This window comes from Culex quinquefasciatus, chromosome 3, assembly GCF_015732765.1.
Source record: "Culex quinquefasciatus strain JHB chromosome 3, VPISU_Cqui_1.0_pri_paternal, whole genome shotgun sequence".
NCBI classification, from domain to species: Eukaryota; Metazoa; Arthropoda; class Insecta; order Diptera; family Culicidae; genus Culex; species Culex quinquefasciatus.
This window is the reverse complement of record NC_051863.1, coordinates 131,285,838-131,515,936: the sequence shown is the minus strand read 5'-3', so window position 1 is coordinate 131,515,936 and position 230,099 is coordinate 131,285,838. Positions and strand designations below refer to the sequence as shown.

General features: G+C 38.4%; 10 protein-coding genes, 1 long non-coding RNA gene and 2 pseudogenes across 17 annotated transcripts; 9 read left to right on the top strand and 4 right to left on the bottom strand.

Annotated features, from left to right (window-relative positions):
• Window positions 1-54,812: 54,812 nt before the first annotated feature.
• LOC6039557 (YTH domain-containing protein 1) lies at window positions 54,813-62,487 on the bottom strand. Its single transcript, XM_038262958.1, has 3 exons — window positions 62,469-62,487; window positions 57,499-59,548; window positions 54,813-56,565 (listed from the first exon to the last, which is right to left on the bottom strand). The coding sequence occupies exon 2, from the start codon at window positions 59,267-59,269 to the stop codon at window positions 57,506-57,508; it is 1,764 nt and encodes a 587-aa protein (XP_038118886.1). The 5' UTR covers window positions 59,270-59,548; window positions 62,469-62,487; the 3' UTR covers window positions 54,813-56,565; window positions 57,499-57,505.
• Window positions 62,488-62,660: 173 nt separating this feature from the next.
• On the top strand, window positions 62,661-69,828 carry LOC6039556 (DNA repair protein REV1). The gene is made up of 3 exons (XM_038264527.1): window positions 62,661-62,798; window positions 62,912-64,218; window positions 67,901-69,828. The coding sequence occupies exons 1-3, from the start codon at window positions 62,751-62,753 to the stop codon at window positions 69,786-69,788; spliced, it is 3,243 nt and encodes a 1,080-aa protein (XP_038120455.1). The 5' UTR covers window positions 62,661-62,750; the 3' UTR covers window positions 69,789-69,828.
• Window positions 69,829-81,194: 11,366 nt separating this feature from the next.
• LOC6039555 (zinc finger protein OZF) lies at window positions 81,195-83,070 on the bottom strand. The gene is made up of 3 exons (XM_001849100.2): window positions 82,982-83,070; window positions 81,503-82,912; window positions 81,195-81,443 (listed from the first exon to the last, which is right to left on the bottom strand). The coding sequence occupies exons 2-3, from the start codon at window positions 82,883-82,885 to the stop codon at window positions 81,288-81,290; spliced, it is 1,539 nt and encodes a 512-aa protein (XP_001849152.2). The 5' UTR covers window positions 82,886-82,912; window positions 82,982-83,070; the 3' UTR covers window positions 81,195-81,287.
• A 5,089-nt stretch (window positions 83,071-88,159) lies between these two features.
• LOC119769249 lies at window positions 88,160-88,645 on the bottom strand (annotated as a pseudogene).
• Window positions 88,646-90,703: 2,058 nt separating this feature from the next.
• On the top strand, window positions 90,704-91,798 carry LOC119769248 (annotated as a pseudogene).
• Window positions 91,799-91,955: 157 nt separating this feature from the next.
• LOC6039554 (transcription factor grauzone) lies at window positions 91,956-94,036 on the top strand. The gene is made up of 3 exons (XM_038265140.1): window positions 91,956-92,410; window positions 92,473-93,663; window positions 93,724-94,036. Exons 1-3 carry the CDS (start codon window positions 92,267-92,269, stop codon window positions 93,919-93,921), a joined length of 1,533 nt encoding a protein of 510 aa, XP_038121068.1. The 5' UTR covers window positions 91,956-92,266; the 3' UTR covers window positions 93,922-94,036.
• Window positions 94,037-97,529: 3,493 nt separating this feature from the next.
• Window positions 97,530-99,022, top strand: LOC6039553 (nuclear migration protein nudC). The gene is made up of 4 exons (XM_001849098.2): window positions 97,530-97,734; window positions 97,802-98,109; window positions 98,169-98,732; window positions 98,794-99,022. The coding sequence occupies exons 1-4, from the start codon at window positions 97,660-97,662 to the stop codon at window positions 98,843-98,845; spliced, it is 999 nt and encodes a 332-aa protein (XP_001849150.2). The 5' UTR covers window positions 97,530-97,659; the 3' UTR covers window positions 98,846-99,022.
• Window positions 99,023-109,296: 10,274 nt separating this feature from the next.
• LOC6039552 (WD repeat-containing protein 92) lies at window positions 109,297-110,674 on the bottom strand. Its single transcript, XM_001849097.2, has 3 exons — window positions 109,934-110,674; window positions 109,565-109,876; window positions 109,297-109,506 (listed from the first exon to the last, which is right to left on the bottom strand). Exons 1-3 carry the CDS (start codon window positions 110,524-110,526, stop codon window positions 109,299-109,301), a joined length of 1,113 nt encoding a protein of 370 aa, XP_001849149.2. The 5' UTR covers window positions 110,527-110,674; the 3' UTR covers window positions 109,297-109,298.
• Window positions 110,675-110,801: 127 nt separating this feature from the next.
• LOC6039551 (tetratricopeptide repeat protein 27) lies at window positions 110,802-120,803 on the top strand. Its single transcript, XM_038264387.1, has 3 exons — window positions 110,802-110,923; window positions 118,423-119,269; window positions 119,330-120,803. The coding sequence occupies exons 1-3, from the start codon at window positions 110,878-110,880 to the stop codon at window positions 120,774-120,776; spliced, it is 2,340 nt and encodes a 779-aa protein (XP_038120315.1). The 5' UTR covers window positions 110,802-110,877; the 3' UTR covers window positions 120,777-120,803.
• A 6,697-nt stretch (window positions 120,804-127,500) lies between these two features.
• LOC6039550 (putative glutamate synthase [NADPH]) lies at window positions 127,501-195,806 on the top strand. Of its 5 annotated transcripts, none has more exons than XM_038263945.1 (13): window positions 127,501-128,120; window positions 166,338-166,780; window positions 169,443-169,570; window positions 186,911-187,601; window positions 187,704-187,970; window positions 188,344-188,466; window positions 188,814-188,816; window positions 189,042-189,340; window positions 189,410-191,077; window positions 191,142-191,385; window positions 191,448-193,579; window positions 193,644-193,903; window positions 193,967-195,806. In XM_038263945.1, exons 2-13 carry the CDS (start codon window positions 166,562-166,564, stop codon window positions 194,191-194,193), a joined length of 6,261 nt encoding a protein of 2,086 aa, XP_038119873.1. In that variant the 5' UTR covers window positions 127,501-128,120; window positions 166,338-166,561; the 3' UTR covers window positions 194,194-195,806. The 5 variants fall into 5 exon arrangements, with proteins under 5 accessions (XP_038119873.1, XP_038119872.1, XP_038119874.1 ...); XM_038263944.1 differs by lacking the exon at window positions 127,501-128,120 and adding an exon at window positions 155,816-155,971; XM_038263943.1 differs by lacking the exon at window positions 127,501-128,120 and adding an exon at window positions 165,643-165,746.
• Window positions 187,977-188,243, top strand: LOC119769980. The gene is made up of 2 exons (XR_005278609.1): window positions 187,977-188,124; window positions 188,184-188,243. It is a non-coding gene; the product is annotated as an uncharacterized LOC119769980 (long non-coding RNA).
• A 9,197-nt stretch (window positions 195,807-205,003) lies between the features above and the next one.
• Window positions 205,004-209,529, top strand: LOC6039549. Its single transcript, XM_038265692.1, has 3 exons — window positions 205,004-205,451; window positions 205,513-207,435; window positions 209,134-209,529. The coding sequence occupies exons 1-3, from the start codon at window positions 205,321-205,323 to the stop codon at window positions 209,333-209,335; spliced, it is 2,256 nt and encodes a 751-aa protein (XP_038121620.1). The 5' UTR covers window positions 205,004-205,320; the 3' UTR covers window positions 209,336-209,529.
• Window positions 209,530-214,155: 4,626 nt separating this feature from the next.
• On the top strand, window positions 214,156-216,691 carry LOC6039548 (vitamin K-dependent gamma-carboxylase). Of its 3 annotated transcripts, none has more exons than XM_038265853.1 (4): window positions 214,156-214,350; window positions 214,548-215,077; window positions 215,133-215,763; window positions 215,819-216,691. In XM_038265853.1, exons 2-4 carry the CDS (start codon window positions 214,566-214,568, stop codon window positions 216,665-216,667), a joined length of 1,992 nt encoding a protein of 663 aa, XP_038121781.1. In that variant the 5' UTR covers window positions 214,156-214,350; window positions 214,548-214,565; the 3' UTR covers window positions 216,668-216,691. The 3 variants fall into 3 exon arrangements, with proteins under 3 accessions (XP_038121781.1, XP_038121780.1, XP_038121779.1); XM_038265852.1 differs by having other exon boundaries at window positions 214,157-214,460; XM_038265851.1 differs by having other exon boundaries at window positions 214,158-214,468.
• Window positions 216,692-230,099: the final 13,408 nt, after the last annotated feature.

Below are 230,099 nucleotides of genomic sequence, written 5' to 3'. Positions count from 1 at the left end.
GTAGGGCCGGTCGTGCCGTACATCCGGGCGTCAATGGGGACTCTCTGTGTCATCGGGGAGCGCACTTGAAGCCAATAATAAAAGGCCGGTCCCATCAACAGCACAGAAGATTCACTCCTCCAGGCGTCAGACGACGACGCGGCATATTACCATCTGGGGAACCAGTAGCAGCAGCAGTAGGAAAAAGAAGTAAAAAGGACGCAGTCATGAATAAGCCGAGATATTCCATTCAATGGGGGGTGTGCGGGTGGTTGGTTGGTCGCCGGATTGGATTGCTTTCATGCATACATAAAAGCGTCCAGGTTGAAGACATCGACCGGATCGTCGCGGCCAGAAATAACCCGTGGCGTTTAACGCGAATTTACATTAGAAAAAGTGTCAGTTTCCTTTTATGTGATTTTTTGTGTTGGGACGAATTTTGAGGTGAGTTTTTTTATCCAATAAAACAAAGTTTTTGCTTAACATTTAAAAATCATGTAGATACTTGAAAAGAAGTTACTTTTATCATGCGTTGAAAGTTGTACAAACCAACACTTCCCGTCATAAACCTTAATTACAGTACAGAGTTATTCGGTGATATTATCAAGTGTGACGCGAACGACTAATGATAAGACCGTGTACGAACAAAAAAAACTCCAACAACTTCCAACAAATAATCGCATTAGTCAATTAAGATAACCAATTCTAGCGCTCCGTCCCAGCAGTGCCAACCAGTGCCTGTGCTCCGCCCGTGATTCTGTGGCCATGGGAAAGCGACCCAGGAATCGTATTCTCTCTCTCAGAGTGGAAACAACACCCATGCCCGACTAATTCGGATACGTGCCAAGGCTGTCTGATGAGCCCTTGGCACGCCATAGTTAACCCTCAGAAGGCCCTTTTTTGAAAAAAGGCTTCTTTCTTGTTTAGTTCAAATGCTTAGAAGACTATTCATATGAATTTTGAAACATTGTCAGGGTGACCACTTGAATCCCATTTTCAAATTCCCGACTTTTTCCCGACATTTCCAGAAACTCAAATAATAGGAATAATTAATAATGAAGAATAATTTCAAACATAAAACACTTTAAAAAAAAGTCAATATCAACCATCGAAAAAAAATCTAGATGAATAAAAAATAAAAAAAAAACTATTTACAATTTTCGTAAAAACAGAAACTTAACGACAAATTCCTAAAAAAAATACTTGAAAAATGGAAACACTCATTATTTTGATTCAGAGTAGAAACATAAACAATTAGTCTTTGAAAAATTACCGAATGCTTAACAATATTTATAATATCGATGATTTTTTTTTTAAATGACAAACACATAGTTTTTGATACTTCCATCACTTGGAAATGCCAACAAGTTAAGTTATTGAATTGTTGAATCAAGGTTGATTTATCTAGTTGTCAGTATTTAACTGCTTCGTTTGTTTTTTTTTTTTTTTCAATAAGATAATTATTTTGATAACATTCTATGTTTAATCGGCTCCCCTTCCACTAACATTAACACATAAGATCCTCTGTAATAACGATTGGATTTTCTTAGATTTTTAAGTTTTCCGATAACCGAAAATTAAGCTTTATTTTTTGTAATTTACCCATGCTCACAATTTTTTTTAAGGGAAACATTTGCGAAAAAAATATTTGAAATGACTTAATAAATTTAGTTTAACAATTAAAAATATTTGCCATAAAAAGCAAACATGGCCAAACTCAAATTGGATTTTTTTTTCTTCAAATATTCAATCAATGTGACAAAATTAAACAGAATCATAACTTTACGATAGCCATAACCTTTAAAATTAGGTTCAATTTTCTAAATTAGTTTTCCATTAACATTGCTGTTGTTTTAAGTTAGATGTTACCTCTTGTTTGATAAACAAAAATTAATAGAAATTTATGATTCATGAAAGAATCATAAAATCTGTGTCAAATGCATCCAAGTTTTATTAGGATTTTTATATCTATCTATAGCCTTTTCATTCTGATATAGATTGAAATAGCTAAGGAATCTTAAATTTAAAGTAAGTTACTAAAGAAAAATTGAGTGAATTTCAATTGAAAATTGTACAAAAGATTAAAAGATTGTAGTTTTCAAACGCTTCCCGACTTTTTGTCAAATAATCACAAATTCCCGACTTTTAAAATCGATTTTTTGCGAATTCGCGACTTTTTACCGACTTTCCCGATTTCCCGACTATATTAGAAAATTTGCTACAAAAGCAAAACTAATTTAACCCTCTACTGCCCAAATTTTTTTTCGATATTTTATTTTACCCGTGTTCAGGAGGTCATTTTGAGCAACTTTTGTTCTACGAAAAACTTTACTTCTCTTGTTTCATGTTTTTCTTGTTTATTTTTTAGTATTTTAATCTGCATTTATCTTGCTTAGTTTATGTTTGTTTTTGGTAGTATTTGGCCTATTTTACCACCTCCTATCATTACATTTTGCCTATCTAATTTTTTCATGTTTTTACAGTAACTTTTTTAAATTTTTTGCATGTTTTTCACATTTTCTGCTATAAAATGGCACCATTGTCAATTAAATTGTAAATAAATGCGTAGAGGCATAGTCTGGGGCACTAGAAAAATTACTGCATACTTCTTTTTACTTAAAATATAAGAAATGTTAGTAAAAAACACTGCTAAAGTTGACCTCTAAAAAAAACATTTTTAAAAACATTGGCAAAGTCACATAAAACAAGTAAAACTTCCAACCCATAAATTTTCTAAAATTTTAAGAGTTCTTCTTTCCAATGCTTTTTAAAGATCAAAAATTAGTTGAAAAATTGATTTTTGGCGATGTTTTTAAATCGAAGCCCGTCTAAAGGCGGGGTTGGGTTGTAGAGGGTTAATCAAATTATAAATATCATTGGTCGCAACACGTGCTAAGAGCGTATCCTGGACCTGGAACTGGAACCAACATTGTCCATTTTTTTAAATCTAATCTAGCAAAGACACAGCCAGTGTCAAAATACAAAAAAGCACATCCGAGAACACCCGAAATGTATTACAAAAATCAAAGTGGCCAGCCCTACCGCGTTTTTTCAACGGAGAGAGAAATCTTTAAACGGAGCGCATTTAACATAATATATAAGAGAGGAAGGATGCGTGGACATACCGTACCAAACGCTCCGATTTATGATTGTATTGATGTTTTGTTTTATATCTTTTATAAAATTGTGTATTTTTAAAGTTATTTTCTCTCTGATATTTTAAAGCTCGGCCTAATCTGGAATTTCATATCACGCCCAAAAAAGTTTTAAAAAATACAATAGAATCTAAAAAACAATGGCTTGCGGAGGGTTGCCGACAACTCTCAAAATGCAAGTGTTGAAGAAGGAACTTCCAACCTTCAATAAAAGGCTGTCCGTTTAGATTCGCTATCAATTTAGCCTCTTTCCATGCAACCTTTTTTATTCCTCACTCACCACACCACCCCACTAAACGGGCAAAGACGATTTGTCGAAATTAGATAAATTACGGTCTGGTAGATTTCGCTTCCTCGCCCCGTGGGACTGCTGCCGCGGCCACTTGAACGGGATAATACGCGTATCCGAACGCGGGGCGGATGACGAATTTTCCCGGTTGAATTTTCCTCCCCCCCTTGAGACCCCAATCGTGGTGGGTGGGACAGGTGAGTAGCGAGCGGTTGGAAAAAATGGTTCAAGCGCCCTTCACTTTAAATCGCGCGCGGAAGTCGGCTTGTCAACCGCAACCGGTTGTAAGATATCAAGATATCAAATGCCATCGCGCGTGATGACGCGATTGTAATAAACGACGACGAAACAATTATCTGCGTCTGAAAATTATCGTAGGAAATTGTCTACAGCCGACGATTTCGGGTGCGGCAAGCCGACAAAAAAAGTCACGTGAACAATCGCTGCAGCAAAAACATGGGAGACAGGTTGTCAAAAAAAAGTTTTCCGGCCACGAGATTTTCTTTCCAGTGCTACAAAATTGCAGCCATCAACATGAACAATACTTCAGTGTTTTTCCATGCTAAGTAACAGTTCCAAAACTATCCGAGGTTAGGAAAATCCAGGTATTTTTGAATCCCAGTAGAATTTAGTAAAAATTTAATAATAGTGTCTTGAATATTACCTCTGTTTTTGAGTAATATTACATAAAAAATGTGTAAAAATGTGAACCTGATGAATATTCATTTGGCTTTGCATAAATTGCATGGGAAGATTCTGTGAACGGGTCACATTCCGCAGAAGCAACAGGCAGGAAAGATACGTGGGCATACCGTAGCAAACGCATCGAACTATTTATTAGGATGGCTCGAGATGATACATTTTTCAGAACATGTTTTTTTCTGTTGCTTTTAGGCCCCTAAACAACTCCCCGAAATTTGGGAGCGATTTTCCGAGCATAAAACACGTTTTAGACCAGTTTTGAGGACGCTGTATCTTTTGACAGGAGCAAGATAGCACAATACTTTCTTCGTGAAAATTTTAAGAAATTTTCTCAATTTTATGAGTTGGTTTGAAAAATTTAGAGGAAAATTTAAATGATAAAAATCAAAATGTAAAAAAGAAGGGTTTTCCATCAAATCTAAAATAGAATAAGAATTCAGAAGTTTTTAAACATATAGTATCACAAAATACCTAATATACCATTACAGTTATGCTGCTATCAAAAATGTGAAAAATATCAAGGAATTTATGAAAAAACTCTAACACAAAACTCTAAATTTTTAAAATGAATAGCTTGCTTTTTGTTTAAAAATGCATAAAGTACCGTTATACAATGTATATTTATTAGTTTACAAGCGAATCAACAAGTTTTTTTTAATGAAGATTTTAATTTTAGTCAATCAATTTTTTTGCTTCCTTGGTTTATTTAGAAACTTTGAAGGGCTATGGGACAAAACTTGAAATAAAATTTGTAAGGCCATAGTTACAACATTTGTGTATTTTATATATACTGTCAATGATGGTTCTAAATTTAGGGCCCAGAAAAAGTAAAGTTAATTGAAAAAAATAACAACATAAAGAAAAACATTTTTTTTTTTTATTGTTTTTCTAAAACAAACATGGCCGACCTAGAATGATACCTTGCAGACCATTTAATTTTCGGAGCCACAGATTAAAAGATATGGAATCTAAAAAAACCTTTTTTGAATATTTTCGTCATTTTTGACAGTAACACAACCATAGATTACCTTGATGTTCTTTATAATTCTATAAGCTCAAAATTTTCGAAAATTTGGCTGCAAATTAGTTCATTTCTTTACTTTATTAGTAAAGTTATTGTTTTGGAAAGTTGAACAAAAGGTTTTTTTTGCAGTTGGAACAAAAGAATGGAAATAAAGAGAAAATAAAAAAGTTTAAAAAATTTAATTTACGAGCCATGGTTTCAACATTTGAATGAAAAAAGTGTTTTAAAATGCATTATACACCTGTCCAGTTGTTTTGCAGTCATAAGTTTCCAAAATATCTAAGTATTGACGAATTTTTTTTTACAAAAAAAAAAGATTGCGTTGCTGTTTATGGAATTTCAGAAAAAAAAACTAAATATTTTTAATCCAGCCCAAAAATGCAAAAAAAAATCATTTTGGACTGTTTGCAGTTGATATGACTTCTATTTTCATTAAAAGTTTTGAAGTTTTTAGAAAAAATATTTGTTAGCCCCCTGAATTTTCGGACTAATTTTCCATTTAGACCAAGGATCACGAATTTGATAAAATTATCACAATAAATTTTGCACCCAAAAAATGCTACGAGGTAAAAAGTGTCTATTTTATATGTTAATCTGCCTTGCTCAGAGTATTCTTAGCCTCCTACAAGCTCAAGGTTGAATTGAGTTGATATCTGGATGGAGCACTTTTTTATTTGTGCAATGCAAAAGGCAAGCATCCCGCCTTTTTATTTTGTTGTATTTGAAGCCCTTTTAGATGTATTTTGAATTTTAAAATTCAATTCAATTTTACCAATGTTATGGCCTATCTACAATCGCTCTAATTACGATATTGCACTTAATCTCCGGTTTTTACAAAGATTTTCTTAAAAATATGTAACTTATTCATTATTATAAATTTGCGATTCTCTATGGATTCAAAACCAATCTTCACACCCAACAAAGTCAGGTGCACAGAAAAACTTCACATAACTTTTGCCTTTTGGAAGCAGCAAAAAAAACAACCCGCCTCGGCACACGCCACATCCAAGCTTCATTAGTTTGTCAAATCGGAGAGCATGCAACCACATACAACAGAGGTAAAAACATCACTCTTCACAGCGCTGCTTCCGCTTTCCGACGGTTAACGTAACAAACTCCAGCACGAAAGGGAAAGCTCGTGGCTCGTTATCTTTTGCCTAAACGGTATCGACGAATGACGACTGCTCGATAATGGTGGGACCACCGCCGAAGATTGATTTCGCCCAACACTCTTTCGGTGCAGTGATTGCGAAACATCAGTTGTAACATTGCTTGTGGGGCGCGATTACGTGGCGAAATTGAACGAATGTTATTTCACAGTAGTGATTCTTGAAGTACAGTAGAACCTCGACGGTTTGACATCTTACAATTTGACAACCCCCACCAAAAATTCGGTGACAATGCTACTGAAAGATTCATCAGACAATTTTGCTTCCCTAGTTTGGGTGTAGGACAAATAGTTTCTGACACCTTCAGCAAGGTCGATCGCAATCGTATTACGAATCGCAACTCTTGCCGACTGACAGATCCACTTTTCCGTGTTATCTTGGAGCATCTGTACCAGAATTTGAGAAAAAAAAGGAAGAACGTCCTTCGCTCGACCCAAATCTCATGAATAAATTTCATTTCGCCCTTAAAACTCACTCAGACACTCACAGGTGTACCAAACAATCGCATATCACTCACACCAGCACCCAAAAGCGTACACACTCGCCGGATGTTTTATTCAACGCAATCCTTCAGGGTTTTATTACACTCTTTTTGTGTGGTTTTGTGGTAAGTGATGAACAAAAAATTGAAGAGCTTGTATCTTTTTTTTTGTTCTCCAGCTCAGCATCATCATTATTCTTTGGGGATGACAACGACGCAATAGAACGCAGTACCACACTTGAACCAACGAGGATCTTCTTGTGGACGTCACTCTAATGACGTGTCGTGTCCCCTCTGTGAATGGATTTCCTCCGCCGACGGAGGTAAAAAGGAAGCTTTTTCATTTGCCACAACTATCTGCCTTTGTGATATGGTTCCGCCAACGCAGCCGCCAAAGACTTGGTGCAGTTTTATGAGTTTCCACGACAGTTGAACATACATAGAAGCTCATGGTAAAGGGCAATCCATTTATTATGTGACGTTGAGTGGAATGATTGTGATGAAATAGTTTTTCAACATTTCTATAAATTTGAAAAAAAAGATGGAGCCAAGGTATTAATGATGACTTGTCTATTTTTGAGACAAGACCCTGATTTGAGATAAGTTTAAAAATTACAACAGCATAATCTTTACGATTTTTTTTTTAAATTTTTTTTTGTTGGTAACTGGGGAAAAATATAAGCACGCCTTTTTTGTTATTGTGTGTTAGTCATATTTTTGCCTTTCTTACTAATAAAGGTATAGGTTTGACTTTATTGCTTGACATCATTTTTAGACCATTTTTGATTTTTGCACATTTTTGCTATTGAATTGAATCATCACTTAATACTAATTAAGCATTAGATTAAAAAGATCAGGAATGTAAGTGAAACCCGTGGAAATTGGAAGTAGACCATTTAAAAGTTAAGCTTCATTGAACTATTTTGAAAATAATGTATCGAAAAGATCATAAATTCTACAAAAGTTTAGTTTTGATACATTGAATATCGGTTACATAGAACTAAAAGATATTTTATTAGAGATTTTTCAAAAAAATATTTCTGTTGGGTGGTTAACAGATCTTCGATGTTATAGGGTCAATTATTTACAGGTCGCATGATGGATCCGGGAATTACTTTCAAGGAAATATCCGAGTTCCGGCCTCCAAAAAGTTTATAAATAACACTTAAGTAAACATAACTTTTGATAGGGTCATCAGATCTCCGATGTTTTAGACTCATTTGAAAGGTCTTTCAATTATCTAACTAGCGATAATTCATCGAAATACCTGAGATTCGGCCTCCAAAAAGTGTAAAAAAAACACTTAATTGCTGATAACTTTTAAAAGGGTTGTCCAGAGGCGACGCGTGGCCAAAATGTTTACCTGTTCAAACAATCTGTTAAGTAATTTTCAAGTTTTTAGCTCAATTATATTTCAAAAATATATTTTATTCATAATAAAGAGAAATTAGATGATGTTAGCAATATTGTTGTGAGAATTGTTGATCACATGATTTTTATTGAAATAGTAACTTTTTTAAATTACAGCAATAATCATTCTTTAAGAAGTGTAAAATTGAAATGCATTTTACATTGTAATTTTCTATAATTTGCTTGTTTTGTCAATAACAAAAAACTAAATCAAAACTTGAGGCGTAATCCAACCACAAGTTTCTCCCTGGAGTTTTCTTTTGAATGAACTATTGTTATGTTCCATTGGATTAGATTAGAGCAAAAATTATATTTTTTTTTCAAATCTCACTAAGAAAACATTCCGGATGTTGACCCTTCTAATCCTGAAATCACGTGCTCTAGTTTCCTTACCAAAACAATGAGGCCATAAAAAAATTGTATATTACGTTTCTCTTCAAAATTTCCCTAAAAAGACTAGAAGGAAAATAATTAATATGGATGAAAATTAAATTTTTCATTTAACAAAAACTCGTGCAATCGATTGGACGTTTAACGTTTATTTTTGCATAGATTTTCAAAATGGGCTTTTTAAGCATATAACAAATTTTGAATTGATAGCCACAAATAAACAAATATTTTTTTGAGATTTGAGATTTTTTTGTTATTTTACTGCATCTCATATCTCAATATAAATCCATAAAATAAAATAAAAATATCACTTTATACAAATTTCCGAAAAAAAAATTACACGATCAAAACTCAAGAATTCAAACCAAGTAGACATTATTACGACAGCTTTTTTAAGCTTTGTTTTGATATTTGTTTTTGTACAATTAACATGTAAAGGAAATTATTGTATGCTTGGTAGGTTAAAGATTTTGTTCTATTTTCTTCCAAATTAATTTTCAAATCTGTCGGTGAACTTGCTTGCTCACTTTTAACAGAGCTATTTATTACTTTATTTTAATTAAAAACGCTTTTTGGAAGCAATATGCCGTTCTAACTATTTATAACAATTAAAAAAGTTTTACAAAATATTTGAGCGAACACGCCAAATCGTCTTGGAATCATGGAACAGCCAAGCGCATTCGTATCCATAGAGCTCTCAATGAAAATCTAACGCGCATTGAAAATCCTCCCAAGCAGCCGCCAACCTGTTCAGATTTCTCCATGCACGAGTTCCCATACAACGCATCCAAAAATACACAGAAAACCCCCCCTATTTGTACACGCTGGACGGTATGAATGTGGTAGTTCAGGCTGTGCATGAAAGCTTTTGCACAGTCGACATAAAAGCGCGCGAGCCGAGACACGAGCAGGGAGAGAGCAAAGTTCAAAGAGAGAGAGAAAGTTCTCTCCCTGCTCGTGTCTCGGCTCGCGCGCTTTTATGTCGACTGTGCAAAAGCTTTCATGCACAGCCTGAACTACCACATTCATACCGTCCAGCGTGTACAAATAGGGGGGGTTTTCTGTGTATTTTTGGATGCGTTGTATGGGAACTCGTGCATGGAGAAATCCGAACAGGTTGGCGGCGTGCGCGTTAGATTTTCATTGACGCTCTATGATACGAATGCGCTTGGCTGTTTCATTATTCCAAGAAGAGTTGGCATGTTCGTTCAATTATTTTGATGAACATATTTTAATTCTTTCTTCAAAAAGAAATCAAAATGATCACCTGTCCTATGAACAGGTTGAACAGGTGGACGCGACGCCTCTGGGGTTGTCATATCTTCGATGTTTTAGGCTCATTGGAAAGTTCTTTCAAATACCTGTCTATAATATAATAAAACCACCCTTTTTACAATCTTCCAAACATTAGCCAAAATTATTTTTTTAGCATAGCTTTTGATGTACTTTTCTAAACAACATAATATTAACTAGGGTTTTATGCAACCCTAAGACGGATCGAATGAGATCAAAATGGTCCAAAATTAACAGAAAGTGATGAAAAAACAGTCGATTAAAATCACATTACATTGGCTTAAAATTGAATGAACACAAAATTAATAATCGAAAAGTTTTGCAAAAGGCGAGAAAAATTACACAGAAATATTCACCTTAGACGGACGTCCTCTTCAGCAGTTCCTGAAATAAAAAAAAGCAAAATTGATTAGCATTAGCAAATAAATTATTAATTTATACGAGGATGTATGCATTTGTATTACTATCAATTATAATATAATTCCGTAGAAAATCCCTTAAAAGTTACACCATTTAACACTTAATCCCAGAAAAAGACACCTTTATCGAGATCAAAAATAAATAAAAAGAAGCGCACACCATAAAATCCTCTATAAACAACCAGATCGTCGAAAATAGCACCAAAATTGTCCCACTTTTTCCCCTATTCCATATTTTTTTACGACTTGACTGCACCAAAATGGAATCCAATCGTGCATGTTTACATCGCGCCGATTTGGGAAAAACTTCTCACCAGCAGAGTCAACATCACTCCCTCCACCTCAATCCGTACAGCTAGAGCATTCTGACAGGGCGTGCGGCACTGACTGATAGGCTGTTACTGGCACGAAAGTGCGTCTAATTTTTCGGAGCATGAATGAATCTTTGGTGCTTGAAGGCACCGTAAAAAAACTCAATTTTTTTTTCGTTTTTTACATACCGTAAACTAGGGTGACTTTGATAGCCCGGGGTGACTTTGATAGGTTTTTCAAATGCCCTTCAAATTAATATCTAAACATTATTGAGAATTTTGAGTATGTAAGCATTAAGAGATAGCTTATTATCGAACATATATGCATAAATGTGACTGTTTCATTTGATGTATCAAAATTAGTGGCCAAATCAAATTTCTATCAATGTCACCCCGGGCTATCAAAGTCACCCCAGTTTACGGTACAATACTTTTATGAGTCGTAAAGATAGATCAAATAGGTTTTGGATGATTTTTTTTTGCCTGATGAGAAAAATTACGACCTATTGTGGACCTGCTGTAAACGCAACACATTTCACAGAATATACAGGGGAAGGAGAATGCGTGGACATACCGTTCCAAACGCACCACTGTAACCCCTTTTAGTGCTTAAAAAAGACAAATCCATTTGCATTTTATTTTTAACTAGTAGCATCTAAATTCCGATTAAATTTTTGTCTCAAGTTTCAATTAACGCATCACATTTTTTTTTTTTCATTGTGCCAAACATACAGAACACCCCAGACGAGGGTGTGAGGGGCAATAATTTACACGGATTTTACGACTTTAAACGACGATTTCCGTTTTCTTCCTTCTGGTTCAGCGGCTCGTCAGATGTTGACTCGCCGAGGCGTCGACTTCCGGTCGACCTGGTCTTCGAGAGGTTGTGTGTGTGAAGGTGTGAACAAACATTTTCCAGAGCTACTTAAGCTCAACTTCTATTTTTTTTTCGTGTCCTCTTCCTCGTGATTTTATTTGTAATGCCACTTGCAAACACAGCGCAAGACACGAACCTCCCGTGGAGGACCACTAACGGTTGGGAGGTGTTTGCTTGGTTGTGTGTGTGCCTTTAATGTGATAATATAAATGTAATCTGATGTTTACTTTTTTCGGGGTGATTATCTTGGACGGAGGAGCAGAGCGCAAAGTGTCATTCGTCTATGTCCAACCGTGGCAGGGTAGAGAGTGAGTCCAAATTTAGCAGGAAATATTCATGTCTCGACTGTTGTGGTTGTCTAATGAGTTGTACTATAGAAATCTACATGATTTATTAAATCTTTCAAGATGATTGAGCACTTTTTTTTCGATTTAATAAATACCTTTGAATTTATATTAATTTTGTTCATGGATTTGCAACCAATTATTAAAAATTTATTAAAATATTTATTGAAAATAAACTAATTCACTAAGTACTCATAAATTTAGACAAGGTTGCCAGATTTGTTAAATTACTCCAAAAATGAACTTCATTTGAACTTTCAGGTTCACCTTAAGGTATCACAATTGTCACTCGATTTTCTCAAGACTGGCTGGACCAATTTCGAAAATCTGGCAACCCTGTCTTATGGTATGAGTACTCTAATGCATATTTTGTTAAGTATTCGGCAGATCTGTCTACCAAGGTAATTTTTAAATGCCCCAAATTCTAAAAATCTTTTCAATTCTAAAATACGAATTGTAGTTTCACTTATTTGGCAGAGAATCCTTCAGACATCTAATGTGGTCCACTACACACACCCTATTCCGGATGACTTAATTGACGTAACCCGGTAGCACTCCGGAACCCCATCTGTGCTGTGTCGCGCCGCATCAGAGACAAGCGTAAACAAAATTCCTCCAAGCCGTATTTCCTCCCACCCAGCAATCGTCAACCAGGGTTAGGATTTTTAGGTCATCCACAGAGACTTGTGGCAGCAGCAAGCACTTCAAATAACCCTACCAACCGACATGAAATCATCAATCTGGCCTCTCTGAATGTGAACAAAAAAAAATGAGGGAGTAGAAAAAACAATAGCGACACTAATTACTTCTGCCAGAGGCCATCATTCAACATAACGAATTGAAAATTGCATCTCGAAACAAAAAAAAAACGAAAAGAAAAGAGTAAACCCCAAAGTGAATCGTGTACAGAGAGCAAATGTGTGATATTTCAAGCAGTAGGTGAACTAACGCCACTGCAAAGGTAGGGTAATGAAACCTATTTTGAATCAAAAGTTCTTTGAAAAATTTGAAGTAAATGAAAATGTCCAACAATTTGGAAATATAAAAAAAATCAACATACCAAAACAAGACACGTTTACCCCATCATCACAGAAACAATGCAAAAATGTTCACAACGAGTGTACTTTTGGGGTGAAAAGAAAACTCTAGTTCAGGGGTTGGCCCAATCGGAGACCTCCCGTTGTTGTCGCCAGGTAGTCTCCGGGATACCAATTTTGATAGGGTGGAATTGAATAAAGCCATTCTATATTTCTTAAATAGCTGCTAACTGTGAACAAAACACATTCGCAGATACATTTAGAAATGCAATTTTTAATATGTTCTAGGGGAAACATACCCATTTCCATCATCCATCACTCTAAGCGGTGGTGTCTGAATGCTGATGCTCTATAATCCGAGGTGTTCTTTGAAATTTACTAAAACCAAGTATACCAACCAGTAGAGCAGATTTTTGTGAACATTTCTGTTTAATTCGCTTTTTACCAAAAGTTATTTCTATTTCTTTTACAAGCATTTTACAAAAATATTTTTAAACTCTATTCTTGTCTAACGGGAACGTACTGCTGTCCACGCAATTTCTATTATCGGCGTTCATGTTTATTCTTTCAGCGCACTTTTGTGGCTGCCAGTTCGTGTTATTTGAAACCATCTTTTATGATTAAACCAGCAAAAAGTAGCGTTTCCAGAGGAAGTCTGCTGGCATCACTGGCTCACTCTAACATGCGCTGCTGGTGGTGTTCTTTTCTTGCCTTCGCTTCTAGCTCGTTTTCGTCAGCCTTCGACGAGAATAGGTAAAACCAAGGGTCCTGATTGCTCAAAATCAACCACTCCACTCGCGAGCACAAATAGCAGGCGACGCGATACTGCCCTGATGAATTCCTACTGTTTGTCACTTTCACACCATTCGCTCCCAAACACTCTCTCGTCTACTCTCCTTCTCTCTCTGATCGGCTCAGTCTCCGAACGGCTCAGGCAGGCCGAACGTCACCGATCATTCTGAATTGAAAACATTTTTTCTCTGATGCACTGCGTTATAATCATTGATTTGGTCAAGGGGCTGGAAACTCTAATATTACTTAGGAATACTGAGTATACTAACGATATTCCAGTATACTTGTTAGTATACTAACCGAAAGGCAATAAACGGTTAGTATATTAAGATACTCTCAGTATATTGGTAAGTATACTGGAAATATGTAAAGGAAATAATAAGTATACTAACATATATTTTGATATACTGGGTAACATAATAATTATAGCTCTAAGAGTTTCCAACCCCTTGGATTTGGTTGCCTAAAATCGATGTTATCAATTAAATTGTGCATTTATTTTGATTTCATAACATTACACCATCACATGACACCATTCAAAGAAACTTCCACCAAGAAAAATCAAATTGATGGCAAACTGAAGGCGTGAAGACAAAAAGACTGCCGCGCCGGCATTTTGTGAGAATGGCTCTTCGCTGAGCATAGTAGTGTGTGAGTGTCTTAGAGCGACGGAGTAGGCAAAAAATTTCACGATGTATTTGTTCGCTGAGTGAACAGTTCGGGCCACTCGCTGGCTGCTTGCAAGTATCATTCGCTCATGAATGCTAGCGGGTTAGAATAGGCGACGAATGGATAGGCGATGAGTGAGTGGTTTCTGTTCATTGAACCGAAAATCAGGACCCTTGGGCAAAACGTCAAGTTTAAAGTTGACTTTGACACTCTGCTTTCATTCGAACGAATGCAACGCAACGTCACGCGGTCATTTGACTGTCACCAGAAAAACAAAAACTATTCTTACGAGCAAAAAAGAGAGTGGTTGAGAGAGAAGGAAAAAGAGAGCATGTGACTCCACGCCAAGTGGCTGCTTGAGTGCCAAGCTCTGTTTCGTTCGTTTCAACTTCGTGTGCGTTCACTGAAGGTCGTTACGCGTGTGTATTGTGGTCTATTAAATTATCTAAAAGATCTCCTCATAGCATTCCTGCTCGGATGGCACGGCGACGGTGATAATTATGGCGTGATATTTCAAGTTCTTCTGACAAAATTACAGCTTGGAAGTTGTTCAACCCGAGCTGACGGAAATAACTTGGGAATATTTTTTTTTTATATTTGAAGTACTAGGCCAATAACATTATATGTTATTTATAACAAGATTTGTTATTCGTCGTTATGATTTTTTTGCAATTGGATTGTTATTGTAATAACAGACTAATAACACTTTTAGTCATTCTTCGAACAAATCTTTGTTATTATTTTTTGTTATTTTAACAACTAATCCGATCATCCCAATAACAGTTGGAGGTATTCTTCCATAACAAAAAATGTTATTCCAAAGTTGTTTTGGCTTTCAACCAATATCAGACCAATAACAAATTTGGTTATGATAACATAAAATGTTATTAAGAGGCAGTATTTGTAGATTCTGCTCGGTTTGTTCTAGAGGTCGTATCGAGGTGCTCCGTTTTGGATGAAACTTTCAGGGTTTGTTTGTCTATACATGAGATGAACTCATGCCAAATATGAGCCCTCTACGACAAAGGGAAGTGGGGTAAAACGGGCATTGAAGTTTGAGGTAAAAAAAACATGAAAAATCTTAAAATTGCTCGCATTTCCGTAAAACTTCATCAATTCCAACTCTCTTCGATGCATTCGAATGGACTTTTAAAGCCCTTCAAAATGTGCTATAGACATCGAGGATTGGTTTGACTTTTTCATAGCTTTTGCAAATTACTGTTAAAATTGTTTTTTTAAACCTTAATAACTTTTGGCAACAGCCTCAACACCCTCCCATAGGTCAAAGTTAGGGAATTTCATGGACTATAAGCCTACGGTATTAACTTTTTGGCCAATCGCAGTTTTTCTCATAGTTTTACGATTTTTCTAGAACAAACATTTTACAACGTTAGTTTTTGCCCTGTAGGCCAAGAAGACGTAATTTTTTTGTTTCAATTTTGTCATATTCGGAATCCTCGGACAATTTCACGTAAGTTTGAAGTATTGGAGTTGTAATTTTGATTTAAAAAATAATGAAATAAAACATTTTTGAAAAAAGAAATAAATCTTATTTACCCTATGATCAATACGTCAAATGCTGTATCAAGTAGGCGAAAACTTGTTTTACCCCTAATCCGACAAAATGCTAAATAATATTTTAATTAATTCTAAATGGTATTTTTTCCAATCAAATTCAAAATTCCAACACCTCAATCTAATGTAAAATTTTCTGAGGATTCCGAATATGTCAAAATTGAGACCAAAAAGTGCCGCTATGGAGGCCTACAGGGCAAAAACTAACGTTGTAAAATGTTTGTTCTAGAAAAATCGTTAAACTATGAGAAAAACTGCGATTGGCCAAAAAGTTAATACCGTAGGCTTATAGTCCATGAAATTCCCTAACTTTTGACCTATGGGAGTATGGGTGTTAGAGGCTGTTGCCAAAAGTTATTAAGGTTTTAAAAAAATCCATTTTTAACAGTAATTTGCAAAAGCTATGAGAAAAGTCAAACCAATCCTGGATGTCTATAGCACATTTTGAAGGGCTTCAAAAGACCATTCGAATGCATCTAAGAGAGTTGGAATTGGTGAAGTTTTACGGAAATGCGAGCAATTTTAAGATTTTTCATGTTTTTTGGACCTCAAACTTCAATGCCCGTTTTACCCCACTTCCCTTTGTCGTAGAGGGCTCATATTTTGCATGAGTTCATCTCATGTATAGACAAACAAACCCTGAAAGTTTCATCCAAATCGGAGCACCTCGATACGACCTGTTTCACATCGGTGAAAAACTCGCTCTTAAACTCTTATGCAAAAATGGATTTTGCAAGAATATCCCATAACACTTTTTGTTATTTTAACAGTATTTGTTATTGAAATGGCATGAATTTTGTTATTACCGTCTGCCCGGGAAGTGATCTGTTAATATCAACTATATACGCGCTGGGTCCTTGTCCATTAGACAAGGGTTCGGAAGTTCTAAATAACGTTTGAACCCGATTGGTGCAAACGTTCTTCAGGGCGGGGCTTGTCGATAAAGCTGAAGTACCTCGCGCTCGGCTAGCCAGCGTAGAAATGGGTCACCGAAGCTCGGCAGAGCTAACACCTTCCAAATGCCAATGCGAGTTATTTGCATGTATAGAATGTAGATCTAAAAATACATGGAAACAACTCAATTTGTAAGAAGCGGCCGCGTGGTCCCGTTTGGTTGGTTGCACACACACACACACACACCGTCTGCCCGGGAAGTGATTAAATATTGAAAAGGAAACATTTGAAAAAGACTTATAAACAACAAGTTTCAAACAATTCATTTTCTAGTTTGTTTCTCTCATAAACAATAACCAGTTACAAGTTCCATGAATTATCAATAGTCACCTCTGTAACCATTTGTTAGTTCCTCCCTTCCCTACTCTAAACAGGTGCTTAATTTGTTCCCTTTGTTTATAAGCGAGTGCAGAAGCCTTCATTCATCAGTCGAAATGAAGAAAACCGAGCTTGTTGGAAGTGAATAGTCTTCTCTCGCGCATAAATTTACGACACCTGCCATCATTTCAGGCACGCTTGTTGGTGTTCAGAGGAAAGCCACATCCAACTAACGAACTTTTACTTTCGTACTACAACGGCGACGACATCGTTGGGTAAGGCTACCTTTTTGGAGTTGGGGGGCCAAACCGGGCCCATGATTAGCAGCTTCACTTTAATATCCGCTTGTCTAGGTTGGTTGGAAAACTGAATGAAAAATAAATTTAAGATAACCAACATTACTATCGTCCCCTGTAATACAAGCGCCGAACATAATGACTATCACCACCGGTGATGATGATAATGATGATGACGAAGACAAGTGAAACTAAGAAAAATTGATGCAATCCAAATTACAAGATAAGCTACGACTCTCCATCTTCGTTTGCTGGCCGCACGGCGGCGTTGGCGTCGTTGCTGAGATAACGATGCTTGACTTGGAGCACAATGGCCTGCCAACATTGGTAAAATTCTCACGCAAAAATCAATGAGATCATAAATAATGACAGCCAAAAGCCCGCAGCCATCCATCGTAGGCAGAGACAAAGAGATGATGTACAGATTCGCGCATTGTAAGGTGGCGCCGCCAGGCGGCACATTTTCGCACTTGCAGCTGTCAAAAATCTATTATTCGCCAAAGAAATTTCCCTATCCGCTTGTCTGTGCCGGCCGCCATCGGTGAATGAATTGACCGCGGCACTCAACTCTGCATTTCATGACCATCGGGCCGCCGAATGACCGCCAATTAGTTTACTTTGGTTGGGAAGACAAATCACCACCGCCGCCGCCGCACGCACTAAATTGGCCACTCTATGTTAGGCAAATCAATAAACGGCTTTGCGGTGGCCTTTTTTCAACTGGACTGGTGGAAGAGCCCACCACCATAAATGGGCGCGCTGAAAGTTTTGCTTTTATGACGGCACTGGGTTATAAATTGGAACATGGGATTTGCATTTTTTTGTGTGTAATTTTTACCTTCTAAACTTTGATTTACAGTACGAAACTAAGAAAAAAAATTGTAGTTTATTTTTGTCTCAAGTTAGATTAGAAAGTTTTAAAAACTCTTTTAACTTGTTTGATTAAGTTCATTAAAAGGGAAAATTATCCATCTGGCAACCCTCCAAAAATACGACAATTTTATTTTTTGATGTAAATGCTTTTCATTATCTACAAATATATTTTTTAATGATACCAAAAGATTTCCATACAAATTTGACAGTTTCCAAAAAACGGTAGCTAAATAATATAAAATCTGTATCTTAAAAACGGAATTTCTTATCAAATTGGGTTTCAGTAGAATTGTTATTATAAATAAGGATAATTTTAACTCTCTACAAAACTTTTTTTCACTTTTCCACATAATTTATCTTTTTACTGAAAAACACATTCTTTTAAAATTCTCATTCACAGAAAAAAGCCATGGTAATATTACATTTGGTAAGGGGTACATATTTTATATCAGAAACAATTTTACCGCTGAAAATGTGTAATTTTATCTCTTTTCTGGTGTAATGTAACTTATTCAGTCTAAACCGAGGTAAAATTACATCATAAAAGAGGTAATATTCAACCTTCCAAAGCCTTTCAAATTTACCCATTTTTTACCGTATTTTTATGTGTTTTAGAGGTTTAAAAACACAACTTAAGAGCTTTGACCTGGCATGGCAGAAAATATTTGACACTGTTGCCAATAAAAAACGTTACAATCCACCTTAAAGTGGTTGGTGCCTTCCTCGCATTCATGTTGTATTTACAAATTAATTTAAGAGTTTTTTTTTTAATTTTTTTGTCATTTTTTTTTTATAATTATTGATTTTACTTGAACAGCAATTTTCAATTTTTTTTTACCAACTCTCCAAAACAAAGGAGAAAAGTCTCATGAGTTACATATAAAAAAAAATTAAAAAGTTCGTGTAAATCTTTGTCGAGACAAAATGATGCAGCAACATAATCAATACAGATTTTTTCCAGAAGAGACGCAGACACTGCTTAAGCAATGTGGCTTGGCAACCGGGCGATACGCATGCAAGGGGGTGTGGCTGCCAATCCCCCGCGTGGACCAAAATTCCTACGCATGCTGCGCGACTCTCGCGCGTAAGCAAAAAGATCCGGCCTTTGAGGTTATGCAAAAATCACCCTTTTTTGCAGCTACAAAAAAACTTTTTCTTGTCATAACTTTAAAAGTACTTCATTAAACAGAATAAAATTTAATAGGGTCTTAGGGGACCCCAAACCGAACAGAATAAGGCGGATCCTGCCAAAATCGGTTCAGCCAGTTCTGAGATAATCGTGTGGAAAAAAAAATCATGTCTACACACATCCCCACAGACATTTGTTCAGAATTTGATTCTGAGTCGATAGGTATACGTGAAGGTATATCTAGGAGTCGTATTTAAGAAGTTCATTTTTCGAGTGATTTTATAGCCTTGCCTCAGTGAGGTGAGGAAGGCAAAAAACATGTGTATTTTTATAACTTTAAAAACACGTTCGAACTAAACTAACTTCAATTTTAGAATGCAAAATCAGATTTGTGTGTGAAATGAAACTTATGGTGAAATATCTGATCTTTCGTAAAAAATATTATTATTTATTAATTAAAAACTAACATTAAACAAAACAAAGATTGTTTTTTTTAAATTAGCAGCACTGCCATTTTTTTCCTTGCTCAAAAGTTGTCTTTTTTGAATCTCTAAAAGTATTTATAAAACAAATACCTTTTTTAATTTCTTTCCATAAATTATAATTTGTGTTAAAAAAATGTAATATCACTAAATTATCCGGAAATTATATTCTCAAGTGACAGATTTTGTTTTCTTCGGCAAAGGACATTTAAAAAACAATATGTACACGGAAAAAATCCCATTTTTTTTTACTTTTTTTCACTAAATGTTGAAATGCCAAAACACGAATTTTTAAATTTTAGATTTTTTTGATGTTTTAGAGAATTAAATAAAGGTATCTTTTGCGCTAGAGTTTAGGATGGTGCAAAATCTGGTAGCAAAGATATGTTTTATTTGTGATTTTTGAAAAAAAAAATCGATGATTTCGTCTAAAGAAATTTTTCAAAATCATTTTTAGATGCAAAATTCGTAAATGACATCACTTTTTTATAAAGTGCACCGTTTTTAATTTATTGGCATTTCTAAATACCAACTTTTTCTAAAAAAAAAAAAAAAATTATTTAAAAAAAAACAGCAAAACATTGTTTTGGAAAGCTGATGGAATATCCTACATTTTTTGTCTTTTCGATGGACTTCCTAAATTTTGTGAAAATGAGTATTTCTCAGTGTCATTTAATAAACTCCCATTTTTCATCTCGCGATAGCTCGAAAACCATTGGTTTAAATTCTAATGTTAAAAAATCAAAACCAACATTTTAAAATGTCCAAAATAAATGTTCACGCCTCTCAAAAAAATGTGCTTGATTCTAAAATTTCAAAATTATGTGATTGAAGAGAGCAGAAAGAGAGCAGAAAATTACAAAAAAGTCAATTTTTTTACATAAAAAATCGAACAATTAATTTCCGAGATATCGCGAGTTGAGAAATGAGGGCCAATAGATGACACTGAGAAAAAGTAATTTTTCAACAATAAATGCAAACGTAAAGAAGCTGTGTTTTTTCCTCATCCCCTCCCAAATCCCCACGGGACTGTATGGGCGTAGCCTTGGAGCACAGTGTGGAAATTTACGTTCTCATATATTTTTGGTTTTACCGGGCAATATCAAATTGACTAAGAATATTGAATAGACCATTGTGACACCCCCTACAGCGTGGTACAGACACGTTATGCTATGCTATGCTATTTGTTGTGGGGGTGTTTTTCCTTCATAAAATATTAAAAAAATGAAATGCCTATAACATGAAACCGGTTAACTTTATCAACAAGTTGTTATCGATTAAAAATTTAATATGGCATCTAAAACTGATTTTCGAAATTTTGTTTGACAAGAACACAATTTATCAAACAAGTGATAAGAAGTCCAATAAAAATCGGACTTTTTGTCCTGATTATATCACAACATCGCCGAAGACACGAACTCGATCAGGAAGTCCCATCTCAAGATACACCCAGAACTGGGCATCGGTATACGAGAGGATAAAGAGCATAGTTGGTAGTAAAATGGTACTTTGTGCGGACGGAGAGGATAAATCCCGAAATGACCGAGAGTACTTTACTCATGGGTTCATTTTCGAAAAAAGTTCATCTATCAAAAAAAAAGTACCGAGACTCGAACCCAAGACCTTTGGCTTATTGAACCATGCCTTTGCTGTATGGACCACCATGATTCGGTGACTTAGTGGCGGTCATTTGTCCATATAAGCCACTCAATAGGATGAACTGTTTCAATGAACGAATGAACACGCGAGAGGTCTTTACTCACGCAAAATAGTACTTTCCTCACGTTTCTTTTCGGGAGGACTATCCCCTCGGTCTTAAACTTTGGGTGTACAAATCTTCGAATTTTCACATACCCATACAAAAAGCCCGCAAAATTGTATGGAGAAGCTAATGATTTAAATTGCATCTTTTGACATTGAGAATGCATTGACAAAGTTTTATCTAAATTCAAACCAAATTTTGGAACATTTGTTACACAACAATATCTCTAAATTTCAATTGAAGGCTATCAAGCTAATGTTAGTAAATAGTAAAACTATTGGTTTTGGCGACTTTTTCAAAAACTATGCATAGTTATGTAACTAACGTTTATAAAGTTTATTGAGTAGATGTCGATTTCAAGCAATCAATGTCAAACTACCTTTCTCAAGGAGAGAGACACTCTCTAATCTATCATCGTCCGAACAGAGACATCCCAATACGAACGTTGCTTATCACCACGAGACAGATCAATCAAAATCTCAAGAGTGACCTTCAAAGGAACCGAATTGAGGCAAACGCCTCAGCTAATGATGATCCGCTCAAAAACCAGAAAATTGTCACCGTCATACGCAGGTTTGCCCGCTTCTGAACTAAAATTAGCACATGAAATCAATATTTATTACCTCAATTTTTCACTTCCCCACTAGTGGCCGCTGCTGCTACGACGCTGAAAAGTTATAATTCGATTCCGACCTAGGTGGTGGTGGCTAGCTGAATTCGCGTCACCAATCCGCGATGATGGAGGCAAATTCGCAGACCAGACCTTCCGGAGCAGGTCGGTTGACAAATGGGTATCGATTTCTTCGAGTCTTTCATACACGCTGCGTTGGCAAACCCCCTTTGTCCAGGAATAATCACCTGTATTTGCACGACGGCAGCGGGGTTAGACAAGCTTTGGCGCGATTATATGCAGCAAGAAAACGGATTAGCCGGAGGACACGGGGAAGCCAAACCAGCTCTGGGAGATCATGGAAGCACCATAAGGTGGGGAACTTGCAGGGTGGTGAGCTGTTTTTCGAAATTTGTTTTTATGTAAAAAAACTCAGACAGTAGTAACATTTTAGTTTAGTTGTAGTTGTTGAGAGGTTGAGGTTATGCAGAATTCTTGAGAAAATGTAGATATTATAAATATAAATATATTTTTAAGAAGATCTGGCAACACTGTCAAAAGATATGGTGTTTTATTATAATTGGGTCCTAAAATGAAGCGTAGCTGGCTGATATTATTATTTACAGCGATAAAACTTATTTTTCTGAGTACAACGACCCTTTGTACAGCCACAAAAAAATTAAAATGGATTTTTAAATCAATTTTGAAAAATTAACCTCGCGGTCCTTTTTGACAGAAAAGCTCCTACTTGACAGCTCGTTCCAAGGGGACCATAGTTGATCCATCGAAAAAATGATGTCTCGTCAATTTTTTTTTTGCATTAAAATGAAAAAAAAAAAGTGATCAGAAATGGTTTTTAATCGTGTTTTTTACCGTTGTTCATAAAAATTGACATAGGGCTTTAGTACCCAATTCAGTTTATATCAATTTTATTTTTGATACACTCGTACCAAAATTCCTGTTGTTCGTCACAAGACAGTAATTCAAAAATCTTATAAATTTGAAGAACTGGCAACCCTTCTAAGAGTTGAATTTGAATTACGGATACCGCAATTTTTGATTAATTTTACTTCCAGTATTGATTTTCGATACCTTTGAGAGTACTTGAACGATTATTTCGATGAGACAAATAGTTTGAAGATCTGGCAACACTGTCACGATATTACCATAAATAACGCGAGGTGGGCGGAACAAACTGTCCCCACAAGTCGTGTGTCCACCCTGGTCACACGGAACTCTAAGAAGATTAGATTAGACTCGGAGCGGAAATACGCCCACCTCGCGTTAGATCGAACTTTTCGCCGACCTAAAAGAAGAAGAGTGCAACATCTCCAGCGATCGATTTTTTGGAGTCGGATATTGTTGTGTAAACAAACTTGGCGGCGATGGCCTTGAACTGCTGGCGCAGATTCTCACCGGCCACGGCCAATTTGGGGAGGAAACCAGAAATAAACAAATTATATCAATTAGAGGAGGCACGCGAGTGTAGTGCACGTCGGGCCTTTCCGGACTCTCTCTCTCTCTCCAGAGCCACTGTTGGTAAACATTGAAGCTGGTTGAGTCAAGGTTCTGGAGAAAAAGGTTGGAAGATTGTGGTTTTGTGGTAGGGTTGTCGATGTTTTTTTACAAAAAAGATATAGAAACTTCCATAAATCGATAACAATACACTCCTACCAATTCTACAGAAGTTGTGTTGAGATAACCAAATTGGCACCAACCTTATAATACAAAAGCCTTGAATTCAAGTGTTGAGCAAGTTGCGTGCGGTGACTTTCGATGGATTACCGGGGTTGCCGGAAAAGATTGAACGTTACAGTCGGTTCCACTGGTTTGAGTTGTGATTGTTGTTGTTTTTAAGCGTCAGTGAAAGTTGTTGCCAACTCGGTCGAAACTCGCTCTGAAAGAACTCCTTGAGCGACAAGGAAGACCCCTCTCATTAGGGTTTCATTAAAACGCTCTCAATTCATAAACAGCTTTCTCGCGAGCATGTTGCATACATTCAAAACTGAACTCTCCACAAGGTAACGGACCATATATCACCGCGAGCACAGCAGCGTCGACTTACGGATGGGTTCCGGTTTACAACCTTATATGACCTGGTGGGCTTCCGAAAAAAAGAAGCACTCTTGAAAAATTCGAATAAAACTCCGGGGCCGGGCGCTCTCGCGCGCGTCCATGCTCCAGTAATCTCATCAAGGCAAAAGCCAAACATTCAGACTATTCAACGGACCACGAACGCAACTTGGAAAGAAGCTTATATTACGGCGGAGTCGTGGCTGCCCCGTGGACCATCATTCATGATGATGATGTGATGCCTTCGCGCCGTGCCGTCGTGATGATTATATGATGAAGAAATCCAAAACGCTTAATTACCATTGCGCGTACGTACGCAAGTACAGAGCACACACCTTCAATGAAGTTGCGCGCGCGCACACACACCCGAGTTATTGTTATTGTTCAAATGTAAAGCTGTTAATGTTAATTGAAATGTGGGTTTGCATCAACGATTTCAATTTCTCCAAATTGAATCATCATATGAACACATTTTATAAAAATACATCGAGCTTGTGTTACGATGTAAGTACAACTTTTTTAAATGGTGAAGTTTTTCTTATAAAAACATTTGTTTTTCATCTCAGTATCCAATAAATGTGTTGCCAGATTTAAAAAAAATATAGCAAGTTGGGAGGGTATGCCAAATCTTTCCAACGATGCTTGGAAGCACAGGGGGATCGAAACTGACTACTTTATCGACTTGATTTTGCTGGGCGAGATAGGACACCGTCTATTTTTAGACGATGACTCCGCACTTTTCTACTCTTGCACTTAAAAAAAACCAGATGGCAGCACGATGTAACGCCACGTCCCTATGGTTCCGGAAACCATTTTCAACGACGTTTACGCCATTTTGCCTTTTGAAGTTATGTAACAATTATTCAAGGGCTCTATACTGCCCATGTTCGCATAAATGTCCCATATGCAAAAAACAGCAAGCTGAGAAAAACGCATTTGAAGTTTGTCCCACACATAAGGCTACGTGTTAAATTTTCACAAAAAAATGGATTTCCTCCTGATTTCTAGAACAAAGTACTGGATGTTATAGGCTCTATTGAAAGAGCACACGATTTTGAAGCAAACTGTATCAATAACTCAAAAGTGACGAAATTGCATATGGGACATTTATGCGATCATGGGCAGTATACGGAATAACAGTCCAAAATTACACGAAGCAAAATGAAACTCCTAAAGATAAAACACCCTTTCCCATCTCGGAACGAGATATTCAAATATGAGTAGTTCTCTACGGAATCGGTCTTTTTTCTTTAATTTTAATTTTTGTATTTTTTAATCCGGCTGAAACTTTTTTGGTGCTTTCGGTATGCCCAAAGAAGCCATTTTGCATCATTAGTTTGTCCATATAATTTTCCATACAAATTTGGCAGCTGTCCATACAAAAATGATATGTGAAAATTCAAAAATCTGTATTTTTTGAAAGAATGTTTTGATCGATATGGTGTCTTGGGCAAAGTTGTAGGTATGGATGTGGACTACACTGAAAAAAAATGATACACGGTAAAAAAAACATTGGTGATTTTTTATTTAACTTTTTGTCACTAAAACTTGATTTGCAAAAAAACACTATTTTTAATTATTTTTATTTTTTGATATGTTTTAGAGGACATCAAATGCCAACTTCTCAGAAATTTCCAGAATGGGCAAAAAATCTTTGATCGAGTTATGATTTTTTGAATCAATACAATTTTTTTCAAAAAATCGAAATATTGGTCGCAAAATTTTTTCAATTTCATTTTTTGATGTAAAATTGGATTTGCAATCAAAAAGTACTTAAGTGAAATTTTGATAAAAGGCACCGTTTTCAAGTTATAGCCATTTTTATGTAACTTTTTTAAAAATAGTCGCAGTTATTGATTTTTTAAAAATAGTGCCCATGTTTGCCCAGTTTGAAAAAAATATTTTTGAAAAGCTGAGAAAATTCTATATATTCTGCTATTTTGGACTCTGTTGATACGACCCTTAGTTGCTGAGATATTGCCGTGCAAAGGTTTAAAAACAAGAAAATTGATGTTTTCTAAGTCTCACCCAAACAACCCACCATTTTCTAATGTCGATATCTCAGCAACTAATGGTCCGATTTACAATGTTAAAATATGAAACATTCGTGAAATTTTCTGATCTTTTCGAAAAAAATATCTTCAAAAATTTTAAATCAAGACTAACATTTTAAAAAGACCAAACATTCAATATTACGCCCTTTTGATATGTTAGTCTTGATTTAAAATTTTTAAAAATATTTTTAAAAAATCAATTACTGCGACTATTTTGAAAAAAGTTACAGAAAAATGGCTATAACATGAAAACTGTGCCTTTTATCAAAATTTCACTTATGTACTTTTTGATTGCAAATTCAATTTTACATCAAAAAATGAAATTGAAAAATTTTTGCGACCAATATTTCGATTTTTTGAAAAAAATTGTATTGATTCAAAAAATTATAACTCGATCAAAGATTTTTTGCCCATTCTGGAAATTTCTGAAAAGTTGGCATTTGATGTCCTCTAAAACATATCAAAAAATTAAAAAATGTTTTTTTTTGCAAATCAAGTTTTATTGACAAAAAGTTAAATAAAAAATCACCATTTTTTTTACCGTGTATCATTTTTTTCAGTGTTGTCCATATCCATACCTACAACTTTGGCGAAGACACCAAATCGATCAAAAAAATCCTTCAAAAGATACAGATTTTTGAATTTTCACATATCATTTTTGTATGGACAGCTGCCAAATTTGTATGGAAAATTATATGGACAAACTAATGATGCAATATGGCTTCTTTGGGCATACCGAAGGCACCAAAAAAGTTTCAGTCGGATTAAAAAATACAGAAAAAAATCGAATGACCGAAATCTCAGAGAATTGCTCATATATAAACGTTCTAAAGTTCTTTGTCAAGATGGTTATGCTTGAAGCATTAACACTGCACCTTACTTTCTGAAGCAACATTTGAAAGAGGCGTTACGACATTGTTCCTATCCAGCTTTTTAAGCGAAAATGGCGTTCAAATGGTGAACGCCCGAAATGTCAAAATCACGCAGTGGTACCAACATTACGAAAAAAGTGTGCCATGGCATGACAGCCGCATTTTTTTTTTCTAATGTTGGTGCTACTGCGCGATTTTGACATTTCGGACGTTCAACATTCGAACGCCATCTTCGCTTAAAAACCTGGATAGCCTTTGAGATTTCCAAAAAAAGTATCCACGTGGTTCAGGGATGCTCCCATAAAATCCAGTCTCTATTAAAATATTAAATGAAAACAAAATCTCGGTCAAAACAATCCAATTTGCGTGTATCTTCAGCTAAGTATACACACTTAGACTTAGATGTTTTTGACGAATTCGGTAGTTGAAAAATCCGTGAACTTGATATCGATAATCCATCTGTCCAAATGAACAAAATTTACCGAATTCGATAGAAAAATCTAAGTGTTTGAGATCCCTAAAGCAAAAAGATTGTAATTAAAATTGTTGTATGAACAATTATCAACAAGGAAGGAGAGGGACCTGAATTTTCGCAAATGTATTCACGTGGTTTATAAATATCAAAAATCAATGGAATCTTTAAACCATGTATTTATTTCTTGATTTAAATTGAAGGCACATAACAACAACAAATTTAAAAAGAGATTTAAAAAAATAAGCAGATTTGTGATGTGGTGCACAGATGTTCCAGGGTCCGGCAAAGCAAAAATGACATCAGAGAGGGATAGAACGTTAATTTTGTTTGAAAATATGGAATTCGTTAAGTTTAATTCAGGCTTATTAATTTTTCACGCTAAAAATTAGCAATTTTCACAGTGCAAAAATTTATAATGGAATATGTAAATTGATTGCTTCCTCCAACCACGATTCTGTAATATCAACTGAGAGAAAGTCGATTGTTTGGTTAAAGAGTAACTGAAAACATAATATTTTTTACATTTTACAAAATTTTCTTTTAATTCATATGACTGATTTTTATGAACATTATTTAGGTATTCAAACCATTCACATAACAAAACTATGTGGATGAAATATTCACTGAATTTGATATTTTTAAGCATTCATTTAATAAAATTGTTTAAAATTCACGCGATTTCACGGAAATTTCAAAATTTCACAAATTTTACGCTGTCCGCAAAATCGTTAAAACTCACTAACCCTAATAATAACCTAGAAAAGGAATATTATTATTGGCACATTAATTTTGTTCAAAAATCAATTTAAAAATTTCTGAAAATTAAAAATCTCGCAAAATCAGTTAAAATCTTGTGTAGGGTAGAGTAGTCATCAATGAGACACGGGGAACAATGATAAAATGGCTCTCACAAGTCGTAGTTTCAACCAATCAGGCTCATAATTTGAGGAAAGGTGTGTCTACTGGATACACTTCTGCCATAATAGTGGCGTTGGTTGTGGACGCTCCCTTGCAAAGTTATTCATAAATGTTTGATTTTGGGGTGTAAAAGTAAATTATGACTGAAAATTACATTTTCGCTCATAGGCTGCCAATAACACAAAAACTAATATTTATCCAAATTTCTTTCGTCATTTCATAGGGCATGAGTTGGGCTACAATGGCCTTTCATTAGATTTGACCAAAATTATGAATATACCCAGAATCCAGGGCTGTCTCATTGTTCCCCACTCTTTTCAGCCCATGGGTAACAATGAGACACTTTGATTTTTCTTAGTGCGTCCATCCCGGGAATTCCCGGGACAAAAATCCCGGGATTTTTCCTAAACCGGGAATTCCCGAATCCCGGGATTTTCTATAATTTGTCCCGGGAATTCCCGAAATAGAAAAAAAAATCTTATTTTGGATTTGGTTGTGAAAATAGTAGAACAATAAAATGAATTAAAATTTGTATTCAGCAAATCTCAGCATTAAATTGGCTTTTTAGGAAAAAATATTATAATTTTAATTAACAGGTCCGCAAAATGCCTAGTGCTTTAAATTTTTTTCTCTATTATTTAATTTTTTTTAAAGACTGGATATATTTACGTATATTTTCGATTTTAAATTTGAAAGAAAAAACAATCTCATATCAAATTATTTATAATCAAACACCGGCATCTAGGGCAAATACGTACAAATGTAACGAATAAATACAGCTATTAAAGCAAAAAATAATTGCATGACGTTTTGATGCCTTCGGTTAAAACAGGAACAGAACAAAACAATTTGTTCTTCCAAATGTATTGCTCTAAAATCACCTGTACCTATTTAGACTGTAATTCTGATTTTCCCTCGGTTGGCGGTAGTATCTTGAAGATAATTTGTAAAATATGTTTTATATAAAACAATGAATTCAAAACTTTTCTAAAATTGTACATTGACTGGTATCATTTTATTTATTGTCGTTTTTTTGTTTTTTAGACATATAAAATTTTGTTTTTAAGCTGTTTTAGTCATGTCATATAAAAATATATATAAAAGAAAAAAAAATAATTCCAAAGTTTTTTTTTTTGAATAGGTCCTATAACCATATGGAAGACAAAAGCTTAGTGGACCCTTTCAAAAAAAAACTCAAGAATTGTGTAATTTGATTCGCAAATAAAAAAATAATTAATCATACTGGAATTAAAAATAGTAGTTGATATAAAATCCTAAACACCACAAAGACAAAAAAAATCTTTTAGGCTATTTTAAAACTGTCGTCTTTGTTTAGATTGAAGTGAGGATTATCACCATTTGATATAATTAAGCTAACTCAATGATTTTAAGCTTGAAAACATAACAAATATAATGAAACATAGATTTTATTACTGATTCAAAAATTTCCCGGGATCCCGGGAATGAAACATAGATTTTATTACTGATTCAAAAATTTCCCGGGATCCCGGGAATTCCCGGGATTCGAAAAATATTTTTCCCGTTTCCCGGGAAATTCAAAACCCGGGAAAATTGGACCTCCTAATTTTTCTTCATTAAACTTTTCAAAATCTAGGGAAATCTTTCAAAATATGAATTGGAAGTGATTTTTGGCATATTTATTGAGGTTTGACTTCATTTAGCCAAAAATATAAAGTTATTTGGTATAAATAAATGGATTTTACTAAATTTATTTACTTTTTAGTATAACTTTTGTTAATTAAAGTTTCAAGTTGGCAAAATTGCTTTAAAATGTTCAAGGTAAGTCACCTGCAATGGAACAATACAAAAACATGATGTTTTACTAGAAAAGTATTGATTTTCGTAGAGTGTCTCATTGTTCCCCACCTGTCTCATTGTTCCTGCCAAGTGCGTCTACAATGAGACAGTTGGATAGCTCTGGCTGTAGAGGTCGGATCGATCTCATATTTTGATCAATGTTAGAACACATTGAAAGAAAGAAAATGCAACAAAAAGCTCATTAAAACATGCTGATGAAAAAAATACAAAAATCGTTGAAAGTTGAAAACCAAAAGTGTCTCATTGATGACTACCCTACCCTAAAGCATGAATTATCTTTATTCTGTTGGGCACTAGGGTGCCCAAAAAAAATGGCCCCCTGCTGCACAAGCGGAAAAGCGGTTTTTTGGGTTATTTTAAGCATATGTGTAAATTTTGAGCCAAATTGGATACCCGACCCCAAAGTTGGCGCAAAAAATGTTTTTCATACAAAGTTGTAGAGCATTAAATTTTCAATAAGAATCTCACTTTTGGGAATATTTGGACAGAAGTAGCGCACCGTGCAGACCAAACCGTAAGAAACTTGGATTTTCCATACATTTTTTCGATTTATTCCATACAAACTTCACCTCCGAGTATCAATGGGTAAATGATGACCGATTTTGCTCGTATTTGGCCCAGAGTCCTAAAATAGGTCAAGGAACAATATTCAGCTGACAATCTTACAAGCAGGCTGTGGACCACTGATTTGCAGAAAGATATTTTGTGCTTTTCCCAATAGAACTTTCGTCAGTTTACTGCTTTTGCCGAACAAAAAAGCCTCACAATGAATGCTCAATCGCAATCCTCAGCCCACCACAAAATGCTGCAAAACGGACCGGCCGGCACCATTTGGTGGCCACCCCGAAGGCCTCCAAACTGATGGCAAACAAAAATGCCTTTTTGGCCTGGCACGCAAAGAGAGCGATCATTGTTTGGCCATTACGGCGGATTGAGAGGCTTTGATGTAATAAGTGATCATCGGCTCTACGATCACATCATCGTCACCGCGGCGGCAGCTCATTCAAATTTAATTATGTTCGACAGCCCTGAAGACCAACCAGGACCGGATGTTCCGGTCCGTCAAGTTCGTTTTCAACGGGGGAGATGTGACTGAACTTGGTTCTATGGCAGAATGATCGTTTTGGTAACCCTATGGAGGCGATCAAGTCCATGAACTTTAAAGATCAAGTACATGGTTTGGGATTACTTCCAAAGAAGCTTAGACTTGATCAGTGTTGAACGAGTCCATTTGAAAAAAATGCTCTATTAATCATCAATGGCTCCGTTTAACGGCAAAGTCTAATTGAAGGTTGTCCATGGACCGGTACCGACCCTTCCGTACTCTCGTTTAGCCCATGGTTCAAGCGCACTTTAAACGTTTCAAGAAAAAGAGAGAGTTGCTTCGACTGCGTAATGATTCATTCATTCGATGGCTACACCACCCTGAGTGTTTCTGGTGTGCTGCTGCTGATGGCGGCAATAATGATGATAATGTTATTAAAAACAAGTCCGGTGTAAATGGCGTGCGCTATCCTGCGCCCCCGTCGGAGGTAACACGAGTTCGGATGCATTCCTCCGTTATGAACAAGGGAGTTGTAAAGGGCGTCCCTGTTCGTGAACAATTCCCCTTAAAGTGAGTTGTTGCAAATATGGTCCAGTGGGTTTTAATTCGATTTCGATTCGTCTGCACATGCACGTTCCGTTTGCATATTCTGGAGCAGTTGTGTCTGGGCAGTTGTAAGGGTAAGGTCTGTGAACATCGAGCAATTAAGTGTAATTAGGTCATTACACTGTTGCAGTGCGAATATTCAGAGCGGTCTTGTTGAAAGAAAGAAATTGTATCTGTAAGAGGACGCTGGAGTTCGGAATCTACTTCGTAAAGGAGTAGATTCACTCAATAATTGTAAAGTGATTTTTCAAATATAATAAATAAATTCAATGATAACCTATGCCATCAAGGTATGGTAAGAAATTAGCAACATGATTTATATAAAAGAAAACCAATTTTCTTTTTAACGGTTTGTTTGCCTTGCATCAAATTACGAACATATTTTAAATTAAAATGTTAGAATATTCAAACAAATATCTTGAAAGGGAGCGTTCTTTTATTACGTAACGCCAAATTTGGGATTTTTGAGCACCCCCTCCCCCCCCCCCCCCACGTAACAAATTGTAACAGATAAGAGCCCCCCCAACTCTCCTGTAACGCGTAACACAAGGTCTTTTTGCTAATTTTTATGAATGCTTATATGAAAATTTTGAGTTACGTAACATCATTTTTCATCACATCCCTCATCCCCCAATTTTCGTAACATTTCGTAACAGACGCCACCCCCCCCTAACTGCGTTACGTAATAAAAGAACACTCCCAAAGGGGATTTTCTCATCGAATTGGTTTCTAAGGCGAAGTTGTAGGACTTCCCAGAAAAAATAGATATCACTCCGAAAAAAGGTATTGCGCATAGTAACCATTTTTGAAAAATCTTATTTTGGATTTGACTATGGCCAATGCTTGAAAAGGGATCGGTCACTGACAGCAACTGCTGATATTTGAAAGAGCTTGGGGGTCAGTTGTCACCATCGACCCAATTGTTGAATGTTCACTGACAGCGCCGGTGATGATCGTCATATAGATGCGATTGTCGGTTGACACACACGAAGTTGACCCGAGAGAAGGCCAAGCTCAGCACTCAAACAGCCGGACGACACGACGACTAACGCTCTTTCTCTCTGTTCCTAACTCTTTTTTGCTTGAATGGGTAAGTGCGGTGACAGCAATCATTTGAATGCAGTCATGGGCCAAGTGATTAAAATTTCGCTAGAATTCAAACGAATGAGCTCTGCGCATGGGAGCGGCCGTGGCTGACTGGTTACGGTGTTCGCTTTGTAAGCGAATGGTCCTGGGTTCGATTCCCATCTGCTCCCAGAGAGAAAGTATTGGAATTATAGATATTGAAACTCTGAACATGAACGAAAAATCAAACTCACTCGAGTCGGGGTTCGATCCCCTGTCCTTTGGATTGGTAAGCAAAAATGCTAACCACTAGGCCATCACGGCTTGGTGAGCTATGACTGGAATTAGGACTACTGTTACTATCAACTTATATACGCGCTGGGTCCTTGACCATTAGGCAAGGGTTCGGAAGTTCTAAATAACGTTTGAACCCGATTGGTGCAAACGTTCTTCAGGGCGGGGCTTGTCGATAAAGCTGAAGTACCTCGCGCTCGGCTAGCCAGCGTAGAAATGGGTCACCGAAGCTCGGCAGAGCTAACACCTTCCAAATGCCTATGCGAGTTATTTGCATGTATAGAATGTAGATCTAAAAAAAATACATGGAAACAACTCAATTTGTAAGAAGTGACCGCGTGGTCCCGTTTGGTTGGTTGCACACACACACACACACAATTCAAACGAATGAGCTCTGCGCGCTTGGAAGAGGTGACTGTGCGAGTGACTTTGTGTTGCGCTCTTTCGTTCGGATGTGTTTGAGCGAGTACAGTCATCCCACATATTCGGAACACCCACAAATTCGGAACACTTTTGTGATAATTTGTCAATAACATGCCAAATGCATCTTTTCTGGTGACCCTACTATTTTTAGGACCTTTATTTGGACATTATCTCGCTATTTCACTAGTAAAAGTAGTGCTTTTAGAAAAAAAAACTGCATTTCAAGACTATTTTATTCAGAGCAGCCAAACACTTCCTCCAAATTGCCTGTTCCATAATTGTGGAATGTAATTGTGCCTCCCACAATTGTGAAACACCTGAATTTAACAGATATTTTGACAAAAAAAAGTTATCAGACCATTAATAAATCATAACTAAGCTTGAATTTCATTGGTTTCAGTGTTAAAGTCATTATTTTTTTAAAAATATGTACTCCGGGAGAGAACCAAAGTTTGTTTACATCCGTAAGAAAAAGGTGTTCCGAATTTGTGGGTTTCAAGGGTCAAAGTTTTTCTTCAAAAACTTGATATAAAAGTTAAAATTTGCAGTTGTTCGATACAGCATTTGAAAGATCTCAAGAAAAGCTTTCAAATGAAGGTAAAAGCGAATTATTATTTTCATCTTTCGATTTTCTATGATTTTTTAAACATTGGCCGATCTGTAAACTGTTCCGAATATGAGGGATGACTGTACCCAAAGTTAGCCGGACGTAGCGAAAACGAAAGATTAGCTCAGCCAACTGTCACAAAAAATGTTAATTTGTGCCTTCCATTTCATTAGGGCACATAACTTTTGTAAACAAGAGTGTATCTCTCTTACCCTTTATGTAAACTGTCATTTAAGTGAAAGCGAAAAAAAAGCATGATTTTTGAAATACATGGAAAAAATTAAAGATATATTTTGACTATATTTTTAGATTTGAAATTAAATTTGGCCCTATTTCTTTTAAAGATAAGAAAATTTCCTATCAATTTGCTTCAAATCAAGAGTTTTTTTAATAGGTCCTATAAACATATAAAAAAAACAATAGTTTATAGCACCTTTTCAAAAAAAAATCTATAAATATATTAAACATTGTTCAATGTTTGCTGAGATATAGCCTCCGGAAGAAAAACGAGGTTGAGTTTTCAAGTGTCGATTAATGAGAAAATATGTAAAAAATGAAAATATCGTAAAATTATCCGAACCTACGAATTTGTTTCCTGATTTTTAAATTTACCCAGCATTTGATATGATCGAAACTAAAGGTACTTTGACCCCTTCAAACGTCAGAGTTGATTTGTATTTTTTTAAATATATTTTTTTCGAAAGAACGAAAATTTTATAAAACTTTTGTTTTTTTTACAGTGTAAATCAGAAATATATTTTTTGAGTAATATCACTGCATAACAAAATATACGCTATTTTGGTGTTTTTTGTCAAACTTAGTCCAAAAAAAAATAGACTTTAACAAAAAAAAATGATACTAATTGGCGTTAACTTAAAACGGCACAACGTTGTTTGATTGCTAAGTTGATTTTTAATCCAAATATAAAGTCAAATTTTTGTTTTACTTTTATTGAATAAGATCCAACCGAAAATTTTGCAATACTGCCACATGACCAAATTATGCCATAGCTCAAAAAAAAAATTGTCTTCTGAAACATATTTAAAAATAAGATTTAAAAAAATATATTTTATGAATTCAATACTTTGTGCGGAAAGTCGAATTTCGAAAAATAATTAGTTTCTTTTAGAGTGTAATTATGTTTTCTGAGAAGTCCTAAGTAATATCTACAACTTTGCCGAAAATCCGTTCTAAAAAAAAAGATTTTTGAATCTTAATATCTTATCTTAATCTTCTGTGGTCATAGAAAAGGTACATATCCTTTAAAAAAAATACAAAATATAAACTGTTTTTTGGCTTTAGTTGATGTTTTTCGGTGAGAAATGAAACAAAATTCGGTGACCCAAACTATCAAACAAAAAATAAACTGGCAGAAAAATGATTTTTCATAGGAGAATTCTTGAGAATTTTTTTTAAAGGTCCAATAAGGAGAATTTTTGAGTATTTTTTTAAAGGTCCAATAAGCTTTTGTCCATATGTTTATAGGACCTATTCCAAAAAAACTCTGGAATTGCTCCTGTTGCTTACAGAAAACAGCTATAAAGGTACACGCAAACCAACTCCGATGAACATCGGATTCTCACTCGCCTTTGACCATCCGATGCTCACATTTATGAACATCGAACGTTCAACTCGCCATAAACATTACGCACACCAATGCATCGCTTGATGGTGTTCGTGTATTTTACGTGTCTAACGCGATTACTTCCTCTTCTTTTTTAAAGTAGCGAAAGATTCTTCTCGTTCTTCTTAGAACGAGGAAACGTCAAATTGATCCATCCAAGCAAGCCGAGTGTGGTTTGGCGATTTGGTACCGCGTTGTTTATTTTAAAGTGCCTAAAAAAGGAAGTGGAAGTGCAGCAAAACTGGCGTAGGTTCGGGCACAGCGGTGAAAATCTGGACCGGAGGCCTATTTTTTAATTCCCTCAGCACGACGACGAGTGAGGCGCATTACAGTTCCGAGTAAGTCAATTAATTTCTCCACTCTTCCATTCTCCTGATTTATCGATTTCGCAATGTTGATTCTGTTTTTTTCCTCTGTTCCTTCTAGCCTTCCAGTGACCGGAATGCGGAAATGTTGGGCAGCACCGTTCCGACGTTGTTCGGATTCACAACGCTGGACAGCAGCAAGTACCGAGTTTTGTCCAGATCGAAACACACGGCGGCAAGGACATCGCCACGAACCTGGACAATACCTTTCAGATCGTGCTGAAGACGAAGCTCAAAAAGGACTAGGACCGGCAAGTACGAGCTGGACGTCGTAAAAGCGGTCCTCACGTTCTGGCCCCGCCTGTACGGGAATCTGTCCACCAACAAGGAGCATCGGGTACGTGAAACGGCCCAGCAGGCACAGGTGGCGGTCATCGCGAAGGCAGGTAAAAACACCGCGCCGTATCTGAAGTAGTAGGTGCTGGCCTGGATTTCGGCCCAGTACGACACGTACGCCCCGGCAGCCTGTTTGGCGAGCCATTCGTTTAGCAGTGCGCACCCGCCCGCTGAGCAAAGTGTTTGTGTCTTGTGAAGCGGAAATTCTGGATTACTACACGAAGAATTTGACGGTGCACGTCGAGCAATCCGAAGTAAGTTGAGGAAGAACAACCATTAAAACAACAATCTCTGTCTTTTCCCCCGTTTAGATCCAACACCCCTGAAGAGTGCGAAAAAAAGTACCAGCGCTGATCGAAACATAAATAAGTTCGCGAGGCAGTCAACAGCAGCAGGACGACCAGGAGGAATCAAAAAATCGCGAGACGGAATCGCCGATGACCCTGGAGTACAACTCCGATTACGAGCTGAACGAGGGTGACATGCTGCGCATGGAGGATTCTGACGAGGATCAAGAATCGAAGAGGATCCCAAAAAATTGGAGGAACCTCCCAGTTCTGCCGTTTAACAAACAACAGCAGAGAAGAGGGTTACTCCACCGCGCAGCAGAATTTCTCGACTAATCGATAGTGACTCTTAATATAAGAATCCGGAACCCAGTGGAAATAAGAGTCCAGCTGGCACCACAACTTCAAAAAGCTGTCCCGAATCATCGACAGCGATTCCGACGAGGCGGACAGAACTTTCAGGACTCGGCGAAACCTAAATGCTGAGTCGGAAAGCGAGTCGGACCAGCTGGCCAAACAAAACCAGGCGATCGACGCCATCGGGGACGAAATCGACAAGACCATGAGCCGGCTCAAGTCGTTGGTGGATTGGGACTCGAGCTCGGGAAGGGATCAGGAATCGGTCGGTGGAAACAAGCGCAAAAGAAGCTCAAAATGAAGAATGAGCGGTCCCAGGCCAAGGAGAAGAAAAAGGACTCGAAGGATCTGCTGGCCAGTGTGAGTATTTTGAGGTTGTTGTAAAAGGATCTAGAAAGTTGATTTATTTTGATTTCAGCTCAACCTGGACTTTAGCGACGACAGTCGCTCAAAGGCTAGCAGCAGTCAAGCAGCAGTGGCGGCAGCGATTCCGAGAGCAGATCTGGCGCCGCCCGAAGTGACTCCGGAACGGAGAATCATGACCACAAAAAAGAGTCGCAAGACTAAGAAGAGTTCCGAAGATAAACCGCAACGGGTATGAATCTAATTTTCTTGATGTCTAGAGTAGATTCTAAAAGCTACCGTCGCTTCCAGATGTTCGCCAAGGCCGCCGAGCGCTGGCGCGCGAAGCTTCGGTTTCCGTGCCCTATCACAAACTGAAGCAGCGCACGCTGGAGGAGTTTCTGAACCGGCGTACGGTTAAAAATCCGCTCGAGTTCCCCGTGGACGGCCGCCAAAGCCTGGCCGCTGCCATTCAGATGCCTCCGGAAAAGCTGGAAGCGTTCACCAAGTATCTGGAGGAGCGCGAGAAGCAAACGATCGAGTTCTTCAAAAGCGAAAACGTTCAAATGGAGCCTGCAGAGGAACCCGTTGAAACGACACAAGAAGTGCCATTCTCGGAACCTAAAGCGACGACAACCCTCCCCGCCATAGACACGGAACCGATCAAGTTGCTGGGCGTCACCGACACCGAACCGGACGAGCTGGTCAATGACGCTGCGGCAACACCTACACTCGAATCGTGCCAGACTTGATCCGTGAAATGATTTCGCAGCGGTGGTGAATTGAGGAATTGGAGCTGGAACGGAGGTTTAAAAGTTTATACTGGGATTACTCGTCACATTTCCAACAATCTGTTCTTATTTTCAGCTCGTGGAAACCGTCATGCCGAGTCTGTCCGGCGTTTCGTCCTTAGCGACACTTCCCCACACCTTCGTGTCAATTCGCCTTGCTTGCTGCTGGTCGGTTCTTCCGACCGATGGAGGTCGATCTGGTGCTGGTTGACCAAGTGGAAACTCGGATGGAAACCGCCGATCGACTGTTCCGTCAGAAAAAAATTGATGCACTGGAATCGAACGGCCGAAGGAGCATTTTTTCCTGACTCTGCTACTTGGATGTGGTTTTCCGATGACTGGAGTAACGAAGATGTATTGTTAAACTGTTGCTTGAATGTTGTTAAACTGAATTAAACATATTTTAACTTTTTATTGATTATTTCCTTTTGTAGGGAATATTAATCAAAACAGATGTTTTTATTGCTTTAACATGAAAATTAAACTAAATAAATGTAATGTTTTCAATATAAACAGTTTGATTTAGTTTAATTTTCATGTTAAAGCAGTAAAAACATCTGTTTTGATTAATATTCTCAAAAAAAATGTTTGCGTAAAATACTCATCGAACAGAGCCATCTAGCGACAAAAACATTAAACAGAGCCATCTAGTGGCGAAAAGCGGCACTGCCCAGCAGCAACCATGTACGGTGGCGCCGCCAGCGTTGAATAGAGTAAACGCCAAAAAGCTGCTCGTGACTACACGCACACAATCAAACGAACTGTCAAATTCAATTCAAAGCAAGATGAACATCGGATGGTCAAAGCACTTTGAGCATCGAATGTGCATGATCGTTTATGACCATTCGATGTTCAAAATTTCGATACCAATGGTCAAAGAATTCGCATTGGTTGTTTTGCGTGTAGGTATGACAGATCAATCTTTTTGGTCGCCTTTTTTTTTGGTTTTTTTTTTAATTTTAAAGCTGGATTGTCTTGAAACGACTAGGTGATATAAGTGAAAAAATGTTTAAAGTTGGCGTTCAAGTCATAGTCGTATAGTCGCTTAATTTTAGCAGCCGGAGTTAGAATTGGAATCGCTGAAAAGCGACTCTGCTTCCTTGAAAATCACAAAAAAAAATACGCACATTTTACAGTTAAAGATACGTAAAATATACATGTAACTCTAGAAATGTGTGATCCAAATTATTTACACAAAGTATGATCGAATTTGGCTAATTCGATATCGCTTCATTGTCACCTCAAAACTATCCTAAAAGCTCAGTCGTGACCATGTTTAATTAGCAACTGGTAACCGCGAAAAGATTCATTGATTAACGCGTCGAGTTTTGATTTGACCTTGGCTAGTTGCCAATCCGATTGGTTGAGAACTGAATGCATGTAGTGATAAAATCTTCTCGATCTCAGCCCCAGCAAGTCACTTTGAAATTTCACACAAGCCACCATTGATGCAAGCCCAGCTGATCGATTGTTGCTGCACTTTTAATACGTTCAGCGTTGATCACACTCCGAGCTCTGTATACCTTGTGTGATATAGATTTCCCATAAAGGTGGACTTTGCCTTAGAATAGGCTATATTTAATTACTAGGATTCACTTGCTGGAGGTGCCCAACTTGCCCTGCTTGGTTGGTACATATGGAGAGAGATCTATCGGGTAAGGACACTGAGAATTGATCTTGGAACATTTAGCAACGTGTTTTAAGCACTTTGAAAAATCAATAGCAAACTAGAAAACTGGTAGATTTGTAAAAAAAATGTTTTAATTCGTTATGAAATTTTGAAGATTTCGTGTTGCAATACACTAGAGGTGGGCAAAAATAGAGCGAACCGCTCAAAGAGCCGGTTCAATTAAAAGAGCGAACGAACCATGGCTCACAAAAAAAGAACCGCGGTTCTTTTTTAAACTCCGGTATTTTGAAAGAACCGTTCCAAAATGGAATAATTTTAAAACTTGTTATAATTAAATATAATTTATAGTAATCGTAATTTTATTTGGCAACGATATCCTGTTAGTTAGACTTTTTATCAGGGCAAGGATGGAAATGGAAATTGGATATGGAATTTCCAATAAATTGTAGAGTAAAGTTTGTTTTTAAGAATTGAATACAATTTCAAATATTTCAATGCTAATAAAAAAATAATCCTAACATTGGCAAAATGTACTTTTTCAAGTGCTTTAAAATAAAAAAAAGGCATGTTAATGAGGGGCTAATTCCCGCCATTTTCAGAGCTGAGCCGTCATATTTCATTGGGGTGTCTATAGCAACTTTCTCATCAATATACATTGAAAGACTTTCAATGTCAATATTTGAAAACCACTAAATAGTTTTAATAGTTTTCAAGCACATATGTTCAGATTCCAATTTTTTTGAATTCCAAAAGAAAATGATTTTTTAAACAATCGTGATTTTTTAAACATATCGTACATTGAAGTTTAACCCGATTACAAATTTGAGCATTTAAAATTGCTTAACTTGTAAATTACTATCAAAAATCTTCTAAATAGCTTAGAGATTTTGGAAGAAATAAATAAATAAATCCTTCTAGTCAAATAAACTTCAGCGTTTACAGACTTTATTGATCAAATCAAAATGTAGAATAATAACAATAATAACTGAATATTTTCTCTTAGTAATATATCAGCATTAGTTCTATTTTGTCAGAAATAAACGCCTTTTTAATTTTAAAGCAATTTCTGCTTTTAATTTTAAAGCAATTTCTCCTAAGTCCTAGATTCAAGTTTAGATGCCATTCAATCATTCGAACTTTTAGGTTCAAGTAGAAATGTTGCCATAGAGACCGCCAAGACCTATGGTTTTCAAGGGCATCTTCTCGTTTTTAGTTTTTTTTTTTTTTTTCAAATAATTTATATAATTCCAATGTGAAATAGCTTTAATAATCACACCATTCTTAAAAAATATCCTTTTCATCTATATTTAAAAAAGAGCGAAAGAGCCGTTCAAAAGAGCGGCTCTTTTTTATGAGCGAACGAAAATGAGCGGCTCCTAAAAAGAGCGGTTTTGCCCACCTCTACAATACACGAAATAAACTTGTTGAAATAACCAACCTGAAAGTAATTTTAAGACATCAGGAATTCTCTGAAGTCCACCACTAACCGAAGTGTCGAACTTGTGGTGTTAAATTTTTGCTCCACGGGAAAAGGTTGTGCAAAGCCCGCGCACCGTCCAACGTGGTCCCCGTATGCTAGGCATCCGCTGAAGGAATTCGCCGGACAAGGTGTCCGGCTGCCCCTTAAGAGTCCAGTTGACTTCGTAGGGGGAGAACTGTTTTCACGGTGAAAGTACAGTCAACTGTCGCTAAGTTCAACATTTTAGAAGAAAGTTATAAAATAAAGCAAAGCAATTCTAGAAATGCTCAAAACTTCAAATCAAGATTTCATCAAATATCAAACAAGCAGCCTTCACTGTAGACACTTTTTTCTCCCATATTTGGGTCACCGTCGAGCGGCTAAGTGACGGACGACGTTCGGCTTAAAACAGCGACGAACCTACGCCTTATAGCGACGACTTGCCTTTAGAAGACGGAACACGAATAGTATAGTGTTCAGGCTTAGCGCGTTAGAGCTAATCCAACTTGGAAAGGGAAGGCCAGTGCGCAGGCCCGTAGCCAGGGGGGGGGGGCTACCGGGCTGCAGCCCCCCCCCGAAATTTTTCCCATATTTTTTTATTATGTACTATCGAAAAAAAAAAATCTTAAATCGATGATTGTGTGTTCTCTTTCATTCTCCCAGAAATAGATTGTTAGATATAGAGAATCTAGAATACATTGATCAAACTATGTAATTTTTGCGTCCATTGCCAGGCAAAAACTTTGTGGAATATATATCCAATATTTAACAATTGAGCTGCATATTTGAACATCGTTTTACTTTGGTGCAAAATCTATCCTACACTGAGACGTTGGGCTATCTTTCAAAGAAGAAAGAAGAAAAAGTGTCTAAAAGAGAGCCTAGGTCAAATAAAGTTCAGCCCAGCCTCAATTTCCCGCAGACCTTGCAATAATTTGACTTCAAAAAATCGAATCAGGAAAAAAGTGTGTTATTTTTAATTTTCGAGCTTAAGTACGGCACTTTTCTAAAGTGATTTTAAGGAAGCGGTCATAATGGCGGTGATGGAATATTGAATTTGACTGAAATGAGGTGGCAGAAGCCGAATTTGATTTTAAAAATCAAGTAAATATTTTTTTTTCATGTTTCATGTTTTAGCATTGAAAATCGTACCAATAGTTGCTGAGATATCGACATTAGAAAATGATGGGTTGTTTTGGTGAGACTTAGAAAACTTCAATTTCCTGATTCTTTTTCTTAAAGCCGCATTATCTCAGCAACCAGATGTACAATCTTCAATGTCTCTTAGAAAATTTCATTGTAAATTTTCTGAACTTTTCAAAAAAAATATTTTTGGAAATGGTCACTCATGGTCACTATTTTTAAAAATATAATAATATAAATATAAATAATATAATATAAAATATTTCGCCAAAATCAAACATTCGGTGGCTATATCTTGAAAACGGAGCCCTTTTTTCAATGTACTTTTCGATTGCAAGTTCAATTTTACATTAAAAATTACGTCAAATGTTTTTGCAATAAATTTCGATTTTTTGTTCCAAAATCACTATTTTTTCAAAAATTCATAACTTGGCGGCAGATTTTTGGACCATGTTTCTCTATGGCTCAAAAGTTGTGGATTGTTGTCCCCTCAAACATAACAAAAAATCTCTAAAATATTTTTTTTTGGGAAATTTAGTTTTTGTGAAACAAAAGTTTATTAAAAAAGCAAAAAAAAATCGTGTACCTATTTTTTCTCAATAGTCCTCAACAATACCTACAACTTTGCCGAAGACACCAAATTGATCAGAAAATTCACTCAAAAGTGACAGCTGTTTGGATATTTACGTACCATTTTTATATGGACAGCAGCCAAAATTGTATGGAGACTTGTATGGGTGAAACAATGACACAAAATAGCTTATTTGGTCATAGGAAAGGCCCCCACAAAGTTTGAGCCAAATAAAAAAATACAAAAAATAAAAATTGCCGAAACTGGCCGATTTCGTAGAGAGTTGCTCAAATGAAAAAATCATTAAATTAAAACCAAAAATTCCCAACATATTTTTTCTATTAGTTTGAATATTTATTGATTTTTTTTTTAAATTCTTTAATTTATTATGGAGTTTATATTTGGAGTGTTTTTCAAGTGATTTTTGAATTATCTCATTATATTTTATTTTTATACTTTTCTGTTTTCAAACTTCAAACATTCTGATTTATTGAATTTCCAGCATCTTTAGATTTAGAATTTCAGAGTTTTAATTTTTTAATAATAAAAAATTCTAAATATATATTTTTATAATTTCATATTTCTGCCTCTCCTGCAACTCGTCCGAAAATTCGAAGGACAAATAAAACATTTGTTTCAAATAACATCACACCATTATGTAGAAAACAAATCGAAGTGCATTTTCTTGCGTCAATAATACGGCATTTTTTGCCTCGCTGAAAATATTTTATTTTTTTTCTAAAATTTCGATGTACAGTACAGAAAAGAAAGTTTTCGTCACCAGCCGGATATTTTGAAAACTTAGGATGCAAAACAACTGTTACAAAATGCAGTTTAAAACACATTTAAAATAATAAAACCATGTTTTATAATTTAATTTTTTAATATATTTTTTATTTGCTTTTGCTCCGCCTCCTCGACCTTGGTCAGAATCGAGAGATATAAATTTAAAAAAATATTCGCAGCGGCCTTATTTTAAATTAAAAAATTTCACAATTTTAATAATTTTAGATTTAATTTTCTTTATTTCAATGTGTTTTTACTTTGTATTTTGGAATATTTGAATTTAGAAATTCTTAAATTACTGAATTTTGGAATGCTCAATTTTATTTTTGTTAAATTCTCTAAATTTGAAATTTTCTATTTTGGTTTTAGAATTACCTTATTCTAAAATTGGAATTCCTAAATATTTAAAATGGACTAATATTTTTATTATTGAATTCTACAATTTATAAATTGTTGAGTTTTTCAGTTTTTTTCCCGAAAGTTAAATGATTGGCTTTCTCTAATTTTTAACTTCACTCTCAGTTAAAAGCAAACTTTATCCCTTAAATGTTCTCTGCGTTTTTAGGAAATAATGGATTTTAAATATTTTTTTAGCATATTCAACATTTTTCAAGCGTTTCTAATTTTCAGTCGCATTCAAATAAACAAACTCAAGTTATTTTATTTTTTTCATCATAAAATATTGCAAACAATTAGCGCGCGAAGAAACGTCAAACGCCACTTTTTGATTCTGTTCTCTATAAGCTGCTTACCGCCTGACAAAATATTTTCGTGACCCTTTCGTTGTCCATTGCTTGAGCGTTTTTTATGGAATTTTACGTTCTTTCCGCGCTCCTTACTAGCATGACAGGGCATTTTTTTTTATTTCCTTTTGAATGTTAAATATGGTTCTAGTAGCAAAATGCCAGACGTAGATTAGATTTACAGGAAAAGCCTCATTGTTTTAATCATTCTTATGTAAAGTTTTCTTGACTTTTCATTGAACCAGATTTCGTAAATAAAAAGTTTCTAAATCCTAATTTTTTTAGGATTTCGTTTCCAGTGTCACGATATTGCTTGAATATAAAAACCTATATAATTTTACATAATTTTTTTTAGTCAATCAGGTAAATGAAAAAAAATTGTTATATTTTTTTATTTTGCTAAAAAGGATTAAGAGAGCATTAGACGTTCCTAGAACCAACACAGCCATGTTTACCAACAGTTTAGTGAAACATTTATTTTTCTCCTATTTTCATGTACACTCATATTTTCTATCAAAACTCATTTCAGATTAAAATACAGTTCGGACAGCAATAAAATTAATTGAAGATTTCAATGTGTTAATCGTGTTTATATGTATTTATAATTTTCATCGCACAATCTTATTTTAAATTTCAAGAAGCTGTGTCTCAGGAACGAGTAGACAAATCTTTAACGGTTCTTCATGGTTAAAAACAAATTCTCATTTGAGAACTTTGCTAAATTGTTTGTACCCTATTTTCAATACATTGGATAGTGTTTATTTTATTTTTTTTAATGAATAGTGCTCTTTGAAGATTACTGTGAATTTAGGATTTTTGGTCGAAAATCGGAAAAGACATATTTTTTTTGAAAAATAAATGTTTTTATGAATTTATTTTGACTCTAGCATACCTATACTAATGTTTATAAGCATTTTGTGATACTCTTTGGTGGATTTTTTCAATTTGGAATTAAACTGTTTGTTCAGTCATATTAAAGGAAAAATTGAACTATATTTATTCGAAGATAAAATTTTGTCAGCACTCAACCATATATTATTTGCTATAAAAAAAAACTTTTAGAAATAATGATCCGACTTAAAATTTTTCAACGATTTGCATAATTTTATTAATACTCAAAATTCAGAAGCAATTTTCAGCAATTTTTTTGTTTGATTTTATCGGGAAAATCAAACTATGATTTAAGCTTGCTTTAAATAAATTCATTTTTTCAGTAAATATTGCGGCGTTATTTATTTAACATTTCTTATTATCTCTTTATACATTAAAATTCAATAAAAAACAGAATTCAATTTAACCAGTACTTAAACTTTTTTTTAGTTGGGAGAGGATGCATTAGATTTAAAAAATAAGCAATAGCTTCAATAGCCTTAAAACAATTTAAATAAAACAGTATTAATGGTTTTTTTTAAAGAAAATTTCAAGAAAAGTTAAGTTATGAGTTATGAGTTTTATTTTGTTTAAAAATCGTGCAACAATTTTTTTCAGTTCATAGTTTTTAATTATAATATTTGCCATCAAAATATACACAAAGCTAAAAATTTCAATCGAAACGGTTTTAAATTAGATAGTAGAAATTTATTTTTATTTTTTCATAAGTTTTTCATCCAGATTTGTTGATAAACGAAATCTTACATAAGTGAGATAAATTAACATTCTTCGGGCATATAAACATGGTATATGAAAAAGTGGATTTTTGATGAAACATTTTCTTCAATTTATTTTTTTTAAACATAGGATGAAGCTTTTTTAAATCTTTTTTGCATACATTATTTTACAGTTTTATAATTCGTCTCAATAATCTTACCGTTAGCCAGGTGAATTTAAACAAATGGAATTTCTGATTTACTGATTTCCATAACCTTTGAATTTTTGAACCCAAGCCCCCCCCGAACAAAAATCCTGGCTACGGCCCTGCCAGTGCGAGAAGATTATGCCATTCGCCGCTGCGGTTGTGTCTAAGTCTACGATGGTGGGGTGCATTCGAGCATGACCGTTGGAGAGCTTCCAAGGTGTTGTTGCTTTTTTCGAATTTGCATTTTGCGTCACTTGGAGCTTGCTGGAAGGTGAAAGACCGACAAACTATTCATGATTTTTTTTGGTGGGGCTTTGGATTGGCTTAAAAGGAAATTATGAAAACTGGAAATCCATAAATCGATGCTAGGAATTGATGATGTGTCGTTTAGCTAAGCATGAATTTATAATATCCACAACAGGTTTCCCAGTAGATGTTTTGAAAAAATCGTGTTACTGGACTTATAGTTTGCAAAACCAAAGAGTCAGTTCATAGAAATTAGAGAAAAATATTTACCAAAATTATTCTTAAATTTATAATTAATCTTGTTGAATCTTTTTTCAAATAATTTTTGAAAACTTTTTAGTGAGAGGAAGATATTTAAGGACTGGCAACGCTGTCTAAAGCTATTCGCACTTAGATGACCGTTCGTTGGGAATTGGAATGATAATGATTATTTTCCTTCATCATTGTTAAAATATGCAATTAGATTAAGAGTTTTTAGTATATTTCGTAGCATGAAAATTTAAGAATATCGAAGAAAAAAGAAGTTTCTCGGTTTTACCCTGACATTTCTGACCAACTTAAAGTATTTTCACCAAGAGGAAATCCCTCAAGCAAGTACGCGATGATAACGAAGTTATCCAGCCAGACAGAATCTTCCCCCCTCTCATACTCGGCAAGAAAATGTCCTCTTCCGAGACTCCGGGGGGTAATGTCGGCAAAATCTGACAGTCGCATGCGCGTAAATCCGCGTAAAGCACACACTCTGGGAACGTCATATTTTTTTTCCTCACCCGGCAAACCAACAGGGATGGGATGCTGGCTGGATATTCTCGACTTTCCATCTCATCTGCTCTCGGGCTTCTAATTGGGCGTTCTTGGCAGTGTATTGGTGATGGTGGCGGCGGTGGACACTGACTGTGTGTACATGCGAAACGGAGGTCCTTTAAATTCCGGTACCAATACAGGAGTAAACGATGCATGGATCCCGTTGTAATTTATTCTAATTGGAATGCAAGTAGTTCGCAGGCGAGTTTACAACTGAATTTTCTATACTTGTATGAGTAAAAAATTTGCTCCCTTAGATAAAGGTCAAAGTTGATGATAGTCAACTTGCCGGTTGCAAAATTTAATAGAATTGCCAGATTTTGGTAAGCTCTTCGCACTGTAAAAAATAATTACATGATAAAAATGCACATGTATCCATAAGAAAAATAACATTTTAGCTCCTATAAAACAATTTCAGATATATTTCAAAGGCAGGTTTATCAAAATTTTCAATGTCTGCCCTTAACATTATACAAACACGTTACTTCAGACACAAAATCTACCGCTATCACTTTGCAGTGTCACCAGCTATCCTGAAAGTCTTTCAAAAATCCTTCTTTGCATACAACATCGCCTTTAAGGTGAAACGGGACGCCAGTTCTTGGACAACTTCTGTTCAACTTGAATCAAATTCTGAACTCGACAGATTGCTTGCTATCGACCTGATAAGTGTCTGCAACAAAAAACAAAACTACGTAAGTTACGCAATTTTCCTTAAAGGTTCTTCCAAAAACTGGAGTCGTGGTATCAATATGGCGCTGCCTTCCCGTTTTACCTTAAGATATAATAGACTCCGTTATCCAAAGTTTTTGGAAAAAAAATATTTCTTTTTTTTATATTTGGGTAATGTAACAGGCAGTCAACTACTCAAATTTGTCTAAAAAGGGTTCACAGAACTCGATTTAAATGCTTTAAAGTTAGAAAATAAAATAATCCATTTTAAGGTCCTAAAGCCCTATGTAAATTTTTATGTACAACGTCAAAAACACGATTTAAAACCATTTCTGATCACTTTTTTTCCTTTTTTAATTGGGTCCTAAAATGAAGCTTAGATTGCTGATATTATTGTGTACAGCGATAAAGCTTATTTTTCTGAGTACAATGACCCCTTGTACGACCACAAAGAGTTTAAAATGGATTTTTACACAGAAAAAAAAAGTGATGTTAATTTTTAAAAATTGATTTAAAATCCATTTTAAATCCTTTGCGGTCGTACAAAGGGTCATTGTACTCAGAAAAATAAGCTTTATCGTTAAGGACAAAAACATCACAAATTTAAGCTTAATTTTAGGACCCAATTCGATTTTCTGAAAATTTTAAGAAACCTTCGGCTCCAGATAATTGAGTCTGTATTTTGTACACTTTATGGTTCTAACAACAACCGAAATCACCTTTATTTTTTTGTTTTTATTATGTAATCAGAACAAAAGATCTTCATCCATAAAGGCTAGTATGCCGAATAACACTTACCGGTAGCAAGCCTGCACGAGCAGATGTCGTTTATCCAATAATTTGGGACAATTTATCCCAAATAAATTGTCACTATTCCGAAGTAATTGTTGTTTCTGGGGGCACTGACTGAAGGCAACTGCACTTGAATAGAATGCAATTTTCAAGCAAACTTTTAAACTTTTTTTCTCACTTCACATGCACAATCTTTAATCATTCACTTTTTTCCTAGCAAATCCCCAACCGAAGTACACACTATCCAACACTTGAATCTTCTTTCGTTCACGCAAAATAATTAGCTTCCCTCCAAGCACTGAAACACTGCCGAAGAACTGACGACTGCAAGAACAAAAAGAAAACATTTACATCTCACAAGCTGAACCCAACTCTCTCTCTCCTCCAGCTTGATTCCAGCCCGACCACTGTGCGATCTAGCCGACTGGGGTTTGCGTGTGCGTGTGGCGATGAAGGGCTCGCCCTCACCAACACATGTATGTTTTTTTTTTGCACACATACACATGTACCAATACCTGCAAAGGAGCAGGATAGCATTTGTATGTTGACAAAACAGTTGCAATGTGACGTAAACGACAAAAGTGATTTTTCTTGGTTTTGGAAACGTCATTTTTGACAAATAAATTGGTCTTTTCAAATACTTTACTCACTTGAAAAAATCACTTGAGCTTGACAGAATGTTAAACTCCAAGTAGCACTCGATAATTTGACACTTTTTTGTTTGTTTGACAAAGTGGTTGAACCATGAACCAATAATTTGACCACAATGTTGAAGTACATTTTCAAAAGGTCTTAACGCCATGGGTTTTTTATGCTGATACGACCGTTTGAAAAAGTTACCTAAAATTGTTGTCAAACCATCGCGGTCCATTATTAGTTTGACACCCCTATTACACGATGCTCACAAAAAGTGGCAATTTGTCGAAGCGATTTGAAAAAGAATCAGCAGCAAGTTTGTACTTGGTTTGACGTTTTCTGGGAGCCTATGTTACTGCTTATAATTGCCCACCGGCAGTCGCATACGTGTACTTTGTACATACACACTTTGTAATGGCACTTGTATGAAACGCAAAAAACGCGACTTCCGAAAGGATAGACAATTGCGTAGACTTTACATTGGGGTTTTTCCACATTGTTAATCAAGATTTTTACAAAGTTCCCTTCTCCGGACGTGAAGATCAAGACCTTCCTTGAACCGGTGATTTGGCGCTTACGTCGCTTTGCAACGACAGTTTTGGCCGTTCCACGCTTGTGTTGGTGAGGAAAACAAAAATTCACGCGAGAGAGCAAAACGAATTTTGCCAACCAGGATTTTTCTCCAGACAATCTTGGGGCAGGAGAAAAAAAAAGACCCGAGACACTCCTTCTTCCTGCGGACCAAGATGACTGAAATCCGCCAAATCCGGCCTTTTACCGATCGGAACTCACAATTTCAACAGGAAATCAATCCGCTAACTAGCCTGAACCCACTCTAGCCAAAGCCCACTTGGACCGTGACCAACTCCGGGTCTTGGAAATCCTTGCACAACTTCAGTTCAGTAAACTCTCTTCCTTCAATCTGGCTTGTCGGGCCGAACGCGTCGGAATCGGAACCGACCGTCGGTCCGGAACCCGGTTATCACGGACACGAACGCGGCAATCGACGACACCGCAGCGTCGATTCGAATCGGTTAGTAATCCACTTGAATTTGTCACTAGATAGGCATTGAACCGCGACGCCGATACGCCATCGTCGTCGTCCACACGCAAACACAGCTCAAACACGACTGGCGAGAATCTGCTCTGGCGCTCTCTCACCGCGGCGGCGACTGGAATCACGCAAGGTTTTGGGTGGTGAGAGGTGAGCATGTTGACGTAGTTGTGCAAGTGAAGGTGTGATGTCGTACACGATAATAAAGATTTATTCAGATCATGATTGATACAGTCGACTCTCTGGCTTTCGATTTTCTCGATATCAATATTGCTTCAGCTTTGAATATTTTTTCAGTCCCTTCAAGAAGCCTGTTTAGATTTTTCGTTCTATAATTTGATAACCCCCGCTTCGACGGTCCCGTCAAAATCGACTACGAGAAAATCCACTGTAGCTTCGATAACCTTGCCATTGGAAGAAAGATTTTTTAAATTAAGTTTTATTTATAAGTTATCGATAAAATAAATTAAAAAATCTATTTCCATAAGGAAGCGTTCCTTTATTACGTAACGCAGGAAAGGGGGTTCGACGGCTGTCACGCATGTAATTACATGTAAATTTAGTTACGAGTGGGGAGGGGGCTCATAATCCCCTTTTTTGCGCTACATAATAAGGGATCGTTCTTGATTACGTAACAGATTTTTACCCCCTACCCTCCAAACGATTCTAATAAGATTCCGTTTCAGAATTCAAATTTAACTAACTGGCCTAAGCTTTCTCCCATCATAGTCACGGCGTTCTACAAGATTTTAGCAGAGTTCCAACAGAGCTGGATATTCTAACAGCATTCTAGCAGAAATATTCCCAAATTCCAGCAGGATTCTGGTAGAACCAGCTCCGCTAGAATATTTCGTGATTGAGATAGGCCGAGTGCCAAAACCATGATCTAATTCAAAAATGAATAAACACGCGTCACAGTGTGCTTATGCAAACAAAAAGCTGTCACAGTCACAGATATGATTTTTGTAATGGCTGACTTTTTACTACTGACACTTACCTGCTTAGGTACATCTTTTAAGTAGTTTGATTTCGAGAAGAGAATTGCAAATTATAACTGAAACAGTAAATGATACAAAAAATACCTCTTAAAATTGCACACCTACCTTCTATTCTATCATCTTGGTAACTTCCATCAAAACTTGCATTCAAGCACCATCATTGAAAGATGTCGGCTTGTTTTTCAAGTTATCGCATGCAAGTTTGTCGACCTGTATCGTCAAGCATGTCGGCCTGGGGCGTCGATTCGTTCGTAAATCTAGCCAGTCCCGACGTTTCTGCAATGTTACGGTAAAATTCTGCCGAACAGCAAATTTTCCCAGTAGGATGAAACAAAAATAGGATAGGACGAAAAAAAAAATTTAACGGGCATTCAGAGGCTTGTTTCGGTGGGCATACTGAGCCCAAATCCGAAATATGAGCTTGATTGGACCTAACAGGAGCTGGCGCTTTGCATTTGAATTTAAAATGGATTTAACCCAAAAATGACAGTTTTTTAGGCACTTTGGCCACTAAATTTTTAGGTTAATAACTGGTGTGTAGGCTTGAAACTTGCGCAAGTTTTGAGATATAAAACATTTGAGCACTGTGGAGCTCAGTACAGCCTTCTAGGTTTGTATTTTTTTTTTCTAAAAATCGGCCCTAGCAAAATCAAACATATCTGTTATACTGGGGCCGACTTTTAAAAAATACCAAGCTTTGATGGATCAAACTTTCAAGCAACGGTTTAGTATATTTTTGTACTAAACACTGAACTAAGGGGCCATGTTCAGGAACAGTCTAATAACTAAAAGTGTTCAAAAATCAAAGAAATCGTATTAGTAGTTTCTTTTAATGAAATAACCCTAAAAATTGTCCTAACGACATCGATCTATGGAATCGGTGAATATTTATGTCATCCGATTTTGGCTTAAGGGTCAAAGCCTAACATTTGTTGGTCAATTTTATGATCAAATGGTTCTGATTGGTCGTCTAACGGCAGTATTCCGATATCCCCGTAAACGAAATCCGAAAATTGGGTCCTAAAATCAAGCTTGAATTGCTGATATTATTGTAAAGCTTATTTTTCTGAGTAAAATTACCCTTTGTACAACCGCAAAGGACTTAAAATGGATTTTCAATTCATTTAAAAAAAAAATTACTTCGCGGACCCTCTTAACCTTCTTAACAGAAAATGTCCTACTTGACAGCTTGTTCCAAGGGGACCATAGTTAATCCATCGAAAAAAAATTGTCTTGCCATTTTTTTTTTTTTTGCATTAAAATAAAAAAAAAGTTATCAGAAATGGTTTTAAATCGTATTTTTTACCGTTGTGCATAAATAAAAGCATTATCGTTGTGAACAATATTATCACCAATTTAAATTTTTTAAATTTTTATGTACAACGGTAAAAAAATTTCGACGGTTTTGTTCGAACGCGAATCAGTTTAATACGGAGCGTCGGATCGAGGTACTCTTTGTTACATTGGGTTCGTATAAGCCCAAGGAAGGTTCTTACGCCAAAAAGTTACAACATTGGCCACTCTGGAATCGATTCCGGACAATTTGCAGATTGTATGGGAAATGTTACGTAGAATCAAATTTTGATCACAGGAGGCTGAATAAGCAAAAAAGTTTGAAACGTCAACAAACGAAAAAAGGCAGAACGAAGTTTGTCGGGTAAGGCTTGTGTTTCATAATTGATTTAAAAAATCAATTTTAAACTCTTTGTGGTCGTACAAAGGGTAATTTTACCCAGAAAAAAAAGCTTTTTTGTTGTGAACAATAACATCAGCTATCTAAGCATGCTTTTAGGACCCAATTGAACATAGAATCGGCTGGCTGGTGTGGTCCATTTTCCAACTAAAAATCGTTTTCATTGATTTGCATGTTTTAAGTAAACTTTTGGCATCACCATCATGTTCCTAAGAATATTCTACACAGGTTTTCTGATTGGGTTCTAAATTTTGTTTTCAGTTCACGAGAAATTGAATTTTGAATATTAGAGACTAGATTAGAGATAAATACAGCAAAACTAAAAAATTACGAAAACGGAAAAAACAACTTTTTCACTAAAACTGCGATAACTTTAAAATTTTAGCGTTATCCTATACTTTTTTGGGTACTAAAATTTTCGTAATTGAAAGACGTAACTTTCAGAGGTATCGCAGTTTGAAAATATGTATTTTTAACATTTTTTTTGCGAAAAGGCGAAACTTTGGGATGGTGTCAAAAGAAGGGGATGGTCCGATATGGACGAAAATTGAGATTCTTGCTTTTTTTGATGGCATCAACAGTCCCACCAAATTTGAGCTTGATCAGCAAATCGATGCCTCTGTGCTCTCTTATGCTAACTAGATAGGAAAACGCTTAGCACGATCGAGCTGCAATAACTCATATATAACGTTTTAAGGCATATAAGAGAAAATATCGGTTTTGCGAGAAAAAATTTAGTACCAGAGTTTTTTTTTTTTTTTTGAGAAGGTTCTTTAAGCTATTGTCTTAAAAAACGCAAGAGTTGTAAAATATTATTACGTATCCCTAGCACGGACGTTAAAATCTATTAAACGAGTCTAAACAAAACATTTTGATATATCGATAGACTATAGTGTGAGATCAAGTTTCCTAAGGGACAAGGGTCACGCTCTTGATATACAAAAAGGGAATGGTGCACATTTCGGATATGATACTTTTTAGATATTCTGTTTCGTTGCCCGGTTCAATTCCTTGTTCCATCTTTCTGAAGCTTACACCTACAACATGAACGGTACAACAACAAGAGACGCTCAAAACTATAAATACAAACGGGCAATATCTGTATTACAAAAATAGTTGCAAGGAACCACTATCTCATCTTTAAATAACATAATAAATAGTATCTTTAATCTTATGCAGTCTTCGTACGAGACGCGGAACCGGAACTGTTGTCATCAACCCCTTCTCCTTGTGTCGGTTCTGGATAGCACGGATCGGTCTCCCACTCTCGTACACACTCTCTCTGTCTGGCGTATCACGTCACGTCACTTGATCTCCTAGCGAGGGGGAGATTAAGTATGCGCGTCGTTGAAATTTTCCAGTCCAATCACACTGTGGCGCTTTCAAAAAGCACCCGTTTTATGATTTGTGGAAGTAAGCAGATTCGGATTCATGGAATCCAGAGGGGCAACTCTTGCTTGCAGTTTATTTTTTTTTTTCAGGAGGCAAGCAAGGTTTAAAATGCAGTCTCTTTTTCGGGGCCGGTTTGGTCACCTCTCACTTTGCCGGCTTGATGATGGTGGGAAGGAAAGGAATGAGTCCCATTCTGGTGCCGAGGGGGCAGTCCATTCAAAATTTCACCACACACTTTGTATCACATTTGCTCTTCGCGCTCTTAGAAACCACCAGAACTCGGCGGCGAGTAGTCCCCAGGCAGTGGAATAGATGCAGTTGTCGGAACGTCCATAGGGAAAGAAGGTAGCACCACGGGCGCCACCACCGTCAGGTTGGCGCAAACATTCTTTGGTATTATTCACACTAGTTTGGGAAAAAGTTCATCTCACTCGAATTGGTTGTTTCTTAACCTTTATTTGATTACCAGTAAAAGTTCATAATTTAAATTTCATTTTGCGTTTTTTTGTTTGCTTCGCCTGTCGATATATAGTAGTTGTGTACTATACTGTTCATCTTTATATAGGGTAGGTAAATATTTTAGTAGCATACTAGCAATAGCAATAATCGAAGATTTGTTTGCTTGCGTATTTAACTTTCTAAACACAGTTACACTTTTTTTCTTGCTTTAAATTTTCTTCGCTCTCTTCCAGCAGAGTCTGTAAACATTTTTTTTTCTTCTATTCAGCGTCGTAACTTTTTGCACTAAGTCCTTGCTGATCTTCTGCTACGGACCGACAGACAATCACAAATATATATTTATTTAGGTGTAATCAACTTAATATGTGAGAATACTTTTAACGCTTTTTTAGAACAGATTTTATCATCACCACCAATCTGCTAGAAAAGTTCTTCCCAAACTATGATTTTCTCTTCCTCTCGTTTGCACAAAATCCATCATTACTGCAAAAATCACTTGAGAAATGCGTCACACACTGACCAAAAAAGCCTAGTTCTTTAAGAGGAACCGAGTCGAGCATTTGGCGTGTTTGCATTCAGCGAGAGAGATTTACGCGGCCTTTTCCCACTCTTCGATTTGGCCGTAGTAACACAAATGCAAACACAACCACAAATCACTGTCTTCTTCTTATTCTTCTTCATAGTTTCGAAACTAACGGGAACACGAGCCGCGAGAGATCACTTGTTTCATTGGCCTCCTGACGGACTGCGCTGGGGGTCGGTTGTTGTTGTTGTTGTTGAAGATGATGATGATGTCGCCGGTAAGCCACCGGATATCCGGTAGGACTCATGCGACAACTGCAACGATGTATGCGTGTGTGGTACGGTCTGGTTTTTGTTGCGTGGTGGTCACACAGCTAGTAGGACAGGTCTTTGGTACCGTATGTTCAGCGGTGGCTGCGGAGCCTGTCAGCAGGAATTCGATGCGAAGGCGATGAATCTGGCGGTTTTCGGGAGTTGAAACAAAGGAGAGGTGCATTAATAAAGGAACTATGAAGACTGTTTGGACTGAGTCTTCTTTAGAAGAGTGACGTATCGGGTAGTGCATCAAGTCTGGATTGCTAACATAAAGTAAGTTATTAAGTCAAAGCTGAATAACCTATGACACGTAAACTTTGCTTAAAATCCGACTGTTCAGGTTGAATTAATTATCCAGAATGATCTTAACATAACATATCTTTCAAGGTTATTAGCTAAGCAACGTCATAGGTTATTAACTCTCAGTTTGTCGAACAACGTTTTCTTTCAAGACGACTGATTAGATTGAAGGCTTTTTTGAAAATTATTCTAAAATTACATATCTGATAAGCTTAATCATTTCAAAGGTAGTCGCAGCTTAATAAACTATAACTATGACAGTCTGATCAGGTTGAAGGCTTTGTTGAGAATGATCCTAACATAACATTTCTGGCTCGGTTATAGTTCAATCATATCATAGGTTATAAAGTCACAGCTATATCAAACAACATTTCCTTTCAAAGAAGGCTGTTTGGGTTGTACACTTTGAGAATAGTCCTAACATAACATGTCGGTCTAAGTCCTTAGCTAAACCAAGTCATAGGTTATAAACTCTAAGCTTTATCTTTATTTCCAAATGATCCTTAAATAACAAATTTGGTTAAGTTTAATCATGTCATAGGTTATTGAGTCACAGCTTAATAACCTGTGACTATGACAGTCACTTTAAGGACGACTGATCAGGTTGAAGGCTTTATTGAGAATGATCCTAACATAACATTTCTGGCTACGTTATTAGCTAAGTCACGTCACAGGTTATTAAGTCTAACAACCTGAAATATTCCGGAGTTGATGCACTGCCCAATACAAAAAAGAAGTGTTTCATTTATTAGACTTCCATATTTAACACACTAACCTTCGAATCATCGCCGGTCCCGGTTGTTGTAGCCTCTGCCGCGGCGATCGTTCCGGTGGTTCCGGTCCATCTTGTCACCTCGGTCGTTTTTGCGCCCCCCATGCGAAGGGCCACCGGCGGACATAGGAGCCGAGGGCGGGGGAACGTGGTAGTTCGGTAACGGAGGTGGCGGTCCCTTCATCGACGGAAGGCCTGCCGCGCCGGCTGACGTGGGAAGCGGTGTCGTGCCGGGCGGACCTGGCGGTGGTTTCCACATGAACTCATCGTACTTGTCGTACGGACCACCGCGCGGAGGTGGAACGCTCGTGGTTCCGGTAACGCTGCCCGGGATGGCTCCCGGTGGAAGCGGATACTCCGGCATGGGCAGGCCTTCGTAGTAGCGCGGTGGCGGCGGCAACCCTTCGTAGGGCATCGGCATTCCTGGGAAACCGGGTGGTGGCGCGTACGGCATCGGAGGAAGCTGGTGCTGCATCGTACGCATGTAGTCGGCAACGTAAGCCTCTGCAGCGGCGGTGCTACTGTAACGTTCCCATCCGTGGAACCCAGCCGCTCCAGCTGCCGCCGCAGCCCTATCCATACCCGGAGGCATTCTTGGGCCGTGTCCTCGGCGATTGTCTTTGCGATACGGTGGAAACATCGACGGGCGTCCCTTACCCTGGAACACCTTCCTACGACCACCTCGAATGGGTCCAAAACCACCACCACCACCACCGCCTCCAGGGCCACCACGGCCACCCCTGAAGGAACTGGTCGGACGGGAAAAGTTTGGAGGGCGCCTGAACGTCTTGGAGGCAGCTTTCTCCTTCATCTGCTTCGAAGCTTCCTTGGACTTTTTGAGAATCGGAGTCATTTCAACGGCTGTGTCTTCCGGAAACAGTCGACAGAGTTCTTCTGCGACCTTCGGCTCAATTTCTTGACCATCACGACCAATCTTGACCGGTTTATTCTCATTCCATGGGTTGTACAGATGGGTGGTGCTGGTAAACGGCAACTCTTTCTTGCACACCCAATCAATCTTGATGACACCGCCCAGAGCTTTGGCCGACATTCCCGGCGGAAGAACCCACTCTACGGCGGGGAGATCTCTGCGTGCCTCTGCAGCCATCCGTGCGAACCCGGCAAACTTGCCGCTCTCCTTGACCGAAAACACCAGAATCACATTACGGCTCTCCCGGAATGCTTGGTTCAAGTTGGCCTCGTTCGGCGGCAGCGTTGACCACACGCCCTTTGTCTTGGAAATTGTCACATTCTCAGTGTTATTCGATTTAATCAGAAAGAATCTCGTCTCCCGGAAGAGATAATTGATCTTGGTAATGTAGTCGTACGACTTGACCGAGTTCTTGGCGGAGCTGTTCTTGGTGCGGCCACTTTTCTTCTCCGTAGCGGCACCTGCTGCCGCCGCCGAAGACTGTGGGCTCCGGCTACGAGATTTCCGCTCCTTCTTGGTACTGTTATTCGCCGTGGAAGCTCCACCATCTTTCTCCCCATCTTTCTTCGACTCTCCTTTCTCCTCCTTTTTCTTGCCCTTCTTCTTCTGCTGCTGCTGCTTCTTATTGGCAGAATTTCTTCGCTCGGTATTCTCCTCATCGTCCTCGTCGTCGTCATCGTCCGACGAGTCGGAACTGACCTCGCTGATGCTGGGATTCGTGGTTGTACTGTCGGAACTTACCCCGGAAGCCTCGCTACGCGTATCGTAGCTATTTTCCAGCTCCTCGGCGATGTCTCGCTCGGTTTCGTCCAAACCGAGATTCACTGCGTCCAGATCGGCCATCTTTGTAGCCACTGCTGTGTAGCGCTGTCTGTACGTCTCTAAACTCTTTCTCCTTCGAGCTTTTCTCTTGGTCTGCCGCGGCAGCGGCGGCGGCCGTTCCCCGTGTTTAGTCTCGTACACAAACTAACACACTACCCGGGTTTGTAGCGTACGCATACATTCACACACACTCACGTTACGATACGCTGACTGCACTCGCGGTAGTCACTACGGTGCGGTGTAACTGTATGCGTGTAACACCAGCCACTAGATGCTTCCAGTGTTGTCAAGTTGTTGGTTCTGCACGGGAATAAAGTTTACTTTCAGCTATTGAGATATTAAATTAACAGCAAGGAGTTAAATAATTTAAAATACTACGTAAGCTTTACATGCACAGTAACATGGTAGGTTTGCCACTAGAAAGAAAATTACTATTTATTGAAGTTTTCGACGAGTACATCGTGTCCTGTTTTTTTAGATTGCAAATATAACTCTACCTACTTTACTTTACTTTTGTTTGTAAAACATTACCAATGAAGGAAACCCTAGAAAAGTGGTACTTGCTCTATTTTTTGCCATTATTACTAATCCGAACATTTCTCGAGAAAAAAATCATTGGAAAAATCTGCAAAAAATTATGGACGATCAATTTTTAGGATTTGTGGCACACACATTTCTTCTAAATTACTCGCTCTTTTCACTCCTAGAGTAGCTTTTCAGACTATCAACCTGCCAATCACATCCAATCTTCCGTCAAGATCACTCACTCGGCACAAAGCTTTTGCAGGAATTGTTGAGTTTCTTGTAAATCTTGCGTGTTCCGTTTGAGCGATGCAGCGGCTCCACGTCCTCAAATTACAACTTTTTTTGGCGATACACTTTGTTCCAGAAAAGCTGGTTTCATCGTTAAACGGTTTGAGTCAATGTTTGCACCGTGATATGTTCTGACGTCGATGATGTCGAAGAAGTGTCTACCATCTATTAAAACGTGGTCGATTTGGGATTCCGGTTAAAGCAGTGATCTCCAAGGTTATACTGAACTTGTTCTTCTGGCAAACTTAATACATACCATACCAATCAGCATAGCGCACCAGGTACGCGTGCTGTAGCAAGAAGACACTTACATCTTTCTCGATCTTGTGCTGCTACTCTACAATTTCCCAGGATACAGATCTTCCGGATATCACCATCCACTTGATCTCCCCACCATGCGCGCGGTTTCCCTGCTCTTCTGCCTGTTCCACCAGCTGGTTCTAACAGGCTAGCTCTCGTCCATTCGGGCGACATGGCCGGCCCATCTGAGCCTCCCGATCTTCGCCTGAGTGGCGACGGTCGGTTCTTCAAGAAACGCAGTTCGTGGTCCATGCGTCGTCGCCACACTCCGTCAGACACCTGCACTCCACCGTAGATCGTTCGTAGCACCTTCCGTTCGAAAACTCCAAGGGCACGTTCGTCCTCTTGCCGCATCGTCCAGGTCTCGTGGCCATGGAGTGTTTTGTACTTCGTCTGCTTTGTGCGGCGTTGCACTCGATCCGAAGTGAGGGTTTTCCGTAATCCGAAGTAGGCACGATTCCCAGCAAAAAAACGAGTCCGGATCTCTTTGCTGGTGTCGTTGTCAGCGGTTACCAGCAATCCCAAGTACACGAACTCGCTCACCTCCTCCAACTCATCAACATCCTCAGTTAGAGGGGTGAGACTTGAGGGCCGACGTCCTTCGGACCCCTTCCTCTCATGTACTTCGCCTTCGTCGTGTTCATGCCAAGTCCTACACGCCTTGCTTATACCTCCAGTTGGGTGTAGATAACTTTCACCGTCTCCAAGTTGCTTGCTACAATGTCAATGTCATCGGCAAAAGCAAGCAGCTGGTAGGACCTGTTCATGATCGTGCCACTCGTGTCATTGCCCGCTCTGGCAATCCTAATCGGGGTCTAATTGACACAGAAATCTCCTTACAATCGGACGGTCAGAGGTACAATCCTTGGGTAGAAGCTACAGAGTGATCACCCCGATACAAAGGTATAGATTTTTCTCGAAGTCGGTAAAAAAAAAGAAAACACGGGGATGAGTTTCAAACAAGCCTAAAACAAGACTAAAAAATAGCCAACAAATACGCTCTAGTCCGTTCGTCTCATTCATTTTGGGTGTTAAACATCAAGAGCTCAAATGGTACATGTTTTCTTTTCATATTTACTAGGCCGCTACACAATTTCAGCACAGTTTAACTTTTATCAGTTAAGAACAAGTTAAGAACAATCAAAATTAAAACGTTCAACTGCATTGTGCAGTTTTTTTTTTTGTAAAATTGTATGCACTAGAATTCCGAAATTTTCTGTCAAAATTTTCCCGAAAATTCAGGACAGTAGTGCATTAGCAAGCATAAATTCTTCATATCGTCCAAAAATTAACCATGTTTAAAATTTAGTATTTTAAACCTTGTAGATTTGTCAAACATCGGCATCCCGAGGATCAGATATTGCTCCGACTTTTTAGGGCAGGTCCGAACCCGCGTCAAGCAGAGCAAAGAGATCTTTACCGGCGATTTCTGCTCGGGCTGCATGGCATCGTACGCTGCCCGGCTTAGGAGGGTAAGGACATTGCTGCTATCTCCTTCCGCTTTTCCTGCTCCTTGCGGAAGGACTTGCACGCCACGCATCCGCGGTAATTACCGGTATGGTTACCTTCACAGTTCGCACACTTGTCGCGCGTTTCCCCCAAGTTCGCCTTTTGTGTTTTTGTGTTCTTGGAGTAAAACAACCAGGTTACCCATAAACCCTCTAACGGCTTATTCCGCCACTGGGATTGGATTTTGACGGTGCCGAGGTCGAAGTACAACAGGTTCAGGGTGTGTGTATCTCCCGTGGTGTTATTCCGGTAACCTAAACGTGTCTCGTTTCGAAGTTTGTTCCACTACTAGTTCCATACTAGTAAATTTAAAAAAAAAACACCAGCAAATTGCATCAAACAAAAATAGAAAAATATTGTTTAGAAACACTAAAACTGGCAACCTGTTCTCCCACCACCACCCTTCCCTTTATCCTCTTTTCTCTTTTCGACCCACCCTAGCACCTCATTAGCAAGGAGACCCATAAAAACGAAACTTGCAATGACTTTTCCACCCAAAATTTCCCTCCCAGTGGCAAACCTTTGCGCTTAAACTATTCCACTAATGCTCAACTAACTATTCCACAAAAGATAAACCTAATCCAAACACTTTTTGCACCTGATTTTTCGATTTTAAATTTCAGCAACCTTCACTTGTGCACGCCATCACTCGAAGAAAAAACTTTTTATGTTTGTCAATTTGACCTGGGCCACGAACACTGAACCAAATAAGCAACTTGAAATTTTGAAGTTTCGCGTTGTTGCCGGCAAACCCACGTGGTAAAGTTCGTACTGTTTTGGTTTGTTTTGTGGCGCCGCCGGCGGGTTGTGATCTGCTCCGATAAGAAATTTGAAAATATTACGTTTCTGGGTCATTTTCGGTGCAAGTTAATCTGAGACCATGAAGCGGAAGGAGAAGTTTGCCAGTGAAACTGGCTTTGAAGGATGGGTGAGTTTAAGTTCGGCTTGAAAATTTGTTAGTTTTGCTACCACACTTTTTATGGCGCCAAATGTGACCGTGCATGGTGGTAACTTTGTACTAATCGAATTTCTAACCGACAGGGTGACTACATGGATGCGAAAATCTCCAAACTGGAGGATCAGTTCCGTCACAACGCCGCCAACGTCGAGTTGAAACTGTCCAACCTTTTCGACGGAATCTCGATCTTCGTCAACGGTTACACGAATCCTTCGGCCGAAGAGTTGAAACGGCTCATGATGCAGCACGGTGGCACGTTCCATCACTACAAGCGCCCCACGACGACCTACGTGATAGCGTCGATTCTGCCGGACGTGAAGGTCAAAGCGATCACCTCGGACATCATCCTCCGTCCGCAGTGGGTCGTCGATTGCATCGCTCAGAACTTGATCGTAGATTACAAACCGTACCTGCTGTATTCAAACAGTTCGAAAGCTTCGCAGCCCAAGCTGGCTTTTGGGCGGCTGGACAAGCAGGAAGACTTGAGGAAGCCGGTACATAAAGCTGAAGGAAAGGACGACATCAATCGGGACGAGTTCATGAACTTGATGAGCAAACTGCACGTACTAAACGAACAGATGAAGGCCGGTGAAACGAAGGCAGAACAGCAAAGCGAACCAGCCTGCGATCTGGACAGCACCGCTAACATGGAGGCGCAGATTTTGGCCGGCTCGCCGGAAGTGTTCGAGAGCGATGCCCCCGAGCAACCTCCCGAACCAGTAAAACTCGAACCGGAAGCAGAACCCAAAAAATCCGACTCTCGAGCCGCCCTCGTCGCAACGGATCCAAACTTTCTTTCAGAATTCTTCGCCCACTCCCGGCTACACCACATCGCAACCCTTGGATCCGGCTTCAAGCAGCACGTGAGCGAACTCCGCGAAGCCCACGACGGCAAGTTCCCCGCGCGGGACACCCTCGCCCAAGAAATCCCCACCACCAAGGCGGACGAGTTCGAAGCGACCCCCGCCGCAGCCGGCCCCCTCATCATGCACATCGACATGGACTGCTTCTTCGTGTCGGTTGGGCTGCGCAGCCATCCCGAACTGCGCGGTCAACCAGTGGCCGTGACGCACTCGAAAGGTTCCGAAGCGGGCACGATGCAGACGCGACCGGGCCAGGACCGGGCGAAGGAAATCGAGCTGTACCAGAAGCGGCTCGAGGAGCGCTACAAGACGCCGGACATTCCGTACGAGTCGCGGCTGCTGAACGTGACGGACAACAACTCGATGTCGGAGATTGCCTCGTGCAGTTACGAGGCGCGCCAGAAGGGCGTCAAGAACGGGATGTTTGTCGGGTCGGCGCTGAAGCTGTGCCCGGAGCTGAAGACCATCGCGTACGACTTCGAGGGGTACAAGGAGGTGGCGTTTGCGCTGTACAATACGGTGGCCAAGTGAGTTGTAGAGCTTATAAATATTATATATTTTATTTCAAAAAATTCAAAAACTGAAAACAACAGGGATTGAAATAATTAAAATTTTGAAAATCTCAAAGCCTTTAGCAATTTTTATTTTTTTTTAAATGTAAAAAAAATCAAGAATAGTAGTTTATGCAACAAGATGCAAAAAGAGGATTTTTTCAGCACGAGTCGTACATTTATCCATTTAACTCAAGGGGAAGCATGAACTTTGGGACTCCGGAAACGCGTGTACTTTGAATTTTTCAAAAAATATTTAGACATGGCCGAATTGTTTTTCTCCAAAGTGTGTATGAAGAATTAGTGCTGTTCGCTACTCCCATATTTTGCATGCAATTTTTAGTTGTATGTAAGAGCGACGAACCGCCCTAATTCTTCATACAAACTTTGGAGAAAAAACCATTCGGCCCTGTCTAAATAGTTTTGAAAAATTCAAAGTGCACGCGTTTTTGCGCAGTCATTTTTGGTTGGTCAGTGTTATCTGAAGTTAGGGGCTATCCATAAACCACGTCCCCCTCCTTCCTGGATACAAATGTTCATACTTTTTTTTGCTATAAAACGTGGCCATTAGTAAAAAAAATAATCAAAATGGCAAATACTTTAAAATTTCCTTTGAAAAAATGAAATGAAATCAAAGGTAAACAAAAAACCATTGTTTAAAAAAACTCTTCAAACATTTCAAATTCGCATTTGAATTAAATCTTTTAAATTTTTTAAAATTTGCGAAAAACTAAAAAAATAAACCTAAAAAACAATAAAAGTCTCAAAACATGTTTTTAAATCTATTGATTTTTCAATCAAACCATCTTTAAAAAAAAAGCATGAAAAATAATCTCTCAAAATTTAAATATTTTTTGATTACAAAATCTAAAACAAAACACATGAAAAAAAAGATTCAACTTTTTAAAAAGCAAGAAATATTTTTAAATATTACAGAAATAAAAAAAATATAAAAAATAGATGCCGATTGTAATTTCATCAGTAAAATAACTTTTTTTATATTTTTTTTCAAAATTTTAGGTTTTCAGAAATTTAAATGTTTTTTGGAAATCTTAGTTTTTTTTAATTTGTGAAAAAATTCATTACTTTTGAAATGTTCAAATATTAAAAAATGTGAAAACTTTTTAAAAATTAAAAAAATTAAAGATTTAAAAACAAAAAAATAAAGCCTTCCAAAAAACTGAGGTACAATAAACCGAACTTACAAAAACATCATAAAAATAATTTTAAAAACTACAGAAATTAAAAAATATATAAAAAATCGATAACTAAAAAAAGATGCTAAAATTTTATTTTATGCAGTGGTTCTGTAATTTCATCAGTAAAAGTTTTTGGTTTTTCAGAAATTTAAATGTTTTTGGGATTTTTAGATTTTTTTTTAAATTTGTGAAAAAATTAGTACTATCAGAAAGTAAAAAACGAAGTTGACTTTATAGCTGTCGGCCACCATTGCTAGTACCAAACACTAGTGTCTTCCTTTTTATCTACAAGGACTTCGCCGCCCTGGGCTCCTAAGTGTATGAAAGTATGGCACAGAGCGACGGCGCCGAATACCCATATTTACACAAAGAATTTTAGAGCGCCCGCCGCGGGATTCGAACCGGCGACCTCTGGATCTGAGTCCAGAGCGCGGTCCGATTGATCCACACGGGCGGGACAATCAAAAAGTCCAAATATTAAAAAAATGTAAAAACCTCTTAAAAAAAGTAAAAATAAAAAAAAACAGAGTTTAAAGAAAGCGAACTTACAAAAAGAACATAAAACTAATTTTAAAAATTACAGAAATTTCAAAAAATATATAAAATTAGTTACTAACTAAAACAAGAAGCTGATTTTTTTGCAGTGTTTTTGTAATTTCATCAGAAAAAGTTTTTTTTTCCTAATTTTGGGTTTCTCAGAAATTCATTTTTTTTGGGTATTTTTGATTTTTTTTATTTGTGAAAGAAATCAGTGCTTAAAAAAAGTCCAAATATTTATAAATGTAAAAACTTTTTAAAAATTAAAAAAAATGCTTTTATAAAATTTAAACCTTTATAAATTAAAAAAAAACTCAGTTTGAAGAAATCGAAGAAAACCTCAAAACAATTAAAAAATCAAAATATTCAAAAACCTCAAGACATAAAAAAAATCAAAAAATCCAAAAGATTCAGATATTTTTAAAATCTAAAAAAAATATTACAGAATTTATAAAATAATCGTAAATTTAATTTATTTTAGAAATTTTATTTTTTTGGGTATTATTTTTGATTGTTTTTTAATTTGTGAAAGAAATCAGTACTTAAAAAAAGTCCAAATATTTATAAATGTAAAAACTTTTTAAAAATTAAAAAAATAAAAGCTTTAATAAAATTAAAACCTTTATAAATAAAAAAACTGAGTTTGAAGAAACCAAAGAAAACCTGAAAACAATTAATAAATTAAAATATTTAAAAACCTCAAGACATTAAAAAAAATAAAAAAAATCCAAGAGATTCAGATATTTTTAAAATCTAAAAAAAATACAGAATTTATAATATAATCGTAAATTAAAAACATTAAAACAAACAACAAATTATTTAAAAATAAAATGTGTAATAAAATGAAATTTAAATTTCATATAGGAAAACTAGGGGAAATTCTCGTATGTTTGGCAGGTGAAACACTCGCTCCTAAAGGAGCCATTACACTACCGCAAACAAACTCGCACTTTTTCGTGTTTGACAGCTTGCTAAACTCGCAAACAAGGCAAAATTTATCCAGGCTGACCAGGTACAAACAAATCCAGCCAAACAAACAAACCAGACAAACTGTCAAAAAATGCGAATTTGTGTGTTTGTTTGTCGTAGTGTAATAGCTCCTTATCTCTATCCAATTTGCTGATTATCACTATAGTGAAAATTTGAACAACTTATTTTGATAGAAACTTGCTTGCTAACTTCCCCTTAAGCTATTAATCACTCAATTTCAGTCGAACACACACGCCTTTTATGAGCTGTAATTTAACGTCAATGTGCTGATATGACAACATTAGAGGCACAATGTAATTAGATGCTGTTTACCTACCTTATTTTATAAAGAAAATTTTTGGAATTTGGAGTTTTTTTTTGTAATTTTTATTAATTTTGGATAACTTTTAAAACGTTTTGAAATTTTATAAAATTTGATTGCATTTATTTTTATTTTTGAATTTTTAAAATATATGAGTTCTGGATGATTTTGAATTATTTTAAATTTTCTATCCCTTAAGTATCGGACTAACATTCCCATCCACTTCCCCGTGAACCTACCACTGGTCGTGGCCGGCGCCGGTATTGATCATCATGATAGGGGTCTTTGAGAAGTTGCGAAGCGAGGAAAGATAGCTCCCACTCATCTTCCACGGCTCGTGGATGTAACTTCTGGAGGTCCTGGTCAATAACAGAGTTGAAACTGCGGGTGGGCACCTATGCTTATGCTTATGCTTATTTTGAATTATTTTAAATTTTTAAAAAATCTTCGAATTTTTTGATAATTTTAAATTTGTTTTACTCATTTTAAATTTTTCAATAATTCTTAAATTAAAAAAAAATGTTTTTTTTATTCAGATTTAAATCGTAATATTTCGATCAAGAAATCTCGAACGTAAGTCGAGAAATTCCGATCGAATGCAATAACCACCACGATTATGTTCCCATTACAGATACACCCTCAACATCGAAGCGGTCAGCTGCGACGAGATGTTCGTCGACCTGACTGACCTTATCTCCAGCACCGGCGTGGACGTGATGGACTTTGTGTCGTTTTTGCGCGCCCAAATCAAGCAGGTTACCGGTTGTCCATGCTCGGCCGGAGTTGGCGCCAACCGGCTGCAAGCCCGAATGGCCACCAAGCGTGCCAAGCCAAACGGGCAGTACTATCTGGCGCCGGACGGGGTTGAGGAGTACATGCGGGACATTGCGATCGGGGAGCTGCCCGGGATTGGGCCGAGCACGAGCTACCGGCTGAAGCAGCTCGGGTTTGGGACTTGTGGAGATTTGCAGAACGTGGCCGTTGCGATTTTGCAGCGTGAGTTTGGGAAGAAGTTTGGAGATATGATTTATCAGGCTTGTCGGGGGGTTGATGACCGGCCGTTGGTTTACGACAAGGTTCGCAAGTCGGTGTCGGTTGATGTGAATTACGGGATTCGGTTTAAGACGGAGGGGGAAGTGGAGCGGTTCATGAAGCAGCTGACGGAGGAGATTACTAAGCGTTTGTGTGAGATCAAGCAGAGGGGGAAGCTGGTTACGGTCAAGCTGCTTGTGCGATCGCCGGAAGCTCCGGTTGAGACGGCCAAGTACATGGGCCATGGGCTGTGCGATATTGTTACCAAGTCGCAACCGTTGAAGGAGCACAGCTGTGAGTTGGAGGTCATTCAGCGAGCTGTACTGGGGTTGATGAAACAGATCGCGGCACCGCCGCACGAACTCCGTGGAATTGGTCTTCAGATATCCAAATTTGAAGAGAAGAAGTCCCACGTTGAGACGAAAAATTCACTGAAGAGCATGTTCCAGAAAGTTGAAGCTAAGAACGCGATCGCCCCGAAGAAGGAACCTTCCCCCGTCAAGTTGGAACTGACTCCTCGAAAGCTTGAAGTTACTCCGACGAAAACGGCCCCGAGTCCGTCAACGCCGAAGGTGTCCCCAAAGCGAACCGAAACCAAATCCAAAACTCAACCGCCCAAGTTTGGCCGAGGACGAGGTCGTCCGCCAAAGTACCTCTCGCTGAACAAGTCCAAGCAGACCAACGACATGACAAAATTTCTTAAAGATTCCAAATCGGACCATCCGAAAGACCCAGAACCAATCCCGGAGGGACTCGACCCGGAAGTGCTGGCCGCCCTTCCGGACGACATCCGCGCCGAAGTGATCAAAGATTACAAGTTTCAAGCTAAACTTCAAAAGAATTCCGCTGCCCCAGTCAACCAACCCGTCAAACCCGAGCAAGTGTCCCCTCCCCAGCAGCCGTCCACTTCCGGTCGCAAACCTCCGGCCCCAACTCCGGAAAGTCCGGAAAAAACGAACAAAATCTGCGTCGACTTCAAGTTCCTCCAAGCCCTGCCGCCGGAACTTCGCCAGGAGGTTGAACGCCAAATCGAACTCCAGAAGGACACCATGGTCATCACGAGCACCGAGCCGGAGTTTGAGGAACGCCTGCAGGTGACCCCGGAAGCGAGTCCAGTGAAACAAATCGTCGCCGAGGAGGACGACGAAGATGGCAACGTGCTGCTTCGGCCGAACTGGCGCCAACTGCTAACGGCCTGGGTCGAGAGCGGTGACGTGCCGGAGCAGGTGGACGTGGACATGGTTGCGGCGGGGGCGTGCGATTTGATCGAGCGGAAGATGCTGTACGAGCTGCAGCAGGCGCTTCGGTTGTTGAACAGGACGATCGGGGAGCAGGTTGGGGGTGGATGTGGTTGGCATGGGGCGTACGGCAGGATTGTGGAACGGGTTCAGGTGGGCATGGTGGCGGGTTACGGCACGAAGCTGGCCGTTCCGAAGGGGTTTGAGTGTGGGGAGTGTTGCAATGTTAAGGAGGAGGGGAAGGTGTAAAGCACTGACGTCAGTGGTTTGGTGTTATATAGGATGCAATTAAGTTGGTTTAAATTTTCTGTTAAAATTGTTGTTTTGCAATTCCTTTTTGAAAATACTTTCTTTTTCAGTTCGAATGAATTTCTTGTCATCACCAAAATTAGCAATGCTTAAAAATTCATTATATCACATATTAATTAATTTTAGTGTAAAAAGTTCCCTGAAAAATATCCTATTCCAATTTATTTTGCGGAATTGCAAAAAAAAAATGTTGCTAAACTCGTTTTTTTCAGCACTTGTAAATTTATCCAAATCGGCTTAAATAATAATTTTGCAACTTGTTGCATAAACTACTACAGTACTTGTTCAGTAACTTGGTGTTTTTTTTTAACTGGGCGGCTTTCATAATATTATAATTTTATAAGGCCGATGCAAATATTTAAAAAAGTTTTTGTCCCTCGGCCCTGCCCGAGGTCAAGGGGGGGGGGGGGGGCAAAAAAATAAAAAAATATAAAAAATTAAATAACAAGCCATATTCTTCACATTTAAATGAAAAAAATGTTTTAAAATGCATTTTACACTAGTTCAGTTGTTTTGCAATCATTAGTTTTCAAAAAATCTAAGATCGGACAAAAACAAAAAAATTATCGAAAAAAAAGATTTTGCATCGAAAATTTTCAAAAAATCTTAAGATTTTTTAATAAACCCAAACATGCTAAACATGATTTTAAACGCAGGAGAATGTATTTTAATATGATTTCAGCTGGTTGCACTTGAATTTTCATTGAAATTTTGAAGTTTGTTGTAAATGCAGGCCAAGTGCGAATGAGTCTGATGATATCTCTTCAGTTGACGCTCAGGCGAGGAACATCCTGGAAGGAGCGTCACTGACTACGTCCGTAGTCCTGTTAGATCTTTCTTGATCAGGACAGTATAGCTCTGGTTCCTTGCAAGTGTCCTATTTTCTTACCTCCACGTTGGCTTGGTTTAGTCATCATGATGACAAGGAGTAACCTAGCTGGTGGCCTGTGGAAACGGATCGTAAACCTTTGACCAGCGAGGGTCAGAGTCGAGACGGCTAGAAGAAAGGGGCGCGTCAATGTGGGAAAGGGAAGTAATTTGTGATTGTAGACGGTATTGTTTAGATTCGCAGTATGTTGAGTCAACTGCTGTGGATGTACCTGAACGTTGCAGAACGGGGTTTCCTCTCTCCTTTCCATTTCCAGCTACCATCTATCATCTGTTTATTTTGTTTCACTGATTTTCTTAAACGGCTTTTGTTTACTATCCTCCATTTGATTTCGATTTTACTTATTTGATTCGCTTATTTCTCAACGCTTTTCCACTCTATTTTACTAATTGATGCTGCTGCAACAAACTGTCTGCTTTCCCTTAATTTGGCAGCGATGTCAGTTTTGTTTATCATGTGCCTTTTCTTTATTTATCTATTTCAATAATTTCTCATCTTCCCTGTAAATTGCCCTCAATACAATCTAAGCATGTTTGTTACCTCTATTTATTAACTATTGTTAATTTCTTTATCTTCTTCATAAATTACTATCTTTCTTTTACTATTGATTCTTTACATAGTATATTTCTTTTACTGTCCATTGTTTAAATCTACGCCCTTTTCTTCAAACAAGTATGGTTCGAGTCCTTACTTAACATATCGAATGATCACACACATAACATTATTGTACTTTTGGTAAACTTTTGAATAACATGCTTAGGTCCAAAACATTGTAACAAAACACCGCGACAGAAGAAATAGCAACAGATAAACACGACTCAACACTAGGAAAGATTTCAGGAGAAAACAATACACAGTAAAATAACAATTAGTTTTTGAATTCAAACTAAAAATTAAACAGTTTTTTGCTTTACTGAAAATTGATAGGCACACTATAAATGGTTAGGCGCTTATACTTACATCAAACCCTACGTAATGTACCACCCCGGCCGAGTTAAAATGCGTAACCGGAAAAGAAGGTGTGCATGCCTGGCACGAACACTCAAAGCGTGTTCTAGCGTGTTGCTCGTACTGACTCAGAGCAAGGGTGAGATGTAGGTGTAAGGGCAGTGCGTGTTCGTCGGGAACCTGGTGCATAAGATCGGTCAAGGCCCGTTCTTACACTGAAAATTGCGAATTGCGAATTGCGAATTTTGAAGTTTGTTGTAAATTTTTTTTTGCCCCCTGATTTTTCGGGCCAATTTTGAAGGGGGGTGGCAAAAACTTTTAAAAATATTTGTACCAGCCTAACTAAACGCTCGATAACTGGGCTGTTACAATAGTACCCCAGTTAAAAAAACAATAACAAACAAAAATAATCGAGGGGTTGCAAATTTTTTTCATAAAGAGTCATGTCAAATTTAAAGGATATTTACAAACCAAGGTCTGCAAATATGTTTGAATTACTTTTATGATTGAAAAAAATCATAACCCTCATCAGGGCTGACATTTAGTCTGTGGGGTGAAATTTGGTCATACAAATTTGTCGATTTTTGTATGAACCAACTTCACCGCCCAGACCCAACATAACCCCTGATCACGGAACTTTTAAAAACTGTCAACACGATTCAATAAAATTTAATATCAAAATTTCCAAATTCAAAAGGGACCTCAATTTAAAAAAAAGAAAAACCAGACGTTTTGAATTTTTTGAACGAATAAAAACTGTAATTACATTAAAAGCGTTATTCGACGAAAACAACATAAAATTGAAATGAGTGCTTCTAATTTTAAGGTAATTTTTAGAAATTTATTGTCAAGTTTCTATTCTTACTAAAACTGTAAATTATGTGATTTTGAACTTATTTAGAAATTTTGTTTGGTAGTTGATGTTGACTTTTTTTTCAATAAACTGTTTTTCGGTAATTCGGTAATTTCGGAATACACCCTTCCGGCAGCAGCTGAAGATTCATGCAGTCCCACGTCGCATGTTCGGGTGTAGACCTACGGAAGACCTTGCCGCGAGGACAGGTGGGTAAGACTATACGAGCCACCTACGGCATAATTCCTCGGGCTCCCCAGGTCAACCATAAGCTACCCCAGGTTCTCCGTGCAGGACACATTGGGGGTAGAAAGCGGATAGAATAAGCAAAAGATAAAAGCAGGCCGCGAGGCATACTTTTAAAGTGGTTTGTATCTGCAAAGGAATTTGTATTAACAAAAGGATCAAACATAAACAGGTGATACTAATTAATACTTCCCTGCGACCTTGGAGGTCTCTCGGTTGGACATATAGCCGTGGACACCAAGCTTGGTAGCAATCCTCGTCAGTCGGTGTGGTATTGATCACAGCTGGTGTTATCCTGCGGCTGCGTAGCAAGTCAGATGCTCGCTCATTCAGTTTGAAACGAAAAGAACAAAAGAGAACACAAGAAAACATTAGATTCTGATAGTGAGTTTCAACTCAGCTGTAAAGTATAATATCATATTAAATATAAATAATTATAATAATATTTTCACTTCATGATTCTTTATATACACTTTATTTATTTAGCTTTCACTATCACTTTCACTATTTCTTCGGGTCGTCTAATTTTCGTCGTGTTCCCGCACTTGGAGAATTCCGCATAACTTATCATTGCTAGTTAGAAGTGTCATGTCGAACATGTTACAAGCTAACACAACAGTGACACAGAAACAGAACTTCACAAGCACGGGAATTTGCACACGACCTCCCAGTGAATTAATACCGAGCTTTAGGGGAGTGTGGGGTAATTTGGACACCCTAAGGAAATTGCTCTGCCACGGGCTGTATGGATATTTTAAAGGAATGTGGATGACACCAGAGGATAATAGAGACCATATTTGATGGAAAAATGTCATTAATTTCGATAAATTTTGATGAAAAACCAATTTTTACCGCAAAAATTAAAAGGTGTCCAAATTACCCCCACATTTTTGTGTGGGGGTAATATGAACACCCCTATGGGGTAATTTGGACATGCCTTGTGGGGTAATTTGGACATACCTTGTGGGGTAATATGGACACCTTTTGTGGGGTAATTTGGACACATGTTGAAGAATAAGTTTAACATTTGATTTTTTGAGCATGTTTTTGTAATTGTTTTATATTTTGATGTGTTTATTTTGCTCACAATATTTCATCAAAGGTATAAATAATGATTTTGTGATAGAACTATAATTCAATAGGAAGATAACAAATTGTTCAGTGTTGTATACATAATTCAATCATTAATTCTGAAATGATTTAAACATTGATTCTGGATTAGGCACAAGTATAGTTTTTAGTGATTAAGGTATTGTTTAGATTTATATAAATCAATCTTTATATAAAACTAATTAACCTGAAACCATCATTTTTTTATTTTACATGTAGCCCTTCAAATTTTGATATTTTTGTAAACCAGCATAGAAATTAGAAATGTCACAGAAATTGACTAAAAGCTAAATGTGCAGTAATCAAATTTCATCCATTTGAATATTGCAATAAATTTATCTAAATTAAAAAATAGGGATTTTGTGAATGTTCTGATTGCTCACATTCCTTTTTGAGGGTTTTGACATTTTAAATCCCTCTAAATCCCTTTAAGAACTCAACCAACCATGAAAGTTATTTTTTACCTGACAGGTAGACTTTCAGGTATGTCCAAATTACCCCACAAGCCATGTCCAAATTACCCCCATAGCATATTCTATCATAAATTGCAATTTTTGATGATAAAAATTGATAAAATGCACAATTTTTTTACGTGCATATCTCAGACATCGTCCAAGCAACCCCCTTAAACAAAAAATGTCCCCTTTTTTAGCCATATAACCTCTGCAAAACCTTATTTCCCAACCCTCAAATATTAGAACTTAAGGCAGTGCCAACCGGCCTTTGGAAACTTTATATACTATACCAAAACTACTTAACCTATTCCAACTTTTTTGATTTGTCCATACTCCTAGACCATTAGGGCATCTCCACCGCAGAGATCTAATTGCGTGGCAAACCTATCGGTTGGATCCCCAGTTTTAGCTTTGCTCCGTAGCTAATACACGTTTTCGCACCGCTGGGAGCTAATTTGGCTACCGAATCAAGCCCACCGGGGGGATCTAATTTATTCATTTTCAAATTCTAGCCGTTTTGTTGATCGAAATCAATAAAACTACATTCTAGCATGATAGAACATGCTTCCAATTGCATTATATGTCCAAATTGTTTGCTTACATCAATAAAATATCATTTTCAAAATTTTGAAAGAGTTCACCCGATTTGCTCCCGACATGTTTGAACCCCAACTTTCGCACCGCGATAGCAAAGCTAAAGCTAAATTAGCCTTCGAGTTCATTCAGCGAAGAAAAAGTTCATCGGGGATCCGTCGAGTAGCCAAGATAGGTGCTCGAGAAGTCCCCGAGCTGCCGGTGGCTAATTTTTCAGCGATTTTTGAATTATTTGTATTTGTTTTGGTTGAAGATGCATTTATTTTGAATATCAAATTTGAATGAATATTAAAGAAATCAGTAATTTAGTTCAAAACGATTTTATTAAATTGAAAAGTTGTGGAATTTATATTTTTTTTTGTATTTTTTAATAAAAAATAATCAACCACATATATTAATATAAAAAAAATATCACCGAAAATTTAAACATGAATGCCCAAAATTAAAAAATAACTAAACTGATTTTAAATTATGTATAAAATATATATCAAGCGAAACGTGAGGAGTAAGAAAAAATTACGAATACGTTTATTTTTATTATTTATTTTTTTCATTTCATTTAAACATATTTTGAATGGTTGTACCGTAAAGGCTGATACGCAGATCCGAAGGAACGCAAAACTCCATATAAAAAAACGCCCAAGAAACGGTCAGGGAAAGGGTCACGAAAAAATTTTTCTTAAGTGGTACGCAGCATAAACGAAAAGTGGCGTTTGACGTTTCTTCACGCGGTGCTTGTTTGCAATATGTTCTCATGAAAAAATCGAAGAATTGGAATTTTCCTTTTTAATAATCTTGTATTCGATATAATAATATTTAAAATCCCCGCCAAACCTCAAAATGCAGAATTTTGAAATTAAAAGGACAGATATAGATTTTTGGTCGAAATGGAGTAAAAAAGAAGTTGTCTTTATAGTTGTCGGCCACTATTGCTAGTACCAATCAGCAACCTCTGGATTGTGAGTCCACTGCGCTGTCCAATTAGGTTTTACAGCGTGACGTCACGAGCGCACACACACACACGTTTTTACTTAGACTCACGTGCAAAAAATGTAAACAGTGCAGCCGAACTGTCAAATTTCTAACCTAAAAATCGAGTCGGCGTAAAACCTAATTGATCCACACGGACGGGATCGAGTTAAGTAAAATTTACAAATTTACGAAAAACCCGAAATTCTAACATTCAAAAACACAATTTTTATCAAAAATTTAAAAAAATAATTCAAAATCAGGAATTTGAAAATTGAAGAATTGAAGAATTGAAGAATTGAAGAATTGAAGAATTGAAGAATTGAAGAATTGAAGAATTGAAGAATTGAAGAATTGAAGAATTGAAGAATTGAAGAATTGAAGAATTGAAGAATTGAAGAATTGAAGAATTGAAGAATTGAAGAATTGAAGAATTGAAGAATTGAAGAATTGAAGAATTGAAGAATTGAAGAATTGAAGAATTGAAGAATTGAAGAATTGAAGAATTGAAGAATTGAAGAATTGAAGAATTGAAGAATTGAAGAATTGAAGAATTGAAGAATTGAAGAATTGAAGAATTGAAGAATTGAAGAATTGAAGAATTGAAGAATTGAAGAATTGAAGAATTGAAGAATTGAAGAATTGAAGAATTGAAGAATTGAAGAATTGAAGAATTGAAGAATTGAAGAATTGAAGAATTGAAGAATTGAAGAATTGAAGAATTGAAGAATTGAAGAATTGAAGAATTGAAGAATTGAAGAATTGAAGAATTGAAAAATTGAAGAATTGAAGAATTGAAGAATTGAAGAATTGAAGAATTGAAGAATTGAAGAATTGAAGAATTAAAGAATTGAAGAATTGAAGAATTGAATAATTGAAGAATTGAAGAATTGAAGAATTGAAGAATTGAAGAATTTAAGAATTTAAGAATTTATGAATTTAAGAATTTAAGAATTTAAGAATTTAAGAATTTAAGAATTTAAGAATTTAAAATTTAAAATTTAAATTTAAGAATTTAAGAATTTAAGAATTTAAAATTTAAATTTAAAATTTAAAATTTAAGAATTTAAAATTTAAGAATTTAAATTTAAGAATTTAAAATTTAAATTTAAGAATTTAAAATTTAAATTTAAATTTAAATTTAAAATTTAAATTTAAAATTTAAAATTTAAGAATTTAAAATTTAAATTTAAGAATTTAAGAATTTAAGAATTTAAATTTAAAATTTAAGAATTTAAGAATTTAAATTTAAGAATTTAAGAATTTAAGAATTTAAAATTTAAGAATTTAAATTTAAAAATTTAAGAATTTAAATTTAAATTTAATTTAAGAATTTAAAATTTAAAATTTAAGAATTTAAGAATTTAAGAATTTAAGAATTTAAAATTTAAAATTTAAGAATTTAAAATTTAAATTTAAGAATTTAAGAATTTAAGAATTTAAGAATTTAAGAATTTAAGAATTTAAGAATTTAAATTTAAGAATTTAAGAATTTAAGAATTTAAGAATTTAAAATTTAAGAATTTAAATTTAAAATTTAAGAATTTAAAATTTAAGAATTTAAGAATTTAAGAATTTAAAATTTAAGAATTTAAAATTTAAGAATTTAAATTTAAGAATTTAAGAATTTAAGAATTTAAGAATTTAAGAATTTAAGAATTTAAGAATTTAAAATTTAAGAATTTAAATTTAAAATTTAAGAATTTAAAATTTAAATTTAAATTTAAGAATTTAAATTTAAGAATTTAAATTTAAGAATTTAAGAATTTAAGAATTTAAGAATTTAAGAATTTAAATTTAAATTTAAGAATTTAAGAATTTAAAATTTAAGAATTTAAATTTAAGAATTTAAATTTAAATTTAAAATTTAAGAATTTAAAATTTAAAATTTAAGAATTTAAAATTTAAGAATTTAAAATTTAAAATTTAAGAATTTAAGAATTTAAAATTTAAGAATTTAAGAATTTAAGAATTTAAATTTAAAATTTAAATTTAAGAATTTAAGAATTTAAGAATTTAAATTTAAGAATTTAAAATTTAAGAATTTAAATTTAAGAATTTAAATTTAAAATTTAAAAATTTAAAATTTAAGAATTTAAGAATTTAAGAATTTAAATTTAAGAATTTAAAATTTAAGAATTTAAGAATTTAAGAATTTAAGAATTTAAGAATTTAAGAATTTAAGAATTTAAGAATTTAAGAATTTAAGAATTTAAGAATTTAAGAATTTAAGAATTTAAGAATTTACGAATTTAAGAATTTAAGATCAGAATTGGGTACTAAAGCCCTATGTAAATTTTTATATACAACGGTAAAAAACACGATTAAAAACCATTTCTGATCACTGTTTTTCATTTTAATGCAATTTTTTTTTGACAAGACAACATTTTTTCGATGGATTAATTATGGTCCCCTTGGAACGAGCTGTCAAGTAGGAGCTTTTCTGTCAAGAAGGACCGCGAAGTTAATTTTTCAAAATTGATTTAAAAATCCATTTTAAATTCTTTGTGGTCGTACTCAGAAAAATAAGCTTTATCGCTGTAATCAATAATATCAGCAATCTAAGGTTCATTTTAGGACCCAACTGCTCGGATTGCTTGTTTTCAAATCCGTATTGGCTTATTTAAAATGTTTTGCTTGAATTTTGCTTTTTACTCAATACAAATGACTTGTCTCTTGCATGTCTGGCAGTAGATCGACAATGCGTTGTCCAAAATTAATCAAACACAGCCCCAATCTAACCTAAAAAAACAAAACTGCATCACGCCAGATTACCAAAAGTCATTTTTCATGCGTGAACTTGCAGCACGGGAGGGGAAAATATCTCCAAACTCGAAGAATTGAAATCGAAAAATCAAGCATCACTCCTAATGTAAACATTTACTGACGTGAGCAGGATAAACTCTTTGTTTACAAACTCAAATTGACCCAATTACATTGTTTTGCTTGAAAAACCATCCGTCAGACGATTTGCTCCCGGTAGATCCCGGAGCTAACTTGAGTTTTGTTTAGATTCGGATGAACACGGATGAACTCGAACCTAAATTAGCTCTCGCACAAGTACCGCGGTGGGCTTGACGCGGGTGCCAAATTAGCTTTGCAACGCAATTAGGTCCCTGCGGTGGAGATGCCCTTACTAGTACTAGCCTTATCACTCAAATTGCCGTTTTCACTTTATATCCGAAGAAAACGTGATTTTTTAAGGGGTGTCCAAATTACCCCCACTGTCCATATTACCCCAAACTCCCCTACATATTTTCATACTACTATTACCTAAAATGTCCAAAGCAGCTCAGTAAAACTCACTGGGAGCGTTCCACAATTTAGCCCCATCCGGGGGGAGCTTATCCCTTTGTACCCTCGTGTTTGTTTCCTTTGAACAGTAGTCTAGGTAGTCCAACAATGTCCAGCACAAGTTTGAATCGAAAGCAATTGCTTGAACAGCTGAACGTACCAAACTGTTGCTTCCCTTGCTGAACTAACTATGCTACTGTTACTAAGGAAACAAAAGGATAAAACATCATGATTTGATGTTCTAACAGGTACGTTCAACTAGCCAGCTGCGAGACCCATCAGCCCGGCCGGGAACCAGTCCATATCTGTCGAGTACAGCATACGGTGTGGTTCACAAAATATCAAATACAGCAAACACAACACTAAGGCTATACATATGGACTGGCGGGATGGAAGCACGTGGACACCTCCCCCCACTTTTTTTCAATAAACTGTTTTTGGTGTAAAATCAGAGCGAGTTGTGGCGCTATAACCACGGCAAATAGTGTCCAGGGCATTCGTGGAAATACAATGTCCCATCCCAGAGGGTCCCGGAGTACCAAACCTTCTTAGCATGGTGCTCCCAACAAATACAACCAAAATCTCGGAGCGTATGGTGGTGTGTCCCCACGCTTCTTCCTCCCCTGTCGATTCAGAATTGTGTTGTTGTTCGAACACTCAGTGCTCAAACTCAACCCAATTACGAGTCATCTCTGCGATACGGCTTTACGCAGTAGGCCTGGCCGCTTTAACGCTTGTGATGTTTCAATGCATTCTAATGCAATGGCGCACTACAAATGTTAATAAATGACAAGAAGAGTGCTAGGCGTCATCTAACCTAAGGCACTCTCCAGGATCTCTTCGAAAGATTGGCTGCGCTAGGGTCTGATTAGATTAGACTAGATTAGATAAACTGGTGTAAAATATTTTTAGGTATGAAATGTCTATAATTTCAGTTTCTTGAAAAGTCGGGAAATTGTGTATGGGATTTGAGTCACAGAGTAATCCAGAGAGAACAGTCCAAGAACTTTGAGTGGTCATCCTGGCCTTTCAGAGCCTTATGTAAGGTATGCACTTTGGAAGAAACCGGTCAAGAAAAATTTCAAATGGGCAGCAGCGGCAGCGAAAGCAAGCCAGAGAGGGTGAAGAAAAGCCCCTTTGTTCTGCTGTTCGTAAAGCTGTTTCTTGACCCCTTTCCTTCCGATCTCCATACTAGCCTTTAAGCGGTACTTAGCTGAAAAGGAACAGAAACAGAAATCATTTTTGCTCGATCCTCGAGTCGATCTGAACTAAAAAAAAATCATAAAAAAAAATTCAAGAGCTACAAAATCTATAATTTAAACAATTTTTTTTCAATTACACAAGTCCAAAGAATAAAAAAATGGATCAAAAAAAATGTCAAATAAAATAAATAATTTTCAAAATTCCAAACACAAAGTATTAAAAAATAAAATTTCAATATTTTGTAAATTCAAAATTATAATGCTAAGTTTAAAAAATGTAAATAAAACAAATGAGAGTACACAAATGTATAATTCCAAAATAAAAAAAAATAATTCCAATTATCAAATTTAAAAAATAATTTAAACAATATAAAACATGAAAAAATTAAATGCATTTCGTACAAATGGCGGCATTTTCAAATGACTTTTTTGAAATTTGTGATCTTCTAAATTTTACAGGTTTTAAATTTTAAGAATTTTAAATATCAAAGAATATAATAATTTAGGACTTAAACAAAAGTAAGAATGCATTAATTGAAGAATTAGGTACAGAGTTTTCAATTTTTTATTTATATATCTGGAATTGTAATTTGTTTAATTTTTATGTTTTGGAATGTTTAAATTTATGAATAAGAGTTTTTTTTTACAATTTGAACATTCGATATTCAAATCTTTTTATTTTTCCCCCCAAGAATATTGCAATTTGTATTTTATTGTTGAGATCAAAGCTCTTCTAGAAGAGTGTCATCAAAACGAATTGAATAAGTTGGATTTCAAAATGCTTGATTTTAACACACACAATTCACTTTATTGAATGCAATGAATTACTTTAGTTACAATTGGAATTTTCAACCACACACTTGAAAAGTTGTTCGCCCTTCACTCCCTGAGCGCTCGCTTCCGCATCTCCTCCTCCCACTCGACGGGGTGGGCCGTTTTCCGGTGGACCAGTTGCTTGTTTTTCGCGTTGAACCGCTCCGGACAGTAGTTGCAGCCGTACAGATCGGCCCCGGTGTGGTGAATGGCGACGTGTTCCTGCAAAAATCAAGTTGTTAAAAATGTTTTTTTTTTTCCAAGAGATAAATCCGAGTTACCCTCATGTGGTTCACCCGGCGGAACTTTTTGCCGCACATTTCGCACTCGAACTTTTCCTCGGTGTGCATGCGCCGCTTGTGGCAGTACAGCGCGTTTTGGTTACGGGCCACGTGACCGCACATGTCGCAGGCCAGCGACGCGAGGTCGGTTTGCACGTGGATACGGCGGATGTGCTTGTTGAGGCAGTTCTGGTCGGTGAACCAGGACGAGCAGATCGAGCATTGGACCTTTTCCTCAATACGGGTTCCCAGGTGGTTCTTGACGTGTTTGTCCAGGCCCTGCTTGTAGCGGAAGACACGCGCGCAAATGTCACACACGTAACGCTCCCCTTCGCCATGCATCATCGTGATGTGTTTCGTGAGGGAACTCTTCGAGGCGAGCATGCTCGGACATTGCGGACACTGGAACGAACCGTGGGAGACCTGGATGTGGGCATTCAGGTGGCTTCGCGATACGAACTGCTTCAGACAGGTGTCGCACTTGAACGGTCTGGCCTCCATCGGAGCGTGAACTTCTTTCAGATGTTCCTTAAGGACACGTGAAGTGGAATAATCCTTGTTGCACAACTCACAATGAAAAGAGTGCGGATCAATGTGCAGCTGGTAATGCTCAATAATCACCCAGGACTTGTAGATCTTCTTATCACAACATCGTACGTAAGCTTCCTGGTCATGAACCTCCCGGAAATGTCCCCGCAAATGTTTAAAACTGCTCACCGCTTCCGAGCAAATGTCGCACATCAACGTAAAATGCTGCAGCACAAATTCCTCCTTCGCATGGTTCCTCACATTGTCCTTCTCCTTCTTGGGCTTCTTTGGCTCCGTCGACTTCTGCCTCGGCTTGTACTTCCGCTTTGGCTTAACCTCAGCAAATTCCTCTCCCTCCTCCTCCGAAAAGCTCGACTCCATATCGTCACCATCATCCGCCCCTCCATCATCATCCCAATCATGGTCCTTCTTAATGTCCACCTCAGAATCCAACCCTTCGTACTGCTCAAACTCTTCCTCCCCATCCCCACCCGGACGAACCTCCCCCACCGTTTGGCACAACGCCTGCACCCCCACCCACTCCGTATCCACCTCCTGCTTAATCTGCACCTTAAAATCCCGCGACGTCGACGGTTCCCCCACCGCCAACTGGCCCCGAATCAGCTCCTGGTTCAGCGAAACCTCCTGCGCGTACTGGTAGAACCGCTCCACCGTTTCGGCGCACGGAACGCACACCATCGGTGACCTGGCGAGGCTGGCCGAGCCGCGGAATATCTCAAAGTAAAACACGCGGTCAATCTTGCGCCGCAGCTCGACATCCTCCGGAATGATTTGCGGTGGTTGCGCGGCGGAGTTTTTGCACAGACACAGGTGGCACAAGCTGTCCAGGTCCATCGGGACGGCGGGGTTTCCGGTGACAAGCTGGAAGAATGTTTGCTGAATTAGTTCGGACCACTGGGCACATCTTAGTGCGCAATCCAAGCAATTTACCAGCGCTTAAAATATAACTGATTAATAAAAGTGATAAAATTCGTGGATATTTTTAATGAATGCTGACAACATTAACTTTCTGTTGAAAACAATCATGACAGCTGCTTGTCAACAACCCGCTAAAAATAAAACAACAACATTTTCAAATAAATTTATTCCCTGTTTTTGCGTAACCACCAATTTGAGTAATTTTTACTCATGTTTTGCACTGAAAAAAACCAACATAGCAAGTTCACAAGCTTTTTCACGTGAGCTAATCCAAAAACTAACACAATGAATTAACATGCTTTTCCTTTGACCTAGACATGACTTTCATTATAAATGCACGTGAAAACCGCGTCAGCTACACCCATCTTGATCCATTCTTTTTTCATGGGATTTTCATCCCAGACTCACGTGAATTGCACTTCGATTCACCCCAATTGACTTTTCCTTAAGGTTTCAAGTGAATTTCACGTTACAATCGAATGTTTTGATGTTGAAGTTCGAAAAGAAAAAATAGTCTAAGTCAAGATGGCCACTCACATTAAATCTGAGTCAGAGCTCTTGCGTTTAAATTGGATTATTCGCCAGAAAAGAGGGGTTTTTTCGCGAAATTGTTGCAGGATTATTTCTATAACTATGGTAAGTATTTTCTAAGTATTTCTTTGGACAAAAATGTATGCCTAACCATTTTTTTAATCATATTTCCAGGGAATTATCGTCTGCTTCTCGCCGCCGCTGCCTAATTTTTTTTAAGTATCTGCAAAACATTTTTTTGTGGATGATGACTGACCCCCATCGAGGCATGTTAATGATGGTCAACGAGGATCCGGAAATGTCCGAGGAGACCCGCGAGAGTCCCGGTGTGTGGCGCAGGAGCACGGCTTGCTGCTCATACGGAGAGCATTTTTTGTGTGAAGTGTGAATGAAAAAGTGATATGTATGTGTATTCTCGAAGAAGACTAAAAGTGTAATATATTTAAAAAATAAATGGAAAACTAATGAATGCACGAAATGCATTTTTATTTCAAAACATGAATACAAAAAAGAAAAAGAAAAGGTTACCAAAAATCTTCACTTGAAAAGCAATTGAAAAACATTTGATTTTAAAGTGAAATCCATTTAAATTTCATAAACATTTCTTATGAAAGTCACGTGAAACGACACATGATGGGCTATCTACAATCACTTAGCTTAGAACATCTAAGTAAAGTAGTTACTTAGGAAAGTACGCAACTTACGGCCGTCATCCACAATCAACTTAGAAATTTTGCTGGGCTGATATACGTTGCTATGCAGTTGTTTGTTTACCTTTGATATTGAAACGTCAACTTACCGTAGATTTTGAAATTTTTCAAACCATACGTCAGTTTCTAATTTGATTACTTTTCCATTGTAGAAGCTCGGCTTCATTTCCATTGATTCAAATTCCTAAGCTAAGTGAAATTTTCTAAGCTAAGTGATTGTAGATAGGCCATGAAGCTAACGTGATTTTCACTAGGTTTGAACATGCAGCGCGATGAAAATTTTCTATGTGATTTACACATGACTTTCACATGAAAAGTGGTATGGGGCAGATTCATGTGTGAAACATGTAATATTACTATGGGCCTTTCTTTCAGTGTGTAAAAAGTAAATCCACTCAACAGTGAGCACCGTCCCAGATACGACAATTTTTTTTCAAAAACCGCGGTTGTGTCGAACAAAATTGAGTCGTTTTACTCTGTGGTTTTACCTAGACTGCCCATAATTGAAAATTCGGCTATTATGCCAAATCAAGTATTCCGAGAAAAAAGCGTCGTCGAAAAAGCGTTTTAGTGTTTGTCACAAAATCTCCGTCAAGGCAATTTCCCATTAGAATGGCATATTAGCCGTTTGGTTTTTCGCATCGGCAGCCAGGTCTAAACATTATTTCAGTGAAATTCAAGTTTCAGAAGATGCGTTGGAACCAAGCTTATATCTTCGAGCCGTTTTTTCAATGGTGGGCAGTAGAGAACCTACAGTTTATTAGTGAACGAACAACTCAAAACAAAAGTACCAATCGAAGCACGAGAACTGTCAAACGGAGGTACCAATCGAGCAAAATCCATTGTCTTTTGCTCGTTTGTTACCTCCGTTTGATAGTTCTCGTGCTTCGATTGGTACTTTTGTTTTGAGTTGTTCGTTCACTAATAAACTCTAGGTTCTCTAGTTAGTATTAGCATTAATAGCTAAAAATTAATTAGTCTAATAGCTCCTTATGTATTGTAAATTGGAATTTTATAATATACCGAATTATCGCGGCAACTTATCTGACACTACGCTTCGCAAATCTATCAACTCTAATTCTGAGTGCAAGGACATGCTGTGTTGACCGTGTGGTTAAACCTCAGACAAACTGACATGAAAGCTCGAACAATTTTTTGTTAAAAAAGTGAGACCAGTCAAATGGAGACTGGAGAGGGTGAAAAAAAGCCCCAAGGGGGTGGGGTGAAAAAAAGCCCCAAGAAAACCTTCCCTCTCTTTTGTTCTGCCGTTCGTAAAGCTGTTTCTTGACCCCTTACTTCTGATGAGCATATCTGGAGCAACACGAGAAAAGGGCGCATAAGCATTTTGACAGCTAAAACTATTTTGCAAATTCCGAGACAACAGGTAACTTTTTCGCAAAACTCGATGTGTTAAACAATAGCTGGCCTTCCCAGCAACCTTCTAACGGTGCGGGTTTTGTTAAATAGTTACCTGTTGGCTCGGAATTTGCAAAATTGTTTTAGCTGTCAAAATGCTTATGCGCCCTTTTCAAATGTTGCTCTAGATATATGCTAAGTTAAAAAAAAATAGGAAGCTACTTTTTCTGGTGTCAACCTGGAAACGAACATGATTTTCAATAAATGTGAATCGAATATTTTTTTAACTTTCATTTTAAAATGGATAAAATAAACCTTTTTGTGCATGTTTCTATTGTGAAATTGTCTCAGGAACAAGAATATGATGAAATTATTACCGATCTAAGGGGTCTCCCGAGCAAACATTTACAACCAAAAAATTCACTAAAAGTAAAAGTGTCTATTTCATATGTTAAACTGCCTTACCCAGAGAGTTCTTAGTCTCAGATGGTAATCCCAGATGTCCCCTACAAGCTGCAGGTCGAACCGAGTTGATATCTGGATGGAACACTTTTTTATTTGAGTTTGAAAATTATGCTATTTTTTCATTAAAATGACAATAACTCCCTTTAGATGTAACCAATTGGGTAATAAAACCCACGAGGTGGTCACTTCAAATAAATGGCATATTATTCATAAAGTTGATCCGTAGTGCATCCATATTTACGAGATATATCCGAAGCTGTCAAATTCTAAAAGTAATTTTATAGCAGTGTATCTGTCAATGACAGATTTGGCTAGAAAAATCTCTCCTCACTGATCATAAATCGGTAAGTTCTGCCTGTAGTTTTCCTTACAGAAGTTGACCATGTTTTTGTGATCATCCGCAGATTAAAAACGACTACCCTCTGCCCGGAGCTGAGTTAACGGGGACGATGACGTCAGGCTGTCTCTTACGTGAGATGTTTTGCTCAGCACCCGAGCTGGCTTAACCGGAAGATCTGTTGAAAATTGTGGACTACGACCAACGTGTTCCTGTTGCTGGCATGCACACTCAGCAGTTGGACAAGTTAATGATGGCCTGCCGGAAGCGGTGGACATTGCGTTGTCTCCTGCCATGGCCAGCGGCGCCAACTAAGGGAGGAGGGGAGGGGACACGGGTCAGATCAGCCAGTCAATCAGGAAATGAACTCGTACATCACCAACACCATCAAGATCAAGTTAAAAATCATAAAGGTAATCAAATGCTCGACTATAGTTGATTTTAATTTTTTCAATTGATTATTTCTTCGTTTTAGGCTAATCTTAAAGATGAAAACAAATTTTCAGGCAAGCACGAGATCCAGCATCCTGCTCAAGTATTAACACAGCTACCGTCAACCAAGTAAAGCGTGCGCGTTCGTGCACTCTGCACCCGACAGGAAGCTTTTCCACGTCGCACACATTATTGGACCAGTACAAATGCTAGAACTGCATCAAGCTATCTCTATAGTTGACCATAGTCAACTCAGAGAAAGATTCTACCTCACCGCTAGGCTCAAGCAATTCCAAACCGTATACGATTCTACCGATAGCACAATTGTTTGGCCAGTTAGTAGGTTCCAAGACTTTTGCCTAGCTCCTGAAGAACATTATTTCGTGACATCAAAGATTGCCTCCATCGGAAACGTTTCCTGCGAACTGTTAAAAAAAAAATCAAAATCAAATTATTCGCTCTACAGCATTGCCTTGGCGTTCTCGATTACGAGATTCCTACTCGAAACTAGGTGTTCGAAGGCTTGATTGTTGAGGCAATTGCAAACCTCTTTTTACACCTAAGCTTCCATCCACCTCGGGATTCGAACTGACGACCTTTGGATTGTTAGTCCAACTGCCTACCAGCGACTCCACCGAGACAGGACCCAGGGAGACGACTCCTACACCTGGACTGAGCTAACGACCTAACCTTTTTAAGTTAGTCCGGGGCCAACATTTACTTCCCGTCCGACGGAAGGCGTGATCAGACAAATCTCGTCTCGAAAAATGCCACCGGGACCGTCTGGGATCGAACCCAGGCCGACTGGGTGAGAGGCATTCACGCTTACCCCTACACCACGGTCCCGAACTGTTAAAAGAACGTGATAAAAAGTTGTGTAATATTTCCATACAGTCTATTTAACTACCCGACCCGAATTAATTGTAAAATAAATGTTTTGAAAACAAAAAAATGATTCATAAACTTTTTTTAACTTCCATCAAAAATAAACCGAGCGTTAATTTTGAGGAAACACAAATATTTACAGCGAGCCGACACGAACACCTGCAATACTCGTAAGGTGTTGTCGTAGAAGCCGACGTATTGGCCAGATCCCAGATCTTGATCGACGGAACGTAGGCGACGCACAACCATTACCGGTTCATCGAAAACAAAGGGTGTGGTTGATCTCGATGTGCTCCATCGTTTGCATATGTCCGCCGGATGTGCACAGAGAACATTCGGTCGACAGGGCACCGAATTAAGGTAGCCATTGTGGCCTAGGTGGTCGATCTTCAGCTTGCAGTTGATCAAGTTCCAGAAATTGCGAATCCTAACCGAAAGACACGATTATCGAGTTGGAGTGGTTCGGAGAGAAGTTCACGCTTGACATACACTCGGAATGACCAGCCTTCTAGATGGTGTACTAGCACGAGTTCCGACTCGGCCAGCTTGATGGTCGTTCTGAAGTTTGTCCACAGAGAATGGAACCGACAAGACCTCCTTAGCATTTTTTTTCGGAGCTGCGGTCGACCCGACAGCGGCCAACCCCCACAGCCGGAAGGTCTTGTCCCAAGAATCGGACAGGGCGTGTCGTGACCAGACGGACATATTTCGGTCGTTTTCTCGTGTTGCCGTCTAAGGTCAGACGCTTCTGCGGGATGTCGTAGTTGGCGTCGTCCCGGGTTAGCTTCCACAAGATCTGGGTCATGTCGTTCGAAAAGGACAGGACAATGTCCGTGTACTTGGAGTCGGTCGCGATCTGAGTGAGACAGCCGGAATGGCCAACCAACTGGCCGCAAGGCTGCATCTCGGTCAAGATCTCGGTCATTCTTGATGAAATACTTCACTTGAGCAAGTGTCAAAGTTAAAAGTTTGCGGCGGGATGCATGGCTTGTATAGCCTTTAGTCTTGCTTGGGGGGTTCGTTTGCACACAGCACCGAATTTCTCAGCTCCCGGCTCCAGTCCTTGCTAAATTCCGGATTACTTTTTGCTCCATCCGGATCTTTTTCAAAAACGCAGACCGAAACAAATCAAGTGACAGTTCATGCCAATGACGTTTAGAAACGTCACAGCCCACACTGATCAAAAATTTCTTTTAAATTCTCACGCCGCTTCTCGTGCATCACGTGCATCCATATTTACCACGTATTTACCATTATTTACTGGAGTTGCTCCAAATGCCATACGGATCAAGCATGTGCCCAACCCCGTGATAAAACCCCATGTCAATTTTTATGTACAACGGTAAAAAACACGATTAAAAATGATTTCTGATCTAGTTTCTGATCCCTTTTTTTCATTTTAGTGCAATTTTTTTTTTGACCAGACAACATTTTTTCGATGGATCAACTATGGTCCCCTTGGAACGAGCTGACAAGTAGGAGCTTTTCTGTCAAGAAGGACCGCGAGGTTAATTTTTCAAAATTGATTTAAAAATCCATTTTAAACTCTTTGTGGTCGTACAAAGGGACATTGTACTCAGAAAAATAAGCTTTATCGCTGTAATCAATAATATCAGCAACTCATTGTAGGACCCAAGTGGGATGCTTCTCCTTGCATTTTGACGTAGACTTACGTCTTTGTCGAAGGTACTGGGGTGTCATTCCAAAAAACCCGGGCCGAAGGCCCTTGATTACTGCGTCATCCGTCAAACGCTTATATCTTCCTTCCCTCTAATCGAATCGACACGATTTATGTTCCATTCGATTCGAAAATTATTCAGCAATTTGCTATAAAACATTCATTGTTGGCAAAATAGTTTAACTGTTGAAACAATTGAATGTTTTAAAATGTTTTCAAAATGCAGAGATTTTGCAAGCAAAATGAGCGCTTCCCACTCACGGACGGGAATGTCAAGTACCTATTTTGAGGGGAAAATCATCCGAGCAACGCGACCGAGTGTCGGTCGCGAAAAAGGAGGGGAAGTAGCGGGCCGAAATCATACATAAGAACGTGCGCCAGAGCCCATTCCATCATTCACGTCTCAGACGTCGGACCGGCAGCAGCAGCAGGAAAGCTCAGCCCAGAGCAGCAGCAGCAGGAGAGAGACCAGAGCAGCAGCAGAAAAGCTCAGCCCAGAGCAGCAGCAGCAGGAGAGAGGGACCAGAACTGGAAAAGAAGTGCGCATCGCCTTCTCGTCGTCACCGTCAGCCAGTTGCCTCTCGATGGCCGGACCGTTTGGATCTTTCGTGGTTGCTGTGGTTCGGAGGTGCTTCAATCCCCATCCCTCGTCCCACCCGGGACGAGGCATCAACAAGATGAGGCGCGCGCCTGCTGCCTTCCGCCGAAAAGCCTCTCGTGGGTCAAGCCTTGGTTGTTAAACAATCGGGACATCCAACTAGCTCGTCGCATTCGCGGCGAGCGCTTCTGAAAGATTTACGTCTCATCAAATTCTAGTGTTGAAAGAGTTGCCCTCGTCCCACCCGGGACGAGGCAGCGAGCTAATTTGAATTTAAATTTCAGGAACAAATTTTGGTCTTCGGGGCGACAGATTGCACAGCTTTCTGAGGCTGCTCTCGCCCCCAACCCCTATGCCCCCTCTCCCCTCCCCCATTCGGCTCGCTAAAATTCCTTCGTCTCTTTCTTTCCTCTCTTTGCCGTTCGAATGGGTGTTCCTTCCAATATATATAGCTAATTCTTCAAATTAATATATGGAAAACCCACATGTCCACATATCTAAATTTTACGTAAGTCTACGCCATTCCGGTTATGTCTGTGACATAACTACTTTGACTTTGGTTGCATTTTTTAAGTCCTTTCAGATGCATTTTGAATTTTGAAATTAAATTGAATTTTGCCTAAGTTATTGCCTTTTAAGGATCTTTGACGTTTTGGACCTTCAAACTTTGTGTCCCGATTTGCCCCACTTCCCGTTGACCTAGAGTGCTCATATTTTGCCAGATGCTTCGTTGCTGAGTTCGATGCGAGATGGGTATGCTTTGCTCGTGGACTCGCTCTTAATTTCTCGATACCCCCAAAAAAGTAAATTCATGAACTGCCGAGGGGGACGTCACTCCGCGATAACACACTAAAACGCACAAAAACGAGCTCGAAAAGCATCAACGCTACTCATCGTGCCGAGTTTTCACATAACGCCACCTTAAAGCAAGTTAACGCAAGTTATCGCGCGTTAAAGCGGTATACGCACTTCGGAAGGAACCGGTCAAGAAAAAAATCAAATGAGCAGCAGCGACAGCGCAAGCAAGTCAGAGAGGGTGAAGAAATGCCCCAAGAAATCGCTCCCTCTCCTTTGTTCTGCTGTTCGTAAAGCTGTTTCTTGACCCCTTTCCTTCCGATCAGCGTACTAGCCTTAAAGCGAGTTAAAGCGACCACAGTCTGCTCGACTTTTAAACCAAGAAAATCTATCTTGCAACCTTGCCGTCGAGCAGTTTTTGGTCATGTTTGGCAACTCGGTATTTGTTTTGTTTTTTTTCAAGCAGTTTTGACAGAAAAAAAACAAGGCAAAACTGCGATTCGGCGGTCGGCGTAGACAATCCGGTGGCAAAGATCCTGGTGGAGATGAGTCGCTTCCAGGACGACGAGGTTGGCGATGGAACGACTTCCGTGACGGTGTTGGCTTCAGAGTTGCTGCGCGAGGCGGAAAAGTTGATCGAGAAAAAGTTGCACCCGCAGACGATTATCACCGGGTGGTGGCCACGCAGGCTGCACATTCGGCGCTGATTGGCGTGGCTCAGGACAATTCGAAGGATGCGGAAAAGTTCCGAGAGGATTTGATGAACATTTCCAAGTTGGCAGTCGATGCCGTGATGCAGTTGAAATGATCTGGGAAATAGACCGGCGGTTGCTAGGAGGATTCGTTCCTGGACGAAGGTTTCCTGCTGGACAAGAAGCATCAAGAACGCAAAGATCTTGATCGCCAACACGCCGATGGTCACGGACAAGATCAAGGTTTTAGGATCGAGCATCAAGATGAGGTCGCCAAAAAGAAGAAGATGAAGGACAAGGTGACGACCCGGACGGTTCGTCTCGGTCGTTGCGATCTGTACCATCGTAATCCGTGGGGCAACCCAGCAGATCATCGACGAAGCGGAACTGCAGTTTTGAACGTTTTGAAGCAATCCGTGAAACTTGAATCCTTTGTAGCGAGCGTGTAGAATTGCAGGTCAAAATCTCCAAATCAAACACATTCATGTTTACCGTGCAGCGCACTGCTTTGACAGTTCCGTTCGTTGCCGTTCCCGGTCTCTGACATTCGGTTGAAAATACGGAAAAGACGCGACGTATTTTCATTCGTTCGGTCGTGAAAATTATTCTCCCTTGTAATTTCTCGCGCAGCAGCTTCAAGTTCTACACAATTTGGAATAAATCAACGCCGATTCCCCTTCTCGCCAGGATCCGGACCTAATCCAACGCCGGTGACACTTGGGCCAGGTAGTGTCCGACGATCGAAGGGGTGTTGGTTGTTGCATAACACGCAAGCACGCTCCTCTGCAGCTGCAGCTGGGCCGAAACTTTCTCTCCGAATGGCGTCCGAAGAATCTGCGGTCCCGGGAACCAGCGCCAAGCCGATGTGTTGTCGGCTGTGCCTGTGTGAACACACGAGCGGGAGCCCCATCTCGGTTGACGACTACGTGCTTGATTTAGCTAAGAAGTTGCTTTACTTTGAGGTTTGAGAATGTTTTTTTGGGATTCTTTTGGGTTTGAATGATTTAATTTTGTTTGATTTTAGTTGTTTACCCACGAAGATGTTAAGGAAACGATTTGCGAGATCTGCAAGGACACCGTGGTCGTGTTCCACGAGTTCGCCGAGCAGGTCCAACGCAATCAGAATTATTTGCGATCGCTGAAGATGCCGATCAAGCAGGAACAACCCGACGAAGATGCGGAGTGGGCCGCGGAAGCGCTGTGCGAGATTGGGGCCAACAACAACAGCAACGAGGACATCGAGATGCTGATGGATGTTGAAGGTGGCCACGTGAAGGCGGAGGAGCTTGAGGAAGAGGAAGAGGACGAAGACGATTCGGAGCCGAGTTCCGACAGTGAGCCGGTGCGGAAGAAGAGAAAGTACACGCCGCGGAAGGCGGGATCGGCGGGGAAGAAGATCAAAACGGAGAAGAAACATACGCCGCCGAAGGACAGCACCTCGCCGGATGAGCGGGAAATCCTGAAGCATTGCAATTTGTCGTGCGATTTGTGCGGCGAGTCGCAACCGAACTTCCTCTCGCTGTTGAACCATTTTAAACACATTCACAACGAGCGTGGCTATTACAAATGCTGCGATAAGAAGTTCTTCAAACGATGCTGGATGATTGAGCACATCACTCTTCATCTCAACCCGGACGCGTTCCACTGCGCGTTGTGCAACAAAAGCTACAGCTCCTCGGCCGTCCTTAAGGAGCACACGAAGCAGGTCCACGCGGCCAAGGAAGACCTGTGCATCACGTGTGAAACGTGCCACAAGCAGTTTGTTTCGCCATCCCACCTCAACGCTCACATCCAAGTCGCGCACGGCACCGTCCCGTGTCCCAAATGTCCGAAAATCCTCGCCTCGCAAGGATCTCTCAAAAAGCACCTGGTCGCTCTGCACGGCGACGGAGAGCAGTTCGTTTGCGACGTGTGCGCGCGCGTTTTCCGCTCAAAGAAGTGTCTCGACAACCACGTCAAGCTGCATCTGGGAACCCGTATCGAGGACAAGGTGCAGTGCTCGATGTGCGCCTCCTGGTTCACCGACCAAAACTGTCTCACCAAACACATCAAGCGGGTTCACGAGGTGTCCGAGGTTCCGCTGTCCTGCGAGATCTGCGGCTGGGAGGCCAAGAACCAGCCGTCCCTGTACGGCCACATGCACCGCGTCCACGCCGAGCTCAAGTACGAGTGCGAGTTTTGCATGAAAAAGTTCAAGCGACAGCACCACATGAAGGTAAGACGTCTAACCGTAATAATTTCAAATTCAACCCTCATTTCTCCAAATTATTTGTAGGAGCACGTGGCGATCCACCACACCGGGGTCGCCCTGTACGATTGTCAGTACTGCGAGGAAAAGTTCAACTCGAAGAACAAGCTGTACTCCCACCGCAAGAGTATGCACCCGGTCGAGTACGAGGAGGATGCGCGCAAGCGCTTCCTGAAGGAGGACAAAGTGTTGCCGGATCCGAGCGCGTCGGTTGTGTTTGCCTAGAAGGGGAGGCCAGTTTGAATTGTGCGTTTAGAAAATTGTAATGAAGCTACAAGGCAAAAGTTGTAGAAATGCATTAATGTAATCGTAATAAACTTTTTATCGATGGACAACAGTATTGAATTGCATACTTATTTTAGGGGTGTATCCCATTTGGCATAAAGCTATTTGGCATAATGCCGTTTGGCATAACGCCGTTTGGCATAATAGAGTTATCTACGTGCGCATGTATTGCGTGTACGTACACGAAAAAGATTGAGGTTAAAATTTGTACCCGCAAGCAAAACAAATGGTGCGCTAGTGTGCGTGAGATCGGGCTTAGATAGCTCTATGGACGTTTGGCATAACGGTCATTTGGCATAATGGCCATTTGGCATAATGATGTTAAAATTTCAAAATAAAGTTAATATTGGAATTGCTTTAACCCTCTACAACCCAACCCCGCCTCTAGACGGGCTTCGATTTAAAAAATCACCAAAAATCCATTTTTCAACCAATTTTTGATTTTCAAAAAGCATTGGAAAGAAGAACTTTAAAATTTTTGGAAAATTTTAGGGTTGGAAGTTAGACTTGTTTTATGTGATTTTGGCAATGTTTTTAAAAATGTAATTTTTTTAGGGGTCAACTTTTAGGGGCTGTGTTTTTTAGGGACCATCCATAAACCACGTGGACACTTTAGGGGGGGGGGGGGTATGGCAATTGTCCACGCTCCATACAAAAAAGATTTTTTTTGTATGGACAATTGTCCACGAGGGGGGGGGGGGGGTGTTGAGATTACCAAAAAAAATGTCCACGTGGTTTGTGGATGGTCCCTTACTAACATTTCCTATACTTTAAGTAAAAAGAAGTATGCAGTATTTTTTTTTAGTGCCCCAGACTATGCCTCTACGCATTTATTTACAATTTAAATGATAATGGTTTCATTTTATAGCAGAAAATGTGAAAAACATGCAAAAAAATGAAAAAGTTACTGTAAAAACGTGAAAAAATTAGATAGGCATAATGTAATGATAGGAGGTGGTAGAGTAGGCCAAATACTACCAAAAACAAACATAAACTAAACAAGATAAATGCAAATTAAAATACTAAAAATGAAACAAGAAAAACATAAAACAAGAGAAGTAAAGTTTTTCGTAGAACAAAAGTTGCTCAAAATGACCTCCTGAACACGGGAAAAATAAAAAATTTCAAAAAAAAAATTTGGGCAGTAGAGGGTTAAGCAGACCATATTAGGTCGTGATAACTGCCGGCGAAAGCTGATTTTTTATTTCTTTAAGAATTTTATTTTAATGATTTGAAAACTGCTGGCTATGGGTGCCCAGAACTTGAAACTTTTGTTCAAAACGTTGCTCCACTTGCTGAATATTGTTCCCAGGGCTATTTTAAGCCATTGAGCCAAATATGTTCGACATTTACCCATCGATATTCCAGGTTAAAGATTGTATGGAAAAATAGGGGGAAAAATATGCTAGATTTGAAAACAAGTTTTTCTACGATTTTATCAATATTCTCAAAAGTTAAATTCTCATTTGAATTCTCGAGTAAATATCCAAAACAACCTATGTGCTATGGGTTATCTATGTAGTAATGACCTTTTTTTTTTTATTTAATCTGGAATTGTAAGGCTCTTCATCTTTGTCATGCAAGTAGAATTTTCTTTTTTATGCTGTATTTTCCTTTATTTAAAGGCTAGTATCGAGATCGGAAGGAAAGGGGTCAAGAAAGAGCTTTACGAACAGCAGAACAAAGGAGAGGGAGCGTTTTCTTGGGGCTTTTCTTCACCCTCTCTGGCTTGCTTTCGCTGCCGCTGCTGCCCATTTGAATTTTTTCTTGACCGGTTCCTTCCGATGTGCATACAAGTTATCAGTTATCACAAGCAAAGAGACACCAAGAAAAAAAACTCACTGACTCGTGATGACTACTGACACAAGTTAAATTTTTCCTTCTTAATAGTGGAAAATTATCTTTACTTGTGATTACTAATAACACGAGTTGAATTATCCCTATATGTTTGAATTTTCTCTCTAATCAAGAAGGGAACAAACTCTTGACTTGTGATAACTGCTGATACAAGTAGAATTTTACCTTCTTTAAAGAAGGGAAAGCTGTTTGACTGCTGATATAGGTGAATATTTTTTAAAGAAGGGAAAACTCGCTTGAGTTGTGACCACAGCTGAAGCGCATTACCCCCTTTTTAATGAAGAAAATTCAACTTTAGAAGGAAAATTCAACTTTTTTCAGCAGTTATCACAAGTCTAGAAAGTGTCCCTTTCTTTAAAGGAAATATACACCTTGAATCAGCAGTTGAGAGTTCAGAAAAAATGACCCGCAGCTTTTTTGGGTTAGATCCAAAGCTAAAGACGGTGAATTAATATGTTCCTAAGTATATGACAAAGTGGAATGATTTACATTTCAAATAAAAATCTCACTTTTCTGTACATATTTGAATGGAAGTAGCACCACTTGCTGATAAAACCGTAGAAAAACCAGTTTCTAAATCTATCATTGTTTAAATTTTCCCAATTATTATTCACCCTGTAATATGAATGAATGAATCCAACATGTAGGATGTAACAAAATGAGTGAATTTTGCGTACATTTCAGGGCATCATCCCCTGGATGCACTAAGCCCGAATCCCAAATATGAACTTGATTGGCTGTGACAGGAACTGGCGCTTTGACTTTGAAATTTAAATGGGATTTAAACCCGTATAATCGGTGCGTTTTGGTTTTGAGTTCTGAGTCCCTTAATGATTATTGAATTTTTCATCAACCTCACGAGCTCATAGTTCGTGTTCCAGGGAACAACTTTGCCGAATAGTGCGAAAAGATTCGTTAAATCTTAAGAATGTTACAGAATTTATAACACCACCGGTGAAAACTGTAACATGTAACCACCCACTGAGAATTTTGTTTGAGCCTCGACTCGATTCAGGCTCGATCTCGAACCAGGTCGACTCGAGGCCCGAGCCAAAATTCTCAGTGGGCAAGCAAACTGCCAGAAGAGCTTAAAGAAAAAGCAGAAGTTTTCAGCGGTGCCATGGTGTTATAAATTCTGTAACATTCAAAAAGTGCATCGTTTTCTAAATTTCAAGCTTTAAAATTTACTAAAAACTGCTGTCCTCATTTAAACTGTAGTCCCGATTGATCCCAGTCTATAAAATTAAAATAATTTTGAAAATTTAATGTCATTATGCCAAATGGCCATTATTGCAAATGACATTTATGCCAAACGACCATTATGCCAAATGGCATTATGCCAAACGGCGTTATGCCAAACGGCATTATGCCAAATGGGGTACACCCTTATTTTAGTATATTACAAAATAAAAAGTCATGTCTGGACGTAATATTTGAACAAACACTAAAAATCCAATTCATTTATACGGTGAATTTATTATTTTTGCTAGTTTGAAGATCCCCTATGGACGACGGAAGCGTCGGTGCTTTTGCTTTTGAAAATTACAATCATCTGCAGATAATGCAAAAATCTGCAAGGAAAGGTTATAACTTTATCAGCCCGCTTAACCCCGGTAGTCCCTTTTGTTCAGAATCAAAATCACGCAAACGAATGTCGATACTTTTGACAGTTTGATTTTGTTTATTTCTCGAGAATATTCCAAACACCAAAACGACTCTCGCGCACACACGGTTGTGGTTCGCATTTTGCAGCGGAGCTCAAGTTGTGATTCATAAACTTTGTGATTTAAATCGAACGTAATTCTCACTAAAGACACCACAATGTCCGCCGACGACGGAAAGTTTGACCCCGTGCTGTTTTCACTGGCCGAGCAGCACCCCGGCGGAGTTCCGGAGGTAAGTCACTTTCATCGATCCGCTAACCTCAATTCACGCAACGCCTGCTTTGTCCTCTCACACGCAGCTTCTGGCCACAATCGCCGGCTTCCTAAACCGGAAAACGGACTTTTTCGTCGGCGGTGACGCCGGCGAGTGGGAAAAGCTGGTGCTGAAGATATTCCGCAAGGAGGCGGCCCTGGCCCAGGAGGTGGCCCGCAAGAAGCGCGAGGAACGGGAACAGGCGGAACGACGCCGGGCGGAGACGCGCCGCAAGAAGGAAGAGGAGGAACGACGCGAGCGGGAAAAGGCGGAGGACCAGTCGGCGGCGGCCATCACCGAGCTGACGGATGCCGAGGCGGAGAAGATGCAACGCGAGCTGGAGGACGCCAAGAAGTGGGTTGTGGTGGCTTAGTTGCTATGGAGATGGATTTAATGGGCTTGTTTTTTTTTAGGAGCAAAGAGGTCAAGGAACCTGCCCCAGCTGCTGCAGCAGCGGAGGAGGAAGAAACGGAAAAGGATGACGACGAAGAACCCGAGGACAAGGGCAAACTGAAGCCGAACCGAGGCAACGGGTGCGACCTGGAAAAGTACAGCTGGACGCAAACGCTACAGGAGCTGGAACTGCGCGTGCCATTCGATGTCAAGTTCACGCTCAAAGCCAAGGACGTCGTCGTGAGCATCCAGCGCAAGTCGCTGAAGGTCGGTCTCAAGGGACACCCGCCGGTGATCGACGGAGCGCTGCACGGCGAGGTCAAAATGGAAGAATCGCTGTGGCACCTGGACAAGAACAGCGTCGTCGTCACGCTGGACAAGGTCAACCAGATGAACTGGTGGGAGAAGCTGGTGCTGACGGATCCGCCGATCAACACGCGCAAGATCAACCCCGAGTCGTCGAAGCTGTCGGATTTGGACGGGCAGACGCGCGGCATGGTCGAGAAGATGATGTTTGACCAGCGGCAGAAGGAGATGGGTCTGCCGACGAGCGATGAGCAGAAGAAGCAGGATGTGCTGAAGAAGTGAGTGTTGCTCTTTCAGCTACGTTGATCAGTTCTAATTCTACGTTTTTTGTTTTCTCAGGTTCATGACGCAGCACCCGGAAATGGACTTTTCAAACTGTAAATTCAACTAAACCGGAACTCCCCCTAATGTATGCTGTATTCTACCTGTACGTTTCCTTCTAATCTAATCCAACAAGGACTTCAATTTACAACATTATGCTTTAAGTAGGTTTTAACTTAAGTGCGTTTGGTATTGATGTTGGCGGCGATTGCAGCCAAATGTAATAAAAAGCCATGCTACGGAAACTGCTTGTGTTGTGTTTTAATGTACGGTACGGAGATCGGAAGGAACGCGCAATTGAGATTCTTGGGAGAAAAAAAAATAAAAAGAAAATAAAACCACGGAAATTAAAAAGTCCTAAAATTTTAGAATTGTAAAAAATGCAATTATGTGGAATTAAATTTACAAATCCTTCATTTCTCAAATTCTTGAATTTCTACATTAAAAACGTTACTTAATCCACCCTTAGGTGGTTGCTGCCTTCATCTCATTTAAAGGGTATGCTATCCAAAATAGACACGCTCGTGATAGATCCGACCACGTTTTCATCGAGATATCTAAGATCCGGCTTCCAAAAAGTGCATAAATAACACTTAAGTGCTAATAACATTTGATAGGGTTGTCAGATGTATTGGTCGCGTTGGAAAGGTCTTTTAAATACCTTTTTAAAAATGTATAACATGCCGGGTTTTTCCACAAAAAACACCCTTTTTACAATCTTCCGGACTTTTGTTAAAATTGTTTTTTTTTTGCATAACTTTTGAAGTACTTATGGAACAGATCGAATGACGCCAAAACGGACAAAATCGGTTCAGCCAATGTCGAGATAATCAAGTGACAATTTTTTTTATCAGCATCCCACCACACACACAGACATTTGCTCAGAATTTGATTCTGAGTCGATAGGTATACATGAAGGTCTAGAAGTCTAATTGAGAAGTTCAGTTTTCGAGTGATTTTATAGCCTTTCCTCATTAAGGCAAAAATCCTCAAATTGCTTAATTCTTAGATTTATAGATTCCAAAATAATTGAATTTCTAAAATTCCTAAATTCTTAATTTCTTTAATTCTTCAATTCGGTATAAAAAACACTTTTCTGTCAAGAAGGGCCGCGAAGTTATTTTTTTTAAATTGAATTAAAAATCCTTTGCGGTCGTACAAATGGTACAATGGTGCTCATAAAAATAAGCTTTATCGTTGTGAGAAATAATATCCCAAATTTAGGCAATTTTAGGACCCAGTTCTCAAGTACTTAAGTTCCTAAATCCTTAAATTTTAAAATTCTTAAATATCTTAACTCCTAAATTCTTGAATTCTTAAATTCTTTAACTCTTAAATTCTGAAATTACTCAATTCTTAAATTTAGAAATTCTAAAATACTTAAATTCTTGAATTTCTGAATTCTTAAATTCTTAAATTCCTACATTCTCAAATACATAAATTCCTAAATCCTTAAATTATGAAACTCTTGAAATATTGAATCCTTATTCTAAAATTCTTTAATTCCTAAATCTTGAATTCTTAAATTTTAAATCCTGAAATTCTTCAATTAAAGAGTTCTTAAATTCTAAAATTCCTCATATCTTAAATGCCTAAATTCCTAAATTCTTAAATGTATAAATTCTAAAATTCCTGAATCCTTAAATAATTTAACTCTTAAATTCTTAGACCATAAAATGCAAAAAAAAAACATAAATCCTTAAAAAAATCTTTAATTTTTAAATTATTTAATCCTTAAGAGCGAGTTTTTCACCAATGTGTAACAGGTCGCATCGAGGTGCTCCGATTTGGATGAAACTTTCAGCGTTTGTTTGTCTATAAGCGGTATACGCACTTCGGAAGGAACCGGTCAAGAAAAAAATCAAATGGGCAGCAGCGGCAGCGCAAGCAAGTCAGAGAGGGTGAAGAAAAGCCCCAAGAAATCGCTCCCTCTCCTTTGTTCTGCTGTTCGTAAAGCTGTTTCTTGACCCCTTTCCTTCCGATCAGCGTACTAGCCTATACATGAGATGAACTCATGTCAAATATGAGCCCTCTACGACAAAGGGAAGTGGGGTAAAACGGGCTTTGAAGTTTAAGGTCCAAAAAACCTAAAAAATCTTAAAATTGCTCGCATTTCAGTAAAACTTCATCAATTCCAGCTCTCTTAGATGCATTCGAAAGGTCTTTTGAAACCCTTTAAAATGTGCCATAAACATTTAGGATTGGTTTAACTTTTTCTCATAGCTTTTGCAAATTACTGTTCAAAATGGATTTTTTCAAAACCTCAATATCTTTTTGCAGCAGCCTCCAACACCCATACTCTTGTAGGTCAAAAGTTAGGGAATTTCATGGACTATAAGCCTACGGTATTAACTTTTTGGCCAATCGCAGTTTTTTTTATAGTTTTCCGATTTTTCTATATCAAACATTTTACATCGTTAGTTTTTGCCCTGTAGGCCTCCATAGCGGCACTTTTTGGTCTCAATTTTGTCATATTCGGAATCCTCGGAAAATTTCACGTAAGTTAGAAGTATTGGAGTTGTAAATTTGATTGAACAAAATGCCATTTAGAATGAATTAAATGATCTGGTCTGGCAACACTGCTACGGAAAGGTCGGCTTTGTTTACGCTCCCGCGATTTCGGTTAATTTATTAATCAATTTCAATTTTTTATTACTTTTTCCGGTAACTACGACTTCGGGGCCGTTGGATCGTCGCTGGGATTGTGGAGTCTGGTCGGAGCTGCTTAATTTGCGGAGGAAATTGACTCTTCCCCCTCTCCGGCGTAGGCGAGCTGAGTTGAGGTTAGGATGTCGAACCGGCGCTCGAACACTGCCAAGGCTGGGAAGGAGTCGAAATCAAACGGTGACGTTGCCCAGCAACTTGAACAGATCTCAGCAAAGCTATCCAAGCTCGACGAATTGGAGAAGCTGAACCGGGATCTGCTGGGGCAGTTGCTCAAACTGTCGCACAGAGTGACCGAGGTCACCGTGGAAAATCGACTCCTGAGGCAAGAGATCGAGGACTTGAAGCAAGAGCGGTTGCAGGAGGAGGTGCTGATCAAGGGCTTCAAGCTGCAAGGTCCGGAACACCACCAGGAAGTCTTTCACAAGGTCTGCGAGGTGATCGGGGCTGACGTGGCGGAGAACGTGAAAGAGGTTCGTCCGCTGATCTTCAAGCAGAACCGGAAGACAGACGCAGTGCTGGTGAAGTTCTGGAGGGTTGGTGACAAGCACCAGTTCATCCAGCGAGTGCGGGCTCTCAAGAGGCCCATCACACCCGGCGACTTGAACATCAAATCGATGAACAAGTTCGTCTTGATTCAGGACCATCTGACGCCGGAGAAGCAGCGTGTGCATCGGCTGACTTGGGAGCTCTGCAAGCTTGGACTCCAGAAGCCTTGGTTCTACAAGGGTTCTACCAGGGTCACCCATCCCGAAACCCAGAAACGACTCCGCGTTGCTGATTCCAAGGACGTCGACGAGCTCCAGTTTCTTCTGGTCACGCAAGGGAAAGTCAACACAAACTCCAAACTCGACAATCAGGTAACGGTATCAGACGACTAAATGGAAGATATTGAGCAATATTTAGACTTTCAACATAATAACAAGTATTTTGACAAAATTGAAGATTACGACAGGGAATTTCAGAACTTTAACGGTATCTCAATCTTACAAGTCAACACGAGAAGTATTAACAAGATTGATCGATTTGACAATCTTAAAACTCAAATCTCAAAATTAATTTTTAAGCCTCAAATTATTGTTGTCAGTGAAACGTGGGTTCCTATTAATCTAATTCAACTTTACAATATTGATGGGTATGAGTCGTTTTTCTCGTGTAGACGGGATGGACGGGGAGGGGGATTAGCTGTTTTTGTCTCAAAAAAACTTAATTTTTCTGTTACTGTAAATCAAGAGGTCTTTTCTAATTCTAACTCTTTTCATTTTTTGCAATTAATAGTTACTGGTTCTTCTAACAAATCACTCATTATTTCTGCGTACTATAGACCCCCAGATGATACAATTTTAACTGATTTCTTGCAACATTTAGACAATACTTTAGATTCAGGTGATTCTGCACATGTAGTTGTGGGAGATATAAACATCGACTCTAATTCCTCTTCAAGGAAACTTGATAAATATTTGAATATAATTTCATCCTTTGGTTTTGCAATAACAAATACTAACTTAACGCGTCCATCTAGCGAATCAATCATTGATCACGTTTTGTTTAACTATCATGAGAACTTTTCAATAATCAATGACACCATTCATAATCCAGACAGCGATCATAATTTTATAATTTCATCTATTGATTTCACTCTTAATAACAATCCACCTGATATTAGATACAAACTTCATACTAACTATACTAAATTGCAACAACTTCTTGAAATGAGATTCAGCCCAGCTTACATGGGTAACTACGAAGATCCTAACGCTTTTTATGACTATTTCATTAATACCTTGACCAAATCTATATCGGAGAGTACAACTAAATACTTAATTAAAAATAAAACTTTTGCTTGTCCATGGGTCAATGATAACTTACAGTCTTTATACAACCCATCTAGGAATCTAAAGAAAAAGAAAAATAAGCTTTTATCTCAAGGTAAAAATGTAGATCACATCGAAATCAAAATTGAAGCTCTTTCTGATAAAATTAAAAACTGTTCAAGCATATTATATCAAAATTACTATAAAGATAAATTTTCTGGATCAAAATCTACTAAGGATATTTGGAATAACATTAACGATGTTCTTGGTCGAAAACATAAAGATAAAATACCTAAAACTATGACTAAATTAACTGATTCAGGTGTGAAAGTAACAATTGATAGCCAACAAACTATTGCAAACGAATTTAACTCTTTTTTTACTTCAATTGGCAAATCATTAGCAAATAACATTCCTAAAACTTTGAACGATGATATTAATAAATTTCGGACTTTGAAATACAGCCAACGATCTTTCAACTTAGAGCCTACTAATGAATACGAAATAATTAATCTTATTGATTCTCTTAGTAATAACACTAGTTGTGGACATGATAAAATTTCTGCATTTATTTAAAAAAAAGTAAAGTTAATTATTGCCCCAATTCTCACTAACATTTTAAATTTATCTATGGTTAATGGTTTCTATCCTGATCAGTTAAAAATAGCTAGAGTTACACCTATATTTAAATCCGGATCCAATTCACTTTTTAATAATTATCGTCCAATATCTGTTCTTTCCTCAATAAATAAAATTTTCGAAAAGATCCTTTTTCAAAGATTAAATCACTTCTTAATTAGCACAAAATTCTTCTGCACTCAACAGTATGGGTTTAGACAGAAATCTTCTACAACTAACGCAGTAATTGACTTAGTTAATAAAATTCAACGCCACTTAGATGATAAGGAGGATGTGCTTGGACTGTTTTTGGATTTATCTAAAGCTTTTGACACCGTTGATCATAATATTTTGTTAGCTAAACTTGAACGGGCTGGTGTTCGTGGTGTTCCTCTAGATTTGTTTAAAAGTTATCTATCTAATAGATCCCAGTTTGTAAGTTTTGATAGTATCAAAAGTAATATTAAATTTATTGATGTAGGTGTTCCACAAGGCTCGGTACTTGGACCATTATTTTTCATAATTTACTTAAATGATTTAGCATTCCTATCTCTTAAAGGTAAATTGAAACTTTTTGCTGACGATTCTTCTTTTCTGTATAATAACAAGTCTGCTTTCGTAAATGACAAAAACTTGCACGATGATCTCAAAACTCTTGTTGAATATTTCCGAATTAACAAATTAACTTTGAATATTAATAAATCAAATATAATAAATATTAAAAACTCTAATCGTTCCATTCCTAACAGATTGACACTAACAAAAAACAGTTTTCCTGATGTTAAAGTCATAGATGAATGCAAATATCTTGGAATCATCCTAGATAACAGACTTAATTGGTCACCTTATATAAATTCATTATTACTAAAGCTTAACAAAATAACTGGAATCATTTATAAAATCAAACACAAACTACCTTTAAGCGTCCTTTTGTTAATATATCATTCATTGTTTAGCTCTCATCTTTCGTATATAACTGCTGTTTGGGGTAACGCATGTAACATTCTTATTAACAAAGTTCAAATTGCTCAGAACAAATTCTTAAGAATAATCTTTAACTTGCCAATCCGTAGTCATTCCGTTGATTTGTACACTAAATTCAAAAATATTTATCCTGTAAGAGGCATTTACATCATTCAATCATGCTGTTTTATTTATTCATGTTTAGCAAATCAAACTCATAGCAATACAAAATTTAAACCCTCCACTCATAATCATTTTACAAGAAACCACGATTCATTACAGCGTCCCAATGTTTCAACTTTAGCTGGCGAACGAAGTATTACGTTTAAAGGTGCTCAATTGTATAACTTTTTTTCAAACAAGTTTGGTGATTGCTTAAGCCTATCTATTTTCAAAAAACAGCTAACCAATTTCCTGTCTGAACCGGCTATCCTAGAGAAACTTCTCAAATCCTACGATTTCCAGATTTAATAATTTCTTTTTTTTTCTTTTTTCTTGCTTCCATTTCGTAACTCAATTGAACTGATACTGTTGCTCTGCTTGTTTTTTTATCGTTGAATTATTTGATCCTGCTTTGCCTTTTCTTTCTTTTGTTCCTTTTCAGATGATTCAGCCAGGAGTGTAGGAGTCCAGCTCAACCGAGCTCCTCGCGAAGATGGAGCTCTGGGTCCAGCCGTGTTATTTGTATTTTGTTACTCATGTATTTATGTTTTGTATTATGTGTTTACAAAAAGAAGTAGGTTTTTGGTGCCACTGCTTTGGTGGCTTTTCCTGCCTTAAAAAAAGTAAATAAATTCAATTCAATTCAATTCAAAATTATTTTTTAACAATTTGTTGGATTAGGGGTAAAACAGGTTTTCGCCTACTTGATACAGCATTTCTGGAGTTTTTTTTGAAAAGGTCCTATAAACAAAATTTTCATTTTTTGCTTTTTGGGTGTTTTTGAATACCCCTGACTCAAGGCGGTTCTAAAAACACCCAAAAAGCAAAAATTTGAAATTTTGTTTATAGGACCTTTTCAAAAAAAACTCCAGATTTGACGTATTGATCACAGGGTAAATAAGATCTATTTCTTTTTTCAAAAATGTTTTATTTAATTATTTTTGAAATCAAATTTACAACTCCAATACTACTAACTTACGTGAAATTGTCCGAGGATTCCTAATATGACAAAATTGAGACCAAAAAGTGCCGCTATGGCGGCCTACAGGGCAAAAACTAACGCTGTAAAATGTTTGTTCTAGAAAAATCGAAAAACTATGAGAAAAACTGCGATTGGCCAAAAAGTTAACACCGTAGGCTTATAGTCCATGTAATTACCTATCTTTTGACCTATGGGAGTATGGGTTTTGGAGGCTGTTGCAAAAAGATATTAAGGTTTTAAAAAAATCATTTTTTAACGGTAATTTGCAAAAGCTAAGAGAAAAAGTCGAACCAATCCTGGATGTCTATGGCACATTTTGAAGTGCTTCAAAAGACCTTTCGAATGCATCTAAGAGAGTTGGAATTGATAAAGTTTTATGGAAATGTGAGCAATTTTAAGATTTTTTAGGTTTTTCGACCTCAAACTTCAAAGCCCGTTTTACCCCACTTGCCTTTGTCGTAGAGGGCTCATATTTGGCATGAGTTCATCTCATGTATAGACAAACAAACGCTGAAAGTTTCATCCAAATCGGAGCACCTCGATGCGACCTCTAGAACAAACCGAGCAATATTTACAAATACTGCCTCTTACAGTATGTAAAAAAAGTATTTACACCCCTTGGGCACTATGCACATTTTGTGATGAAACATGTAACAATTTAAAGTTTGACAGAAACCTAGTACTACGTTTTGTTCAGAAACTCATGCCGAACATTTTGCTACAAAAAGCTCATGAAAAGATGTTTTCTATGAAAAGTTATATAACAAATACTATTACAAAAATAAAAAAGGTGCAAAAAAAGTTTGTACACCTTTCGAAAAATTAACATAAAAAATGTTATTTGTTGACAAATCACCATAAATCCAGTCTCCCAACTCCAAATAGGCATCCTTGACTGATTAAAAAAATTACTTGGATTGAATATAAAGTTTACTAACTACTTAGTAGAAAAGTTTATATAACTCTGGAAATTCTATATAAAACTTATCTAAACTTAATTTTGCAAACTTTCAATTTAACTAAATGTCAATATATTACCATAAAATAGCTATTTAAACATTCTGGAGTGGGTATAACTCCGTTTTGGGGGTCTTTGTATCGATAAAATAGATTTTTCGTTGGAATTTCATACCAACCCGGAATTACGTCGTCGGAAAATCCGCCGGCATCCGAACCGGTCCACGATTTACAAGTCAACCTATGTGGCATCGGAAAGGGCATAAAATTTCCGATCTTTTGATACACATACATCCAAGTTTTCTATAAAACCCACGTTTTTAAATACCTAGGCAAAAACGTTGTTATGGTTTCGTTCGAGCAACCTGTCAAAAATGTATGGAATTTCGTAATTTTTGTTCTCGTGGATCAAACTTACTTTTTGCCCAGGTATTTAACAACGTGGGTTTTATAGAAAACCTGGATGTAAAAACGAAACTATTGGCACTACGCCCCCCGGGGCATGGCCTTCCTCTAACGTGGGATTTCTGCTCCAGCGCCTCTGACGAGACAGGAGAAACCGGGACCGACGTTTTACTTCACCATCCGATAGAAGCTCAGTGGATAAGGCGGGAATCGAACCCGCGTCTCATAGCATCATCGGGATCGGCAGCCGAAGCCGCTACCCCTGCGCCACGAGACCCACCTGGATGTATGGGTATCAAAAGATCGGAAATTTTATGCCCTTTCCGATGCCACATAGGTTGACTTGCGAATCGTGGACCGGTTCGGATGCCGGCGGATTTTCCGACGACGTAATTCCGGGTTGGTACGAAATTCCAACGAAAAATCTATTCTAGTGATACAAAGACCCCCAAAACGGTGTTATACCCACTCCAGAATGTTTAAATAGCTATTTTATGGTAATATATTGACATTTAGTTAAATTAAAAGTTTGCAATATAAAGTTTAGATAAGTTTTATATAGAATTTCCAGAGTTTTATAAACTTTTGTACTAAGTAGTTAGTAAACTTTATATTCAATCCAAGTTATTTTTTTAATCAGTCAAGGATGCCTATTTGGAGTTGAGAGACTGGATTTATGGTGATTTGTCAACAAATAACATTTTTTATGTTAATTTTTCGAAAGGTGTACAAACTTTTTTTGCACCTTTTTTATTTTTGTAATAGTATTTGTTATATAACTTTTCATAGAAAACATCTTTTCATGAGCTTTTTGTAGCAAAATGTTCGGCATGAGTTTCTGAACAAAACGTAGTACTAGGTTTCTGTCAAACTTTAAATTGTTACATGTTTCATCACAAAATGTGCATTGTGCCCAAGGGGTGTAAATACTTTTTTTACATACTGTAAATGCTTAATTCTTTGAATTCTAAAATTCATAAATTCCTAAATCCTTCGATTCTAAAATTCTTAAATACTTAAATTCATTTTTTTAAATCCTTAAATTCTTTAATTCGCCAATCCTGAAATTCTTTATTTCTTAAATTCTAAAATTCCTAAATTCTTAACCCTAAGGTCTAGGCGCCTTTAGGCGGGCTTAGATCTAAAAAATAACCAAAAATCTAATTTCCAACCAAAAAAAAGAGTTGGCAGGCTTTTTAATTTAAAAATTCTTAAATGCTGCCATTTTTGGCATCTTTAATTAGAAAAAAATATACATTTTTGGAGTAATAATTTAAATTAGGAACTCGAATTTAGAGAATTTAGAGTTTTTAAATTTTGACGAGGACTTCGGGGAACAGTGTACGAACTGTTTTTAAACTTTTTAGTTTCCTTGATTTTCGTATTTTTATTTTAGAGTTTGAAATTTTTGATTTACTAAATTTTTAAATTATAATTTCTTGATTTTTTTTTAACTGTAGCATTGTTAGCATATTCGAATGTTTGGTTTGTTCTGTACTTATTGTTTAAAAAATTAGGATTTTTGAATAAAATTGTAAATTACTAAATCTTAATTTTTTTATCATTTGAATTTTTGAAGCTTTTAAATTGTGATTTATTGATTTTTTAATTAGCATGCATGCATATTTGTATTTCAAAAATTTAATTTTTAAAATTGTATAATTTTTCTGCCGGAAATGAAAAAAAAATCTTGGATTTTTCTTTGGGTAATTTATTTCTAGCAAAAACAAAATCCGTTTTTTCGAGATTCTACGTTTTGAGATTCGGCATAAGGATTTTTAAATATTACCATTTCGTGGAATTTTGCCTTAATTCAGAACTCGAAAATATTGATGTAGAGTTATAAAATAGTAATTCTCTTTATTGTGCAAGTTATCAGTACAAATGGAACGACTTGATTGATGCAAACTAAACGTATTTAAAACCACAAACACAAAATTCTGCCACTGTCCTTTCCGTCAATGCAAGTTCAAATTCGTCGTCACCAACACCCGAACCGTCTGATCGAACGCTCCACAAACGGCCAGCCCCAGCCGGTCCGGGCTCCAATCGAACGCGTGGATCGGCTGCGTCGAAAGCGTGGTCGCGTTCAACATCTCCAGCGACCCGACAACTCCTTGCACATCGCCCTCGGACAGCGTTTTGGTACGGCTTTCCGGGTAGTGACTGGAAAAGCGTGTTTTATTAGAAGGTGATTGAATTAGCTCTATTGTGTAGGTCTTACTAAAGCCACAACCGAACGCTTCCCGCCCCTCCACAGGACGCGAAAATGTCCCGATTCTGGGGCAGATGTTTGACCGCCCACACCGTCGACTTGGCCCCGCTGATGACGCCGTTCGTGCCGAGGCTTTGGCCGGCGCTCTTCTCCGTCAGCTGGGCGAAGCCCTTCTCGGCGTGCTGCGTCCGCATGTCGAACACGTGCAGACCACCCTCCAGCGTTGTCACGACCAGCTTGTTCATTTTGATGTCCCTCCGGTCGAACTCCACGCCACAGACGCCGTTCTTGACGTTCGTTGTCCACTGTTCCTTCATAATTCTAAAAGTTTAGAGCAAATTTAAGAAAATGCAGATATCTCTGTGAATCTCAACTTACCTCAAGTCAATTAACTTCACGTCTCCGTTGTCGTAACCCGCCACGATGGACCGCTCTGTAGAACTGTACGAATTGCCGAACCCGACCGCCCAGCAGTCCCGCTTCTGGGCCGGGCTGTCCCCCGCGGCACTGACGTGCGCCACCGGCGTACCTTCCTGCCGTGGATCCCAAACCTTCACCGAGCCGTCTCGTCCACCCGTCACAATCTCCGGCGCGCCGCAGTTCACCGACGCTCCGCCCATCGCGTCCAGCGCATTGATAATCCCGGCGTGGGCCTCCTCCACCTGGTAAACCGGCTCCCCCAACCGTTCCACGTCGTAAATCGCCAACTTCCCCACAAAATCACCCACCGCAAGCTGGGTCTGCCGCAGCCTGGACGCCCCAAACGAGCAACATTTGAACGACTTTGGCTTCTCGACCTCCTTGACCTTCTCCAACTCGCCCCGGTTCAGCTCGTAAACCTGCAAAATTCCGGTTCCCTTCGGCCGGGCCCCAATCACGATAAACTTGGCCGAGCACGGAATCCATTTCACGTCAAACACGGAATAATCCAGCGACTTTTCGATGTGCGCAATCAGCTGAACGGAGTCCATCGGTGCGAGGAGTCGGTGCCGTCCGTCGTGGCCGTTGAAACATTACACCTCGCTGCGCCACGGAAGAATCTGGAACCAAACAGTGCGTTTTTTTCTGTTCAACCTCCCGGAACGGTTGCTACGAAACGTAAACAAGTGCCCAGGTGGTGAATCGCCGTCGATACTTTTTGACAGGTGACCTGGGAGCGAGAGAGCGTTTCTCTCTCGAGAGAGAACTGTCGCCAAAACCAAAACAAAATAAAAATACACGTGCGTCAGCTGCGGTGGGAGTTTGCCGAAACGTTTGCTTTTTTGGGAAGCGAGATTTTTTGAAATTGTGCACAAAAAAAACTACGTCAACACTTTTTAAAAATGTGTGACAACTTGTGGAGCTTGTTTGACTTCGAAGAGAATGCAGGTAAGTTAAAAATATGATTTAAAGACGCAGAAAAGTAAATGTTAATGTTTGGTTTGGTGTATCATGGCCATAGCAGGATTAACGTAGGACTACGCAATATACTTTTTTTTTAATCATTTCCCTCCACACAGCTCAACTCAAATCTAAATTTGGTCATTAATATAGTTTTCGTTAGAGAACTATTTTCTAAGGGCTCTATTTCTGAAGCATAATAGTTACATGGATTTTTTCCGACTTTATAATTAACTTGTTTTTTACAAAATCAATTTCCCAAAAACCTGTTTTGAAAAGGTATGTCTTAACGGTGCACATCAACCAGAGCTTATGCACTAAGATATTTTATATCTTCAAAACTACGGAACTACTATCGATATAACTCTTCATAAATCTACGAAACAATTTACAGCAAAGTATCACTATTTTAACAATTCGATTTTTGCAGGATTGGGTCCACAAATTTTACAATTATGGACAGGGTTTTGGAATAAGAAGTCAACCACTTTCTTGGTTGCTGTGCACCCTTAAGGCTAGTACGCTGATCGGAAGGAAAGGGGTCAAGAAACAGCTTTACGAACAGCAGAACAAAAGAGAGGGAGCGATTTCTTGGGGCTTTTCTTCACCCTCTCTGGCTTGCTTACTCTGCCCCTGTTGCCCATTTGAAATTTTTCTTGACCGATTCCTTCCGAAGTGCGTATACCGCTTTAAGGGATAAATACCGGCAACAACAAAAAAAGTTTTGCAGCCGAGTATTTTTTTTAAAATAACAGATTTTTTTTTTTTGGAAAAAAATAACTTTTTGTTGACATCAGTTTTGCAATCGAAAAGTAGGGGAACAGCATCTAATTACATTTTGTAACCAGCCAGCTCTCTACTGGCAAGAGGATGGACGACAATAAAACAAGCAATTAGACTACACAAACGAACTAAAATACATGTTTATTGGACGAGAGCACAACTGATTATGACGATACAAAACAAGTTAAAAGCCTTTGTTGTTGTTCATGCAGTGGCGGCATCGGGCAGAACTGTCAGCTATCACTGTCAGTGCCGAGCCGCATGGTTGTGTTGGTGTGGTAGTTCTGTGTGACTACCAACCAGTGTTGCTAGTCACAACATCTCCCCTCGAAGATTCGATGGTCCAGATCGCACCGGAACAAGGTTAATGATGACCACAAGAACAATGCGGTGCGATGACCATCGAGCAATGCTGGGACACCGACGGATACTCGCTGAAGATCGTCGATGCGAATGCTGAGGGCAGTGTTGGAAGATCAGGCTCTGGTCCGTGATCTGGTTACGTGCACGCCATGGCACGTGGGTAGTTGAAAACTGCACGTGCACGGTTGATGAGCTTGACAATGGCAATCTGACCAAGTAAGGTTGGTTTCCGTGACTGCTGCGATGACCGTGCGCTGCCCCTTCTCCCTCCGATTTTGTTTGCGACGATCCTGAGCGAGCACAATACTTGCGTGGGCGGCGGCCAAGGAGATGGAAGATTGCTCAACGACTTGGAGTTCGGTGCGATCGCCCACAGTCCTCGAAAGTCGATGCAACAACGAGGGGAGCCACACGCGAAGGCTACAACCTTCTCTTGTTGGTGAATGTTGTTGACACCGGTTGTGACGGTCTGGATAGGGTTCGTTCAAAAATTACGTCCAGGAATAGGGGGAGGGGGGGGGGGTCTGAGGTTTGTGACAGCCCATGTTAAAGGTATAGGAAAAGTGCGTGACAGGGGGGAGGGGGGGGGGGGGGGTCTGAAATCCCGAAAATCGCTGGACGTAATATTTGAACAAACCCATAGCTAATGTTTTTGCGGGCTTGGGCCGAAACTGCTGACCGAAACTGTCCTTACCGTCATCTCCAGGATGCTGGCGAGGTCCTTCAGAGACATAGACGAGCTTTCGGTGATCGTGACCGTCGCTGGTGACGTCACGAGCTGACCCACCTCCGGTTTCGGATTCTGCTGCGGGACATCCGACTTGCTGTGAGGTGGTGTTGACACTACAGTCTGTGGAAGTATTCCTCCTGTGTGCCATCCAAGGTCCTTTTGCTTGAGCGGGATCACGGTACGGCGAAACATATGGCGCGGTCGCCATTACCTCAAACTGCTGCTGCTTGACCTTTTGCGCTGGATGGATAGAGTGCGATGGCGCGGCGGCCATTACGTTTTCCGTTGCCGATGCTGCTGCCGGCGAAAACACTTGCCAAAGCTGCTGTTGGATGTGCGTCATCACCTTCGTACAGCGAACCAGCATCTCGCGGAAGTTGCGCAGCTGTTGATCGGGACTTGCTTGGGCTCCACACTTGATCGCGACCGGGCCGACGGGTGAGAAACCGGACGTCGGCTTTTGCTGACCGGGGATCACTTGGTCACCGTGAGCGGGGCCAGTCAACGGCGGGTTGACATGTTGTTGGCCGAAGAGCGATGGCTGCCGGTCGATGCATCCTGGGTCGACGGGAAAATGGCCGTCCATTGGCCGCTGAAGCTCGGGCACTTCGAAGCCACCGCGGGGGCAATCAATCAGCGGGATCGATTGCATCTCCTCTCCTCTTGCGCGCGCGGGTGAATTTCTCCGGTGATTAATCACTGCGGGACACACGCGGAGAAACGACACTACTCGTCGCCACTTTTGTAACCAGCCAGCTCTCTACTGGCAAGAGGATGGACGACAATAAAACAAGCAATTAGACTACACAAACGAACTAAAATACATGTTTATTGGACGAGAGCACAACTGATTATGACGATACAAAACAAGTTAAAAGCCTTTGTTGTTGTTCATGCAGTGGCGGCATCGGGCAGAACTGTCAGCTATCACTGTCAGTGCCGAGCCGCATGGTTGTGTTGGTGTGGTAGTTCTGTGTGACTACACTGAAAGAAACCAACATAGGAATCTCAAGTGTTTTTTCACGTGAGAGTCTCCAAAAATCAACACAATAAATTCACGTGCTTTTCCTTTGACCTACACATGTTTTACATGCCAAATGGACGTGAAAATCAACCCAAATCAGCTGATCGCTATCGAAAGACCTTTCACTCTTTTTTCGAATGCTGTTCACTTCATGTTCACATGAATTTCACTTAGATTTGCCCCATTTGACATTTCCTTTGATATCGAAGTGAAAAACACGTGAGGTTGAAATGTTTTGGTTTTGAAATAAATACGTGTGGCGAAAAATTCTCCATAAGTAAGACGGCCACGGACGGTGCTGGTTCAAAAGTAGCATTTCGGATTGGAATGTTATTTTTGCCAACAAATTACTTTATTTTTTCATATTTGTGCGCTGGTGGTAAGTTAAAACAAGAGAAAACTGTACATTTGATTGAAATTAATGCGGACTCATTTCATTTTTCCAGAAGATCAGGTACCGGCCAAAAGTCGTCTACGGAATCTGCATCGATCCGGTGATGTTTATCGAGATTCACCAAGAACATCAAGGGCGGGCTAGGGATCCGCCAGCTGCCGGATCGAGAATTGTTTGCTCGTCTTAGTGGACCTTTGGTCGGCCAGTTTGGGCCCGTTCGAGAACGAGGTTGACCATGAAGACTCACCGGCCCAGCAGGGCCGTACTTCTTGAATGTCTCGATGGCCAACGCCGTCGAAACATGGTCAGCGTAGCAGTGAAAGTTAAATGTCAGTGAAGTGAAATGTGATTTTTTTATATTTTACATGTATCCAAACAGATGTTTGATTAAGAAAAATAAAACTTATTTTTGTTTGAAACCACGTTTGAAATAAATTTTTGAAATAAAAAAAATAAGAAAATCATTGTCTTTATTTTACACACCTGAATACCATTGGCAAAACATTTGACTTACACTATAAACTCATTTAACATTCATGAGAAAAGCATTGCAAATTCATGTGCGTCTTCACGTGAAGTTAACGTGTTTTGCTTTTGAATTTACCGAGTCGCGCCATGAAAATTTCCCAAGTGATTTGCACGTGACATTCACATGGAAAGTAGTATGGGGCAGATTCACGTGTTAAACATGTGATATTGCTATGTGCCTTTCTTTCAGTGTACCAACCAGTGTTGCTAGTCACAACATTACACAATTAAACAAACTGAAAGCGAGTGATTAATAGCTCACTAGGAAGTGAGCAAGCAAGTTTTTATCAACAGTTTAACAAAACAAGTTGTTTAAATAGTGAAAATAATAAGGATAGATTCATTCGGTAGTTTATTGTTTTCAACGAATTAAAAAAAAGTATTAAAAGTCTTTAAAAATCATATGGTTGTGTAAATTATCGAAATCAGATTCTTAAATGATAGTTTTTTTTCGCATAAAGAAAAACACATGTTGGTTTCATTCTAGGGAATTTGTCGAATTTTTACCTAACTTATAATATTTTCCCGGTTTGTCAGTACAATTCCAGATTTTTCCAGGGTTTATTCCAAAAAAAAGCAAAGCAATCCACTTTAACGACCCCCGGGTCTTTTCTGGTCTCTGTTGCAAGTTTCTGCTAAAACATTCGTGAAATTTTCCGACCTTTTTGAAAAAAATACTTACAAAATTTTTAAACCAAGACTAACATTTTAAAAGGGCGTAATATTGAATTTTTGGCCATTTTGAAATGTTAGTCCTGGTTTAAAATTTTTGAAAATATTTTTTTTCAAAAAGATCGGAAAATTTCACGAATGTTTCATATTTTAACATTGAAAATCGGACCATTAGTTGCTGAGATATCGACATTAGAAAATGGTGGGTTGTTTGGGTGAGACTTAGAAAACATCAATTTTCTGACAAAAGTTTTCAAAAGTATTTGAATCAACGCGGTTTCGGCAGTTGCGACGGTGGTTCCAGTGGATTAATAAGAAGCTCGATTTTGGATCCTGGGCAGGGCAGTGACGTGGAAGAAGCACTGGCCCGATGAACGCCATGAAGGCCACAATGGGTTATGTGCCAGATTTGTCCGCACTACGAACCGTTGCTCGAGGGTTGTTTCAAGGGTTCGCGTTGCAAGCTGCTGCACGTGGCCAAAGATCCGGATGGGTGGACCCGCGACCAGACGCTGAACAAGGTCCAGGAATGCATCAGCTCGGCCAAATGCGTGATGTCTTCAAAAGGAATTTTTTGAGGATCTTGTCCCGCGGCTTTCGGATTATTATGGTCAGCATTTGCAGCTGCAGGTCGTCGTTTGCATTCAAGTTCTCCAACGTCGGTTGAAGAGATCTCTCAAAAACACGGGCGGACGATCGTGGATTCATTCGGTTGCGGGGCTGCTGGAAGTTGGACTTGCTGCTCGGATTCAAGCACGAATAGCAAAAGGTTGCAAGAAGATGATTTTGAAGCCGGTGAGCACGTTCCTTTTTATTTTATATCAGAAACTCAAACACAGATTCTTGCTCTCCCTACCACCTGTCCATTTTATATCCTTGTGAGGGGATCATCGATCCATCCGCATTGACATTTTTCTTCTTGCCTTTCTTCAAATTTTTCACTATCTTTTTAACACTTACTACCAGTCTTTGTGAGGGGATACTGAGCTCGATTTGCTCTCCATCCGCATTGACCTTTTCTCATCTATGATTTTCCTTTTGAATATAGTAGTTAGAACCAAAGCCGGGGATTGGGGAGGGAGCATCAGGGCAGTGGACAATATGCTGTAATGGCGAAGACTGGATGTGGATAGTGGAAGACCAGAACTACGTCACAAGGGGAAAATGGTTTAGTTATAGTACAATTCTTAAGGATTGTCCAATTACTCCACCTATTGACCTCTGTCAATCTCCAGCTGTCTGATGCGCCCTTTTAGGCCCCCAACAGGGTGAGAGCCCTGTTTTTCAGTTTTGTCAGACTTTTTTCGGAGTTATTGGAGGTTACTGTTGGAAGGAGATTCTCTTCCCCTGAGGACACCGTGAGTGAATTTGCTTGTTCGCGTCCCTTTTGGCCCTTCAAACGACAGTAATTTGAAGATGCTCCCTTTAAGTCTGAGCCACTGTAATTCTAGGCAACCGCTACATAGGTCATCCTTGTGGCCCTGTTGGTTATCACACCAATCAATCACTTAGAAAACATCAATTTTCCTGTTTCTAAACACTTGCATGCCAATATCTCAGCAACTAAGGTGGTGGTGGTAATTATTGTATTTCCGGCAGCTTTAACCTTTCGGTCATTCGCTGCCCACAGCAACTAAGGGTCGTATCGACAAAGTTCAAAAAAAAAAAAAAAAAAAGAAGCGAAATATAGAGAATTTTCTCAGCTTTTCTAAAATATTTTTTTCAAAAGTGGGCAAACATGTGCACCAATTAAAAAAAAATGAAAAACTGCGAATATTTTCAAAAAAGTCACCAAAAATGGATTTAACTTGAAAACGGTGAAAGTTGGAAAATTTTTGCGACCAACATTTGGTTTTTTTGAAAAAATCAGTATTGATTAAAAAATTCATAGCTCGGTCAAAGATTTTTTGCACAACCTGGAAATTTCTGAAAAGTTGGCATTTGATGTCCTCTAAAACATATCAAAAAATGAAGAAAAATAAAAATAGTGTTTTTTTGCAAATCAAGTTTTAGTGACAAAAAGTTAAATAAACAATCACCAGATTTTTTTTTTTAGCGTGTATCATTTTTTTTCCAGTATAGTCCGTATTCATACCTACAACTTTGCCGAAGACACCAAATCGATTGAAAAATTCCTTCAAAAGATACAGATTTTTGAATTTTAATGCATCATTTTTGCTAAATTTGTATGGAAAACTATATGGACAAACTAATGATGCAAAATGGCTTCTTTGGGTATACCGATGGCACAAAAAAAGTTTCAGTCTGATTAAAAAATTCAAAAAAATCGAATGACCGAAATCTGAGAGAACTGCTCTAAGTTTTCCCGGTTTTTCCAAGGTGATGTTGGAATACACAATTCACACTAGGAATTAAAACATGTTTAAATCAATGATGTTTAACCATAAATGCAGAACATGTTGAATAAATCCATAAATTTTTGACAGTTCAAAACGTTGAAACATGTTTTAACTCGTAGTGTGGATTGGGTATAATTCTTGAAAATAAAACTTGTTCCATATGCAAAAATAGCTATCTGAGTAAAACTAGTTTTGTGGAACAAAGTATTGCATGTTTTTGTTTTTTTTTTCTCTGAAAGTGCACATGATTTCAACAAAACTGGGAAAAAAGACGTGGAAAAATAATCAGCCACAATTTTCATGAAGATGTTGTTATTTGAGGTCCTTTATAAGATCATTTTGTTAGAATTGGTTTCAAATCAATTTTAATGTCCAAACCCGTTTGGTTTAAAATGTTGTGAATCGAAACAATACCTTCTATGTTGCTCAACTCAGATCATTTATGAGTTGTTTCCACAGGACACACGCTTGGTTACAAATTTTTCATATTAAAAAAAAAAGTTAGATTCAACAGACGAGTGTTAGTTCGAAATTGCAGAATTACACAAATATAGCATTTAAATTATTGTAAATAAATATAATTTAATAACATTTTTCCTTTTGTTTAATTAATGCAACCGCCCTCTTTCACAGCTCCCGAAAACCTCTCCGAGCTTCAAACCCTCATCAAGCGCTGCGATTGGACAGGTTGCTTTCGGCACCAGTTATTCCAAACCCTCGCTACGTCCGACACCGCCGCCTTATCCCAGGAGAACCCCGACGACCTGCTATCTGCCGGCATAGCTTCACTGCTTGCCTTCGTCCAGAACAATTTCGTAGGCCCCACGGTGTCCTACGCCGATGTGCTCCCTAACATTCCGAACGCGAGAGATGCGCTAAAATCGGACGGCGAAGAGCTGAACGTGAACGTTCGATCGCCCGAGTTGCTGTACTTTTGCAAAGTAGCGTTCGAGCAGCTGAGTGCGAATGCTGAGGCGTTCGCGATCAAGTTGTGGTATGTTCGGTTCTTGGTCGTCTACCAGCGATGTTTGGACGACCTGACGCACAGCGTTTATACGAAGTTCGATGAGACGGTGGGGCAGTTGGAGAAAGCGATTGAGGGTGTGGAAGATGTGAGGGTTAAAGTTCAGGCGCACGTCGAGATCTTCCAGGGTTATCTGCTGTTCAAGCGCATCAGCAAGTCGGACCGCTGGCGGACGGCGCTGCAGACGTTGACGGGGGTTGAGATAACCGTGGAGGGTGTGTTGGGCGTGCGGACAAAGTACCAGCAGAAGGCGCTGCCGCAGCTGACGTTGCGGGCAAAGGGGCTGGAGGGTGGTGACTTTGCGTCGGCGAAGGAAACGCATGGACAGGTGGCGCTGCCGACGATTCTGAAGTTGGAGGATGATTTGCGGCTGGAAAGGGTTAAATTTATGGAGGAGAATGAGAACGAGGACGCTCAGCTGCCGGCGGTGGTTCAGCAGATGGTGCTTTCGACGGTGTAAGATTTTGAGGGGTTTGAAGGTTTTGGATAATTCAACTAACGGATTCTTGCTTGCAGACTCTACCTGAAGTACTCGCAACCAAAGGACAAGCTGGCGGATGAGGAGTTGCAGCCGTACATAACATCGCTGCTGTACCAGGAGTACGGACCATGGGCGACCCGGATTGGGGCGTTATTCTTGAACGTGTGCCAAGAGTCGAATCACAAGCGAACCGTTGACCGGTCGCTGAAGCAGTGCGAAGAGTTGGTCAATTTGATCGACTCCGACGTGGTTCCGGCCGAGCATCGACTGGCCAGTGCGTTCTGCTCGGCGTTGATTCCCCGATGGCAGATCAAGGCCAAGCTGGGTGATTTGATGGTTTCGCTGGGCATGATCAAGGGCGCGTTGGATTTGTATCTGGAGTTGCAACTGTGGGAGGAGGTCATCGCGTGTTACAACCACTTGGAGTTGCGCCACAAGGCGGCGGAAATTGTCCAGCAGGAGATCGCCAAGAAGCCAACGGTGACGCTGTACTGCCTGCTGGGAGATGCCACCGACGACGTTGAGTGCTACCAGAAGGCGTGGGAATTTTCCAAGGAGACTAGCGCTCGCGCTCAACGGCACTGGGGAAATTTCTACTTTGCCAAGAAGCAGTACGTGGAAGCGATCCCACATCTGAGCAAGTCGGTAGAGATCAACTGTCTGCAGGAGAGCACACTGTTACGGCTGGGCTACGCCGCCCTCCAACTGGAACAATGGGAAGAAGCGGCCAAGGCATACCGTATGTACACTTCCCTGGAATCGCACGGGTTCGAATCGTGGAACAACCTGGCCATGGCTTACATCAAGTTGGGCGACAAAAAACGAGCCCACAAAGTCCTCCAAGAAGCACTCAAGTGCAACTTCAACAATTGGAAAGTTTGGGACAACTACCTGGTCGTTAGCATCGACACCAAGAACTACGAGGACGCCCTCAACGCGTACGAACGCCTCATGGAACTCAAAGAGAAATTCTACGACCAACAAGTCCTAGAAATCCTCACCAAGGTCATCTCCGAAGGCGCTCCCGATGCCACCGGAAACTCCTCCTCCCGACTAACCAAAAAGATTCTCAAACTGCTAGGCCACGCCTGCGCCCAATCCCCCACCAACGGCTTACTGTACGAACTATCATCCCGCCTCGAATCCGAAGACCCGCTCAAGAAAGCCCAAAAACTCCAGAACGCGTACCGCGGCTACACCCAATCCAACAGCCACTGGTCAAAAGCGCCCGACAGCTGCGAAAAGATCCTCCAGCTTTGCATCGAACTGTGCGAGGCCAGTTTGAACGCATTCCAAGCGGGAAAAACGGACCCCGCCAAGCTCCCGTCCGCAAAGTCCCAGCTGTCCTCGGCCCGGCTCACCGGCCAAGGCTGTCTGCGGGCCGCGAGCAACGAAAACTGGGAACAAAATGCCACCCTCGTGGAGAACCTCACGGCGGTTGTGCAAAAACTAACCGAGGAACTCACGAATGCTATGAACTAATAAAATGTTTTGCTTGAACATTCTTCATATTTGCGAGTTTTTTTTTCTTCGAGAAGGAGAGAACTTCCCACGTTTATGTACCAACTTTTACTTTTTTTCGTCCTTGTTCGTACATAGAACTCTTGGCAGGGCAATCTTTGGCAGCATCAGCAGTGCGTGGGACGTCGGCACGTGATGAGGGAAATGGGAGAAACTGTGATTATCTACGGGTGCGGTGTCTTCTGCCTGCGAGATGATAATCCGTTTACGTAACGGCTGCTGCACAGGTTGCAAAATTTTAATCAATATTTATGACGGCAGAGAAGTGTTGTGACGTCAGAATGTCGTTGAGGAAAAAGACACAGTTAATTGTAGTTCGTTTTCGTTTTCGTTTTACGGAGCAAGGTGGGGGACGCGGCCTCAAGTCAATCCAAGTCCAGTTTCTTGTGGAAAAAAGGGTAGTGGCCGAACTAGTATTGCATACAAAATGAACACCACCGGAAGATATAGGGGATCGGGAGGGGGAAGGTGAAAGAAAATTAGTGTAGGTGTGAGTAGTAAGAACTTGGATGACATGAGCAGTTACGTAAATCTTACTTTAAAACTGAATAAAGGAAATCTGAAATTATGATTCAATCAAAAACTAATTTGAGATTTATACAAAGGGAACCTATGATGTATTTCAAATTTAAAGGAAATCAAATAAATTTACTGGAAAATGAAAGATGAAAACTAACTTGTCAAGGGCATTTTTACTGGGCCCCATACTGTAGCGTCCGTCAGTAGTCTTGTCGTACATTGCAACTAACTTTAATTTAACTAATCATTTATGTCCAATTATTCATTTCAGGAAAATAACTAACTTGAATCAACAACCTCAACTAAACTGTCTGAAAGTAACTTGAATCTCAAATCCCCGAAATTTTAAATACAAAGCCAAAGATTTTACCTATTATTTAAACCTGTCTTGCTGCTTCCAAAAACAATAAACATTAATGAAACGTTCATATTTTACAAGTTGAACACTCGTTGTTAAGACGACTATTTCGTGCCTTCCATTTCATTAGGGCACACAAGCTTTGCAAACAAGAGTGTATCCCTATCATACCTTATGTAAACTGTCATTTGAGTGAAAGAGGCACAATCCTGTTCAAACCTGTTTTCCTTTTGAAATGTTAGGCTCTATTTGATCGTCAAAACTCCAGTAAATCCTCGATTCGCAACAATGGTCGATACAACCATAATCCGAAAACCGTTAGTTCAACAGATTGACGAATTTTGTACGATATCAGTTCATTATTGATTGATCGAGACTCTATGGATTTTTTGACAATTCAGAATGGTTAGTATACCACTTCAATTGAAATCAGAGATTCTGATAGCATTACTAAACTGGCTTAGGGGAAGGTGGGGCAAGACGACCATATGGGGCAAGAGGAACAATCGCTCGTACGGCCGTAATTTTTACAATTTTGACCATTTCCAGTATGAGGAATTGTTGCTAGCAATGCAATTAGCTGATTCTACTACCACATAACCGCCAAAACGACGTAAACGTCACGGAGCATAAGGTTTAATGAAGTTTTTTTTCAAAACCTTTGTTTTCTTATAATATTTGGAAAGTACAAAATAATGCTTAGGGTTCGTTTTAAGGCTAATTTTATCAAAATGCATTTTTTCCTAGATCAGTAGTGTCCCTACCAATGACTTGCACCTATTATAAAGTATGATTTAACTTTTGGTGATTTTTGTTGAGAGCTTTTAAATTTTTTTGCTCAGGTGGGGCAAGTGTACCATATGGATTTTCAGTATGGAAAAAATTACGAATTGCTGCAACAACATATTTTATTGGGAAATAAATACATAAACGTACTTAAAAACTGATAAACAATTGTTAAAAAAAATTGTCCATACAAAATATGGCGATATTTAAAAATTTCCTTTTTTTCATCGAAGTAATAATTTTTTTTCCTAAAAACGATCAAATTTTTAGTAAAGTAATATTATTTAATTTAAAAATGAAAGAAAGGTTTCAAATACATCCTAATCTGATGTATCTAAGTGATAACAGTTCAATTGTAAATAAATTAACATGTTGTTTCATGCATTGTTCCTCTTGCCCCAACGGGTTGTTCGTCTTGCCCCACTAGTTGAGTAGAACGTACGGAAAATCATTTTTTTTAAATCAATTTTTTGCATTCAAAAACAGGATTTTTTAAAAACTTGTTCTATCAAAGTCTTAGTCAAGACCTGGAATTAGATGATTATTTAAAAATCCGACAGATTTTTAACGTTTTAAATGGGTTACAACGATCATTTCCTTAGCTTGTTACACTTGCCCCACTTTCCCCTACACATAACTGGAGTCTGGAATTATTAAACAACCTAGAAAAAGCTACAAAAAACTAACTATTCCTTCCCATTATCAAACAGTTTTAAACCTGTTCCTAACAGATTTTACGAACAAGAATATTGAGACTCAAATAAAAAATTTCAATATCTTGCAATTTTACATATTGTTAAAGCTGTGATTTCTATCAACACAAGTATATAAATATAAAATAAATGTGTGATATATATCAACATCGGAAACCATCTTTGCAAGTAGCCCTGAAACGACGGCAACGTGTGGCTCCATCTCCAGGGAAAAAGACACAGTTAATTGTAGTTGAAACAAATTAGGTTTATTTGGTTATCTTTTCTAAAATATTGTAATGTAAACAATAAAAAACACGGCTTTTGTTCGAAGTTTGGTTGAATTTGGTTGTCGGAGTCCCGAGTTATAATATAAACTGTTTACAGTAATCGGGCATGTACGTGTGTCAAAACGTCTTTTGACTTAATTCCTTTTGGTCAGTTGTCACATTTGCAGAAATTTTTAGGGTGGGTCAAGAAAGCACGATCAAATCGAAACTCCTTTCATATAAAATGTGATAACAATGCACGGAGATTTTTTTTCGGTTTTTGCAGAATATTTCTAGAGTTTTTTTTTGAACTGGTCCAATAAACAAAATTCTCATTTTTTGCTTTTTTCCCAAAAATAAATTGGCGGGGCAAAGGCGCGCGCTAAATTTTACATGCGTTTTTGTATGAAGAAAATTCAAACACACTTTAATTACTTTTATTTCTGGCAATATTGATCACAAAAATAGTATTTCTGTCAAAATCGGACCAAAAAATATAATTTATGCAAAAATAGTAAGGTTGTGCCTCGAAATTAAACTTATGTTATAAATGTACTACTTTGAATAAAAACGACAATCTACCATCAATGTATGTTTATTTGGGGTAAAAAAACACCCAACTGAAAACTATATCAAAAATGAACTTTTACGCATAAAATAACTGAAAGTCACTTTGCCCCACATACGGGGCAAAGGCGTGCATTTTTTAGAACAATTGGGTCCTAAAATGAGACTTAGATTGTTTACAGCGATAAAGCTTATTTTTCTGAGTACAATGACCCTTTATACGACCACAAAGAGTTTAAAATTGATTTTTAAATCAATTTAGAAAAATTAACCTCGCGGTCCTTCTTGACAGAAAAGTTCCTACTTGACAGCTCGTTCCAAGGGGACCATAGTTCGACGGTAACATTTCAAAAGGCATCATGTACATTTTGACACTTTCTGAGTTATTGCATATTCTGAAAGTACTCCTAATAAGCTACCTCTCCACCAAAAATGAGCAAAAGTTACTTCAGTAAAGTCTGTTTAATCATGTTTTTAAATAAAGTAACATAAACAAAATCTCTGCCATCAGCAGTCCCTGTTTATATAGCCCTGTCAACCTGTCTAACAAAAGACTACATGAACCTCGTGACGAAAAAAAAAGCATCATGAAAAAAGCGCCATGTACATTCGGCGAAGAAAAACGAATCATAACAAAGCGCTCCCCTCAATGACAGCAGGGTGATATAGACGTTGGTGATTTCAAAAGAAGTTATGTTTGTGTTTCTTAAATAAAATTACGGAAATAATGTTTTATTGAATTTGGATGATCAAGTATCAATAAAAGCAACGTTTTTCATCGTTTGTTATCATTAGAACATCTTATTTTGCTTTTATATTAAAATGGGAATTGAAAATGGATGCTCAACATTCAAATGCGTTTTTCTCAAAACGCATGGTTTGTACATGATGTTTTTTGAAATGTTGGCGTCGAGTTGATCCATCGAAAAAATGTCTTCTTGTCAATTTTTTTTTTTGCAGTAAAATGAAAAAAAGTGATCAGAAATGGTTTTTAATCGTGTTTTTTACCATTGTACATAAAAATTTACATAGGGCTTTAGTACCCAATTCGAGTTTTCGAGATGTTGACCTATGACACCGATATCCTTATTTAAACGAACGAAACCCATCGCCAGTCAGCAATCTCAGACAATTCGTATAAATTCGTAATGTGATCCCTCTCCCCTAGCGTACTCCTACTTGACATAATCTTGGCACACAACTAACGTCATCGAGAGTTTCTTGAACCGTTCTGCCGTCGTGCATTGCGTGACGAGCATGAATCCTTTCGATTTCCAAACACACCAACAAAACACATCCTGGCGAGAACATTCGAGTCCTATTTTTATGTTCATGCTCTCTTTTACTTAGTCTCTCTCTCATTTAATGATTTGGAACATTATGCTTAAATTGATGAGAATGACTGAATAGCATGAATGGTGTAACAATTTAAAGAAGTATTTTGATATTTCCAAGTTATACAAATGTTGTAAAAGATGAACTTTCAAACTTTGAACAATACTTGATCCGTTTGATCGATGAAATATTGCGAAATTCACGTTTTTTTCTGGGTGTATTGCACTATTACGTAGTGTCTGGATTTTTCCAATACATTCTCACAGGAAGAAACATGCGCCGGTTGGACACGGAAATGAACGAAAGAGATTGAGATGTATTGGCGTTTGCAGTTTAAAAAATATATTCTAAATTAATCACACGTGTAGGATTGATTATTCAAAACTGTATTTCGTTCTAAAGTTTTTTTTAACAGCTACATATTTCTTGATTGAAAAAAACCACAGAAAATCAAATATTTGCCAGCTCAAGTCTCCGTAAAGGCAGTGCTAGGGTTAGATTAATAAAAGTTTATCAAATAAATCATGCATAATAATAATATTTTGAATGAATTTAAATTAAGTTTTGCATTCGTTGGAATTGCGGCATTCGGCAAACTGTATCTTGAGAACGAATAAGGTTTAACATCGTGACGTCACGAGCGCACACGCACACACATTTTTACTTACACACGTGCAAAAAATGTAAACAGTGCAGCCGAACTGTCAAATTTCTAACCTAAAAATCGAGTCGGCGTAAAACCTAATTGTCTATTTCATTTGGAGTCTTTGGAATTTGTTAGATATTGCTTAGAACTGTCATAAAACAAATAGTTGTTGTTGTTGATTCATTTATCTTTGGATGCATTAACCTTGTTTGTCATTTGCTAATGTCGAAATTTTTAAAGTTTGATCATCCTATTTTTTTTTGAAAAGATTATAAATTTCCTATTTATTTGGTACTATGACATTCAGACATTCGTGGATTTTTTTTATCTTTTCAATACACAGTAAAAAATGTGTAAATTTTGAAAGTGTAAAATTTGAAAGTGTATTACTGCCTCTTGTATGATTCAATATTACCTCAATTTAGACTGAAAAAATTAGAAAACACTGGAATAGTGGTACATTTACACATTTTCAAAGGTAAAAAAATTGATTTCACAATAAATTAATTTAATTACACATTTTATTCTTACATTTGAGATGTACCCATTCCTAGATGTAATTTTACCATTATTTTTTCTACTGTGTATAACATTAAAAAAAACTTATATTTAAGCCATATTTTTTCAATAGGTTCAAAGTAAATTGTTCATGACCATTGGAGAATGGAGAATGGCTTGAATCAGAAGTTTTTTTTAATGTTTACGGTCAGTTTCAATATTTACAAATATTTACAATTTGAAAAGAGAAAACTTGTCTAAGTATATGTTCAAAATAAGCTTTGTTGGAAGTTATAATTGCATAACAAATAGAGTTTAGTTCACTTGAAATTTTGTTCTGCTTATAATAAATCAAATCAATATAAAAAAAAAACAAAAAAAAAAACTAAAAAACAAAAAACTAAAAACTGTTGATTACACGTTCTCCAGTTACAAAAACGACACGTTTTGGCTGATAGATCGAACATTTTATTTATTTATTTATTTGTTTTATTAGTCTAATAACCAATCGCAGCTAGATTAACAATAACAAATGTTTTTAATAAATAAAACATGACTTTTAATTTGTATGAAACAAAAAAAGGTCAAAATTTCGCTATTTCTCCCTCCGTTGCAATGTCACGGAATGATCGATGTGGCAAATGAAAAGTTCGACTTAACATTAGTTTTCGATAGTCACTACTTTCAATTTCAAATCCGAATCTGTAATAATATTTAATTTTGGGACAGGTTTTGATATCATTCGAGAAGCGAAAAATTGCATGACGTTGCACCGCCAAAATGTGTCTGATGAATTTTATTGGCTTTTCAAAAATAGCCAACATTTTCTCATCAATTAAATCAAACATTTGTATAAAATTAATTGTTATATAGGTATCTTGTATCATTTGAATATTTTTCGTTTCAAATTGCAATACACTTCCGAAGTGAAAACGTGGTGTTCATTTCGTTCTATACTCCTCTACAGATTCTCACCAACAAGCACCAGGGAGTAAAAGAGACTCTCCGGCACATCGGGGCGGTCAGTTTCATTCGGTCATCGGAAGAGCTAAGACGTCTTAAGCCCAGTGCCCTCAAGTTACTTCGTTCGAGCGTTCGTTTGTGAGAAAAAATACAAAGAAAAAAAGAAGGAAATTCTTTATCACACTTCAAAAGTGAGACTATCGTCCCATTGTTGTATCCTGTGAAAAGGGCAGTTTTTCCATCGCAGAAAAAAAGGCTCTTCCCTTCGGTGAAAAAGACGAAGCATTTTTACGCGAACTACAGGAAGGGAAAGGAAAAGTGTTTTTCTCCTTTCCTCTCGGTGTTTGCAAGTGGAAAAGTGCTCTCGGCAGGGGAAAAGTTATATTTGGAAAAATCACTCGTCGCAGTGTGTGCACACGCGGGATTCGAAAGTGGTGATAAAAGTGAACCTAAAAGTGAAAAACGAAAATAAGAACGTTGTGAAATTCGTTGGACATACCACCACATAAACGTATATCGGTGTGAACGAGGACCTTTCGTTGAAACTCAGTGCATTTTGTTTTACAAGTTTACTTTTTTTGTCGGTTAAATTAATCATAAAAGTGTTTAATTAAGTTGAAATCAAAAGACATTATCCACACTACTATATCCCTATATAATACTACGTTATAAGTGAGCATTTAATAACCTCTACATTATTACATCGTGTAACTATAAGGAAAACCGCATAATAATTAGCATAAGCTTCAAAGGTTGCAAACCTTACAACAGCATCAACAACAAGAACAAAAATACAGGCAAGGATAACCGCAAATTATATTTTATGTTCACTTTTTGCTCGATTTTCCACTCCTCGTCCCTTCGAGTGGAGTGGCTTGTCCAATGAAGAACGTAAAGTGTCCTGAGTATGTGAGCGAGAGAGAAAAACGAGATGAACATCTCTGCTGAACTCTATGCACGTGTGGTTGTAAGTGTGTGTGTGATGTTACATAAGCGATGATACTCGCGTTCCGCGATTTTATCGAGAGTTGTTGAAATATAGGGACATTGAGGGAAGGTCGAGTTGGTAGGATGGCTTTTTTTTTTGCTAGAAAGAGAAATTGCCAATTATTGGAAGGTGCCGCAAATGGTTGTAAGGCGTAATACACTCATTTTCAAACATTTCAACATGGCGATATATTTTATTTCGCTGTTATCAACCATAACATTGTAAAAAAATCAGAAATACCAATTAACAAAAAGTTCTAAATAGCGGGATTTTTTTTTCATACTTTACCGATTAAATCAGAATGTAGAAAAGAGTTCGTAGAATATTTTCTCAAAATAAAATATCAGCATATGTTTGAATGTAGTTGAAATAAACGCAGAATTATGTTTGAGTGCTCTCCCCATTCAAGTTTTAAGACTCTGGTTTGCAAGCGAATGTTCTCGATTCGAGTATTTTTTTTAAATATAACTTATAACAGTCCAATAAAAATCATTAAAAATCACACCATGCTTTAAAATAGCATTATCATCAAAATGTTTAAAAAGAGCGAAAGAGCCGTTCAAAAGAGTCGCTCATTTTAATGATCGAGCGGAAATGAGCGGCTCCCAAAAAAAGCTATTTTGCCCACCTCTAAATAACTCAGTTTTTAAATATTTGGCGTGAGTTTTTAAAATAAGTTTGCATTCATTTATTTGAGTATTTTTGAAAATGTATTTTTTGTATATTTGTTTAATAAAAATATAACAAAATCAAGCTTCTATTGATTTATATTTAACCATATGGGGCAAGGTGGGGCAAGACGACCATATGGGGCAAGAGGAACAATCGCTCGTACGGCCGTAATTTTTACAATTTTGATTACCGTAAACTGGGGTCAATCGGGTCACATGGGGTGAATTGGGACAGCAATTTTAACCATGTTGGAGCAAAATATTTTGATTTTTCTGGTTAGTTTCGGTTAGAACAGACTCAGACCAACAAAATGTGTACATCCATTTCCTAATTTAAATGCTTTAAGTGCTCTAAAAACTGCTGTCCCTGTTCAGACTGAAGTCCCGATTCGCCCCAGATTACGGTATTGCCAGTATGAGGAATTGTTGCTAGCAATGCAATTAGCTGATTCTACTACCACATAACCGCCAAAATGACGTAAACACCACGGGGCATAAGATTGAATGAAGTTTTTTTTTCAAAACCTTTGTTTCCTTATAATATTTGGAAAGTACAAAATAAGGCTTAGGGTTCGTTTTAAGGCTCATACTTGCGTTTTGCATTGCGGTTTCCTAAGAGAACGAAAGACTCAGCGGTGAGAGCGCGTGGTCGCGGAAATGATAGAAAGAGAATGACAAAGAGCTCTCACAAACTGACGTTCGCTATACTCTCTCATATTTTGACGCAGGAATCATCAAATGATAGTATTTGTTTCACTCATGCACGATAATTTGTAAAACACAAAAATATAAAATATCGTTTATGGATATTTAAACACAGATTATTCTTAAAAAAAAAATCATTTTATAATATCGTCATTTCTGACTTCCATCTACAAAGTATGACGTGGTACAAATACAAATCACCTGGGGCGATTCGGGAGACACGGGGTAAATTAGGACAGCTGTTTTGGACATGATTTTGATCAATATTTCTAGTTTTCTAGGTGGAGTAAGTAACATAGGCAAAATTCTAATCTTTGAAATTTTAAGGCATTAGAGATTGTTTTCTTTCTTGTCTTTTTCTGCTGCGTCACCACAAAACTTTGTCTCGCAATTAAAAACTAAAACTCTACCTACCTCCGCGAGTAGATCCTCCTATCGAGACCGCAAATGTACTGCTAAAAAATAAATATAGGTTTCACATTTCCCGCAATACAAATCATTTCCCAGTCCCTGCATGATGGTTCCCAGAACCATTTGCGTTCCCGGTGTCAAAGTGAACAGAAATAAATCAAGCCATTAACTATAGAGCAGTGTTTTGGTTAGCTGCTCTAACCAGTTCTACCCGACTGATTGTGGTGTCCCAGCGTGGGTTGGTGGGTCATCAGTTTTGCGAAATTTAATACAATGTTTTATTTATAGTTTAACAGTTAGCAGCGGGGAAGCTCAAGTTTTTACAAATCAGCAATATTTGAAGCTTTTGTATGTTGGAAGGGCTTAGCTGTAGACTAAATATAGAAATTCTGAAATAATATCAAATGAGTTTGTTTTAGGTAATTTCTTTAGAATTTTTATCAAAATAACAAAAACAATTCTCTGTAAAAGAAAGTTGCCCTTTTCTCCATTTGTAATTGTGCTAATGTAGTGTGATGTTGTGGGTGGAAAATCGATCGATTCAACCAGCAAGCTGTCGTCGGGTGTGCGAAAATCACGTGGGTGAAACGCGACGCAAGGACACAGGGTTCAGCATGTGTGTGTGTGTGCGTGTTACTGTTTCTGTGTGCGTGAGTGAATGGGAGAGGCTAGACGGGTGACGTCCATCGCCGGGAGAGTGGAAAATTGAGTTTTTCTTTTCTTTTTGATGTTACGCACGTTTTTCTAGCTTATTTGCTCTTCCTGTTCGCTCTTTTGCGTGTTTATTTGTACATAGGGGAAAACTACCTTTTTATCAGCTGGTTAAAATTTTCATTTCACGGGTCCCCCACAGACCGTTATTATGAAAAAAAAAAAAAAATCCACCCAAACCAATGATTGGGCATGGTTCCTGGGACCATTCTGCACCTCTGGGCCGAGTTTCAAAATATTTGCCGGCAGAAATTTCGAATACGATCAGTTTTAGTGTTTCGAGTAGAAATTAAGGTGAAATCACATGTAAAATGCGTAGGAAAAGATCAAAGTTTCAATGTTTTAACTCTAAAACATTACTGGTTATGGTTTTAAATTGTACTAACATGTAGCAGAATGATATAAAAACGATTTACAGCTCTGACTAAGCCGGATTAAGCCTAAGTGAAGTGACTTAAGTATATTATTTACAAGTTTATGCCTTAATATTAAAAAAAAAACTCCTACATCAAGTGATTTTAAGTCAAGGAAAACTAGATTGCACAATAATAACTTAAAATGTGGTGGCATTTACTACATGAAGTTTTTTTAACTGTCATAAAACAAATTTTCATATATTGCTTTTGGGTGTTTTAAAATGTCCTTGACTCAATGCGTTTAAAAAAATAGCAAAAAATAGGTTTTTGAACCTTTTTTTAAAAAGGTAATCCAGATTTTATTTTAAATGTGTTTCAAAGGTAGACAATTACAAAGTGTTAAAACAATTTTGAACATTTTTCAAATAAATAGTTTTCTGATGAAAAAGAAGGGTTTTCCTCTACAAAAGACAGGAAAAACAGAGCTGTGTGAAAATATGGCGTTGGTACATTTACTGAGTGGAAGTGACCGAGAACGGGTCGAATAAATTGGCTCTATAATGGAAAGGAGTTGTAAGAATCGACTTGAATGGTTCCATCGAAGCTGAATGTGTAATGGTCATGAATGACGATGGATGGCTTTATTGGCTCCTGGGGGATATTCCTTATTGTAAACGGGTTGTGCGAGGACGTGTGAATTTATCCAGCCGACGGTTGATTTATCGACACGAGTTCGATTAATTCTGAAAGTAATGGTGGTGATGTTCACGTGATAAGTTTTGGAGCACAGATAATGGTTCCCGATTGCATGAGCTTTGTTCATTTTACGTAAACAATTTTGTTTGCCTCTTGTATCGAAATATTTAGGGTTAGTGATTTTTCACGATTTTGCGGACAGCGTAAAATTCTTGTAACTCCTTAATTTCCGCGAAATCCCGCGAAATTCTAAGATTTTCTGAAATCAATGCATATCAACAAAAGTTTTAAGTAAAAATGTTGAACACGATCCATTGAAAAACATAATATTTATTTTTAAAACTTTTAAAAAGAACTCTAATAAAAAATAATAATATAATATATGGGTCATTCCATCTCAACTGTGCACGAAAAAGTGCAAATTTGAAAATTACCCTCTCCGATCCTGCTCAAATTTGGCAGGGCTGTTGATACTATCAAAACATGCAAGAATCCCGAATTTCATCCAAATCGGACCACCCCCTCCATTTGTGTACCTATTTTCAAACAGCGATAGCTCAGGAACCACAAATCTTAGAAGGTCTGCCTTAGACTCAATTTTGGAGGATTTTCGTGATCAAAGTTTTGATTATTTTATTTTTTCTACCTGTATTGCGCAATTGAAAACTTCTAATGGCCGTATCTCAAAACACCCCTACTTATTTTTTTTATTTGACCTCACCATCGTATTTCCCGGCCAATTTTACATAAGAATCACTTATCGACAGAAAGGAATATGTTTCGTTCCAGAGATATCGAATTTTAAAGTTTTGTGAATTTGAGATTACCTAAATTAGCTTCGTTCGCCGCATCTGCTAGAAGCACCCAGGAGCGTTGTTCAATAACTGCTACCTGGTGTTCTGGAAAATGATTAATTTATTTTTTATTTTTATATTTTTACGCAATTTTCAAATAGTTAATACATTAATCCAGGGCTGTGGAGTCGGAGTCGGAGTCGGTGGAGTCGGGTCTTTTTGGGGACCTGGAGTCGGAGTCGGAGTCGTCAAAACTCAAACAGCTGGAGTCGGAGTCGGATCCGGAGTCGGCTAAATTTTAAGAGCTGGAGTCGGAGTCGGAGCCGATGATTTCTGATAACCCGGAGTCGGAGTCGGAGTCGGAGTTATCTTAAATTCAACAAAAAATATGATTTTTTATTGTTCAGTATTTCCTATGTAATTCATAAAACTTTTTATATTTTTTATTATTTTTTACGTCGCATGCACTGCGTCGCATTTTTTTTTATTTTAGAGATTTATCAGATGCCATTATGTTTTTGAAGCTGTTTATTGTGATTGGAAAGCTCTAATTGTGTTTGTTTGAGATCGATAGTTGCGCCCTTTACCCTATCTATTAGATTAGTTTCGAGATGAATTCTGAGAGAGAGAATGAGTGATGAGAGAGTGTGTGAGAGAGTGAGAGTGACCCTACGGGAGTGCCCGACGGGTCTGATGTGTTTACCTTTTACTAATAAAGTTAAGTATTCAGCCAACACCCAAACGGCTCGGTTCGTGGAACCCACCCCGCGTATTTGTACCGCCCGATCTCGCGAAATAAAGTGGTTCTGTGCGCACAACAAATCGTGTTCTTTCTCGGTCGTATTTTGAAGACGAGGTCGTTGACCTCCCGAAAGTGCGTGTGCTCTGGACGAGCTAAAACCCCCCTTAACAAATACAGTCCACTGAAGTTGAAGGGCTCGATCCGGAACATTGGTCCTTCGAACCGGATCGAAGTGGCCGGCCCGAAGTGGAAGGACTTTTTGTGCGCGCGCGTGTGAAGTGGCCTGTTCGCGGAACAGTGGCCATCGCGATCGGACTGTGCGAGTCCGCGGCAGTTGGCGCCATCGCGCAGTGATTTTGGCTTTGTGCTGCAGTTTTTTTATGCTGTTCTGCGCGTGGTGCTGACTGGAAGAAGCAGCTGGAGCGATCGTGGTCTGCTGGGAGCTGTACATCGGCGATCTGCGGACGGAAGCTGCGCTGCTGTTGGAAGCTGTGTGAACGAGAGTGTTGGTGTGTGTGTGCTGGGCGCTGCCCATCTACCGGAGGTTCCAGGAGGGCCAAGCAGCGTTCCAGAGGAAGTATTGGGTTTGCATGTGGTGCATGAGGTGTGTGTGTGTGTCTGTGGTGAGGTGTGTGCCATTTTGGGTTTAGAGTGAATGAGTTTTGTTCGAGAGAATTTTAATAAAGATTTATTTGGATTTTTTACGCGTTTGCGTTTCTTTCCGGAGTTGTGGTCTGGGTATTCCTGCGCAAGCCCTGATTTTTGGATTGTTCTGGTCTCTGTCGGTCGGTCCACTGCTGGTTCTCCACCTTGGCTGTCTCTCCCCACTGTCAATCGGGTCGCGTAGAACGTTGAGTTGATCGTTTCGGTGTTCGCGGTTGCAGTGTTCTGGATTTTTGGCGATCAGCGGTGAGTGAAGGCGGTGAAGAATGGACGAGTTGAAGGATTTGCTGAAGCAGGAGCGGCAGCTAATTCTGACCATCAATGGTGTAGGAGATTTCGTGGAGGCGTACAAGAAGGCGGAGCATGAGAACCAGATCTCGATTCGGCTGGACACCCTGGAGGAGGCAATGAGGAAGTTCTTCAAGGTGCGCCGCAAGATCGAAGCCATGATCGACGACGAGGATGAGCATCAAGTTGTTGGAGAGTCAAAGGAGGCTCGGAAGAAGCGGTTGGCTGATCTGGTGGTTCAGCGTGAGATGGAGTATAACAAGGCTCTTCGTGACGTCGAGGAGAGGTACTTCGTGGTGAAGGCAAAGCTGGTCGCGCTGCGTCCGGTGCTCCAATCGATCAAGGCCAACCGGCCCAGCGAAGGAGACGGTCGGCGGAACCGCTCGAGAGTCTCGACCGCTCACACGTCCTCGCAGTCACAACGGCGTTGCCTGTTCTGCGAAGAGACGTTCCACATGCCGTTCAATTGCAGCAAGCTGAGGAACATGTCTGTGTCCCAACGAGTGGAGGAAGTGAATCGACGGCGACTGTGCCGAAATTGTTTACATGCTGGTCACTACGCTGACGGATGTTCTCGTGGTTCATGTTCCCGCTGCGGCGGTAGACATCACACGTTGCTGCACTACGACACGCCGGCCCCTGCTGGCGCTCGTCAAGAAAGATCCTCCGTTCCTAGTACGCAAAGTCAATCCCACGAAGCTGGACAACAACAACCCATGAGACAGCAAGACCAGACACAGAACATTTCCACCCAACCAACCACAAGTTTCTACTCCGTGATCCAATCCACTTCTCGAAACACTCACCCACCACCACCCACAGACTTTCGTAATACCACCACCCTCAATGCGGCATCCCTCCCCGCACAAAATGCACCCACACTTTCCCGCCGAGTCCTCATGTCCACGGCTGTAGTTCGCGTCGAAGACCAGTTTGGGAACTTCTCGCTCGCTCGTACACTGTTGGATTCGTGTTCCGAGTTCTGCTACATTTCTCACACGTTTTCGAAGAAGCTGAAGTTCCGGACAACACCAGATGTACTGAGGGTACAGGGCATCGGAAACGGCTCAGCGTTGTCGCTCGAGGCCGTTCGCGCAAAGATCCAGCCACGGCTGGCTACGATCTCGAGGTTTTCGAAGGAAATGCAGTTCCACGTGCTGGAAAAGATCGCCAACGATCTGCCCGTCACACCTGTTGACGTCAACCAGATGATGCTCCCTTGTGACATCATTCTCGCTGATCCGCACTTTGGGAAACCTGGTCCCATTGACATGATCATCGGCGCTGAGTTTTTCTTCGATTTGCTGGCGGCTGGTCGTCGTAAGATCGTCGAGGACGGTCCGACGTTGCAGGAGACTGTGTTTGGGTGGATAGTCTCGGGGAAAGTTCCAGTGTCGTCACCCAGCGTTCCATGTACGGCGACCTACTTCAGCTCAGCAGTTGACCTGAAGGAATTCGGTGAACTGGAGTCGAGCCACGTCAACAGCACCCACTCTGTGGAGGAGCCCACCCGCGAAGAGCTGTTCAAGAAGAAGATGTTGCGAGCTGAGGATGGAAGCATTGAAGAAGCAGACACGCGGAACATTCGGCACGCGAAGAAAGTCTGGCAGTTCACCGATTCAGCTGGCGTCACGGTGAAGAAGTGGATCTCCAACTGCCCAGAGCTGCTCAAGCAGCTCCAGAAGCACCTGAAGGACGAGCGCCGCACGCTCAACACGCCACATAGTGGCATGCACACTTGTGTCTTGTGTCAACAGCTGTGGAGAGTCAAGAGCGATCGGGATCAACCGTCGGACGAATCGTTGCAGCAGCTGTGGAGAGTTAGGATGAGTTTGAAGGCGGTCGCGACGAGAAAGGTGCCGCGCTGGATTGGGTTCAGCAACGATTGCGTCGAGAACAAGATCTACGGTTCAGAGCGAGCGTACGGTGCGAGTTTCTACCTCCGCTGCACTGCGCTTGACGGTTCCGTCACGTGTCGACAGCTCATGGTCGAGGCCAAGGTGGCTCCGCTCGAGAACCCAAAGCGCAAGAAGAAGAAGGTCAACATTCCACGGTTGGAGATGTCACCTGGCAGATGGTCAAGGCGTCGGAGAAGGTTACGCGCCCCAACACACAACTGGTGGACGGCGTCATGCGAGTCTGTGTTCGTCTGTCGAACATCTCGCACTGCAAACGGACGCTTCAATCGACCGATCTCGAAGATCTGCTCGCTTCCCATCCGGGAAAAACTAAAATTAGATAAAACCTCGTTTTAAGCACTCGCTGAGTGCGCCCCGACGCTGCTGCGTCACCCATTTTTGAAGTTGAAGTTGGTGTTTGTAGTCTCACACCCACCCACGCTACCACATCTCACTGGAGGAAGCCTAGGTTCCTGCCAGTCGGTCTCGGCTGCGCGTTCGACAGTGGGCTTGGCCAGCTCACGCGCCGATCGACATCCCGACCACGAAGTTTTGAAGTACGAAGTCGAAGTCCATCCCTAACCAGCGAAGAAGAACAACGCCCCCAGGAATTCACCGATGATCTGCGGATCGAGCGCCAGAATTCACCTGGTGGGGTAAGTTGTTCCAGTTTACGCACGCTACATACACCCACTACATCCAAGTCTTGTTCGAGGCACACCACCAACTCAACCACCTACACCGACGTCCGAAAATTCACCTGCACGAAGCGCATCCACGTCCGCATCGACGCACACCGACGAGCAGCACACCGGCGAACAACACACCCCCAGCGTAACACCTTTATGGCCTGCGGGCTCAGCATCATTGTTATCTGGCAGGGTAAGTTGTTCCGGTTTACAAAATTCTACGCAAGCATACTACATCGCATCTCTCCCCGAGGAAATCTGTAACAAAAACAACGGCATCAAGATGGCATCCACTGAAGAAGAAGAAGGAAGGTGCAACTGCACACCGTGTGCACTCTGTGGTCGACCATGGGTCCCACCCGAAGCAGAGCATGTTCCGCTGGAGCATCACCCCCCACCCACACCGAAGAAGCGCAGCGCGAGGCTGCCCCAGAAGCACAGCACGGTTCGCGATCGTGGCACACGGCCACCGGTCTGGCGAACGCTGACGATCGAAGTCGAGGCTGCAACAGCAGCAACCACACCACCACGACCGCTGCATCGGCGGCGACCCCCACACGCAGGCTGCACCAAGGCAGCACCGAAGCAGCAGATGACCGTTCCAGGGAGGAGAGTTGCAGTTCAGCTGCACTAGAGAATGCACAAAATGCGTTGTCGTCCACGATGCACCCCACGATGGCAGCAACAGAAGTTTGTTTACGTCCAGAAGAGAAGATCGATTGAATGTATTGAAATGTGAAGTGAAGTTAGCCCTAAGAGTTTGATATTTGAAGTTAGTATTAGTGTTATCTGTTAGGTAGTAAGCTTTTTCAATTTGTTGAAACCACAGGTTTCAAGGCGGGCGGCATGTTTGAGATCGATAGTTGCGCCCTTTACCCTATCTATTAGATTAGTTTCGAGATGAATTCTGAGAGAGAGAATGAGTGATGAGAGAGTGTGTGAGAGAGTGAGAGTGACCCTACGGGAGTGCCCGACGGGTCTGATGTGTTTACCTTTTACTAATAAAGTTAAGTATTCAGCCAACACCCAAACGGCTCGGTTCGTGGAACCCACCCCGCGTATTTGTACCGCCCGATCTCGCGAAATAAAGTGGTTCTGTGCGCACAACAAATCGTGTTCTTTCTCGGTCGTATTTTGAAGACGAAGTCGTTGACCTCCCGAAAGTGCGTGTGCTCTGGACGAGCTAAAACCCCCCTTAACAAATACAGTCCACTGAAGTTGAAGGGCTCGATCCGGAACAGTGTTATTTCACTAAAATCACTAAATGATAACCTCTTACCCAAGTATGTAGTATCATAATTTAAAAAATAATAAAAAATATTGGTTATGTAGTCAGACATATCTAATTGATTCTTGACTTCTTCCTTTTGCCTATATTTATGTGCCCTTTCAATTCAAATTTGACCAAATTTCATCCAGTCATCTTTTACCCCGATAGCGAATGTCTTGGAGGCTTTAAGTTGAATCATTTTTTAGGAAAAAAATTACGAGGTACATAAAAAGATTAAAATAGTAATCACTGTTTTTGGAAATCCAAAAAGAGTCACTGACAGTGACAAATAATCAACGTAGTAACAATGTCTTACTTGGAACTCAACATGCGCATTTTGTTTATAACTGAGTACAGGAAAATCAAAGTGTTGCATTTAAAATAATTAAAACTAACAAAAAATATCAAAAGAAGTTGTAACTAATTTTTAAATAATCATTGAATGTTGATGTTGATGTTGATTTGAGATAAACTATTTTGATATCGTTGCAAATTATCGTTGAACAAATCTCAAGATTTCAGTACAAAAATGAACTAATAAAAAATTGTATAGAACAAAATATAGGATTTTAATTTATTTTTCAAATATTATTAAAAAAACAAAATCAAAATATTATCAACCGGTAAGAATTTTTTTCATACTGTATGTCTCAAGTCAATATGACGGAAGCTTATTATCATTGCAAATATTTTACTTGTGGATATTTGTTTTTTATTATATTTTAAATTGTTTCATTTATTTTGATGGAGGCGCAAGATCATTCATAAAGTTTCGTTTTAGGTGAAGATTCACGAAGTATCGTGCGCCTCCTTTTAAATGTATATTGAATTTTAAAATTAAAAAAAATAAAAATTTCCAGGGTAAATTTTTTTTCATGTCACAGATATTTGAAAAGGAACTCTCAAGCGTCCTTTCCACGAAGAAATTGTTTAGATACATTGATTTGCAATAATAATTTCCTTCAGTCATGGCGTAATGTCCATGTACGTTAGGGTGCCCAGAAAAAATGACCCTTGCTCCACAAGCGGAAAACGGTTTTTTGGGTTATTTTAAGCATCTGTGTAAATTTTGAGCGAAATTGGATGAGATTAACCCATTGATACCCGAGCCTAAAGTCGGCGAAAAAAATGTTTTTCATACAAAAATGACTTTTTTAATTTGCTAATAATTTTTCAGGATCGAGTTTTACAGCTTTGGTATGTTCTACAAAGTTGTAGAGCATAAAATTTCCAATAAGAATCTCACTTTTGAGAATATTTGGATGGAAGTAGCGCACCGTGCAGACCAAACCGTAAAAAATGGGTTTTCCATACATTTTTTCGATTTTTTTTTCCATACAAACTTCACCTCCGAGTATCAATGGGTAAATGATGACCGATTTTGCTCATATTTGGCCCAGAGTCCTAAAATAGGTCAAGGAACAATATTCAGCTTGTGGTTTTGAAAAAAAGTTCCATATTCTGGGCACCCTAATGTACGTCTTAAAAAAAAAACAAAAAAATGTTTCATTTAAAATTGTCATTTAAAAAAAAGGTGCCAGCCACTGTGCTTCTTATAAATGTCAGCCTGAAAGTGAGCAAATTGAATTTTTATGTTCAATAGATCATTAAGGCCAGGTTTATTTTAATTATTCATTCAAAAATAACAATTTAATATTTAAATTTATTAGCTTTGAATAAATTATTTGCAAATTTGAGGTTAAGCAAATAAATCCAAATTTACTTACAAAACTGTTCTTCTCAAAATGCCTCTAAAACTGATATTTTTGATTTCTGTTTCCATAACGTATAAAACTTGTAACCTAGAAACTTTTTTTCCGTTTTGTGATTCGAACTTATTTTACTCGCTAATATTTAAATAATCCTATTTATCAATGTTTTAAAAATAATTAACTATAATAATAATTAACTAACTTTTGAAACATTTAAAAATATGTGGAGTCGGAGTCGGAGTCGGAGCCAACCATTTGTTGAAAGCCGGAGCCGGAGTCGGAGTCGGCTAATCTGAGAAAGCCGGAGTCGGAGTCGGAGTCGGAGTCGCTTGAAATATGACCCGACTCCGCAGCCCTGCTTAATCAATCTTTTTTTTTTCAAGGAATATTTATTGGGTTATTTTGAATGTACCGTTTTTTTACGAGTTGCTAACCGTTTTAGAGTACCCCCGAGGCCATGACTAGGGCCTTTGTCATGAGCGGTAGCAAAATAGTGCCATTCAGCAAAAACCCCAAAATCTGCTTTATGGTTCAAAAGATTGATCATAATAAATCAATTTTTATATTGTGAGCCATCTCCAATTAATCAATGGATGATTTTGGTCAAAGTACATTTAATTAAAAAAAAAAATCATAATACGTGTGGACAGCAACCGTATTGTGTTCCAAAAATCCGAAATGATAGAAGAAAAAAAACATTATTGTTCATTATAATATGAAATCTTATTCCAATAAATGATCAGGTAGCAGTCATTGGACAAAGCTCCTGAGTGCTTCTAGCAGATGCGGCGAGTGAAGCTAATGTAGGTAATCTCAAATTCACAAAACTTTAAAATTCGATATCTCTGGAACGAAACATATGTCCAATTTCCTTCAAAATTGAGCCTAAGACCGACCTTCTAAGATTTGTGGTTCCGGAGCTATCGCCGTTTGAAAATAGGGGTTTCGCTCAAAAATCGCCAAAAAGTCGATTTTTGGGAGAGGTACAAAAATGGAGGGAGGTCCGATTTGGATGAAATTCGGGATTCTTGCATGTTTTGATAGTATCAACAGCCCTGCCAAATTTGAGCAGGATCGGAGAGGGTAATTTTCAAATGCTGTTCCGCTTCAGATGGAATAACCCATATATCGAATCACGAAATAAAATCATATTTTCTTTTATTTTCTTGCTTTTAATATCTAATTCGTGTTCTGCGACCCGATTTAAATCAAATTTGAATATTTGATTGCCTGTTAAATAACAAAATGCATTTTTTCAATATTTCAACACATTGGAGTAGTGTAGGGGTCATATTTAATCCGAGGTGAAATTTTGCCAAGGCTTCGGATAATCGAGTCTAGACTGTAGTAATTTTAGTAATTTTCAGGAAAAAAAATATTTTTTTTTTAATATTTCAATTTAGTGAAAATAGAGGCGCAATCGCCTTTAAGCTCATTTAAAAAAAAATAAATATAACTGAAATTTCTATGACAAGTTCGTTCGGCATAGAGTTTTTTCCCCATTTTTCTTTTCGTTTTTTTTAATGATGATAGTGTTAGTAAATTTCGTTTAATAACAATTTAGCTACCGTTTGATTTTAGAGGTAGGAAGAAAATTGAGAATTCAATCTCGGTTTATTAAAAACTAAATGACTTGGGCTTCAAAATATTATTTTAATCTTAAAATCAGCCCTTTGCTGGAACCTTTATGTTTTTTTTTAATTCTCGTGAAATTCTCAAGAATGTTGATTATTTAATTTGATGGACCTAGTGAAAACTGGAAATTTTCAGTTTGCATAATTAAGAACAAAGAGGACACAAATCTTTCCGGTTGCATAAGATTTTACAGGACATTTTAACATGTTCCACGCTCCGTGAAATTTACGTTAAATTTTGTGTTTTCGGATAGTGGTCCCCGTGAAAATTAAACTTATCTAGCGTGAAAAATTACTAATATTTAACAAATATTTTTAGAGGGCTTAGTGCAAACTATTTTTATGTTTGCTGCATGTAAAATACCTTACTGGTAGTTAAAATATTAACTTAGGAAAGTGTACAAACTTATCGTTATTATCTTTTTTTTAATTTTGTAGAAAAATTGTCATTAAAAGGTTAACATGGATTATTTTGGAGATTTGTGAAACAAATTATTGAACACGGTGTATTTTTCTCGTTGTCCCGCCCGTGTGGATCAATCGGATCGCGCACTGGACTCACAATCCAGAGGTCGCTTGTTCGAATCCCGCGGCGGGCGCTATAAAATTCTTTGTGTAAATATGGGTATTCGGCGCCGTCGCTCCGTGCCATACTTTCATACACTTAGGAGCCCAGGGCGGCGAAGTCCTTGTAGATAAAAAGGAAGACACTAGTGGTTGGTACTAGCAATGGCGACCGACAGCTATAAAGTCAACTTCGTTTTCGTATTTTTCTTGATAAGTCCATAAAACTAGATTTAAACTTTCAATCAATTGAGTATGATTTGATGGTTAACGAGATTGCTGCAATTTAGTGATTGTCAACAGTTTTATGGCGGCCATAACTTAAAAAATGGGCTTGTAAAAGAAACATGGTAAAGAAAGATTGTTTTGATCTACTTTCTAAAATAGGGTATTACGAAGAGAATTTAGAAAAAGCTGCACTGCAATAGTAAAAGTCCATCATACTTATTTTGACTTCAAATCTCTAGTTATTAACCTCCATCCAGTTTAAGGTTGCGAAAATCTTCCATCGCATTTCGCCCTCCTCCTGCTCCGTTCATTTAATCACTTCAATCAAACGACCACGCCGTCCGACGTCAGCCCGGCAGGTCATAACCATTTTGGCACGTTGGATTTTTTTGTTGTTGGTATCCTCCAATTCAGAACCAAGCGCCAGAAGCTCCATCACGCGACTCGCTCGCCGCGGATATCAGACTGGCCGAATATCAAATTCATTTCATGTGAGTGGAAATTTCCATTGAGATTGCTTTCGCACACTTTCTGGGTTTATGTGAAGTGTCTTTGGCTGGCTGGCTGCTGCTGCTGCTTTTCTTTGATGGGGACTACTGAATAGTGCTGAGTCAGTGAATGGAATTTTTTCGGGTGTGGGGTTTTGCGAATAGAGAAGGTTGGTTAGTTATTATTGCAAGTTACTGTCGAATCCTACAAAGTCGATGAAAATCCTTTTAAAACAGGTTTTTATTTTGCAAAAAGGTACCATATGTTATTTTGACTGCAGCAAAACTTTGGAAAATGGGCTAAATTTGGTTTCACAATAATAAGGTTATCCAGATTTTTAAGCGAAGATGGCGTTACGAATGGTGCACGTCCGAAATGTCAAAATCTCTCAGTGGTACCAACATTAGAAAAAAAGTGTAGCTGTCATGCCATGGCACACTTTTTTTGTAATGTTGGTACCACTACGTGATTTTGACATTTCGGACGTGCACAAACAAACAATAACACAGTTCCAAATTTCCGCGTAATTAATATTACTTTTCGCTGCACCACCGTTTTTTATAAACTCTGACGCCGTTCGAGAAAACCATCACCCAGCAACACTCCACTCTGCTACCGTAGCCGCCGTTTCGTACTAGACCTCACGAGCACCAGCGTACAGCAGCAATACAGCAGTGCTGTGTATCGAAAGGTCTTCCGAGGGGAACGACACTGCCAGCAAAATGGGATGCAAACAGTGCAACAAGAAAGTTTCCGATTCGGATCGCATCGTGTGTCGCGGATACTGTGGAGCTAGTTTTCACATGATTTGCGCCAAAGTGGATGCCCCGCTGCTAGACGCTATGGGGTTGTACCCAAATAACTTTTTCTGGATGTGCGATGATTGTGGTAAGCTGTTTTCAAACAGTCAATTTCGTCGCCTCGACAAGGACAACGACGCGGGCCCCAAGCTCGTTGAGTCGTTGAAAACGGTACAGAGCGATATTGCTAAACTAGCTTCGACGGTCACTGCGCTTAGCGGAAAGGTCGAGGCGCAATCAGCAACAATGTCCACCTGGCCTACTCCAAGCAGTTCAAAGCGGCAACGGGACTCCAGCACGGACCCACCTGCTAAAGCTAGCATTCCGGCCGCATCACGTGGCAAAAAGGCTATGCCGTCCGTACCCATTATCGCGGCGCCCGAACCCGACGATCTATGGTACATCTGGCTATCGAGTTTTCCTCCAACCGTAACCGAAGAAGACATATGCACGATGGTAAAAGAGTGCCTTTCCGTCGAAAACGATGATCCTGTTGTGGTGAAGATGTTAGTCAAGAAAGGAGCTGACATCGCCAAGCTCTCCTCTGTTACCTTCAAGGTCGGCGTTAGCCGGGACTATCGAGATTCGTCTCTGGATGCGGACAACTGGCCTGAAGGACTTGCGTTCCGCGAGTTCATTGATATGGACAAACGACCCACGGTGACTTCTTCGGGGTTCTCAAAACGTCGTACGGAATAACTCTTGATTACTCGATCGACGTATCGCCCCGCATCGACGAAGGCCCTCGCACTTTACTTAACAATTTCTACGACTTGAGACGTGACAACGACCTGACTGAACTGCATTTCAACAATTTTGACGCCGATTCACCGCCTATTGGACTAAGTGCTACTCTGACAAAGTCTACTGACTGCTGCCATCTTCTTGACGATCAACGACCCGCAGTTGCTGACCCGGGACGCTCAAACCCTCGCATTATGGAAGTCTCCAACTCTCCCGTCACAGTCGCGCCACCGCTCTGCTGCGACCCTTCTCGTTCCGGCCATCAAAGTCGTCCCGGCCCTGTGTACGGTACCAGAGAAGGAGACTTCCAAATGCCAAACACAGGCAAGTACATTCCCGCTTTCTGCAACATTTACGTGTTAGACCCTGATGCCCGCTTGATTTCTAGCGACGATCGTACGGCGCCAATGCACCTCAACGACCGGACAACGCCAGTGCAGCGCGAACTCCCACCGAGCTGTAGCTATCGCTACCAGCCACCGCCCCGTTGGCCAATGGACCCTGCTGACCCGGGACGCACGAACCTACGCATCATGGAAGACCCCGACTCTCCCGTCACAGTCGTGCCACCGCTCTGCTGCGACTCATCATGTTCCGGCCATCAAAGTCGTCCCGGCCCTGTGTACGGTACAAGAGAACGGGTCTTCCAAATACCAGTCTCAGGCAAGTACCACGATTATGACGGTTCTGTGTTAGACACTGATGCCCGCCTGATTTCCAGCGAAGATCGTACGACGCCAATGCACCTCAACGACCGGACAACGCCAGTGCAGCGCGACCTCCCACCGAGCTGTAGCTATCGCTACCAGCCACCGCCCCGTTGGCCAATGGACCCTGCTGACCCGGGACGCACGAACCTACGCATTATGGAAGACCCTGACTCTCCCGTCACAGTCGTGCCACCGCTCTGCTGCGACTCATCATGTTCCGGCCATCAAAGTCGTCCCGGCCCTGTGTACGGTACAAGAGAAGGGGGCTTCCACAATGCGCTCCCAGGCATGTATACGCGTTCTTCCGTTCAGTCGATGCTCCCTGACGCTTCACAACCTTCCAGCTCTCAGCATTTCTCTGGCGCACCGCTCATCCAACCTCGCTTGTTGGCTCGAGATTCATCGAGCACTCAGCAATGCCATCTTTATTATCAGAACGCTGGGGGCATGAATGGCAACATCGACGACTACCTACACGCCAGCTCAGGAGAATGCTTCGATTTCATCGCCTTGACGGAAACTTGGCTTAAGGAGAACACGCTTTCCTCGCAGATCTTCGGACCGGATTACGAAGTATTTCGCTGTAATCGCGGACCAGACAACAGCAGGAAAACGGACGGAGGAGGTGTCCTTATCGCTGCACGCCGATGTTTCAAGCCACGCCGGATTTCCAAAGGTGCTTGGAAGGCGGTCGAGCAGGTATGGGTGTCTTTGAAGCTGTCGGACCGTGTCCTATACCTCTGTGTGGTCTACTTCCCTCCGGATCGTATCTACGACAAGGACCTGTACAAGACCCACCTCGATTCCGTAGCGTCTATCGCAGAACGAACGCGCCCGATTGCCCATTGCCGCCAGGAACTATCCAGCGATCAACATGGATTTTTCCCAAATCGTTCCACTGCCACGAATCTGCTCTGCTTCACTGAGTTCATTATTGAAAGCTTCGATAATCGTTCTCAAACTGACGCCGTTTACACAGATTTGTCGGCTGCGTTTGACAAGATCAACCACAGTATAGCCATCGCCAAACTTGAGAAGCTCGGATTCTGTGGTAGTCTGCTGGCATGGTTCGGGTCGTATCTCTCGGGACGCTCGTTGCGGGTAAAAATCGATGACGCGCTTTCCGAAAGCTTCGATGCCACCTCTGGTATAGCTCAAGGCAGTCACATCGGTCCGCTGGTGTTCTTGTTCTACTTCAACGACGCCAATTTTACCCTGAGCGGACCCCGACTTTCCTATGCGGATGATCTCAAGCTGTTCGCCAAGATCGACTGTTTTGAAGATGCCGAAGCCCTGCAACGTGATCTGGACAAGTTTGCTGGTTGGTGTGAGGCGAACTGCATGATCCTAAACCCCGAAAAATGCCAAGTGATCACCTTTAGCCGGAAGCACACTGCAGTTCTCTACAACTACAAACTGGGCGACACGCTGGTGCAACGAGTTGATCACGTCAAGGATCTTGGTGTCATACTGGATTCAAAACTGACTTTTAAGCAGCACATTTCCTTCATTACGGCCAAAGCATCCCGACAGCTCGGCCTGGTGATCCGTATGACTCGCCACTTCACCGACATCCACTGCCTGAAAACGCTGTTTTGCTCGCTGGTCCGGTCATCACTTGAATACTGCTCGTCGGTTTGGAATCCTCACTACAACAATGCGGTGTACCGGCTCGAGAGTATCCAAAGAAGGTTCGTCAGATACGCCTTGAGATTACTGCCTTGAGAGATCCCCATCAGCTGCCGCCCTACGAAGACCGCTGCCAGCTCATGCATCTGGATACCCTCCAGCTGCGTCGTGATCTGGCCCGTGCATTGACTGTGTCAGACGTATTGACAGACAGAATTGACTGCCCTTCTCTCCGAGAAAAGATCAGCTTGACCGCACCTGCCCGCCAGCTACGTCACACGCCAATCATGCAGATTCCTTTCCGCCGTACCAATTACAGTGCCAACGGAGCTATCGTCGGACTTAAGCGGGCCTTCAATAAAGTGTCCAATGTTTTTGATGTCAGTTTGTCCCGTGATGTGTTAAAATCTAAGTTTTTATCAGTGTTAAGACGACTGTTTTAGTTTTAGTTTTAGTATTAAGTTCATTTGGGCAACAAGTGCCTGTTGAGAAATAAACAACAACATAAGTTAGTCACTCACTTGAAAAATAATCCCGAAACATGCAAATAATTAGCAAGCGCCATCAAAAAAACAAACGCGCCAAGTCTTTTGACATTTGAATTTTGACGACCCATTCCAATCGAAGGCTGAAGAAAACTGAGCGAGAAGCGAAGGCAAATAAAGAACAAAGGGTGGCCACCAACACCACCAGCAGCGCCTGTTGGTGTGATGCCAGGAAATATTCTCTATAAATGCTACTTTTCGTGAGTGTTCGCTTAAAAATTTCATTAATTTTGGCAGCACTAAGCAGACCCAAAGAGCGCTGGAAGAAAAATGAACTAAGCTGAAAATAGGAAAATGGGCGTGGCCAAATGCACTCGACTGATTAGAACGCATTTGGGAAATATTTTTTTAAACGTTTGTAAAAGGAATAGCATAACTTTTAATAAAAGTGAAAATAAACAGAAATGTTCACAAAAAGTTGCTGTACTCGTTGGTGTACTTGGTTTTAGTAAATTTCAAGGAACACTCCAGATTATCCAGCATCATTCAAACACGACCGTTTATTAGGCTTTGGGATGGAAAAACGCTCCTCCAACACAAAACAGATCCATATTTTTCAATGCCAATTTTTGCTAAAAATATCCATTTTAACCGCCACTTGATTCTCAACGACTCCAATTAAATCCCCCAAGACCAGCCAAGACATCGTGTTTCGCTGTAGTTCCACTTGCCCTTCGAAGACCTTGCCATTCCCAAAAACGGACCAATTAGCTGACGGCTGACCGTTATATTAGCCCCGCACGTCTTGGTAACTGGACAGAGTCACTCCCTGTGGAAGAACAGGGAGGGGAACTAAACGAAACGTCGAAGAATTGCATGTGCCAAAAAATTCGGCGCGACACACGCCGTTGATTGCATTGATTATGATGGCTGGACCGATGCCAACCCAGTCCAACGCTCCGTTGCCCGATATGATTAAACTGTTTTTTTTTGCTGAGTCAGTTGTATGGTGTGAGGACAAACGCTGAATGGCAAAGTAATAATTCTAATAAAATCCCGCGAGTGGTGGAGAGCCGGAGTTCGTGAGGGGTAAACAGCAAGTTCTCCGAGATGCCCTTGACTAACCTTGACTGCGCGGAGATAGTTGGTAATTTGAGTTCCAGCTGAATTTGGTTAACTAACGTGACAACTGGAGAAGTCATGAATCTCATTACCCTCTTTGATTCTTGCACTTCGTCTTTATTCAGTGTGTAAATTGAGTTGTCACCATGTAACTTTTTTGAAACTGCTAAAGTTTTTTTGAAACGAAATCTCTTACAGATATTGAATCGCTTAAGACTCTTTCGCGCATCAACCACCATGATCATAGGTCAACAATAGCCCCAAACACCCTGACATTCTACATTGCTCGTAATTCAATTCCATCTCTCTCGGTACCAGCTCAATGGACATGTAAATAAAATTGTTACGTGAGGATCGTGAGGTGACACTCGGCCGGAACGATTTAGGAAAGACGCAATAATAGGTTCACATTCCAGCTTCGTTACAGGAATACAAAAACAGCAACTTATGTAAACGCGATTAGAAACGTGGGTGATCCGGAAGCAGGTAGATCTGCGCTTCTTGATAGTTGTAAACTAGAATCGTTGAGTATTTTTTTTTTGTTGATAAGATTTGCCGTACGCTTTGCTCTGTGAGTCTGTTTTATATTCTAGACAACAACAAGTGAGCACGCCAAATAGACTCAACTTGAGTGCCCTGTAGATAGAAAGTCTCCGGGTGGCTTATCAGGTAAATGTTTTCGAACGAAAGTAAACTACAGAGCTAAAGTGGGTACGAAACGTGTCCAGAAGTGGCGATAAAAGCTTTGTGAACACTCCTGTTTGTGCGATGGCGTAAGAATGTTTTATCTTTGTTGTTTTGCAATAAGATTCGATGAAAATGGCAATAAATAAAAAGAGTTTCAAAGCATTTTATAGTACCGTAGCGACTCGAGGGCTATAATGTCGGTGCAAGACATTGAGCAAGAGGGAAATTCTCTCTCTCCAGATCTCTTTCGCGTACTCCGCTTTAAAAAAAAATTGGAGAATTCTGGAGGAAAGAGAGTTGCGCTCTTGCTCATCTTTACTCAACATTCAAACGTCGATTCAGTTAATAAAAGATATTCTGAATTTCAAGACATAACCCGTAAACTCCTTCTCAAGGTACAAGTTTTCATTTTTTTAAAGATTAGATCAGATTTAAGAGCACTTATGCAAAATTGCTTCTTTGAATAAGAAATGGACGAACATTAGGGTGAAAAAAAAACGAAAATTTTGGGAAATTTTAAGAGATACCCCTGGCTTGATTCTGTAGGTAAAAATAAGTAACTGTGTCAATTTTGAGCCAAATCGGTTAAGGTTTAAGTGTCACTATTGATTGTTGAAGTTTTTATGGAATTAATCGCAAAAATGTATGAGCAAAAAATTACAAAACTCCACCAAAAGGTAGCGTTAAATGTGTCGGACCATTGTCAAGTGTGAGATTCTTATGACATTTTTTATGGCAAACATCTTTATTGAAGAACGCAAAACGATCCGAGTTAACCATGACTACTAGCGTGCCCTGCTCATCGAGGAAGGTGGGGCAATAATATAGACGTTTTGAAAATTACGTCATTTATGGACACCCCCTGGCCAAATTTAGAAAAAAATTCTGAGGATGGTTGGGCAGTTGCCCCATGTTGCCCCACCCTGTGCACGCTAGTGACCATGACGAGTTTTAAATATTTTTGTAATTAGTAATTTAAATATTTCTGTATCTCAGAGCCGTTGCATCGTATCAAAAAGTGGACAAACTTGTAGGACCCACTGAAAATTTTGGCTCGAGCCTCGACTCGATTCAGGGTCGATCTCGAGCCAGATCGACTAGAGCCAATATTCTCAGTGGAGAAATTTGACGGGATTTCCGAAAAAAACACGCCGCTTTTATGAGATTTTTTGATTTTTAAGTTTAAAAGTCAAATTTTAGGGGGACGCCACGATTTTTTTTCGTTCAAAATTTTTGTTAAAATAGTCTAAGATGTTACAAAAAGACTCACGAAAAATGTAGTAAAGAGCAACTCACCTAAAAAAATACAAACATTATTTACTGAAACTGTTTTTTAAGTGCTCTAAACGCCAAGCCGGGAATCGATTCTCCAGACAATTTTATATAAATGTCTCCATATTGACTACTGTCCTAAGTAAAATCCTTGTGAAGTTACAGCGGTTTTAAAAATAAAAATGTAGAAAAAATTGTTTTTTTGATGGTTTTTGACAATTTCTATATGATAGATTTGATTTTTTTTATGAAAAGATTTTTTTCTCCAACTTTGATGATCTAAGCGAATCTTAATCCTTAACCGATTTGGCTCAAAATTGGCACAGTTACTTATTATTGTCACCCTAATGAACATGGTTGAATTTGAACATCTAAGAAAACATTGAACTGGTCACAGAGAGAATGAATGATAGATTACCTTCGACAGCACGTTTTCTACGTCGCATGTCACACGTCAAGCAAATCATGGTCGTTACTTTCGAAAATTATTTTCGGTTCCATCCTCAAAAACGAGAGCAAAAACGTCAGACTTGACACTGTTTTGCGTGCCGAATTTCCTCGTTCAGACCATTGTTTGGTGGATTTTCTCACTGTTTTCTCGTCATTCAAAGTCTTTCACAGAGTCGCAAAAAAAAAAAGAAAAACGAAATTCATCTGCTCGTTGTGGTCGTGCTATGTTGTCGCACGTCGTTTTTTGATGTTTCGAGAGAAACGTTTTTCAATGTTTAATTTTTATTACACAAAAACTGGACCACACAATGATAACAAAAATGTTCAACTGTGCAGTAACAATCAATGTAAACAGTAGGAATTAAATGACAAAAATGCAACATTTGTACAAAACTTTGTATGAGTTATGGCAAAATTGCACTGTGCGTTATACATTTAGTTAAATCTCTCAAGTTAAAAATCGAAATTCGTGGATCTGGAAAAGCCTCATGGAAAAGCATTGAAAGCCGCACAAAATGACTTTCACAGCTCAAAGTGCACGTGAGACTAAATAGCACGATCGCAACGAAATGACAACACGTTTTCAGCGGTAAATATTTACCAGTTCCGCTCATGGTGCGCCAAGCCTGGATGAATGTCTGTAAAAGGTTTGCCCGACGGGCACGGACGGCAGCTCGCGGACGATGAGCCGGCCGGCCGGCGTTTCTCGTGGGACCGCGCACCAACTGGTTGGCGTCAGTCTAAAAATAGGACCACACTTTTTTTCAGTGTTGTCGTCGACGGTCTTCGATTCATAGACAGCGGTTCGGTTTGGCGTAATGACCTGCTCTAGTACTGCCCGGGCGGAGAGAAAGAGTGAGTGTGGCGAGGTGCCGGCCGGAGATTGCGGTCCACCGTGGGAGAACATTCCGAGAAGTGTGTAACCTGATTAATGGACGACCAGCCGGCTGGCCTGTCTCGTGCACGGCACGCAGCCCGAGGTTCGACGGACTCAATAGTTTAGTCACGCTAGGAAACAATCTGAGGATACACTCAAAAGTGTACATTGAGACAAACATGAACAAAAATTGATGAAGCATGAACATGCCATGTTCACGAGTAGATTCAACGCCCAAACGAGCGCACATGGAGATTCAAAAGTACTTTTTGAAAAATGAACAAAGAACGAAAGATCTTCACATGTTCAATTTTGCGTGCAGTACTCAAAATTTGCACCGCTCCAGGGCATTTCGCCAAAAGTGCCATAAGAAAGTATGCGAATTTTGACCTCATCACGCAAACCTAGCCAATTCGCCCCTAGGTTTGATCGATGCGAGAAAGAGAGTTGGCAAAAGGTCAATGTCGGAGCATGCTCACGGCACGCGACGTGATTCGATTAGATAATATCGTCATCGACATCGAACAAGGCGCCAGTGAAAAACTGTGCCAACGGTGAGCCGCTGCTGGTTGACACTGCACACTGGTGGTGGTCCTATCGCTGTAAAGTTAATCGGTTGACGCATTACATGCAACTGCATGTAAGTGCAGTGCAAGTGAGCAACTTGAAGTTGGTACCGGATGCATAGGGTGGATGCTTTTATATTTGTTCTAAAGTTTTGATCAAGGTTTTGAAATATAAATTTTGGTAAGACAATATTGAAAACATAAAGTATACACTTTTTGAAACCTCGGCAACTATAGAATAAGTTATTGATATAAACGGTGCACATCAACCAAAGCTTTTTGCACCAATATTTTTGTTACACACATTTTAGTATCTTCGAAACTAAGGGAACAATCAGTATTCATCCCATAGCATACTGTCTACAAAGTTTTGATGTAAATAACTTTGAAGTTTGACAATTTTCTTAATCAGATTGTTGCAGGATTGGGTCCGTAAGTTTGTAAATCTTGAATGAAAAGATAAAAATGGATAAAAATTATGGAGCTATTAGACTATGGCAAACAAACAAACTTTTTGACAGTTTGGTGATTTGCCTGCTCTGTTTGTTCGCCTGCATTTGTTTGCAGAAACGTCAGCCGGCATACATTTGGCCTTGGAGAAGCGCCAGGAGAAGCGATTTTTTGTTTGATAGATTCTCAATGCATACTTCAGGTAGTCTAGTTTCTTAAACATACACGCAGAAAAATAAGGCATATTTGAATCAACAAAACGTTTTGTTGATTTGAAAATCATTATTTTTGTTGAATCAACACTAAACGTCAAAGCAGCTTTTTCGAAACAACAAAAGATTTTTGTCGAATTGAGAAAATCAAGGTTTGTTTCAACGCAAAATCGGCGTTGATTATATTCAACAAAAATTTTGTTGATTCAAACCTCGTACAGGCTGATTCTACAAAACATTTTTCTGCGTGTACAAAGAGTTATTGTTTTTTAAGATCGTCCACAATCACACTGAAAGAAAGGCCCACAGCAATATCACATGTTTTACACGTGAATCTGCCCCATACGACTTAGCATGTGAATGTCATGTGCAAATCACTTGACAAATTTTCATTGCGCGACATGGTAAATTCAAAAGCACAACACGTTAACTTCACGTGACGATGCTTATGAATTTGAAATGCATTTCTTATTAATGTTAAATGAGTTTATAGTGTAAATTCAATGGTTTTCCAAAGGTATTCAGGTGCACCACATGTGTAAATCAAAGAGAGGGGTTTTCATAATCTTATCAATATTGCACAAAATCACACATTTCACTTCACATACAATAAATTTCACTGCTGCGTTGAAGAATGCGGACCAGGTTCCGACGGCGTTGTACCGATCTGTGCAATACATGACCTCTGCTGAGCCGGTGTAACGTCACGGTCCATCTCGTTCGCGAACGGGTTCAAGCTTTTCGAGCAAAAGTGCCCAAGACCATCAAACACTTCCCGATCCGGCAGCTGGCGGATGCGTAGTGATGTCCATGGTGAATCTCGAAAACACCACTTGCAATTTTTCGTCCGAACTAACAGCTCCGAATCGGAGCAGATTCTTTAGACGACCTCTGACCGGAACCTGATTTTCTGGAAAAATAATGTTAATCTGCATTAATTTCAATCAATTGTACTACCTACTTGTCTCATGTTTTTACTCACCACCAGCGCACAAATATGTAAACTTAGGTAATTTGTTGGCAAACAGAATAGTTTGCTCCGAATCGCAAATTTTGCACCGGCTTCGTCCGTGGCCATCTTACTAATGATTTTTTTTTGCCACACTCATTTCAAAACCAAAACATTCAAATCTAACGTGCTTTCCACTTCGAAATCAAAAGAAAAGTCAAATGAGGCAAATCTTAGTGAAATTCATTTGAACATGCAGTGAACAGCATTCGAAAAAAGAGTGAAAGATCTTTGGATACCGATCAGCTGGTTTTAAATGATATTCATATCTATTTGACATGTAAAACATGTGTGGATCAAAGGAAAAGCACGTGAATTTATTGTGTTGATTTTTGGAGACTCTCACGTGAAAAAACACTTGAGATTGCTATGTTGGTTTCTTTCAGTGCATTTTTTGCTAAAATTAACTAACATCGCTTCATCACAAAAATGCTCCTATTTTGGGACTATTATCCCAAGATTCAACTTGTATGTACCTATTTCTGAACCTCCTTTTCTTGTTTTGCTTTTCATGCTTTAAAAGTATTTTGTCTTTTTGACTTAAAAAACCTGACATTTAACCGATATTTGCCGCTTGAATATAGAGGAACTCGGTCTTCCATCACTAATTTTGTTGAAGCTTACCACAACAAAAAAGTTCCACGCAATTTTTTTTAAGTTTTCATGTTGAGAAGGGATTTTGGGAGATATTTGGTTTCTTCGGTCAAATGGTGTTTAAAAAAGCCCTGAAATATTTAGATATTTTGATTAGTTTCTGATAGAACAGACACCGAGTAATGGAAATAGTGCACCATTTTCCAAATTTTGACCATTTAAGTGCTCTAAAAACTGCTGCCTCTATTCAGACTGACACCATACTCTCATTACTGAATTCAGTTAAATTGACTGAAATCTCCACTACTGAAATTTTCAGTAAATGCACTACTGAAATTTTCAGCAAATCTCAACTGGAGTTCAGCGGAAAACTAACTGAAAATTTCAGTAGTGCAGTTTTCAGTAAATATTAACTGTAAACGAACATCAGAATTTGCTGTGTAGTCCCGATTCATCTCAGTTGACGATATTGCGGTTGGTCAGAAGTACGGCGACCAGTTCAAGTATAATTTGCCACTTGTATTTTTGGGCAGTCTCTGCAATTTAGAAGTATTAATCATTGTTTGCTGCATTGACGAAATAATGTCTTGCATGTTGAGAAAAAACTGTATTTTCTGGAATCTTGGCTAAACAATCATCGCACTTTTTCAAAAAAGGTCTCTGAAAATTACGATAAAAAAGTTTATTTTCTCTTCGAATCGTTAACACAAGTTTTTCCCTCACTACATATCGGCTAGTACAAGCTTGCACGCCAAAGAATACACACATGCATTTCACCAACGTACACGTCGTTCTCAAAGTTCCGCGACAACCGCCGTCGTCCACACACACACGTCGCCCTTCAGGATAAGTTGCTCGCGCGGTCCTCCTCGCGGTTTCCCCTGCATACCCCCCCGCGGCGGAGAGAGGACCAACGGCGCTCATTACCACCGCGACATGTCGGACTTGTATGAGTTGAGTGGTGGTACACTGTAAAAAATAGCTCGGTCAAATTTACGCAGGCTTTCATGTGATTTTGTTGGTTGACGTGAGATCGTTCGTTTGTTCCAAGAACGTTCAAAGTAACTTAACGTGAAGCACGTGTAATCAACCCTTCACTTTTCACTGTGCACGTCACCCGTGTACATAAAACACTTTCTCACGCGAGCGATCCTCGCATGTGCCGGGTCGATTCTTGGCTCACCAGTTTGTACCCGACGCTCGTCTCCGGTGGTTGTGCTTCCGAATTGCTCTTGCCTGGTTCTCCGTATCTCCGACGTTCTCTGTGCGATAGATTCTTATCCGCGCGTTGAAGTTCGCAGTGTGACATTCGAGTGGGATTCATCCGAGTTGCATCTCTGCGACGCAATTTAAAAATAGACACTGCTCCAGAGTGTGATTCTGAGTGCTCGGCACACATTCAACAAGGTTTGTACTGTAGGTTCTGTCGGAACCCGCCTGGATTAACGATGTGCATTCATAAAAGTTTCACGCGACACCTCCAACTGGCGAGCGAAATTTGCATTCCGGACTGCGGGTGCGTTTCGCAAGTCTGTCTTCCTAGACCTACGGTAATAAGAAGCAACCGCGGGAAGACACGTACTGCTGCTAAGAAGAATTCTGTAAACTGCCGGTACAGCTCACGGGTGTTTGCGAAGAAAATTCGAACGAAGAACGTGAGCAACCATACAGCAGGGTAACTGGTCATAACTTGGACCAGGACACGACAACTCCAGACGACGCACTCTGCGCACTACTTCGTTGGAGAAGGTTCTGGAAGTATTTATACCGCATGGAGAAACACAGTACTTTTTACCCTAAACGAGCGGACTCAGCAGAGAGTCGGTGAACAGACGAAAATTTCCCCTTCGCGTGGACTTTGTACACAGCTTTGGGCACCACGTCAGGACTTTCGAGGGTTTCTCGGCGGTGCAACAGCGCACCATATGGGTTCGGCAGTCCGGCAGCAGTTTTGTAGAACGGCGTACGAGCACGTGTTATCAGTTGATTGCGATTAGATGTAACAGAGCAGTATTACGTACTTTGCGAAATGGTGCAAGCTTTTACAATGCAGTACTAATTATGAATGGTTCTAGAACACCGCTCAATTATGAAGCTCTCGCAAACTGCCATCAAAAAGTGCGACTTTGCTGACTGGAAAGATTTGTTTCGCTCGGAAATGTTTAAACAAAACATCCACCTAAGAACGGTAAACAGTCACCACGAGTCTCGATCAAACTGTGTCTAAAGCAGGAAAGGAGTTCGAACCGATTGTGCAGTTTTAAACTTACTTTGTTTTGCGGACCCAACGGCGTCCCCCTAGATCCGCTTGAGACCCCGGCGAGTTGGCGAAATTCGACAACCGCTAATTATAACTCCAGGAATGGAGTGACGGCTGCAGGCAGAAGAAAGACGTTTGCGAATCTTTTTTGACGAATTAACACAGAGAAGGAAAGGGGAAACCGGCTTTAGGTCAGACCGGAGTATTTTGCCGGGAAGAAGAAGGGCAATGAAATGATAGATTTGCTTGGACTTGAGAGATGCGCTGCGAAATTGAAGTTTTAGAGCCGGTTGGATGAACTGGTTCAGCTGAATCGGTGCAGTTTTGATACAGAATGCCTATTCAGGCAATTTGAAAGAGTTTGTTATGTCGCATGATACATTTTATTTCAGAAATGCTCAACCGGTAAAACTATAGAGCCGGTTTCATGAACCGGTTCTGCTGAATCTTCAGTTTTGATAATGAATGACTATTATTAAGGCAATTTGAAAGAGTTAGATATCTCGCATGATATAATTCAATCTAGAAATGTTCAACCGGTATAACTACAGAGCCAGTCGGGTGAACCGGTTCAGCTGAATCGGTTCAGTTTTGATACAGAATGCCTATTCAAGCAATTTGAAAGAGTTTGATATGACGCATTATACATTTTGTGCCAGAAATGTTCAACCGGTACAACTATTGAACCGGTTAGCTGAATCGGTTAAATTTTATTGTAAACCGTAAAACGGGGTGACTTTGATAGCCGGATGACTTTGATAGGTTTGAGATTTTTTTCGCAAAATGAAGAGTACATATCAAATACGTACGGAATGGTATGGAATCATTCTGACCGTGATAGAGAAGTGTTCAAAAAACTCTTAGAAGAAGTTTTCATAAAATTTTGAAAAGTTTAAAAAGTGAGTTAACTATAACTGAATGTTGATGTTATATAGCATTATTTTAATATTCTGAAAATGTCATGATTTTCTCAATGAACATGATTTAGAATCAGAAAATGGAATGCATTTTTGGATTCTTTGAACAATTTTCCACTAGGAGAAGGTAAAATAAGTTTGTAAATGATTGATATTATATTTTTTTGAAACATAATTCAAAAAAATCTCCCCACGGGTCCCCCACAGACCGTTATTATGCAGAAAAAATTTCCACCCAAACCAATGATTGGGAATGGTTTCTGGGACCATTCTGCACCTCTGGGCCAAGTTTCAAAATATTTGCCGGCAGAAATTTCGAATACGGTCAGTTTTAGTATTTTTAGTTGAAATTAAGGGGAAATCACATGTAAAATGCGTAGGAAAACTTCAAAGTTTCAATGTTTTAACTCTAACAAGTTACTGGTCATTGTACTTACATGTAGTAGAATGATATGAAACGATTTACGGAACTGACTTACCCGGATTAAGCCTTAGTTAAGTGACTTATGTGCATTATTTACAAGTTTATATCTAAATATTTTTTTAAAACTCCTTCATTAGGCAATTTTAAGTCTAGGAAGACTAGATTGCATAAACATAATTAAAGTGGGGTAACTTTGAGCCAAGGGGTGACAATGTACAAAAGATTGTTGTGATAAGCATTAGGTTTATGTCAATATTTGTTTGTAGACTGCTTAATTTGGTCTATTTATGTTCCCAAACCCAAAAATAATTTGATGATATTGCTTCGCAGATCGCAAATTAATATATTTAAAAAGGCCTATTGATTTTAAATCACCTATAAGTGACAAATATAAAAATGATGCGCACATGTTCCAGTTCTGAATCGATTCCTTCTGAATACAAATAAAAGAAAAACAATTATGTGACGTGGCAAGTTTGTAGCATTGCATTAATAATAAAATTGTTTTTTTTTTGTTATAAAACGTTTAGAAACTTGATCCATACGAATGAAATGTAGTGAGTATTTCAGCTATCATTTTGCTCAAACATTTTTGTTGCCCTGTGTAATGATTATAATTAGCAAAAGTTTAATGGATTAATATTTCAAACCAATTATAATTTTGCAATATTGCAGTTTATCATCATAAAAACTGTATTTTATAATTGATTAATGTATTATTGATACAGTTTGATCATCGTTAAAATTCATCAAAACATATTAATGATCAGCAAGTACTTTTACTGATTTTCAGTAAAACAAAACCTACTCCTATCTCATGTGAAAACACAATCACTCATCTACTATTTTAACAAGCCTGACATATATTGTGAAAATGTGATAAAGTATAGTCTAATATGTATAGATAATTGAACTTATAAATATTTACATATGAAGGACGATGTAAGTTTTCAATGTAGTTTGTGTCCTCAAACTTTTTTCAGGGTACAACAATAAGGCTAATAATCCTTTGTAGTTTTTTCGTTCTTATTTAACTTTTTATGGAATTTTTCAAAATTGTGGGAGAAGACAACAATATTTGCAACGAGTAATCCTTACAATTCAAGCTTATCGAGCTTGTTGTTAAGATATTTAGTTATTAAACAAACGTAAAATTTGGTACAATGTCACCCCATGGCTCAAAGTTACCCCATTTTAATTATTTTTATGCAATCTAGTCTTCCTAGACTTAAAATTGCCTAATGAAGAAGTTTTTAAAAAATATTTAGATATAAACTTGTAAATAATGTACTTAAGTCACTTAACTAAGGCTTAATCCGGCTAAGTCAGTTCCGTAAATCGTTTTATATCATTCTACAACATGTAAGTACAATTCAAAACCATGACCAGTAACTTGTTAGAGTTAAAACATTGAAACTTTGATCTTTTCCTACGCATTTTACATGTGATTTCCCCTTAATTTCAACTAAAAATACTAAAACTGACCGTATTCGAAATTTCTGCCGGCAAATATTTTGAAACTTGGCCCAGAGGTGCAGAATGGTCCCAGAAACCATGTCCAATCATTGGTTTGGGTGGAATTTTTTTCTGCATAATAACGGTCTGTGGGGGACCCGTGCTCCCAATTTATAGGCATTTTCAGTAGAACAAATGTCATATAAAATGTGAAAACTTTTGATTTTTTTTTTTTTTTTTTTTTTTTTAATTTATATTTATTCAGTTTTTCTTTTCCATGTACATTCATTCAGTTAAAATATTATTGAGTGTCCAATCACAATCGATGACTTTTCACCTCAATTTTAAATACTAGCAACTTTCATTTATTCATGAAATATTGTAGCTTTCGCTATTCAGTGATTTCAAATGTAGGAGGTCCTACATGTACAAAAGGGAAAAGGGATACCTTAAAACTAACTTATAAACTATATAAAGAGCGGATCAATGCAGCTGAAGACTGCAATGATTTTTGTCGAAATGCATCAATTATCTTATTGGACATAACATCCAAAGTGTCAACTTCGGCTAATTGATGAAGTTCACTGGTGCTGAACCAGGGAGGAAGTTTCAGAATCATTTTCAGAATTTTGTTCTGAATCCTCTGAAGTTTTTTCTTCCTGGTTAAGCAACAGCTTGTCCAGATCGGCACAGCATAAAGCATGGCAGGTCTGAAAATTTGTTTATAAATTAACAGTTTATTCTTGAGACAAAGTCTAGAATTCCTGTTTATAAGTGGATACAAACATTTAATATATTTGTTACATTTAACCTGGATACTTTCAATGTGATCCTTGTAAGTAAGGTTTTTGTCAAAAGCAAGTCCAAGATATTTCACTTGATCCTCCCACTTTAAATTTACCTCATTCATCTTTATAATGTGATGACTTTTGGTTTAAGAAAATCAGCCCTTGGTTTGTGAGGGAAAATAATAAGTTGAGTTTTGCAGCATTTGGAGTAATTTTCCATTCTTTCAAATAAGAATTGAAAATATCCAAGCTTTTTTGTAATCTTCTTGTGATGACACGAAGGCTTCTACCTTTGGCGGAGATGCTTGTATCATCAGCAAAAAGTGATTTCTGACATCCTGGGGGCAAATCAGGCAAGTCAGAAGTAAAAATATTGTATAAAATTGGACCCAAAATGCTTCCTTGAGGGACGCCGGCACGTACAGGTAGTTGATCAGATTTGCTGTTCTGATAACATACCTGCAGAGTACGATCCGTCAAATAATTTTGAATAATTTTCACGATATAAATCGGAAAATTAAACCTTTTCAATTTCGCAATCAAACCTTTATGCCAAACACTGTCAAATGCTTTTTCTATGTCTAGAAGAGCAGCGCCAGTAGAATAGCCCTCAGATTTGTTGCTTCGAATTAAATTTGAAACTCTCAACAACTGATGAGTAGTTGAATGCCCAAGGCGAAATCCAAACTGCTCATCAGCGAAAATTGAATTTTCATTAATGTGCGTCATCATTCTATTAAGAATTATTCTTTCGAATAATTTACTAATAGATGAAAGCAAACTAATGGGCCGATAGCTTGAGGCTTCAGCAGGATTTTTATCCGGTTTCAAAATCGGAACTACTTTGGCATTTTTCCAACTACTGGGAAAATATGCCAAATCAAAACATTTGTTGCAAATTTTGACCAAGCTACTTAAAGTTGCTTCTGGTAATTTTTAATTAAAATGTAAAAATGCCATCCTCACCAGGGGCTTTCATATTTTTAAATTTTTGATAATAGATTTTATTTCATTCAGATCCGTATTAAAAACTTCATCTGATGAAAATTCTTGTTCAACAATATTCTGAAATTCTATTGAAATTTGATCTTCAATAGGACTCAAAACATTTAAGTTGAAATTATGAGCACTCTCAAACTGCTGAGCAAGTTTTTGAGCTTTCTCCCCATTAGTTAATAGAATATTATCACCATCTTTTAAAGAAGGGATTGGTTTTGAGGTTTCTTAAGAACCTTTGAAAGTTTCCAAAAGGTTTGGAATAAGGTTTAATTTGTTCGACATCTCTTGCGAACTTTTCATTTCGCAGGAGAGTGAATCTGTGGTCAATAACCTTTTGCAAATCTTTTGAATTCGCTTCAGTGCAGGATCACGAGAACGTTGATACTGTCTTCGGCGAACATTTTCAGACGAATCAGAAGCTGAAGATCGTCATCAATAATGGGAGAATCAAATTTGACTTGGACTTTAGGAATAGCAATATTCCTAGCATCCAAAATTGCATTAGTTAAAGATTCCAAGGCTGAATCAATATCAGCTTTGGTTTCTAAAACAAAATCATGATTTAAATTATTCTCAATATGATGCTGATACCTGTCCCAATTAGCTTTGTGGTAATTAAACACAGAACTATTGGGTCTGATAACTGCTTCATGAGAAAGTGAAAAAGTTACTGGAAGATGATCAGAATCAAAATCAGCATGAGTCACTAAAGGACCACAATACTGACTTTGATTTGTCAAAACCAAATCAATTGTTGATGGATTTCTAACAGAAGAAAAGCAAGTTGGCCCATTCGGGTATAAAACCGAATAAAGACCAGAAGTGCAATCTCTGAATAGAATTTTACCATTGGAATTTACTTTTGAATTATTCCAAGATTGGTGTTTGGCATTAAAATCACCGATGATCAAAAATCGAGATCTATGCCGAGTAAGTTTATTCAAATCCCCTTTGAAATAATTTTTATTTTCCCCAGTGCATTGGAATGGCAAATATGCAGCTGCAATCATAATTTTCCCAAAAGAAGTTTCAAGTTCAATGCCCAAACTTTCAATAACTTTTAACTTAAAGTCACGTAAAGTGCTATAAGTCATACTACGGTGGATAACTATTGCAACTCCACCGCCATTTCGATTCATTCTGTTATTGGTTATAACTTTATAATCTGGATCACTTTTCAAATAAGTGCCAGTTTTTAAAAATGTTTCGGTTATAACAGCAACATGCACGTTATGAACTCGTAAAAAGTTGAAAAATTCATTTTCTTTCGCTTTTAAAGAGCGAGCATTAAAATTCATAATATTGATGGAATTACTTAGATCCATGATTAAACTTCAGGGTAAGAACAACATCATTCGCAAATTTTAATCCAATCTGGATTGCTTCCATCATGGATGTAGCATTACTCATTGTTTGAATCAAACCAAACAGTGAGTTTTGCAAAAAGTCATTTTTCAAACGTAACATCGCCGAGATCAGAAGATCCCAAAGCGTTGCCAGCAGAAAAATTTTCAAATGAAATTTGAGGTACCTGCCCAATTTGAAGATTGGTAGAGGATTTAAAATTCGTGGATGAACCCGAACCCGAAACGACGTTGGCATAAGAAATACCATTGCTGTTACCTAACTTTTCCATGGTAGGGGTATTGTTCGAGTGAGACAGCACGAACGTTTGATTTAAAGATGCAGGTACAACCTGACTTTGAGAAAATTTCGGTTTGGTTTTCGGCTGATGCTTAGCACGAGAATCCAAAACCTTTTTTCTGATGGGGCAATCCCAGAAATTTGATTTGTGATTTCCACCACAATTTGCACATTTAAATTGGGTGACTTCTTTCACGGGACAATTGTCCTTGTCGTGAAAAGAATCCCCGCAAACCATGCATTTTGGAACCATGGCGCAATGATCAGTACCGTGACCGAATGCCTGGCAACGCCGGCACTGGGTCAGATTCTGGCCATTACCGCCATGTTTCTTAAAATGCTCCCACTTTACCCGTACATGGAACAAAAACTGAACTTTGTCCAAAAGTTTTAAATTGTTGATTTCATTTCTGTTGAAATGAATCAGATAAAATTGTGAAGTCAAACCAAAGCGAGAAATATTCCCGTTTGATTTTTTCTTCATTGGTATTACTTGGGATGGGGCAAAGCCAAGCAACACCTTAAGTTCGTTTTTGATCTCATCCACCGACAAGTCGTTGGAGAGACCTTTCAGGACCGCCTTGAATGGACGAGCATTCTTGGTCTCATACGTGTAGAAATTGTGTTTGTGGTTTTTCAAATAACCAACAAAAGTTTGGTGATCTTGTAAAGATTCCGTCAACAAGCGACATTCTCCTCTTCGGCCAAGCTGAAACGAAACCTTTAAATTGCAAGTTTCCTTGCAATTCTTCAGTTGCGTTCGAAAGCTGGCCAAATCGGAGACGGAAGTCACTACAATTGGCGGAGCCTTTACTCGTTTCTCGACGGCAGAAAGCTCAGTACGAGGAGAAGGATCCTTGTCCACAGTTTCAGATAAAACACCGAAACTGTTTGCCAATGGAATTGGAGGATTGACCTCACTTTCAGAATCAGAATCAGACCTCGGATGAGGCTGTTTTCTTTTTCTGTTTCCGTTAGCCGATTTAGCGTTCAAACGCTTCACCGACGTAACGACCAAATCTTCAGAAGATTTGCGTTTACCTTTGATTTGACGCATTTTGCAAGCAAAGTTCTCTTTAAAAGATGGCTTCGTTTGTAAAATACAACAAAATTTCAGGTGGGGTTAGTCTTGAAAAGACTGTTAAGAATTTTGGAAAGTAACTCAGGTAGTCTTTAAAAAGACTGTGAATTTTGTTTGAAATAACTCTGAGCTTAGGTAGTAAAAAATACCGCAGCTCTAGTGTCCGTTCACCACGAAGGTTCGCAAGACACTGTGAAAACTTTTGATTCTTGCTTCGATTTCAGTTTATAGTGTAATATGATTCGATAATTTTATAAACAAAAGTAGTTTTATCGAATTTTAGGCAAAATTTTAACTTTTTAGCAAGTTTACCTAAAATTTATATGTATTTTGTTAAAAAGCTTATAAACATAGTTAACTATTTATAAACATTGATTTTTTTTCTTAGAAGCTGTATCAGACATTTTAGTGATGGTACATTTGACTTTAACATAAAATTTGAACACATTAAATCTTATTTTTAAAAGAATAACTATGACTATCAAAGTCACCCGGGAGTTAAAAATAAGAATTTTCAATGCAACTATTTTTTTAAAACACTATTGAAAAAACTTTTTATCAAAAATAGTGCATGCACCTTGTGTGGCCTACCCTAGTACATGTTTTAAAATAGTAATCTTAAGACAAACCTTACCAGTTGGAAATTATTTCAAAAATAAATTGAAATTATATCATTGTCACCCCGGTCTACGGTAATGTCTATTCATGGAATTTTAGGAAATTTAATATGTCGCATTAATATATTTCTGATCAAAAGTCATGATTTTATTCTCTTAACAAAGCAATTATATAAAACTATGAAATTTTAAAAACTTTTTACAATAACTGCATAGAAAACGTACTCTTTTTTATATTTTTAACGTTCAAAACATCGAAATCACTGTTACGCATTTTGCAGCCTTCGGATACTGACTGTTTAAAATGTATACTGTAGTCGGGCATTTACGTAAGGCAAAACGTACTCTGCCTAAATTCCCTTAGGCCAGTTGTCGCACTGACAGAGTTTGACAAGATAGCACGATCAGATCGCAACTACTTTCTTATTAAGAGTAACAACATTGCATAAGAGGCTTTTTTTAACGGTTTTTGTTACATATTTCATGTCATGAGTGAAATCAAATTTGGGGATTTTTGAAGGTCAAAAGTTGAGCTGAGATAGCTGCACAAAATGGCGTTTTAACTCAATTTGGCCCAGAACGCACGTGCGACAAGATAGCACGAGCACGACGAAGTTCTATGTTTCTTTTGAAACATTCTTCTATTTTGAAAAAGCAGTTTTTTAAATTTTCAACCCAGAATCGTCGAGCAGTGAAACTCTTGATAATTTTATGACCCACACGTGATTACTGGCGAATTAAAATCTTTTCTGCCTAAGTGAGCTTCGGTCAGCTTCGCTTGTGAGAAGGCGGTCAGCTTCTCGCAAAATCGCCTCGTGCACTTTTGAACTGGTCATCAACCCAGCGAGACCAGAGAGCGTGGACCTCACCGGACTTGATTTTGTTCATCCGCTTCAGTCTCAGTTCAACCGTCGTTCTGTTCAGACGTTCTGTGGTCTGGTTAGGCTAGGAAGGGTGGAGTTCTCTATTTAGTTCAGTTTGCGAACTTGAATTCTGTGTAAGTGCAATGTGATGTGCATTTAATCGATACCGGTGTGGTTTGACAGCTCCGTTTGTTTGCTGAGTGATTTATGGTTGACGTGAATGGGCGAGAGATTAATATTCATGAGACAGATCAGTTGGAATGAATGGGTGAAGGCTTCGTTACGGTTGATTAAGTACAGATTACAACGGCATTACACTATTGCTACTGCTGTAGGTCTACTTTTAGCACTCAGTATCAATATCAGTAGCGCGCGCGCGTGAAGTTCTAATTAGTACATACTCAGTAGCTTTCACTGTCAAGTGTTAATTGCCGTAACGACGCTGCGCGATTGTGCCCGTCAGAGGTCACATTATTAGTAGCTGGCTGATAATTAGTCATTTTGACACCTCCGGAATAATAATGGGAGCTGATACCGTGAAGCGAGCTGTCTCATTGCTTGTGACACATCTGATGGAGCAGGTCGTCTTCTGGAAACCGCCAGAATCCAGTTTAGAAAAGATTGATTGACGAGTCTGAATCAGAGCCATATTTTACCTATTTTTCAAGCTTTTAAAATAATTCAAAAATAGCGTTACTTACGATCTTTTCTTTTTCTTCTTCTAGGTGATCTGATTCAAAATCTTCAGTCTTCCTCTGTCGAACAGAACCACTGCTGATCACCCGTATAATCAGTGTAAATCTAAGTGAAAATAATAACTTTGAACCCTCTAAAGTGAGTGTGGTGTTTTAAATCAGTGCAGGTGTGTGACGCAACTCGAACAACTTCCGGTTTCCCCTCAGAGAGAGAGAGAAATAAAGAACAAATTTTCCGGCCGCGCACGTGTAGAATGGCCCCACCCAACAATGAGTTTACAGCAGCCCAAGTGATTGTGTCCCGTGGTGAAAAGGATGAGGTCCGCGAGCAATGTCAGCAGCAAGATGCAACTAAACCGGTGGCCAACGACTGGGACGCACCAGCAGCACAAGGTCTTTACGATCCACAAAACGAGCATGAGGCCTGCGGTGTGGGCTTCATCGTGTCGATCGAGGGAAAGGCCAATCATAAGGTGAGAGAGAAAGCGTGGGGTAATTTGGTGACAATCAAGTTCTAAATTTTTCACTTTATCTATCATCTGTACAAAAAACTGCACAATACCCCGGGTAAACCTGGGTGATATTTACAGGATTTTTTTTTCAAATATTGTTTAAGACTTGCTTTAAGATTTATTTTTTTAAATCATGTTTTGGGGGTCACTGTGTTTCCCAAAAAATTCTGTTAATTTTGTATTTTTGATTTGGAGAAAATTTCATCGATGTCGGTTTGATCGATGTCCCTATATCAAAAAAAGCCATTTTGCATCACACACACTTAGTTTTTTTACCGAATTCGTTAGTTGAAAAATAGGTAAAGTTTAGATCGCTAAACCAAATTTACCAAATTTCGGTTGTACGATGAACAAAATGACTCAATTACCGATTTTCGGTAAGTTTTTACCGAATTCGGTAATTTTCAGTTTACCGAACTGTTCAGCAGTTGAAAATTCGGTAAAATTTGCCGAATTCGGTAAAAAAATCTAAGTGTGTAAGTTTTTCCATGCAAGGCTCCATACAACTTAGTGAGCTGTTGGGCATGGGCATGAGAATATTGGAAAATCTGTATCTTGAGGGATCAGATGGGATTTATGATCAATTTGTTGTCTTCAGGAAAGCTGTAAAAAAAATCTCGATTTTTTTATTTGATAATTTATGTTGCTAAAAGCTGTTAAAAAAGGTGGAAATTATATTCACAATTTTTTTATTTTCTTTGTTTAAGTATGTTGTAAGGGACTAAAAAGGCAGCTTTTGCGAGAGAGTCAAGGATGGGGTAACATCTGGCACTAAAGATAAGCATTATAAGCATTAGGTAGAAGTTTAGAAAAATGTTAAGTTTTTGGCAATTAAAAAAATTCTAAATAAAATTATCATATAAAATCAAAATATGACCAAACATCGATTTTGACACTTTGGCTCAATTCTGAGGGTAGATTCAGACTCAGCGGGCAACATTACATGGAAAAAGGGTGATCCCATACACTTTTTCCTTGAAAATTATACATTTTCAAATGAAGATTTCATGAGTTTGAAGAAAAACAGCCCTTAGATTTTCTCAGCGATTGTAGTGCTAGATCCTTTTTCGAATGCAACTTGGCGCTTAAAATTGGGCCTGCGCCTTTTTGAGATATTTACGTTTTAAATTTGCATCCCTTTGACCTTAAAATGGCTGAAACTTTTGACCCTAAAATCCAAATTGACTTGTCAAAAAGTAAAAATAGTGCCCCGAATATAACTTTTCTGTGAAACTTAACCCTGAATGGCCAAGTTCAAAAAACGTATTTTTGAAGGTTTGCTCAGGTGCTTTCTCTAAATTTGGTCGTAGAAGGCGTAGATCACGAGATAAATTTTGGTGTCTCCGACAAAGTTGCTTGGATTGGCAAGCCCAATAAATTTTTACGAGGCAAAAAAATATCCCAAAAATATTCCTGAAAGTTAGATTTTCAAAATCACCCTAATTTTGATCCAAACCAAGAATTGCCCTTATCATTTGCAACAACACTCCTGAAGATACTAAAGCTCCAAAACTTCACCTTTTTCGGAAATTCCATTTTCCACTTAATTTTGGGATCTGGACCACTGTGCAATGTCTCATTTCAGTTTTGTTTTTTTTCCACTGCATTTAAATTAAATTATTTAAAAAAAAAACACACAAAAACTGATACAAAAAAGTTTGTAAGACTGTAAGTGTGTATACTTTATACACACTTAGATTTATTTTACCGAATTCGGTAGTTAAAAATCAATAAATGTTTAGATCGGTGAACCATCTGTCAAAATTTTCAAAATTTTACCGAATTTCGGTTGTTCGATTAACAATAATTAACTTTATTACCGAATTTCGGCAAGTTTTTACCAAATTTGATAGTTTTCGGTTTATCGAACTGTTCAGCAGTTGAAAATTCGGTAAACTTTACCGATTTCGGTAAAATAAATTTAACTGCGTATGTCATTTTACCATTAAAAATTTGATAGGTTTTTTAACCATAAATAAAATCATCAAGTTTATTTATCTTTGAAGGGTTTAACATTCTCTTTCTTCTTCTTCTTTGCAATTTCTAATGCTAAGAATAAAAATTGAACAAGTTTTATAAAACAAATTTGGAATAAATCGAGGGTTTTTTTTTGCTTTTTCGATGTTTTGAAATCGCCTTGAGTAAGGTATTCAAAAACACCTATAAAGCAAAATAAAAATAAATTGGATCTTTTTTTGCATTTCCGCCAACAAAAAATTTAGCAAAATTAGTTGATACCTTTGTTATGAAACATTTTGTGGCACAATTTGCTTTTTTTACTTTTTACCATCTCTCGAACCTTGACCAGGACGCAGGGCAACAACATTAAATAAAATGAATAACTATGCAAAAAAAATATCTAACTAAGTTTTTTCTCTCTTTTTAACATTATACACAGCAAAAAAAAGTTGAATTTTGGAATGTTGAAAATTTGGTTGGTTGAATATTACCCATTTTTTGAGTAATATTACTCAAAAAATGTGTAAAAATGTGAACCTGATGAATATTTATCAGAAACTGATGAAAATTCACCAATTCCTGATGTAATATTACACATTTTTTTCGCCACAATATCTGTCACCATTTCCTGATGAATATTACCATACTTATTTTTTCTGTGTAGATCTTACGTGATGCCCAAACATTGGCAATTCGCATGAACCATCGTGGTGCATGCGCCTGTGATAACGACACTGGAGATGGTGCTGGAGTTTGCACCTCGATTCCGCATGCCCTGTACTCCAAGGAGCTGTAAGTATCCATTTCCAACTAATGATTTAAATCGAAATGAATGATGAAATATGTTTTGTTTCAATAACAAATTTATTTGTGCCCCAAATTATCATCACAATATTCGAAATAGTTTTATAATCAAGATGTTTCAAATAATACATAGCTTTTTTTCTAAAAAAAAAGCACTCAATTACCACATGCATGCAAAAAAAACCACAACAAGCCTCGATCACGCTCTAGCGGCGTGATTCTGTTCCGCACGCGCACCAAGCAAACCAAAAAAAAAACAAAACGTCGCAAAAGTTCAAAATTTATTGCGCTCCGCGATAAAAATCGCAGTCTAATCTTTATGGTGTAACTGAATTTCTCTTGTAAGTAAGAGCGACCACCGCACCGCCACGAGTTAGAGCGGTTTTTCACGAAATTATTTTAGGACTGCTTAGCCGGTCACATTTGCGCACACGTGAAACTGGGATGATATTTTGGTGGGTAAATAAAAATGATGTTGTTTTTTGTGTGTTAATTTTTGAAAAACCCATCAGTGAAGAGCAGATTGCTTGTTCTGCTCTGGCTAACGATGTCACTTAAAATGCCAGTGTCACTTGATTTAATTATTTTTGGCAATTTTTTCCCACTTTCGTTACAGGTACTTGACCCCAGTAAAGGGACATTATTTCTTTGTTTTACAAAACAAAAAAAAGAGAGTATATTTTTAACTAACTTGTTTCAAGATTTCATCAATCATATTACTCACGTCATTGTCGAATGCATTAATGAACAAATGTTTTTTTCAAACGAGATCAGCGCATTTGTTTGAAAACTTTAAGCTCTAAGTGACGATAGCACGAATGTGTTAAACAGAAATACACGTTCTATTACTGAAACACCAGCGATAAGCTGTTTTGTTTGTAATTGTAGGGAAAATACTGACCTACACTAAGCGCGATGTAAAACTGCTATAAAATACAGTAAATATATAAAAAAAAATAACAGAAAGATTCACTTGGAAATACCTTAGAAGATTCCCGGATTATTTGTAAAGATAAGAATCATCCCTATGCATAATATTTTGCTTGTTCAGCGTCAGAAACACACACAAAATATTTCAACCCAGTCAAGTCCTGAATCCATCCATCAATATTGAGTGGTCCACGGGTAATAATAACAAAGTTTGCCAAACAGCTTCTGGTTTAACGTACACGAAGGCTGTCGTTAATCGATGAAACTCGCGCGAGTTAGCCATAATAAAAGTATCAGATTGTAATTTAATTGCGATTGTAACCTGATATGGAAAATAACGGTTGAATGACCATTAGGCGTGGTGGTCTTATTTGGAACAAAAATTTAATTGACGAAGAGTTATCTTTAAAAAATGCAAAAAACCTAATTAGTTTTTTTTTTCCAAAATTATGACCATTATATCCTTATTTAATCCCACCGTGCATTCCATTAGAAGCTGATTGGTTTTCGTTGTTTTTCATTATAACGAGCTGTCGATATCATTTAAAGTTGAAGAACGCGTGGGTGGGTGTCATTGCAGCCGCCGCAAGGAAGGGGTGGAGGGGGGGGGGGATTTGCAATGAAAACCTCACCTCAGTGGGGTGTCTTCCGTGCACAGCAAACCGCAAACTGAGTTAATAGACTTGTACCCTCCAGGGGGATTTTGTTAGCCCAGTCAGTAAATGAAGATAGTACGCTTCAACGATTGCGACGTATTATTTGATCTTGCTGTAGTACATGCGTTTGTTGTAGGGATGCGGAAGGTGAAGGTCAAATCGGTTATGGAGTGATAAAGTAATTAATTTGATGAATCCGCAAATATTTGTCTAGCAACACGGAAAAAAAAGTGTGCGAGAAATCGTGAATTTCGATTCATGAATTCGTGAATAATTTTGTGCATGATTTCGGGATACCTTTCATGATTTCATGAATTTTATTCATGAAATCGTGCATAAAAATGCACGAATTTATGAATTTAATTCATGGCAAAAATATTTTTACGAATATTCATGAATTTTCCTTCATGAAATCATGCATATCACTATTCATGATTTCATGACTGATTTTCATGAAGTCATGACTGAACTTCATGAATTCATGAAAAATATTCATGATTTTACGATTATTTATGCATGCGTAAATTTTACGTCGTAAAATTTTATTCGCGAATTTATGAATCATGTTTTTCATGATTTCATGAAAGTTTACATGTTTTCATGAATAAAATGCATGAATTCGTGCATAACATTCATGGGTTTATGAATTTGTATCCATGTTTATGACGAGTGATCTTGATCAATCAAGAACAGTTTCGTTCGAACTGTCAAGTTAGTTTTCGCTTGCCAGTTCAGCCGCGTGTTTATTTGCCACGAAGTCAATCGCGTTGTGACTTGTCGCGTCCTGTTGTGTTTGCCGGTAAAAGTGACCGTGATTTGCGGACCCGGGATTTGGAGGTGCTGTCCACCGGAACCGGGAAAAGATCTGCGGCCGTTCCGTTGGAAATGGCAACGGAGCCAAGGGCTAGCAGGAAGAGGACCGAGTGGCAGTAGGAGAACCGAGCGCGGGTGGAGGACCGGGCGGCAGGAGGTGGACCGAGCGGCAAGAGTAGGACCGAGTGGCAGGAGGAGTTACAAGGTAAGAGACAGAACAGTTCCCGGTTTGTTTCGATTGTCGAATCAAGGGGAACATGGTCCATAAGACAGTTCCCGTGTTTTATCTCCGTGTGTGACAGTTTCTTGGTCGTGGACTCGTAGGGATCTCGGTTTTCTGTCAATTGCCGGAGCATTCTACGCGTGTGACAGACAGTGAGGTTTGTTTTGGTTTTGGAAACGCAAAAATTCCGTTTTTTTTATCGGTTCTCGTGGATGCGCTGAGTGACATTTCGGTGCTTTGTTTTGAGCTAGAAATGGGGACATAGGTAAAGTATGTTAATAATTTTAATGATTTTAATATTGTAAGCATATTATTTTAAAGTACAGTGGATTTAACATATTTAAAGTATTAGAAGTTAATAACGTATTTTAATAATTTTCGGCATTTCAATTCTTAGGTACTTTAATTTTGTAAAGACTTTTAAGTTTTTTGAAATATTATTATTTTTAGGTATGTTAAGTATGCTAATGAATTTAGGAATTTTTATTTTAACAGGTATGTTAATATTGTGACTTTTAAAAGTATCTAAGTATTTCAAGTATTTTAAATATTTCAAGTGTTTAGAGTTTGTTGAGTGTTGAAATAATTTTAGGCATTTAATTTTTTGCAGGTATTTTAATATTGTAAGTATTAAAAATATTTTAAGTATTTGAAATATTTATTTTTTAAGTATATTCATTTGTTCAGGTATTTTATTATTAAATGTTTTTAAAGTTTTCAAGTATTTCAAGTATTTGAAATAATTGAAGTAAGTATTTTAAGTATTTTAAGTATTTTAAGTATTGTAAGTATTTTAAGTATTTTAAGTATTTTAAGTATTTTAAGTATTTTAAGTATTCAAAGTATTTAAAGTATTTAATATATTAAAAGTGCTTAAAGTATTTTAAGTATTAAAAGTATTTCAAGTATTTCAAGTATTTTGAGTATTTTAAGTATATTAAGTATTTTAAGTTTTTTCAGTATTTTAAGTATTATAATTATTTAAAGCTTTTTAAGTATTTAAAGTATTTAAAGTATTTAAAGTATTTAAAGTATTTAAAGTATTTAAAGTATTTAAAGTATTTAAAGTATTTAAAGTATTTAAAGTATTTTAAGTATTTTAAGTATTTTAAGTATTTTAAGTATTTTTAGTATTTTAAGTATTTTAAGTATTTTAAGTATTTTAAGTATTTCAAGTATTTTAAGTATATAAAGTATATAAAGTATTTTAAGTATTTTAAGTATTTTAAGTATTTTAAGTATTTTAAGTATTTTAAGTATTTTAAGTATTTTAAGTATTTTAAGTATTTTAAGTATTTTAAGTATTTTAAGTATTTTAAGTATTTTAAGTATTTTAAGTATTTTAAGTATTTTAAGTATTTTAAGTATTTTAAGTATTTTAAGTATTTTAAGTATTTCAAGTATTTAAAGTATTTTAATTATTTCAAGTATCTAAAGTATTTAAAGTATTCAAAGTATTTAAAGTATTTGAAGTATTTAAAGTATTTTATAAATTAAAAGTGCTTAAAGTATTTTAAGTATTTAAAGTATTTCAAGTATTTCAAGTATTTTGAGTATTTTAAGTATATTAAGTATTTTAAGTTTTTTCAGTATTTTAAGTATTATAATTATTTAAAGCTTTTTAAGTATTTAAAGTATTTAAAGTATTTAAAGTATTTAAAGTATTTAAAGTATTTAAAGTATTTAAAGTATTTAAAGTATTTAAAGTATTTAAAGTATTTAAAGTATTTAAAGTATTTAAAGTATTTAAAGTATTTAAAGTATTTAAAGTATTTAAAGTATTTAAGGTATATGAAGAATTTAAAGAATTTAAAGTATTTAAAGTTTTTAAAGTATTTAAAGTATTTAAAGAATTTAAAGTATTTAAAGTATTTAAAGTATTTAAAGTATTTAAAGTATTTGAAGTATTTTAAGTATTTAAAGTATTTAAAGTATTTAAAGTATTTAAAGTATTTAAAGTATTTAAAGTATTTTAAGTATTTTAAGTATTTAAAGTATTTAAAGTATTTAAAGTATTTAAAGTATTTAAAGTATTTAAAGTATTTAAAGTATTTAAAATATTTAAAGTATTTAAAGTATTTAAAGTTTTTAAAGTATTTAAAGTATTTAAATTATTTAAAGTATTTAAAGTATTTAAAGTATTTAAAGATTTTAAAGTATTTAAAGATTTTAAAGTATTTAAAGTATTTAAAGTATTTAAAGTATTTAAAGAATTTAAAGTATTCAAAGTATTTAAAGTATTCAAAGTATTTAAGGTATTTAAAGTATTTAAATTATTTAAAGTATTTAAAGTATTTGAAGTATTTGAAGTATTTGAAGTACTTGAAGTATTTTAAGTATTCTAAGAATTTTAATTACTTTAAGTAAAGAGTTTAAAACTCTATTATAAAGTATACAAAAAAAGTATTTTAGGTATTTCAAGTATTTTAAATTTTATGAGCATTTTATTTATTTTATGTTTTATGCGTAATTCAATTATTTTGAGTTTGTGAAGTATTTAATTTATTTTGCGTATTTTAAATAGTTTGAGTTTTTGAAGTTTTTAAAGATTTTTATTTTGTTGAGTATTTTAAGAATTTCGGTGTTTTTTTAATTTTCAATTCAACTCTCTATGACTCTATTTGCGTCAAATTAAAGTGTTTGATCATCTGCATTTACAAAAATAAATCCTTTTATTGTAATTAATCACTTTATTGTAATTGGAGTTATTAATGAGACAAAAAAAATTATGGCTTTATTATACGAATTATCGATTATTCTATTATTAGTTCATCAGACAATCGAGTCTGGACTGTACAAGAAATCCCTTAGGTCTTTTTGAATTTAATTTAAGTTTTCGTTGTATTTTTGTATAGTAACGATCGGTACCCAATTAACGTTTCCGAAATGCTCATGTCAAGTTTTTGAATGTTGGTTTTACTAAATTTATGATTGTATTTTTAATTTATTTAAAGCATTTTTGAACATCACATAACTGGGACCATTGTAAATTCAGAATTCTTCCGCAGTGACCGGTAATCGGTTCCAAGGTGGCCAGGTGGGGCCAGATTTCATTGGCATCACATAAAATGGCCAAAGATTTGAATTTCATGAATTTTGATATGTCACATGACAGGGTTCCTTGCACATTCCGAAATGTCCCCAGTGACCACCGGTAATCGGTGACCGCTTCCAAAGTGGCCAAGTGGGGCCAGAGTGCATTGGCATCACATACAATGGCCACAGTTTTAAATTTAATGAATTTTGATATGTCACAAGACAGGGTTCCTTGCACATTCCGAAATGTCCCCAGTGAACACCGGTAACCGGTGACCGGTTCCAAAGTGGCCAGGTGGGGCCAGATTTCATTGGCATCACATTAAATGGCCACAGTTTTAAATTTTATGAATTTTGATATGTCACAAGACAGGGTTCCTTGCACACTCCGAAATGTCCCCAGTGACCACCGGTAATCGGTGACCGGTTCCAAAGTGGCCAGGTGGGGCCATAGTACATTGGAATCACATGAAATGTGCTCCGTTTTTTTTTTCACAAAACAGGATTCCTTGTCAATTCCGGTATGTGCCCCCAGTGGCACGATATGGTAAATGTACAGAAAAAGTAATCCGGAAATTGTGAAAATCGTACCATGAAATCGTGAATATTACGAGTTTTACCTACTTTACGAATTTTTGAACTATGCATATTGGGCACGAATAAGCCAGGAGCCGTGAATAAATATGCATGATTAGACATGCCCGAATACACTCGTAAACGTGAATTAAATTCATGATTTCATAAAAAAAAAATCACGAATTCATTAAATTTATGCATGATTTCATGAAGTTTATACATGATTTCACGAATTTTTTTACGCCTTCAAAAATAAATCATAAAAAATATTCCAGAACTCATGAATTTTGTGCACGAATTCATGAATAAAATTTACGATTTCATGATTTATTTACATTTTTTCATGAATTGTGAGCATGAAATCGCGAATATTTTTACGCCTTCATTTACAAATCGTAAAAATAATTCGAGATTTCATGAATTTTGTGCACGAAGTCATGCATAAAAATTCATGATTTCATGAATTTTATGCATGAAATCATGAATTTTAATTCACGAGGTATATTTTTTTGATCGTAATCATGAATTTTTATTCATAAAATCGTGAATATTTTTCACGACTTCATGCATCCATTTCATGAAATCATGAATATTATTCACGTTTACGAGTGAAATCGGTCATGGAAAGTCATGCATATTTATTCACGATTCCTGGATAATTCGTGCCCATTATGCATAGTTCAAAAATTCGTAAAGCAAAAATCGCGATATTCACGATTTCATGGTACGATTTGCATGATTTTCGGAAACCTTTTTTTTCCGTGAAGGCATTACTATTTTAAAATGTACCAAAACAGAATTCTAATCTAAATGTTTAAATGTTTAAACAAAACTCTTTTAAGCATGATTAAAGCTTGCATTTTTTTAAGTTCCAATCAACTCGGATTCATCGACGACGAATTGATAAAATATCAAATTATTTGAAAGAACTGTAGAAAGTCCAGTTTCCATCTAATACTTCATACCAATCCACCGTGCTACCAATTGCCTACATTATAACTAGGCGTAGTGATTTTTCACGCTCAAAAATTGCAGATTTCACGGGGACCTTTATTTTAAAACACCAAATTTCACGGGAATTTCGCGGAACGTAAAAAATATTAAAGTAACCCTGAAAATCTCTTGTTAAAATTACTGAAATTACGTTTTATGCTTCATTTTATATTATTTTTCAATAAACAAAAAAAAGTTTCCAAATGTAGGGCATTTTTTTATTCTCATTTATTGTGCTGATTTTTTTTACATTTGACTTATACTGCCGATCAAAACGAGTCCGTCCCATATGTAATTTCGTCAATTTTGAGTTGATGATGCAGTTTGATTTGAAATCATGTAAACTACCAGAAAAACCTATAAAATTACGTAGTTTATTCCAGAGAACCGTAGGAAATTTCATTTGTTCGTAAAATCCTAACACGTAGCCTTATGCAGAGGCGTACTAAGGCCGGGTGTCACCCGGGGCGGGCTGCCCGGTGTCACCCCTCACCCCCCCCCCCCCTTCTCACACCCCCCTTTCTAGCTTGAATCCTACCAAACTTATGTCACATGGTATTCTTCTTACAAACTGGAATTCTATAACTTTTTCAAAATTGTTTACAATTTGTTTTTTTTTTCTCATATGCAAATACACGTATTATAATTATCGAAATAATTATATCGAAGAACTTGTTCAAAAAAGAACATATCATTCAGCTCGGCTATTTTCCTTATAAACAACAGATTTTTTTAAATGAAAAATATTCAGAAAATATGTTGTGTCATAAAATACACAATAAAATATTTTTATCGTTTGATAGTGTTTACACAGAATATTCTTTTAATCAAAATCAAAATCATTTTCCTTAAAATTTAGAAAGATTAAAAATTCATACGCGCAATAAAAATATTATTGAATTTCATTAATTTTTTAAGTAATACAGTCATCCCACATAATCGGAACGGTTTACAGATCGGCCAATGTTCAAAAAATCATAGCAAATCGATAATCTAACTTAATGATTCGCTTTTACCTTCATTGGAAAGCTTTTCTTGCGATCTTTCGAACGCTGTATAGAACAACTGCAAATTTTTACTTTTATATCAAGTTTTTGAAGAAAAACTTTGACCCTTGAAATCCACAAATTCGGAACACTTTTTTCTTACGGATGTAAACAAACTTTGGTTCTCACCATGAGTACATAATTTTTACAAAATAATGACTTCACGCACTGAAACCAACGAAACTCAAGCTTAGTTATGTTTTGTGAATGGCCTGATAAGTTTTTTTGTTAGAATATCAGTTAAATTAAGGTGTTCCACAATTGTGGGAGGCACAATAACATCCCACAATTATGAAACAGGCAATTTGGAGGCAGTGTTTTGCTGCTCTGGATAAAATAGTCTTGAAATGAGTTTTTTTGTTCAAAAAGTACTAATTTTACTAGTGAAATAGCAAGAGAATGTCCAAATGAAGGTCCTAAAAATAGTAGGGTCAACAGAAAAGCTGCATTTGCCATGTTATTGATAAATGTTCACAAAAGTGTTCCGAATTTGTGGGTGTTCCGAATATGTGGGATGACTGTACGTTATGTTTTTTAAATGATGCATTTATTTTCAGAAAATTGTTCGATACGAGATTGAAAAATTCGTAAATTTTGAATGCTGATTTAAATTCAAATATTTATTTTGAAAAAAAATGCGCGGTATTAGTATTCTCTAGAAATTTTGTGACATTTGTTCAAGCTTTATAAATCTTTTTCCAAAGGCAACAAATTTAATAAAGCAAATTGATTTGATTTAATATACATAATGTATAGCCGTAATTAAAAAACCATCTATTCCATATTTTCCAAAATCTTTGGAAGCTAAAATAATTGTCAGTTTATACTTAAAAAGAATTAGAATAAATTAAAGCTAAGCAAAATATTTTAGGCGGTTAAGGGTAGGATATTTTGAAACGTAAATTTCCCGTTGTTTTTTTTTAGACAAGACACTTTTAAGTTTTTTTCTAAGAACTGCAGATCAAAAAAAACATTTTCGCAATTCCGTCTACTTACTTTTCCTGTCATTCTTGAACCACGAAATAGCCTACTTTTCTGTACCAAAAATAACAGAATCGAATAGCAACAATTTTCAAAATAAATGCTGAAAAGTTCTACTTTTCAGCACTGAAATGGATGCTGAAAAGTTGAACTTTCCAGCACTTGTTATATCCTATAGGAAAAGTTATACTTTTCAACATTTTTTTTTGATTTAAACGATTCATTGAATCAATGCATGGACATTTGCCTTATAATTCTGTTCAAAGGGTGTTTTTCGGAATTGCAAAAAACGTTGTATGGAACTCGTTGCAAAACTTAGTTTTTTCATCACTTGTCGTATTCATCCAGCTCGGTGAACCTCGTTGGATAAATGTACGACTCATGCTGAAAAAATCCTCTTTTTGCACCTTGTTGCATAAACTACACAGAAAAAAATAATGTAAATTTGGAAGCTGTAATTTTGGAAGGTTGGATATTACCTCTTTTATGATGTAATTTTACCTCAATTTAGACTGAAAAAGTGACATTGCACCAGAAAAGTGGTAAAATTACACATTTTCAGAGGTGAAATTACACCTTTTTTTCTGACATAAAAGATGTACCCCTTCCCAGATGTAATATTACCATGATTTTTTCTGTGTACTATTTTGGACTTAGGGTATCTTGAATTGAAATTTTTGACACCAGATAAACTGACATTTCTCTAGTTTTTTTTAACATTCCAACGATTGATCAACAATTAGTTTGATCAAATATGTATTCTTTGCGATCAAAAACATCATTCTAAGTTTGGGCGATTTTTTTAAACGCTCAAATTGCGCAAATTGAATCGAGTACTTCAAATTTCTAGGATAATTTAGACATTCTTACAAATCAAAAATCAAAAAAGAAAAAAAGAATCGTCCAAATTGATTGAATTATCCACAAGAACCAGCGAGTAGAAGTTGCCGTCGGGCGTCCCTGTAAGTTTGACATGCGTTGGGTGTTCCAGTGTTAACATAAAACTTCAAATTGTAAAATTTGTTAATCAAATAAAACTGCTCAATAATTTTCTATTAAGTTTTCAAAATAATAAAATCGGAAAAACACAAAAAGGGTTAATTTTTAAACTATCAATGAATTTAATTTCAACCAAATAAAATGTTTTTTTTTTTGCTTGAAATATAATTTTGTTCAATTAAAAAAAAACAGTTTGTTCAAAAAATCTTAAAATGTTTTAATTTTTTTAAATACATATTTAAAAGTTTATTTTTAATTATTTTAAAAATTAAAAATTGATTCCGGAAAGATTAAGAACTCGGTGATGTCTTTAAATGAGTATTGAAATGTTATTTTTTTATAGTGCAAATATTTTTGATGCATGTTTTCCCATCAATCAAAACATCAGAATTAAAAAAAAAGTGGTTAAACACTGAATCCAAATACTTGAGACATTTTGCCTTGAATTTTCCTTGAAAAGCGTTTCATTCATATTTTGTTTAATTTTGCTGATTTACCTTTCAATATTTGTCAATATATCAATATTGCCTTGACTTGAAAACACTCACAAAAAGAATGGAGTCAACTCAGTTTTTTTAATTGCTCTCCTCAGGTATTCAATGGATTTTCACGCATCTTTGTATTTGTAACTTTAATATTATAAAAAAATCTGATTTTCAAATGAACAAATATATATATAAATATATAATATTTAAAGCTTTATTTTAACACAAACAACTTAATTCATTTTATTTATTTAATTTCAGAAAAATAAGTATTTTTTTCATTTTTCAAGAGAGTGCCCATTTATGGAAACACTTGCAGAATTTGAAAAAATCAGACAAATAATAGTTGAGATACAACCTTTCTGACAAAAATCATTGAGAAAAAACTTCTATTGAAAAATTAAAGGTATTTGAAAAAACATGAAAATACCTTTGTTATTTTGAATTTTAAAACTTCCAAAATCTTAAGTAAGAGAATTTCATATATTTTCAAATCAACAAAAATGTACATAGGGGAAATATACCCATTCTAATCACTCTAAGCCGTTCGACCAATTCTAATCACTTTTACCGTTTTCCACTATTAAATCAACATTTTCAAATGTATCAACAATGGAGAGTTGCTTGCTCACTTTTATTTGAGCTATTTATTGCTTTGGAACAGCCAAAAACACTTTATGAAAGCTGTAATTCATGATCAAAGTGCTGATAGGCCGATAATAGAAATAGGCTGAGAAAGGGTATAGTTCCCCTACTTGGGATTACTTAAAAAAATTGCATTGGTCTTTTATGGCCTTTAACTTTAAAATAATGCCTTTTAGTAAATTTCTATAAACTTTACAATAGTTATGTTTACTATATAATTATTTTTAAAATGAAAACAAAAAAATGCTTTTGAAAGTGCTATGAGAACATCCTAATATTATTTTAAAATCGCATTTTGTATCATACCGCCATGAAATTTGTTGACTATCTCTTTCATAAAATCAAAAGATGTGTTTTTGATTATCTTAAATTTACTATAATCTAAAACAAAAAAAAATCGAATACAAGGATTTTCATATAATCTAGAAGCACGGCAACAATACGAGCAAAGATTGCGCATTCTGTATTTTAATTGAATTGCCGATTACTCTACCTTTTTTGATTTACGGTGCTGTTTTTCAACTAAATTGCATGTGAAAATATCAAAATGGTTTTTGTGACAAGTAGTTTAATGTTTCGTTAATTTATATTTTTAATTGATCATAATTTAGGATATTTGTTCAAATATCCAACGTTTTTGGCATGGATGCTTTTTTTTGTTTATTTCAATTATAATAGGGTTTGAAAAGTGGATTGCTTGAACATTTTAAAGTGGAATGTTTTGCTTTTTTTAGGGTTTGAAAAGGTTGTTGGGCACTCTTGCCGAGTCTTACTCTAACTTACAATTGTTGTATGGACAGTTGCTAAAATTATATAGAGACTTGCACGCTGATCTCGCGGGCTGGTCTTAAGATTACTGTGGAATCCAGCCAATTTAGGATTCTTCTTATGAAGTTGTTTAGGAAAATGATGAATAAGTGCTTTTATAAACAAAAATAATAAAAAAACATGAAATTTAATAAAAACAATAAGAATCTACAATTACATTTTAATACCTAATATATTTACGAGTATTCGGAAAATATTGAATAAGCATTAGCACATTTTCCAAAAAGATTCATTAAACGTTAAAAACTAAAAAATATAAGTGAAGGGAAGATAATGTAAAAATTTTATTTCCTTTGTTGAAACTTAGATTCTAACTATATTCAAAAAGTAAATTTTATTAATTCTATGGACCCCTTCGGATCTGCCTGACAATTTTTAAAATAAAATTTAAAACATGGCCGTTAGTGCTCGGTCGAAGGAAAGTTCGATAAAACAATTTCATTGAAACAAAAATAATAAACAATAAACAAATTTAAATTAACCTGACAAATGGCGATATTTTTAAATCTATATTTTGCAAATAATATCTCGAATCATGTGTATCTATCTGAAATCAATACTATCTAACAAGTAGGAGTTACAAATTTTAATCATTGTAAACAAAAAAATCATAATCCTAATAAATGTTGTTTAGGAAACGAATTCGGATTTTTCGTACCTATTTGAAATTGTCGTTAAATTTCCCATCAAAATTATTATTTTCATGTTAAATTCTACTACCCGAATAACAAAAAAATTATACAATTATATTTCATATAATTTTTATGTTTATTCCTTATCTTTTTTATCTTTTATTAATAATTATGAAATGATAAAATTTGGTACACAAAATAGCCAAGAATCTAATTAAATACATTTTTTAAGAATTTTCAATTTTAAATATTCTCTGTCAATTTAATGAAAAAGAAAACAATGGTAACGTTAAGATTGTTTTGTATCTCTCATTATTGCCTAGTAAAGATTTAGCTGGAATATTTATTGAAAAAGCGTGTGTTTTCTTCCAGTCAGATCGATTTAGAAAAAAAAATATTTGGATTTTTTTCTACAATTAAACACTGAATTTCGAAAAACATCATAATATGCATTGTTTTGCAAAACATAAATTTCTCTGATGTAATTTTTGATTAAATTTATTTTTTAGATTTTGTTGTTTAAATGTATGTTTTAATATTCATTCAAATTGAAAAGAGTAGTAAATAAAATGTTTCTTTACAAAAGGGATTTCTGTACAAACATATTTGTAAAACTGAGGAATAGATAACTTTCCAAAAATCTTAAATTCGGTGAAACAAACCTTAAACTTAATTGAATGAAAGTATCGAATTGAATAACAATTATTTTTGCACAGGAAATTTTATTAGAAGGAAATTTATGAAAAGGGATTGAGACGGACGTAAATCTTGTTAAATATTAAAATTTTAAACATTTAATTAAATCTAAAAATCATATCAAAGGTTGTGCAAAATGTAAAGTTTTACTAAAGAATAATAAATATACCGTAAAACGGGGGGACACTTAGTTAACTAAATATAAACATTGATTTTTTTTCTTAAAACTATATCAGCTACTTTAGTGATGGTACATTTAGCGTACAAATAAAGTTTGAACATCTTAAATATGATTTTAACAAGAAAACCAATGACTATCAAAGTCACCCCGGAATTAAAACTAAAATTTTTTAACGTAACTATTTTTCCAAACATTATTGAAAAAACTTTTTTTCCGAAATAGTGCATGGACTTTGGTGGCCTACCCCAGTACATGTTTTAAAAATAATAATCTTGAGAAAAACCTTACCTGTTCGAAAATATTCCAAAAACAAATTGAAATCCTATCAAAGTCACCCCGGTTTACGGTAATAAAATATTGTTCAAAATGTTAAACACATTTTCAAACGGATCTGTGGTTGAAACTGTATCTACTGTTAGGTTATACTTTGACCTTCCTAAAAGAATTACGGAGATTTTTATATAAAATAGTTGAATACATGATAAAAGTACATGTTCAAATTAAAAAAAAAGGAACATGGCTCTTCTTAATCGTGCACGAAAGATCGGTAAAATGTAACCAAAAAAACATCAGTCCGTTCGGTGAAACACCGATTTCATTACTACACTTTCAGATGTAACTTCATACGTCGAAAAATGGCTTGTCTCATTTCGTAGAGTAACAATGTATGTAAGTAAAACGATATAAAATGATTTAAGTGTTGCTAACAATCAAACTCTCAAAAAAATCTTCAACTGATTATTTTTTTTTTAAGTTTGAGGGCAATTTTCTCTTGCGTGTTTCGGCTCCGGGTGATGAAAGTTCGCAAGCGAAAAAGTTTTTTTGGCGACTACTCCATCCCTGATTGTCATTAAAATAATTTGCCGTTTTATGCACCCTTTTATTAGCTTCCAGTTTTGATAGCAAACAGTTGTTTTATTAATTTTTCAATTCAAAGTGTTTTTTTTATTATTTTTGCTTTCAATTGATACATTGCCGAAGAAAACAAAAATAAACCCACATTCCAAGAAAATTAAAAAAAAAAAATCAAACTCAAGAGTGGTTTGTCACAAGAACATTTTGATGAGAAAACATTTTCCATTTAACTCTTTTTATAAGCTTGTACATTTATAATATAGGGGTGACACCCCTTACATATTAGTATCTTTATCAAAATTTCTTTATTTGATGATCGGGTGTCACCCCTGAAAATTAAATTTTTGAAGTCTTCCTTCAGTCTTCATATAAACATGCACTTTTACTAACTGTGAATACTTAACTTCATCATTATAAGTATACTATGTAAACATATTCTAAAACATGAGTGTTACTTTTGGGTGTCACCCTCATCTAAAATGAATGTTTCAGAAAATTTAACTTGTATGTTTTGTTTATATTAGTTAGATACTAGATGATTTTTTTATGAACATATTTGAGGTCAATTATATTTTTTTCTTCGTCCGAGTCAGGTGTCATCCCATCAGCTCGGGTGTCACCCCAAGATGGGTGACACCCGGGGCGGGCCGCCCCCGCCGCCCCCCCCCCCTTAGTACGCCACTGGCCTTATGGGCCTTTGTCTTGCGTTTTTTCTCGGCTTGCTGTTTTTACATACCCAATAAATCAACAAATTACAAATTACAATTTACATATGGGACGGACTAAATTAGAGCGGCAGTATATAGCTTTAAAGTTTTCACTGATTTGCATTCTATTTTATCTTTTAACATTTTACTGAATTTCATATCGATGCAAGACTTGACAATCCAGCCAAAGTGATTAAAATAACTTGAATTTAATGCGACATTAGGCCAAGTAAAAATATTTTTCAAAAATAATATTTATTTAATTTTGAATAAAACAAGCTTGAATGTTTAATTTCTTTTGAAATTGTACCTTTCAGATAAAATAGTAGTCAAATTACAGCGAATGAAAATATCACTAAATTTAGTTAGTTACTCAGAAAAACTGTTAAACTTTTAATTACACTTGTTTGCAAAAGTTGTATGCCTTTTTGAAATGTTAGGCTTCAATTCTTCAAATGGTTCATATCACGCTTACAATTGTAAACTAATAAAAATTACTCAAAAAGTCTTAATAAATGAAATATTTATTTACAAAAAATTGATTTGAGCAATAAATTTCATGGGATTTCACGGAAATCGGGGCACCGGAACAGGTTCTAACCGGAAACGGTGCACTGAGTTGATGTCAATTGGTGGCGAATTGAGACTTGCTCCGGTGCTCCGTAGAACTTAAAAATGTCAAATATTTTTGCTGGATGATGCAAGAGATCTTTCCAAAGAGTCCAAAAGATTGAAAATCTGACAACTCTATCAAAAGTTATAAGTACTTTACTGTTTTTAATACACTTTTTTGAGGCTGGATCTTAGATATTTTGATAAAAATAAGTGTTATTTATACACTTTTTTGAGGCTGTGTAGTGTATTCATTTTATGAATGTGAGGAAGGCACCAACCACCTAAAGGAGAAATCAGTAACGTTTTTAATATATGGATGGATTGCTGTACCAATAAATCAATCAGAATCTGGTATCTGTGTAATTACCGCAGTTTTAAAAATGTTTTAATTACTTGGACTAAATTAATGATTTTTTTTTCATAAATACATAACAAAAATGAATGCATTTTTTCCAAACTGATCATTTCGCGACTACATAATTAATTCACCAACCGCTAATGAGATGAACATAGATTGCTGATGAAATTAATGTGGGTAGCTAAATAACCACAACCGCACTTAATACTTCCAGCGGCCTTCTTACCCGATCAATCATAAATTCGATTTCACCCGCTGATTACCTTGCCAGCGTAATCTACACTGTACAAATTAACCCAAAATAAAGATAACCATCCAGCTGCAACTTTCGACGCGGAAAAAGCGCAATAAGTTTTTTTTCACGCGACAACCCACTTGAAATGCACGCCCGACCAGCGTGATTGGCAAGTCCCGGTGCAGTATCAACCGACCGAACTGGATTATTCCACTCGCAGTACTTTGACTATAATTTGAAGACAATAAATCAATGAATGACCACCATCGCAGGTCGGCGGTGCGTCGTCGTCGTAATCTTTACCGCCCATTCATGCTACGTTTGCGATTGTTCGCTGAACTCCAAGGTGGAACTTTCCTACGAGCGCGAGTCTTATCAACTCTCTCTTATCACAACCTGTGAGGTGGTATAAGGTTAAATTTGGAATTTGTTGGCGCTGATTCACGCAGGCGTCGTTTTTTTTTATCTATGAGTAAAGCGATTCAATTAAATCCGGAATCTCGGTACACTTGCGATCGCGTCTATCCAGCTGGAATGTAGGTCATGCAGCTAGGTGTGTTTGTGTGTAGCAATGTAACGAACAGTTACGGAAAGGCCGTGCATGGTATAAATAACAATACATTACGTCAAATTAGTTGAGCTTTTATGAACATTGATTAAATTGTGTACTGAGCCATCCACGTCATAATCGACAAACAGCCCGAGGTGGATGCAGTCCCCCCTTATCGCTGGCGAGTTTCATTCATGCAAATCGTTTACAAGAGTGGCCATTGAAATTACGCGGAATACAGGAATGGCACGTGACTAACTGATGGTCCTTTTGTACGCTTCATTTCAGTGCATCTCGTGGCGTACAGCTGCCGGAACTGGGCCAATATGCGACGGGAATCTTCTACTTGGATAAGAACTCCCACGAGGAGGCCGCGAAGGACTTCAACACGCTGGCAGAGAGCCTCGGAATACAGGTGATCTGTTGGCGCGACGTTCCGACAAACCAGGATGCCGTAGGAGCGGTTGCCCGCAAGAGTGAGCCGCTGTCGAAGCAGGTCTTCGTTACGGCCGACGTCGACGAGGAAACCTTCAAGCGGCAGGTCTTTGTGCTACGTAAGCGGGCAACCCACGAGCTGACGCGCCCAGGACGTCGGTTCTACATCTGCTCACTGTCAACCAAGACCATCGTGTACAAGGGTCTGTTCACGTCGGACCAGCTCTGGGAGTACTACTTGGACCTGAAGAATCCGGATTTCCTCACCTACCTGGCGCTGGTGCACACCCGCTTCAGCACCAACACCTTCCCCTCGTGGGAACGGGCCCATCCGCTGCGTGTGCTGGCGCACAACGGTGAAATCAACACGTTGCGCGGTAACGTCAACTTCATGAAGGCTCGCGAGGGCGTCATGAAGTCGGACGCGTTCGGCGAGGACCTCAAGAAGCTGTACCCGGTCGTGGAACCCAACCTGTCCGATTCGGGCTCGTGCGATTGCGTGCTGGAGTTCTTGACCCAAGTCGGCAACCGATCGCTGCCGGAGGTAAGATAGCGAATACCGACCGGCGCCGGTATTGATCAGCGGCATCGGCTGGTATTAGCAGAGAAGGTTAGGGTTCATCTAGTAACACAATTTCCTCCGCAGGCTGTCATGACGATGGTTCCGGAAGCGTGGCAAAACGATCGCACCATGTCGCAGGAAAAGCGTGACTTCTACCACTGGTCGGCGTGCGTGATGGAGCCCTGGGACGGCCCGGCGCTGATCTCCTTTACCGACGGCCGCTACATCGGAGCGATCCTCGATCGGAACGGTCTGCGCCCGTCCCGGTTCTACGTAACGAAGGACAATCTGCTCATCATGGCATCGGAAGTTGGCGTTTATGACGTAGATCCCAAAGACGTCGCGCTCAAGGTAGAACCACCTGGATTTGACTTACACGCTTTTATTTTTTGTAGATGTTTAAAGCTCATACACACAAATCGTATCATCACATTTGATAGGCCCCAAAAGGCGCGCTCGGCGCGTTTCGTGTAGCAAAGCCCATCAGAGTCAAAGATTCAAAGCGGTAATTTTTAACTCTGGTAGAGTTAAGTGAAGTTTCATTTTTGCTCTTTTTTTGTTAAGGCTCTCCCCAAAAACACACTCGCTGTTAGGAAAAATCCACCAAACAGTACCCGAAAAAAACAGTTCACAAAACGATTCTAATCTGTCCATTTCAATTCTCTTTTGGAATCGAATCGTTTTGGTTTGATGCCGAATTATTACCACCAAAAAAAAACAATAGAGTCGTCTAAAGCCAGGCCGTATGTTGCTGGTAGACACCGAGCAGAAGTCGCTGATTCAGGACATTGAGCTAAAGACCCATATCGCCAAGTCACGCCCGCACACCGAATGGCTGTCCCAACAGGTAAGGCATGGATACAATTTCGCAATAACCCGTTCCCGTCTCGACTTTCAGCTGATCTGTCACATCCGTCATGTTTGTCCGGACTGTGCGTCTTTGTTCATGTCCAGGCTCGCCAAACTAACCAGTCGAACGTCACCGTGCACATTTCATGAACCATCGTGAATCTTGAACAAACTGTCCCACGTGCATTTTCATTCACCGGGTTATGGAAAATTATTAATCGATTCCTTATTCTCTTTCTGTTTCATTTCTCACTATCATCACAAATATCTAAAAAAAAACAAACACAAAAACACACATATAAAAATACGAAATGCAATTCTTTGGCCGAATCTAACTAAAAACAGATGGTAAGTTTCAAAATTGAACGCATGATCTTTGAGTAGCTTGAGCTTACGATTGATTTGTTGCATTTTCCGTGGATACCACAGGATATCCGTTGATCCGTTTGCGAATCCATTGCATGCACCACTTCCCATGTATGTCAAACTTTTCCGTGTTTGTCCCAATTGTCCCCGTCATGTGTTCCAACGCCCGGTACTGATACCAACCTACGATCGATCCCAACTCTGTAGATTCTGATGGACGATATTCGGCGCGATGCGGTCGCAAAGAACCTCTGCACGGATTTGGCCAACAACCTGCAGGCCGACGGTAAGCGCGGTATGCTCGATACCCGCTTGCAGCTGTACGGTTACACCACGGAAACGATCCACATGCTGCTGCTGCCGATGATCAAGAACAAGAAGGAAGCGCTCGGTTCTATGGGTAACGATGCTCCGCTCGCGTGTCTCTCTGCATTCCAACCGCTCCCGTATGAGTACTTTAAGCAGCTTTTCGCACAAGTTACCAACCCACCAATCGATCCATTCCGGTGAGTTACGCCGCGAGCACTACAGCGTGATCGTGCATTGAACGACCAATTCCTCCTCTCTCATTACAGTGAAAAGATCATCATGTCACTGCAGTGTCCCGTTGGGCCGGAAGCCAACCTGTTGTTGGCTTCGCCCTCGCAGGTACATCGCATCTGGTTAGATAATCCTATTCTAAGCATTCCGGATGCTGAGATCCTCAAGCGGAATCAGCATCGTGGATGGCAGACTAAGGTAATTGATATTACATTCCCAGCTAAAGAGGGTCCGGAGGGTTATCAAACCGGGTTGCGGCGTGTCTGCGCCGAGGCGCTCAGCGCAGCCAAGAGCGGCTTCCAGCTGCTCGTGCTGTCGGACCGTGGCGCCAGCCAGGAACGAGCGCCGATTTCGGCCCTGCTCGCACTGGGTGCCGTCCATCACCATCTGATTGAGACGCGCCAGCGCATGAAGGTCGGCTTGATCGTTGAGACGGCCGAGTCGCGTGAAGTACACCACATGTGCGTACTGCTGGGATACGGCGCCGACGCCATCTGTCCTTACCTGGTGTTCGAACTGGCCGAGGCCCTGCGCGATGAGACCGTTATCGATCCGACGCTGACCAACGACGCGATCTACAAGGCTTACGCACAAGCCGTTGAAACTGGTATCTTGAAGGTGATGGCAAAAATGGGTATTTCAACGTTGCAATCGTACAAGGGAGCCCAGATCTTCGAAGCCGTTGGCATGGGTGCCGATGTGATCGATTTCTGCTTCCGCGGAACCCAATCGCGAATTGGTGGAGTGAGCCTCGAGGTGCTTGCAAAGGAAGGACTTGAACGCCATGGCATGGTGTACGGAATCCACAACACCGACACAAAGATTCTTCGCAATCCCGGACAGTTCCACTGGAGAGCGGGAGGTGAAGGTCACATCAACGAACCTGCAGCCATCGCGGCCCTCCAAGAGGCTACAATCAACGAGAACAAGGATGCTTACGCCCGTTTCCGTGATACCACCATGAAGAGCGTCCAGATGTGTGCCCTGCGTGGTCAGCTGGAGTTTATCAAGGGACGCCCGAAGATCGACATCTCCGAGGTAGAACCGGCCAGTGAAATCGTCAAACGCTTCGCTACTGGAGCTATGAGCTTCGGAAGTATTTCACTCGAGGCCCACACGACCCTTGCCATCTCGATGAATCGTATCGGCGGTAAGAGCAACACCGGAGAAGGTGGTGAAAATGCCGATCGATACATGAACCAGGATCCGAACCGCAACCAACGTTCCGCCATCAAGCAGATCGCTTCCGGTCGTTTCGGTGTCACCGCCGCTTACGTTGCCAACGCTGACGACTTGCAGATCAAAATGGCTCAAGGTGCGAAGCCTGGCGAGGGTGGTGAACTGCCGGGTTACAAGGTCACGCAGGACATTGCCAACACGCGTCACTCGGTACCCGGAGTGGGATTGATCTCTCCGCCACCTCATCACGACATCTACTCGATCGAAGATTTGGCCGAACTGATTTACGACTTGAAGTGCGCCAACCCGAAGGCACGTGTCAGCGTCAAGCTGGTGTCCGAGGTTGGTGTCGGAGTCGTGGCTTCCGGAGTAGCCAAAGGTAAGGCGGAGCACATTGTCATTTCCGGGCACGACGGCGGTACCGGAGCCAGCTCATGGACCGGTATCAAGTCGGCTGGTTTGCCGTGGGAGCTGGGAGTTGCCGAGACGCATCAAGTGCTGGTGCTCAACGATCTCCGATCACGGTAAGTTAGGGATCAAAGCCCTTGAGAACGTAATCTTACAGTACAACTTTCCCAAATATTCCAGAGTTGTCGTCCAAGCCGACGGTCAGCTGCGTACGGGCTTCGACGTCGTGGTAGCTGCGATCCTCGGCGCCGATGAGTTCGGCTTCAGTACTGCGCCGCTCATCGTGATGGGTTGTACCATGATGCGCAAGTGTCACCTGAACACGTGCCCCGTTGGTATCGCCACCCAGGATCCGGTTCTGCGCGCCAAGTTCGCCGGAAAGCCCGAGCACGTCATCAACTTCTTCTTCATGCTTGCAGAGGAGGTAGGGTTTGAACGAGCGGTAGTAAAAATAATGTATGTAACCACGCTTATTTTTCATCGTAGATTCGTGAAATTATGGCCAGCCTGGGTTTGCGCAAGTTCCAGGAGTTGATTGGACGTACCGACTTGCTGCAACTTCGTGAAGATCTCACCAACAAGCCGGCACTGCTCGATCTGCAGATGTTGTTGAAGAGTGCGTTGGATCTACGTCCCGGTACGAACATTATCGGAGGATCGATCAAGCAGGACTTTGTGCTGGAGAATCGTGCCGACTACGGTCTGATTGAGAAGGCCCGCGGTGTTATCGCTGGTTCCGAAAAGTCAATCACGCTGGACATGCATATTAGGAACGAAGAGCGTGCATTTACCAGCACTCTGAGCTACGAAATTGCCCGTAAATATGGTGATGCTGGACTGCCGGACGGACACTCGATCAACATCAATTTGAAGGGTTCGGCAGGACAGAGCTTTGGCGCTTTCTTGGTCAAGGGGGTTACCCTGAATTTGGTTGGTGACGCGAACGATTACGTCGGCAAGAGCTTGTCCGGTGGAACGATCATCATCCGTCCACCGGCAGAGTCTACGTTTGAGTCTCATCTGAACGTGATCGTTGGCAACGTTTGTCTGTACGGAGCTACATCGGGTAAGGCTCACTTCCGAGGTATCGCGGCTGAACGTTTTTGTGTGAGGAATTCGGGTGTCACGGCTGTGGTTGAAGGTGTTGGAGATCATGGTTGCGAGTACATGACCGGGGGATTGGTGTTGATCCTGGGGTTGACTGGACGAAACTTTGCCGCCGGTATGTCCGGAGGTATTGCATACGTGTTGGACGTTGATGGTACGTTCCGCTCCAAGGTCAACCCGGGAATGGTAGAACTTCTTGGCTTGGAACTGGACGAAGATCGCAACGTCGTGAAACAACTTTTGGAAGAGTTTGTTGAAACAACGGACTCTGTGCTCGCCAAGGAGCTGCTGGCACAGTGGCCCGAGCCATGCCAGCAGTTTGTGAAGGTGTTCCCGTACGAGTATCAAAAGGCTTTGAAGGCACAGAAGGAAGAACAGATGCTTCAGAAGGACATCAAGGCGATTACCAATGGAACGAACATACATGAGCCCAAAGTTAAGGATATTGAGGAGTCGATTCAGGATGCTGTTTTGGCCAAGAAGAAGATGGATCAGATTCTGGACAAAACTCGTGGATTTATCAAGTACAAGCGAGAGACCTCAATCTACCGTAATGCCGAGGAAAGACAGAAGGATTGGAGCGAAGTGTTCAACTTCCAGCATGTCCGCAAGAATCTGAAGACACAAGCTGCTCGTTGCATGGAGTGTGGAGTTCCGTTCTGCCAGTCTAACTCACATGGCTGTCCTCTCGGTAACATCATTCCAAAGTGGAACGATCTGGTATTCCACGGCAGCTGGAAGGAAGCTATCAATCAACTTCTCCAGACCAACAATTTCCCAGAATTTACTGGTCGAGTGTGTCCAGCTCCTTGCGAGGGAGCCTGCGTGCTGGGTATTTCCGAACCTGCAGTTACGATAAAGAACATTGAATGTGCCATCATCGATCATGCCTTCGAGCAGGGCTGGATCACTCCGCAGATTCCTGCTCAACGGTCCGGAAAGCGCGTGGCAATTATTGGATCTGGTCCGGCTGGGTTGGCCGCTGCTCAACAGCTGAACAAGGCAGGTCACTTGGTTACAGTTTTCGAGCGGAACGATCGTCCCGGAGGTTTACTGCAGTACGGTATTCCGACTATGAAGCTATCGAAGGAAGTCGTCAAGCGTCGAACTGACCTGATGGCTGCCGAAGGTATCATCTTTGCATGCAACGTAAACATCGGCAAGGATCTGATGCCGTCGCAGCTGGAGAAGGACTACGACGCGGTGCTGTTCACGACCGGAGCCACCTGGCCACGTGATCTGAACCTGCCGAATCGTGACCTCAAGGGTATTCACTTCGCCATGGAGTTCCTGGAGGGCAGCCAGAAGAAACTGCTCGGAACGCGCCAGGAGTGCATCTCGGCCGAAGGAAAGGACGTGCTCGTCATTGGCGGTGGAGACACCGGATGTGATTGCATTGCGACGTCGCTGCGACAGGGTGCCAAAACGATCACCACGTTCGAGATTCTTCCCACGCCACCGGAGAAGCGAGCCCACGACAACCCGTGGCCACAGTGGCCGAAGATCTTCCGGTTAGTTGGAGGATTTGCTTATTTGTTAAATGCTTGATTTAATCATTCTTAATCCGATTTCCAGAGTGGACTATGGCCACGAGGAGGTGCGCGTCAAGTGGGGCAAGGATCCCCGCCAGTACTCGACCACCACGAAGGAGTTCGTCAGCGATGGCAACGGTCACATCAAGGGAGTCAACACGGTCCAGGTTGAGTGGACGCAGAGTCCAACCGGTCAGTGGAGCATGAAGGAGGTCGCGGGATCGGAGAAGTACTTCCCGGCCGACCTGATTCTGCTTGCCATGGGCTTCCTGGGCCCGGAAAAGGCGGCCCCCACAGAGATGAGTGAGTTGAAGTTTTGAAATTGTATTCTGTTTCCTTTTGCTAATAACACCAACTTTCGTACAGATCTTGACCTGGACGGCAGAGGAAACATCAAAACCACGGTCGGAACTTATGGCACGTCGAATCCGAAGGTGTTCGCAGCCGGCGATTGCCGCCGAGGACAGTCGCTGGTCGTCTGGGCCATCTCCGAGGGTCGTCAGGCGGCCCGTCAAATCGACAGCTATCTGATCGGCAAGCCGAGCTCGCTGCCCGGACCGGGAGGAGTCGTTGATCCGACTCGGGCGCCGTAAATCTTTAAGGATGCTGTTGTGAAGCGTGTTGATTAACATCAGTACTGTGAAGCTATTTATCTCTAGTGATAGTTTCGGTAGTGTTAGTTCCAGAAAATGCATTAACATTCAGACAGAAAACGAATGTAACTGGTTTACAAAACGCAGATAAGCACGTCCAGATGGTTTCCGCGAGAAACCTTGTTCGATGGCAGTAATTCTAGTGATTCATTCATAAGATTTTCAAATCGTTTCGTTTTTTGTTTCTTAAAAATGCATGCAGTTAAGTTGCTTTATCGAGTACATAGTATACAGGCATTATTTACCAGAACTCATGTTTAGACTAATGTTACAATCTAAAAGAATCAACTATCTTGTATTATCATTAGACGTTAAACACTGCTTAGTAAAGATGAATAAACGCATATTTTATTTTTGTACCGTCAAAAGGCTCATCGTTTACAACATTATTTATAATTTATTCACAGGAAATTTTTTCGAAACTATTAAAAATGTGATTACACAATTGCTTGGTTACACTGTGATGTGATATGTTATAGGCAAATCAATGTGCTAGCTGTGAAATGACAAGATTGTCATTTTTGCAGATTATGTGAAGGAAAACTTTAATCATGTTGATTAGACACTATTGCAGTTTTGTTTTGTTGGAAATACATTCACACTTTTCTTTTCGTTTTATTTTTTTATAACATTTTATTTACTATTTCTCCGTACTATCAGTTCTTCTGTGGGCGAAGCTTATAGTTGTTGAGCACTGTAGATTGGCTTTGCCGACAAAAGAACATTTCACTTCAAAATACCTCCCGTAGAACCACCGGAAGATTCGTTTGACCAAATCCTTACACCACTGGACAACTAAACCTATCAAACTTGTAGCCAATATCTCAGGCAATCTACCTATATTAAGCGCGTGTGCAGTTAAAAAGAGTCAATTACGAAGGTACAGAGCTGGAAAGAGCTACTTTGCTGTAAGAGAGAGATTCTAAATCTGTCTATACTCTAAAAACACGTGTTATTTATGTGTATTGACAATAATTAGTCTTTTAAACATTTGTGAGTTTACAAAACTACACTTTACATGAATCAGAGCAGTAATGATAAATAGCTTGTGCTAGGAACGGTAGTCCGGTAGGCAATACCAACGGTAGTGATGACAACAGGCAAGAAAGAAACCATCCCCATCAACAGAATATATCTTAGTGAAACGAGTTTCGTTCTCAGAAAAGTCCACACATATATGTGACGAAAAGAATTCAACGATTATTGTGTTGCTAAATAACTATATGTTGCCCAAAAATATACTTAAAACTAACGCAAATATTGTTCAAAATTGACGTTGAGAGTTTACAAAAAAAAAAGTGTTTAAGTGGCAAATATTTACATCGGCAGAATATATATAAAACGAAATCGGCAAAATATTAAATAATCAAAATTATATCGAGAATACACAACATGAATGTCATTGAAAAAAAATACTAACACCGATTCCATTCCACACTGAGAGATGCACACTAATCGGAAATCCGTCATGTATATTGTTACGCCTATATATATATAAATGAAGCAAAAAAATAATATCTGCTTGGAGTTGTTCAATAAATGTAGAAACGCAACCGTCTTTTACTGCATACACACCTGTTCCATCTAGGTTATCGTGGCATTAGGGCGGCAAAGGTAAGTATAAAGGCGGCAAAATCATCAACACGAGCCTTGAATGGCCACATTGATATGCACCAATTTCCCGTTTTTTCTCTGGGCGAATGCAGTTTTTCACCCGATTGAGTTGGTATAAGAGAGTGATGTTTTGGTCGGTTATGGCAGATTTAGCAATATTAACGTTAGTTGGTGTTATGAGAACATGACGAGTCACTTCAAATTGTTTGAAAATTATGCTTTTAGAGCCGGCGACTAAGCGATTTTTTGTTGGTTTTTGATTAGAAAAGATCCAAAACAATAAGATGTTTTAATAAATTTCCAAATGTTTATTAATATGCAATCACATGCAAACAAAAACGTTACTTAATCCGCCATTCGGTGGTTGATGCATAATTCGCATTAGTCCGGTCTTCAAAATTTAAGAGCGAGTCCACGAGCAAAGCATACCCATCTCGCATCGACCTCACCAATCTGCCTGAAATTTTCAGGGGTTGTTTGTACATGAGCAGTTCTCTAGGATTTCGGTCATTCGATTTTTTTTGTATTTTTTAATCCGACTGAAACTTTTTTGGTGCCTTCGGTATGCCCAAAGAAGCCATTTCGCATCATTAGTTTGTCCATATAATTTTCCATACAAATTTGGCAGCTGTCCATACAAAAATGATGCATGAAAATTCAAAAATCTGTATCTTTTGAAGGAATTTTTTGATCGATTTGGTATCTTCGGCAAAGTTGTAGGTATGGATACGGACTACACTGGAAAAAATGATACACGGTAAAAAAATTTGGTGATTTTATTTAACTTTTATCACTAAAACTTGATTTGCAAAAAACACTATTTTTAATTTTTTTATTTTTGATATGTTTTAGAGGACATAAAATGCCAACTTTTCAGAAATTTCAGGTTGTGCAAAAATCATTGACCAAGTTATGAATTTTAATCAATACTGATTTTTCAAAAATCGAAATTTTGGTCGTAAAAATTTTTCAACTTCATTTTTCGATGTAAAATCAAATTTGCAATCAAAAAGTACTTCAGTGAAATTTTGATAAAGTGCATCGTTTTCAAGTTACAGCCATTTTTATGTAACTTTTTTCAAAATAGTCGCAGTTTTTCATTTTTTTTAAATTAGTGCACATGTTTGCCCACTTTTGAAAAAAATATTTTTGAAAAGCTGAGAAAATTCTCTATATTTTGCTTCTTCGGACTTTGTTGATACGACCTTTAGTTGAGATATTGCAATGCAAAGGTTTAAAAATAGAAAAATTGATGTTTTCTAAGTCTCACCCAAACAGCCCACCATTTTTTAATGTCGATATCTCAGCAACTAATGGTCCGATTTTCAATGTTAATATATGAAACATTTGTGAAATTTTCCGATCTTTTCGAAAAAAATATTTTCAAAATTTTCAAATCAAGACTAACATTTCAAAAGTCCAAACATTCAATATTACGCCCTTTTAAAATGTTAGTCTCGATTTGAAAATTTTGAAAATATTTTTATCGAAAAGATCGGAAAATTTCAAGAATGTTTCATATATTAACATTCAAAATCGGACCATTAGTTGCTGAGATATCGACATTAAAAAATGGTGGGCTGTTTGGGTGAGACTTAGAAAACATCATTTTTCCTGTTTTTAAACCTTTGCATTGCAATATCTCAGCAACTAAAGGTCGTATCAACAAAGTCCGAAGAAGCAAAATATAGAGAATTTTCTCAGCTTTTCAAACATATTTTTCAAAAGTGGGCAAAGATGTGCACTAATTAAAAATGAAAAACTGCGACTATTTTGAAAAAGTTACATAAAATGGCTATAACTTGAAAACGATGCACTTTATCAAAATTTCACTGAAGTACTTTTGATTGCAAATTTGATTTTACATCGAAAATGAAGTTGAAAATTTTTGCGACCAAAATTTCGATTTTTGAAAAAATCAGTATTGATTAAAAAATTCATAACTTGGTCAATGATTTTTGCACAACCTGGAAATTTCTGAAAAGTTGGCATTTTATGTCCTCTAAAACATATCAAAAATAAAAAAATTAAAAATAGTGTTTTTTGCAAATCAAGTTTTAGTGATAAAGTAAATAAAAAAATCACCAAATTTTTTTACCGTGTATCATTTTTTCCAGTAGTCCGTATCCATACCTACAACTTTGCCGAAGACACCAAATCGATCAAAAATTCCTTCAAAAGATACAGATTTTTGAATTTTCAAACATCATTTTTGTATGGACAGCTGCCAAATTTGTATGGAAAATTATATGGACAAACTAATGATGCAAAATGGCTTCTTTGGGCATACCGAAGGCACCAAAAAAGTTTCAGTCGGATTAAAAAATACAAAAATTAAAATTAAAGAAAAAAGACCGATTTCGTAGAGAATTGCTCACATATGAAACTAGCATCTGGCCAAAATATGAGCACTCTAGGTCAACGGGAAGTGGGGCAAATCGGGACACAAAGTTTGAAGGTTCAAAAACGTAAAAAATCTTAAAAAGGCTATAACTTTGGCAAAATTCAATTTATTTTCAAAATTCAAAATGCATCTAAAAGGGCTTAAAAAATGCAACAAAATGCAGGGTAGAGCATCCAAATTGGTTAATTCTAAAGGGAGTTATTGGCATTTTAGTGAAAAAATAGCATAATTTTAAAACTCAAATAAAAAAGTGTTCCATCCAGATATCAACTCGGTTCGACCAGCAGCTTGTAGGGGACATCTGGGACTACCATTAAAGACTGAATTTTAAAAAAATCTTCGATTCACATTTATTGAAAATCAAGTTCGTTTCCAAGGATTCTAGATGACACCAGAAAAAAGCAGCTTCTTAATTTTTTTTTACTTTCATTTTTTAAAGGGTTAAAATGGATGAAAATAAACATTTTTATGCATGTTTCTATTGTGAAATTGTCTCAGGAACACGAATATGATGAAATTATCACCAGAAAATGGGATCTAAGGGGTCCCCCGAGCAAAAATTTACAACCAAAAAATTCACTAAAAGTAAAAGTGTCTATTTAATATGTTAAACTGCCTTACCCAAAGCGTTCTCAGTCTCAAATGGTAGTCCCAGATGTCCCCTACAAGCTGCAGGTCGAACCGAGTTGATATCTGGATGGAACACTTTTTTATTTGAGTTTTAAAATTATGCTATTTTTTCACTAAAATGCCAATAACTCCCTTTAGATTTAACCAATTAGGATGCTCTACACTGCATTTTGTTGCATTTTTTAAGCCCTTTTAGATGCATTTTGAATTTTGAAAATTAATTGAATTTTGCCTAAGTTATAGCCTTTTTAAGATTTTTGACGTTTTTGAACCTTCAAACATTGTGTCCCGATTTGCCCCACTTCCCGTTGACCTAGAGTGCTCATATTTTGGCCAGATGCTAGTTTCATATGTACAAACAACCCCTGAAAATTTCAGGCAGATTGGTGAGGTCCAAACGACGTCCCATACAAAGGGGTATGCCCTGTTCGTGGACTCGCTCTTAAAATTTACCTTTAATGCTCGTTACATTCTAAAATTCATGAAAACAATTCATTCTCAATTCAATTTATTCATGAGTAGAGTATGGTGCATTTGCACTGTAAACATGAATATATTCCTTTGAGGTTCTCAAATTCATGAACACAATTCACAATTTTGAGAGTAGGAATCTCGCATTAGAGTTCGTCATGGCAATGCTGTAGAGTAGAGTAAACAATTATATCTTGATTTTTTTTAAATATTATACTCGTTAACTTTCTGTGAGAAGGTTTGTTACGACCCGTAAAACATGACTTGATTTTTCATGGGGAAAATGTTTACAGTGGATAGTACTTTATTAGTTACATTCTTCGGTAGGTAACACATGATTTTGGTGAAGTTGAAGAACATTAGGCACCATCCACAAATTACGGAGCATTTTTTTTTCGAATTTCTTAAAAAAGGCACAAAAAAATCGCAAAAAATATTCAAAAATTCCCACAGATGACGTTTTCTACAACCTCCAATAATAATCGATTACCTAATTAGTTTTTCAAAATATATCCTCAGCAGCTCTTCAAAAGATCGAGGCTTTTCCCCTTAAATATCATTAGCTTTAAAAAAATCTATAAAAGTCTATTAACCACATTAATTTTTTTGAAAATTTACTTATTATCAATTTCAAGACCCCGTCTAGAGGTAGGTTTGGCTTTTGATGATTGATATCACAGCCTTTGGAGCCATTGTAATGACCGATTATTTTAGAAACCAAGTTCATCACTCAGTGGCGAAGCAATAAACCAAAACAAAACCGACTACCAATTGCAATCGCGAAGATCACTTGCCGAGACCCGAGACCATGGTCTCCGCAGCCAGTTTGACCACCCACCCACACACCCAACAAAGGGGGCTCATCATCTTGTACGGTGTGACGTCACGTGGCGGTCAATCGCGGCTCGAATTCGCGTGCACTCGGGCAAATTTTATTTACTTGTATTTATTTCACTTTCTCCCAAATTGGCCCACACACTTATTACAGCAGCTGAAGAGTTGAACTGGCCAAGACCAAGTATTGCATAAACCAACCGCCGTCGCCGACCGAGTTCGCGCGGTTGATCCGCAAACAAAACGCGCATACACCGCAATCGGTTTCAAACGACACAGACAAACGGACGTCACTTTTTTTGTAATTTGATGAGTATCTCAACTCAGTGCGGGTACATCATTGTTATCCGAGCATTCGTTGGAGAAGGTTGTCTGATTCAACATGACTCGTCGCGTCCCGGCGCAAAACGCCGGCAATATCGCCCTACCTGCGGCTCAAGCAGGCAAAAAAGTGGGAATTTCCAAAAGGAAGGTTGAGGCATCAACTGATGGCCAAAAACCGGGGATTTCAAAAGGAAGGTGCTTTTGGAAGTGACATCGAACAGCAAAAAGACGAAAAAGAGCGACGGTACTGTACCGATGGATGAGGAGGAGGAGAACTCTTCGTCGCACGAGGAGCAGCTTTTGAAGAACAACAAGTTCGCTGGACTGCCTGACGAGGACCAGGTAGCGGAAGCAAAGGAGAATGAAGTGAAACAGCGAAAGGAGAAACTGCCTCCTTTTATGTGCGGCAATCAGCAGCAACGATCGACTTTCGAGCGGGGCTGGTTGAACTCATCAAGTCTGGGAAAGTCCAAGGCAACATTCGTCTGTGTCAGGACGGATTTAAGGTGCTGGTGCAATCCAGGCAGCACTATCAACTGGTCAAGGATTACTTGACCGAAAACGAGGCGGAGTACTTTACCCATGATGTCGTCATGGATAAGCCGTACAAAATCGTCGTCAGAGGTCTGTACGACATGCCAGTGGAGGAATTAGCTGCCGAGCTAAAAGTTTTGAAACTGGATGTGTTGGCCGTGCACAAAATGAGCCGACGCAACAAAGACATCAAGTACCGTGACCAGCTCTACCTGCTGCATTTGGCTAAGGGATCGACGACGCTTCCTGAGCTGAAGGCAATCCGAGCGGTTTTCAACATTATCGTGTCGTGGGAGCGATACCGACCAGTGCATCGTGACGTCACACAATGCTTCAACTGCCTGGGTTTCGGGCACGGAGGTAAGAACTGCCACCTGAAGCGTCGTTGCGCCAAATGTGGTACCGATGCGCACATCACATCCCAGTGCATCCAAGATTCGCTGGTGAAGTGCCTCAACTGCAACGGTGAGCACTCGTCAACCGACCGAAAGTGCCCCAAGAGAGCTGAGTTCGTGAAAATTCGGCAGCAAGCATCGACGAAGAATCAGCCTCAGCGTCGTAGAACTCCTCCAGCCCTGGTGGAGCAAAATTTTCCACCTCTTCAACCGCGACGCCAGGTCCCGAACTTGGCACCGTTGCCGTTGGATCCCAGGAAGAGAGCTGAGATGAATCATCCACGGCCGGGTTCCAGCCAGGAGCCGAGACCGCCACCACCGGGCTTCAGCCAGGAGCCAAGACCAACCCAAGAACCAGCAGTTGAGGAAAATGGTAATGATCTTTACACCTCAACCGAACTCCTCAATATTTTCAAACAGATGTCCGCTGCACTGCGTGGATGCAAAACCAAGACCCAGCAGATTGAAGTGCTGACCTCGTTCGTCATCCAGTATGGATCGTAGGTCCCTCAAGCTGCTGAATTGGAACGCTTGCTCCATTAGGAGGAAGAACTTAGAGCTGGTGGATTTTCTTCGCGAGAAGGAGATCGACGTAGCTGCCATCACGGAAACTCATCTGAAGCCCGGTGAAAAAGTTTATCTGCAAAACTACAAGATCGCGACGCAGCTCGATAGGACCACCTCTGGAGGAGGAGGTGTGCTTGTCGCTGTTCATCGTGATCTCAAGCCACGCCGGCTGCCACACTTCAAGCTGGACATCATCGAGGCCGTTGGGGTGGAAATTCCCACTTCGGTTGGCCCAGTACTCTTCATTGCTGCATACTGCCCACGTCAGGTGAATTCCAGAGATGGTTCAGCAGCAAAACTGAAGAGCGATATCCAGAAGCTGACACGGCGGAGCGCAAAGTACATCATCGCTGGTGACCTCAACGCGAAGCATGAAGTTTGGGGCAACAGCAGGAGGAATCGGAACGGAGTGATTCTGCACAACGATCTGCAAAACGGATACTACAACGTTGTGAGTCCGGATCGTCCAACGAGGGTGGCTCGGTCTGGGAATCACTCAATCATCGACTTCTTCATTACCAATATGGCTGAGAACGTGGCTCATCCTGAGGTGTTTGAAGAGTTGAGTTCTGATCACTATCCGGTGGTTGTGGAGGTTGGAGCTTCCGTTACTCCGCAGCGGCAACCAACCCGGAAAGATTACCACAACGTTGACTGGCAGCAGTTTCAGCAAGTGGTCGACAGCAACATCGACTATGATCAACACCCGGAAACTTCTGCCGATATTGATCGTTCGCTGGAGGTGATCCAGCAGGCTATCAACCAAGCAGAGGCTGCCAACGTTCGGGAGGTTCCTGTTAATTTTAAGGTAACTGATATTGACGTAGATACTAAACACTTGATTAGACTTAGGAATGTTTATAGGAGACAATATCAACGGACTGGGGACTATGACAAAAGATTTCAGTGAACAATTTGAACAAAATCATACAAGACCGACTTGACAATATCAGAAATCAAGAATTTTCAAAACATGTAAGCCAGCTTGGGAATTATTCAAAACCATTTTGGAAACTTTCAAAAGTTCTTAAAAACAAACCAAAGCCTATTCCTCCTCTTATTGTTGAGGATTCTCCTTTGATTACATCCGAGGAAAAGGCAAATGCACTTGGGCTTCATTTTGTTAGTTCACATAATCTTGGCGCTTCCATGACCAGCCGTAAAGAAACATCAGTTGCCAATAGTATTTCAACAATCAATGACTCTACCTTTGAATTTCCTGCAGATTCCCATGTTTCTGGTGAGGAAGTCAAAGTTGCAGTTAAACAAATGAAAAATATGAAAGCTCCTGGCTTTGATAACATTTTAATCTAGTGTTGAAAAAACAGAGTGATCAGTTCTTTCAACATCTAGCCAATATTTTCAATAAATGTTTGCAACTTGGTTACTTCCCCACCAATTGGAAACTGGGCAAAGTCATACCAATTTTGAAGCCTCAAAAGATCCAACATCGCCAACAAGTTATCGTCCCATTAGTCTTTTGAGTAGTCTGTCCAAACTCTTTGAGAAGGTCATCTATTCAAGGCTTTTGGATTTTACCAACGATAATAATATAATTTTGAATGAGCAGTTTGGCTTCCGAAAGGGACATAATACTGCTCATCAGCTTACGAGAGTAACTAAAATCATCAAGCAGAACAAGCTTGAGTCTAAATCAACTGCTATGGCTTTGTTGGATGTTGAGAAGGCTTTTGACAATGTTTGGCATGATGGTTTGATACATAAACTGTATTTATACGGTTTTCCAATGTATCTTATCAAAATTATCCAGCACTATCTTTCGGAGAGATCGTTCAGGGTTTTCTGAATGGGATTGCTTCTGGATTATTCAACATTGATGCTGGGGTTCCCCAAGGAAGTATTCTTGGCCCACTTCTGTACAATATTTTTACATCTGATTTGCCTACTCTTCCTGGTAATGGTGTGTTGTCACTTTTTGCTGATGACACTGCCGTTATTTATAAGGGTAAAATAACCAGATATTTAGTTGGCCGTCTTCAGAAGGGTCTTGACGTTCTTTCCGAATACTTTGGCGACTGGAAAATTCGCATAAATGCAGCCAAAACTCAAACCATCATTTTTCCACTTTCCAAATCGGCCAGATTTGTCCCAAAGGATGATGTTTTGATTAAAATGAATGATGTTTCGATACCCTGGTCAAAGGAAGTTGTCTATTTAGGTCTCATACTTGACTCGAAACTATTGTTTCGGCAGCATGTAGATAAAATATTGAACAAGTGCAGCATTCTCATCAGGTGTTTGTATCCTTTAATTAACAGAAAATCAAAGCTATCTTTGAAAAATAAGCTAGCAGTTTACAAACAAATAATTTACCCCGTTATTGAGTATGCAGTACCTGTTTGGGAGTGTTGCGCTAGAACTCATAAATTGAAGCTCCAGCGTGTCCAAAACAAGGTACTCAAAATGGTTTTGAATGTTCCTGGCTGGACAAGATCAAGTGAGGTTCATGAATTAGCAGAAGTAAAAATGTTGGATCAGAAGATTCAAGAAAAATGTTTGAAATTCAGGGAAAAATGTGCTATATCTGAATACCCCTTGATTCAAGGATTGGTTTAGTTTATGGTAAGTTTAAGTTAGTTTTAGGTTAGGTTATGTTTTCTTAACATTTTTTTTTTCCTCATTGTACCTAGTGTTACAAAAATGATAAATCATATATTTTTAAAGTTATGGAAATGAACAGTGTTTAAATCACGAAAAGCCAATTAAAGCTGAAGAGCCACAGCTGACCACTTATTATGTAAACCAAATGTAATTATTATAAGAAAGATTCAATAAAGTATATTTAATTCAAAAAAAAAAAAAAAATTCAAAAAAAAAAAGTGCGGGTACACGATGGCGGTAGTCTGAGCTTTACACATCTCCGTCTGTTTGTCTGTGGTGTCACGTTTTTGGGGTTTTGGTCGGGCCCGAAGATCGCGTAAAGGTTCCGAAGGTGGTGTGTCTCCGTCGTAACGGAGCAGTTGTTGTTGTCGAAGTCGTTGTTCCCACCATAGCCAATATCGCGCGCGCGAAAAGTGTCCACGGTACAAGGCCTCCGGGAGAGTGGTGGGCATCTCCGTGAGTCACTATCGCGTATCGTATATACCACTGCGTTCGGGTTTTGGCGCCGTCTTCAGCCGCGAAACTGCAGTCGGGCAACAACTGCTGCTCCATCCGAGAAAACGATAAATATATTCATAAATTTAAACAAATTACACCGACACGAGAGAGTGATCCGACGGTCTTTTGAACGCACTTGGATATGTTCAGTGCAGTACTCGAATAGCAGGAAGTATGGCAAGTGTACAAGTAGTGCTGGTGTCCGTAGTGTTACTACTGGTGGACAATGGCCGCGCCATTACCGTGAACAGTGACACCAAGAAGGCTAACCCAAAAGGTGGCAACAGTGACAGAACAACGCAAAGGTGAATAGCGAGCGTGAAGATTTAGTGAAGATCGAGTAATGATCATTTTGTGTACTTCCAGTTTAACGTTCTCTTCAAACGGCGAAGATCAGCTCATCTTCCGCGATGATTCAGCGTTTTCGGCAGTGGTGCCAAGCTCCAATAGAAGAGTGGGGCAGGCTAGTTCGGTTGAGTTTTTCGAGTCCGGTTGGCGACCGCTGTACAGCTTCAACTCAGAAGAGCAACTTCAGCTGGATCAACTACCGCAGGAATCTACGGCGGTAGTTCATCAGCTGAACGCTCTCGCAGAACCGCCAACGAATAGAACAACCAAGTACTTCCGCTTCTCCAAGTCGGATATTATGCGCCACGTGCCAGAGCCGGGTGCAAACAGAGTTGCCAACTCGATCAAGTTTAGAGAAAGATCTTCAGAAGAATATTACGATGAAGAGAATGCTCAGCACAACGCAGGTGACGAACCTTCTAATCTATCGGACATTAGCCCGCGCATGCTGAAATTTGAGGAATCCGACATTATGAAGTTTAGCGCAAACCGAACCAAACCGTTAAAGTTTGAAGAACCCGTTCTAAATAGCCAACCAGCGATCGCTGAAGATTCGGAACGTGCTGCTAATTACGAAGTGTACGTGATTGAGAATTTGCTTATGAATATGACGAATCCTGCGAGATACACCAGAAATTACACACTGGAAGACACTCAACCCCGAATAGTTCAGAACGCTGACACACCGACTTCGGCTTCCGCGATCGTAGATCAGCGCAATTCTAGCAGATTTTTCCGATTTGAAGATGCCGATCGACCAAGGTTCGAAAAGAGTCCGACCAGTTCGTTCAGCTTCTTTGAAAGTGGTCGGGCAGAATTCAATTTTCCCAAGGCTGAAACGATCGTTAAACCAAGCGAACCAATTCGGGGATCATTTAAGTTCTCTGAACTAGACAGCAGACCGCTGGCTTCTTCCGCGTCCCAAACGCGATACGATGGCGATGGGTCCCGGATTGAATCGAGCAGCGAACCTAGTCGCGGGTCGTTCAAGTTCTCAGACCTTGACAGTAAACCGTTGCCATCTTCCCCGACCCAGACACGTTACGGCGACGACGACACTTCGAGACCTTTTAAATTCACAAATTCAGCTACTTCGCCTCCTACTCGACCGCTGTCCAACGACGATCAATTTTACACGGTAAAAGCTACCATTCAAATCGATGGTTGGAACAATCCTGCCATTACGCCACCTACAAATCTGGTACCGGTTACAACTCGGCGACCCAAGAAGAAGAAGGGCAAAATCTACAACCAGCATGGTGTAGACATCCGCAAACAGGATGGATTCAACTACCAGCAGCCGGCACAGTACGATAACTACCTCCAACAGCAGCAGATCGCCCAAAACCAATACCAAGCCAATCTCCAGATCCCTCCAACTCCCCAAAGCATTCCCATTGACCCTTACTACCAAACCCCTAGCAATCCAGCAACTCAACCCTTTGACCCCAATACCTACTACATTCAGAACTACCTAGCAAACTACCCTTACCAGCAACCCGTCCAAAACCCGCAACCAACAGCCGAGGGATCCTCCCTCTACCCTTCCCAATACTCCCAACCACAGCCAAATCCAAACATCCCGACCAACCTAATCCCGGGCGCCGAACAGACCGACAGTCCCCTCAGCGCCCAGAGTATCTTCGGCTTCCTGCAATCGGTCTTCAACTTTGCTCCGGGAACCCTCGGTAGCTACCAAACTGCGCCGTCAGCTGCCGGTCCAAACCGTTACAGCGATCCACAACAGGCGGGAGTACCGGGAGCGCCACCCGGAACTGGTGGTTCACCGATCACGGCCGTAAGTTCTCAACTCAGGAAGGCGTTGGACAAAATTGCGGACAACGACGAGCTGCAGTGCGTTCCGAAGCTGATCTGTATGATGTCCAGACGGTCGTCCGGGCAGGGCTTCAGCACCTACGTCAACCGGGGACTGCTGAGCACGTGAGTTCTTGGATGCAATTGGGTTTCGGTGTTAACACATGTTTCTTTCTAAGATTCAAATCAATCAGTATCACAGCTAAAAAAGTAGTAATCCAGCTGCGTGTAAAAGGCCTGGGTGTAAAATAAATATTGCATTATTTTATGCAATTTTATGTGATTTTACACCCTGAAATATGTAGCCCATCAGTATGGGAAACCTACTTGACCGAAATGTCAAGCTCATATATGCGTTTATTCTTAACATTCTTCATTGGTCTGATGGCAGAGTGGGCTAAGGCGCCAGTCCTTACTGTTGGTGCTGGGTTTGAATCCCGTCAGTTGCAACTTTTTTTTGTGTTGGCAAAAATTGTACATGCAGTGTGTAATATTAAGTGTTTATTTGGACGAAGGTGATGTGCATGCTTTTGCATGCGATTTTACCATCGGATTTTTTGCTGTGTAACGTTACCTCTATGTTAGACGACTTTACATGAACATTAATTTTTAAAATGATTTTCTCAAGTTTTTTTTTGTCAAAATGTTTACTTATAGGAAGCTTTAAACAAAAACTGTTCTTCTGCAGGCTTTAAAATGTCATAAACTTGATAAGAAAATTGTAAAGGTTTATTAAATCGACTGTATTTCTGAGATTTATACATCAGTTCTTTTGAAAAAATATGTCTTAGAAACTTCAGGACAAGATTAAGTTGTTTCCAACAATTAGAACCATTTTCAATCAATTGAAATCTGACAAACATAAAAACAAGTAGAAAAGTTGCATGAAAAAAAGAAAAAAAAACATAAATATTTTTCTTGGTAGAGAAAAAAAAGTTTTGAGTTTCCCAATGAAACCTTTTAAGAAAATGGTACACAGCAAAAAATCCGATGGTAAAATCGCATGCAAAAGCATGCACATCACCTTCGTCCAAATAAACACTTAATATTACACACTGCATGTACAATTTTTGCCAACACAAAAAAAAGTTGCAACTGACGGGATTCAAACCCAGCACCAACAGTAAGGACTGGCGCCTTAGCCCACTCTGCCATCAGACCAATGAAGAATGTTAAGAATAAACGCATATATGAGCTTGACATTTCGGTCAAGTAGGTTTCCCATACTGATGGGCTACATATTTCAGGGTGTAAAATCACATAAAATTGCATAAAATAATGCAATATTTATTTTACACCCAGGCCTTTTACACGCAGCTGGATTACTACTTTTTTAGCTGTGTACTTCAGACTTGAACAGTGTCAAGTTATGCGAAGTAACCCGATGACTCAGATACACAAATTATCATTTTTTAAACGCATCAGATTTTTGCGAAGATTTTTTTTTTCTTTTTGCACATTTTTTTAAACAAATTAAATTTCTTTATAATCACAAACATACAACAATGCTTAAGAAAAAGAAAAAAACAAAACATAACATGATTACAACACTTAATATAAATTTGGATATAAGTTGGAATTGTATACCGTAAACTGGGGTCAATCGGGACACATGGGGCGAATTGGGACAGCAGTTTTAACCATGTTGGAGTATAATATTTTGATTTTTCTAGTTGGTTTCGGTTAGAACAGACTCAGGCCAGCAAAATGTGTACATCCATTTCCAAATTTAAAATCTTTAAGTGCTCTAAAAACTGCTGTCCCTATTCAGACTGTAGTCCCAATTCACCCCAGATTACGGTAACTCATCATTCTCTCCCCCAGTGTCCTCAGCGCCGTTCCGGACAGCTCACCCTGGCTGAAGTTCTCCCGGGCCGCCCTGCTCGGCTATGGCATCGGGGCCAACAGCTGCGACATCTACTATCCCAAGTGTCCCAAGGACGAGTCGGAGATCATTTTCTACCTGAACAACCACCGGGGGGGTTTCTTCCGTTACTTCGAGGATAAGGACGTGAACCGAGGATGAGCTGCCCGTGCCAAATAGTGAAGCAATAAATATCTTGGAGCAAGATTGTAAACTAACACAGAGTATCGTAGACTGTAGGTAGATAATCTATAAATATAACGCCGTATTCAGAGAGGTGAGAGAGAGTGACTATTTATTGCTAGCTGCTAGTGTGAATAAACGAAAAACTAACTTAAACGTAGTGATTAACCCAATAAAACCCTGTTTATTTTAATGCTATTTATCCTGACTATTGCCATATCACCTTCTGAGTCTCTTAAAAAATGTCGAAAAGATACTTTTTCTAAAGTTGCTCGTCCTTCAGATCATCCGAAGATGGATACAGTCATCCCACATATTCGGAACACCCACAAATTCGGAACACTTTTGTGATAATTTGTCAATAGCATGCCAAATGCAGCTTTTCTCTCGACCCTACTATTTTAAGGACCTTTATTTTGACATTTTCTTGCTATTTCACTGGAAAAAGTGTTACTTTTTGAACAAAAACTTCACTTCAAGACTATTTTATCCAGAGCAGCAAAACACTGCCGCCAAATTGCCTGTTCCATAATTGTGGGATGTTATTGTGCCTCCCACAATTGTGGAACACCTGAATTTAACTAATATTTTCACAAAAAAAGTTATCAGACCATTCATAAAACATTACTAAGCATGAGCTTTATTGGTTTCGGAGTGTGAAGTCATTATTTTGTTACAAATCTGTACTCCTGGAGAGATCCAAAGTTTGTTTACATCCGTAAGAAAAAAGTGTTCCGAATTTGTGGATTTCATGGGTCAATGTTTTTCTTTGATAACCCGATATAAAACGTAAAAATGTACAGCCGGTCTATACATCAATCGAAAGATCGCAAGAAAAGCTTTCACATGAAGGTAAAAGCAATTCATTATGTTCAATTATCGATTTTATATGATTTGTTGAACATTGGCCGATCTGTAAACTGTTCCGAATATGAGGGATGAATGATATCTTAAGCTGAAAAAAACTGTCTTTCCCCTGAAAATCTCCGTAATAGTTGTTTACCCAGAGCTGCTTGTGATTATTCAACCTGGCTGGAGTCCTCCTACGCGTTCGCGGTGTTCGTTTCTTGTTGCCGTCCTTCACGTCTCATGGAGACCACGAAGACACAGTTTCATAGGAACTACCAGAAATCGTGTGAGAGAGAGTGCGTTCACAAACCAAAATAGCATAGCAGAGATTCGCATAAATTACACCTATGGCCAACTCTCCAGTTATGGAGGACACACGTGGATCTATTGATTCGCCTCATTACCTTTTGACATCGTTATCCTTTCCGGAAACACTATATACCTTTATTGATAACACGAACAAACATTGCGTCGTCATTTGGGGCAGGATATTGCGTTCGCGGCTAACAACGAAGAGCACGAACTTTGCCATTCATGGATATTTATGAATGGGAGGTAGACACACAGGTTTCTGGAAAGTTTCGCGATTGTTACGGTGGGCGGAGGTGTGTATGTAAGGTTCGATCACCTTGATGTAATTGGGTGGAATTGTGACTGTGATTTTGGAACGGAGTAATTCTCTAGATTTATTGATGATCTCAGCAAATAAACAAACTATTTTGCAGGTATTAACAACACTGACGAGTGAGATAAACATTTTTCCATAATAAAAGTGGTTCAGGAAATGTTACTTTAACGTGCACCTTTTTTGGTTACCTTTAGTAATTATTTCGTTCCTTTTATATGTATTTGAAACTGGTAAGTCAAGGAAAAACTCAAAAACACGGAAGCAGAACCTTATTTTATGTTTAAAAATTAGATCTGTTACAAAATTGGCATAAAACATGTAATTTAGTGTTTTGGAAAAAATTTTAAAAAAACGAAAAAAGGTTTTTATTTACAAACCACTCGAAAACGCTTTCGCTCCAACTTTGTCTATGGAAGAAAAGTGGGAAATTGTCCGCTCTTTCGAATGGTAATGGCAAAATTTGAATCAAAGGGTGTATTCAGCCTGATTTTCGAAGAAAATTTGATTTTTGGCTGTTTTTTGATCGAAAATGAAAGTTTCGGCTTTTGGAAATATTTTTATTGAAAAGAGCGCACGATTTTCTTTAAAACACACTTTCGATCGATTTTTTGAAAATCTGCTTCGAAAGATATGATTTTTTCAATTTAAACGTAATTACCAATAATTTAAAACTAAAAGAATTCCTAAAATTCAAATGCCATTGTGAATTACTAAACTGAGTGCACAGGAGTTGTTGATTTGAGTAGGACAACCGATCCAGCAAGTTTTATTAAGATCGGAGATGGTCCGGTTCAAAATCGTATTTTTATGGTCGATTTCGCGTGGAAACCGTCAATTGCAAACCTCTTTTTACACCTTAGCTTCCATCCACCCCGGGATTCGAACTGACGACCTTTGGATTGTTGGTCCAACTGCCTACCAGCGACTCCACCGAGACAGGACCCAGGGAGACGACTCCAACACCTGGACTGAGCTAACGACCTAACCTCTAGGTTAGTCCGGGGCCAACATTTACTTCCCGTCGTGATCAGACAAATCTCGTCTCGAAAAATGCCACCGGGACCGTCTGGGATCGAACCCAGGCCGACTGGGTGAGAGGCAACCACGCTTACCCCTACACCACGGTCCCGGCCAACAATGTTATATTTTTTCACATCTTTTTGTTTTGAAATATATGCAGAAGAGTTCTTAGCATTGATAACATTTTGCATATGTTTTGAAAATCATTAAAAAAAATACAATTTATAAATTAATGTCTGTGTAACTTACAAAAAATAGTATGTAATACGTTAACAATTGGGCACATATGTTTAAACTTCATGTTTTAGGGTCCCGATTGCTAAAAATCCTCCGCTTAACTAGCGAGCATAAATCGGATTCGACGCAAATCTGCACTGATGCAAATTGTACCGTTTGTCACTACCGCTATCGCTAATTCTCTTGGTTATTCTTCTAACTCTGATCGGTTGTTATGTGGTTGGCTCAGACTCAAATAAGTCTACGATCAACTGTGTTTTAATAATTGATTCGATTGCCTTAAGTAAATACTGCAAAAAAGTGTTTTTTTTTTTTGTTTACAAAAAATTAAAGAAACGTTTGGCAGCAATATATACCAAGCCTAATTCAAACTGACGGCTAACTGTAGTAGTGCAGGCCAAACGAGTGCCGGTTTATATTTTGTTAGATTCGCTCTTCTCTGAGCATATTGTTACCGGAGATATTTCGGATTCCGTTGGGGTACCTCAGCCCTCCTGTATAAGTTTTTGGTCAATATAGCAAATAGTTTTCCACAAAACAATGCCGGCAACGATGCAAAACTTCAAGGAATCATCCTAATACATAATCCTGCAAAAATAATTTACATGGTTAAATCCTACGGGGCACCGGAGCCGATTCCAAATGGGCACCAATTGACATCAGCTAAGTGCACCGTTTCCGTTTGGAACCTGTTCCGGTACCCGAAGGTCTTGACCTTGTCATTTATCTATGGGGGGGTCCGCTTCAAAATTGGTCCGAAAAAACAGAGGGCAAAAAAAAAATCTAAAAACTTCGAAATTTCAATGGAATGTCAAGTGCAATCAGCTCAAATCAATTTCAAATGCATTCCTTGCGTTAAGAATCATTTTGAGCATGTTTGGGTTTATTAAAAAATCTATTGAATTTTAGAAAATTTTCAATGTACAGTACCGCAAAAAGTGTTTTTTTAAGATTGCAAAACAACTGAACTAGTGTAAAATGCATTTTAAAACACATTTTTCATTCAAATGTTTAGAGCATGGCTTGTTATTTCATTTTTTTTATTTTTTTTTACAAAAACATTGGTTTTCAAAATACTTTGAAATGTTTAGTAAAAATTGAAGTGTTATCATCTGAAAACAAATGCATTTTCCTGAATTTACTGTACTTTTAGCAGGATTGGGCTCGTTTAAAATAATGTTGATATATTGATATTAGTAAAATTTTTATGTAAAGTTCGGCAAAGAGTTTTTTTTGCATTTTTTTATTTTGCTAAAATATAATTTTTTATTGCTAAAATAAGTACAATCAATTTTTTTTTTGCATTAAGTGAATTTTTACGTTTTATATTAAATTTAAATTAAATTAAACTAATGATAGAGTTAAATGTGCCAGGTAATTTACGCGTGATAACAATTTAACTGTCATTTCATTTTAAAGATAGCGTTCGAAATGAAAATTTAAGATTCAAACTCGGTTAATTCAAGAGTTAATGACTTGGGCTTTAACATATTATTTAAATCCTAACAATCAGCACTTCTCTGGGATATTTTGGTTTTTCTTTATTTGTCCAGTGAAATTCCCAAAGCAAAATCTCAAGTTTGGTGCAAATTGGACTTTCTCAGATCCAATAATTCAAAAATATGATAGTTAAAGTTACAGAACAAACCAAAACTTAAGAGAAAAGTCTTAAAAGCAAACGCGATAAGCGTATGGAAAAAAAGATGTAACAAAACAAGGCAAAAAATGTTCTAAAAACGCAAGGATTTTTATTACATAAAGATAAACTCCAAATTAGAACTTATCACAATAAATTTACACCTTTTCAAAATAAATATACCAAACCAACGATACCCCATCCAAGATGATTGCAATTACCTGGAATGTTGTCTGAGCGGTTTAATGAAGCAGTTCTGTTTACAAATACATATTACACGCGCCTTCGTCGCCCAAACCTCCCATTCCTGGGTGTGCAAGTGCAAACAACAAATCCCATTTCGGGCGGCGACACATGCGCAGCACCAGACAAATTTCTCCGGAATAAGGATTCCCTCCCAGGCTGGCTGACTAGCAGACAGCATCCTTATCATCGAATGTGAGAGAAAAGGTATAAAAGGACACCACACTATCGGTACTCCCAGTTAGTACGTGTGCGTTCTCTTCGCGGTCGATTTGCGGGATTTGTTGGATAACTTTTGCAGTGAAATGTGAAAGGATTTTGGGAAATAATGTGAATATTACACAACTTGTACCCCTTTGCGGAATTTGGGTGAGAAGTTAAGTGAGTTCATTACGCAAAGAAAATATAGTTAAATCGAATGTGGGCTATTAGATCATGGGAAAAGGAAGAGAGTGTTAACTAGCGAATAGCCAAAATTCACCTGTATCGAGGTCTGCAGGTCCAACAATCAAAACTAATATCGCTTTAGCACATAATAATGCTTGAATTGATTTCTCACCTCCCCTTCACGTTTGCAGCCCTCGGCAGCAAGGAAAATGGCAAAAGCAGCATCAAAGAATGGACCCGGTAAAAGTCGATGGTCGGAGTTTCGGACGAGATATGCCGGTTGGTTCACCACGTACTGTGGTCACGATTTGCGATGTTTGCAGTCGCTGGACAGCTTCACCGCCCTGATGTTCCGCCCAACGGACGGTGCGGCCCTCGGAGTGGCCAGGGCGCTGTTTGGGCTGATGATGTTGATTGACATTCCCGAGGAACGTGGCGGGGGCAATTTGGACTTTCGATGGGGCGATCCAAGGGCTTGCCGGTTTCCTCTGGTGAACGGAATGGAACCGCTGGGGTATGCTCGGATGGGAGTTGTCTATCTGGTCATGTGGCTTGGAGCGCTCGGTATCACGCTGGGCTATCGATTCCGGCTGACGTGCCTGATGTTTGTGACTAGCTATTGGTACGTGTTTGTTCTGGACAAGAGCTTCTGGAATAACCACAGCTACTTGTACGGATTACTTGGGACGTTGTTTCTCTTCACGGATGCGAACAAGTTCTTGTAAGAACAGAATTTAATTTTAGCCAGCATAAACTAAGAATCAAACTTATTGCAGATCATTCGACGCCTACAAGAACAGAACATCATCCCAGGAAGTACCTTTCTGGAATTACTTCATACTGAAGTATCAGTTCTTCATACTGTACTTCCTCGCCGGACTTAAAAAGATGTGTCCAGAGTGGCTCTCGGGCTACGCCATGACCAACTTGAGTTATCATTGGGTGTTTCTACCCTTCAGATCCCTACTCGGTCCACAACTTACGGACCTGCTGATTGTCCACTGGTTCGGATGCATCTTCGACACCTTGGTGGTGTTTTTTCTCATTTACGCACCAACTCGCAAAACAGCCACGTTGTTTGCCTGCGCATTTCATCTGATGAACTCCCGTCTCTTTCACATCGGAATGTTCCCGTGGACCTGTTTGACGCAGCTTCCCCTGTACTACAGCGTTAGCTGGCCCCGGCTGGTTTGGAAGAAGCTGTCGTTCGGTGAATCTAGCGGAAAATTTACAAAACATCAAAAGCCAAAGAAGCAGACTCCACAACCTCCTAGCAAACGAAGGAAGATTGTGACTGGAACGATACTACTATACTGCGGATTGCAACTGTTCCTGCCCTATTCCCACTTTATCACGAAAGGATACAACAACTGGACGAACGGCTTGTACGGATATTCTTGGGATATGGTAAGCGCAAATCTTAAACTTAAAATTCCTACCTAAACCGTAAACCCCATTTCAGATGGTTCACGCTTGGGACACGGTCCTCACCTCAATCAAAGTGACAGACAACACCACAAACCAAACCCTCTACCTGATGCCGTACGCCTTCGTCGACAACGATCGCTGGACCAAACATGCCGACATGGCCCACCAGTTTGCTCACTGCATCAATCGGAACATGCGCCAGGAGTATGCCACGACAGACCGAAAAAAGATGACCAACTTTTCCGTACACTTCGACATCTGGTGCAGCCTCAACGGGAGATTTCTTCAGCGCATATTCAACCCCCAAGTGGATATTCTCACGACGGAGTGGTCACCATTCAAACCAGTAGATTGGCTACTCCCACTGCTACACGAGTTCACCGAAATGCGAACCAAGATCGAACACATGACACGGGACGTCCACACCTGGAGCAACACGTCGGACGTCCTGTTTGTGGCGGACTTTCCCGGACTCACCCTAGATAACTACATAGTTCCGGAAATGGACAACGTAACGCTAACCATCCTGGAGGGTAGCGTCACCTATTACCACGACGAACACCCAAACCCAATCCACCTGACCAAAGGACAACGTCTGCCGAACATCCCACCAGAATTTCACCACGTCACTACGACCAGCTCGACTCCCTCGTCAATGGTGTACACTTTTGTGAATAAAACGATGCAAACCACGAGCAATGAGCGTGCAAGTACCAACAAATCCCCAATTCTGCCACTGGGGCAGGAACTAGGCCATCGACTGGACAATTATGTGCGATTTTTCCAGCACGTGGGAAATTCACTGCTGTACGAGATTTATGGCGTTCCGATGCCGCGGAGAGTGCGGATCGCACCCGACGAGACTACGTGGACAAAGGACTGAATAAAGTTGAGTTTTTGAGATAAACTTTGAATGAGTTTTTGATGTTTTGATTCTGAACAACTTCATGCCAAATAGGTTGCGGTTGTTCCTGATCCTCTCCGATATTAATGAAACATTGTTATCCTAAGCTTATATAAGCCATTATTGTGTATATGAAGCTAGTTGCACTCGTGAATAATATTAGAGAAGAGCGTATGTTTAGAAAATGCGATTATTTAGTGCATCGTGTTAAAAAGTGGTCGACTAACTTGTAGGAAATTTGAGAGGGTTTAAAAAAAATAACAAGCTATTTGTATGATTTTTATTTTTTAGGTATAAAAATAAAATTTAAAGTATATCTCGCACTTTTTTCCTGTCAATAATTTTTTATTGATATCGGAGAGGGCACATGGAAAATCCTGATTTGAACGTAATTTCTCTTAACACTTGTAGCACCAACGGGGTCAAAACTTACGCGAAGCACCAAGAGGGTAAAAAAAGTTGGAATTGCAACTTCATCCAGCTGTATCTCGGCGAAAACTCAACCGATTTGGATTATTCTTGTTGCATTCGATCCGGAAGGTATCACCTACAACAAGGTAGATCCAAAACAGATGCGTCTATCCTAAGATACAATGAGAAAGGTATTTCCAACTTTTTTACCAAGTGTTCAAAAAGCCGGTGAAGATGCAATTCCAGCTTTTTTGACCGCGTTGGGGCTACAAGTGTTAATAATATCACCTGATGGTATTCTTCAAACAGTGGAAATTTTAATGTCAAATATTTTTAAATTTAAAGGTTGAAAGGTTGAAATTTTCAGCACTCAAATGAGTACTTTATTGAACTGATCAGCACTGTTTTTTTGGATTTGATATGCAGGGTTTTTAAATTAAATTTAATACAAGATCCTCTGTAATTACTCTTAGCTTTAAGAAAAATGTAATTACAAAAACAAACTCGGTCCTAACCGGGTCCCAGCACCAAAAAGGACATAATAAAAATAATTTTATGATTTTATTTTATTTGTTTTTGCCTTCCTTACCTAGATGTTCTTGAAAATTTTGAAAATCTGGTCAATTAAAAAATTAACGTTCAAATGCATATTGCATATGAAAAACGTTGCTAAATATGATTTTCAATGCAGAAAAAATAATTTTAGTTTTTTTCAGTTCAGTAACAACATTTCAAAAGGGCGAATCCTACAATCAATTCCTATTTCCACAAAAATGCCTGAAAACCATCAATTTTGTCAGACCGTAATAGAAAATAGGAATAATTTTATCATAGAGAACAATTTGAAATTAATTAAGGTGTTTTTGCTATTAGAAATTGAGAAAAAGAAATTACGCCTTTTTGAAGAGCGTGCCTACATTTTCGCCCCACCGTATTCGCCACCCACCCAACCAAAACAACGGAATCGCCCGTCAGGTTACGCCAAAAAGCAGAAGTAAACAACCGATTCGCCCTTTTGTGTTTTTTTCATTTTTCGGGTTTTTAAGGAATAAAGTGTTTTAACAACTATTTTATCATTGTGAAACGTTACATTCAGTGACAATACAGTGATATTTGCGACCTCAGTGATAAAAAATGGGTCTACAAAGCCTCCAGAAGGAGTCCTATTCAGGCCAAAAATCGTTGAGCAAGGATCACGGCTATGATACACAGTAAGTAGCAAGTTGGTTTGACGATGTGGTCTATATTGAAGTGACGTTCCTTGGGGTGTCCCCGCCGGAAGTGGGAGACATGGCAGCTGACGACTAGGCCACCCCGCGACACCATCCTGCCTTCTCTTTGGTCTTTGATTACGGAGGCGATGATTTTGTACGGCATTCCATACGGCCATTTTTATTTGTCAAAAAAAGCCAGCATAGTGCTGGCTGAAAAAAACTTTTTCTTTAATAATATCTATGACTTTATTTTGTCAAGAGCCGGGACCCGTGGTGTAGGGGTAAGCGTAGTTGCCTCTCACCCAGTCGGCCTGGGTTCGATCCCAGACGAGATTTGTCTGATCACGCCTTCCGTCGGACGGGGAAGTAAATGTTGTCCCCGGACTAACCTAAAAAGGTTAGGTCGTTAGCTCAGTCCAGGTGTAGGAGTCGTCTCCCTGGGTCCTGTCTCGGTGGAGTCGCTGGTAGGCAGTAGGACTAACCATTCAAAGGTCGTCATTTCGAATCCCGAGGTGGATGTAAAAAGAGGTTTGCAATTGCCTCAACAATCAAGCCTTCAGACACTTAGTTTCGAGTAGGAATCTCGCAATCGAGAACGCCAAGGCAATGCTGTAGAGCGAATAATTTGATTTGATTTTGAATATTTTGTCAAGACAGGTCTTTTTTGCAATCAAGTTTGCCCTTGATTTTTGAGAAATGTTGATTGATCTTTATAGTTTAACGGTTTAATTCGCAATTCGCAATTCGCAATTTTCAGTGTAAGAACGGGCCTTGACCGATCTTATGCACCAGGTTCCCGACGAACACGTACTGCCTTTACACCTACATCTCACCCTTGCTCTGAGTCAGTACGAGCAGCACGCTAGAACACGCTTTGAGTGTTCGTGCCAGGCATGCACACCTTCTTTTCCGGTTACGCATTTTAACTCGGCCGGGGGTGGTACATTACGTAGGGTTTGATGTAAGTATAAGCGCCTAACCATTTATAGTGTGCCTATCAACTTTCATTAAAGCAAAAACTGTTTTATTTTTGAATTCAAAAACTAATTGTTATTTTACTGTGTATTGTGTTCTCCTGAAATCTTTCCTAGTGTTGAGTCGTGTTTATATGTTGCTATTTCTTTTGTCGCGGTGTTTTGTTATAATTTTTGGTCCTAAGCATGTTATAAAAGTTTACCAAAAATACAATAGTAATGTTTGTGTTAATCCTTTAACCATTCCATAAATGAGCGTATTTAAAAGAATAAAAATGAGAAGTTAGATGTATTAGATGTAAAATTAGACAATAGTTAATAAATAGAGATACAAAACAAGCTTAGATTATAGTAATGATAATTTATAGGACAGATAAAGAATTATTCAAATAAATAAATTCGTAATAAAATCAAAAAAGATTAGACAAATGATAAATAGACTTGATATTACTAGTACATTAAGGAAAAGTATATTTTTAGGAATTGAGAATCAGTAGAGCAAAATAAAAATAGAAGATAGGTGGTAGCTGAGAATGAAGAGAAGAGAAACCCCGTTCTGCGATGCTCAGGTACATCCACAGCAGTTGACTCAACATACTGCGAATCAAAACAATACCGTCTACAATCACAAATTACTTCCCTTTCCCACATTGTCGCGCCCCTTTCTTTTAGCCGTCTCGACTCTGACCCGCGGTGGTCAAAGGTTTACGATCCGTTTCCACATGCCACCAGCTAGGTTATCATGAAAACCAAGCCAACGTGGAGGTAAGAAAATAGGACACTCGCAAGGAACCAGAGCTATACTGTTCTGATCAAGATAATTCGGATGATCTAACAGATCATCGACATACCAAGACACACGACGAACTACGGACACCACAACCCTCTTGACGCCTGCTGTAGAAAGTTCAATCACTCGACTATTTTGGAAAATTTTGACTTTAATGTGTGTAAATCTGTGTTTAGAAGTAGAATTTTGTTGCTTAGTTAGTAAGAAACCCTAAAGTCTGCAAAGATGATAAATAAAAATAAAAAAAAAGAACTACGGATGTAGTTAGTTGCGCTCCTTCCAGGATGTTCCTTACGTGGACGTCAACCGAAGAGCACGCAACAAGGTCAATGCCATTGCATGCTCTTAGGTATCAATCCTTGGCCTGCTAGGAAATTTGAGAGGGCTTTTTGAAAACAAAAAAAAACTTACTTAACCCACCTTAAGGAAATTGATGCCTGCCTCACATTAATATACTCTTGATAGGGTTGTCAGATTTTCAATCTTTTATGCTCATTACAAAGGTCTTGTGATTACGCATCCGCATTACGCATGATTGATCCGGCCAACGTTTTCATCAAAATATATGAGACCCTGCCTCAATAAAGTCGCAATTCGCATCAGGTACATCCACAGCAATTGACTCAACATACTGCGAATCAAAACAATACCGTCTACAATCACAAATTACTTCCCTTTCCCACATTGTCGCGCCCCTTTCTTTTAGCCGTCTCCACTCTGACCCTCGCTGGTCAAAGGTTTACGAGTCGTTTCCACAGTTCTGATCAAGATAATTGGGTCCTAAAATGAAGCTTATGGTACGTTCGTTTGAAGAGCCGGTGCGGCACTGAGTGCCGCACTCGTCGAGTGCCAGTTTTGGTTCAAACGAACGGTCCAGTTTTGCTCTCAGTTTTTATGCTTGTGTGCGTGCGTGGTGTTTTGTTTTGGTTCAAAAAACGTCAGTCAAAATGCGATCGTTGCAAATTGAACGTACCTCCGCGCTGGTTTAATATTCAAAAAATCATATCTTGGCTCAAACACAACCAATTTTCGATGTTTTGGGCTTGTTCGCTCAGGATTTTAATACGGAATACGATGCAATCGGAAAAAATCCGGATTCCGGTTCCCTGGCCGGAGATATTCCGGATTTCCCAGGGCCAGATTGGGGCTACGCTAGCCGAGTCATTTTTCTGATTACAAAAACCATCCAAAAAAGATGAATACGAGTGAAATACTATGGAATTTTATCATCTGCAATCAAAAGAAGGCCATTTTATTGAATTAGAACCAGTTGGACACGGGAAACCCGGTCAGTAACCTGGGACCGGTTCCAGGGTCCCGCTCATAATCCGAAGATATGACCAGTACACTTTTCTTGTCCAAAGTGGACATGTCTATGTTCATGAAATTGTGTAACAAGTTCGGAAAAACTAATGCAATACCAATCGGACCGACTGTGGCCACCCGGAACCGGTTCCAGGTTCCCGGCCATAATCCGAATATATGGCCAATACACTTTTCTTGTCCAAAATGGGGAATGGGACATGTCTATGTTCATGAAATTGTGTAACAAGTTCGGAAAAACTAATGCAATACCAATCGGACCGACTGTGGCCACCCGGAACCGGGTCCAGTTTCCCGGCCATAATCCGAATATATGGCCAATACACTTTTCTTATCCAAAGTGGGCATGTGACATGTCTATGTTCATGAAATTGTATCACAAGTTCAAAAAGACTAACCCATTGCCAATCGAACCGACTGTGGCCACCCGGAACCGGTTCCAGGGTCCCGGCCATAATCCGAATATATGGCCAATACACTTTTCTTGTCCAAAATGGGGAATGGGACATGTCTATGTTCATGAAATTGTGTAACAAGTTCGGAAAAACTAATGCAATACCAATCGGACCGACTGTGGCCACCCGGAACCGGGTCCAGTTTCCCGGCCATAATCCGAATATATGGCCAATACACTTTTCTTGTCCAAAGTGGGCATGTGACATGTCTATGTTCATGAAATTGTATCACAAGTTCAAAAAGACTAACCCATTGCCAATCGAACCGACTGTGGCCACCCGGAACCGGTTCCAGGGTCCCGGCCATAATCCGAATATATGGCCAATACACTTTTCTTGTCCAAAGTGGGCATGTGACATGTGGCCACCCGGAACCGGGTCCAGTTTCCCGGCCATAATCCGAATATATGGCCAATACACTTTTCTTATATTTTTATAATTTTATAATTTTATAATTTTTTAATATTATAATTTTATAATTTTATAATTTTATGATTTTATAATTTTATAATTTTATGATTTTATTATTTTATAATTTTATAATTTTATAATTTTATAATTTTATAATTTTATAATTTTATAATTTTATAATTTTATAATTTTATAATTTTATAATTTTATAATTTTATAATTTTATAATTTTATAATTTTATAATTTTATAATTTTATAATTTTATAATTTTATAATTTTATAATTTTATATTTTTATAATTTTATAATTTTATAATTTTATAATTTTATAATTTTATAATTTTATAATTTTATAATTTTATAATTTTATAATTTTATAATTTTATAATTTTATAATTTTATAATTTTATAATTTTATAATTTTATAATTTTATAATTTTATAATTTCATAATTTTATAATTTTATAATTTTATAATTTTATAATTTTATAATTTTATAATTTTATAATTTTATAATTTTATAATTTTATAATTTTATAATTTTATAATTTTATAATTTTATAATTTTATAATTTTATAATTTTATAATTTTATAATTTTATAATTTTATAATTTTATAATTTTATAATTTTATAATTTTATAATTTTATAATTTTATAATTTTATAATTTTATAATTTTATAATTTTATAATTTTATAATTTTATAATATTATAATTTTATAATTTTATAATTTTATAATTTTATAATATTATAATTTTATAATTTTATAATTTTATAGTTTTATAATTTTATAATTTTATAATTTTATAATTTTATAATTTTATAATTTTATAATTTTATAATTTTATAATTTTATAATTTTATAATTTTATAATTTTATAATTTTATAATTTTATAATTTTATAATTTTATAATTTTATAATTTTATAATTTTATAATTTTATAATTTTATAATTTTATAATTTTATAATTTTATAATTTTATAATTTTATAATTTTATAATTTTATAATTTTATAATTTTATAATTTTATAATTTTATAATTTTATAATTTTATAATTTTATAATTTTATAATTTTATAATTTTATAATTTTATAATTTTATAATTTTATAATTTTATAATTTTATAATTTTATAATTTTATAATTTTATAATTTTATAATTTTATAATTTTATAATTTTATTTATTGCTGAAAGTTATAGCTAATTTGAACTTGTTTCAAAATTTCATGAACGCATATTTTATCTTGTGATGCAATGTCATGAACATTTTCAGAAAAAAACGATTCCGGGTGGCCACTGTCGGTCCGATTGGCAATGGTTTAGTCTTTTTGAACTTGTTACACAATTTCATGAACATAGACATGTCGCATGCCCACTTTGGATAAGAAAAGTGTATTGGCCATATATTCGGATTTTGGCCGAAACCCTGGAACCGGTTTCGGGTGGCCACAGTCGGTCCGATTGGCAATGGGTTAGTCTTTTTGAACTTGTTACACAATTTCATGAACATAGACATTTCACATGCCCACTTTGGACAAGAAAAGTGTATTGGCCATATATTCGGATTATGGCCGGGAACCTGGAACCGGTTCCGGGTGGCCACAGTCGGTCCGATTGGTATTGCATTAGTTTTTCCGAACTTGTTACACAATTTCATGAACATAGACATGTCGCATGTCCACTTTGGACAAGAAAAGTGTACTGGTCATATCTTCGGATTATGACCGGGACCCTGGAACCGGTCCCAGGTTACTGACCGGGTTTCCCGTGTCCAACATGGTTCTAATTCAATAAAATGGCCTTCGTTTGATTGCAGATGATAAAATTCCATAGTATTTCACTCGTATTCATCTTTTTTGGATGGTTTTTGTAATCAGAAAAATGACTCGGCTAGCGTAGCCCCAATCTGGCCCTGGGAAATCCGGAATATCTCCGGCCAGGGAACCGGAATCCGGATTTTTTCCGATTGCATCGTATTCCGTATTAAAATCCTGAGCGAACAAGTCCAAAACATCGAAAATTGGTTGTGTTTGAGCCAAGATATGATTTTTTGAATATTAAATTTCCACGTGGTACTTAAAGGGTTAAATAGTGAAATTTAATTTCAGTTAAGAATAAATAAAAACAAGTCATTTTACGCTGAAGTATATATTTAAAAGCAAATTATTTCACAATTTTATTATTAGCACTCGATTCAACTCTTCTGGTGGCCCTTGAATCCCAAGTCCAGCTACGGTCTGCCTCGTCCAGCACGGGAAAGGGAATACAAGACTTTTTATTGACTATTTGAAGATTTGCTTGTCCAACTCACGAATCGGTGTCAGCACCAGTTCCAAAGGGTACTGCTTGCGACGGTTGAAGGACCGATTTGAGCTTGCGCTGCAAGTTGCGGAGGATATCGCGATCATTCATACCTCCGATCCAGGTACAAATCAAACTCGTCATCGTCCAGGGACTTCGTCGTAAACGTCATCCTGACCACGGGCGGCAGCCTTCTTTTCGGCCACCTGGTTCTTGGCCTCGGCGTTTTTTCGAAGAATCTGGAATGTCGAAAGAAACTTCAAACATCCTACTAGCGAAGTAAAAATGGGACTCGCCTAAACATGTACCACTTGTCTCGGTGCAGTGATCTATGGTGAGAGTGTGCTCCAACAGCCCGTGCGATCCGCTTGGTACGCTTGGTACGTACTCGCCCATCCGCTGCACCACCACGATAATCTTCCGCATCGGCACCTGCCCGATACCCTCGCCCTCCTCCGCCTTGGGCTTCTTCGGGTCCTTGAATGAGAATTGGTCGAAAAGTGCCCCAGCGAAAAGTCCAGTCGTCGTGATAGCTGAGCGGAAGAAATTACAGGAAAATATTTTAATGATTTATTATATTTTACATTCCGGATGGTCACAGAACCGGGAAAACCATTCCGGAAGGTCATCAAGCATCGTCACTCTTACGCAGGGAAACCTTCAGAATGGCCACGGAATCGACAAACCCCATCCGGATGGCCAAAAATCATCCCCCCTCTTGCGCAGGGAATCCTTTCCGGATGCTCACAGAACCGGCAAAACCCTTCCGGAAGGCCATGAGGCATCATCACTCTTGCGCAGAGGGATGAATTCGGGATGGCCACGGAACCGGCAAAACCATCCCGAAGTCCAAGAAGCATACTCCTTCTTGCTCGGGAAGCCTTATGGAACCGATTCCGTGGTCAATAAAACCGGAACCATGATAAATAAAATGATACTTACCGGAATTTTGATAACCGCAATCCAATTTGTCCAATTTTTCACCATTCACACGCGAACAAATCGAAAACAACAACAAAATCAGCTTCTCGTATCATGTTTTGAACGAACAGCTGATTTCGATGTTTACAAACATCGTTTGTTGGTGTGCGAGAAACTCGCACGAAACTAGAAAAAAATCGAGTGCGGCACTCGCACTTTCAGTTCCAAGATGGAGGCAAAACTCGTGCGGCACCAGCGCTAGTTTCTTCAAACAAACACTTTGACAGCTCTGAGTGCGGCACTCAGTGCGGAACTAGCCCTCAAACGAACGTACCATTTGACAGCTCTGAGTGCGGCACTCAGTGCGGAACTAGCCCTCAAACGAACGTACCATTAGATTGGTGATATTATTGTTTACAGCAATAAAGCTTATTTTTCTGAGTACAATGACCCTTTGTACGACCACAAAGAGTTTAAAATGGATTTTTAAATCAATTTTGAAAAATTAACCTCGCGGTCCTTCTTGACAAAAAGGTTCTACTTGACAGTTCGTTCCAAGGGGACCATAGTTGATCCATCGAAAAAATGTTGTCTTATCAAAAAAAAAATTTGCATTAAAATGAAAAAAAGTGATCAGAAATGGTTTTTAGTCGTGTTTTTTTACCGTTGTACATAAAAATTTACATAGGGCTTTAGTACCCAATTCGGATGATCTAACAGAACTACGGATGTAGTTAGTTGCGCTCCTTCCAGGATGTTCCTTACCTGGACGTCAACCAAAGAGCACGCAACAAGATCAGTGCCATTGCATGCTCTTAGGTATCAATCCTTGGCCTGCGAGACCCTGCCTCAATAAAGTGTATAAATAACACTTAAGAGCGAGTCCACGAACAGAGCATACCCCTTTGTATGGGACGTCGTTTGGACTTCACCAATCTGCCTGAAATTTTCAGGGGTTGTTTGTACATATAAAACTAGCATCTGGCCAAAATATGAGCACTCTAGGTCAACGGGAAGTGGGGCCAATCGGGACACAAAGTTTGAAGGTCCAAAAACGTCAAAAATCTTAAAAAGGCTATAACTTAGGCAAAAATCAATTTATTTTCAAAATTCAAAATGCATCTGAAAGGGCTTGAAAAATGCAACAAAATGCAGGGAGAAGCATCCCATTTGGTTTAATCTAAAAGGAGTTATTGGCATTTTAGTGAAAAAATAGCATAATTTTCAAACTCAAATAAAAAAGTGTTCCATCCAGATATCAACTCGGTTCGACCTGCAGCTTGTAGGGGACATCTGGGACTACCATCTGAGAATGAGAACGCTTTGGGTAAGGCAGTTTAACACATCAAATAGACACTTTTACTTTTAGTGATTTTTTTCGCTGTAAATTTTGGCTCAGGGGACAATTTTATCATATTCGTGTTCCTGAGACAATTTCACAATAGAAACATGCATAAACATGTTTATTTTCATCCATTTTTACTCTTTAAAAAATGAAAGTTAAAAAAAATTAAGAAGCTGCTTTTTTTCTGGTGTCATCTAGTATCCTTGGAAACGAACTTGATTTTAAATAAATGTGAATTGAAGATTTTTTTTAACTTTTATTTTTTAAAGGGCTAAGATGGATTAAAATAAACATTTTTATACATGTTTCTATTGTGAAATTGTCTCAGGAACACGAATATGATAAAATTGTAACCAAAAAATGGGATCTAAGGGGTCCCCCGAGCCAAAATTTACAACCTAAAAATTCACTAAAAGTAAAAGTGTCTATTTAATATGTTAAACTGCCTTACCCAAAGCGCCCAAAGCGTTCTTAGTCTCAGATGATAGTCCCAGATGTCCCCTACAAGCTGCAGGTCAAACCGAGTAGATATCTGGATGGAACATTTTTTATTTGAGTTTGAAAATTATGCTATTTTTTCACTAAAATGCCAATAACTCCCTTTCGATTTAACCAATTGGGATGCTTCTCCCTGCATTTTGTTGCATTTTTTAAGCCCTTTCAGATGCATTTTGAATTTTGAAATTAAATTGAATTTTGCCTAAGTTACAGCCTTTTTAAGATTTTTGACGTTTTTGAACCTTAAAACTTTGTGTCCCGATTTGCCCCACTTTCCGTTGACCTAGAGTGCTCATATTTTGGCCAGATGCTAGTTTTATATGTACAAACAACCCCTGAAAATTTCAGGCAGATTGATGAGGTCGATGCGAGATGGGTATGCTTTGCTCGTGGACTCGCTCTTAAGTGCTTATAACTGACAAAATCGGTTCAGCCAGTGCCGAGATAATCGAGTGACAATTTTTTGATCAACATCCCATCACACACACAGACATTTGCTCCTGAGTGGATAAGTATACGTAAAGGTGGTCTTATTAAGAAGTTTATTTTCCAAGTAAGGTGAGGAAGGCAAAAATAAGCGTTTTGTATGTTTTTTATTGTTTTCAGGCTTAAAATAAAATTCGAAGGATATTTATCTCGCACTGTTTTTCTATCCTGTTTTAATCGGATGTGCTCTTAATGATATCACCTAGAATGGTATTCTTCAAACAGCGGAAATTTTAATTTCAAATATTTTCAAATTTATTTCATAAATTTAAGTGAAACCACTTAAACATCACTGTGTTAAGTTTGCGTAGAGATAATTGTGTAAAAACAGAACAGTGCTGAAAGTTTGAACTTTTTAGCACTCAAATAAGTGCGTTATTGAACTGTTCACACTGTTATTTTTGGTTTTGATATGTAGGGCATTTAAAAAAAATGTTTTATAAAATTTCGAAAATCCGGTCAATTTTTAAATTCACGATTAAATGCAGAATCGGATTTGCAATTGAAAAACGTCACTAAATATGATTAGGCTGGTACAAATTTTAGTTAAAGTTGTTGTCACACCCATTTAAAAAAAAAAAACTTTAAAATGTCAATTAAAATTAAAGTGCAATAAGCTGAAATCATTTGAAAATACATTTCCTTGCGTTTATAATAATTTTTAGCATGTTCGGGATTATTTAAAAATAAAATGATTGTTTTCCCTAAAAGAACACCCAGTTAGCAAAATCTAAACGTAGAAATATGTATCCTCCCTGCAAAGGCTTATGAATTGATCTCAGTTGAAAGGTTCTCCAAATCTCTGAATTGCAAATGTAACATCCTGGAGCAGAACTGTTAAATTCTAATAAAAACACAATTGAATTGTATAGTACCTACCGCAAAATGTTTTATTTCGCTAAAAATTTTATCGTCAAATATTACATTTTTTGAAAACTAATGACTCCGGCTAGATCCAATGGATAAAAACTTTGAAAAAATATTGTTTAAAGATGGTTAAACTTCTATTTTGATCTAAATTTTGATGTTTTCAGAAAAAAAAATTTTTGCCCTCTGATTTTTCGGTCTCAACCTTCAAAAATATTTGTAACGGCCCTATAATCAAATTAAAAAAAATCAATAATAATACCACCAAAATAATAATACCAATAATAGTCATAACAAAAAATGAAAAACACAGAATTCAATATTACTGAAAATTTATTAAATCAACTAAAATAATGATTTCCAATTACTTCTGAAAGTTTCATGAAGATATTTCATGATTAAACTAAGTTAGAGACGATTTAAGTGAGCGTTTTTCTCTAAACAATTAGTTGAATTACGGTTGCCACGATATCTGGAGATGGGATGGACCAAATTGGGTCAATCCTCGCAAGACATATCCCGCGTGCATGACGAAGCCCGATTTTGAAATTTTGTATTTAAAAAAAATACATAGATCAAAAACTGGCGATTTTTTATATGAAAAACTTGATTTTTTTTTTCAAATAATATTTTGAAAATCAGCCTTCGTCACGCACACGGGACCAGTTTAACGAGTCTTCACCAAAATATTTAGAAAATTTGGTCAAAGCAGTGTTGAGATATCGTGGCACACGTTTTTTGAAACTGTTAAATTAGCTTTATCTCGACAATGATACAACCAAATGTCTTCAAATTTGTGTTGTTTATAGATGAAAATATATATTTTTATTCCCTGAAAATAGATTTGAAAAAGGTTGGGGGTGTGCTCATACGTTTTTTGAAAGATTTACATGTATGTAACCCCTTAAATACATTATTCTGCCGAATTATCGCATCCAAAACACGATATTTGTTGTAAAAATAATATTGATTTAATATGTTTGTGATATACCATTTAATTTATATATGTTTCAAGGTCATTCCGGTCAGTATAAAGATAAAACACTTACCGGTTGTCACGAGTTGAGCATGTCTGTCTGTGTTGATCTATTGGACCGCGCACTGGAATAACAATCCAAAAGTTGCCGGTTCGAATCGCTTGGCGGACACAAAAAAAACTAACTATCAAATAGAAGTATTAGGCGCGATGTTTGAAGGATTCCGAAAGGTTATAACGTCACTTTGCAGGCGAGCTTATTATAATTGTTGCTACACTGTTTTTAGAAAATGTTAAACCCTTGCACTTATAAATATAAAACTTAATTAACAATCGAACAAACATTCATTTACCAATGGCTCTTACGGCTTTTTATTTGGCTTTTTGAAAACTCATCCGACATCACTACATTTCTCTACTAATTTCCAATCTAT

Bases quoted from the DNA above. Each gene is read 5' to 3' on its own strand.
- LOC6039550 (XM_038263945.1), top strand. From the start codon at position 166,562: ATGGCCCCACCCAACAATGAGTTTACAGCAGCCCAAGTGATTGTGTCC. The intron at 169,571-186,910 runs GTAAGTATCCAT...GCTTCATTTCAG, and splicing joins GCCCTGTACTCCAAGGAGCT to TGCATCTCGTGGCGTACAGC. The intron at 191,386-191,447 runs GTAGGGTTTGAA...TTTTCATCGTAG, and splicing joins TCTTCATGCTTGCAGAGGAG to ATTCGTGAAATTATGGCCAG.
- LOC6039551 (XM_038264387.1), top strand. From the start codon at position 110,878: ATGTGTGACAACTTGTGGAGCTTGTTTGACTTCGAAGAGAATGCAG. The intron at 110,924-118,422 runs GTAAGTTAAAAA...CCTCTTTCACAG, and splicing joins TGACTTCGAAGAGAATGCAG to CTCCCGAAAACCTCTCCGAG. The intron at 119,270-119,329 runs GTAAGATTTTGA...TCTTGCTTGCAG, and splicing joins CAGATGGTGCTTTCGACGGT to ACTCTACCTGAAGTACTCGC.
- LOC6039555 (XM_001849100.2), bottom strand. From the start codon at position 82,885: ATGGACCTGGACAGCTTGTGCCACCTGTGTCTGTGCAAAAACTCCGCC. The intron at 81,444-81,502 runs GTAACTCGGATT...TGATTTTTGCAG, and splicing joins GCCGGGTGAACCACATGAGG to GAACACGTCGCCATTCACCA.
- LOC6039553 (XM_001849098.2), top strand. From the start codon at position 97,660: ATGTCCGCCGACGACGGAAAGTTTGACCCCGTGCTGTTTTCACTGGCC. The intron at 97,735-97,801 runs GTAAGTCACTTT...TCTCACACGCAG, and splicing joins ACCCCGGCGGAGTTCCGGAG to CTTCTGGCCACAATCGCCGG. The intron at 98,110-98,168 runs GTGGGTTGTGGT...GTTTTTTTTTAG, and splicing joins GAGCTGGAGGACGCCAAGAA to GAGCAAAGAGGTCAAGGAAC.
- LOC6039556 (XM_038264527.1), top strand. From the start codon at position 62,751: ATGAAGCGGAAGGAGAAGTTTGCCAGTGAAACTGGCTTTGAAGGATGG. The intron at 62,799-62,911 runs GTGAGTTTAAGT...TCTAACCGACAG, and splicing joins AAACTGGCTTTGAAGGATGG to GGTGACTACATGGATGCGAA. The intron at 64,219-67,900 runs GTGAGTTGTAGA...TTCCCATTACAG, and splicing joins CTGTACAATACGGTGGCCAA to ATACACCCTCAACATCGAAG.
- LOC6039557 (XM_038262958.1), bottom strand. From the start codon at position 59,269: ATGGCCGATCTGGACGCAGTGAATCTCGGTTTGGACGAAACCGAGCGA.
- LOC6039549 (XM_038265692.1), top strand. From the start codon at position 205,321: ATGGCAAGTGTACAAGTAGTGCTGGTGTCCGTAGTGTTACTACTGGTG. The intron at 205,452-205,512 runs GTGAATAGCGAG...GTGTACTTCCAG, and splicing joins AGTGACAGAACAACGCAAAG to TTTAACGTTCTCTTCAAACG. The intron at 207,436-209,133 runs GTGAGTTCTTGG...TCTCTCCCCCAG, and splicing joins AACCGGGGACTGCTGAGCAC to TGTCCTCAGCGCCGTTCCGG.
- LOC6039554 (XM_038265140.1), top strand. From the start codon at position 92,267: ATGGCGTCCGAAGAATCTGCGGTCCCGGGAACCAGCGCCAAGCCGATG. The intron at 92,411-92,472 runs GTTTGAGAATGT...GTTTGATTTTAG, and splicing joins AGAAGTTGCTTTACTTTGAG to TTGTTTACCCACGAAGATGT. The intron at 93,664-93,723 runs GTAAGACGTCTA...AATTATTTGTAG, and splicing joins AGCGACAGCACCACATGAAG to GAGCACGTGGCGATCCACCA.
- LOC6039548 (XM_038265853.1), top strand. From the start codon at position 214,566: ATGGCAAAAGCAGCATCAAAGAATGGACCCGGTAAAAGTCGATGGTCG. The intron at 215,078-215,132 runs GTAAGAACAGAA...AACTTATTGCAG, and splicing joins ACGGATGCGAACAAGTTCTT to ATCATTCGACGCCTACAAGA. The intron at 215,764-215,818 runs GTAAGCGCAAAT...ACCCCATTTCAG, and splicing joins ACGGATATTCTTGGGATATG to ATGGTTCACGCTTGGGACAC.
- LOC6039552 (XM_001849097.2), bottom strand. From the start codon at position 110,526: ATGGACTCCGTTCAGCTGATTGCGCACATCGAAAAGTCGCTGGATTAT. The intron at 109,877-109,933 runs GTAAGTTGAGAT...CTAAACTTTTAG, and splicing joins GTGAAGTTAATTGACTTGAG to AATTATGAAGGAACAGTGGA. The intron at 109,507-109,564 runs GTAAGACCTACA...ACGCTTTTCCAG, and splicing joins AGCGTTCGGTTGTGGCTTTA to TCACTACCCGGAAAGCCGTA.